This window comes from Lethenteron reissneri, chromosome 40 (assembly GCF_015708825.2).
Source record: "Lethenteron reissneri isolate LAM-NWPU_2019-01 chromosome 40, ASM1570882v1, whole genome shotgun sequence".
In the NCBI taxonomy this organism is placed as follows: Eukaryota; Metazoa; Chordata; class Hyperoartia; order Petromyzontiformes; family Petromyzontidae; genus Lethenteron; species Lethenteron reissneri.
The window spans coordinates 2,431,765-2,683,740 of NC_083818.1; the positions used below are offsets into that span (position 1 = coordinate 2,431,765).

At 54.4% G+C, this 251,976-nt stretch overlaps 7 protein-coding genes across 16 annotated transcripts in view; 5 read left to right on the forward strand and 2 right to left on the reverse strand.

Moving 5' to 3' along the window:
* HSPG2 (heparan sulfate proteoglycan 2) overlaps positions 1-28,964 on the forward strand; it is a 119,904-nt gene extending 90,940 nt beyond the window's left edge. For 4 of the 6 annotated variants that reach the window (XM_061568130.1, XM_061568132.1, XM_061568131.1 and 1 more), the window contains 32 exons: positions 1-148; positions 1,111-1,285; positions 2,314-2,460; positions 4,120-4,254; positions 5,425-5,603; positions 6,305-6,497; positions 6,940-7,119; positions 7,852-8,118; positions 8,766-8,952; positions 9,358-9,455; positions 10,843-11,136; positions 11,482-11,594; positions 11,861-12,008; positions 13,037-13,153; positions 14,052-14,069; positions 15,462-15,546; positions 16,163-16,307; positions 16,625-16,727; positions 17,132-17,241; positions 17,820-17,928; positions 18,494-18,592; positions 19,073-19,291; positions 19,453-19,697; positions 19,944-20,124; positions 20,576-20,698; positions 21,107-21,182; positions 22,067-22,145; positions 22,582-22,626; positions 23,392-23,462; positions 24,020-24,103; positions 24,487-24,590; positions 24,960-28,964. The exon at positions 1-148 is cut by the window's left edge and continues 55 nt beyond it. In XM_061568130.1, coding sequence (XP_061424114.1) covers positions 1-148; positions 1,111-1,285; positions 2,314-2,460; positions 4,120-4,254; positions 5,425-5,603; positions 6,305-6,497; positions 6,940-7,119; positions 7,852-8,118; positions 8,766-8,952; positions 9,358-9,455; positions 10,843-11,136; positions 11,482-11,594; positions 11,861-12,008; positions 13,037-13,153; positions 14,052-14,069; positions 15,462-15,546; positions 16,163-16,307; positions 16,625-16,727; positions 17,132-17,241; positions 17,820-17,928; positions 18,494-18,592; positions 19,073-19,291; positions 19,453-19,697; positions 19,944-20,124; positions 20,576-20,698; positions 21,107-21,182; positions 22,067-22,145; positions 22,582-22,626; positions 23,392-23,462; positions 24,020-24,103; positions 24,487-24,590; positions 24,960-25,156 — 4,474 coding nt within the window. In that variant the 3' untranslated portion in view covers positions 25,157-28,964. The remainder of the gene's footprint in view (positions 149-1,110; positions 1,286-2,313; positions 2,461-4,119; positions 4,255-5,424; positions 5,604-6,304; positions 6,498-6,939; positions 7,120-7,851; positions 8,119-8,765; positions 8,953-9,357; positions 9,456-10,842; positions 11,137-11,481; positions 11,595-11,860; positions 12,009-13,036; positions 13,154-14,051; positions 14,070-15,461; positions 15,547-16,162; positions 16,308-16,624; positions 16,728-17,131; positions 17,242-17,819; positions 17,929-18,493; positions 18,593-19,072; positions 19,292-19,452; positions 19,698-19,943; positions 20,125-20,575; positions 20,699-21,106; positions 21,183-22,066; positions 22,146-22,581; positions 22,627-23,391; positions 23,463-24,019; positions 24,104-24,486; positions 24,591-24,959) is intronic. The other 2 variants (XM_061568129.1, XM_061568127.1) reach the window with 2 other exon arrangements.
* A 19,060-nt stretch (positions 28,965-48,024) lies between these two features.
* Positions 48,025-72,587, reverse strand: LDLRAD2 (low density lipoprotein receptor class A domain containing 2). Its single transcript, XM_061568071.1, has 5 exons — positions 71,382-72,587; positions 53,341-53,817; positions 51,014-51,184; positions 50,387-50,533; positions 48,025-49,936 (listed from the first exon to the last, which is right to left on the reverse strand). Exons 1-5 carry the CDS (start codon positions 71,482-71,484, stop codon positions 49,596-49,598), a joined length of 1,239 nt encoding a protein of 412 aa, XP_061424055.1. The 5' UTR covers positions 71,485-72,587; the 3' UTR covers positions 48,025-49,595.
* A 19,646-nt stretch (positions 72,588-92,233) lies between these two features.
* Positions 92,234-126,860, forward strand: USP48 (ubiquitin specific peptidase 48). 2 transcript variants are annotated; one of them, XM_061568045.1, is made up of 27 exons: positions 92,234-92,423; positions 93,662-93,782; positions 94,276-94,567; positions 96,439-96,566; positions 96,961-97,085; positions 97,302-97,410; positions 98,398-98,531; positions 99,511-99,593; positions 100,296-100,475; positions 101,660-101,788; positions 102,207-102,356; positions 103,166-103,366; positions 103,937-104,054; positions 104,517-104,665; positions 106,211-106,288; positions 107,137-107,261; positions 107,407-107,529; positions 108,048-108,109; positions 108,400-108,510; positions 108,866-108,999; positions 109,125-109,231; positions 109,881-109,991; positions 118,256-118,438; positions 118,650-118,775; positions 121,622-121,670; positions 122,300-122,326; positions 124,574-126,860. In XM_061568045.1, exons 1-27 carry the CDS (start codon positions 92,275-92,277, stop codon positions 124,594-124,596), a joined length of 3,327 nt encoding a protein of 1,108 aa, XP_061424029.1. In that variant the 5' UTR covers positions 92,234-92,274; the 3' UTR covers positions 124,597-126,860. The 2 variants fall into 2 exon arrangements, with proteins under 2 accessions (XP_061424029.1, XP_061424030.1); XM_061568046.1 differs by having other exon boundaries at positions 118,259-118,438.
* A 12,707-nt stretch (positions 126,861-139,567) lies between these two features.
* On the forward strand, positions 139,568-153,055 carry LOC133352444 (uncharacterized). Of its 2 annotated transcripts, none has more exons than XM_061568093.1 (7): positions 139,568-139,834; positions 143,043-143,169; positions 146,051-146,226; positions 147,808-147,879; positions 148,913-148,979; positions 150,090-150,146; positions 151,012-153,055. In XM_061568093.1, exons 2-7 carry the CDS (start codon positions 143,085-143,087, stop codon positions 151,269-151,271), a joined length of 717 nt encoding a protein of 238 aa, XP_061424077.1. In that variant the 5' UTR covers positions 139,568-139,834; positions 143,043-143,084; the 3' UTR covers positions 151,272-153,055. The 2 variants fall into 2 exon arrangements, with proteins under 2 accessions (XP_061424077.1, XP_061424076.1); XM_061568092.1 differs by having other exon boundaries at positions 139,568-139,819.
* A 3,399-nt stretch (positions 153,056-156,454) lies between these two features.
* On the reverse strand, positions 156,455-167,360 carry M6PR (mannose-6-phosphate receptor, cation dependent). The gene is made up of 6 exons (XM_061568086.1): positions 167,128-167,360; positions 163,789-163,952; positions 162,037-162,146; positions 161,515-161,645; positions 160,624-160,750; positions 156,455-158,577 (listed from the first exon to the last, which is right to left on the reverse strand). Exons 1-6 carry the CDS (start codon positions 167,307-167,309, stop codon positions 158,446-158,448), a joined length of 846 nt encoding a protein of 281 aa, XP_061424070.1. The 5' UTR covers positions 167,310-167,360; the 3' UTR covers positions 156,455-158,445.
* Positions 167,361-171,390: 4,030 nt separating this feature from the next.
* On the forward strand, positions 171,391-184,851 carry CENPS (centromere protein S). 2 transcript variants are annotated; one of them, XM_061568106.1, is made up of 5 exons: positions 171,391-171,457; positions 177,910-178,033; positions 181,938-181,971; positions 183,373-183,439; positions 183,908-184,851. In XM_061568106.1, the coding sequence occupies exons 1-5, from the start codon at positions 171,413-171,415 to the stop codon at positions 184,049-184,051; spliced, it is 414 nt and encodes a 137-aa protein (XP_061424090.1). In that variant the 5' UTR covers positions 171,391-171,412; the 3' UTR covers positions 184,052-184,851. The 2 variants fall into 2 exon arrangements, with proteins under 2 accessions (XP_061424090.1, XP_061424091.1); XM_061568107.1 differs by lacking the exon at positions 183,373-183,439.
* Positions 184,852-188,566: 3,715 nt separating this feature from the next.
* On the forward strand, positions 188,567-239,009 carry LOC133352422 (uncharacterized). 2 transcript variants are annotated; one of them, XM_061568050.1, is made up of 11 exons: positions 188,567-189,757; positions 192,562-192,753; positions 205,257-205,488; positions 207,422-207,648; positions 208,260-208,330; positions 211,845-211,953; positions 213,912-214,042; positions 227,401-227,511; positions 236,074-236,192; positions 236,331-236,499; positions 238,697-239,009. In XM_061568050.1, exons 1-11 carry the CDS (start codon positions 189,072-189,074, stop codon positions 238,831-238,833), a joined length of 2,184 nt encoding a protein of 727 aa, XP_061424034.1. In that variant the 5' UTR covers positions 188,567-189,071; the 3' UTR covers positions 238,834-239,009. The 2 variants fall into 2 exon arrangements, with proteins under 2 accessions (XP_061424034.1, XP_061424035.1); XM_061568051.1 differs by lacking the exon at positions 192,562-192,753.
* Positions 239,010-251,976: the final 12,967 nt, after the last annotated feature.

The window sequence follows — 251,976 nt, forward strand, 5'->3', positions numbered from 1 at the left end:
TCGCCGCCCCCCCGTGGTGCGCATCGACCCCCCCTCCGCGACGGTGCCACTGGGGGGCTCCGTGGCGCTGCGCTGCGCCGCGCACGGACAGACGGAGGCACGCGTGTCGTGGGAGAGGGCGCACGGCCAGCTAGCCAGCAACCAGCGGGTGGGTGGGTGGGTGAGTCGGTGGGTGGGTGAATGAGTGACTGGATGGGTGAGTGAGTGGGTGAATGAGTGAGTGAGTGGGTAAATGAGTGACTGGGTAGGTGAGTGAGTGGGTGAATGGGTGAGTTTGTGGGTGAGTGGGTGAGTGAGTGGCTGAATGAGTGACTGGGTGGGTGAGTGGGTGACTGGGTGGGTGAATGAGTGACTGGATGGGTGAGTGAGTGGGTGAATGAGTGAGTGAGTGGGTAAATGAGTGACTGGGTAGGTGAGTGAGTGGGTGAATGGGTGAGTGGGTGGGTGAGTGGGTGAGTGAGTGGGTGAATGAGTGAGTGAGTGGGTAAATGAGTGACTGGGTAGGTGAGTGAGTGGGTGAATGGGTGAGTGGGTGGGTGAGTGGGTGAGTGAGTGGGTGAATGAGTGACTGGGTGGGTGAATGGGTGACTGGGTGGGTGAATGAGTGACTGGATGGGTGAGTGAGTGGGTGAATGAGTGAATGAGTGGGTAAATGAGTGACTGGGTAGGTGAGTGAGTGGGTGAATGGGTGAGTGGGTGGGTGAGTAGGTGAGTGAGTGGGTGAATGAGTGACTGGGTGGGTGAGTGACTGGATGGGTGAATGAGTGAGTGAGTGTGTGACTGAGTGGGTAAGTGAGTGGGTGGGTGAATGAGTGACTGGGTGTGTGAGTGAGTGGGTGAGTAAGTGAGGGAGTGAGTGAGTGCGTGGTGCATCTACCAGTCATCTCATTCAGTAAAAACCATGGCACCTGGGTCTGTACCGTGACCTCATGTTAGCGAGCCTCAAAGTGCACCTAGCCTGGTACAAGCACCGTGGCAACGTCACCGCCACTTACTGGTGAATGGCGGTTGTTGTTAGTGATGTGCATAAACGTGCTTGTGTGTGTGTGCGTCCGTACACGTACGTGTGCGTACATATGCGTGTGTGTGCGTGTACACGCGCGTGTGCAGGTGTCTGGCAGCGTGCTGCACATCGTGGGGGCCTCCGCGGAGGACGCGGGCGACTTCACCTGCACGGCGCTCGACCCCCACGGGCGGCCCCTCGCCTCCTCCACCGTCTCCGTCACCGTCGCCGCGTCGCGCCCCACAGGGGGCGGGCCCGGCTCCTCCGTGGAGCAGTCCAGACGTGAGGCCCCCACACACACACTCACATTCACTCACACACTCACATTCACTCACACACTCACTCACACATTCACTCACACTCACTCACACACACTCACACACTCACACACTCACACTCACTCACACACTCACTCACACTCACTCACACTCACTCACACACTCACTCACACTCACTCACTCACACACTCACACTCACTCACACTCACTCACTCACACACACTCACACACTAACACTCACACAAACACTCACTCACACTCACTCACACACACTCACTCACACTCTCACACTCACTCACACTCACTCACACACTCACACACACTAACACTCACTCACACACTTGCTCACACTCACACTCACTTACACACTCACTCACACTCACTCACACTCACTCACACTCACACTCACTCACTCACACACTCACTCACTCACACTCACTCACACACTCACTCACACACACACTCACTCACACACTCACACACTCACACTCACTCACACTCACTCACACACACACTCACATTCACTCACACTCACTCACACACACACTCACTCACACACACTCACTCACACACTCACTCACACACACACTCACTCGCACTCACTTACACTCACTCACACACTCACTCACAACAACAACCGCCATTCGCCACTAAGTGGCGGTGACGTCACCACGACGCTTGTGCCAGACCATGTGCACCTTGAGGCCACGTGAAGTGTCGAACGCCTGCCGGCAGGAGATCACGGGGCAGACCCAGGTGCCACGGGTCGACTGACTGAGATGACCGAGATGACTGGCTGATGCACCACCTGTGCCCCCTACTGCGCCAACTTGCTGTGCTTTAGCCACCCGGCGCTCCGCTCGTTGTTGTGAGCGTCGCTCCTCCTCTGCTGACACACACACTCACACACCCCCTCGTCAGCAACGACGGCGCCACCCTCGTGTGGTGTTGTTTGTGTTGTTGATGTTGGTGTTGTTGGTGGTGGTGGTGTTGGTGTTGTTGATGGTGGTGGTGGTGGTTGTGTCGGTGCAGGCGAGGAGATCCCGCGTGTGAAGGTGCAGCCTTCGAGCCGCCTGACGGTGCAGCACAACGACAACGTGCAGTTCTCCTGCCAGGTGCAGGGCGGGGCGCAGCCAGTCAGCGTCGAGTGGAGAACGACCAACGAGCAGCCCTTCCCGGGTACCACCACCACCACAAACACCACCATCACAAACACCACTACCACAACCACTACCAACACAAACACCACTACCACCATCACAAACACCAATACCACAACCACTACCAACACAAACACCACTACCACCATCACAAACACCACTACCACAACCACTACCAACACAAACACCACTACCACCATCACAAACACCAATACCACAACCACTACCAACACAAACACCACTACCACCATCACAAACACCACTACCACAACCACCACCAACACAAACACCACTACCACCATCACAAACACCACTACCACAACCACTACCAACACAAACACCACTACCACCATCACAAACACCACTACCACAACCACTACCAACACAAACACCACTACCACCATCACAAACACCACTACCACAACCACCACCAACACAAACACCACTACCACCATCACAAACACCAATACCACAACCACTACCAACACAAACACCACTACCACCATCACAAACACCACTACCACAACCACTACCAACACAAACACCACTACCACCATCACAAACACCACTACCACAACCACTACCAACACAAACACCACTACCACCATCACAAACACCACTACCACAACCACCACCAACACAAACACCACTACCACCATCACAAACACCACTACCACAACCACTACCAACACAAACACCACTACCACCATCACAAACACCACTACCACAACCACTACCAACACAAACACCACTACCACCATCACAAACACCACTACCACAACCACCACCAACACAAACACCACTACCACCATCACAAACACCACTACCACAACCACTACCAACACAAACACCACCAACACCAACATCAACCGCCATTCGCACAAAGTGGCGGTGACGTCACCACGACGCTGGTGCCAGGCTGTGTGCACGTTGAGGCCACGTGAAGTGTCGAACGCCCGCTGGCAGGAGGTGGTTGTTTCGGTGTGGTTGACGTGGTTGTGGTTGACGTGGTTGTGGTTGATGTGGTTGATGTGGTTGTCGTGGTTGTTGCGATGTGGTTGTGGTTGATGTGGTTGTGGTTGTCGTGGTTGTGGTTGATGCGATTGTCGTGGTTGTCGCAATGTGGTTGTGGTTGATGTGGTTGTCGTGGTTGTGGTTGATGTGGTTGTCGTGGTTGTTGCGGTGTGGTTGTGGTTGTTGCGATGTGGTTGATGTGGTTGTGGTTGACGTGGTTGTGGTTGATGTGGTTGATGTGGTTGTCGTGGTTGTCTCGGTGTGGTTGTGGTTGATGTGGTTGTGGTTGTCGTGGTTGTGGTTGACGTGGTTTTGGTTGATGTGGTTGATGTGGTTGTCGTGGTTGTTACGGTGTGGTTGTGGTTGATGTGGTTGTGGTTGTGGTTGTCGTGGTTGTCGCGATGTGGTTGTGGTTGACGTGGTTGTGGTTGATGTGGTTGATGTGGTTGTCGTGGTTGTCTCGGTGTGGTTGTGGTTGATGTGGTTGTGGTTGATGTGGTTGTCGTGGTTGTTGCGGTGTGCTTGTGGTTGATGTGGTTGTCGTGGTTGTCGCGGTGTGGTTGTGGTTGTTGCGATGTGGTTGATGTGATTGACGTGGTTGTGGTTGTTGTGGTTGTCGTGGTTGTGGTTGACGCGGTTGTGGTGGTTGTGGCGGCGTGCCCAGAGAACGTGCAGGTGAGCGGTGACGGCTCGGAGCTGCGCGTGGTGCGGGCCCAGCACGCCAACCAGGGCACCTTCCTGTGCCACGCGGCCAACGCCTACGGCGTCACCAGCAGCACCGCCACCCTCGTCGTGCAGGGTGCCCGCACGCACGCACACAAACACATGCACGCGCACAAACACACATGCACGCACACAAACACACACGCACGCACAACCACACACATGCACGCACACAAACACACACACACAAACACACAAACACACATGCACAAACACACATGCACACACACAAACACACATGCACACACACAAACACGCACACACGCACACAAACACACATGCACAAACACACATGCACACACACAAACACAAACACACAAACACACATGCACACACACAAACACGCGCACACAAACACACATGCACACAAACACACACGCACAAACACACATGCACGCACACAAACACACACGCACGCACAACCACACACATGCACGCACACAAACACACACACACACAAACACACAAACACACATGCACAAACACACATGCACACACACAAACACACATGCACACACACAAACACGCACACACGCACACAAACACACATGCACAAACACACATGCACACACACAAACACAAACACACAAACACAAACACACATGCACAAACACACATGCACACACACAAACACAAACACACAAACACACATGCACACACACAAACACACGCACGCGCACACAAACACACATGCACACAAACACACACGCACAAACACACATGCACACACACAAACACACGCACGCGCACACAAACACACATGCACACAAACACACACGCACAAACACACATGCACACAAACACACGCACGCACACGCATACAAACACGCACACAAACACACACACAAAAACACACACACACACACAAACACGCACACACAAAAACACACACGCACACACACAAACACACGCGCAAAAACACGCACACAAACACACGCACACACACATGCAAACACACATGCACACAACAACAACCGCCATTCGCCACTAAGTGGCGGTGACGTCACCAACGACGCTTGTGCCAGGCCATGTGCACGTAGAGGCCACGTGAAGTGTCGAACGCCCGCTGGCAGGAGGTCACGGGGCAGACCCAGCAGGTGCCACGGGTCGACTGAGATGAGTGGCTGATGCACCACCTGTGCCCCCTGCTGTGCCAACTTGTCGTGCTGTAGCCACCCACACACACGCACAGAAACACACGCGCGCGCGTGCACGCAGCGGCCCTCACCGTCCCCGCCGTTCCCAGGTCCCCCGAGCATCGCCATCACCCCCAAGGGGCCGGTGCGCGTGCGCCCGGGCGCCACGCTCACCCTGGAGTGCTCCGGCATGGGCCACCCGCGGCCCTCCGTGCACTGGAGGATCGCCGACCTGCGCCCGCACGGCCTGCCCCACGCGCCGCCCACGGAGGGCAGCGCCCTGCTGCAGGTGGGCGCCGCGGGGGAGGGGGGGGTGGGCGCCAGTAGCAGCAGTGAGCAGCAGCGGTAAGCAGCAGCAGTAGCAGCAGTGAGCAGCAGCAGTAGCAGCAGCTGTAGCAGCATTGAGCAGCAGTGGGCAGTAACAGCAGTGAGCAGCAGTCATTCAGACAGTCAGATGAACAGACGGTCATGCAGACAGTCAGACGGTCATACAGACAGTCAGACAGTCATACAGTCAGACGGTCATACAGACAGTCAGACGTTCATACAGACAGACAGACGGTCATACAGACACACAGTCAGACGGTCATACATACAGACAGTCAGACAGTCAGACGGTCATACAGACAGTCATACAGACAGTCAGACGGACATACAGACAGACAGTCAGACGGTCATACAGACAGTCAGACAGTCAGTCAGACATTCATACAGATAGACAGAGGTCATACAGACAGACAGTCAAACGGTCATACAGACAGTCAGACAGTCAGACGGTCATATAGACAGCCAGACGGTCAGACGGTCATACAGACAGTCAGACAGTCAGACGGTCATATAGACAGTCAGACGGTCAGACGGTCATATAGACAGTCAGACGGTCAGACGGTCATGCAGACAGTCAGACGGTCAGACGGTCACACAGACAGTCAGACGGTCACACAGACAGTCGTGCGGACGGCACTGACTCGCCGCCTCCGTCGTTCTCAGCTGACGTCGGTGCGAGCGCGCGACGCGGGGACGTACGCCTGCGTCGCACGCAACGACATCGGCTCCACGGAGCAGCGCGTGGAGGTGGTGGTGGAGGGCCCGGGCGGGGAGGGCCCACCGCTCATCTCCTTGCCGGAGCCCTCGCTCGTCGTCACCGCCGGCGGCACCGCCACGCTGCGCTGCACCGTCACCGGTAGCGCCCGCGCCCACATCGTGCACTGCCGCAACCACATCGTGCACTAGCACACACACACCGTGAACTACCACATCGTGCACTACCGCACCGTGCACTACCACACCCACATCGTGCACTAGCACACACACACCGTGAACTACCACATCGTGCACTACCACACCCACACCGTGAACTACCACATCGTGCACTACCGCACCGTGCACTGCCGCACCCACATCGTGCACTAGCACACACACACCGTGAACTACCACATCGTGCACTACCGCACCCACACCGTGCACTACCACACCCACACCATGCACTACCACACCGTGCACTACCACACCGTGCACTACCGCACCGTACACTACCGCACCGTGCACTACCGCAGCGTGCACTACCGCACTGTGCACTACCACACTGTGCACTACCGCACCGCGCTCTCTCCGTGCACGCGCAGGCTCCGGCTCTCCCGTCATCACGTGGTCCAAGCTGCGCTCGCCGTTGCCGTGGCAGCACCGCGTGGAGGGCGGCGTGCTGACGATCCCCAACGTGGGGCAACAGGACAGCGGCGAGTACATCTGCAACGCCACGAGTCGGCACGGCAACGCCGAGGCCTTCGTCTCGCTGGAGGTGGAGGGTGCGTGGCGACGCGGCGACGCGGCGAAGCGTGACGGGGCGTGACGTGACCTGACCGTAACGTGACGTGACCATGACGTGACCGTGACGTGACCGTGACGTCACGTGACGTGACTGTAACGTGACGTGACCGTGACGTCACGTGACGTGGACGTGATGTGACCGGCGAGGCGCCCACGGGCACCGTGCTCCCACACGATGCATGGAACCCCGTAGAGCCACCTCAGAGTGACCTCGCGTGTGACCCCGTGTATGACCCCGAGTGTGACCCCGAGTGTGACCCCCTTGTGTGACCCCGCGCGCGAGGTCACTCGGGGTCACACTCAGGGTCATGCCGCATTTGTTTTTTTATTCGTGAGATGTTGTCAGCCGATGAACGGCAACGAGCCGTCGTGTTTATTATTCACGTGGGAGGAGTAGACCCCGCACATCGCGCGAGGGGGGGGGGGCAGGCAACGCTCGACCCCCCCCCCCCCCCCACATACAAGTGGAATAAACGCGACTTGTTGTACCGACTTCCACCTCCCCGACGCCCACGGGTAGAAGTGAATTTCACGGCAACGTCTGCGTGCGATGACCCACCAACCCTCACCGCTGCCTCCGGAGCGCTGGGTTACAGGCACCCAGCGCACACGCACGGGCAGCGCTGTTAGCGAGCGCCTATTAAAGCCGCCGCCGCCGCCACGAAGTAACATTTCCCTCCCAACTGTGCCCCCCCCCCCCCCCCCCGCAGTGCCCCCCTACGCGACGTGCTTCCCGGCGCGCGTGGAGGTGGCGGAGGGCGAGCGTCTGCGCGTGCAGTGCGTGGCGCACGGCACGCCGCCCCTGCGGCTGGCCTGGTCCCGCGACGGCGGCCCGCTGGCGCCGCACGTGCGCGCGGGCCGCGACGGCGTGCTGCTCGTGGAGCGGGCGGGCCCCGGCGACGCCGGCGCGTACCGCGTGCGCGTCACCAACCGCGCCGGCGCCGGCGAGGCCTCCGCCACCGTGGTCGTCCGCGGCGGTGAGCGCGGCGATTCACCACCCCCCACTGCCGACAAAACGAGAGTGCGCGCTGGTCACAATCCCGCGGCGTGGCCACGGAGAAGATCCCCCGCGTGCACCACACTCAGACAGCAAAAGGCAAAGGTCCCCCGTGTAACCTTTAACGTATTGTTGGGGCAAGTGCACAGTGACTGGCACGCACGATAAACAAAGGCTAAGATCCCCCGTGTAGCCTTTAACAGACTGTTGAGGCAAGTGCTGTTGGCGTACACCTATGAAGGCCTGGCACGGCACACGAGGGGGTGGGTGGCCAGCAACCACGCCCGGCCGCCTTTGTCTCCCCAGTGCTGATGTTTACACACCGCACCAGGTACTCATTTGAGGCTGAGTCGACCTAAGGGAAACCCAGGACCGATTCAGATAATTGTCACAGGCGTTGGTTGTGAGAGGCAATCGAGCTCAGGTCACCGGGTTCGTAGCGCTCCCCACCGCAACAACCACCGCCACAACCACAGCTACCGCCACGACCACCACAACCGCCACCGGTGATGTCCGTGAGTGACGTGTGCGTGGCCGTGCGTGGGCCACGACACGATGGCCTAGCGGCGTTCCATCCCGACCACTCACGTGCGTTCCCGCCGTCCCGCTCCCTCCGCCTGCGCACAGCCATCGTCCCGGCGGGCCCGGCGGCCCCGGCGGTGAAGGTGACGCCGAGCGAGGCCGTCAAGGCCCCCGGTTCCGTGGTGGAGTTCTCGTGCCGCGTCACCGGAGAGGCCGGCCACACCGTGGAGTGGACGCGGCACGGCGGCGCCGCCCTGCCGGCCCGGCACACCGTGTCGCACGGCACGCTCCGGTACGGCGTGCGGGGGTCACGCGCGGGTCACGCATGGGGTCACACTCGAGGTCACACTCGGGGTCATGCATGGGGTCACACGGGAGGTCACTCGGGGTCACACTCGGGGTCACATGCGAGGTCACTCTGGGGGTCACTGGGGGTCATACACGGAATTACGTTCAGAGTCACGCTCGGGCTCACGCACGGGGTCACACTCGGGGTCGCTTGGGGTCACGTACAGGGTCACACTCGGAGTTATACAGGGTCACGTGGCGTCACACTCTGGGTCCCATGGGGTCACACGCGGGGTCACACACGGGGTCACACACGGGCCAATTGGAGTCATGATTCATCTGACGGTCACCACACCTCGCGCTCACCGCACCGTGCGCACACACGTGTGCTGTGCGTGTGCCGTGCCAGGCTGGAGGACCTGCACAAGGAGGACGAGGGGGAGTACGTGTGCCGAGCCCGCAACGCAGGCGGGGAGGGGCACAACTCCGCACGGCTCTCCGTGCACGGTGAGGGGCCAGCCTCACCCCACCCTCACCTCCACCCTCACCTCCACCCTCACCTCCACCCTCACCTCCACCCTCGCCTCCACCCTCACCTCCACCCTCACCTCCACCCTCACCTCCACCCTCACCTCCACCCTCACCTCCACACTCACCTCCACCCTCACCTCCACCCTCACCTCCACACTCACCTCCACACTCACCTCCACCCTCACCTCCACCCTCACCTCCACCCTCACCTCCACCCTCACCTCCACCCTCACCTCCACACTCACCTCCACCCTCACCTCCACCCTCACCTCCACCCTCACCTCCACCCTCACCTCCACCCTCACCTCCACACTCACCTCCACACTCACCTCCACCCTCACCTCCACCCTCACCTCCACACTCACCTCCACACTCACCTCCACTCTCACCTCCACCCTCACCTCCACACTCACCTCCACGCTCACCTCCACCCTCACCTCCACCATCACCTCCACACTCACCTCCATGCTCACCTCCACCGTCACCTCCACCCTCACCTCCACCATCACCACAACCCTCACCTCCACCCACATCTACCCATCACCCTTCCGTGCCCCCACGTCCCCTCTGTGTCCCACCCCCCCCCCCCCCCCCGTACGGCCACCCCCTCCCCCCACCCCAACCCCCCGGGAACCCGTGCCGGCCTTTGCAGTCGCGACTCGCTGACCCTACTTACCCCAACGGCCTGCATCACTGTGTGCGTGTGTACGTGTGTCTGCGTGTGTGCGTGTGTGCGTGTGTGCGTGTCTGGGTGTGTGCATGTCTGGGTGTGTGCGTGTCTGCGTGCGCGTGTGTGCGTGTGTGCGTGTCTGTGTGTGCGTGTGTGCGTGTCTGCGTGCGCGTGTGTGGGTGAGCGTGTCTGGGTGCGCGTGTAAGTGGCGCAGCGCTGCGCTACGAACCTGGCGACCCGGGTTCGATTCCCGCTCACGGCCGACACCGCCAGTGACGATTATCTGAACCGGTCTTGGGCCTCCCGTAAGGTCCACTCAGCCTCAAATGAGTACCTGGTGCGGTGTGTAAACATCGCCGCTGGGGAGACAAAGGCGGCCGGGCGTGGTGTTGGCCACGCACCGCCACGTGTGCCGTGCCAGCCTTCATAGGTGCTGCTCACTAACAGCCCCTACGGTCTGTTACAGGTTGCTCTTTGTTAGCGTTTAGCTCACGCACCAATAACGGTGCGGAACATTCAAACCGGTGCTGGGCCTCACCTAGGGTCCACTCAGCCTCAAATGAGTACCCAGTGCGATGCGTAAACATTGCCGCTCGGGCGAGGCAACGGCTCCCGGAGGGCGCGGGGCCTTCCGCCCGCCGCCCCTCCACGCCGCCGCCGCCGCTAATGCCGCTCGGCGCGGTGCGCTGGCAGGGGGATCGTCGCCCTCGTCGTCCGCGGCGCTGCCGGTGGTGAGCATCTCGGTGCGCACCGCGGCGCAGACCGTGGCGGTGGGCGCCCGCGTCGAGTTCGACTGCCACGCGCCGGGCGAGCCGCTGCCGGCGGTGCGCTGGGACCGCGTGGACGCGGCGCTGCCCCCGCACGCCGTGCTCGCCGGGGGGCTGCTCCTGCTGGAGACGGCGCGACCCTCGGACGCCGGCATCTACCGCTGCACGGCCACCAACGCCGCCGGCTCCGTGGAGTCGCGCGTGCAGCTCTACGTGCAGGGTACGCGCGCGTGTGAGCGTGAGTCTGCGTGTGTATGTGTGCGTGGGTCTGCGTGTGTACGCGTGCGTGAATCTCTGTGTGTGTACGTGTGCGAGAGTCTGTATGTACGCGTGCGTGAGTCTGCGTGTGTATGCGTGCATGAGTCTGTGTGTGCGTGAGTCTTGTGTGTCTGTGTGTGGTGGCGGTAGTGTAGCGGTCAGCGCGCTGCGCTACAAACCCGGCGACTCGAGTTCGATTCCCCCTCACGAGCAACGCTGGTGACGATTGTCTGAACTGGTCCTGGGCCCGCCCTAGGTCGACTCAGCCTCAAATTATTGCGGGGAATCTTTGTCTCCGTGTGTGCAGTGGAGCCTCAGATCTCGGTGATGCCGAGTTCACGTGTGATAGCGCCCGGAGGGACGGCGTCGTTCACGTGCCACGCGTCCGGCCTGCCAGCGCCACAGCTCTCCTGGAACAAGGTCCCCCCTCTCACCCCTCAGCACCTCCCCTCTCACCCCCTCAACACCCTCCCCTCTCACCCCCTCAGCACCCTCCCCTCTCACCCCCTCAACACCCTCCCCTCTCACCCCCTCAGCACCCTCCCCTCTCACCCCCTCAACACCGCCCCCTCTCACCCCCTCGTGTTCCCGTGCACCCCTTCGCGTCCCCCCTCCCCACCTCACCTCGTGTCCCCCGCTGTCTCTCCATCTCCACCCCCCTGCCCCCCCCCCCCCGCGCCCTGCAGGTGGACGGGCCGCCCCCGAGCGACTTCTCGGTGGAGCGCGGCGTGCTGACGATCCGCCACGTGGGGCGCGAGGACGGCGGCACCTACGCCTGCCGCGGGGACGACGGCCGCGGCGCCACCGTGGCGCAGGCCGTGCTCGTCGTGCGCGGTGAGGCCCCTGGGGCGCGGGGATCACGGGGCGCGGGGGTCACGGGGGGCGGGGGACACCGGGGGCGGGGGTCAAGGGGCAGGACACGGGGAGTCGTGGGGGGGTTCGAGGCGGGAAGGTCGGAAGCGAAGGCTGCTAGGGGTGGTGGGATGGGGTCAGGGCTGACGGTTGGCCAGGCCGGCGTGGAGCTGGGCCCAGGGGGCCGGGCGGGCGGCGGCCGTCTCCTCCTCGCCGCGCCCGTGCCGAGGGCCGTCCGCGAGAGGTCGCGCGCTGCAGGGGCCGTCCTCGCTCGGTGGGCTGGGCCAGAGGGGGCCGCCGCGGTGGCCTCTACGCGGCCCCGGCGGCGGCGGCCCTCTGGGTTTGCGGAGCGCCGCCACACGGGGGGCCGGGCTGGACCCTGGAGCTGCTCGCTTGGTTCACGAGGGGATGGTGGCCGGGTGGATCTATGCACTTGGTGTGTGTGTGTGTGTTTGGGTCACCAGTGACGACGATCTGAACCGGTCCTGCATCTCAACCTAGGGCAACTCATTCTGAAATGAGTACCTGATGCGGAGTGTAAACATCACTGCTGGGGAAACAAAGGCGGCCGGGCGTGGTGCCGGGTACACACCCCCTCGTGTGGCGTGTCGGCCCTTATAGGTGCTCGCGAGCAGCACTTGCCCCAACAGCCTGTCGAAGGCTACATGGGGCATCTTTGCCTTTGTACGTTTGGGTGGAGCCATAGCGACGTGGTCAGTGCACTGCGCCACGCACTCGGCGACCCGAGTTCGATTCCCACTCGCGACCAACGATGGTTACGATGATTTGAACCGGTCCTGGGCCTCCACTAGGTGGATTCAGCCTCATATGAGCGCCTGGTGCCATGTGTAAACATTTGCGCTGGGGAGACAAAAGCGGTCCTGGCGTGGTGCTGGCCACCCACCCGCTCGAGCGCCGTGCCGGCCTTCACAGGTGCTTCTCGCTTACAGCACTTGCCCCAACAGTCTGTTAGGGCTACAAGGGGGATCTTTGTCTGTGTGTGTGCGTAGAGGTTCTCCGTCCGTACTTCCCCCCGGGGGCCGGAGCCTACGTGAGTCTCCCCGCCATGAAGGGCGCCTACAAGCGCTTCGAGGCCAAGGTCACGTTCCGGCCGGACACAGCCGACGGTGAGAGGAGCCGGAGGCTCACACACGCACGCACACACACACATACACATGCACACACACACTTACACACGCACATACACACGCACGCACACACGTACACACTCGCACACACGCACGCACACACTTACACACGCACAAACATACACACGCATGTGCACAAACGCACGCACACACACACGCACGCACACACACACATACACACGCACACACGCACGCACACACTTACACACGCATGCGCACAAACGCACGCACACACATACACACGCACAAACGCACGCACGCACACACGCATGCGCACAAACGCACGCACGCACACACATACATACGCACGAACACATGCACACACATACACACGCATGCGCACAAACGCACACACGCGCACACATACGCACGCACACACTTACACATGCACACACATACACACGCATGCGCACAAACGCACGCACACACATATGCACGCACACACTTACACACGCACACACATACACACGCACACACGCATGCACGCACGTGCACACACGCACACATATACACATACACGCACAAATATGCACACGCACGCACACAAACGCACGCAAACAAACAAACGCACGCACATACACACACACATATACACACGCACACACATGCACACGCACGCACACGCGAGGGCACACATAACGCCCCTTTTGTTGTTTCCTTTCGAGCCCCCCCCCCACGATGTCTCTGATGCCCCCTCCCTTGTGCTGTCCATCCTCCCCTCTGTCTCCTGCTCCTCTTCGCCTCCTCCTTCACCTCCACCTCCTCCTTCACCTCCTCCTCCACCTCCTTCACCTCCTCCTCCACCTCCTCCTCCACCTCCTCCTTCACCTCCTCCTTGTGCTGCCCTGCTCTCGTCGTCTTCCTGCTCATCCTCCAGCTTTGATTTTCTTCCACGGTGAGTGTGCGTCCCCCCCACGGTCCTTGACTCCGGTCCCTGCTCCTTCGATGCCTCCCCTGCTTCTCGACTCCATTCCCCAGCTCTTGTTCGAGACCGTTTTCCGGTCTTTGATGCCGATCCCCCGGTTCTCGGGTCCCGGACCTCGCGATGGTGCCACCACTCAATCGCGATGCTCATCGCTGTCACAACACTCGTCGCCTTAGCAACGCTCTCGCTCTGACGCACACACACGCCCGTGTGCGCGTGTGTGTGAGAAGTCAGTGTGAGTTAGCGAGCACCTATGAAGGCCGGAAGCGGCAGTGGAGCGGTTCGCGCTACATTGCGTTACGAACCTGGCGACCTGGGTTCGATTCCCGCTCACAGCCAACACCGGTGACGATTATCTGAACCGGTTCCTGGGCCTCCCCTAGGTCGACTCAGCCTCAAATTAACACCTGGTGTAAACATCGCCACTAGGGAGACAAAGGCGGCCAGGCGTGGTGTTGGCCACCCACCCCCTCGTGTGCTGTATCGGCCTTTATCGGTGCTCGCTAACAGCACTTGCCCCTACAGTCTGTTACAGGCTGTATGCGGGATCTTTTTTCGTGAGTGCAAGTGTCCAGGTCTTTACAGATCTGGACACATTCCCATCAGTGAGCTCCTCCGGCAGGCTTCATTGGCTGGGTCATGTAACGTGCATTCCCAGCCACAGCTTGTACAAACAGCTTCTGTTTGGCCAGATATAAAGGGCTAAACGGGCACAACACGGGCTGGAGAAGAGATGGAGCAGATGAGGTACGGGAGGATGTGGAGCTGAGTGGGCTTGCCGACGACACGTACCAGCGGTATCAGGATCGGTATCTGTGGAGGAAGCTCGTGAAGGACGCTGCTGCTACTGGGCAGTTGGAGGCAGTCGCCATCCAACAACAACAGAGGGCAGAGGAGCGACGCTCACAATGCAGCGAGTTGGCCCAGTAGGGTGCCCAGCTAGTGGTGCATCTGCCAGCCATCTCAGTCAGTGAACCCATGGCACCTGCTGGGTCTGTCAGCGAACCTTTGACACTTCTCGTGGCCTCAAAGTGCACCTGGCCTGGCACAGGCGCCGGGGTGACGTCACTGCCACTTGGTCGGCGAATGGCGGCCGCTGTTGTTGTTGTTTGTGTTGTGAAAGCGCACCAGAGGCGTGTCGGTGAAGCGGTGCCGCGCGGTGTCCGCATGGGTCCCGGTGCACAGGAATTAAAGGGAGGGGGGGCGGCCCGGGGGGGTTCCTGTCTAACCTCCTTCACCTGGGCCCCCCCCCAAACCAACGGGCCTCAGCCTGCAGTTGCACCACCTGCACACTGGCGCCAGGGCGGCTACCGACTACTACTGCTAGTAAACGCGGGGATCGTTGTGTCTTGTTCCGTCCAGGTTTGGTGCTCTACAATGGGCAGAAGCAGGGCAGCGGCGTGGACTTCCTCTCGTTTGGCCTGGTCGGGGGGCGGCCCGAGTTCAGGTGACCGCCCCCCCCCCCCCACCCCCAACTCCGTCCCTAACCCTGACGCGCACTCCGGACACGACCGCACCCAACCACGCCAGCCACAACCTGAACCGCGAACGCACGCATATTGTCTAGGCGGGCGCGGCACGGGCTAGAGAAGAGATGCAGTGATGTGGTACAGGAGGACGTGGAGCTGAGTGGACTTGCTGATGACTGGTACCAGCGGTGTCAAGATCGGCCTCTGTGGAAGAGGCTCGTGAAGGACGCTACTGGGCAGTTGGATGCAGTCGCCCTCCAACAACAACGGAGGGCGGAGGAGCGACGCTCACAACAACGAGTGAAGCGCCGGGTGGCTAAAGCACAGCAAGTTGGCACAGTAGGGGGCACAGGTGGTGCATCAGCCACTCATCTCAGTCAGTAGACCCGTGGCACCTGGGTCTGCCCCGTGACCTCCTGCCAGCGGACGTTCGACACTTCATGTGACCTCAAGGTGCACGTAGCCTGGCACAAGCGTCGTGGTGACATCACCGCCACTTAGTGGCGAATGGCGGTTGTTGTTGTGTCTGCATCTGAACCTAACCCTGTGTCTGCGTGTATGTCTGCGTACGTGTCTGCGTGCATGTTTTTGTAGGTTTGACGTGGGCTCAGGCATGGCGGTGATCCGCTACCCGATGCCGCTGGAGCTGGGCGAGTACCACACGGTGACGCTCAGGCGCAACCTCACCGAGGGGTCGCTCACCGTCAACAACGAGGCGCCCGTCGTCGGATCCTCGCAGGTGCGCGGCGGCCACGGAGAGACGGCGGCGGTGGCGGCGGGGGCGGCGATGGTGGTGGTGGATGGGTGGTGGTGGAGGGATGGTGGAGGGATGGTGATGTAGCGATGATGGAGGGTTTCCTGTACTGTTGTGGGAGTGTGCGTGGCTGTGTGTAAGTGGTGGAGACAAAGGCGGCCGGGCGTGGTGCTGGCGAACCCCCCTCCCCCTCGTGTGCCACAGCGCCGGCCTTCGTAGGCGCTGCTCTCTAACAGCGCTTGCCCCAACAGTCCAGTAAGGCTGCACGGGGGACCTTTGTCCTTGTGTGCGCGTGTGCGCAGGGCAAGTTCCAGGGCTTGGATCTGAACGAAGAGATGTACGTCGGCGGCGTCCCCAGCTTCAGCCGCGTCACGCGCATCACCGGAATCAAGACCGGATTCACCGGTGAGTTGGGGGGGGGGCTGGAGGGTGGGTGGAGGAGCTGGGGGAGAGGGGCGCGGGGTGGTGAGCGAGCGTGCGAGTGAGGGAGCGTGCGAGTGAGGGAGCGAGCGAGCGAGCGAGTGAGGGAGCGAGTGTTTGGACAAGCGGGCGAGCGAGTGCGTGGATGGGCGGGCGAGCGTCCCAGCGGGTGGAGAGGGGGGCGGTGTGAGTCGGTGAGCGGTCAATGTGCGTGTAAGTGGTTGAGCTCGTGAGTGTGTGTGTGTGTGTCCCGTGCGAGTGTGTGTGTCGCGTGTGTGTGTGTCGCGTGTGTTTGTGTGTGTCGCGTGTGTGTGTGTGTGTGTCGCGTGTGTGTGTGTGTCGCGTGTGTGTTTGTGTAACGCGCGCGTGTATCCCGTGCGTGCGTGCAGGCTGTGTGCGTGAGATGGAGCTGCAGGGCGAGCAGGTGAACTTCTTGACGCAGCCGATCAAGTCGGTGGCCGTGCGCGACTGCCCCACCTGCCAGGACGGCCCGTGCCAGGTGGAACAACAGCAACAACACAACACAAAACACAACAACACAGCAACAACACAACAACACTACAACAACAACCCAACAACGACAACAAGAAGCACCAACTGAGTGGCGGTGACGTCACCAGGGCGCTCGTGCCAGGCTAGGTGCTCACGTCGACCCCAGGCGTTGCGGGTTGAGACCCACCGAGGTGAAGCGGCCGATGAGCCAATGCCGCTGAGAGTGTGCTGCTTGGCTGATGGGATGTGTCAAATGTGTGTCGCGTGGAGGGACCGATATGTGAGGGGGGGCAGGAGGGAGGAACGTCTCCTTCGTGATTTTGGTCCCTGTGTTGATTGCGAGTGATTGTGGTCATCATACCAGAGTCACGCTGCTCGCAGCCGATGATGGTGATGATGACGACGTCGATGACGATGCTGCTGCTGGTGACGTTCGATAAAGGTGACGTTCACGAGAACGCAGGCAGCGGCACTGGTGTGCCGATGGTGATGGTGACGACGGCGGTTACGATGGCGATGACGACGGTGGTGATGGCGATGACGACGGTGATAACGAGGAAAGTCGGCGTGTCTGTCTGGCCTCAGAACGAGGGCGCGTGCCACCCGTCGGAGGAGGGGGGCTACGAGTGCGAGTGCCCGCCAGGCTACACGGGCACCAACTGCGAGCTCCCGGTGGCCTCCTCGTGCCACCCAGGTGTGCGCGATCCCTCGTCACGCGCACACACACGCACACGCACGCACACACACACACGCACGCACACGCACACACACACGCACGCACACACACGCACGCACACACACGCACGCACACACACGCGCACACACGCACACACGCACACACACACACGCACACACACACGCACACACGCACGCGCACGCACGCACACACATGCAAGCACACACGCACACGCACGCACGCACACACACGCACGCACGCACACGCACACACACACGAGCACACACGCACGCACACACACACACGCGCACGCGGACTAAGATCCCCCGCGTAGCCTTTGGCATGCTGTACGGGGGCAAGTGCTGTTAGCGAGTAGCGCCTATGAAGGCCGGCACGGCCTTCACCACGCCCGGCCGCCTTTGTCTCTCCGAGTGCCGATGTGCGTTGTATACACAGAGCCGGTTCATGCATTCACCCCCGAGGGGAATCGAAGCCGGGTCCCCCACACGCACGCCCCACGCGCGCGTGTCCCCCCCCCCCACCAACTAACTGACCGCCCCCCCCCCACGCCCCCCCACCCCAGGCTCGTGCTCCGACGACGCGACGTGCGTGAGCAGCGAGGAGGGGCCCGGCTTCACCTGCCGCTGCCACCTGGGCAAGTCCGGGGAGACCTGCATGCAAGGTGGCACACTTGGCTCACACGTCACGTGGCACACGTCACATGACACGGATGGAATATGCCACATGGCACACTTGGCACACGTCACATGACACGGTTGTAATATGTCACATGCATACGTCACATGACACGGTTGGCACATGTCACATGGCACACTTGTCACATGTCACATGGCACACGTGGCAGCTGGCACTGGGCACCAGAGATGGCTAACGTTGCCCCGCAGCCTTCACTGTGAAGGCCACACGTACAGACGCTTTGACGCGACCCCGCTCTGTGACCCCACGGCCCCTCTCTGCGACCCCTATCCCCTCTCTGTGACCCCGTGACCCCACTCTGTGACCCCACGACCCCTCTCTGTGACCCCTCTCTGTGACCCCTCTCTGCGACCTCGTGACCTCTCTCGGTGACCCCGCGACCCCTCTCTGTGACCCCTCTCTGTGACCCCTCTCCCCTCTCGGTGACCCATTGCCGCCACCGCAGGGGAGCTGATCACGGTGCCGTCGTTCTCGGGTGCGTCGTTCGTGTCGCTGCCGCCGCTGAGCAACGTGCAGAAGCAGCTGACGCTCTCGCTGGAGTTCCGCCCGCTGCAGCTCGACGGGCTGCTGCTCTACAGCGGAGCGCGGCGCGGCATCCACGACGACTTCGTGTCCGTCGCGCTCGCAAACGGACACGCCGAGCTGCGCTACCACCTGGGTTCCGGTACGGGGGGGGGGGGGGGGCTCGGGGTGTCGGGGGGGCGGTGGGGGGGGGGGTACCCGTGGCAGCGGGGTGACGGGGGCGGTGGGTGCAGCCATCACGTGCAGAGTTGTTGCACGTTGGACTCGTAGCCAACCTTGGCGTCTCGTGTTGGGCACGGGCAGGCACGGCGGTGCTGCGGAGCCCCGAGCGGGTGCAGGCGGGCCGCTGGCACCGGCTCGTGGTGGAGCGCGTGGAGCGCGAGGGCTGGCTCCGGCTGGACGAGGGCCGCAGGGTGAGCGCTCGCTCCCCCGGGCGCTCCCAGGGGCTCAACCTGCGCTCGCCCCTCTACCTGGGCGGGGTGCCGTCTGGCGGCACGCTGCACGCGCACGCCAACGTCTCCGGCGGCCTGCACGGGTGCATCGCTGAGGTGGGTGGGGCGCACGAGCGCGGGGAGATAGGAGGAATAGGAGGAAGTACGGGGAGACGCGGGGAGACACAGTAGACATGGGCATGGACGGAAACACGCAGGGAGCTACGGAGAACTGCTGGAAAGCACGGCGGGACATGAGGTTCTAGCGCACTACGTTGTCCTCCACGCACGCACACACACACGTCCACCCCTCTGCCCCCACCCCCATGCGTGCATCCCCCCCCGCCCCCCGCCCACCCCCAGGTGCTGGTGAACGGGAAGCGCCTGGACGTGAGCTACTCGTTTGTGGCGTCGCGCGCCGTCGAGCCGTGCCGCGGCGGCGCCGCCAGCGCGTGCGACCAGCGCAACCCGTGCCGCCACGGGGGCTCGTGTGTGCCGCTCGGGGAGTACGAGGTGCAGTGCGTCTGCGCCGACGGATACCAGGGTAGGAGCGCCACCGCCACCATCGCCACCACCACCACCATCGCCACTGCCACCACCACCGCCACAACCATCGCCACCACCGGCGCCACCACCACCGGCGCCACAACCACCACCGCCATCGCCACCACCACCGCCACCACCATCGCCATCACCGGCGCCATCACCGGCGCCACCGCCGCCACCATCGCCACCATCGCCACCACCGGCGCCACAACCACCACCGCCAGCACGGCCACCATCACCGCCGCCACAGCTACCGCCGCGGTGTCGCACGGCACCGGGGGTTGCTCCGCCAGGCGCAGCGCGACTGCTGCTGCTGCCGTCCCTGTGCCATCGTGGTCTCGTGTTTCTCGTGGTACCCAAGCCCCATTGTGTTCATTTGCCCATGTCTCCTTGTCCCCGTGTCCCCGCGCCCCCACGACCCCGTGACCCCGCGACCCCGCGACCCCCAGGCGAGCGCTGTGAGGAGCGGCGGAGCGGCTGCTCCCGCGCCGCGGGCTGCATGAACGGCGGCACGTGCGTGGGCGCGCGCTGCGTGTGCCCCATGGGTTACCACGGCGATGACTGTCACCACGGTAACCGTCTCCACCTCCTCGCCACCGTCGCCGCACAGCACCGCTCCCTTTGGCTCATCCCCGTGCCACTCCCCGAGCCGGTGTGGCCAACTCCCCACGCGAGTCGCCCACATCACCCCCACCCCCGCCTCCCCTGTCGCGGCGTGGCCGGGCTCGGTGCATCTGCCGACGTTTGGCGGCACTCGGCGCGTGACCCACCGTCCGGTGTGGCCGGGCACCTGCACCGTACCCCCCTCCCCACGGCGCGGTACGACGCCGTGTGTAGCACGCCCCGCGGTGTGAACCGACCTCCATCGGTTACCCACCTGGAGTAGAGTAGAGCCCCTGTGGATCACCCACCCCCCATGGTGTGGCCGGGACCTCGCCCATGACCCCCGCCCTCTGTTGCCACCCTCCCCCCCCCCACAGCGTCGGTGATCCAGCATGCGGCCAGCTTCGCGGGCGACGGGTACATCGCCCTGCCGGAGAAGATGTTTGTGAGGAGGTAATCATTCCGTCCGTCCGTCCGTCCGTCCATGGGTAACGTGGGGTCACGGCAACTCTGGCAAAGTTGAACCTTGCCGTGACTCGCCCCCCTAGGGGAAAGTGGACGCGTTGGTCAAAGCGTCTCGGCAGTTACAGCGACGCTGAGCAGGTAAGCCTTGCCGGCCATCGTGATGACGTCATTCCCCGCCTCCCTTCCCCGTGACGTCGTTGCATGTGACGTCATCTCATGACGTCACCACTGTGGCGAGATGTTAACGACCTTGCCTGGTGTACAGGAGGTCGTGGGTTCGATCCCGACCCTGACGCCTGCTGCTGCTGTATATTTGGAGTTTGCGGTGTCTCTCTCTCTCCCCATGGTCATGTGGATTTTCCTCCGGGTTCTCCGTTTTTCCCCCTCCACATTTAGAATTATGCGTTTAGCTTCTATTCATCCCCACGTGATGATTAGCCACTTTGTTGAGTTATTATTTGTGGCCAGGTCGCTTCTGAAAAAGAGCTCTACAGCTCAGTGGGCCTTACCTGGTCAAATAAATGTAGTTTAAATTTAGTTTAGTGTACCCAATAGAAGCGGTGGTCCAGCGGTTAGCACTCTGCGCTATGAACCCGGCGACCCAAGTTCGATTGCCGCTCACAGCCACCAACAGCAGTGACGACTATCTGAGCCGGTCTGGGGCTTCTCCTAGTTCGACTCAGCCTCAAATGAGTAGCTGGTGCGGTGTGTAAACATCGCCAATGGGGAGACAAATGCGGCCGGGCGTGGTGCTGGCCACCTACCCCCTTGTGTGCCGTGCCGGCCTTCATAGGTGCCACTCACTAACCGCACTTGTCCCAACAGTCTGTTAAGGCTACACGGCGCACCTTTGTCTTTGTGCGTGGCCTCAGCATGCACAAACACCCGGAGACCATCCAGCTGGAGGTGAAGACACTCTCCCCGGAGGGGCTGCTCGTCTGGCAGGGAGTGGTGAGTGCCGGCAGTACACCCTCCTCACCCTCCTCACCCCTCGCCTCCTCACCTCTCCTCTGTCTCCCTCACTCTCACTCCTCACCACCTACTCTCACTCACATCACGCTCTCACTCACATCACGCATATCTCCTCTGTCTCTTCCCTCTCCACCTCATCCTCTGTCATATGACTCCATCACATGGCTCTCCCCCTCGCATGGCCCTCTCTCACCTCACCCACACCACGCCCTGACCACGCCGGCCACACCAGCGCTTGCCACGGGCTGCTGGCGCTCGGTTGCCGCTTGCCGTGCGCCTGCGCTGCCCGCGCTGCGTGCGCTGCCCGCGCTACGTGCATGCGAGCTCAGCCGCGTCGTGCGCTCACTCTTCCGCTTGCTCCCCGCCCGCCCTGCCCACCCGCCCACCGTTCTGCCCTTTCACCTCTCACCTCTAGGCAGCAAACAAGGTCGGGGAACGCACGCGGCTCGCCAAGCGCGAGGTAACACCACCTCACCACCCCACCACCCCCACCCTCCCCCGCTCCAACCCCTAACCCCTTCAACCCTAACCCAGGATGGACTCTCACCCCTAACCGGCGGCCGCTAATCCTGAAGCATTCTGACCCATAACCCCGCAGCCTCAGAGACACGAAGCTGCATAAACCCTGACCCTTATCCCTTAATCTTTAACCCTTAACCCTTGACCCCAAACCCAGAAAATGCCAAATGCTGGCCTCTGAATTGGGAAGCCCTCTAACCTCTGACCCCTAACCCCCGACCACTAACCCGGGAAGTGCTCTAAACCTTGACCATGAACTTTTAGAGCATGTCTAATCCCTAACCTTTAACCCCTGATCTCTAAACCAGGAATATCGGAAACCCTTAACACTTACAATTGGACCTCTCACCCAGGATTTACTTTGTAGCTCCTAGCCTTAGGAGCAATCAAACATTAAATCTCGAAGCACTGTGAATGTTAACCCCCAATCTCTAACCCTGAACTTCTCACGTCTCACTCAATAACCTTGTGCGTGCGTGTGTGTGTGCGTATGGGCGTGTGTATGTGTGTGCGCATGTGCGAATGCGTGGCTGCGTGCGCGCATGTATGCGTGGGTGTGCGTGTGCATGTGTGTGTCCGTGTGTACGTGTGTGTCCGTGCGTGCACGGTCATGTGTGCATGTTTGTGTGTACGTGTGCATTCGTGTGTGTGGGTGGATGGGTGGGTGTGTGGGTGTGTGCGCGTGTGCACGTGTGCGTGTGTGCAGGAGGCAGGAGAGAACGGCAAGGGGAAGGACTTTGTGAGTCTCGGCCTCAGGGACGGACGCCTGGTGTTCAGGTAAATGATCAGCGTGTCACCCACGCGCGTCCCCGCTCGCTCAACGCGCGTGACGTCAGCGGCGCGGCTCGGTTTGTGCGGTGGAAAAACGGTCCCGTACCGGCGCGGCCCGGCCCCAGCTCGGTTGCGCGGTGGAGAATTGGGTTTATATTGTCGGCACGGTGGCACGCGTGGCGGCGGCGTTCGTGTGTGTGTGCGTGTGTGTGTGTACATGTGTGCGTTTGTACACGTGTGAGTGTGTGTGGGGAGCGGTAGTGTCGCGGTTAGCGTGCTGCGCTACGAACTTGGCGACCAAAGTTCGATTCCCGCTCACGGCCACCACCAGTGACGATTATTTGAACTGGTCCTGGGCCTCCCCTAGGTCGACTCAGCCTCAAATGAGTACCTGGTGCGGTGTGTAAAACATCGCCACTAGGAAGACAAAGGCGGTCGGGCGTGGTGTTGGCCACCCACCCCCTCGTGTGCCGTGCCGGCCTTCATAGGTGCTCGCTAACAGCACTTGCTCCGACAGTATGTTAAGGCTATACGGGGGATCTTTGTCTTTGTTTTGTCCACAGCTACCAGCTGGGCAGCGGAGAGGCGAGCATTACGTCACGGACGAAGATCAACGATGGGCGGTGGCACAACGTGACGGCCGTGAGGTTAGACCCACACCGCCACCACCACCCACACCACCACCCACACCACCACCCACACCACCACCCACACCACCACCCACACCCACACCGTCACCACCGCCGCCACCCACACCGTCACCACCGCCGCCACCCACACCACAACCCACACGTCCACGAGACCACCACTGCGACCATCATCCACACCACCATCACAGCCAACATCATGACCATCACGTGGTAAATATCTCAACTCAGCCTCAAACGAGTACCCGGTGCGGTGTGGAAACATCGCCACTGGGGAGACAAAGGCGCTCAGGCGTGCTGCTGGCCACCCACTCGCTAACAGCACTTGCCCCAACAGTCTATGGAAGTCTACACGGGAACCTTTGTCTTTGTCTGTGCGGCAGGGAGGGCCGTCTGGGCTGGCTGCGCGTCGACCACGGCGCCCCGGTGCGGGGCCAGTCGGGCGGCACGATGCTCAAGGCCGACGTCAAGGGCAGCGTCTTCCTGGGTAACCCCACACCACTGCTGCCCCCCCTCACCACTGCTGCTGTCACCCTCACCACTGCTGCTGTCACCACCCCCCCCCCCCCCACCCTTTTTAAGTCTACATGGGGGATATTTACCTTTGCCTTTGTCCGTGTGTGCCGGGTGGTGGTGGTGTGGGGGTGGTGGTGGTGTGGTGGTGGTGTGAGGGTGTGGTGGTGGGGTGGTGGTGGTGTGGGGGTGGTGTGGGGGTGGTGGTTTGGTGGTGGTGTGGTGGTGGTGTGGTGGTGGTGTGGGGGTGGTGGTGGTGTGGTGGTGTGGTGGTGGGGTGGTGGTGGTGTGGCGGTGGTGGTGGTGTGGTGGTGTGGTGGTGGTGGTGGTGGTGGTGTGTCAGGAGGTGCCCCGGACACGGAGACCCTCACGGGGGGCCATTTCTCGTCGGGGCTCCGCGGCTGCTTGAGGAACGTCGTCCTCGCCAACGAGGCCGCGGCAGGGGGGGGCGCCCCCCCACACCGCGGCCCCCGGCCCCCCATCGACCTGGCCGTGCACGCGGAGGGAGGCCTCAACGCGGTGGCGTGCGACAACGAATGAGCCCACCCGCCCGCCCGCCCTGGCAACCCTCCACCGCCACACCGTTGTCACACCCTGGCCACAATTTTCCACGCACGCAGTCGGCAATGCCCTACCCACACACGCACGCAGCCGACCATGCACGCCGTCGCCGCACCGAGCGACACTCCCAGAGTCACCGACGTACGCCGGCACGCATTTGGGGTCTACTCCAGGCAAGGGGGCGGCCACGCACTCAACCGCGGTCCGGTTGAACCCTCCCGCGCTGGGGCAGGTGCTGTTAGCGAGCGCCTGTGAAGGCCGGCACGTCACATGCATGGGGGTGGGTGGCCGGCACCACGCTCGGCCGCCTTTGTCTCCCCAGTGCCGATGTTTTTACACACCGCACCAGCTACTCATTTCGGGCTGAGGCCTACCTAGGGCAGGCCCAGTGACTGGTTAGAACATTCGCCACCGTCAATTGGTCGTGAGCCGAGATCGAAGCCACCGGGTTTGTGGCCCACCGCGACAACCGCTACACTTCCGCAGAACACACACGCGCGGACACCCAGTGGCACGGTCACACCGTGACACACACACACACGCGCGCGTGCGCACACACCCAGAGGAAAGGGCGACAACAGCAGCAACACCATTTATGAGAGCCATGAGCGTGCACGCTCCACTTAATTCGCTTACCCCCTCCCATGAACTATCGCCACGACCCCCGATGTCCACCCGCTCGCCCGGTGTGGGTCACCCGTGGAAGGGGGGGGGGGAAGCGGGGGGGTCGCTTGATGTTACAGAAAGCGGAGAGAAAATAATGAGGACAGGGGGTCAAGAGGTCACATGGGAAGAGGGGCGAGGGAGAGCCCATGTTGGGGTCAGAGGGCGTCGTGCGTGCAGGCGTGTGCTGGTGCTGGTGTTCATTTTGCCAAATGCTGATGGAGGTCTTGATGGTGTGGATGGTGAACGCGATGGTGCCGATGCTGATAGCGATGGTGTCGATGCTGTCGATGCTGATGGCGATGGTGCCGATGCTGATGGCGGTGATGACCGTGTGCATGGCCCCACTGTTTGACAAGTTGGGGGGGCACGGCGCTGAGAATCACTTTGCGGCATGGGGATGGAAATGGGTGCGGGGGGGGGGTGGCAGGGGGGGTGAATGGTGGAGGGAGGGGGGGCAGGGACAGAGGCAGGGGCTGAAGCGACGCGGGGACGTCTTTCGGCGATGTGCGGCGGTGGGGTGAGGGAGCGGTCTCCTCCGTGCCGGGGGGGGGGGGGGGTGGCGCTGTAGCCGAGGAGACGCGACTCCACCGATCCACCGAGACCCCGGCGGCTGCACCCCCCCCCCCCGTGTGCTACCGTGTCAAAGCTAACGAATGTACACCACGTTGTTACTCAACCATATACATAATTATTCGTTTTTCGCAGTAAACGTTACGTTGATTTTTGGCAGGCATTGCCCAATTGAGGGTCCTCCCCCCGTTGTTGTTTCGGTCATGGGGGGGTTGTTTGACCATACCTCACCGCGCTGGTCAGTGCCGGTAGGGCTGAAGGTGGCGGGGGGGAGCTGGGGGGGATCGGAGAGCGGGTGGCGTGGTTGGGCGAGAGGGGGTGCTCAGGACCGGTTCAGATCTCACTCGGTGCCGCTGGTGGTGGCTGTGACTCGGGTGGCCAGATTCACAGCGCAGTGCGCTCACCACTCCGCCACCCTCCTCGGCTGCAGGGAGTTTTAGTGGGCGGCTGAAGAAGTATTGTTTTGCCGCCCCCACCCCCCTTCCCCGTCAGTCTGACAAATTGGGCGGCAATATCTCCCCACCACCCTCCTCTCCCCATGGCGCTAACTGTGGTTGACGATGATGGCGGTCTCGGTGCTGACGTTGGGACACCGCGCTGGTGGCGTTGGTGGCCGCAGCGGTGCTGATGGCGGTACAGGTGGTGACTGTGGTGGTGGTGGTGGTGGCAACGATGCTGCTGGTGGTGTCTCGGTTGGTAGAGATGGCGGAAACTGAGTGGATAGCGGAGCTCATGGTGGTGGTGGTGTCGATTATGGAGATGTGGGATGGTGGAGTTGCTCGTGGCGCCGATGGCGGTATAGATGATGGAGATAGTGATGCTGATGGGGATGGTGGAGGTGGCGGTGGTGGTGGTGTTGATGATGGAGATGATGATGATGCTGATGGGGATGGTGGAGATAGTGGTGGTGGTGGTGTTGATTATGGAGATGAAGATGATGCTGATGGGGATGGTGATGGTGGTGGTGTTGATTATGGAGATGATGATGCTGATGGAGATGGTGGTGGTGGTGTTGATGATGGAGATGATGATGATGCTGATGGGGATGGTGATGGTGGTGGTGGTGGTGTTGATTATGGAGATGATGATGCTGATGGGGATGATAATGCTGATGGGGATGGTGGATATGGTGGTGGTGGTGTTGATGATGGAGATGATGATGATGATGCTGATGGGGATGGTGGAGATGGTGGTGTTGATGTTGGAGATGATGATGATGATGATGCTGATGGGGATGGTGGAGATGGTGGTGTTGATGATGGAGATGATGATGATGATGATGCTGAGGATGATGGTGGCGGTGATGGGGGAGGCGACGATCTCGCTCCAGCGGCGCAACGCTACGCTTCTGTATTTATTTGTGGGCTCCGACCTGTGACAATCAGCGCCATGGTTATAGAGCACAAAGGCGACGACAACCCTGACATGGGGACACACGGTGGGGGGGGGGGGGTAGGGGGGGTAGGGGAGGGGCACACAAGGGGATATACGGGGATGCACAAAGGGATTAAACACAGACGCCAACCCTGCGCCATTTGGTGCAACACAGAGCGAGCGAGGTCGTCCCGTGGAGTGTGTGGATTTGTGGACCCTGGCCTTTTTTGGATATCTGCTTCCGAGTCTGGGCCTCTCCGATCTTCGGCTCTGGTCTAAGATCGGAGATCACCTACGTGACTTTACCGAAAGAACCAAAGAGTATCGTTGCAGGTCTTGGTGCTGGTTTCAAGGGTTCAGGGGCCTTGGGTGTGCAGTCTCTGGTCCTGGGTCCATGGACCTGTTTCAGAAGTATCAGATTGCAGAATCGTGAGCTTCATAATTCTCCTGAACCGTGGTCCTGAGGTCACCTCGAGTCCCTGATCCTGGCTCCGTGGACCTGTTCCAGAGTTTTGCAATCTCAAGGTCTTGTGCCCCAAGAATCCCAAACCCTGGTCCTGAGCTCGATGAGTCACAGATCCTGGCTCCATGGACCGGTCCATGAGGTCTCGGCCATGAGAACCGTGCGGCCCAACGCTCGGGGGGGGGGGGGGGGGGGGTAAGCGAACACGCGCGGTCCGGGCTTCGTGGCGGCGCCATTTCCACCGCGTGCGGCACTCCGAACGCCCCCCCCCCCCTCAACCGCTCCTGGTGTTCGTCCGCCCCCCGCGACCCCCACTCGGCCAGCGGACCGGGGGTCCTCGCCGCGGGGCGGGGGGAGGGCAGGGGTCAGGGGGCCCGCTCAACGCTTCCCAGCGCAGGCGTGACAAACTCGTTTTTTTAAGTTATATTTTACAAGTAAGAGAATACGCGTTACTAATGATGATGATGATTACGATAGCGAGTGTGGGCGCGTGTTTTTGTAATGTTACGGCACTGGGAGCGGCGGCGGCGGTGGCTCATGGGTTATCCGCAGAGTCGGCGGGGGGGGGGGGGGCGGTGGAGTGCTCGGAGCGTGGAGCTCTGCCCCCTCTCCCGCCCGGCGGAGCCTGAGCAGTGACGCGTGTGGCTCAGTCTACAAGGGGGCTCAGCCCCCCCCCCCCTATCCCCAAAATAAAACTGGTGCTACACGACCCAATCCCCTGCTGCCGAGTCTCTGTTCTCACCTGGGTTGGGTCTCCATCCTCGTCCGACGCGAGCCACTTCCTCTCGTGTCTCACCTGACTCCACAACTCCCGACCACAGTTCCTGTTGGGTGGCAGAGGCCACCCCCCGACAATATATTTCGCGTGAGACGTCATCCGTAGATCGGTTATGGTAACCCTGCGTGAGTACACAACAATCTCTATCCGTAATAGAGGTTGTTTTGGGTTAGATTGTGTCGTTAAACCCACCACCCGACACAGCCCAGTTTGTAAGGTTTGTCACGTAAACAGAACGTGCCAATTCGTTACTGGTACAGCAACACCATGTATGGGTAATGTTAGTCTGAGGGCAATATCCAGTCTATGGGTAGTGTCAAGTCCATGGGTAATGTCAAGTCCATGGGTAATGTAAAGTCCAAAGGTTATGTTAACTTTATGGGTGATCTATAATAGAGGTTTTTTGTTGGGTTAGATCACGTAAATATAAATGTGTCGTTAAACCTGCCACCACCCGACACAGCCCAATTAGTAAGGGGTTGTCACGTAAACAAAACATGCCAATTAGTTACTGGTTCAGCACTAACCGGTTGTGTGTTGGTGAGTAAAACCCACGATAACATTTACAATTATGGTGTAGTGTATCGTGTAGTGTATAGTGTAGTGTATAGTGCAGTGTATAGTGTAGTGTATAGTAGTGTAGTGTATAGTGTAGTGTATAGTGTAGTTTATAGTGTAGTTTATAGTGTAGTGTATAGTAGTGTATAGTGTAGTTTATAGTGTAGTGTGTAGTGTATAGTATATAGTGTAGTGTATAGTGTAGTGTATAGTGTAGTGTATAGTGTAGTTTATAGTGTAGTTTATAGTGTAGTGTATAGTGTAGTGTATAGTAGTGTAGTGTATAGTGTAGTGTATAGTGTAGTTTACGAGTTGAGCACACACCGGTTGTGTGTTGGTGAGTAAAACCCATCACAACATTTACAATTCGAGCACCTGGTGACGTTTCGCCGGTAATTACAACAACAACTACAACCAGCAGCATCAGGCGATAGCCAGAGCGTTGTGGGGAAATCCTCCTCCTGCTGCTGCTTCGGTCTTATATAGAGCAGGCGGGGGGGGGTAGATGTGACGTCGTCACTTGCAAGCCAATCAGGTGCGAAGGCCAGAAGAGTGGGGTGGGGTGGGGGTTAATCTGTGCATATAAATTGTATAACTCCGGATAACATTGCTCGCGAAAACCGACGCGGAAAATTTCTGTCCCGCTGTGTGTGGGGTTTTTGTTCCAGTTGGGTCCCTTTGACAAGATTCCTCTTCCTCCTGTTTGATTGTGTGTTGTTGTTGTTGCGTCATCACCACCTCCTCCTGTTTGATTGTTGTTGTTGTTGTTGCGTCATCACCTCGTTGTTATGCTGCTCGTGATGACTGATGGGGGGCGTAGGGGGGGCGGGGAATCCGCAAGCCACCTCTGATTGACCGGAGGGCGCTCTCGTAAAAATGGTCCCAATGGGAATCGACTACAGGGGGTGTGGGTGTTGGGGATAATAAATAAATAATCCCACAACCTAATGCTATAAACACGGAGAGATTGTAACAGATAGCGACGGCAAACAATGACAAGGGTGGAACAAAAACAACAATCGCCAATAAACCTTAAGCCTTCAATGTGTCGAGCCGAATGTCGCCCCCACGGCGGAACGGCAATGTGTGCACGCGGTGGTCTGATAGAAGGGTGACGTCACAGCACCACCCGGCCCCGCCCCTCACTCCGCCCCGCCCCCCACCCCAAGCCCACGAGGAGAATGAAACTCGGAGGGGGCGGGTGGGGGGGCCTTAGGAGACGATCGGGAATGACGCCTGCTGCTGCTGTATATTTTGAGTTTGCAAAGTCTCTCTCATCATCACAGGGGCTATGAGATGTTAACTACCTCGCCTGGTATGGAGGAGGTCGTGGGTTCGATCTCGACCACTGACGCCTGCTGCTGTATATTTGGAGTTTGCGTGTCTCTCTCATCATCATCACGGTGGCCAGGAGATGTTAACTACCTCGCCTGGTATACAGGAGGTTGTGGGTTCGATCTCGACCACTGACGCCTGCTGCTGTATATTTTGAGTTTGCAAAGTCTCTCTCATCATCATCACGGTGGCCAGGAGATGTTAACTACCTCGCCTGGTATACAGGAGGTTGTGGGTTCGATCTCGACCACTGACGCCTGCTGCTGTATATTTTGAGTTTGCAAAGTCTCTCTCATCATCATCACGGTGGCCAGGAGATGTTAACTACCTCGCCTGGTATACAGGAGGTTGTGGGTTCGATCTCGACCACTGACGCCTGCTGCTGTATATTTTGAGTTTGCAAAGTCTCTCTCATCATCATCACGGTGGCCAGGAGATGTTAACTACCTCGCCTGGTATACAGGAGGTTGTGGGTTCGATCTCGACCACTGACGCCTGCTGCTGTATATTTTGAGTTTGCAAAGTCTCTCTCATCATCATCACGGTGGCCAGGAGATGTTAACTACCTCGCCTGGTGTGGAGGAGGTCGTGGGTTCGATCTCGACCACTGACGCCTGCTGCTGTATATTTTGAGTTTGCAAAGTCTCTCTCATCATCATCACGGTGGCCAGGAGATGTTAACTACCTCGCCTGGTGTGGAGGAGGTCGTGGGTTCGATCTCGACCACTGACGCCTGCTGCTGTATATTTTGAGTTTGCAAAGTCTCTCTCATCATCATCACGGTGGCCAGGAGATGTTAACTACCTCGCCTGGTGTGGAGGAGGTCGTGGGTTCGATCTCGACCACTGACGCCTGCTGCTGTATATTTTGAGTTTGCAAAGTCTCTCTCATCATCATCACGGTGGCCAGGAGATGTTAACTACCTCGCCTGGTATACAGGAGGTTGTGGGTTCGATCTCGACCACTGACGCCTGCTGCTGTATATTTTGAGTTTGCAAAGTCTCTCTCATCATCATCACGGTGGCCAGGAGATGTTAACTACCTCGCCTGGTATACAGGAGGTTGTGGGTTCGATCTCGACCCAGACGCCTGCTGCTGCTGTATATTTGGAGTTTGCGTGTCTCTCGCCGTGGTCGCGTGGATTTGTATCCGGGTCCTCCGGTTTTTCCCCCTCCATATTTGGAATCGACATCACGCGTTTAGAGTATTTGGCTGCTTTTCATTTCCACATGATAAGCCACTTCGTTGAGCAATCATTTGTGGCCAGATCGTTTCTGAAAAAGAGCCATGCAGCTCAGTGGGCCTTACCTGATAACATTTTTAAAAATATGGTCTTGTGGATCGTGAATCGAGGTGAAATTATTTCAGTTCTGCTTAGTCGATCCGTTAGCCAGCTCAATGTTTGTTCGTAATTTGTGTCAATCGATGCGTCGATTCGTTGCCAGTCGATTCATAGATATACAAATCCCATTGGTGAGTATAGCGTCATCTGATTGGCTAATCATCTGCATGACAGGTGGCTTTCGTCACAGTCCGTTTTCGTTGTTTATCGCAGCGCCCGCAGCAATGGCCCCCAACGCTGCTCTCTATCACAACGTGGCCGAGTCCCCACACTTTACCCGCTCACCTTACCATGGGCCTCCCCTAGGTCGAGTCAGCCTCAAATCAGTACCTGGTGCGGTGTGTAAACATCGCCACTCCGGAGACAAAGGCGGCCGGGCGTGGTGCTGGCCACCCACACTCTCGTGTTCTGTGCCATCCTTTATAGGTGCTCGCTAACAGCACTTGCCCCAACAGTCTATTCAGGCTATACGGGGGATCTTTGCCTTTGTATATGGGACGCTACTGGGCAGTTGGAGGCAGTCGCCTTCCAACAACAACGGAGGGCTGAGGAGCAACGCTCACAACAACGAGCGGAGCGCCGGGTGGCTAGAGCACAGCAAGTTGGCACAGTAGGGGGCACAGATGGCGCATCAGCCCGTCATCTCGGTCATCTCAGTCAGTCGACCCGTGGCACCTGGGTCTGCCACGTGACCTCCTGCCAGCGGGCGTTCGACACTTCACGTGGCCTCAAGGTGCACACAGCCTGGCACCACCGTCGTGGTGACGTCACCGCCACTTAGTGGCGAATGGCGGTTGTTGTTGTGTACAGGTGTTTCTGCGTGTGTCTTTGTGTATAGATGTGTGTATTTGTGTATAGGTGTCTGTGTGCGTCTTTGTTAATGGGTGTTTGTGTCTGTGTATGTGTATTTGTGTATAGGTGTGTGTATTTGTGTATAGGTGTCTGTGTGTGCGTATTTGTTAATGGGTGTTTGTGTATAGGTGTGTGTCTTTGTGTACCTGTGTTTGTGTCTTTGTGTATGAATGAGGAGAGGTTTCAGACCGGAGTGAACCAGCACGGATGCCACATTCTTTATCTGTTTGCCAATCCAGAGGTGAAGAGAATTCCAACAGCACTTATAGTGACCTGGTCAAGACCTAAGATACCATCAATAGGCCAGGACTCTGGGTTATTATTTGTGCTTTTGGCGTCCTTGACCCTCTGCTCGCAATCATTCACGGCATTCATGATCGTGGGCAGGTCCGAGTAAAGTTGCGTGGCCGGGGAGTCTGGCACTATTTGACACGAACTTATTTGCCCGTCCAAGGACGGGTGTCTATTGCAATAAATCTGAAATATTCAATAGAAAAATTGTTCAGCTCATGATTATTAATTTGGGGGGGGGGGGGGGGGGGGTCCCCATGTGAAGTGATGTCACCCGCTAATGGTTATTGGGGAGGGGTGCGGCGTGTGGAGTGACGTCACCCGCTCATGATTATTAATGAGGGGGGCGGGCCTCATGTGGAGTGACGTTACGCGGGGGGTGGGCCTCATGTGGAGTGACGTCACGCGCGGGACGGACAGACATTTCTGGGTGATTATAATAGGTAATTATTTTCGATTACGTCATTTGAGAATCTTACCAATGGCCGTACCAGAGAAATTTGCATCTGGTACAGACACCACAATGGGAGGCTGATCGATGCCCGGGTGTGGCCAACCCCATTATGTATGCTCATGATCTGACAATTGTTGCTCACTCTGAAGAGTTGTAGGTTCTGCTGCTCAAGCTGGAGCGTGCCACTAAGATCCTTACCATTAGCCCCACAAAAAACATAGCACCTGCCTGGGTATTTTATGTCCTAAAATACTCAGTATGCTTATGACCAGCTCCGGTTTGGCAGCGGAGGTCTTAAACAAGTGGTATTATCTTTTCGTCGGCTGCGTAACGCTGCTGTGTGGAAGCTGCCTGGTCTGTTGCTCCACACGAAGCTGCAGTTCTTCTCGGTCACAGTTATGCCCGCCCTTCTTTATGTTTGCGACACATTCAGCCCTCTAAAAGAGTAATGTCTGCACCGGTTTCAAACATTCAGGCTGACCTGCCTGGGTTTAACCAGGATGGATTGTCTAACGAGCTCATAGATCCTTGAAAGATCTGGACACAGTACCAGTGGCGAGCTCTTTGGCAGGCAGGGGCTGCGTTAGCTGGCTCACGAAGCCCAGCCACCGCACGGCCTCGCAGATTCTGTTTGGCCGGATAGGCGGGGATAGACGGGCGCCGCAGGGGCTAGATAAGAGATGGACTGATGTGGTTCAAGAGGATGTGGAAGAGGCTCGTGATGGACGCTACTCGGCAGTTGGAGGCAGCCGCCCTCCAACAATCGTTGTTATTGTTTGACTTGCATCCCACTGGGATTTTTGCGCACAGCGTTTTTTCCTGGATCTTTTATGTACGTGTAGTCACTTCAAGGTGTTTCTTGTTCATGCTTTTGTTTGTTGCGGTTGCACCCGAGTTAAGAGCCGCATGGCTCAAAGGGTTATATACCTAATAAATGAAACTGAAAACAACAGCCGAGGGCTCACAACAACCAACGGAGCGCCGGGCACAGGTAGCGCATCTGCCAGTCATCTCAGTCAGTCAACCCACGGCACCTGGGCCTGTCCCGTGACCTCCTGCTGCCAGCAGCAGCAGCAACGTCGAGAGGACCTTCCACACTTCACGTGACGGCCCCAAGGTGCCCCTAGCCTGGCACGAGCGCTGTGATGACGTCACCGCCAATTAGTGGTGAGCCATTGCTGCTGCTGCTGTTGTTGTGTGTTTGTGTGAAGGTGTGTTTACACTCACGGGGCTCAGAGGGGGACCCGGAAAACCCAATCGGTCGGTGTCTGTGAGAGGTGGGAGGGGGGTGGTGGTGGTGGTGGGATGGAGGGGGCAACTGGGGCAGTTAAGTTTTACGCGCCCGTGTTTATGTGTTTGATTCATGGCCGGGCGCTTAATGCCCTTTATTTTCATGCGTTTGGCCTTTCCGGCCCTGGGCACCTCCTGGATGTTCCCACGCCCAGCCACCCCCGGCACCGGCTCCGCTCCGCGACCATCGCATTGTGCAACAACGGGGCGGTCCTTCTCCAGCGTGCCCCTGGGACCCCCCCCCCCCCCCCCACCGGCTACCCCCCCCCCTCCCGTCCACAGGGGTCCTCTTCTGTAGGGGACCACCCGCTCATAAAACAACGGGGGGCCCCGTGCGGGGAGCGCTGTCCACCCGGTGGGGTTGGGGGGGGGAGAGACGAGGGGGGCTGTCAGGGTGCCGCATCGTCACCCTGACACCACACAGTCGCACTGCTGTTCACCATGGAAGTCCAGTTCACTATGGAGAGAGTCCAGTATACCATGGGAGTCCAGTTTACCATGGAGAGAGTCCAGTTTACCATGGAGAGATTCCAGTTTACCATGGGAGTCCAATTTACCATGGGAGTCCAGTTCACCATGGAGAGAGTCCAGTTCACCATGGGAGTCCAGTTCACCATGGAGAGAGTCCAGTTTACCATGGAGAGATTCCAGTTTACCATGGGAGTCCAATTTTCCATGGAAGTCCAGTTCACCATGGAGAGAGTCCAGTTCACCATGAGAGTCCAGTTTACCATGGGAGTCCAGTTTACGATGGAAGTCCAGCTCACCATGGAGAGAGTCCAGATTACCATGGGAGTCCAGTTCAGCATGGAGAAAGTCCAGATTACCATGGGAGTCCAGTTTACCATGGGAGTGACGTTATTTATTAAGGGCCACCGTCTCGTATTCACCACGTGGCATTGCGGCTCTTGAAATATTGAGGGGTCTTTTTACGGAATTCGAAAAACATTTCTCTTGTTGTTGTTTTGGTTGCCGATCTGTGGTCTAACATCACCGGCTGCCTGGTGGATCTTTAGTCCATGTAGCTAGAGGTGGCACAGTGGTTAGCGCACTGCTCAGTGGACCAGGGCCATCTGGGTTCGATTCCCGGCCACGGCTAACATCAAGTGGCGAGTGATATTTGAACTGGTCCTGGGCGTCCCCCTACCCTTCGCAAACCCCATACTGACCGGCGGGGTGAAGTATGGTTAAACATCCCCTAAAACCGACATCCTGGGGAGGCCTTCATCCAGCAGTGGATTGACAGATTGTTTTCGGAAGCATGGCTGGCTCCCTTGTTGAAGGCAAGGAAGCCAGAACATTCATTCTAAAATATCTCCGCAGATTTAGATACATAAATAAGTGCAATTCAATAGATTTCACTCACGGTCTCATTATTCATGTTCGTACAAGATGGATTTGTAGAATTCTGAGTGAAGCTGTCAGACGCCTGGGTTTGGTTTCAAGAAGTCCGTGCCGGTGTCCTGAAGATATTCAAAAATTTCGGATTTTGTCGCCAGTATTTTAAATGTCCTGGCCCCGTGCTCAACTCACGATGGACGCATCTACTTGAGCAGTGGGTGGAGCTACCGGAACAGTGGGCGGGGCTACCTGAGCAGTGGGTGGGGCTACATAAACAGTGGGGGGGGGGGGCTACATGAGCAGTGGGCGGGGCTACATAAACAGTGGGTGGGTTCACCTGAGCAGTGGGTGGGGCTACATAAACAGTGGGGGGGGGGGGGGGTACCTGAGCAGTGAGTGGGGCTACATGAGCAGTGGGCGGGGGCTACATGAGCAGTGAGTGGGGGCTACCTGAGCAGTGAGTGGGGCTACCTGAGCAGTGGGCGGGGCTACATGAGCAGTGGGCGGGGCTACATGAGCAGTGGGCGGGGCTACATGAGCAGTGAGTGGGGGCTACCTGAGCAGTGGGTGGGGCTACATGAGCAGTGAGTGGGGCTACCTGAGCAGTGGGTGGGGCTACATGAGCAGTGGGTGGGGCTACCTGAGCAGTGGGCGGGGCTACATGAGCAGTGGGTGGGGCTACCTGAGCAGTGGGCGGGGCTACATGAGCAGTGGGCGGGGCTACCTGAGCAGTGGGCGGGGCTACATGAGCAGTGGGCGGGGCTACCTGAGCAGTGGGTGGGGCTACCTGGGCAGTGAGTGGGGCTACCTGAGCAGTGGGCGGGGCTACATGAGCAGTGGGTGGGGCTACCTGGGCAGTGAGTGGGGCTACCTGAGCAGTGGGCGGGGCTACATGAGCAGTGGGCGGGGCTACCTGAGCAGTGGGCGGGGCTACATGAGCAGTGGGCGGGGCTACATGAGCAGTGGGTGGGGCTACCTGAGCAGTGGGCGGGGCTACGTGAGCAGTGGGTGGGGCTACCTGAGCAGTGGGCGGGGCTACATGAGCAGTGGGCGGGGCTACCTGAGCAGTGGGCGGGGCTACATGAGCAGTGGGTGGGGCTACCTGAGCAGTGGGCGGGGCTACATGAGCAGTGGGCAGGGCTACCTGAGCAGTGGGCGGGGCTACATGAGCAGTGGGTGGGGCTACATGAGCAGTGGGCGGGGCTACCTGAGCAGTGGGCGGGGCTACATGAGCAGTGGGAGGGGCTACATGAGCAGTGGGTGGGGCTACCTGAGCAGTGGGCGGGGCTACATGAGCAGTGGGTGGGGCTACCTGAGCAGTGAGTGGGGGCTACATGAGCAGTGGGTGGGGCTACCTGAGCAGTGGGCGGGGCTACATGAGCAGTGGGCGGGGCTACCTGGGCAGTGAGTGGGGCTACCTGAGCAGTGGGCGGGGCTACATGAGCAGTGGGCGGGGCTACCTGAGCAGTGGGTGGGGCTACCTGGGCAGTGAGTGGGGCTACCTGAGCAGTGGGCGGGGCTACATGAGCAGTGGGTGGGGCTACCTGGGCAGTGAGTGGGGCTACCTGAGCAGTGGGCGGGGCTACATGAGCAGTGGGCGGGGCTACCTGAGCAGTGGGCGGGGCTACATGAGCAGTGGGCGGGGCTACATGAGCAGTGGGTGGGGCTACCTGAGCAGTGGGCGGGGCTACGTGAGCAGTGGGTGGGGCTACCTGAGCAGTGGGCGGGGCTACATGAGCAGTGGGCGGGGCTACCTGAGCAGTGGGCGGGGCTACATGAGCAGTGGGTGGGGCTACCTGAGCAGTGGGCGGGGCTACATGAGCAGTGGGCGGGGCTACCTGAGCAGTGGGCGGGGCTACATGAGCAGTGGGTGGGGCTACATGAGCAGTGGGCGGGGCTACCTGAGCAGTGGGCGGGGCTACATGAGCAGTGGGAGGGGCTACATGAGCAGTGGGTGGGGCTACCTGAGCAGTGGGCGGGGCTACATGAGCAGTGGGTGGGGCTACCTGAGCAGTGAGTGGGGGCTACATGAGCAGTGGGTGGGGCTACCTGAGCAGTGGGCGGGGCTACATGAGCAGTGGGCGGGGCTACCTGAGCAGTGGGCGGGGCTACATGAGCAGTGGGTGGGGCTACATTAGCAGTGGGCGGGGGCTACATGAGCAGTGAGTGGGGGCTACATTAGCAGTGAGTGGGGCTACCTGAGCAGTGGGCGGGGCTACATGAGCAGTGGGTGGGGCTACATGAGCAGTGGGTGGGGCTACATGAGCAGTGGGTGGGGGCTACATGAGCAGTGGGTGGGGCTACATGAGTAGTGGGTGGGGCTACATGAGCAGTGGGTGGGGGCTACATGAGCAGTGGGTGGGGGCTACATGAGCAGTGGGCGGGGCTACATGAGCAGTGGGTGGGGCTACCTGAGCAGTGGGCGGGGCTACATGAGCAGTGGGTGGGGCTACCTGAGCAGTGAGTGGGGGCTACATGAGCAGTGGGTGGGGCTACCTGAGCAGTGGGCGGGGCTACATGAGCAGTGGGCGGGGCTACCTGAGCAGTGAGTGGGGGCTACATGAGCAGTGGGTGGGGCTACCTGAGCAGTGGGCGGGGCTACATGAGCAGTGGGCGGGGCTACCTGAGCAGTGGGCGGGGCTACATGAGCAGTGGGTGGGGCTACATGAGCAGTGGGCGGGGCTACATGAGCAGTGGGCGGGGGCTACATGAGCAGTGAGTGGGGGCTACATGAGCAGTGAGTGGGGCTACCTGAGCAGTGGGCGGGGCTACATGAGCAGTGGGTGGGGCTACATGAGCAGTGGGTGGGGCTACATGAGCAGTGGGTGGGGGCTACATGAGCAGTGGGTGGGGCTACATGAGTAGTGGGTGGGGCTACATGAGCAGTGGGTGGGGGCTACATGAGCAGTGGGTGGGGGCTACATAAGCAGTGGGCGGGGCTACATGAGCAGTGGGTGGGGCTACCTGGGCAGTGGGCGGGGCTACCTGGGCAGTGGGCGGGGCTACATGAGCAGTGGGTGGGGCTACCTGAGCAGTGGGTGGGGGCTACCTGGGCAGTGGGTGGGGGCTACCTGAGCAGTGGGTGGGGCTACCTGAGCAGTGGGTGGGGCTACCTGGGCAGTGGGCGGGGCTACATGAGCAGTGGGTGGGGCTACCTGAGCAGTGGGTGGGGGCTACCTGGGCAGTGGGCGGGGCTACATGAGCAGTGAGTGGGGCTACATGAGCAGTGGGTGGGGCTACCTGAGCAGTGGGTGGGGGCTACCTGGGCAGTGGGTGGGGGCTACCTGAGCAGTGAGTGGGGCTACCTGAGCAGTGGGTGGGGCTACCTGGGCAGTGGGCGGGGCTACATGAGCAGTGGGTGGGGCTACCTGAGCAGTGGGTGGGGCTACCTGGGCAGTGGGCGGGGCTACATGAGCAGTGGGCGGGGCTACATGAGCAGTGGGCGGGGTGATATAGGGGTCTCTAACCCCCCCCACCCCGCCCGGGGTATATACAGGAGCACGGTGAGATCCACCAATGTCATTTCAAGGTCACCACTCGCTTCGACTGATTGCGTTTAGCCAGGTGACGTCTGTGGAGACCCAGGGGGTATGGAGTGGTCACCTGGAAGTGCGCAGCCGAAATCGTGGCACATTGAAAGCCACGGCGGCTTCCGACGCCGGAGAGGTCAAAACACTCCCAAGTTATATTTCGCAACAACAACAAAAACTAAAATTGCTTTATTGAAGCAAAGTTTCGCCGGACAGTGGACACCACAGACCCTGCGATATACTTCACAAGAGTAGTCAGCCACGTGCCGCCAGCATTACAAGCCCACGTTTCGGGATGTACGCGCCCGATATATTCTGCATTGGCTTACAGCGATCACGGTAAGGCGCTCCTAAATAGCTCATTACGCCTGTGCGCAGGCCTCCCTTGTGGGGGGATCGCATCGGTGTATAGAGCCTCTTGCCTGGTTAAACACATTCCTGCGGAGGGAGCTGGTAAGAACGTTGGGTTGCTCGGTCAATGGCCAGGGTCAACGGCGGCGTGGTGTATTCCGCAAATATGCCCGACTGTGAGGGCGGGCACACGCCGGCGTGAGTAGGTTAAACGTTGAGTTTTATAAGGGCACCACGGGGTGACCAGCCCCTCCCCACCCAGCCCCACCCTCCCCACCCAGCCCCTCCCCACCCTCCCCACCCAGCCCCTCCCCACCCTCCTCACCCAGCCCCTCCCCACCCTCCCCACCCAGCCCCTCCCCACCCTCCCCACCCAGCCCCTCCCTCCCCACCCAGCCGCTCCCTGCACAACGGACGGACGGACACAATAATCCTCTGTGAACTGGTGGAACTAGTGGGTTCCTATCAGTAATAAAGGGATTATGTGAGGAGGCATTCTGCGAGAGGCAAGCACGCGAGCGTGTAAACGCAATGTGGGACAACTTCGGAAGGAACAGAGGGTTGGTAGTGAGAGGGTTAAATAGAGGGGAGATTACAGAGCGAGGAAATTCTGAAAACTTAAATTCGAGAGCGGGAGAGAGTGCATCCCAACTAAACAATGTTTACATACTCTTTGCTTCTTTCGGTAAAGTCACGTAGGTAGAAAAGTAAACAATAAATCACGACGTTTCTATCGCAACACAAGCAATCGTCATCGGGTGGAAAGACACAGCAGTAGAACTGCTGAGCAAGAAAGGGCTGCTGCAATAAGAGGTTATGTATCGAGGTTTGAGGTGGGTGTTACCCAAGGGTAAGTGGGCGGGTCAGAGATGGGAAGGAGTCCCCTCGCCGCACGCACGCACAGCAGCTGCGTGAAAGGGAGAGATTGGCATGTTCATGTGCGTGCCGAGACGGAGCTCATTTTCCACTACACTCGTTGACATTGACATGCCAATATCTCCCTTTAACGCAGCTGCTGTGCGTGCGTGCGGTGATGGGACTCCTTTCCATCTCTGACCCCGCCTACTTACCCTTGGGTGACACCCACCTCAAACCTCGATATATAACCTCTTGTTGCAGCAACCTTTTCTTGTTCAGTAGTTCTACTGCTGTATCTTTCCACCTGATGACGATTGCTTGTGTTGCGATCGAAACGTCGTGATTTATTGTTTACTTTTCTACCGACGTGACTTTACCGAAAGAACCAACGAGTATTGATTGCTGCAGTCACGAAAACTTCAAATCAAGATTAAGAAATGTTTATTTTGACTTAAAGTTTTCGTGACTGCAGGAATTCATATTCTTTGGGTCTTTCGGTAAAGTCACGTAGGTAGGTTCAAAGAAAATGTTTTTTTCTCAACAGTTTGTCTTTAGAAGCGAACCCTTTTTTTCCTGATGACGACCGCTTCGGTTGTGAAGTGTCGTAGTTTTTTTGTTATTTTCTTTGAACCTATCTACGTGATGTTACCGAAAGACCCAAAGAAAATGTGTATTTCACCAGGTAAGGTCCACTGAGCTATCTATGTAGCTCTTTTTCAGAAGCGACCTGGCCACAAACGGTAGTCCAACGAAGTGGCTTATCATCGTGTGGACATGTGAACCCTATGGCGGGACCCCGGGGTCCCGAATAAACGGAAGTCAACATCGTAATACATTTCTTTATTTTTGACGACTCCGTCCCACCGCGCACAAAAACGCCGCGACCCACCCGGCGCGGATCATTCCGTTGTCGCGTCGTCCAAGCGCAGCGGCGGCGAGGACGAATCCGCGGGAGAAACAAAACTTTGAAACGCCGATGAGCGCATCGTGTAGAGCTCGTCGAGAGGAACAGATAGCCGTGTCGTTCGCCTTCGACGGACACGAAATGACGTCGCAACGCAGTTCATGCGAGAGCTGGGGACTTATGGGACCCCGGGGTCCCGCCATGAGGTTCATGTGCAGCAGTCCAGATACTCTAAACGCGTGGACGTTCTAAATGCGGAGGAAACACCCCGCAAGACCCAGAGAAAACTCCAAATATACAGCAGGCGTCAGACAGAGAGAGGGGGGGGGGGGGTGAACCAGTGCCGGATTATCCTCCTAGCACATGTAGCTGCACCTGTAGCTACACAAGTAGCTACACAAGTAGCTGCACATTTAGCTACGGGCCCCGCACTTTCAAGCGCCCCGCGCTAAGCGCTTTCAAGCTATCAATTCCGGTTCAGTGATTCTGCACTTGCTCTATTACTATAGTACTATACCGCCCTCAACTTTTACGAACGACTGGGTGTTTGAGGTTAACGATTTGTCATATTATCTGGCTTTATAGAAAATGAAAAATACAATAACCTTACAATGCGAGTAAAAATTGTATTTTATTTATTTATTTAGGGCCCCTTTATAACATGTGCTACAGGCCCCACACTAGCTTAATCCGGCACTGGGGAGAACGAGAGAATTCTAATAATAATCTCAATTTCTAGAGAGGGGTGTAAAGAGTGAGTTATAGAGAGAGAGAGAGTGGGGGGGGGGAGAGAAGCGCTCCCGTGTGTGCTCTCACACTCCATTAAAACGCGCTCAGGCTGAAGTAAGCTGCCCAGGCAGCCACTGGCATCGGACTGAGCTCCAAGACAACCAACAGGAACCCGGTGAGTGGAGAGAGGGGGGGACAGTGTCGGTGTCACTACGTGTGTCACGGTGTGTGTCACGGTGTGTGTCACTCCGTGCGTCACGGTGTGTGTCATAGTGTCACGGTGTGTGTCACGGTGTGTCACTCCGTGTGTGTCACGGTGTCATTCCCTGTGTCACGGTGTGTGTCACTCCGTATGTCACGGTGTGTGTCAGTATCACGGTGTGTGTCACGGTGTGTGTCACTCCGTGTGTCACGGTGTCATTCCCTGTCACGGTGTGTGTCACGGTGTGTGTCACTCCGTGCGTCACGGTGTGTCTCATAGTGTCACGGTGTGTGTCACGGTGTGTGTCACTCCGTGTGTCACGGTGTGTGTCACTGCACGTGAACGTGTCCTGTGGAGCAGAGCGAGGGGAGAGGCAGAGAGAGATACATGATGTGAGCTGCAGTGTGGTGAGCGGGTGGGTGGGTGAGCGGGTGGGTGGGTGAGTCAGTGAGTCAGTGAGTGGGTGGGTGAGCTGTTGTCACCTGATGGTTGAACACAGTGGTGAGTGGGTGGGGGGTTGGTGGGTGGAAGCGTGAGTGAGTCAGTGGTGAGTGAGAGGGGGGGGTTGGTGAGTAGGAGTGAGTCAGTGAGTGAGTGAGTGGGTGAGCTGTTGTCACCTGGTGGCTGAACACAGTATGGTGGATGAGTCGAATCAGTGGGTGTCTGAGTCCTCAACACGTGTGGAGGATTTTTTCCCCTTTTTTCTGGCAACAAAACTGACACCTTTTGGTACTGGCAAAGGAGGTCCCAATGACGTGTGGAGGAATGAACGAGTGGAGTCCACAGGAATGGTAACCACTGGTAGTAGTAGTAGCGATAGAAGAGTGAGTGGCAAGGAGGTGAGCGAGTGACAAGGAGTGAATCGGTGTGTGCTGAGCGTCCATCCATCCACCTGACTTTGCTTAATGTTCTATCCTAGGGGCTGGCTGCCAGACTCATCCATCGATCATCATCCCCTCCTAACGATAATCTGCAAGTGGCCTCCGGGGTACAGGCGGCAAGAAAATATATACAGGGACTCCTCTACTGACGAACATATCTACTTACGATATTTCACAGATTCAAACATACCTGTGCTTATGTCCAGTTGCCTGTTCGGGCTGAGAGTTGTAAGTTAAACCGCCGAAAATAGATGGCGGTGGTGGCATCTAAATCTGTACAACATGAAAAACCAGTGGTACCTACATCTGCAGAACATGAAGAACCAGTGGCATCTACATCTGCAGAACATAAAGAACCAGTGGCATCTACACCTGTAGAACATGAAGAACCAGTGGCATCTACACCTGTAGAACATAAAGAACCAGTGGCATCTACACCTGTAAAACATGAAGAACCAGTGGCATCTACATCTGCAGAACATGAAGAACCAGTGGCATCTACATCTACAAAACGTGAAAAACCAGTGGCATCTACATCTACAGAACATAAAGAACCAGTGGCATCTACACCTGTAGAACATGAAGAACCAGTGGCATCTACATCTGCAGAACATAAAGAACCAGTGGCATTTACATCTACAGAACGTGAAGAACCAGTGGCATCTACATCTACAGAACGTGAAGAACCAGTGGCATCTACATCTGCAGAACGTGAAGAACCAGTGGCATCTACATCTATAGAACGTGAAGAACCAGTGGCATCTACATCTACAGAACATGAAGAACCAGTGGCATCTACATCTACAGAACGTGAAGAACCAGTGGCATCTACAGGATATTTTAAAGCCATTTAGTGTACATACCGCACAACATGTTTGAAATCGACAGGAGTAAAGTTTGACTTACGAACAAATCGACTTACGAACAGACCTCTGGAACCAAACTTGTTCGTAAGTAGAAGAGCCCCTATATGTGTGCGTTTCTATCTTTATGAGTTTTTTTCACATGCATATATATAAAACTCTGTGTGCGTATATGTATAAAACTAGACGAGTATTTGTTTTTTATGACTATACACACATATATACACACGCCTACCTAAATGTGTATAAACGTACGTAAAACTATTCGTCTGGGCAGACGTTGTGCGTGAGTGTGAACACGGCCCAATTCCACGGTGCAGTAACGGAATTGCAGGACCTGACGCTCGCTAAACGCATCGCGAGAGGTGTCTGTGTCTGTGTAATTCGCACGGCGGTTCGAATCCGGCACGCGCCACCCCGGTTAACACCGCGGGTGCATTCCCCGGCCGTAAAACGAGATGACTACGGCCCCACCCCGCTGCGCCTCACGGCGGCTGTGAAATATCCCCACCACCCCCCACCACCACCGCCTGTTCGTGGTGTCATTCAAAGCGAGCAAGGGGGACACCGTGTGCCTGCGTCGCACGGTCCGAATTCCCAAAATTACAACACAAATTGTTACATTTGGGAACACGCAGCGGAAACATCGCCCCCACCCCCCACACACTCCTACTGAGAAACTACGACAGGCTCCGTCTGTGAATCACAGCGGCTTCCATTTGCGATAATTGCCCCTGCGCTGGGAGAACACGATAGCCGCCGCTCCTAACCACGTGTTACGCAGTTGTATAGCAACGTATTGTTTTCCTGCAAAACAACGCGTTGCTTTCATAACGCGACTTGGATAGAACGCGATGGATGGATCAGGGGACACATTTGTTTTTATATAACGCAGATGCGAATTGGATATAACGTGATTGTGAGTGAACGGAATCTGCGTTGCGCGAGTAGGAATGAGCGTTTGGAATGGCCGCCACGACGTAGCACCATCATCGTCACACAAGGTAGCGGGATGCTGCTGGATGCTTCTGGATGCTACCCACGCGCGTCAGCCTTCGCTCGGCCCTGCGTACGCATCTCGCCGTGTTATCGCAGCCCCCCCCCTCCCCACATTATATATTATGTATTATAACGCGATTTGTCCACATAATGCGGTGTTCTTCAGGAAACGCAACTACCGCCGCGTTATTGGAGAACACGACTGTAGTGATAAATGTTCCTACAGGGTGGACTCGTGCGAGCCATAGAAGGGGCCCATTTCGTTGCTGAGTCTATCGCAGTGAACGCCGGATTGAAGCACACCCCTTGGAATGAAGGACCATTTTTACTCAAGTAGTGCGCTTATATCAGAAGCTGCCCCTCACTTTCTCCGTCCGCCGGTGTACTCTGAAGCATATGTTGCTCATATCAGGACTGTGCTGATGTTAGGTGGGCTCATAGCCAGCTTTCAATGTAGCCCTGGTTTTGTACCGCCATTCCGTCGCAGTGGAAGTGCCCCAAGTGACTCGATGAATCGTCACTCTCCAGGGACGCGATTTGGTTCCAGAATGTACGATTTCATAATACAGGTTTGTTTTTAGGTTAGATTGCGTAAATATATAAATGTGTCGTTATAATCTAGATTTGATTTGTCGTTATAACCACTACCACGTAAACATAACCTGCCAATCCGTTCCTAGTACAGCACACTGGTGTGTTTGAAAGCCAAGCCACAGTATTTACAATCTGAGTACGACGTTTCGACAGTAATTACGACTAGCTTCATCAGGCGACAGCCAGATTTGTGAAGAAGTCCTCCTGTTTCGTTCCTTAAATAGAGGGGTAGATGTGGTGACGTCACTTGTGTGCTCTTCTTGCGCGAAGTGCAAGAAGAGCACACATATAAATGACTTTGGGTTGTGTATATGGTAATCAACAAGCATTATGCATGCACATTATGCGAGCCAATTGTTCTTGTACTTCCTGTCGATTTGATGGCCTTCTACTGCAGCCCCCTGACAATACACAAATAGTGACAACACCACCCATCATCATGGTGCCGTCAACCCCCAATGGAATCCAATAATGTGTGGCGGCCCTCACACTAACGATGTCTCATCGGCGAAAGTGAACGGATCTCTCCCGTCCTCCTCCTCCTTCAAACGAGCCGTTGCGACCCAGAATACATTATCCTCACCCGGGACACCACATCCAGTGACGGCTAAGCAGGGAGGCCTTATAGCTCCCGGTGAGTGGTCTCTACGCCCGGCTACTTTTGGGTCAGCCCATGCGGTGCTTTGGCCTTGCCTGCCGCTGACCGCTTTTTGCCTCTGCGGACAACGCGAAGCTGCCCCCATCACCCGTCGCGCTACCGTCAACCGCTGGCGCATTCGCCACGGATGCCCTGACGTGCCCATGGGTGGCAGGATCTGGCTCATCTGCTCTCTCCCTTGCAGAAGTAGGTAGGGGGGTCAGTGCGGTTCACGTCGCTCGCAACTGGGCCAGGAGGTCCTGGTTCTCAGACCTCTTGGCGTTGATGGACAGCGACCCACGTCCTTTGTCTTCTTGTTCAGACCTTCCGTACCCTGGGTCTCACGGCATGGCCCGTTGAGAGGAGGTGGTTTCCACCACTTAGACCTCCAGCGAGACGTGCAGGATCTCCTCCTCAGATCCCTGAAGGCCGTCCACTTGCAGGATATTACGACTCTCGGTCAACTCTGCCTCTGGTGTCATTCCCGGGGTTTGGCTCCCGCCTCTTGCGGGGTTGACGCCACCCGCCAAGTCTCTTCGTGGGGGAGTGATTCAACGAGGCTCTCAAGGTGAGGGCGTCGGCTACCTCTGCCTTCCACGTGGATGCTGTGGGAAGGGCCTGTAGATTCCTCTCCTATATTGTCACGCTTGTTTGGGGCTATTAGCCAGGTGCGCCCCCCCCCCGCCCCTTGGCTAGGTCTGGGGTCGCTCCTCACTGGTGCTTGCATCTGCTGCTTAGACGCCTTGGCGGCTCCTCCGTTTGAGCCGCTCGCCACCTGCCCAGAGAGGTTTACCCTACCCTGTACAAAGACGGCGTTCTCGATCCGCTTTAGGGGCCTGCCGTTCGTTCTTTGAGCTGCCGCAAATCCGACCACCTCTTCTTGTTGGTGGCTTTCGTCGTGAGGGGCAAGGGGAGTTGGGGGGTGCGGGGTGGGGGGCCAGACTTCAAGCACAGTGGGTAGCCTTTTTTTGGCGGGGGGGGGGGGGGGGGGGCTCGGGAGTGCGTGCAGGGAGGCTTACGCCGTCGCTGGGACGGTACCCGCCGTCCCCGGTTTAACCCCTTCAAACTTCTGCCCGTGCAGTAGCCACCTGATGGGCCGGCAGCAGGGCTTGGGGACATTGATGGCTTCTCGACACCCCTGCGTGGCCCCGGAGAGAGCCTCTGTGGGAGGACAGCGGTCCTCTCAGCGGCCGCGTCGCAGTTAAACCACTCCCTGTTGCTCGTTTCTCATTCAGAGGCACGTCTTTGGCCCTCCTACTTTCCTTGGGGATTCGGCTATACGTCCATCTCCTCATCACAGAGGAATCGGACTGTGGCCACCGGGTCAAACAAGCTCGGACTTCGTGGTCACGCTCAGCCTGGTGTTCACCGGTGTCCGCCACCAGGGCACGCTCCCTCCTTTCGTTCCACTCCAAAACGTGTGGGGTTGTTCGTCTTGTCGTTTCAAGAAACCATTGGGGCCCGGATGGCTCCGGTTTGAGTGTTTGTTGCGCAGTTCCCGGTGAGGCTGTTTCACGTTCCCCCGGGTTTTGCTTGTTTTGCTCCGTAAAGTCACTGCGTTGGTTGTGCGTTGTGTGTGTGTCCAGGCTCACGTGATATAGTTTGGCTTGCACCTGCCGTTCGTCACTGTAGAATGTCTGCCCGGGGAGACGGAATGTCCACCGCGGACCATGGCGGTGGCCACCGGTGGACAGCAAGCTTCACGTGATTGTAAATGTTGCCGCTCGGCTCTCCAACACGCCGGTGTGCTGTGCTAGTAACGAATTGGCCACGTTTTGTTAACGTGACAAACCTTACTAGTTGGCTGTGTTGGGTGGTGGCGGGTTTAATGACACATTTATATATTTACGCGATCTAACCCAAAAAAAACCTGGATGATATTGCTCGCGAAAGCCTACTGCTACTACGTGTTAAACTGAACGTGAGAACTGTGAAGCCTCCTTTGGATTTTCCGCCTCCCTTGTCCGCGTCGCTTTGCTATATTTTATTTCAGCCTAAACATCCACTGCACGACATCGGCGTCAATCGCAAACATTCGAGTCTTGGGCGCACGACGCGTCTCGTGTGGTGAGCCCGAGAACCGCCTTCGTTCCCCGACTCGTCACGGCCGTGGCGGGTGAAGGTTATTTGTGTAGTACGCCTTCCGTGTCTGTAACGGGTGTCAACTGTGGTTGCCATTGGCCCTGGGGCAAGGAATTAAATGCCCTCCCCCAGCCCCTCCGATCAATTGTCCCTCCCAGTACAGGCGTCAGGTCCACCGTGTAATTTTGTCAGCCATGTTCCACGCGAGTCGGCGATGCCCGGTAAATATTTCCGCGCCTGGCACGCGACATGCACTTTTACCTCTCAGCTACAGTATGCTTCTACTAGCCACGTGCCACCCTACTCCAGACTACCAGCGGCCGGGGACGATATTTCCACACCCGGCACACCACATCCTGGATTACGCCTCGCTACGGGTATGCGGGCTACCTAGTCACGTGCCATCCTACTGCAGTCTACGTGGCGACCCCGAAATTACTTCTCGGCGAGAACGCAGGGCCCCTTGGTCGGGCCTTAAGGCAGGGCGGGGCGTGTGTCGTTGTCAGCACCGCCGCCGCCGCCGCCGCCGCCAGGATTGACGCGCCGGCCCGCCGCCTTGCGGGCGCAGCAGGCGGGCACGAGCGGGGCGCACGCGCCCAGCCGCCAGGCGCACCACCCGGGGCACGCGCAGCAGCAGCACCACAGCGCCAGCCCCAGCAGCAGCGCGGAGAGGAGAGCCGCCGCCACGCCGGGCCCCACCACGGAGCCGCGGGCCGGGCGAGGTGGCTCGGGGCCACCGCCCGGAGGAAGAGGGGGACGAGCCGGGCCCCCGTCCGGAGTGAGCGCGGCGCCCGGCACGGCCACCGCCACGGAGCCTGCGGCGCACCCCCCACACCCCCCACACCCCCCACACCCCCAGACGCACGCAAGGGACAGAGTGCGGCGTTTAGACAGCGCCCTCGGAGCACTTCTTCTGTTGGGCGAGGCTCGTGGTGATGTGGAGCGCCGGCTTGGAGTTTACGTGGGGGTGGCTGAGCCAGGTAATTGATCTCGTCAAGGAGTGGTGGAGTGATTGAGTGGTGGAGTGGTGGTGCATCGCTGTGATGATGCCTCCTTCGTGTTTGTCAATTGGACAATGAGTGCTCATAGCACTTACACAGTACCAAGAGCATACGTACAGCACATACAGCATATGTGTTTAGGGGCACCTGGTGGGGGGGGGGGTTAGGGGCACCTGGTGGGGGGGGGGTTAGGGGCACCTGGTGGAGGGGTTTTGGGTTACCTGGTGGGGGGGGTTAGGAGTACCTGGTGGGGGGTGGGGTTACCTGGCTGGGTCGCGAGGTTTCCTGGGGGCTCGCGAGGCTCCCGGCTGGGTCGGAACAGCACCCCGCATGCCGGGGTGGGGAAGGGCCCCGGGGCCCTCAGGGAGGCGTTGGGGGCGGCCCCGTCAGGCCCCGCTGTGGGCAGCCACCCTGCGGGGGGCACGGGAGCGGCGGGACCGGGGAGGCACATCGATGAGCGGCGACATCTCAAGAGCGGCATGGCACGGGAATAATTCCCACGCAGCCCACTCGTCACGACACGCGGTGTTAGCGTCCTTTTTGCGTGCCGTCATTGGTGACCAGGCTGGGATCATCGATCATCCACTCATCCACTCATCGACTCATTCACTCATCGACTCATCGACTCATCCACTCATCGACTCAACTCCCCACACATGAGGAGCCTCGTTCACCACAGGGTGGGGCTGTCAACCTGAATTTGAAGCCAAGAATCTCGGCGGAGCCAACTCAGTGGTACGAGCCGTTCGGGCACCTCCGAGTCGGTCCTGGTGCCCGGTGTCTGTGCGAGCGTGTCTCTGTGTGTCTCTGCATGTGCCGTGTCTCTGTACGCTTTGTGTCTCTGTGCGTGCCGTGTCTCTGTGTGTCTCTGCTCCCCCTCCCCCTTGTCACCGGCGCACGCGGGCGGCAGGATGTGCGTCTCGTCCGACTCGTCGCCGCAGTTGTCGAGGCCGCGCGCGTCGCACACGAGGCTCCAGGGGACGCAGCGCGCGTTGCGGCAGCGGAAGTAGCGGCTCGTGCACGGGTCGGGCCCGCACGTGGCGCCGCTGCTGCCGTTCGACTCTGCGTGGACGACGACACCGCACGCGGACTCGTCACGGGGGATGGGGGGGTTGAGTGGGGGGGGTTGAATGGGGGGGGGGCCCGGCGTGCCGTGACCCCCACGACTTGGGGAGGTGGCGGCGGGGGGGGGGGTGACGAGGGAGAGGAGATGAAATCAAATAATCTGGAGGCCACTCACGACGAGGCAAGAGGAACAAGGAATTGAAGGGAGTGGTGGGGGGGTGCCGATTGTCGAGCAGTGGCAGGCTGACAGCAGCGACAACAGCCTGGCATAGAGGCCCATAGACTCGCATAGAGGCCCATAGACTCGCATAGAGGCCCATAGACTCACATAGAGGCCCACAGCCTGGCATAGAGGCCCATAGACTCGCATAGAGGCCCACAGACTCACACAGAGATTCGTAGACTCCTAGAGACTCGAAGACTCGCATGGAGACCCCCATAGGCTCACATAGAGACCCGAAGACACACATAGATTCATAGACCCACATATAAACCCGTAGAATCACATAGCGACCCGTAGACTCACCAAGAAAAGCAAGAGATGGAAGAGAGGGGGGGGGGCGGTGGGGGGAGGACTTTGCTCAGCGATGGAAAGTTACCGGTATGACAACAACAATAACAACAACAACAATTGTGTGCCAGACACATTGAACGGACAAGGTCAGGAGGGGCAGGGGGTTAGGTGTGGGTGTGTGTGGGGGGGGTGTGTGGGGATGAGTGTGTGTGGGGGGGTGTATGTGTGGGGGTGTGTGTGGGGGGGAGTGTGTTGGGTGTGTGTGGGGGTGTGTGTGTGGGGGGGTGTGTATGGGGGGTGTGTGTGTGATGTGGGGTGTGTGTGGGGGGTGTGTGTGTGATGTGGGGTGTGTATGGGGGGTGTGTGTGGGGTGTGTGTATGTGGGGTGTGTGTGTGTGTGGGGGGTGTGTGGGGGGGTGTGTGTGGGGTGTGTGTGTGTGTGATGTGTGTGGGGTGTGTGTGGGGGGTGTGTGTGTGGGGTGTGTGTGGGTGTGTGTGTGTGATGTGGGGTGTGTGTGTGATGTGGGGTGTGTATGGGGGGGTGTGTGTGGGGTGTGTGTGTGGGGGGTGTGTGTGATGTGGGGTCTGTGTGTGATGTGGGGTGTGTATGGGGGGTGTGTGTGTGGGGTGTGTGTGTGTGTGGGGTGTGTGTGTGTGTGGGGTGTGTGTGTGTGTGGGGTGTGTGTGTGTGATGTGGGGTGTGTGTGGGGGGGGTGTGTGTGGGGTGTGTGTGTGGGGTGTGTGTGTGTGTGGGGTGTGTGTGGGGTGTGTGTGTGTGTGGGGTGTGTGTGTGATGTGGGGTGTGTGTGTGATGTGGGGTGTGTATGGGGGGTGTGTGTGGGGTGTGTGTGTGGGTGTGTGTGTAATGTGGGGTGTGTGTGTGATGTGGGGTGTGTATGGGGGGTGTGTGTGTGGGGTGTGTGTGTGGGGTGTGTGTGGGGTGTGTGTGTGTGTGTGTGGTGTGTGTGTGGGGTGTGTGTGTGTGGGGTGTGTGTGTGATGTGGGGTGTGTGTGGGGTGTGTGTGTGGGGTGTGTGTGTGGGGTGTGTGTGTGATGTGGGGTGTGTGTGGGGGAGTGTGTGGGGGGTGTGTGTGTGATGTGGGGTGTGTATGGGGGGTGTGTGTGGGGTGTGTGTGTGGGGTGTGTGTGGGGTGTGTGTGGGGTGTGTGTGTGGGGTGTGTGTGTGTGGGGTGTGTGTGGGGAGTGTGGTTGGGGTGTGTGTGTGATGTGGGGAGTGTGTGGGGGGTGTGTGTGTGTGTGGGGTGTGTGTGTGTGGGGTGTGTGTGGGGGGTGTGTGTGTGATGTGGGGTGTGTGATGTGGGGTGTGTGTGGGGGGTGTGTGTGTGGGGGGTGTGCGTGTGTGGGGTGTGCGTGTGTGGGGTGTGTGTGTGTGTGGGGTGTGTGTGTGATGTGGGGTGTGTGTGGGGGGGGTGTGTGTGTGGGGTGTGTGTGATGTGGGGTGTGTGTGATGGGGGGTGTGTGTGGGGTGTGTGTGTGATGGGGTGTGTGTGTGATGTGGGGTGTGTGTGGGGGAGGGTGTGTGTGTGGGGTGTGTGTGATGTGGGGTGTGTGTGATGGGGGGTGTGTGTGGGGTGTGTGTGTGATGTGGGGTCTGTGTGTACGAGGCCCAGCCGATCACCGAGCGTGAAGGCCGAGAAGTCGCCCACGAAGTCGACGCGGGGCAGCTTGCCGCGCGTCACGAGCCTCAGCGTGAGCGCCCGGCCGTGCGACACCACGGCCTCCGGGATGCTCTTGCCGCACAGCGGGGGGCCCAGCGACGGGGCGCCCCGGCCGACGCCGTCGTAGAACTGCAGGTAGGAGCCGGCGTGGCAGGGGTCCTCCGAGGCTCCGGGGGCGTGCGGGGCGTCGAGCGCCGGGGCGTTGGGCGGCGGCGGCGGCGAGAGGCTCGCCCCGGGCGCCGGGGTCACGCGGAGGAGGCTGTAGACGAGGAAGAATCGGAACTGGAAGATGAGGCGCTGGTCGGGCCCGGCCGCCCGCACGCTCAGCCAGCAGTCGGTGTCGGCGCCCACGAAGTAGAAGCGGCGCGACTCGCGGTGCGAGCTCAGCACCAGCCCCTCGGCGGTCAGCGAGCGGCCGCACACCTCCACCAGGTGCGCTGCGAGAGCGGTGGAGGGAGGGGAGGGGGGTAGGGCCACGTGGTCCTTGTGACGTCGTTCGTAGCGGCGGTCCCCAACCTAGATTTGAAGCTTTCGTGACTGCAAGGATTCAAACTCTTAGGTTCTTTCGGTAAAGTCACGTAGGTAAAAAAAGAATAATAATAAAATAAAATTATATTAAATGAAAATAACTCAATTAAATCACGACGTTTCGGAAGCAACACCAGCCTCCGTCATCAGGTGGGACCTTTTTGGCACCAGGGACCGGCTTCGTGGAAGACAGTTTTTTTCACGGACGGGGGGTGGGGGGTCATCATTGGGTCTTTCCTGATTTTCAAAGAAGCTCTCCGGCGACGTTTGTTTTTACTCATTGTGGCCAGGGTTGGCTTGTGTTTGTTTTTACTCATTGTGGCCAGGGTTGGCTTGTGTTTGTTTTTACTCATTGTGGCCAGGGTTGGCTTGTGTTTGTTTTTACTCATTGTGGCCAGGGTTGGCTTGTGTTTGTTTTTACTCATTGTGGCCAGGATTGGCTTGTGTTTGTTTTTACTCATTGTGGCCAGGGTTGGCTTGTGTTTGTTTTTACTCATTGTGGCCAGGGTTGGCTTGTGTTTGTTTTTACTCATTGTGGCCAGGGTTGGCTTGTGTTTGTTTTTACTCATTGTGGCCAGGGTTGGCTTGTGTTTGTTTTACTCATTGTGGCCAGGGTTGGCTTGTGTTTGTTTTTACTCATTGTGGCCAGGGTTGGCTTGTGTTTGTTTTACTCATTGTGGCCAGGGTTGGCTTGTGTTTGTTTTTACTCATTGTGGCCAGGGTTGGCTTGTGTTTGTTTTTACTCATTGTGGGCAGGGTTGGCTTGTGTTTGTTTTTACTCATTGTGGGCAGGGTTGGCTTGTGTTTGTTTTTACTCATTGTGGCCAGGGTTGGCTTGTGTTTGTTTTTAAATCCTTTATATTAAGTTCGCTTGCTTGCTTGCGTGCTTGCGTGCTTGCTTGCTTGCTTACGACCGTGCAAACATTTCGGTCGTTTTTTAACCCACTTCCCGTGATCCAATCAAGCTGACATTTTGCACATAGACTCATTGTGCGAGACAATTAATGTTCGTGAAAAAAAAATTCCGAAATTTTACACTGTTTAGGGAAAACAAATTAAATATTTAATTACCAATTGTTTAATACTGCAGACAATCATCTGACCCATAGGTGGCAGCCATCTCAAGCCAGAGGACGAGAGGACTCTAGCCGCCACGCATATAAAGGATTTAGAGTGAAAAACTTTGTTTTTATGGGTTATACTTATTACTCATTGTGGCCAGGGTTGGCTTGTGTTTGTTTTTACTCATTGTGGCCAGGGTTGGCTTGTGTTTGTTTTTACTCATTGTGGCCAGGGTTGGCTTGTGTTTGTTTTTACTCATTGTGGCTCGGGGTTAGCTTGTGTTTGTTTTTACTCATTGTGGCCAGGGTTGGCTTGTGTTTGTTTTTACTCATTGTGGCTAGGGGTTAGCAGCTTGTGGGCTCACCAAAGCCGTGACTGAAACAAGTGCGCAGTGCGGGACGGAAGTGGTGAATAATAAAACAATGGGGGCGGGCCACGCGCGGACTCACCGCTCTCACCTCCTGCTGCTGTGCGGCCCGGTTCCTAACAGGGGGTTGGGGACCCCTGGTTCATAGGAGTACTGGGGGGGAGGGTTGCTGGTGGGGAGGATCGGGGAACCTGGTGGGGGTCCGGGCTAACTGGTAGGGGGTGAGGGATGCGAGGACAAGGGGGTGGGGCCACGCATCCCGTTGCTTTGCGGGGTCCGCGGTTCAGAACATTTTCCACACATTTGGAAAATGTGTGCAGAGAGTCTTCGTTTAAGGCGCTGGCGGTTGATGCGTTAAGCGAAAACAATTTCCCAGTAAAAAATGTAGCAACAATATCGTTCAATCTTGATTGGAAGCTTTCGTGACTGCAAGAATCCATACTCTTTGGTTCTTTTGGTAAAGTCACGTAGGTAGAAAATAAAATAAATCACGACGTTTTGGGCGCAACACAAGCATCCATCATCAGGTGGGAAAGCATGGTCTACTGCTGAGGCAGACTTTTAAAAGATTTGAAATGGGTGTAGCTCAAAGGAGCTACACCTAATGATGGACGCTTGTGTTGGGCCCGAAACGTCGTGATTTATTTAATTTTATACCTACGTGACTTTACCGAAAGAACCAAAGAGTAACAATAACGTTGGGCGAGATGCGATGCACGACTACACACACGCAGCGGGATGGCGTGGACAAATAACGAGGATGCGTCGCCGCGTTACTGTATCACTCCGCACAATGTATCACTCCGCTCAGCCGCGCAACTCAAGAAAATAGTTCCTCGTCGGCCGCTCAGAGAGCGCGTTGTAACGGTGTGCAATCCGCGTTATAAAGGAACGCGTTCCACGTTATAACGGTGAGCGTTCTACAGTGTAATGCGCGCCTTCCGCGCTATAACAGGAACCTGTGTTATAACAGGAGCCTTCCGTGTTATGACAGGAACCTGCGTTATAACAGGAGCCTTCCGTGTTATAACAGACACGGTCTACTTTATAACAGGCGCCTTCCGCGTTATAACGGGCGCGTTCTGCTTTGTTGGGGAGGGGGGGGGCTGAGTGTGGGAGTCGCTTAGAGGACGAGGGACCACGCCCAGAGGAATATGGAGTGGGGGGGGGGGCTCCTGATGGACAAGGGGGTAGAGTGTAGGGGATGGGGGGAGGGGCTGATCGACAAGGGGGTAGAGTGTAGGGGATGGGGGAGGCAGTTGATGGACAAGGGGGTAGAGTGTAGGGGATGGGGGGAGGGGCTAATGGACAAGGGGGTAGAGTGTAGGGGATGGGGGGGGCAGCTGATGGACAAGGGGGTAGAGTGTAGGGGATGGGGGGAGGGGCTGATGGACAAGGGGGTAGAGTGTAGGGGATGGGGGGAGGGGCTGATGGACAAGGGGGTAGAGTGTAGGGGATGGGGGGGGCAGCTGATGGACAAGGGGGTGGAGTGTAGGGGATGGGGGGGAGGGGCTGGTGGACAAGGGGGTAGAGTGTAGGGGGTGGGGGGGAGGGGCTGGTGGACAAGGGGGTAGAGTGTAGGGGATGGAGGGAGGGGCTGATGGACAAGGGGGTAGAGTGTAGGGGGTGGGGGGGGACCCCCAGTGGAGAGGGAAGCTAATGTGGGAGCAGGAGAGAAAGGAGGAGGAGGAGGTGGAGGAGCTCCTGGGGAAGAGGTCTCTTTGTCGGGATCCGCGTGCGTGCTCCACGCAGTGTCCGTGTTGGTGTCGCCTGCAACAATAGAGTTCCCTAGAACCATAGAGTTCCCTAGAACAATAGAGTTCCCTAGAACAATAGAGTTCCCTAGAACAATAGAGTTCCCTAGAACAATAGTGTTCCGTAGAACAATGGAGTTCCCTAGAACAGTAGAGTTCCTTAGAACAATAGAGTTCCCTAGAACAATAGAGTTCCCTAGAACAGTAGAGTTCCCTAGAACAATAGAGTTCCCTAGAACAATAGAGTTCCCTAGAACAGTAGAGTTCCCTAGAACAATAGAGTTCCCTAGAACAATAGAGTTCCCTAGAACAATAGAGTTCCCTCGAACAATATAGCTCCCTAGAACAATAGAGTTCCCTAGAACAATAGAGTTCCCTAGAACAATAGAGTTCCCTAGAACAGTAGAGTTCCCTAGAACAGTAGAGTTCCCTAGAACAGTAGAGTTCCCTAGAACAGTAGAGTTCCCTAGAACAATAGAGTTCCCTAGAACAATAGAGTTCCCTAGAACAATAGAGTTCCCTAGAACAATAGAGTTCCCTAGAACAGTAGAGTTCCCTAGAACAGTAGAGTTCCCTAGAACAATAGAGTTCCCTAGAACAGTAGAGTTTCCTAGAACAATAGAGTTCCCTCGAACAATAGAGTTCCCTAGAACAATAGAGTTCCCTAGAACAATAGAGTTCCCTAGAACAATAGAGTTCCCTAGAACAGTAGAGTTCCCTAGAACAGTAGAGTTCCCTAGAACAGTAGAGTTCCCTAGAACAGTAGAGTTCCCTAGAACAGTAGAGTTCCCTAGAACAGTAGAGTTCCCTAGAACAATAGAGTTCCCTAGAACAATAGAGTTCCCTAGAACAATAGAGTTCCCTAGAACAGTAGAGTTCCCTAGAACAATAGAGTTCCCTAGAACAGTAAAGATCCCTAGAACAATAGAGTTCCCTCGAACAATAGAGTTCCCTAGAACAATAGAGTTCCCTAGAACAATAGAGTTCCCTCGAACAATAGAGTTCCCTAGAACAATAGAGTTCCCTAGAACAGTAGAGTTCCCTAGAACAATAGAGTTCCCTAGAACAGTAAAGATCCCTAGAACAATAGAGTTCCCTCGAACAATAGAGTTCCCTAGAACAATAGAGTTCCCTAGAACAATAGAGTTCCCTCGAACAATAGAGGAGTTCCCCCGGCAGGACAACTCGTGCGGCGAACTCCGTTTCAAATGCACACCTCAAATCGCTACTCGGTTGCGAGTGCACGCACGACAACCATCGTCCGCCGCGATTCCGCGAGCGCTGTTGGGTCAGCAGCCACCTTGAGAGCGCGAGAGAGCCATGAGCCCACCTCTACAGCTACGGCGGGGGCCTTCATCGCAAGGCCCGCGGGTCGCTGCCGGCCGCTGGTGGGCCTTTAGTGCGGCCCCTTACGATACACAAGTGGTGAAAACACCCCACGTCGTCATCGTGCTGCTGTTAAACTCGAACAATGGTTTCACATAATGTGTGAAGGGAACGGAAAACGCAGACGAGGTGAGCTTTGAGAGGAACGGAAGGAGGTTAAGAAGGGGGGCTGCTTCACGTACAGGGGCAGTGCTGAGTCTATGGGCAGTGTTGAGCCTATGGTAGTGTTGAGTCTATGGTGCAGTGCTGAGTCTATGGTAGTGTTGAGTCTATGGTGCAGTGCTGAGTCTATGGTAGTGTTGAGTCTATGGGCAGTGTTGAGTCTATGGGTAGTGTTGAGTCTATGGGTAGTGTTGAGTCTATGGGTAGTGTTGAGTCTATGGGCAGTGTTGAGTCTATGGGCAGTGTTGAGTCTATGGGTAGTGTTGAGTCTATGGGTAGTGTTGAGTCTATGGGCAGTGTTGAGTCTATGGGTAGTGTTGAGTCTATGGGTAGTGTTGAGTCTATGGGCAGTGTTGAGTCTATGGGCAGTGTTGAGTCTATGGGCAGTGTTGAGTCTATGGGCAGTGTTGAGTCTATGGGCGGTGTTGAGTCTATGGGTAGTGTTGAGTCTATGGGTAGTGTTGAGTCTATGGGTAGTGTTGAGTCTATGGGTAGTGTTGAGTCTATGGGTAGTGTTGAGTCTATGGGCAGTGTTGAGTCTATGGGCGGTGTTGAGTCTATGGGTAGTGTTGAGTCTATGGGCAGTGTTGAGTCTATGGGCAGTGTTGAGTCTATGGGCAGTGTTGAGTCTATGGGTAGTGTTGAGTCTATGGTGCAGTGTTTTGAGTGTGGTAAGTGTTGAGTCTATGGGCAGTGTTGAGTCTATGGGCAGTGTTGAGTCTATGGGCAGTGTTGAGTCTATGGGCAGTGTTGAGTCTATGGGTAGTGTTGAGTCTATGGTGCAGTGTTTTGAGTGTGGTAAGTGTTGAGTCTATGGGCAGTGTTGAGTCTATGGGCAGTGTTGAGTCTATGGGCAGTGTTGAGTCTATGGGCAGTGTTGAGTCTATGGGTAGTGTTGAGTCTATGGTGCAGTGTTTTGAGTGTGGTAAGTGTTGAGTCTATGGGCAGTGTTGAGTCTATGGGCAGTGTTGAGTCTATGGGTAGTGTTGAGTCTATGGTGCAGTGTTTTGAGTGTGGTAAGTGTTGAGTCTATGGGCAGTGTTGAGTCTATGGTGCAGTGTTGAGTCTATGGGCAGTGTTGAGTCTATGGGTAGTGTTGAGTCTATGGTCAGTGTTGAGTCTATGGGTAGTGTTGAGTCTATGGTGCAGTGCTGAGTCTATGGGTAGTGTTGAGTCTATGGGTAGTGTTGAGTCTATGGGTAGTGTTGAGTCTATGGGTAGTGTTGAGTCTATGGGTAGTGTTGAGTCTATGGGTAGTGTTGAGTCTATGGGCAGTGTTGAGTCTATGGGTAGTGTTGAGTCTATGGTGCAGTGCTGAGTCTATGGGTAGTGTTGAGTCTATGGGTAGTGTTGAGTCTATGGGTAGTGTTGAGTCTATGGGTAGTGTTGAGTCTATGGGTAGTGTTGAGTCTATGGGTAGTGTTGAGTCTATGGGTAGTGTTGATTCTATGGGCAGTGTTGAGTCTATGGGCAGTGTTGAGCCTATGGGTAGTGTTGAGTCTATGGTGCAGTGCTGAGTCTATGGTAGTGTTGAGTCTATGGTGCAGTGCTGAGTCTATGGGCAGTGTTGAGTCTATGGTCAGTGTTGAGTCTATGGGTAGTGTTGAGTCTATGGGCAGTGTTGAGTCTATGGGCAGTGTTGAGTCTATGGTGCAGTGCTGAGTCTATGTGCAGTGCTGAGTCTATGGGCAGTGTTGAGTCTATGGGTAGTGTTGAGTCTATGGGCAGTGTTGAGTCTATGGTAGTGTTGAGTCTATGGTGCAGTGCTGAGTCTATGGGCAGTGTTGAGTCTATGGTCAGTGTTGAGTCTATGCGCAGTGTGAGTCTATGTGCAGTATTGAGTCTATGGGCAGTGTTAAGTCTATGGGTAGTGTTGAGTCTATGGGCAGTGTTGAGTCTATGGGCAGTGTTGAGTCTGTGGGCAGTGTTGAATATATGGACAGTGTTGAGTCTATGGTGAAGTGTTGAGTCTATGGGCAGTGTTGAGTCTATGGGCAGTGTTAAGTCTATGGGCAGTGTTGAGTCTATGGGCAGTGTTGAGTCTATTGGCAGTGTTGAGTCTATGGTGCAGTGCTGAGTCTATGGGCGGTGTTGAGTCTATGGGCGGTGTTGAGTCTATGGGCGGTGTTGAGTCTATGGGCGGTGTTGAGTCTATGGGCGGTGTTTAGTCTATGGGCAGTGTTGAGTCTATGGGCAGTGTTGAGTCTATGGGCAGTGTTGAGTCTATGGGCAGTGTTGAGTCTATGGGCAGTGTTGAGTCTATGTGCAGTGTTGAGTCTATGGGCAGTGTTGAGTCTATGGGCAGTGTTGAGTCTATGGGCAGTGTTGAGTCTATGTGCAGTGTTGAGTCTATGTGCAGTGTTCCTCAGTGTGCAGGAAAAGTTGATGGGAGCAAGGAAGGAGATGAGCCGAAAACGGAATTGGGCGTAGAGAGGAGGAGGAACCGAAAGAGAGAGAATATTAGGAACGACGTAGACTTCATGAGAAGTATGTCTGGGTTTGGTGTACAGTGAAAACATGTGTGTATGTGTGTGTATGTGTGTGTATGTGTAAAGTAGTAACTCGGCAGGAGACGACTTCACGGGTAGCACACTCTTTATTTTCACCAACTTGTAGTTACACGGATGACTAACACCCTACTTCGTTACACGGGTGACCAACACCCACTTAGCTACACGGGTGACGGACACCCACTCAACTACAACTTCGTTACACGGGTGACCAACACCCACTTAGCTACACGGGTGACCAACACCCACTCAGCTACACGGGTGACCAACACCCACTCAGCTACACGGGTGACTAACACCCACTCAGCTACACGGGTGACCAACACCCACTCAGCTACACGGGTGACTAACACCCACTCAGCTACACGGGTGACCAACACCCACTCAGCTGTACTGACACGGGCTCTTACGCCCTGTAGCCTTCCGGGACACACCCAGCCGGGGTGCCCGTCTCGGCTCTGGGTACCACCGTCCCGACCCACACGGGCGTCGGACTCCGGTCCCCCCAGTCTCGGCTCCGAGCCACACAGGGCCCCTACCTCCTCCACCCCGTCTTCGGTCTTCAACTGGTTAACACTGACCACGAGTGCTCTCGCGCGTCCCCCTTTATACCCCTCCTGCGGACGTCGCTGAGAGTACTCACTTATCTGACCAATCACTGCGCACTCGCTACGATCCTCTTTTCCCAGCTTGTGTGAGCGCGCCTCACCACCGGCGCGCGCGTCCATGCCACGCCCACACCGCGTGCCCAACCCCGCGCCCCGTGATCCATCACTGCCGGCGCACGTCAATACCACCACTACATCACCCCCTACCACATAGCTCGCAGCCGACCCGGCTGCTAATAAAACCTACAACACCCCTTCACCCCCATGTGTGCCCCGTAACATAACACAAACCCTAACAACACAACATGAACACCGCAATCCGCAAAACCCAGCAACCGCCACACCCGCAACAAGAACAACATGCACAATCCAGCGAGTGGCAACGATACTGTGTATGCGGAAAGAGTAACAATAAAAAAAAATTCTTTAATCATTTTCTCTTCTTTTCTCTCCGACTCATGCAGCGTCCCAATGTCCGAGCGTCCCTTGAACGGGACATTACCCCGGCAGAGGGGGAAGCCGGCAACGAAGTCGGGCTTTAACAAAAAAAGAATTTTTTTTTTTTTTTCATGAAAAGTGTTGCGTCCTTGACCGAGTCCGCCTTGCCGGACCGTCGTACGGCACAGGACGCAGTTGGCCATCCGGCGGCGCCGGCAGTTCAGGAAGGCATGGGCCAGGCATCGGGGCTCCGTGCGAGCCGCGGGGTTCCGGTTCCCGACGGTCAACAGCCGTCAGGTCCGAGACACCTGGGGGTGGGTCAGGTGGAGACACGTGAGGACCAGCCTGCGACACATCCCTCCCCGAGTCGACGGTCACATCACACGCTCGGTCGTCACGGCACAACCCGGGGTCACGCGGCGCCGCGTAGGGTTTCAGTCGGGAGGAGTGCACGTACCAACGGCGTTTTCCCCATTTAATCTGTATACTCTGGGGTCGTGCAACCCGCACAATTTCCACCGGTCCCCTCCATGGTCTCAACAGTTTGGGGGACGTAGCCAACGGTGCGTGTGGACAATGCAGCCAGGCCTTATCGCCCGGTTCCCAATTGTGCGTATGCACCTTCCGTTCATGCAATCGCTCGTTCGCGATCTGCCGAGAGCGTGAATTCAATCTCGCAGCCTCTCGCGCCTCAGCCAATTTGGCGATGTTAAACTTAATGTGGTCTGCCAATTTAGATTTCGCACGTGGCTGTGAAATCCCCAGTTGGACGTCCATGGCCGGATCAGCCTCCCGCCCATACATCAGAAAAAATGGAGAAAACCCCGTCGCCGCATGGGGTGCCATCCGATAGGCCGCTAGTACCCCCGGTACCTGTAAGTCCCAATCCACCTGGTCGTCGCATACCTGTTGGCACAGCATAGACGTAATCGTCCTGTTCAGACGTTCAACCATACCGTCAGTCTGCGGGTGGTACGGGGAGGTACGTACTTTCTTTGTACCCAACAGGTCGCACACCTCGCGCAACAAAACACTCGAAAAGTTTTTCCCTTGATCCGTCAGCAAGCGTTCGGGGGCGCCTTTGTCCAAAACGTAACCTTGGACAAAGGCGTCCGCCACTGCCGCAGCCGACTGGTTGGCGAGTGGCCACGCCATGGGCCAGCGGGTGAAGTACTCTACGCCAACCAGCAGGAACTTATTTCCCCGAGGTGTAGTGGGAAAGGGCCCCAAGATGTCTAGCGCGACCAATTCGTTCGTGCGCGAAACTTGAATGGATTGAAGCGGTGGATTAGCCGCTATTGGTGGCGGTTTTCTTTTAGCGCACCCTACACACCCCTTAAGAATGTTCGCCACGTCACTGACCATCCCAGGCCAATAGTAGTCTCGCTGAATGAGGGCGAGCGTTTTGTGAAACCCCAGATGCATGAGTCGTTCATGGGCAGCCAGGACGACCTTACCCCGTACAGCAACCGGCACCACAAGCATGTGACGCCGGGACATGGAGTCCCACTTCATCAAGAGGCCCTGTCTGCACACCCAGGAACCGACCCGCGTTTCCCCGCCCTCGGGAACGTTAACCTTCCGACGTAGCGCGAGTAGGGAGCTGTCGGCCATTTGCAGACGGCCCCACTCGATGAGAGGCAATGCTAACAGCGAGTCCCTCCCCGTGGGGGCGTCGACCCCCGTAGTATCCGTGGCGGCTAGCACCACTTCCGCGGGGACATCGACAGAAGGTTTACACCGCGCCGATCCCAACTGACATGCGCATTCCGTACGCGTCGGCAACCGTGACAATGCATCCGCATTCGAGTGGCGCAACCCCTTGCGGTAAATCGTCGTGAATTGGTAGTCCTGAAGGACCTCCAACCATCGGGACAATTGGCCGGATGGCTGCGCCACCCGCATAGCGTATTGGAGAGCCGCATGGTCCGTGCGAACCGTAAAGTGACGGCCATACAGATACGGCCTGAATTGCTGTATAAAAAACACAATCGCCAGCAATTCACGCCGTGTCACGCAGTAGCGTTGTTCCGCGGGGGACAGAACCCTGCTACCGTAGGCGACCACCCGTTCGACCCCCCCGACCACCTGTGAGAGCACTCCCCCGATACCCGTGTTACTGGCATCCGTGTCGAGCACAAACGGTTGCGTGAAATCGGGGTAACACAAGGGGGGAGCCTGCACCAAGGCGTCACGAAGGGAGCAGAACGCGGCCTCCTCCTCCGGCCCCCAGTGAAACCGCACCCCTTTAGCCGTCAAGGCGTGCAGGGGCCTGGCTATGGTGGCAAACTGTTTGACAAAACGACGGTAATAGGAGGCAAATCCTATGAAGCTGCGGACTTCAGTAACAGAGGTCGGTGTTGGCCATGAGCCGACGCATTGCGTCTTAGCAGGGTCCGTCGAGATCCCCGAACGGCTAACGATATGGCCCAAATACCTGACCGATTCCCGAAGCAGAAAACATTTAGCCGGTTTAAATTTAAGCTTCGCGGAACGCATCCTGAGAAACACTGCCCTCAGTCGCTGGAGGTGCTCCTCAAAAGTTCGGCTGAAAACGATGATATCATCGAGGTAAATCAAACAGGTGTCCCATTGAAGGCCTGACAAAACCAATTCCATGAGCCTCTGGAACGTGGCAGGAGCGGAATGTAAACCCATGGGCAATCGGTTGAACTCAAATAGGCCTCCCGGTGTCCGGAAAGCGGTTTTAGGTTTTGATTCGTCATCGAGGGGCAATTGCCAAAATCCCGAAAGCAAATCGAGCGTCGAAAAAAACTGTGCTCCTGCCAAGGCATCCAGCGACTCATCCATCCTGGGGAGCGGATACGCATCGGCCATTGATATTTTGTTTAGGCGGCGGAAATCAACACAGAACCGCAGGGATCCATCCTGTTTTTTAACCAAGACGATAGGAGCACCCCACGGACTGGAAGAGGGCGCAATGATGTCGGCCGCCAACATGTCATTTACTGCCGACTGCACATGTTCCTTCTCGGCTGGACTGAGCCGGAAGGGATTCTGTCGAATAGGGGCCGCGTCCCCAGTCTCTATGTGGTGGCGCAACAGGTCTGTGCAGCCAATGTCGTACTTGTGCCTGCTAAACACGTCAGCGAACTCGAGCAGCAAGCCCCTCAATGCACCCAACTGCACACTGGACAAGGTACTGGACCCGGCACACAACGAGTCCAACCACTCCGTCCCCTCCTCACTTTGGGGATGCGTATCGACATGCGAATCGGCGTGAGCAACGAGCTGTTCCTCGACGGGTAGCGGCGCGGCGTGAGCGAGCACCGTTCCCTGCGTAATCACGGCCGGCCGCGACCCCGTATTCAGGACCACAACGAACGGCTCACTGTCCCCTCTCACCATGGTCTGGGCCACCGCTAAGTCGAGGTCCCCTTTAGCCCTGTTAGACGGCCCCAATAGAACTCCCTGCGCCCCCGCATCCGCCCCAAGGGGTTTTCTCAACCGAAGGGGTACCAACATTTGCGATCCCGGGGGCACCCGTACAGTCCGGGTTGCCAGCGCCTGCACCGTCGCACAAGCCGTGCGTATCTTATTTGGACTCTTCAAAAACTCAACCCGCCGACCCGACGGAAGCTCAATGCAGGCCTGGTCTATGAGAATTTTTATGGGCATTTTAGACAGAAAGTCCGTGCCTAGTAGACAAGGAACGGCCAACGATGATGATACAAAAATAGGACCCGCCAATTTAATGTCGCCAATACAAATATTCGCCCGAATCTGGCCGATGATTCCCAAAGATCCCCCGTTTGCCGCGTAAAATGGTACGTCCACCGGCAGAAGTGGTCGACATTGTACGGGAAGAATATTATAAATAAGGTCCGAAATAATAGTGGCCGACGCACCCGTGTCCACGAGCACCCGGACCTCAACCCCGTCAATGTACCCCGTTACCACGGACGACCCGGCCGACGCAGCCACAATCCTGTGGGCCAATTCGGACCACTCGACTGCTTTCGGGCCGTACGCGGACCCCTCTCGCCGAACCGAACCCCCGGCGCCCATACACGGTCCCCCCACCGCTAAGCGGCGACCCGAACGTGCCGTGCGTGTGGACCGAACGTGTGAGGTACCGCGACTTGCCGGGTTCAGTTGGGATGTCTTGAGTCCCTGGTCGTCGTCCGGACGTGGTCCCGCGGTGCGTTGACGCGGGGCCCGGCACCCGGACGCGACGTGGCCCCGAAGGCCGCAGTTGTAGCAGACGACGAGGGACGTCGTAGGTTTCGGTTGCTCCAGCTTGCGGGAGGAGCGTGTGGGCGAACGACCTCCCGTTCTCCACTCCCCCGGCCTCGAACCAGCGAAGGCCTCCTCCCGAGGCACAGCAGGCTGAGGTCCGATGATCGTGGCGGCCGGTGCCCCGTTCTCCACCGATGCGCAGACGACCGTCGGCTTCCGCTGTAGGACCTCGTAAGCGTGGATACTCGTGGCAATCCCCAGGGAGCAGATGTCCATCTCGTCCGCCGTATTAATGGGAACTCCCAATCCGTGAGCCAGCGCCAGCAGCTGCTCCGTCACCATGGCGTCCTTCCCCTCCTTGTCCATGCGGGGAAAAGCTGAATCCGCCAGGGCGAGCAGCGCCGTGCGATAGGCGAGCGTTGTTTCTCCAACCACCTTCCGCCGATCGTAGAACTGGTGGCGACAGGTCGAGGGCGGCCCGAACACCTTGGCCAACAGGTGCAGCGCGGCCTGGAGCGTTGAGCGGGACGACCTCGGGGCAGACGTGAAGGCCGCAAGCGCGTCGTCGTCGAGCATCGCTGGCAGCGCGCGCAGGGCAGTGGTGTCGGACCACCCCGACATTTCTTGATGCGCGATGAACCGTCGCTGGAAGGCTCCCCAGTCGCCCCCGTCCGCCTTGAACACCGACAGCGCGGGCAATCGTTGCTGGAGAACTCGATCGTCGTCGTCGTCGTTGGAACGATTTTCCCGCGCGCCGCTGTGGTTGTAGAAAATGTCGGCTCCCTCTGCAGGCGCAAAATGGAGAGCTCCGGCGCTCGCCGATGACGCGGGCTGCGCTGTGTGGAGACCTCTGGCCACGTGGTGTCCGCGTTTCCCGCCAACCGGAGGCGGACCCTCAAAAATGGCGCCAACTCCCAAACTTTTGGCGCGAAACGCCTTATGGCGGGAACCCTCCAGCCGCGCCGCCTCTTCCAACCCCGCAGGCGTTCCACCGGCCGCTGGAACGGAGATCTCCGCCAAGATCGCAGCGGCGGCGAGCAGCAACTCCGCCAGGCGGGAGTGTGCGTCCTGCAGGCTGGTGTCGGAGGCGGGCGGAGCATCGGCCATTTCCGCGAAGTGCTGCATCGGCGGCAACTCCTCGTCCTCTCCTCCCGAGGGTGGTGTCACCGGTACGTCGTCGTCTCCCCGGTCTTGCACGTGGGAACGAGAAGTCTTCCTTGTGTCCATTCTCCTTGAAGACAGGTTTACTTCTGACGCCAGTTGTAAAGTAGTAACTCGGCAGGAGACGACTTCACGGGTAGCACACTCTTTATTTTCACCAACTTGTAGTTACACGGATGACTAACACCCTACTTCGTTACACGGGTGACCAACACCCACTTAGCTACACGGGTGACGGACACCCACTCAACTACAACTTCGTTACACGGGTGACCAACACCCACTTAGCTACACGGGTGACCAACACCCACTCAGCTACACGGGTGACCAACACCCACTCAGCTACACGGGTGACTAACACCCACTCAGCTACACGGGTGACCAACACCCACTCAGCTACACGGGTGACTAACACCCACTCAGCTACACGGGTGACCAACACCCACTCAGCTGTACTGACACGGGCTCTTACGCCCTGTAGCCTTCCGGGACACACCCAGCCGGGGTGCCCGTCTCGGCTCTGGGTACCACCGTCCCGACCCACACGGGCGTCGGACTCCGGTCCCCCCAGTCTCGGCTCCGAGCCACACAGGGCCCCTACCTCCTCCACCCCGTCTTCGGTCTTCAACTGGTTAACACTGACCACGAGTGCTCTCGCGCGTCCCCCTTTATACCCCTCCTGCGGACGTCGCTGAGAGTACTCACTTATCTGACCAATCACTGCGCACTCGCTACGATCCTCTTTTCCCAGCTTGTGTGAGCGCGCCTCACCACCGGCGCGCGCGTCCATGCCACGCCCACACCGCGTGCCCAACCCCGCGCCCCGTGATCCATCACTGCCGGCGCACGTCAATACCACCACTACATATGTAAGCAATGTAGCAGTTAGCACTACGCTGCACTACGAACCCAGCGACCCGAGTTCGATTCCCGCTCACGGCCAACACCGTTGACGATTATCTCAACTGGTTCTGAGCCTTCCCTAGGTCGACTCGGCCTCAAATGAGTACCTGGTGCGGTGTGTAAACATCGCCACTAGGGAGACAAAGGCGGCCGGGCGTGGTGTTGGCCAACCACCCCCTCGTGTGCCATGCCGGCCTTCATAGGTTCTCGCTAACAGCACTTGCCCCAACGGTCAGTTCAGGCTATATGGGGTATCTTCGTCTTTGTGTCACTTATTTCGCACCGTACGTCAACAAACCGTGCTAATAGGAGGTGCGGGCGAATTGACAGCAAACTAAACACAAAAAGCAGCAGAATGTTGCATCCCTACCCAGGGCAGGAAGAAGATTGTGTAGGCCCCGGGCTACAGCTACTGTGAGGCCCCCAGTAATATTTTCCAAAGGAAAACAAAGTTAAAGAAAAATAAAATGTATTTTTTAGAAGGCAAACAACAAATAAAATGCAGCATTCACAAGTGAAATCACTTTTCACTTCATCTCTGGAGGCCCTCCGGCTGGCTGAGGCCCCTGGGCTGCAGCCCTTAAAGCCCCCACGCCTTGATCCATCCCTGATCCCACCACTCACTCACTCAACCACTCACCCACCCACTCACTTACTCAACCACTCACCCACCCACTCACCCACCCACTCACTCACTCACCCACCCACTCACTCACCCACTCACCCACCGACCCACCCACTCACTCACTCACCCACCCACTCACTCACCCATTCACCCACCGACCCACCCACTCACTCACTCACCCACCCACTCACTCACTCAACCACTCACCCACCCACTCACCCTCCCACTCACTCACTCAACCACTCACCCACCCACTCACTCACTCACCCACCCACCCACTCACTCACTCAGCCACTCACCCACCCACTCACTCACCCACCCACCCACCCACTCACCCACTCAACCACTCACCCATCCACCCGCTCACCCACCCACTCGCTCGCCCACCCACTCGCTCACCCACCCACTCGCTCACCCACCCACTCGCTCACCCACCCACTCGCTCAACCACTCGCTCACCCTCCCACTCACCCATCCACTCGCTCACCCACTCGCTCACCCACCCACTCGCTCACCCACTCGCTCACCCTCCCACTCACCCACCCACTCGCTCACCCTTCCACTCACCCACCCACTCACTCACCCACCCACTCACTCACCCTTCCACTCGCTCACCCACTCGCTCACCCACCCACTCACTCACCCACCCACTCGCTCATCCACCCACTCGCTCAACCACTCACCAACCCACTCGCTCACTCTCGCACTCACCCATCCACTCGCTCACCCACTCGCTCACCCTCCAACTCACCCACCCACTCGCTCAACTACTCGATCACCCTCCCACTCACCCACCCACTCGCTCGCTCACCCACCCACTCGCTCAACCACTCGCTCGCCCTCCCACTCACCCACCCACTCGCTCACCCACCCACTCACCCACCCACTCGCCCACCCACTCGCTCACCCTCCCGCTCACCCACCCGCTCACCCACCCACTCATCCGAAGTGTCGATAGACCTCGTGCTGACTGAGACAGGGCCATACCGTGGTGGCAACAGCCTACATGAATAGTTCACATCTCGTCGCGGTGGCTATGAGATGTTAACTACCTTGCCTGGTATACAGGAAGTCGTAGGTGTTATCGTGACCCTGACGCCTGCTGCTGTATATTTGGAGTTTGCGGTGTCTCTTTCTCCGTGATCACGCCGATTTTTCTCTCCACATTTAGAATCAACATCCACTCGTTTAGAGTGTTTGACCACTACCCATGTCCGCATGATAAGCCACTTCGTTGAGCTACCATTTTTGGGCAGGATGCTTCTGAAAAAGAGCTACGTAACTCAGTGGGCCTTCCCTGGTCAAATAAAACAATAGTTTAGTTTTAGTTTATAGAATGCGTCCTGGCCACTGGAGCAAGGTCGTGAATGAGCAACATCGCCTCTGTCTCCACGGGCTCAGCACAATAAACGTGTTCATCATAGACTCTCTGTCGAGTGCAGCTGTGATAGTGCTGTTCGTTGCTGGCCGCTCGACGTTTTTTTTGGGGGGGGAACTTTGGGACTCCTGTGTTCAGCAACTCGGCCATCGTACGCAAATAAAAAATACTCAGCGATATCAACCCACCACGTCACACTCCCTGCACAGGGTCCCTTTAATGTCCAAGCGAGTGTCGGGGTACATGGATTTGTCTCGCCAGGTGAACAAACTCACGGCGCCAGGGTTCACGGAGTCCTCACACTGGCAAGAGACGGCGTGGGGTCACAGACACGGCCACAGGCAGAACGAGCCAAGTGGAAAGCCGTCAACCCATCTGGTTTACCCGCAGTCTTGTACAGGGGAATTGAGTAAAAACACAGATATATCTGTTTGTGTTTCTCCTTGTGATGGAACTTTGTAGGATGAACGTTGATATGTATAAGGGGGCACGGGGTGACCACTAATGTTCTGAATTGGTTCTGTAATAAGGTAGGTTGACAGCTATACAAGTGCAGTACAACAACAAAATACATGGAAATGAAATCGGGAGGAAAATAATGGCAAAAGATTAAAGTCCCTGCAGCCCAAGTAGGACCTGGAGTCCATCACGCACTCCGTGGGGGTGCGTGGGCAGATTTAGTTTTTAGACGGTAAATAATCGAAAACACAAATTAAGCAAGGGCACGTAAGTAACAATCACTTTGTTTCGTCAAACCCTATGTGTGTATTAACATTCTAAAAGTTAAGAACAACTGCTCTAAACCCATCATTTTGACTGTAACAGAAACATTAGCGGGTGATGTGTAAACAATGTAAACAGACGAGGTGTGGGTGAACTCGGGTGGGCGACGCGATGAGGTGGACGAGGTTGCCCTTACCGCTGTCAATGGCCCGCCCAGGGGCTATCATCATCATCAGCAGCAGTCCCGTCTTAGTCGTCATCATCATCATCAGCAGCAGCGCGAGACTCCGCGTGTCCATCGTGGCGCCCTCCACTCACTCGCTCCGTGACCAGGGAGGTGGTGATGGTGATGATGGGAGGTAGTGATGGGAGGTGGTGATGGTGATGCGAAGGGGTGGTGGTGGTGATGGGAGGTGGTGTAGGGAGGTGGTGATGGTGATGGGAGGTGGTGATGGGAGGCGGTGGTGGTGATGGGAGGTGGTGATGGTGATGGGAGGTGGTGATGGGAAGTGGTGGTGGTGATGGGAGGTGGTGATGGTGATGATGGGAGGTGGTGATGGGAGGTGGTGATGGTGATGGGAGGTGGTGGAGGCTGTGATGGTGATGCGACACTGATGGTAGTAATAACACCGATGTGGTGATGGTGGTGTTGATGGAACTGTTGATACTAGCGGTGTGATGATGAAGACACTGATGATGATGGTGGTGGTGTAGATGGAGGGTCTCGTGTTAACCCCTGGCAATAGTGGCCATGGTGGTGGTGCTTCGGAAGCTGGTAATGTGAATGTAGACTAGTTTATGGCAACTGGTCGTGTTTGTGGTGCTGGTGGAGACACCGGTGATGATGATGGTGGTGCTGGTGGTGCTGGTGGAGACTCTGATGGTGGTGGACGAGGAGGCTGCGTGGTCGTGACGCTGGCGACGATCGCAGCGCGCCGATCACAGCGACGGCGTGGGCGGTGTTTGTGGTGATGGGCGATGTTTGTGGTGATGGGCGATGTTTGTGGTGATGGGCGATGTTTGTGGTGATGGGCGATGTTTGTGGTGATGGGCGATGTTTGTGGTGATGGGCGACGCGGCGAGGGCAGTGAGGCGAGTCGCGGTGTGGACGCTGGCGATGGGGCCCTGATGGTTGACTCGCCGCGGTTGACTGATGATGGTTGTGGTGATGTCCGTGGTGGTGGTGGTGGTGGTGGTGATGGTCGTGGTGATAATGATGATAGTTCTGGTGGTGGTGGTGATGTCCGCGGTGGCGATAGTCGTGTTAGTGACGTGAGGGATGATGGTGGTCGTGGTGCTAATGGCTCTGGTGGTGGTGCTGATGGCTCTGGTGGTGGTGCTGATGGTGGAGCGGCCGTGGGTCTATCACCGCGGACGAAATCGTCAGTCGCCGTTCGCGCTGCCCTCGAGTGGCCGTGAGAGATTCCAAACCTCCACCCCGACCCCCGTCTCCCCCCCTCCCCCACCAGTGGAGGAGAGCTCCCCTCGCCCCCTCCACCCACACAACTCATCTCAAGCCATTCAGCCACGGCCTCGCCCCCCACCCACCCTGCCCCCAAACCGAGACAAAAACTCCAAGGCCCCCCACCCCGGACCCATTCAGCTCCAACTCCGCTTCTCCCCAACTGCCCCCCCCCCCCCGCCCCTCCCCTCCCCTCCACACGATTTACGATTTACCCATTCGGCCTAATCTCATCATTCCCCCGGCCGTCACGTCATCTCACCCCCCCCCCCCCCCCGCTGTGTCTCCACCGCCCTCCTGCTCATCCCACCCCGGGCATTCCATCCCGTTCCTTCGCGGCTCGTTCAGCTCCCCTGGAACGCCGTCGGAGTCTCGGATGTTCTCAGCGCGGCCGCCCTCTGCATTAGGTCGGCCGCGCACGGGAGGAGCGATCTCGCTCATCCCGATCCTCTGTGGAACTACCCCCCTCCCCGTCTCCCCGGCCTCCTGCGATGTCGTCTCATAATCACGGGATCTCATCCCATCCCCTCTCATTCAGCCATCGTCATATCTGAAGTTTTCGTGACTGCAAGGGTCCTTAATATAGTAATTTTGCTGTGACGGTGCCACCTGAAGACGGAAGCTTGTGTTGCCTCCGAAACGTCGTGATTTTATTTATTTTTATTTTATTTTTTACCTACGTGACTTTACCGAAAAAACCAAAGAGCATGGTCATATCGTACACGCCATCCTATCCATTCGCATCTCAACCCTTATCTCATCCCTTATCTCGTGCCACCCCATCTAGCCTGATCGCATTGCATGTCATCTCATGCCTTCTCATCATCCCACCTCATTCGCCCGTCTTATGTCGTGCGAATCTCATCCCCTAACTCGCTCGTCTCAACCTTCCGACGTCGCGAAATAACAACGCCCGCGCCCATCTCGTCCGAGTATCACCATTGTGATGGCAATAGAATCTGAATTTCAGCTGCATCTCCAAACGCCGCGCGAAATAGCGGGACACGTGGCTTCGCAGGAGAAGCGTGGTGATGGACACCTCCGATTGGCGCGGATGGATACGTACGGTTGCGAAATCAATTCAACACAGGGTACTGGTAGTACACACACAGAGGTTTGTGACTGTCAAGGGAGTGTCACTGACGACGCGACTCGTGTGGCAAGAACGTCGAGTTGCAACATGGCGTCGCCTGTCCGCAGCCTCCACTCCTCACTCTCGTAGGGAGAGGGAGAGGACGCCTCGTGGAGGACGACTCAGAGAGAGCGAGAGAGGACGACTCAGAGATAGATGGTGAGGACGACTCAGAGAAGGAAAGGACAACTCAGAGAAAGAGGACGACTCAGAGAGGGAGAGGACGACTCAGAGAGAGAGGACGACTCAGAGAGAGAGAGGACGACTCAGAGAGGGAGAGGACGACTCAGAGAGAGAGGACGACTCAGAGAAGGAAAGAACAACTCAGAGAGAGAGAGGACGACTCAGAGAGGGGACGACTCTGAGAGGGAGAGAGGACCACTCGGAGGTGTGAGGAGGAACCACAAACGAGCAGGGAACGGCAGCAGCCACCACCTTCCCTCTCCAAGCTCTGCGGTCCTCTATATATCTTATCTTAACGTCTTAGATATAGCGCCTCAACCAAGACGCTTCACAGAGAATGGAGAAGGGCACAGCGACGTCAGTGTGTGGATGCAATGGAGGAGAGACGCGGGGAATACATTAGACGAGAGGAAGCAATGGGGGCGAGTCTGCGACGATGATGATAATGATGCGTGACTGAGGTGGAAGCGAAATGATGATGATGATGAATGGATTGAGTGAATGGGATTGATGAGTGATAGCCGTGTCAAAAGAATGTGAAGGGGGAGATTAAGGAGGAGGGGTCGTGGGGTGAACTCGGGGTAACAATAAAACAATAGGTGAGTTGTCAGTGAGGAACGGAAACTCTGTGAGCCGAAGGTGACCGCTCAATGTGGAGGGGGAAGTTTGTTCCAGTGAAGGGGGAGGGCGAGAAGAGAGAGAGAGAGAGACAGCGGAAGCGTGGATTGAGCATCAGGATGAGGAGGAACACAGAGAGAGAGACAGCCAAGATTGAGACTCGTCGAGAGCGAGAAGCGAGAAAGAGCAGGCGAGTTCGTACATGCGGGAGGTATCCGAGCATGTGGAGCAATGCCACGCGCCTGCAAGGTGTAACACTGTCACACGCAGATTGAACGGGTAGGGTTCACATATTCAATGTCATCTTACCAGATAAGGCCCACCGAGCATGTACAGCCCATCTTCAGAAGCGACCTGGCGATCACAAACGATAGCTCAACGAGGTGGCTTATCGTCACGTGGAAAATTACAGCAGCCAAACACTCTAAACGCGTGATGCTGTTGATTCTAAATGCGGAGGGGAAACCCCGGAGGACCCGGGGGAAAATCACCGTGATGGTGATGAGAGAGAGAAACCGCGAACTCCAAATATACAACAGCAGGCGTCAGGGTCGGGATCGAACCTACGACCTCCTGTATACCAGGCGAGGGAGTTAACATCTCCTAGCCACCGTGATGATGATGAGAGAGAGAGAGACACAGACTCCAATCACACAGCAGCAGGCGTCAGGGTCGAGATTGAACCCACGGCCTCCTGTGTACCAGGCGAGGTAATTAACATCTCCTAGCCACCGTGATGATTACAGAGAGAGACACGCAAACTCCAAATATACAGCAGCAGGCGTCAGGGTCGAGAACGAACCCACGACCTCCTGTACACCAGGCGAGGGAGTTAACATCTCCTGGCCACCGTGGCTCGCCCCCCTTCTACTGGCGAGCCAGAGTTATCGAGGGCGCCTGCGATGGCCACAGGAATGGAGTTTCGCGACATCTGCGCGGTGATCCACCCACCCCTGGCCGCCACCACAGTGTGGGGTCACGGGCAGGCAGACAGGCACGTGCAGTGCAGCCGCCAGACAAGAGAGAGACAGAGAGAGAGACTGACTTCATGGGCAAGGGAGTTATCTAACCCCCCCCCCCCCGGCAAAAGGCGGGGTGGGGGGGGCTTATGGGATAGGGGGATTCCATGGGCCAGAGCAGAATTCGGTAACGGTGTCGTGGATTATAGACATCGCCCCTATATATACAAACACTTATTGTGTTAAATATTACTAAATGCTCATTGTCTCGATCATATAATGTGTTTTCAATACCAACCACAATGATAATGGTAAAACAACAATTGATGAGTTCATGGTTGTTGACTACAGTATATGTATATACTGTATAGACTGTATGTATAGACTGTATGTCCTCTTGTTCATGGAACTTGGCAGCACGCGGGAGTCTGAGTCGAGAGCTTTGTGGGGGCAGCAGCCTCCCCATGCGCCCATCGCCGGCACCTCCGATTAGCACGGATGGCTACGTAGGGTGAGAAAGCAGTTCAACACAAAGACAAAGATCCCCCGTGTAGCCTTAGCAGACTGTTGGGGCAAGTGCTGTTAGCGAGCACCTATGAAGGCCAGCACGGTACACGAGGGGGTGGGTGGCCAGCACCACGCCCGACCGCCTTTGTCTCCCTAGTGGCAATGTTTACAGACCGCACCAGGTACTCATTTGAGGCTGAGTCGACCTAGGGAGAGGCCCAGGACCGGTTCAGAAAATCGTCACTGGTGGTGTTGGCCGTGAACGGGAATGGAACCCGGGTCGCCAGGTTCGTAGCTCAGCGCGCTAATCGCTACACCACCGCTCCCCATGCACAAACACACAAACACACACACATGCAGACACGCACACGCAGACACACACGCACACACACGCAGACACACACACGCACACACACGCATACACACGCAGACACACACGCGCACACACGCAGACACACACGCACACGCACACACACGCAGACACAGGCACACACACACACACGCAGACACAGGCACACACACACACACGCAGACACAGGCACACACACGCGCGTGTGTGATAATGAGACACACTGTCGGAAAGGTCTGGGAGGTTGGCCTTATTCAACTTATTCAACTATTCGTTCATTTAGTAAATTATTCTTAAAATGTATGAATAATATTATTGTTGTTGCGTAGTGTCTGCTGCTGCTGTGTCCTGTACAGCGCTTTGAGATCCTTGATGAAAAGCCGCAAAACCAAAGCGATTTACCCCGGATTCTTGTCCAGGTCCATACGACGTACAGCCGTTTCAATACGGACAAACACAGTGTGTCTGTGTGCTTGTGTTTGTCCCTTGTGATGGGACATTGTAGGGTGCACGTTGAGACTTATAAGGAGCAACGGGGTGACCACTAAGGGGTGAATTGGTCTGTAATGAGGTAGGGCACTGATAAGGGGCCCAGCAGGGCAAGGGAACAGCCCCTTTGGGAGAGTTGGCAGGGGAGAGCGTGCGAGCTTTGGGGCCGTCCATAAATGACGTCACGCTATTGTGGACGATTTTTGACCTCTCCCCCCCTTCGTCACACGACGTCACAAAGAGTCAGACCCCCCCTCAAATATGACGACACAAAGCTCTGCCCCCCCCCCAAAAATAAAACATGCTTCAAATCGCTTTAAACTATTGTCATTGTAGTGCGTATTTAATGTGGCGCTGCACTCTGATGTTGTAGGAGAAAACATTCATTAAAAAGTCTATTTAATTAAGTAGAACGTGTTGTCTATATTTATCTATATATAAAAAATCGCAAATCTGTCTGTCTGTCTGTGTGTGTCTGTCTGTCTGTGTGTCGCCGGACCATACGCAGTTTCATTGGACGAAATGTGAGGGATTTGCGAGACACGATTGGTCCGTTTGGTTTTCCACGGCGGTTGCCCCTGGCAACGGGTAGCGACGCATTCGCTGCGGGATGGACGCCATTTTTAATTCCCGTTAAAAATATGCGCACGCATTAACACGCGACTCTGAGATAAATTCATCAAAGTTTCACGTCCTCTTCACTCCCCCCCCACCCCAATGTGTGCAATTACTATTATAGGGTCGGTAGATAATAAAATTATAGCGATTAGACAGTATTATTGTAGCGCGGGGGGGGGGGGGTAACGGCCCCAGTACCCAGCCTCAGCCGGGTGGGCAATTTAGGCGAGGCCGGAGGCTCTGCACGGTACTAGGCCTCGACACCCCACCACACTATAGGCCGTACATATTACTGCACAGCGGCCGAGGAGATCGTGGCTGGGGGGGGGGGGGGGGCAGGGGTAGCAGCCCATCTGTGTATATATGTAAGGTTATTAAGAAATATATTTTTCACCCGGGCAACGCCGGGTACTTCTGCTAGTATTTATTTAAAGTTGCACATTTTGATGTGACGTTACATTTCTCAACCCCCCCCCCCCCTTCGTCACACATCGTCACAAATATCTGACCCCCCCCCCCCAGGTGCGTGACGTCATTTATGGACGACCCCTTTGCCCGGTGCGGGTGAAGCTGCTTCCTCGATGAAGGTCGCAGCACGAGAATGTCTGGAAGGCCACGTGACTACTCGGAGGTGGAGTGGCCCAGTGGTGAAGGAGGTGGAGTGGCCCAGTGGTGGAGGAGGTGGAGTGGCCCAGCAGTGGAGGAGGTGGAGTGGTGGAGCAGTGGTGGAGGTGGAGTGGCCCAGTGGTGGAGGAGGTGGAGTGGTGGAGCAGTGGAGCAGTGGAGGAGGTGGAGCAGTGGAGGAAGTGGAGTGGTGGAGCAGTGGAGGAGGTGGAGTGGCCCAGTGGAGGAGGTGGAGTGGTGGAGCAGTGGAGGAGGTGGAGTGGCCCAGCGGTGGAGGTGGAGTGGTGGAGAAGTGGAGGAGGTGGAGTGGGACAACAGTGGAGCTGATAAAATCACATTTTAATGTTTGCAGTTGTTGGAATAATATTCAGTCGATACATATGGCGCAGTCAGAATCATAATATTTATTTATACTGCAGGAACCCAATTTACTTCTCGTTTTCACCGATGTCCCGTAGGAGTGGGTCAGAACGCTACAACAAGAATCAATACAGAAACACGATAGGAGCGCAAAGTATAAGAAAGGTAAGCAAATCACTAAAACAATACGAATACAACTACATTAAACTTTTACTTTACCAGGTAAAGCCCGCGGAGCTATTAGTTTATTTTTTTCCAAGAGCGACCTGGCCACAAATGATAGCTCAAAGAAGTGGCTCATATTGCCATGGAAATCCAGTTCACCATGGAAATCCAGTTCACCATGGAAGTCCATTTTACCATGGAAGTCCAGTTCACCATGGAAGTCCATTTTACCATGGAAATCCAGTTCACCATGGAAGTCCAGTTCACCATGGAAATCCAGTTTACCATGGAAATCCAGTTCACAATGGAAGTCCAGTTTACCATGGAAATCCAGTTCACCATGGAAGTCCAGTTTACCATGGAAGTCCAGTTCACCATGGAAATCCAGTTTACCATGGAAATCCAGTTTACAATGGAAGTCCAGTTTACCATGGAAATCCAGTTTACCATGGAAATCCAGTTCACCATGGAAGTTTAGTTCACCATGGAAGTCCAGTTTACCATGCAAATCCATTTTACCATGGAAGTCCAGTTCACCATGGAAGTCCAGTTTACCATGGAAGTCCAGTTTACCATGGAAATCCAGTTCACCATGGAAGTCCAGTTTACCATGGAAATCCAGTTTACCATGGAAGTCCATTTTACCATGGAAGTCCAGTTCACCATGGAAGTCCAGTTTACCATGGAAATCCAGTTCACCATGGAAGTCCAATTCACCATGGAAGTCCAGTTCACCATGGAAATCCAGTTTACCATGGAAGTCCATTTCACCATGGAAGTCCAGTTTACCATGGAAGTCCCGTTCACCATGGAAGTCCAGTTTACCATGGGAGTCCAGTTTACCATGGAAATCCAGTTCACCATGGAAGTCCAGTTCACCATGGAAGTCCAGTTTACCATAGAAATCCATTTTACCATGGAAGTCCAGTTTACCATGGAAGTCCAGTTTACCATGGAAATCCACTTCACCATGGAAATCCAGTTCACCATGGAAATCCAGTTCGCCATGGAAGTCCAGTTCACCATGGAAGTCCAGTTTACCATCGAAATCCAGTTCACCATGGAAGTCCAATTCACCATGGAAGTCCAGTTCACCATGGAAATCCAGTTTACCATGGAAGTCCATTTCACCATGGAAGTCCAGTTTACCATGGAAATCCAGTTCACCATGGAAGTCCAGTTTACCATGGAAATCCAGTTTGCCATGGAAGTCCAGTTTACCATGGAAATCCAGTTCACCATGGAAGTCCAGTTTACCATGGAAATCCAGTTTACCATGGAAGTCCAGTTCACCATGGAAGTCCAGTTTACCATGGGAGTCCAGTTTACCATGGAAATCCAGTTCACCATGGAAGTCCAGTTCACCATGGAAATCCAGTTTACCATAGAAATCCATTTTACCATGGAAGTCCAGTTTACCATAGAAATCCATTTTACCATGGAAGTCCAGTTCACCATGGAAGTCCAGTTTACCATGGAAATCCAGTTCACTATGGAAGTCCAGTTTACCATGGAAGTCCAGTTTACCATGGAAATCCAGTTTACCATGGAAGTCCAGTTCACCATGGAAGTCCAGTTTACCATGGGAGTCCAGTTTACCATGGAAATCCAGTTCACCATGGAAGTCCAGTTCACCATGGAAATCCAGTTTACCATAGAAATCCATTTAACCATGGAAGTCCAGTTTACCATAGAAATCCATTTTACCATGGAAGTCCAGTTTACCATGGAAATCCAGTTTACCATGGAAATCCACTTCACCATGGAAATCCAGTTTACCATGGAAATCCAGTTTACCATGGAAGTCCAGTTTACCATGGAAATCCAGTTTACCATGGAAATCCAGTTTACCATGGAAGTCCAGTTTACCATGGAAGTCCATTTCACCATGGGAGTCCAGTTTACCATGGAAATCCAGTTCACCATGGAAATCCAGTTCGCCATGGAAGTCCAGTTGACCATGGAAGTCCAGTTTACCATGGAAATAGAGTTCACCATGGAAGTCCAATTCACCATGGAAGTCCAGTTCACCATGGAAATCCAGTTTACCATGGAAGTCCATTTCACCATGGAAGTCCAGTTTACCATGGAAATCCAGTTTACCATGGAAGTCCATTTCACCATGGAAGTCCAGTTTACCATGGAAATCCAGTTTACCATGGAAATCCAGTTCACCATGGAAGTCCAGTTTACCATGGAAATCCAGTTCACCATGGAAGTCCAGTTTACCATGGGAGTCCAGTTTACCATGGAAATCCAGTTCACCATGGAAGTCCAGTTTACCATGGAAGTCCATTTCACCATGGAAGTCCAGTTTACCATGGAAGTCCAGTTTACCATGGAAATCCAGTTCACCATGGAAGTCCAGTTCACCATGGAAGTCCAGTTTACCATAGAAATCCATTTTACCATGGAAGTCCAGTTTACCATGGAAGTCCAGTTTACCATGGAAATCCAGTTCACCATGGAAGTCCAGTTTACCATAGAAATCCATTTTACCATGGAAGTCCATTTCACCATGGAAGTCCAGTTTACCATGGAAGTCCAGTTCACCATGGAAGTCCAGTTTACCATGGGAGTCCAGTTTACCATGGAAATAGCAGTTCACCATGGAAGTCCAGTTCACCATGGAAGTCCAGTTTACCATAGAAATCAATTTTACCATGGAAGTCCAGTTTACCATGGAAGTCCAGTTTACCATGGAAATCCACTTCACCATGGAAATCCAGTTCACCATGGAAATCCAGTTCACCATGGAAGTCCAGTTTACCATGGAAGTCCAGTTTACCATGGAAATCCAGTTTACCATGAAAATCCAGTTTACCATAGAAATCCATTTTACCATAGAAGTCCAGTTCACCATGGGAGTCCAGTTTACCATGGAAATCCAGTTCACCATGGAAATCCAGTTCGCGATGGAAGTCCAGTTCACCATGGAAGTCCAGTTTACCATCGAAATCCAGTTCACCATGGAAGTCCAATTCACCATGGAAGTCCAGTTCACCATGGAAATCCAGTTTACCATGGAAGTCCATTTCACCATGGAAGTCCAGTTTACCATGGAAATCCAGTTCACCATGGAAGTCCAATTTACCATGGAAATCCAGTTTGCCATGGAAGTCCAGTTTACCATGGAAATCCACTTCACCATGGAAGTCCAGTTTACCATGGAAATCCAGTTTACCATGGAAGTCCAGTTTACCATGGAAATCCAGTTCACCATGGAAGTCCAGTTTACCATGGAAATCCAGTTTACCATGGGAGTCAAGTTTACCATGGAAATCCAGTTCACCATGGAAGTCCAGTTCACCATGGAAATCCAGTTTACCATAGAAATCCATTTTACCATGGAAGTTCAGTTTACCATAGAAATCCATTTTACCATGGAAGTCCAGTTCAGCATGGAAGTCCAGTTTACCATGGAAATCCAGTTCACCATGGAAGTCCAGTTTACCATGGAAGTCCAGTTTACCATGGAAATCCAGTTTACCATGGAAGTCCAGTTTACCATGGAAGTCCAGTTCACCATGGAAATCCAGTTTACCATGGGAGTCCAGTTTACCATGGAAATCCAGTTCACCATGGAAGTCCAGTTCACCATGGAAATCCAGTTTACCATAGAAATCCATTTTACCATGGAAGTCCAGTTTACCATAGAAATCCATTTTACCATGGAAGTCCAGTTCACCATGGAAGTCCAGTTTACCATGGAAATCCAGTTCACCATGGAAGTCCAGTTTACCATGGAAGTCCAGTTTACCATGGAAGTCCAGTTCACCATGGAAGTCCAGTTTACCATGGGAGTCCAGTTTACCATGGAAATCCAGTTCACCATGGAAGTCCAGTTCACCATGGAAATCCAGTTTACCATAGAAATCCATTTTACCATGGAAGTCCAGTTTACCATAGAAATCCATTTTACCATGGAAGTCCAGTTTACCATGGAAATCCAGTTTACCATGGAAATCCAGTTCACCATGGAAATCCAGTTTACCATGGAAGTCCATTTCACCATGGAAGTCCAGTTTACCATGGAAATCCAGTTTACCATGGAAGTCCATTTCACCATGGAAGTCCAGTTTACCATGGAAATCCAGTTTACAATGGAAATCCAGTTCACCATGGAAGTCCAGTTTACCATGGAAATCCAGTTCACCATGGAAGTCCAGTTTACCATGGGAGTCCAGTTTACCATGGAAATCCAGTTCACCATGGAAGTCCAGTTTACCATGGAAGTCCATTTCACCATGGAAGTCCAGTTTACCATGGAAGTCCAGTTTACCATGGAAATCCAGTTCACCATGGAAGTCCAGTTCACCATGGAAGTCCAGTTTACCATAGAAATCCATTTTACCATGGAAGTCCAGTTTACCATGGATGTCCAGTTTACCATGGAAATCCAGTTCACCATGGAAGTCCAGTTTACCATAGAAATCCATTTTACCATGGAAGTCCATTTCACCATGGAAGTCCAGTTTACCATGGAAGTCCAGTTCACCATGGAAGTCCAGTTTACCATGGGAGTCCAGTTTACCATGGAAATCCAGTTCACCATGGAAGTCCAGTTCACCATGGAAGTCCAGTTTACCATAGAAATCCATTTTACCATGGAAGTCCAGTTTACCATGGAAGTCCAGTTTACCATGGAAATCCACTTCACCATGGAAATCCAGTTCACCATGGAAATCCAGTTCACCATGGAAGTCCAGTTTACCATGGAAGTCCATTTCACCATGGAAGTCCAGTTTACCATGGAAATCCACTTCACCATGGAAATCCAGTTCACCATGGAAGTCCAGTTCACCATGGAAGTCCAGTTTACCATAGAAATCCATTTTACCATGGAAGTCCAGTTTACCATGGAAGTCCAGTTTACCATGGAAATCCAGTTCACCATGGAAGTCCAGTTTACCATAGAAATCCATTTTACCATGGAAGTCCATTTCACCATGGAAGTCCAGTTTACCATGGAAGTCCAGTTCACCATGGAAGTCCAGTTTACCATGGGAGTCCAGTTTACCATGGAAATCCAGTTCACCATGGAAGTCCAGTTCACCATGGAAGTCCAGTTTACCATAGAAATCCATTTTACCATGGAAGTCCAGTTTACCATGGAAGTCCAGTTTACCATGGATATCCACTTCACCATGGAAATCCAGTTCACCATGGAAATCCAGTTCACCATGGAAGTCCAGTTTACCATGGAAGTCCAGTTTACCATGGAAATCCAGTTTACCATGAAAATCCAGTTTACCATAGAAATCCATTTTACCATAGAAGTCCAGTTCACCATGGGAGTCCAGTTTACCATGGAAATCCAGTTCACCATGGAAATCCAGTTCGCCATGGAAGTCCAGTTCACCATGGAAGTCCAGTTTACCATCGAAATCCAGTTCACCATGGAAGTCCAATTCACCATGGAAGTCCAGTTCACCATGGAAATCCAGTTTACCATGGAAGTCCATTTCACCATGGAAGTCCAGTTTACCATGGAAATCCAGTTCACCATGGAAGTCCAGTTTACCATGGAAATCCAGTTTGCCATGGAAGTCCAGTTTACCATGGAAATCCAGTTCACCATGGAAGTCCAGTTTACCATGGAAATCCAGTTTACCATGGAAGTCCAGTTTACCATGGAAATCCAGTTCACCATGGAAGTCCAGTTTACCATGGAAATCCAGTTTACCATGGGAGTCAAGTTTACCATGGAAATCCAGTTCACCATGGAAGTCCAGTTCACCATGGAAATCCAGTTTACCATAGAAATCCATTTTACCATGGAAGTCCAGTTTACCATAGAAATCCATTTTACCATGGAAGTCCAGTTCAGCATGGAAGTCCAGTTTACCATGGAAATCCAGTTCACCATGGAAGTCCAGTTTACCATGGAAGTCCAGTTTACCATGGAAATCCAGTTTACCATGGAAGTCCAGTTTACCATGGAAGTCCAGTTCACCATGGAAATCCAGTTTACCATGGGAGTCCAGTTTACCATGGAAATCCAGTTCACCATGGAAGTCCAGTTCACCATGGAAATCCAGTTTACCATAGAAATCCATTTTACCATGGAAGTCCAGTTTACCATAGAAATCCATTTTACCATGGAAGTCCAGTTCACCATGGAAGTCCAGTTTACCATGGAAATCCAGTTCACCATGGAAGTCCAGTTTACCATGGAAGTCCAGTTTACCATGGAAGTCCAGTTCACCATGAAAGTCCAGTTTACCATGGGAGTCCAGTTTACCATGGAAATCCAGTTCACCATGGAAGTCCAGTTCACCATGGAAATCCAGTTTACCATAGAAATCCATTTTACCATGGAAGTCCAGTTTACCATAGAAATCCATTTTACCATGGAAGTCCAGTTTACCATGGAAATCCAGTTTACCATGGAAATCCACTTCACCATGGAAATCCAGTTTACCATGGAAATCCAGTTTACCATGGAAGTCCAGTTAACCATGGAAATCCAGTTTACCATGGAAATCCAGTTTACCATAGAAATCCATTTTACCATGGAAGTCCAGTTCACCATGGGAGTCCAGTTTACCATGGAAATCCAGTTCACCATGGAAATCCAGTTTGCCATGGAAGTCCAGTTCACCATGGAAGTCCAGTTTACCATGGAAATAGAGTTCACCATGGAAGTCCAATTCACCATGGAAGCCCAGTTCACCATGGAAATCCAGTTTACCATGGAAGTCCATTTCACCATGGAAGTCCAGTTTACCATGGAAATCCAGTTTACCATGGAAGTCCATTTCACCATGGAAGTCCAGTTTACCATGGAAATCCAGTTTACCATGGAAATCCAGTTCACCATGGAAGTCCAGTTTACCATGGAAATCCAGTTCACCATGGAAGTCCAGTTTACCATGGGAGTCCAGTTTACCATGGAAATCCAGTTCACCATGGAAGTCCAGTTTACCATGGAAGTCCATTTCACCATGGAAGTCCAGTTTACCATGGAAGTCCAGTTTACCATGGAAATCCAGTTCACCATGGAAGTCCAGTTCACCATGGAAGTCCAGTTTACCATAGAAATCCATTTTACCATGGAAGTCCAGTTTACCATGGAAGTCCAGTTTACCATGGAAATCCACTTCACCGTGGAAATCCAGTTCACCATGGAAATCCAGTTTACCATGGAAGTCCAGTTTACCATGGAAATCCAGTTTACCATGAAAATCCAGTTTACCATAGAAATCCATTTTACCATAGAAGTCCAGTTCACATTGGGAGTCCAGTTTACCATGGAAATCCAGTTCACCATGGAAATCCAGTTCGCAATGGAAGTCCAATTCACCATGGAAGTCCAGTTTACCATGGAAATCCAGTTCACCATGGAAGTCCAATTCACCATGGAAGTCCAGTTCACCATGGAAGTCCAGTTCACCATGGAAATCCAGTTTACCAGGGAAGTCCATTTCACCATGGAAGTCCAGTTTACCATGGAAATCCAGTTCACCATGGAAGTCCAGTTTACCATGGAAATCCAGTTTGCCATGGAAGTCTAGTTTACCATGGAAATCCAGTTCACCATGGAAGTCCAGTTTACCATGGAAGTCCAGTTTACCATGGAAGTCCAGTTCACCATGGAAGTCCAGTTTACCATGGAAGTCCAGTTTACCATGGAAATCCAGTTCACCATGGAAGTCCAGTTCACCATGGAAATCCAGTTTACCATAGAAATCCATTTTACCATGGAAGTCCAGTTTACCATAGAAATCCATTTTACCATGGAAGTCCAGTTCACCATGGAAGTCCAGTTTACCATGGAAATCCAGTTCACCATGGAAGTCCAGTTTACCATGGAAGTCCAGTTTACCATGGAAATCCAGTTTACCATGGACGTCCAGTTTACCATGGAAGTCCAGTTTACCATGGGAGTCCAGTTTACCATGGAAATCCAGTTCATCATGGAAGTCCAGTTCACCATGGAAATCCAGTTTACCATAGAAATCCATTTTACCATGGAAGTCCAGTTTACCATAGAAATCCATTTTACCATGGAAGTCCAGTTCACCATGGAAGTCCAGTTTACCATGGAAATCCAGTTCACCATGGAAGTCCAGTTTACCATGAAAATCCAGTTTACCATGGAAATCCAGTTTACCATGGAAGTCCAGTTTACCATGGGAGTCCAGTTTACCATGGAAATCCAGTTTACCATAGAAATCCATTTTACCATGGAAGTCCAGTTTACCATGGAAGTCCAGTTTACCATGGAAATCCAGTTTACCATGGAAGTCCAGTTCACCATGGAAGTCCAGTTTACCATGGGACTCCAGTTTACCATGGAAATCCAGTTCACCATGGAAGTCCAGTTAACCATGGAAATCCAGTTTACCATAGAAATCCATTTTACCATGGTTGTCCAGTTTACCATAGAAATCCATTTTACCATGGAAGTCCAGTTTACCATGGAAATCCAGTTTACCATAGAAATCCATTTTACCATGGAAGTCCAGTTCACCATGGGAGTCCAGTTTACCATGGAAATCCAGTTTACCATGGAAATCCAGTTCGCCATGGAAGTCCAGTTCACCATGGAAGTCCAGTTTACCATGGAAATCCAGTTTACCAGGGAAGTCCATTTCACCATGGAAGTCCAGTTTACCATGGAAATCCAGTTCACCATGGAAGTCCAGTTTACCATGGAAGTCCAGTTTACCATGGAAATCCAGTTTACCATGGAAATCCAGTTCACCATGGAAGTCCAGTTTACCATGGAAGTCCAGTTCACCATGGAAGTCCAGTTTACCATGGAAATCCAGTTCACCATGGAAGTCCAGTTTACCATGGAAATCCAGTTTACCATGGGAGTCAAGTTTACCATGGAAATCCAGTTCACCATGGAAGTCCAGTTCACCATGGAAATCCAGTTTACCATAGAAATCCATTTTACCATGGAAGTCCAGTTTACCATAGAAATCCATTTTACCATGGAAGTCCAGTTCAGCATGGAAGTCCAGTTTACCATGGAAATCCAGTTCACCATGGAAGTCCAGTTTACCATGGAAGTCCAGTTTACCATGGAAATCCAGTTTACCATGGAAGTCCAGTTTACCATGGAAGTCCAGTTCACCATGGAAATCCAGTTTACCATGGGAGTCCAGTTTACCATGGAAATCCAGTTCACCATGGAAGTCCAGTTCACCATGGAAATCCAGTTTACCATAGAAATCCATTTTACCATGGAAGTCCAGTTTACCATAGAAATCCATTTTACCATGGAAGTCCAGTTCACCATGGAAGTCCAGTTTACCATGGAAATCCAGTTCACCATGGAAGTCCAGTTTACCATGGAAGTCCAGTTTACCATGGAAGTCCAGTTCACCATGAAAGTCCAGTTTACCATGGGAGTCCAGTTTACCATGGAAATCCAGTTCACCATGGAAGTCCAGTTCACCATGGAAATCCAGTTTACCATAGAAATCCATTTTACCATGGAAGTCCAGTTTACCATAGAAATCCATTTTACCATGGAAGTCCAGTTTACCATGGAAATCCAGTTTACCATGGAAATCCACTTCACCATGGAAATCCAGTTTACCATGGAAATCCAGTTTACCATGGAAGTCCAGTTAACCATGGAAATCCAGTTTACCATGGAAATCCAGTTTACCATAGAAATCCATTTTACCATGGAAGTCCAGTTCACCATGGGAGTCCAGTTTACCATGGAAATCCAGTTCACCATGGAAATCCAGTTTGCCATGGAAGTCCAGTTCACCATGGAAGTCCAGTTTACCATGGAAATAGAGTTCACCATGGAAGTCCAATTCACCATGGAAGCCCAGTTCACCATGGAAATCCAGTTTACCATGGAAGTCCATTTCACCATGGAAGTCCAGTTTACCATGGAAATCCAGTTTACCATGGAAGTCCATTTCACCATGGAAGTCCAGTTTACCATGGAAATCCAGTTTACCATGGAAATCCAGTTCACCATGGAAGTCCAGTTTACCATGGAAATCCAGTTCACCATGGAAGTCCAGTTTACCATGGGAGTCCAGTTTACCATGGAAATCCAGTTCACCATGGAAGTCCAGTTTACCATGGAAGTCCATTTCACCATGGAAGTCCAGTTTACCATGGAAGTCCAGTTTACCATGGAAATCCAGTTCACCATGGAAGTCCAGTTCACCATGGAAGTCCAGTTTACCATAGAAATCCATTTTACCATGGAAGTCCAGTTTACCATGGAAGTCCAGTTTACCATGGAAATCCACTTCACCGTGGAAATCCAGTTCACCATGGAAATCCAGTTTACCATGGAAGTCCAGTTTACCATGGAAATCCAGTTTACCATGAAAATCCAGTTTACCATAGAAATCCATTTTACCATAGAAGTCCAGTTCACATTGGGAGTCCAGTTTACCATGGAAATCCAGTTCACCATGGAAATCCAGTTCGCAATGGAAGTCCAATTCACCATGGAAGTCCAGTTTACCATGGAAATCCAGTTCACCATGGAAGTCCAATTCACCATGGAAGTCCAGTTCACCATGGAAGTCCAGTTCACCATGGAAATCCAGTTTACCAGGGAAGTCCATTTCACCATGGAAGTCCAGTTTACCATGGAAATCCAGTTCACCATGGAAGTCCAGTTTACCATGGAAATCCAGTTTGCCATGGAAGTCCAGTTTACCATGGAAATCCAGTTCACCATGGAAGTCCAGTTTACCATGGAAGTCCAGTTTACCATGGAAGTCCAGTTCACCATGGAAGTCCAGTTTACCATGGAAGTCCAGTTTACCATGGAAATCCAGTTCACCATGGAAGTCCAGTTCACCATGGAAATCCAGTTTACCATAGAAATCCATTTTACCATGGAAGTCCAGTTTACCATAGAAATCCATTTTACCATGGAAGTCCAGTTCACCATGGAAGTCCAGTTTACCATGGAAATCCAGTTCACCATGGAAGTCCAGTTTACCATGGAAGTCCAGTTTACCATGGAAATCCAGTTTACCATGGACGTCCAGTTTACCATGGAAGTCCAGTTTACCATGGGAGTCCAGTTTACCATGGAAATCCAGTTCATCATGGAAGTCCAGTTCACCATGGAAATCCAGTTTACCATAGAAATCCATTTTACCATGGAAGTCCAGTTTACCATAGAAATCCATTTTACCATGGAAGTCCAGTTCACCATGGAAGTCCAGTTTACCATGGAAATCCAGTTCACCATGGAAGTCCAGTTTACCATGGAAATCCAGTTTACCATGGAAATCCAGTTTACCATGGAAGTCCAGTTTACCATGGGAGTCCAGTTTACCATGGAAATCCAGTTTACCATAGAAATCCATTTTACCATGGAAGTCCAGTTTACCATGGAAGTCCAGTTTACCATGGAAATCCAGTTTACCATGGAAGTCCAGTTCACCATGGAAGTCCAGTTTACCATGGGACTCCAGTTTACCATGGAAATCCAGTTCACCATGGAAGTCCAGTTAACCATGGAAATCCAGTTTACCATAGAAATCCATTTTACCATGGAAGTCCAGTTTACCATAGAAATCCATTTTACCATGGAAGTCCAGTTTACCATGGAAATCCAGTTTACCATAGAAATCCATTTTACCATGGAAGTCCAGTTCACCATGGGAGTCCAGTTTACCATGGAAATCCAGTTTACCATGGAAATCCAGTTCGCCATGGAAGTCCAGTTCACCATGGAAGTCCAGTTTACCATGGAAATCCAGTTTACCAGGGAAGTCCATTTCACCATGGAAGTCCAGTTTACCATGGAAATCCAGTTCACCATGGAAGTCCAGTTTACCATGGAAGTCCAGTTTACCATGGAAATCCAGTTTACCATGGAAATCCAGTTCACCATGGAAGTCCAGTTTACCATGGAAGTCCAGTTCACCATGGAAGTCCAGTTTACCATGGAAGTCCAGTTTACCATGGAAGTCCAGTTCACCATGGAAGTCCAGTTTACCATGGAAATCCAGTTCACCATGGAAATCCAGTTCGCTCTTCCCGTAATAGGAAGCCACTGGAGCTACATACCATTTTAAATCATCCACATAAAAAAAACTCATTAAGAAATGTTTTTTTGTGTTTCGTTTGTTGTCCTTCCCGCCACACAGCTCCAATAAAGCACGATTGGCAACGTATGGTGCAAAAGAAATTCAACATTTATCTGCCTGCAATTAATGGTGGTGGACAGTCCCTCGTCTGGTATGGCGGAGGGGCAGGTCGGGGGCCGTCCATAAATGACGTCACGCGATTTTGGACGATTTTTGACCCCCCCCCCTCGTCACACGGCGTCACAAAAAGTCAGACCCCCCTCAAATGTGACGTCACAAAGCTCTGCCCCCCCCCCCCCCCCATTTTTTTTTTATAAAACATGCTTCAAATCGCTTTAAACTATTGTCATTGTAGTGCGTATTTAATGTGGCGCTGCACTCTGATATTGTAGGAAAAAACATGTACTTAAAAGTCTATTTAATTAATCAAAACGTGTTGTCTATATTTATTTAAAGTTGCGCATTTTGATGTGACGTCACATTTCTCAAACCCCCCACCCCCATCGTCACAAATGTCTGCGTGATGTCATTTATGGACGGCCCCAAATGAAAAAATACTATTACTTTACTATGCAAGTAAAACATGTGTATTCTTGGTTCTTTCGGTAAAGTCACATGGAATGGAAATAATAAAATAATAAAAAGGAAACAATAAAATACAAAATAAAAAATGACTTTATTATTTTTTATTATTTCCCTTCTACGTGACCAATAATATGAATCCCTGTAGCCACGAAAGCTTTAAATAGAAAAATAAAACACGTGTGTTTTAATCATTGTTTTTATTTAATTAGGGACCCTTTTTCACATACGCTACAGGGCCCGCACTAGATTCATGATGCACGCGTGCACGCTCCGTACAGGCGTTGGCATCTCGAATCGATTACGCATGGGATTCAGTGCATTCGGCGAATTCCCCTCCAGACTTTAACTTTCGATCGAATCGTTTTTGAACCTGAGCTGAGACGGAATGCAATAACTTTGGCGATATCCATCGAATCACGAATCGACGAGCGCCCATTGCAATGGCCTTTTAAATGGATAGCTTATCAGTGCCCTACCTGATTACAGACCAATTCACCCCTTAGTGGTCACCCCGTGATGCCCCTTTACAAATCTCAACGTTCATCCTACAAAGTTCCATCACGAGGGAGAAACACAAACACAAAAAAGTTACTCAATTTCCCTGTGCAAGAATACGGCTCAACCGCATGAGTTGACTGCTATACAGATCAGATATCGACACCCCCCCCCCCTCTCCCCACAGCAGTTGCAACAAATCGATGTATAAATCGAACTATGGCTCAGAATCTGTTACAAATCGTTTCGACAAACTCAAGTGGCAGGAACGACCCCACACGACCACATCAGAGGAATCGATTCACCGTCACGACAAACGACTTCATTCGATTCATCCCGTGCGTTACAACCCACAAACCCGACCCGAATCGACATCCGATTCCTCCTTCCGATTCCCCCCCCCCACCTCCCACATCCACGTGCATCCCTCGACGGGCATCGAGTCGAATCGGTTCGGAATCATTAAACGAGAGTCGCGAATCGACGGCGGCCCCAGCGAGCGATGGGGCCTAAGGCGCGGGCCTCCCGCGGCACCGCGGGCGACCGCGGCTGGGCCTGGGCCGCGGGCGTGGGGCCCGAGGCCGTGGGGCCCGCGCACCTGCACCTCGCCTACCGCCTCGCGCTGCCGCCCTGCGCCTCGGGCGGCCCCCGGTGAGGAGAGGCCTCCGCTAAGGGCTGTCCCCTCACCGATGGTTAACCCATCCCCCCCCCACTGTGACCCGGGGACTTCTCGCGATGATCCCCTCGTAACCACCCTCCCCCCCCATCCCCTATCCCCTCGCTCAGCTTTATCCCAGTGCCATAGCCCTCCTCTAATCCCAATACGGGGACCCCTAATCCTATTGCTAACTCCCGACCCCCCCCCCCCACTCCTCCACTAATGCGAGCCCTATCCACAAACTCCGATACAGTAACCCCGAATCCTATTGATACACCCAAAGACCCCCAGTGCGAGCCCTATCCCCCGAACCCAGGTAACAGGAACCCCTAATCCCATTGCAAAGCCCGACCCTCTTAACTCCGATACAGTAACCCCGAATCCCATTGATAAACCCAGAGACCCCCAGTGCGAGCCCTATCCCCCAAACCCAGGTAACAGGAACCCCTAATCCCATTGCAACGCCCCGACCCCCTTAACTCCGATACAGTAACTCCGAATCCGACTGTTCATGTATCGCCTCACGATTCCCTAAATCAAAACATGTGGACCTCTAATGATGTATCCTCCCGCTTGCTCTTTAGCCCAGGTACCCCCCGTGCAGAGACCCCTTTTCTAACCCCCTTAACCCACATTTCGTATCCCTGGGACCCATATACTGGGACCTTTAATACTACAATACATTACTCCCAACCATAGCTTTAAGTTAGGAACCCCTAACACAGAGTCACCCAATACTAAGTCTGACCCCTTACTCTTAATACAGGGACCCCTAATGCCGGAGTCTTTAAATTTACACTTTGTGCGTCAAGTATCCACAATCTGCTGCCATGGTCTGTGCAGCGGATGCGGGTTTGGGTCGTGGCCTCGTCGTCCCACGAGGGGTTTGATCTCCGTTGGGCTCTCCAAGCTGCATTGAATCATCAGGGTCGAAGTTGCATTGTTGAAGGTTACGCGAGTGGATCTGCAGGGCTTGCTACGCGATTTCAAGCGGTGGCGGCGGCGGCGGTGGTGGTGGTGGTGAGGGACGCTGCTGAGGTCCTCGTGGTGATTTGGGATGACGCTCGCTTCCCACGGTTCGCTGAACTTTCCCGGAGGGTTGCGGCGACTTCCCGGAGGGTCCCACTGTTGCGTGGACCCCGAAATAGAATCCCCTTCCAGACGTCTCCAAACCGTGCCCACTACTCCAGTGCCCTGACTCGTGTAACCCTGTGGGACGCCCTCTGCACAGGAGGAACTGCAAGGGGAACCCCAACTGCCTGGTGGGGCTGGGCGAGCAAGCGTGGCTGGGCGACCTCAATGAGGAGGCCTTCCACCAGGTGGACGATCCAGATACGGAACGCCGTGCCAAGGTGCCCACCTCCTGAGTCGCGCAGCCTCCGTGTCCACCGCTCTCTGTGTCCCTGTATCCACTGCTCCCCGTGCCCGCCGCTACCCCCCGTGCCCACTGCTCCCCGTGTTCACCACTCCCCGTGTCCACCGCTCCCTGTGTCCCTATATCCACTGCTCCCTGTATCCACTGCTCCCTCTGTCCACCGCTTCCTGTGTCCACCGCTTGCTGTGTTTATCACTCCGTGCATGCCGCTCCCCGTGCCGCCGCTCCCCGTGCCCACCTCATGTCCACCATGTACCTGAGTTCCCTGCTTACCTGTATCCAACACTCCTCATATCCTCCACTCCCCATATGCCTTCCGAGTCTACCACTCCCTGCGTCCACAGCTCACACCCAAGTTACATCCACTCATCTCCATCTCTCCAGAGCACCTCCTGCGTGCTTGCCAAGACAATAGTTGATCATCCACCCCCCACCTCTTCCCCCCTTGCAATTGTCCACCACCCCAACAGAACTCGTTCGTGGGGCTCAAGAACCTGGGGGCGACGTGCTACGTGAACACTTTCCTGCAGGTGTGGTTCCACAACCACCGCTTCCGCCAGCTGCTCTACCTCTACCGCCCAGACTCCCCCTCCACCCACGCGGGGACGACTACCTCCTGCTCCATCACCACCGCCGCCGCCGCCACCAGCATCACCACCAAGGATGGGGTGACTACGGAGAGTGAAACCACCGACAGGACGACAATCACTTCCTCCGCCTCCACGATGCCCCAAGGCGCCACAGACTCCAGCAACCCGGCAGGTGACAGCAGTTTGAGCGGTGGACACCTGTGGCTGTACGAGTAAGTGGTGGACACGCGTGTCTCTCTGAGTAGTCGACGCCTGTGGCTGTATGAGTGAGTGGTAAACCCGACTCTTGTAGGTACGAACCCAGTCTTTGAGTCCTGGCCTGAGTGCTCCTTTGCTCAGAAAACTACGTTGGAGAAAAATCATGCATACGCGCATGCATTACGTAAAAACCTCGCAACATTTGTTCGTCCACGGAGGTATTTAACGAGCAGCTCGGGAGCTGTCAGGGTTACATTTATTTGCTTGTTGGCAAGAAGTAATTTTAGCTCTGCTTTGTCACCCCAAAATTTTGGGTGATAATGCTCTGATTAAATGTACCGGTTTCCTCCACGCTGAGTCTCGAATAGCAGTGAGACTTGACACGAGAGTTTTGTTCGTATCGGATCAACTCGGCGAGAGTTATCATGACGCCACGCTACAGATGGACGGACTAACGCATCGGCGCTTTCAACCTTAGTTGTATCTGAGTGGGTGAGCAACTGTATGAATGTGTAGTGAGTTCAGACGTAGACGTGGAGGCAACACATTTATTCAAATACAACACACCAGGCTAACTACACTAGTTACAGTGTAACTAGCTACAATGGACCGGGACCACAGCTCGGGTCCAGATCCACGTGTTGGAGACTCGCTAGAACGTAGACGAAGGTTTCTTCAGGATGAACAACAACGCCGGTCCCACTGGGGACCCGGCTTATATCCTCTGTGGCGTGGCTGGCTCCGCCCTTGGCCACGACCACCTTCCAGAATCCTCGGGAAGGATCTGGATGCTAACCACGTGACCATTCCTAGCCCCCACTTGGGCACCTTTGTAGACTTAACTGGTCACGTGCCCTCTGGGGTCAACCAGAGTGCCATGGCCTTTAGTAACCTAATTTCTACGGCCAGCACTTCCACACCCTATCCTGTAGGGCTGGCACTACACGCCAAGCGTGGTGCCACCCAGCGCTATCCATCAGCGCTCACCGATCCCCTCTAGGGCCGGTACTACACCCACACATCGCTGTGGTGTCCACGATGTCGCTACACCGCACGCCATGCCCCTATAGGCTGGCACTGCACAGTGACATCCCGCGATGCCACTACACTTGTATGCATGGGGAGCGGTAGCATTGGGGTTAGCACGCTGTGCTATGAACCCGGCCACCCGAACTCGATTCACGTCCAACACCAGTGACGATTATTTGATCCACTTATTGGCCTGCCCGAGGTCGAGGTGCAGCGTGTAGTGAACATCGCCACTGGGGAGACAAAGGCGGCCTGGCGTGGTGCTGACCACCCACCCCCTCGTGTGCTGTGCCGGCCTTCATAGGTCCTCGCAAACAGCACTTTCCCCAACAGTCTGTTAAGGCTATACGGGGGATCTTTGTATTTGTACAACACGAGTGTGCAGTGTGTGTATGAGATTGAAGGGCGGTGGCGGAGTGGTGACACTCCAGCCTCGCAACAAGAAGCACTTGGGTTCGATTCCTGACCCGGATGCCTTTCTGAGTGGCGTTTAGATGTTCTGCTCTGTTCTACATGGGTTTCCTCTGGGTGCTCTGTTGTCTTCCTATAGTAAAGAAAAACGAAACTATACAATGATGTAACTGGCAATAGCCAAACATTCACCTTGGTCGACTCAGCCTCACACGAGTCCCTGCTGCTATGCCTAAACATCGCCACTTTGGAGGCAAAGGCGGTCAGGCATGGTGGTGTTAGCCTCCCACCACCTCACGTGCCTTGCCAGCCTTTGATAGGTGCTACTCGCTAACAGCACTTGCCCCGATAGGCTGCTCAGGGTAACCGGGGCACCTTTGTGCCCGTGTGCGTGCGTGCGTGCAGGAGGGGAGCAGGGCGGCGTGTGCGAGCACCTGCAGCTTCTCTTTGCGCTGCTGCAGGAGAGCGAGCGCCGCTACCTCGACCCCTCGCCCTTCATCCGTGCCCTCGGACTCGACACCGCCCAGCAGCAGGTGGGGGGGGGCCCTTGACGCGCACGGAGCAGAGCCACATGCAGCGCAGCAGACAGAGCACGGCGCCGGTGCCCAGCACACGGCGCAGAGAACAAGGCAGAGCGTGGTTGGTTGGCTTGGGCCTTGGTGCCAAGAATGCAAAGAGGGGTGGGGGGGGCTCTCCCCCCACCCCGCTTGTCCCAATTGGTCCTACTTGCACCTAAGCTCCCCCCATCCCCCGCTTGGACCGTGTGGGCCACCGGTGCAGTCGCAAGGCCCTGCACGCTCGATAGCGAGGCCACCGCACGGCACACGACACAGCCCGCTTCACAGCGGCACCAAGCCAACGCCTGACCTCCAGACGCGTCACCTCACCTCTCCCTGCCCCCCCCCCCTCCCCCCGTTTCCACCCCAGGATGCGCAGGAGTTCTCGAAGCTGCTCATGGCGCTGCTGGAGGACGCTCTGAGCCGGCAGCGCGACTCCCGCGTGCGCGACCTGGTGCAGAGCGAGTTCTGCGGGCAGTACGCGTACGTCACCACGTGAGTTGCGTACGTCAGCACGAGAGTTACGTACGTCACCACGTCGCCGTGCGGGTTCCGTACGTCTCCGTGCGGGTTTCGTACGTCGCCATGCAAGTTCCGAAGGCCAAAATGTTCAAAACGTCAAACAGCCAGTAACAAACAGCCCTTTCAAAGTTGAATTGAAGTGCGCGTGTGTGCGCGTGTGTGCGCGTGTGTCCTTGCGTGCGGTGCCAGGTGCGGTGCGTGTGGGCACGAGTCGAGGCGCCCGGCGCGGTTCCTGGAGCTCGACCTCAACATCCAGGGTCACAAACAGCTGACGGACTGCCTTGATGAGTTCCTCAAGGTGTGCGGCGGTGTTTCTCTATCTGTGTGTTTGCTATCTGTGTGCGTGTGTGTAAACATTGCCACTAGGGAGACAAAGGCGGCCGGGCGTGGTACTGGCCACCTCACCAATTCTAGTTCCGTGCCAGCCTTCATATGTGCTCGCTAACAGCACTTGCCCCAACAGTCTGTTAAGGCTATACTGGGGAACTTTGGTGCAGCCGCTGTGAGCCTATCTGCGTGTGTGTCAGTGTGTGTCAGAGTGCGTTTGCGGGGTGGTGAGAGTGTAGCGATTAGCGTGCTGCACTACGAACCTGGCGACCCGAATTAAATTCCTGCTCACGACCAATAACAGTGGAGAATGTTTTAACCAGTCCTGGGCTTGGCTTCCTCCCCTAAGTAGACTCAGCCTCAAATGAGTACCTGGTGCTTTATGTAAACATCGCTTTTGGGGAGATAAAGACGACTGGGTGTGGTGCTGGCTACCCACCCCCTCCTGTACCGTTCTGGCTTTCAGAGGTGCTGGCTAACAGCACTTGCCCCAACAGTGTGTTAAAGGCTATACGGGGGATCTTCGTCTTTGTGAGAGTGTGTAGGGGCAGTCACGCAGCGGTAAGCGCGCTGTACTACGAACCCGGCAACCCGAGTTCGATTCCCACTCGCGGCCATCATCGGTGATGAGTGTATGTCGACTGGTCCTCACTTGCGTACCTGTTGCGGTGCGTAGAACATCACCTTCCTGGCCACCCACTCCCTTGTGTACTGTGCAGCACTTGCCCAAAAGTCTGTTGAGGCTAGACGGGGGCAGGGGATCTTCGTCTTTGTCTGCGTGCGGGTGCGGCGTACGTCTGCGTGAGAGAATCTATCGTCACGTGCGGAGCGACGCACTGATGATGCTGCGGCGTGATGGCGCATCATCAGTGACGTAGCACTGGGCTGCAGCGTTGGACACGGTGGGCCATGCCAAGCGTGCTGGGCATCGTGCCGTGGTGTGTCGCGTGGGGTGCAGGAGGAGAAGCTGGAGGGAGAGAACCGCTACCTGTGCGGCCGCTGCCAGGTGAAGCAGACGGCGTCGCGCCGCATTCAGCTCCTCGGCCTTCCCCGCACCCTCAACCTGCAGCTCCTGCGCTTTGTGTTCGACCGGTGCGCTCTCCCCCACACGCGCTCACACCTGGGCACACATGGTCACACATGGGCACACACTGCACACCTGGGCACACATGGGCACACCTGGGCACACATGGGGACACCTGGGCACACCTGGGCACACCTGGGCACACACTGACACACCTGGACACACCTGGGTACACCTGGGCACACTGCAGCACACCTGGGCACACCTGGGCACACTGCAGCAGACCTGGACTCACGGCAGCGCACCTGGGCTCACCTGGACACACCTGGGCACCCTGGGCACACTGCAGCACACCTGGGGCACACCGCAGGGTTGCGCAATGGTCACACTGTTGCGGAGTTTGTAAGTTCTCTCCTCCTCTATGTGGGTTTCCTACGGGATCTCCGATTTCCTCCCTGAGCTAAAAAAAAGACTTAGTGGAACTGGTTCCTGCCAAAACATCCCAGTGCTGAAACATCACACCGCAAGTGACTCAACTGGCATCGCACACGGCGGCGCTCGCCAACCTGCGTACACACGCCACGGACACACGCACGTGACCACACGAAGATCCCCCGAATAGCTTGAACGCACAGTTGGGGACAAGTGCTCTTAGCGAGCACACGAGGGGGGTGGGTGACCATCACCGGTGCATGTCCACACCTGTACACGGGCTGGCACATCTGCACGCGACTGCTCGTGCCAGAGCGTGTGTTCATGGGTGGCTGTGTGTGTGAGCAGGCACGGACGCGCACAGTGTAGCGGTTAGCGCGCTGCGCTACGAACCCGGTGACCCGAGTTCGATTCCCACGCACGGCCAACACCAGTGACGATTATCTGAACCGGTCCTGGGTCTCCGCTAGGTCGACTGGGGAGACAAAGGCGGCCGGGCGTGGTGTTGGCTACCCAGCCCCTCGTGTGCCATGTCGGCCTTTATAGGTGCTCGCTAACAGCACTTGCCCCAATCGACTGTTACAGGCTATACGGGGGATCTTTGTCTTTGTGCAGGCAAACCGGGCACAAGAAGAAGCTCAACTCGTACCTGAGCTTCCCGGAGACGCTGGACATGAGGCCATACCTGCAGCATGGCAGTGAGGAGGCCCCCGACACACACACACACAAAAAACAACAGCCGGCATTCGCCATTAATTGACAGTCGTGTGACCACAGCGCTTGTGCCAGGCTAGGTGCACTTTTCGCTCGCGTGAAGTGTGGAAGGCTCCCGCTGCTGGCAGGAGGTCATGGGACAGGTCCAGGTGTCATGGGTTGACCGACTGAGATCGACTGAGATGACTGGCAGGTCCACCAGCTGTACCCCCTGCTGTGCCAACTTGCTGCATTTTATCCTCCCGGCGCTCCGCTCGTTGTTGTGAGCGTCACTCCTCTGCCCTTGCCGTAGAGCGACTGCCTCCGACTACCCAGTGGCGTCGATCATGAGCCTCCACACAATAACAAAGACAGATATCCACCGTGCAGCCTTAACCGACCGTTGGGGCAAGTGCTGTTTGCGAGCAGCACCTATGAAGGCCGGCACGGCACACGAGGGGGTGCGTGGCCAGCATCACATTGCGCCAGGTACTGATTTAAGGCTGGGTTGACCTAGGGGATGCCCAGGACCGGTTCAGATAATCGTCGCAGGCGTTGGTGGCCGTGGTTGCCGGGTTCGTGGAGCAGCGCGCTAACGGCCACACTGCCGCTCCCCGCGGACGCACGCACGCACGCACGCACCCTGCTCCACCGGGCCACCCTCACGGCCGCGCTGTCTCCCACCGCGTGTGGACCCTCGTGCCCAGGCGGCGAGGGTGAGTACGAGCTGAGCGCGGTGCTCATCCACCGCGGGGTGAGCGCCTACTCGGGCCACTACATCGCACACATCCGCGACGCGCGCACGGGCGAGTGGCACAAGTTCAACGACGACGAGATCGAGCGCGTCGAAGGCAGGCACCTGCTGCTGGGCGCCGAGGACGACCTCGGTAGGTGACCCCCCCCTCCCCGCCCCTTTCCGTAGGACCCCGAGGACCCCGGCGGCTCCAGGACCCTGCCGTGCATGTAGTGGGGAGCGGTGGTGCAGCGGTTAGCGCGCTGCGCTATGAACCTGGCGACCCGGGTTCGATTCCCGCTCACGGCCAACACCAGTGACGATTATCTGAACTGGTCCTGGGCCTCCCCTAGATTAACCCAGCCTCAAATGAGTAACTGGTGCGGTGTGTAAACATCGCCACTGGGGAGACAAAGGCGGTCGGGAGTGGTGCTGGCCACCCACCCCCTCGTGTACCGTTCTGGCCTTCATAAGTGCTCGCTAACAGCACTTGCCCTTACAGTCTGTTAAGGCTATACGGGGGATTTTTGTCTTTTTGTGTGTGTGTGAGTGCCTGGCACGGTGTGTAAACATTGGCACTGGGGAGACAAAGGCGGCCGGGCGTGATGTTGGCCACCCACCCCCTCGTGTGCCGTGTCGCCTTCATAGGTGCTGCTCGTGAACAGCCCTTGCCCCAAGGCTATAGGAGGTGGATTTTTGCCTTTGGTATAGTTTACGGTTGCGCTTGCTGGTTTGGCACGATGTCCGACGTTTCGGCGGGTGGTGGGGGAGAGGGCTGATACAGGAGCTCCCAGCAAAACAACGCCAACGGCACAACCCGGAAACTCGACCGAGAGCGCCCTCATGACGAAGCGCCCTCTGCAAATTCGGCACTTCAGAGGCCGAGAACTTTGTCAGTGCACGGGGCCGTCGTATGCAGGCCCTAGGGGTGGGCTAGGAGATGGCAGTATAGCAAGTGTGTGAGCGTTGACCATATAGATTCAACGGAGCAGGCATGGTGGGGCGGGTGGGACTGCCTTTTATCCTGCAGCAGTGTGCTGCTGCCACTGATGACGGTGATGACGGTGATGATCCTGTTTGTATGGCTGATGTTAAAGGACCAGATAATGGCGTCGTGGGTAGCGGAGTCCATCGCTGTGATGTTGCCTCCCCCGTATCTCGTATTCCTGCTTCGGGCATGGAGTCGGGAAATGTTCCACGGTTTGCGAAGAAAGACGACGACGATTATTATCCAAGAGAGTGGTTCAACTGGGCCCCGCCAGGGGAACGTGGAAAGTCCACCCCTGACGTGGGTGTGACGTGGTTGCCTGTCCGCCCTCCCGTTCCCCCGCCCCACAGAGCCGTCTCGCTCGGTGGGGCGGAGACCCAAGTGCATGCGCGGTGTTCACTCATCGCGCAACGCGTACTCGCTGGTGTACACCGTGCGCGGAGAGCCCACGCCCACCGCACAGGACACCACGCTGCCCGGTGTGAACTCACTCTCGCTCGCTCACTCGCTCATAAATTCACTCGCTCACTCGCACACACTCGCTCACGCTCACACACTCACTCGCACACACTCGCTCACGCTCACACACTCGTAAACTCGCTCAGGCTCACACACTCTGTCTCACACTCATTGGCGCACGCACGCTTACACACTCTCACGCACACGGTCGCACACTCACTCGCACACACTCGCTCACGCTCACACACTCACTCGCACACTCACTCGCACACACTCGCTCACGCTCACACACTCGGTCTCACACTCATTGGCGTACGCACGCTTACACGGTCGCACACTCACTCGTGCACGCTGGCTCTCGCTGGCTCTGACGCTCATCTGCCCGTACGGCTGCACGTTGGTGGTGGTGGGGGGGGGTTGCTTGTGTCTCCGCGTCAGAGTGGCTGGCGGAAAAGGTGCGGGCAGACAACCGCGCGTTTGAGGAGTGGTGCGAGGAAATGAGCGCCATGCGGCAGCAGAGCATTGCCGAGGGTCGCGCCAAACACTCGGAGGTGCGCAGCCTCTACGCCCTGCTGCCGGCGGACAACGGTGAGGCCCGGAGGGTGACCTCGCCCGGCAACTCGGCACCCCGCTCCACCCCGCTACACCACTACAGCACTACACCACTATGCCCCACTACACCCCGCTACACCACTACACCACTACCACCCCACTATGCCGCTACACCATTACACCACTACACCCCGTTGCACTACTAACACACCGCTACACCACTACACCCTGCTGCACCATGACCAACACTATACACCAACATACCAACACAACACACTACTACACACCACAACACACCACTACACACCACTACACACCACTACACCGCTGCACAAGACGCACCGCTACACTTACACTTTTAAAAGATTCCCGTATCGCCATAATAGACTTTTTGAGCAAGTGCTGTGAGCGAGTAGCACCTTTGAAGGCACCACGCCTGGCCGCCTTTGTCTCCCTGGTGGCGCTGTTTACACACCGCACCAGGCACTCATTGAGCCCCAGTCGACCTCGGGGGAGGCCCAGGACTGGTTCGGAGAATCCGTCACTGGTGTTGGCCATTTAGCAGGATTCGAACTCGGGTCACCCGGGTTCGTAGCGCGCTGCGCCACCGCTCCCAATACACCACTCAACGCCAACACCACTACACAACACCATTACACACCACCTCACCACGGCAAACAATACGCCGCTACGCATACACCACTACACACCACTACACCCCACCGCCCAACTAATGCTCCACATTGCGTCCCCATGGTTTCCCCTGTGCGCCCACATCCCCTTCTGTCGCCCCCCCCCCCCCCGTGCCCCCCCACACCGTGCCCCCCCCCCCCCCCCGCATGCAGCGAGCGAGTTTGAGTTTGTGGGGACGGCGTGGCTGCGGCAGTGGCTGACGGACAGCGCGTGCGTGCGTGCGCTCGACAACGCCGCGTTCGTGTGCACGCACGGCGCCCTCTCGCCGCACCACGTGGGCAGCGTCAAGAGGATCAGCCGTGGCGCCGCCAACGCCCTGTACCACAAGTACGGGGGCGGCCCGCGACTCACTGGTACGCGCACGTGCGCACGCGGGCATGCGTATGTGTCCGTGTGTGTACCTGTGCCTCGTAGGTGCTCGCTAACAGCACTTGCCCCAACAGTCGGTTAAGGCTATACTGGGGGATCTTTGGCTTTGTACCTGTGCCGATAGTGCAGCTGCCCTATGAACCCGGTGACCCGAGTTCAATTCCCGCTCACGACCAACACCAGTGACGATTATCTGAATCGGTCATGGGCCTCCCCGAGGTCGACTCGGCCTTAAATGAATACCTGGTGCGGTGTGTAAGACAAAGGCCGGCCGGGCGTGGTGCTGGCCACCCACCCTCTTTTGTGCCGTGTCGGCCTTCATAGGCGCTCGTTTAACAACAGCACTTGCTCCTACAGGCTGTTAAGACGCTACGTGGTGATCTTTGTCTTGTACCTGTGCGCTACTCTGTATAACGCCTGTGTCCCCTTGTGTTCCTGTGCAAGCCTTGTGTTTACCGTTGGTATCCGTGCATGTCCCCACATGTACACGCGTGTTACTGTGTATATCCGTGTGTCTTCTTGTGTTACCGTGCGCACCGTGTGTGCCGCACCAGAAGCGTCGCTGTGCCGCGACTGTGTGGTGGAGCGCTGCCGGGTGCTGCAGCTCAAGAGCCGACTCAGCGACGACTACCGCACCGTCAGCACCCTTCTCAAGAGCTCCCTGCCTCCCGGGTGCGTGCCCGCCTCTGCGTGCCCGTTCGTGCGTGCACACGCACGCCGCATACCTGCGCGCACTTACGTACCCTCGGTATACCAGTGGAAGGCGAGTGTATTTGTTTACTCAGTTTATGGTGGGTGTGTGTACTCTGTGTGTATATTGAATTTCTTTCGCACCGTACGTAGCCAACCGTGCTAATCGGAAGTGCGGAGGAAGGACAATAAACTAAACACAAAAAGCAGTTCTTAAAGAAATGAGTTTTCAATCTAGATTGAAATCAGTGTCTGTCCGTGTATTCTCAGAGTGTGTGTACATTGCGTGTGTTTAAACATGGATTGTACGTGTAGTATACACACGGGAATGTGTGTGTTCTCGCAGCGGGTGTTACGGTTGTGCGATCGAAGTTTCAGGGCCATACGAGCGATTTGTGCGATCGTGCGTTTGCGCGCACGTGTCCGATTGCTCCTGGCGCGCAGCGAGGCATTCTGGGTGGGCAAGGTGTCCCTGCGGAGCTGGCGGCTGCTCGTGATTGGTCAGTTCGAGGACAAGGAGGAGGAGTCCAAGCCGAGCAACGGGGGCGGGGAGCGGAGCAGCGACGAGGCGGAGCCGGAGCCGGCGGAGAGCGGTGAGCGTCGCCCCACCCATCGCCACGGACATGGCCACTCGCGGCCACGGGCGGCGGTAACGCTTACCTCCATGGTAACATCGCTTGCATGTGACGTATATCCTCGTCCGTTTATATTTTAGTATTTACACAGTACATCGGTCACCCCGTGTACTGTTTGTTTAATGCTTCGGTAACCTAGTTTCATAATTGTGTTGTCGGCTGTACCTCTCTGGCCTCTGTATGCACTGGGAAGAACGGCCGTTGCCCCGAATCGTTTTTACCCAGTGCCCTTCATTGCTATCCAGTGTCCTTCATTGCAAGGCCCCTGGTGGCCTTTAGTGTGGCTCCTGACAGTGCGCCCCCTCCCCCCCCAACAATACACAAAGAGTGAAAACACCCCCCCATCAATCATCGTGCTGCTGTCAAACCCCAACGGTTTCAAATAATGTGCGTGGCGGCTCTCGCACCAGTGATGTCTTATCGGCGAAAGTGCCTCCCCCCCCCCTCTGAAAATGAGTGAAGAACACTGCCTTCAGACCACACACACACACACCCTGTGTTGTTATTGACGAATGTGTTGACTTGGTTTTTGTTATTTGTGCTCGCGCAACCACCGCCAACGCAAAATCGCCAAATCAATGTTTGTACGATCGGTCTCAAAGTAGCCTGAGACGGTACATTAATTGTAATTCAACGTCGATTTACGTCTGCGCGATATTTCTATTTCTCACGCGTCCACGTGGTTGTTCCTGCTCCGATTTGTATTTGCTTCATTTGTCGAACCTTTACCTGGTTCGTTTTGCCTTTGTCATTATGGTGGCCCTGGCCGCTGTTACAAATGAGACTCCGTTCCTTGTCTCTTGAGTTCTCAACCTGGTTCGGCAAAATAAATGTGACAATCGCGCATCGCAGCGGGCGGGTCCTGAGTCCGATTCACGACTCGGGACGCCTTTACTTGCGGAGTTCGTATCTCCCTCCTCTTGTTCTGCATGGGATTCCTCTGCTGGTTTCCTCCCATAGCCCAAGTGAACGCCATAAGTTGTAACCGATAACGGCCCAAACAACTTCCCAGTTTAACACGATGTGGTGGGGCTTTTACGACAAATATTATCCACAATAGAGGTCTTTTGAGTTAGATCGCGTAAATATCAATGTGTCGTTAAACCCGCCACTACCCGACAGCCAGTCAGTAAGGTTTGTCACGTAAACGTTGGCATGTTCTGTGTTGGGTGGTGGCGGGTTTATAGACATTCATATTTACGCGATCGAACCCAAAAAACCTCTTCCTACTGCTGACAAAGCACCGGCAAATTCGGATTACGCATGTCAACATCGTCACCCACCCCTCCACCACCACCCCCAGCTTCTGCGAAAACTTGGCAGGACCCTCCTGGAAAAGAGTATTGAGACTCGGTGAGGCTTTCCCGGGTAAACGATCGTCATCAATTATCAATAATATGGGGAGGAAACCTGGACAGGGTGGGGGCCCTATTCATGGCTTGTACCATCTTGACCCCCCCCCCCCATTCCGACACCCACCTCCCCCCCCCCCTCCTCCCCCAGTTCCCGCAGGCGCGAGGACGGCCCGGTCGTCCGCGGAAGAGGACGGTGGATTCAACGACGAGGTCCTGTGTCCACACGGTGAGGGTGGACGCTCCGGGCAGTCCCAGCCGCTCGTCCCCACCTCAATGTGTCTGTGCGTGCGTGTGATGCCGTGCGCGTGTGTTCTCGTGTGCGCGTGTCTGTGTGCACGAGTGTCTATGCTTGCGACACGTGGAGCCCCTTGAAGGTACATGTGCTCTGCGGGGAGCGGTCGTGCAACGGTTAGCGGCGCGTTGCGCTACGAACCCGGCGACCCGAGTTCGATTCCCGCTCACGGTCAACGCCAGTGATAATTATCTGAACTGGTCCTGGGCCTCCCGTAGGTCGACTCAGCCTCAAATGAGTACCTGGTGCGGTGTGTAGAGAACATCGCTGCTGGGGAGACAAAAACGGTCGGGCGTGGTGCTGGCCACCCACCTCCTCGTGTAACATGCCGGCCTCCATAGGTGCTCGCTAACAGCACTTGCTCTAACAGTCTGTTAAAAGGCTATATAGGGGATCTTTGTCTTTGTATTATTCCTATGTGTATGTACTCGTGTGTGTCTGTGTACACACACACCCAGGCACACATGGGGAGTGTTGCAGTTGGCGCATTGTGCTATGAACCCGACAGTCCGAGTTCGATTCTCGCTCTCTACCAATGACAGTGACGATTATTTGAACCGGTCCTGGGCCTCCCCTAGGTCTACTCAGCCTTAAACGTGTACCGGGTGTGGTGTGGAAACATCGACAATGGTGCGACAAAGGCGACCGGGCGTGGTGCTGGCCAGACTTCACCCCACCTCGTGTGCCTTGCCGGCCTTCATAGGTGCTGCTCACGAGCAGAACTTGCCCCAACAGCCCATGAAAGGATGTACGGGGGGTCTTTGTCTTTACCTTTGTACCAGGAGGGTTGAGCACGCGGGAGGGCGAGCGCCGCCTCGTCTCGGCCGAGGTTTGGCACAAACTGCGCGGTTACTTCCCCTCGGCGCCGGAGTTCCACAGCGCCGCAGAGCCATGCGCACAGTGCCAGGTGCGGCACAACCACAACGCAACCACAATACAACCACGGCACAACTACGCTAGCAGCGCGACCACCACGGCGGCGCACAACCATGCTCGCAGTGCCAGGTGCGGCACAACCGCACCGCAACTGACGGTTGTTGCCGTGGTTACAGCGGCTGGAGCGGGAGGGGGAAGAGACGGGGGAGATGCAGCGCATGATCGCCACGGAGCAGAAGGGGGCGCTCACCGCGCTCTTCCAGGACAAGGGGCGGCCGACGCTGCAGCCCTGGCCTCAGGTACGCGGGGAGAATGGTAACACGTTGAGATGCGAGGAGACGCAAGGAGATGTGGGGAGACACGGGGAGATAGCACGAGACGCAGGGATATACAGGGAGATATAGGGAGAAAGAGATGCGGGGACACGTGAGGAGAAGCGGGGAGACGCAGATGTGGAGAATCACGGGCATGTGCAGAGTTACCAAAGAGAGAGACATCGGGAGATATGCAGCGCAATGGAGGGAGACATGGGGAGATGCGGGGGAGACACGAGGTTAATGGGGTTACATAGGGAGGCACAGGAATTCACGGACAGAGAGAGACCCGGAGAGACACAGGAGTAAACGTGGCGCAGCACACCATGGCACTGGAGAGCATGGGCAGCAGAGATTGAGAGTTCACACGGCTCGCTATACGTGCGTGTGTGTGTGTGTGTGTACACGCGTCGTGGTGACGTCACCGCCACTTAGTGGAGAATGGCGGTTGTTGTGTGTGTAAATGTGCGTTTGTGCTTTTATGTATGTGCGCGTGTGTGCAGGACACGGAAACGCTTTACGTGGTCTCTCAGTACTTCCTGGATGAGTGGAGGAAGTTCATTAGGTGAGTGAGTCTGGGTGAGGAGTGGTGGTTAGGGCACTGCGCTACGAACCCGGCGACCCGAGGTCCATTCCCGCTCATGGCCACCACCAGTGACGATTGTCTGCGTCGGTCCTGCGCCTCCCAAGGTCGACTTTAAATGAGTACTCTGGTGCGGTGTGTAGACAGTTGTTTACCCTTTCATAGGTCCGCTCTGCCGGACTTCATAGGCGCTACTCGCGAACAGTACTTACCCCAACAGTCTGCTGAGGCTATACGGGGGATCTTTGTCTTTGTGCGCGCGCGTGTCCCAGGCGCCCGACACGTGCCTCGCCCGTGTTCTCAGTGAGGAACTCCATGCTGCTCTGTCCTCACAGCGGACTCATGTTCACCCCCGACTCTGTCTCCCATGAGGATGCCTCACTGTGAGTCACGGGACATGGGAGACACGGGTGACATGAGGACACGGAGACAGACACGGAGACACAGAGAAATGAGGACACGGGGCAGAGACATGGGGATTTGGAGACATGGGGACACGAAGACACAGGGTCCGACACGGAGACACGGACAGACCTGGAGATATGGGGCAGTGACATGGGGACATGGAGACACGGGGACACGGACACATGGGAGTCACGGGGACACGGAGGCATGAGGACATGGGCACATGACAATACGGAGACACGGTGACAGACACGGAGACACAGAGACCTGGGGACACGGGGCTGAGACGTGGGGACATGGTAAGTAACCCGGTGTGTGGCTCTTGCTGTGCAGGCTGGCGCTGGTGTGGCCGCCCGAGTGGGAGGTGATCCGCCGCTCATTCCAGGTGGACCTCGCCATCACCATCACCCGGCGGCCATGTGGGGAAGGGAGCAGCGAAGTCGCGAGCGCGTACATCACACAGCCAGGTACGGACACTGTCAGCGCTATGTGTATGCGTGTGTGACGCGCAATTGCTGTGTATGTGGGTGTATTTGCACCGTGCGTGTAGACCTGTGTGAGTGACGCACGTGCCGTGTGTGTCTGTGTGCAGGCGTGTGTGTAGAGTGCCAGGCCGCTCGGCGCTCCCAGCAGCAGCGGGACCAACAGGAGTACACACAGGCCACGGTGTATGTGCGCAAAGTCGTCAAGGACTTCAAGGTACACACCTGTGCGTCCACACACACTGCCCCACACAACCCCGTGTGATTATACAGATGTGCGGGTGTCTATGTATAGCTGTATCGAGATGTACACATCATTAGAAGCAGAGTCGACCTAGGGGAGGCCCAGCAGCAGGTCACATAATCGTCACCAGTGTTGGCCGTGAGCGGGTCTCCGATTTCGTAGCGCAGCGCGCTAACCGCTACACTACGCACGCACGGGCGTACACAACACAAAGATCCCCCGTATAGCCTTACAAGACTCTTGGGGCAATTGCTGTGTTAGCGAGCACCTATGAAGGCCGACACGGCGTATGAGGGGTTAGGTGGCCAGCTCCATGCCTGGCCATCTTTGTCTCCCCAGTTCTGATGTTTGCACACCGCACAATCCACTCGTGTGTGGGCCAAGCTGGCCTTGGGGGGGGGTCCGTGAATGGTTCAGCTGATGTTAGTTACGGCCGGGGATCGAACTCAGGTCGCCGTGTTCAGAGTGCGTGCAGTGTACGACACCGCTGCTGCCCACACGGCCGCGCCGACCCCCCCCTACACCCGCGTGTGCCCTGCCCGGCCGCACGTACAGGCGGCGGCGACGACAAAGGTAACGATCCGCGTGCTGATGTCGCGACCTCCTGTGTGCCTCCTCTCAGGTGATGAAGGAGGCCGTCCCTGAGCTCGCGCAGAGCGGCTCGGAGCCCGAGGAGGTGATGGAAGGAACGGACGAGGGCGTGCAGGGAGAGAAGGACCCCGACTTCAGCCAGGTGCGTGCGAGTGTTTGCGCGCCCGTGCGTGGCGTGGCATGCGCATTCGAGCTCATCGTGAGCGATGGGGCAGTTGTGGAGGTTTCCTTACCGGGCGGTGTGCGTATGACCCAACTCCAGTGAGGCAGCGGAGGTCTCTAAATCGACCGAGCGCGCTTATTATTTCATCGGAATGCGTAACGCTGCTGTGCAGAAACTTTCCTGGCCTGGTGCTCCACACGAAGCTTCGGGTCTTCCTGGGTACGGTTATGCCCTTTAAGGAGCCCCTTAAAGGAACATCTCCGCTGGTTTGAAACATTCAGCTTGGCCTGCCTACGATCCATCTTGGGTTTCACCAGGCTGGATCATGTGAGGAGTTCACAGATTCTTGAAAGATCTGGACATAGTCTCATCATCAGTTCACTCTGGTAGGCAAGGCTGCGTTGTCCGGGTCATGCAGCATTCCTGCCGAGCCACCGCATACCCAAGTTACTTCTGTTTGGGCATGCGGTGGCTGATGCGCTACAGGAGAATATGGAACCGAATGAACGTGCCGAAAGCCGGGACTTGCGGTGTCAATATCGGCCTCTGGAAGAGGCTCGTGAAGGACGCCACTGGGCAAGTTGGAGACAGTCGCCCTCCGGCAACAACGGAGGGTGGAGGAGCGACGCTCACAACAACGAGCGGTGCGCCGGGTGGCTAAAACGCAGCGAGGTGGCGCATTGGGGAGCATACTCTTTGGTTCTTTCGGTAAAGTCACGTAGGTATAAAATAAATAAAATCACGACGTTTCGGGCGCAACACAAGCGTCCATCATCAGGTGGGACAACCACAGCAAGAAACCTGATGACGATTGCTTGTATTGCGCCCGAAACGTCATTTAATTTATTCTATTTTATACCTACGTGACTTTACCGAAAGAACCAAAGAGTATGGATTCCTGCAGTCACGAAAACTTAAAATCTACAGTGGGGAGCGTTTGTATTGCATCTGCCGGTCCTCTCACCAGGAAACCTTCCACACTTTACATGGCCTGAAAGTGCACCTCAGCTGGCACGAGTGGCGTGATGACACTGCCACACATTGGCGGCTGTGTTATTGTATGGTACATGAGCAGTTGTGTTTGCGTGTGTGTGGGTGCATGTGTGCAGGAGGCGCGTGTGTGCGGTTCTTGGAAGTGGGTATGTATGTATGTAGGTGTGTGGCTGTTTACAGGGAGCGGTGGTGCAGTGGTTAGCACGCCGCGCTACAAACCAGGCCGCCCGAGTTCGATTCCCTCTCACGGCCAACATTAGTGACGATTATCTGAACCAGTCCTGGGCGTCTCTTAGGTCCACTCGGCCTCAAATGAGTGCCTGGTGCGGTATAAATATCACCACGTGGGAAGACAAAGGAGGCCGGACGTGGTGCTGGCCACCCACCCCCTCGCGTACCGTGCCGGCTTTCACAGGTGGCCCTCGCTAACAGCGCTTGCCCCAACAGTCTGTTACAGGCCATACGGGTGGCGAGGGGGATTTCTTTGTGTGCACATTGCGTCGTGGCGTACGCGTGCGTGCCTTTAGTGGGTGCGTTCCGCCGTGCGTTTGTGGCGTAGTGTGTGTGGAGGTGTGGTCCTATTGTGCAACCACTGGAGAATTGTTGTTGCTGCTGCTGCTGCTCATGTGGCAATGAAAGGTAAATGTCACCGACGCTCCCCCCCCCCCCGGGAGGCACGGTGGGCGGCCGCCGCTGTGCTGACGCTCGCGCCCTACCAGCAGCAGCAACAACAACAACAGCAACAACAACAACAGCAACAACAACAACAACAGACACCTGGGTTCAACTCCCGGCACCAGGGCGCCCCTTTTCTCATGAAGGAATTTGTACGGTCGCGCCCCCTCTTGCTCTGCGGAGTGGTGCTGGGGTTCCCCTAGGTCGACTCAGCCTCAAATGAGTACCTGGGGCGGTGTGTAAACATCGCCGCTTAGGGAGACAAACGCGGCCGGGCGTGGTGCTGGCCACCCACCCCCTCGTGTGCCGTGCCGGCCTTTGTAGGTGCTCGCTAACAGCACTTGCCCCGACAGTCTGGTAAGGCTATACGTGATATCTTTGTCTTTGGGGATTCCCCTAGGTCGACTCAGCCTTAAATGTGTACCCGGTTGCAGTGTGTAAACATCAGCACTTTTGTTCCATTGTTTGTTCTCTGAGCTTGCAATTAACTGTTTGGTTAACACTTTCCGACTCGGGTTAAACGGGTTTATACATTAGCTCGCTCGGGCTGGCCATTGCAGGGCGGGGGTGGGATGGGCGGCGGGGAGGGGGCATGGTAACGCTCCTAGAGATGATGATCGGGGCGGTGGCGGCCACGCTTCTACGTGGCTGCCTGCAAGGCAGCACTCTGTGGAGGCAGCAGCGAGGGTTGGTGAATCGCCGCTCGCCAGCAGACACGAGGACTACGCGAGGGGCTTTTGTCGACTGTCCCCGAGCGTATGGGATAGAGTGTTGTCCCCTCACGTGCGTGGGTGGTCTTCCGCTGCTCCGGGTTCTTCCCACACGTATAAACGGTCACCGATTGACTGAAAACATGTGAAGATTTGGAGGACTGCAGAGCAGTTGCTGGCCGCTGGCTCTCACCACCTGGCAGCCTTCCAGCTCGTGTCAGTGATTGCGGGGGCTGCAATTTGCATGAGCAACAATGTAGAACTAATTATTTTCTTTTACATCTCCCACACAACCCGATTAAAACGCCCCAGTGAAGTCGTGTTGCTATTTGCGACTCGCCCTGGAGCTGGCGGCGACAACCAAAATTGACAAAGAGGAGACACTTTTATATTAATTCGGTAAAAAAAAATCAACTCAAATAGTTCAAGAGCCGCAATGCATGTACGTGCGTGTGTGTATGCTGAACTTCTTTCGCACCGTACATAGCCAGCCGTGCTAACCGGAGGTGCGGGGGAAGGACAAGAAGCTTAAATGCGCAAAAAAAAAAGACGGCGGTCCTTAATAACCAAGGCCACGAAGCAGTCCTTGGAGGAGTTGCGGGTTGCTGATCACCAAGCCCGAGAGGAAGCCGGACCACTTTGGCCAAAGCGTTATAACCAACAACTTGGAGACTCGAACCAGAGCTTGAAGCACTGTGTGCAAATGTGCAAACGCGTTTTCCCTGACAGCTCTGACTGACTACCGTATCGATAGTTTAAAAACGAATTAACATTTTTTTTTTACTAGGTAAGGCCCCATTGAGCTATGTAGCTCTTTTTCAGAAGCAACCTGGCCACAAATGATAGCCCAATAAAGTGGCTTATCACGTGGACATTTTTTGCGGCCAAATACTATAAATGCTTTTTTTTTTATGTGGAGGGCAAAACCGTAGGACGCAGAGAAAAATCCACGCGACCACGGGGAGAACACGCAAACTCCAAATATACAGGCGTCAGGGCCGGGATCGAACCCAAAACCTTCTACGTAGCAGGCGAGGTAATGAACGTCTCACCGCCGCGTTGGGGAGCGTTGCGTAATCCATTGCCTGAGCATGATTTTTCCACACTTGTTCGCAATGAGGGCTGCTCGTGTAAATATACAATATTGGGTTTAAACATCAACGACATACAATTGAACAGGTCCCTCCAAAAAACACAATGCTCCTGTTCACGAGAAGAATTTGCAATTGACCCTTTCTATTATTTCTCAACTCCATTTAGGGTTCATACTCTCAGGTTTTTTCGGTAAAGTCACGTAGGTAAAAATAAAAATAAATAATAGAAATAATAATAGAAATAAAATAATAAATCATGACGTTTTGGAGGCAACACAAGTCTCCGTCATCAGGTGGGACCATCACAGCTACATTTACTGTATCAATTTTTAGCCGTGACGGTCCCACCTGATGACGGAGACTTGTGTTGCCTCCGAAACGTCGTGATTTATTAATTTATTTCTATTATTATTTATATTATTTTTATTATTTATTTTTTACCTACGTGACTTTACCGAAAAAACCTGAGAGTATGAATCCTTGCAGTCACGAAAGCTTCAAATCTAGAATCCATTTAGGGTGCCGCGAATCAGAACAATGCTGGGTTCGAACCCCGAGCCTCGTGTCTCTCCTTAGCCTTGTGTCTCGCCTTAGCCTCGCACGCACTCTCCATGCGGCTCCCGGTCTGCCGTGACAGCGGCCCAAGCTGGCAGGAGGAGAGGAGGAGGAGGCCTCGCACAACGGGACTTCGTTTCCTGCACGTTGCTGATGGTCGCTAAGAACGAGAGAGAAATGGGCCAGAGTTCATCCAATCGCAGACGGCTGTAATCAGGGCGCCCACATGTGACCGATTCCATCCAATCGCAGACAGTTCAAATCAGGGTCTCACATGTGACAGAGTCTTCAGTACTACATGCTGTGTTTTATTTTTCTCCACTTTAAGCGCTGCTTTTGACCAGGTCAAGTTTGACAACAGAGGTCTGATTCTGAATCAGTCGGGTGGCATTATCTTTTCATTGCCTGCGTAACGCTTTGTGGACGATACCTGGTCTGTCGCTCCACACAAAGCTTCAGGTCTTCTTGGCCAACTCATGCCCTCCCATCTCTATGCTTGCTCAACATGGAACCCTCAAATGGAACATCTGCACTGGTTAGAAACATTCAGGCGAGCCTGCCTACGATCCATCCCGGGTGTAACCAGGCTGCATTGTGTGAGAAGCTCGCAAATCTTTTAAAGATATCAGAGATTCTCAATGAGCCCCGGCAGGCATGGTTGCTTTGGCTGGGTCATGTAGCCTGCAAACTCAGCCACCGCATGCCCAAACAGCTTCTGTTTGGCTGTCTAAACGGGCACGGTACGGGCTGCAGAAGAGATGGACTGATGCGGTACAGGAGGATGTGGAGCTGAGTGGACTTGCCGATGACCGGTACCAGCAGTGTCAAAGTCGGCCTCTATGGAGGAGGCTCATGAAGAATGCTACTGGGCATTTGGAGGCAGTCGCCCTCCAACAACAACAAAGGGCAGAGGAGCGACGCTCACAACAATGAGTGGAGCGGACAGAGCTGGTGCATCTGCCAGTCGTCTCACTCAGCCAACCCATGCCACCTGGGTCTGGCCCGGAGTGCGCCTTGCCTGGCACAAGCACTGTGTGGTGGCGTCACCGCCACTTAGTGAAGAATGACTGCTGGTATTGTTGTTGTGTGCGTGTTGTTTGCTGTTTGTCTAACTCGGTGTCCTGTGGTGGCGGCTGCGGCAGCAGCAACCCCTCCCCGCCGCTAGACACTCGGCAAGATGAATGCTTGACCTGACGTGACACTGCACACGACTGCGAGTGAGTGGGAGCGCGTGTGTGTACATGTGGGGGAGTGGTAGCGGTTAGCGCGCTGCGCTACGAACCCAGGGACCCGGGTTCGATTCCCGCTCACAGCCACCAACGCCAGTGACGATTATCTAAACCGGTCCTGGGCCTCCCCAACGATGTGTAAACATCGCCGCGGGGGAGACAAAGGCGGCCGGGCCCGTGGTGCTGGCCACCCGCCCCCCTCGTGTGCCGTGCCGACCTTCAGAGGTGCTCGCTTACCAGCACTTGCCCCGATAGTCTGCTAAAGGCTACACGGGGGATCTTTGTGTGTGCCGTCACCGCGACCATCTCCGGCTCTCCCCAGCCTGTGCTGAAAAAAACTAAACAACGGGAGTGAGAGGAGGGGGGATGGACGGGAGGGAGGGAGGGAGAGAGACAGAGATCCTGTCAAGCTGCCCCAAGGTTCCTGTCGAACCGGTCTCTCACACCCCCCCCAACCACCCCCTCAAGTCACGGGTTTTGTTTAGGTGCTGTGAGCCAGCCGCAGATTTGCCTTCTAGGGACGAGATCAGGCGCAGCCTGTTCGTCTCGCTCGCTACCCAAGTGTGTGTGTGTCTTTGCCTGCATGTGTGTGTCTTTGCCTGCATGTGTGTGTCTTTGCCTGCATGTGTGTGTCTTTGCCTGCATGCGTGCGTGCGTGCGCCTGTGCCAGGCTGTTGTGTGGCAGATGCACAGGTGTTGGTTGCATCTGCCAGTCATCTCAGTCAACCAATGGATGGCACCTTGGTCTGTCCCATGACCTCCTTGACAGCGAGCCTCCGACACTTCACGTGGCCCTAGCGTGCCCCTCACCTGAAACAAGCGCCGTGGTGACGTCGCTGCCACTTAGAAGCGAATGGCGTTGATTGTGAGTGTGGAGCGGTGGCGCAGTGGTTAGTGCAGTGCGCTACGAACCCGGTCACCCCGGTGAGATTCACGCTCGCGGACAACATCGTTGCCGAATATATGAAGAGGTGGGGCGTTTAAGAACGAGGTGGGGCCTTTAAGTGTCTCTTAAAAGTCTGTAGGTTGAAGGCTGCTCCTGCTGCTGCTGTGAATGTGCAGCAATGGGATGATGACGATGGCTGAGTTCCAGACGAAGGGGGCTGCCACGGAGATGCGACGGCCGTCAGTGGCCGTGGTCCCGGTCCTTGGTGTGTAGAGAGGAGGAGGTTGTGAGTCGTGCTGCTGCTGTAGAGGAGGAGGTTGTGAGTCGTGCTGCTGCTGCTGCTGTAGAGGAGGATGTTGTGAGTCGTGCTGCTGCTGCCGTAGAGGAGGAGGAGGTTGTGAGTCGTGTTGCTGCTGCTGCTGCTGTAGAGGAGGAGGATGTTGTGAGTCGTGCTGCTGCTGTAGAGGAGGAGGATGGTGTGAGTCGTGCTGCTGCTGTAGAGGAGGAGGAGGTTGTGAGTCGTGTTGCTGCTGCTGCTGCTGTAGAGGAGGAGGAGGATGTTGTGAGTCGTGCTGCTGCTGTAGAGGAGGAGGAGGTTGTGAGTCGTGCTGCTGCTGTAGAGGAGGAGGAGGTTGTGAGTCGTGCTGCTGCTGTAGAGGAGGAGGAGGTTGTGAGTCGTGCTGCTGCTGCTGTAGAGGAGGAGGTTGTGAGTCGTGCTGCTGCTGTAGAGGAGGAGGAGGTTGTGAGTCGTGCTGCTGCTGCTGTTGTAGAGGAGGAGGAGGAGGTTGTGAGTCGTGCTGCTGCTGCTGCTGTAGAGGAGGAGGTTATGAGTCGTGCTGCTGCTGCTGTAGAGGAGGAGGAGGAGGTAGTGAGTCGTACTGCTGCTGCTGCTGTAGAGGAGGAGTTTGTGAGTCGTGCTGCTGCTGCTGTAGAGGAGGAGGAGGAGGTAGTGAGTCGTACTGCTGCTGCTGCTGTAGAGGAGGAGGTTGTGAGTCGTGCTGCTGCTGCTGCTGTAGAGGAGGAGGTTGTGAGTCGTGCTGCTGCTGCTGTAGAGGAGGAGGAGGAGGTAGTGAGTCGTACTGCTGCTGCTGCTGTAGAGGAGGAGGAGGTTGTGAGTCGTGCTGCTGCTGCTGTAGAGGAGGAGGAGGAGGTTGTGAGTCGTGCTGCTGCTGCTGTAGAGGAGGAGGAGGTTGTGAGTCGTGCTGCTGCTGCTGTAGAGGAGGAAAGGGGGGAGGATGAGGATGAGGGGAGTGCTCCCGTGAGATGCTGTAGTGCAGGGCGACGGGAGAGCGAGGAGAGGTGTGGAGGACGCCCGAGAGTAGAGGCGCCGTGGTGGCGCGGGCCGGAGGTCGTGCAGCTGACCCCGCTGCCGATGGCGGAGGAGGCAGCGGGAGGAGGAGAGGCAATCTGGGCGAGGACTACGTGGTGGGGGGGAGGTTGCATGGTTTTTCAGCGCGTGTGTCAGTGTGTGTGCGCGTGTGTTGGGAGCGGTAGCGTAGCGATTCGCGCGCTGCGCTACAAACCTGGCGATCCGGGTTCGATTCCCGCTCACGGCCAACACCAGTGACAATTATATGAACCGGTTCTGGGCCTCCCCTAGGTCGACTCAGCCTCAACTGAGTACCTAATGCGGTGTGTAAAATCGGTGCCACTGGGGAGACAAAGGCGGCCGGGCGTGGTGCTAGCCACCCACCCCCTCGTGGGCCGTTCAGGCCTTCATAGGTGCTCGCTAAAAGCCCCTACAGTCTGTTAAGGCTATATGGGGTATCTTTATTTTTTATCTTTGTGTGCGCATGTCTGTGTGTGCGTGGGTGTACACGTGTGTGTGTGCGCGCGTGTGTACGTGTGTGTGTACGTGTGTGTGTACGTGTGTGCGCGTGTGTGTGTGCGCGTGTGTACGTGTGTGTGTGTGCGTCTGTGTACGTGTGTGTGTGTATGCGTGTATGTACGTGTGTGTGTGTGCGTGTGTACGTGCGTGCGTGTGTGTGCGCGTACGTGTGTGTGTGCGCGTGTGTGCGTGTGTGCGTATGTGTGTACGTATGTGTGTGCGCATGTGTGTATGTGTGTGCACGCGTGTACGTGTGTGTGTGCGCACGTGCAGCAGGCCAACGGGCTGAAGCGGCGCCGCGTCAGCCCCGTCGAGAGCCCCGGCTCCGCAACGGCAGCGGCGGCGGTGGCGGCGGCGGAGGCGGCGGTGCGGCGCAGCGCTCGGCACCGCCGCGTGCGCGGGGAGAAGGGCCTCGTGGTGTCGGCACGGCAGACGCTCCGCGAGCTCAAGATACAGGTCCACCGCCGCACGACACACGCCGACGACGCGTGGATACACGTGCGAGCCGGTTCCGGACCTCCTGCGGACTGACTCGGCCTTAACTGAGACAAAGGTGGCCGGCCGTGGTGCCCACCGCCCATCCCCTCGTCGGCCGTGCTCGCGAACAACGCTTGCCCCAGCGGTCTGTTAAAGGCCGCACGGGGGATCTTTGTGTCTGCGTGTACAGATCATGCACGCGTTCTCAGTGGCTCCGTTTGACCAGAACCTGTCGGTGGACGGACGGATCCTGTCGGACGACTCCGCCTCCCTTGGCCACTTGGGCGTCCTCCCCAACTCCGTCATCCTGCTCCAGGTCTCTACCGCTCGCCCCATCGCCGTGACAACCCCTCCCCCCGGTCGCCGTGGCGACCGCTCGCTCGCCCAGTCACCGTGACGACCGCTTGCCCAGTCGCCCTCACGGCCGTTTGCCCAGTCACCGTGACATCTGCTGGCCCTGTTGCCATGACAGCTGCTCACCCAGTCTCCATGGCGACCACTCGCCCTGTTGCCATGGCAATGTCCTAGATGTGATGCGTGCCGTTACAAATACGCACCTAATCACCACGACAACTGTTCATGCAGTTGCCGTGGTGATAACAACTGTCCTAGTCACCGTGACGAACGTTTGCTCAGTCACTGCGGCAACATCTTGCCAGGTCGCCGTGGCGATGGCTAGCGTGTGCGCTTTATTCTTTCACCATGGCGATGACGACTATGATATGTCGATGAGATGGTGGTGGTGATGATGATGACGATCGTGGTGATGACGATGGATGGTGACCCAAGTGATCGTGGTGATAATGATTACGATGATGATTCATAATTAAGGTTTGTGTGGGGTTAGGTATTGTCGTAAACCCTCTACCACCCGACACAGCCAATCGTTACACCATGTGTGTACGTACGTATGTTGAACTTCTCTCGCACCGCACGTAGCCAAGCGACTGCCGATGGCTTCACGGCATCTGCTTAAGGACCCGAATCAGGAAGCATTTTTACTCGAGATCCGAGCTCCCGTTCATAACAAAGCCGATAATTCTGAATGCAAATTTGGAATCGTCGTTTATCCTGGAAGATTCCGATGGGCTGTGAAGTTCCTTTTCACGGATGTCCAGCAGTAGGGGGGGTGGGGGTCATCGTGTTGCATCAACAACCAACAATACAAACTTTAGACGATGTGAGTGCAAGATAGAGGCAAGGTAAGCAAGCCTCTGAAAATAAATAAAAATAATAATAAAGCATGGATGTACAAATTGCACAAGCACGAACATCCCTGCCGATTTGTCAACACCAAAAGTAAGCTTGGGGCAAGGTAGCAAAGCAACAACAACAGTCCCAGACCACAGCAAGACAACAACAACAACAGTCCCAGACCACACCAAGACAACAACAACAACAGTCCCAGACCACAGCAAGACAACAACAACAACAACAGTCCCAGACCACACCAAGACAACAACAACAACAGTCCCAGACCACACCAAGACAACAACAACAACAACAGTCCCAGACCACAGCAAGACAACAACAACAACAACAGTCCCAGACCACACCAAGACAACAACAACAACAGTCCCAGACCACACCAAGACATCAACAACAACAGTCCCAGACCACACCAAGACAACAACAACAACAACAGTCCCAGACCACAGCAAGACAACAACAACAACAGTCCCAGACCACACCAAGACAACAACAGTCCCAGACCACACCAAGACAACAACAACAACAACAACAGTCCCAGACCACAGCAAGACAACAACAACAACAACAGTCCCAGACCACACCAAGACAACAACAACAACAGTCCCAGACCACACCAAGACATCAACAACAACAGTCCCAGACCACACCAAGACAACAACAACAACAGTCCCAGACCACAGCAAGACAACAACAACAACAACAACAACAGTCCCAGACCACACCAAGACAACAACAACAACAGTCCCAGACCACACCAAGACAACAACAACAACAGTCCCAGACCACACCAAGACATCAACAACAACAGTCCCAGACCACAGCAAGACAACAACAACAGTCCCAGACCACACCAAGACAACAACAACAACAGTCCCAGACCACAACAAGACAACAACAACAGTCACAGACCACAACAACAACAACAGTCCCAGACCACACCAAGACAACAACAACAACAACAGTCCCAGGCCACAACAAGACAACAACAAAAACAACAACAGTCCCAGACCACACCAAGACAACAACAACAACAACAGTCCCAGACCACAAAAAGACAACAACAACAATCCCAGACCACAACAAGACAACAACAACAGTCCCAGACCACACCAAGACAACAACAACAACAGCAGTTCCAGACCACACCAAGACAACAACAACAACAGTCCCAGACCACACCAAGACAGCAACAACAACAACAGTCCCAGACCACACCAAGACAACAACAACAACAGCAGTTCCAGACCACACCAAGACAACAACAACAGCAGTTCCAGACCACACCAAGACAGCAACAACAACAACAGTCCCAGACCACAACAAGACAACAACAACAACAGTCCCAGACCACACCAAGACATCAACAACAACAGTCCCAGACCACACCAAGACAACAACAACAGTCCCAGACCACAACAAGACAACAACAACAACAGTCCCAGACCACACCAAGACAACAACAACAGTCCCAGACCACAACAAGACAACAACAACAACAGTCCCAGACCACACCAAGACATCAACAACAACAGTCCCAGACCACACCAAGACAACAACAACAGTCCCAGACCACAGCAAGACAACAACAACAACAGTCCCAGACCACAACAACAACAACAAGTCCCAGACCACACTGAGACAAGAATTCCGAATGACATCTCCAGCGAAACGTCGTCACCTTTTGAAACGTCGTGAGAGCGCTCTCCAACAACAACAACAACAACAAACAACGCCACCGTTGGTGGTGGTGCTGCTGCTGCTGAAGCAGTCGTACGTTTGTCTACGTCTAGATTCACGCGATGCACTTTCATTCGTTGGCTGTGCCGGGTTGAGGAGGGGTCTCCGACACATTGGTCACTCACACGACGACCTGACCTTTAAAAAAACAATTAACGATGGCGAAGATGATGATGAAGGTTACGATGATGATGGTGATGTTTCTGCCCGCAGGCCGACGAGCCGATTGCAGACTACTCGAGCATCGATGACATCACGCAGGGTGAGAAGATGGCTTGTCGCGTGTGTTGCGCCGCGTCTTGTGTGACCGACTGTTACGTATGACACTGTCTGTGTGTGTATAACGCTGTGATTGTATCACACTGTGTGTGTGTATGACAGTGTGTGTGTATGACGCTGTGTTTGTGTCTGCAAGACGCTCTCGGTGTGTGCGTGTGTGTATGACGCCAAGTGTATGATGCTATGTGTGTGTATGATGGTATGTGTGTGTGACGCTGTCTGTGTGTGTATGACGCTGTGTGTGCGTGTATGACGCTGTGTGTGTATGTGTGACGCTGTGTGTGTATGTGGAGAGCGGCAGTGTAGCGGTTAGCGCGCTGCGCTATGAACATGGCTGCCCGCGTTCGATTCCCGCTCACGGCCAACACCAGTGACGATTATCTGAACTGGTCCTGGGCCTCCGCTAGGTCAACTCAGCCTCAAATGAGCACCTAGTGCGGTGTGTAGTAAACATCGCCACTGGGGACACAAAGCCGGCCGGCCGGGTGTGGCGATGGCCACCCACCCCCTCGTGTGCCGTGCCGGCCTTCACAGAGGTGCTCGCTAACGTCACTTGGCCAAACAGTCTGTTAAAGGCTACACGGGTGATCTTTGTCTTTGTGTGTGTTGCAGTGTGCGTGCCGGAAGAAGGCTTCAAAGGTAAGTCCTCCGCCACTTTGCTCACAAAGTTTCTGTGTTCGCTTTGGAAACTCCTCCCTCCTGTTTCGTCTGTCCCGGTCTGTCTGTCGTCTGTAACTCTCTCTCTGTCTGTCTCATTCTGTATCTGTCTCTATCACTCTCTGTCTCGCCCGGTATGTCTATATCTCTCTGTCTGTCTCATTCTGTATCTGTCTCTATCACTCTCTGTCTCGCCCGGTATGTCTATATTTCTCTGTCTGTCTCGTGCATTCTGCCTATATCACTCTGTCCGTCTCGTGCATTCTGTCGCGTGGAACCACGCGCGTGCGTGCGTCTGCATGCGTGCACTTCCATACAACAACTCGGTCACTGCCACATGTTACTTTTATTTTTACATTATCAACAGCTCAAAATAGTATTACAATTTTTTTTTATCTCTCACTGCGTAGAATTGTCTGGGTATTAACCTGTTCCCATTGCAATGAGATGCGTGCACGTCATCTAAAAACTAAAACAATTCTGACTTTATCAGTGCCCGAAGCTCCCACAATGCCATGCGGGGGGAGCACTGCGCGTGTCACTGTTTAGTGCCAGCTCACGTAGAGTGGTGACGGTCGTGTCGCTCGCGGTTCTCCGCGGCGAGTGACGGCGTCGTTAAACACAGCGGGCGCTGCCACTACGCCTCTCTAAGCACGCTTCCGCGATTGGCCGGTGAACGGTGGGGGGAGGACACACCACCCGCGACCCGTCTCGCAACAGGGAAGGGGTGAATGTGATGACGCTTTGGGTGGGCAGATTTGAAAGGCGAATGAGCCTCCTGGTGCGGTGCATGAACGTGAGCACTTGGGAAGTAAAGGCCCTCTGATAGCACTTGCCCCTATTGTCTGTGTAGGCTGCGTGGGGGGTCTTTGTCTTTGGTTCGTGGCTTTGGTGGCTGTTGGCCATGAGGATGTATTCTCTCTGTTTGTCTACGTTAGTGATGGATTGTCTGTGTGTGCGTGTGTGAGGTGTTATCAGTGTGTGTGAGTGTGTAAATGAATGATGTATTGTCTGTGTGCGTGACTGTGTAAGTGAGCAATGTTGAACACGTAGCAGGCTTTTGCGACCAATATTCGTAATAAGGTTTTTAGGTGAGATCGCGTAAGTATAAATGTGTCGTAACCCTCCACCACCCGATACAGCCAATTAATAAGGGATTTGTACTTAAGCCCACGATGTGTTGGAGAGTAAATTCACGACATTTACAATTTGAGTAGTACGACGTTTCTCTGCTAATTAAATCCAGCATCATCGGGCGATTATGAGTGAGCAATGTGTTCTCTGTGCGAGTGAGTTTATGAGAGATGTATTCTGTGTGTGTGTGTGATGTATTCTCTGTGTGTGAGTGAGTGTGTGATGTATTCTCTGTGTGTGTGTGTGTGATGTATTCTCTGTATATGTGTGAGTGTGTGTGTGATGTATTATCTGTATGTATGTGTGTGAGTGAGTGTGTGATGTATTCTCTGTGTATGTGTGAGTGTGTGTGTGATGTATTATCTGTATGTATGTGTGTGAGTGAGTGTGTGATGTATTATCTGTATGTATGTGTGTGAGTGAGTGTGTGATGTATTCTCTGTGTGTGCCTGAGGACGACCGCTTGTGTTGCTATTGAAACGTCGTGATTTATTTTATTTTATGCCTACGTGACTTTACCGAAAGAACCAACGAGTATGTAGTTTCTGTATGTGTGTGATTGAGTGTGTGATGTATTCTCTGTATGTGTGTGAGTGAGTGATGTATTCTGTGTGTTTGCGTGAGTGAGTGGGGAGTGGTGGTGTAGCAGTGAGCGCGCTGCGCTACAAATCCGGCGGCCCAAGTTAAAATCCCGCTCGCGGCCAACGCCATTGACAAATATCTGAACCGGTCGTGGGCATCCCCTAGGTCGACTTAACCCCAAATGATTACCTGGTACGGTGTGTAAACATCGCCACTCGGGATACGTTAGGCGGTCGGGCGTGGTGCTGTACCGTGCCGGCCTTCAGAGTGCTCACTAACAGCACTTGCCCCAACAGTCTGTTCAGGCGATACGGAGGATCTTTGTGTTTATATGAGTGAGTGATCTATTCTCTGTACGTGTGTGTGTGAGTGAGTGATTTATTCTCTCTTGCGTGACAGTGAGTGACCCATGTGTAATCCCTCCCTCTCTCTCTCTCTATACACGTGAGTGAATTATTTATTCTCTGTGAGTGAGTGGGCGACGTGTCCCCCCCCCCCATCTGCCCGCCCCAGGCACAGGATTGCTGGGTCACTAGAGGCGTCACCGGGGGCTGGCGCTCTCCCATCGCCCGCCCCGTGCCGGGACCCTCGTCCCACGGTGTCGCCGCCGTCACCGCTCCTTCACCGGCGGCGGCGCTGACGGTGCCGTGACGGCTCGCTCACCGTGACGGTTATCTTCCCGTGTGACGACGGTTGTGACGACGGTTGTGACGACGGCTGCTTTGTTTGTTTCATCGTGACGGTTTTTCGCCGATACGGTTGTGTCCGCCCCGCCGGCGGCGGTGCTGGTGGCCGGTGGTAGCGGTTGTCGCGGTGACGGTTCTATGAATGTGTCACCCTTGCGTTGTACTTGGTAGTGTTGTGGGAGGTGGTGGGTGGGTGAGTGAGTGAGTGAGTGTGCAGGTGAGGGAGTGTCTGGTGAGGGAGTGAGTGACTGAGTGGGAGGGGGAGTGAGTGTCTGGGTGAGTGTGTGTCTATGTCTTTGTGTCTGTACGTGATCTTGTGAGTGTAGCAGCGCGACGAACCCGGCGACCTGAGTTCAATTCTCACTCACGGCCAACACCAGTGACGAGTATCTGAACCGGTCCTGGGCCTCCTGTAGGTCGACGCAGCCTAAAATGAGTACCCAGTGCGGTGTGTAAACATCGCCACTCGGGAGGCAAAGGCGTGGTGTTGGCCACCCACCCCCTCGTGTGCTGTTTTGGCATTCATATGTGCTCACTAACAGCGCTTGCCACAACAGTCTGTTAAGGGGCCATCCATTTAGTACGTACTTATGGAGGGGGGTTCATCCAAATGCGTTCGCTTGCATATGGGGCCACAGTTCAGTGTCTTCAAGTCCTGCCGGGAGAAGTGGGACTGTGGGAGAGGTGTCACTCCGTGTGCCACCAGGCCCCTGACTGCAGCTAGCACGCAGCTCGGCAAAATAAGTGGCCAGGGTACGCAACTTAATTATTTAATGCAGCCGGGGGTGGACTATCTGTTTGCTTAAACACGTGAATATTATTCATCCTTGTTCGTTTCTGCGTGGATGAAATATCGGCCGTTCTATAGGATTGGAGGGGTGGGGGTGCGTCAAGCGTACCTACGCAGGTGGGGGCGGGGGTGTAAAAAGTCTGCGTGCGTACAGGGAGGGGGGAGGGGTCAAGGTTTGACAGATTTTTGCGTATGTACTCAATGGATGGCCCCTATGGGGGATCTTTATTTTTGGTCTTTGTGAGTGTTGTGTGTCTGGCTAACAGCACTTGCCCGAATGGCCTGTGAAGGCTATATGGGGGATGTTTTGTTGTGTCTCTGTGCCTTTGTGTGTTTTTGTTTTGTGTGTGTGTGTCTGTTTTTGGCTGTGTGTTCCGATGCGTTGTGTGTGTTTGCTCGTGTCCTTGTGCCTGAGAATGCTAAAGTGTGTCTGTGTAGCAGTCTGTTGAGACTATGCGGGGGATCTTTGTCTTTTGTTTTGAGTGTATGGATGTAAAGTGTGTCAGTGTCTTTGTATGTGTGAGTGCACGTGAGTGTATGAGAGTATGAGAGTGTGTAAGTGTGAATATGGAAGTGTATGAGTGTGAGTACATGCCTGCGAGTGTGAGTGTTAGTGTCGCGGTTAGCGCGCTGCCCTAAGAAACCCGTTGACCCGAATTCAATTCCTGCTCATGGTCCACACCAGTGACAATTATCTGAACTGGTCCTGGGCCTCCCATAAGTCGACTCAGCCTCAAATAAGTACCTGGTGGAATGTGTAAACATTGCCACTGGGGAGACAAAGGCGGCCGGGCGTGGTGCTGGCTACCCACCCCCTCGTGTGCCGACAGTCTGTTAAGGCTATACGGGGAATCTGTGTCTATGTATGAGTGTGAGTGGACGAGTGTGGGTATATCAGAGTGAGTGTACAGTATACGTACGCGAGTGTATGCGAGTGAGTAAGCGAGTGTGTTGTGTGCGTTTTACTAAACAGTTGCGATGCTAGTGGCAGTGCGTATTGCACCACGCGATTGCAGTCCCTTGTTCATCGTTGCAGTTGTCACGGTTACGGTACAGCCCCCCCGCCCCCCCCCCCCCCCCCCCGTTTGCGTTGGGACTCCCCGTTCGACCTGTGTTTAACCGATTCATCATTGAACGTTTAACTTACAGCGCCGTTCTCGTTTTTGAGTTGGTGCAGAGGCTGTGGTGTGAGCTGGCAGGTTGATTAAAAGGGTCAGAGGTCAAGGTCTAAGGTGGGTGGGGGTGGGGGGGGGCACGTTCACCCTCCCCCACATAGGGCATCCTTATCGGGCAAGGTTGAGGAATAAACCACGGCTGAAAGGCACTCGCTGGGTCCCGTGTGGTTGCCTGTGCGGTGTCCGTGTGTGCCGTCCGTGTAAAGCTCCAGAATGTCCGGGAGGCTCGACCAGAGGACACGCGGTGAGCTTGGGAGCGCCTCCCTCCGTCAACGCCACCCACTTTGTAACTAGTCACGCCCACTCAACCACTAGCACCGCCCACACAGCCAGCGGATTGGCTCTGACAGCCCCGCCCGCTACTCAGGTAAGCCCCGCCCACTACTCGGGTAAGCCCCGCCCACTACTCGGGTAAGCCCTGCCCACTACTCGTGTAAGCCCCGCCCACTACTCGGGTAAGCCCTGCCCACTACTCGTGTAAGCCCCGCCCACTACTCGGGTAAGCCCCGCCCACTACTCGGGTAAGCCCCGCCCCCTGCTCAGGTAACCCCGCCTACCACCCGGGTCACCGTGAGTTGAGCACGAGGCCGGATCCGTTTTAAACTGGCGACAAAAACCTGGATTTTCAGGAAGGCTTTGTGAGGCCCACGGACGGAGGACGGGCTTTTTGATACCGCCAGAACTGTCCGACGAAATCCAGATGTCTGTTCGGCTTTTCTGTCCGTGTGGTTCCCGTGCGGCGTCTGCCTGTGCAGCGGTGGAGCCTGACAGTGCGCAGGCGGTGTAGCTGCACGGGGACCCACGGTCCGGAGTCGCCCGGAAGCCGGGCTACAAAGAGAGGCGGTGCGGGTGAACTTGGACAGGGGAAGGGGGGGGTCAGAGCGACTATACCAACCCTGCCACACACACACACACACCTGTGATGAAATACAAGGACCCTCATGCCTCCGCACAGTCCGTGGAGATCAGGCCCAGCTACAGAGAAGTAGCCTGTAATGAAACTGCATCTTCTTGGTTCTTTCGGTAAAGTCACCCCAGGCTTCAGACGCTGTCTTCCCGACAGACCTGTTCTTCACCTGAGGACGGCTGCTTGCGTTGTGGCCGAAACGTCGTGAGAATTATTTAATGTTTTATTTTTATTATTTTATTATTTCCCTTCTACGTGACTTTACCGAAAGAACCAAGAAGATTAATCCCTGCAGTCACGAAAGCTTTAAATCGAATTGGAAGTGCATCATCATCAGCCGCCGGGTCAGTCCTGTTCTTTGCGCCCTGGCTTTGCGTCCAGGAGCTCGGCGCCAGGTGTCGAGGCGTGCTGGCCACGACGACGAGAGGGTTTCACGAGTTCTAGTTTACGTTGATTTGCTACGCCTCCGTTGAGCGAGCGCAGGCTACATTGCTTTACTTATATTGCCCATAAACTAACATTCCCCAAAACGAACAGTGGTCCATAAACTAAGTGCTCGCGTAGACTTACATTGCCTGTAAACTTGATATTGCCAATAGACTTACTATTGCTCATCGACTAAATTATCCCATAGACGAACGTTGCCCGTAAATTTGACATTTCCCATGGACCAGGCGTCGGAGTCTTGCAAGGACGGATATGTGACGTTTTTTTATTAAGGGCCACAGTCTTGTGTTCACATTGCGGCTCTTGAAATATTGAGGGTTTTTTACAGAATAAAAAAATTATTAACACTGCCCCATAGACTAACACTGCCCATAGACTAACTCTGCCCCATAGACTAACTCTGCCCCATAGACTAACAATGCTCATAGACTAACACTCCCCATAGACTAACACTGCCCATAGACTAACACTGCCCATAGACTAACTCTGCCCCATAGACTAACTCTGCCCCATAGACTAACTCTGCCCCATAGACTAACAATGCTCATAGACTAACACTCCCCATAGACTAACACTGCCCATAGACTAACACTGCCCATAGACTAACACTGCCCATAGACTAACACTGCCCATAGACTAACACTGCCCATAGACTAACACTCCCCATAGACTAACACTGCCCATAGACTAACACTGCCCATATACTAACTCTGCCCCATAGACTAACACTGCCCATAGACTAACACTGTCCATAGACTAACACTCCCCATAGACTAACACTGCCCATAGACTAACACTCCCCATAGACTAACACTGCCCATAGACTAACACTGCCCATAGACTGACACTGCCCATAGACTAACACTGCCCATAGACTAACACTGCCCATAGACTAACACTGCCCATAGACTAACACTGCCCATAGACTAACACTGCCCATAGACTAACACTCCCCGTAGACTAACACTGCCCGTAGACTAACCGCACGGTCCGTAGCGTGGCTTGCATGGACACAGTCGCACCGCTGTACATGTAATGACACAAACGAGTAACAACTCCTCCTGACAACGGCTCCACTTAGCCCCTCAAGACAACGCGTCGCATTTCTCCAACGGTCGCGGTGCTGGAGTCGTAATTCACGCTCCGGGTGCGTTCGGAGATCCGCGACGATCTCGGAGCAATCATCATCGCGTGATGAAGGAAGGCGCTGCTGCTGCTGCTGTTTCACAGACGCAGCCTGCGGTAGTTTCCCAGTGGTCGGTGGTGGGCGACGTTGCTGCTTCTGCTGTGTGTGACTCCACATTGAGTCATTTACGGTGTCATTTTGCATATTTTGGACCGTAACCGTTTAACCCCAAGCCACCGCCTCCTCAAATTTCATGCCCGGCGCCTCTGTCACCACACGCTGCATCCTCCTCCGTGTCACATGACGTCGTGGGCGCCACGGCAGTGAGATGTTAACTACCTCGCCTGGCATACAGCAGGTCGTGGGTTCAATCATATCCCTGACACCTGTACATTTAGAATTTGCACGTCTCTCTCTCCCCATGGTCGCGTGGATTCTTTTCCCCGGGTCCTTCGGTTTTCCCCTCCACTTAGTTGAGCCGTCACTTGTGGCCAGGTGGCTTCTGGGACAGAGCCGCACAGCCCAATGGGCCTTAAACTCGTACAATAAAAGCAAAAGAGTTCGTAGTTTATCACGTCCGCGGTACAATCATTCTACAACAACGCTGTACGACAATTCTATTCGCGGTCGCATGACGGGCCGCGACCCGCTCGTGCGGCCGCACCTGCAAACTCTTGACGGTTTACTGCGGCGGGGCGTGCCCCCCCCCCCCCGGTCGTTCACCCCAAGCGTCAGTCGGTCATCCGAGACTGACCTTTGGGTTTTTTCCCTCCACGCAACGTGTCCGGTGGCTCCCATTTGTTCGCGCGCGGGGGGAGGGAAAGGGAGGTGGGGAGTGGGGGGGGTAGAGGGCACGGGGCAGTGCTTGGCACGACGAGCGGAGCCGAGCAAACGCCGTGGAGCCCCGAGCGGCTCTTGGGTCCCACCAGCACCACGGTGGGCGAGATGTTAACTACCTCGCCTGGTGTACAGGAGGTCGTGCGTTCAATCCCAACCCTGACGCCTGCTGCTGTATATTTGTAGTTTGCGGTGTCTCATCATCATCACGGTGGCTACGAGATGTTAACTACCTCGCCTGGTATGCAGGAGGTCGTGGGTTCAATCCCGACCCTTGACGATGTGTGTTGTATATTTGGAGTTTGCGGTCTCTCTCTCATCATCATCACGGTGGCTAGGAGATGTTAACTACCTCGCCTGGTCTACAGGAGGTCGTGGGTTCGATCTCAACCCTGGCGCCTGCTGCTGTATATTTGGAGTTTGCGGTGTCTCTCTCCCCGTGGTCGCATGGATTTTTCTCCTGGTCCTCCGGTTTATCCCTCCACATTTAGAATCAACGTCACGCGTTTAGAGTATATGGTTGCTGTACATTTCCACGTAATAAGCCACGTCGTTGAGCTTTCATTTGTGGCCAGGTCGCTTGTGAAAAGCTATATAGCTAAGTGAGCCATACCTGGTAAAATAAAAGAAATAGTGTAGGAGTTTAGTTTAGGATTCATTAAAAAAAATGTGGGTGAAGTCAAATGTCAGATTGAAGTCCTTGAAATCCTCATCAACAATGCGATAATTTTGGTTCTTTCGATAATTTGATATCTACTCACCACATTCTTGCCTGCATCTCTCTTCTTTAATCTGACTCCATCTCTGCCTACATCTCTGTCTCTCTTATCTTACTGCATCTCTCTCTGTGTCCTCTCTGTCTCTTCTGTCATCTTACGCGAGAGTGTATAAACCAGAAGGGAGTAGGCCCCGCAACATTATTTCAGCTTAGGCCCCCCCCAATGGGCTGGCATTGGGGGGCCCTTTACCACACGCACGGTCAACACACACGGTCAACACACACACACGGTCAACACACACATGGTCAACACACACATGGTCAACACACACACACGGTCAACACACACACACACGGTCAACACACACACGGTCAACACACATGGTCAACACACACACGGTCAACACACGCACAGTCAACGCACGCACACACGGTCAACACACATGGTCAACACACACACACGGTCAACACACACACATGGTCAACACACACGGTCAACACACACACACACACACGGTCAACACACACGGTCAACACACACGGTCAACACACACACGGTCAACACACACATGGTCAACACACACGGTCAACACACACGGTCAACACACATGGTCAACACACACGGTCAACACACACGGTCAACACACACATGGTCAACACACATGGTGAACACACACACGGTCAACACACACATGGTCAACACACACACGGTCAACACACACACGGTCAACACACACACACGGTCAACACACATGGTCAACACACACGGTCAACACACACACGCTCAACACACACGGTCAACACACACACACGGTCAACACACACACGGTCAACACACACGGTCAACACACACACGGTCAACACACACCTGGTCAACACACATGGTCAACACACACACGGTCAACACACACACGCTCAACACACACGGTCAACACACACATGGTCAACACACGGTCAACACACACACGATCAGCACACACACACACACGCTCAACACACACGGTCAACACACACATGGTCAACACACACGGTCAACACACACACGGTCAACACACACATGGTCAACACACATGGTCAACACACACACGGTCAACACACACACGCTCAACACACACGGTCAACACACACACACGGTCAACACACACATGGTCAACACACACGGTCAACACACACACGGTCAACACACACATGGTCAACACACGGTCAACACACACACGATCAGCACACACGGTCAACACACACATGGTCAACACACACGGTCAACACACACGGTCAACACACACACGGTCAACACACACACGGTCAACACACACGGTCAACACACATGGTCAACACACATGGTCAACACACACACGGTCAACACACACACGGTCAACACACACATGGTCAACACACACGGTCAACACACATGGTCAACACACACACGGTCAACACACACATGGTCAACACACACGGTCAACACACACATGGTCAACACACTTATGGTCAACACACACGGTCAACACACACACGGTCAACACACACATGGTCAACACACACGGTCAACACACACACGGTCAACACACACATGGTCAACACACACGGTCAACACACACACGGTCAACACACACATGGTCAACACACACACGGTCAACACACACGGTCAACACACACACGGTCAACACACACATGGTCAACACACACACGGTCAACACACACATGGTCAACACACACGGTCAACACACACACGGTCAATACACACATGGTCAACACACACACGGTCAACACACACACGGTCAACACACACGGTCAACACACACACGGTCAACACACACATGGTCAACACACACGGTCAACACACATGGTCAACACACACATGGTCAACACACACACGGTCAACACACACACGGTCAACACACACGGTCAACACACACACGGTCAACACACACATGGTCAACACACATAGTCAACACACACACGGTCAACACACACACGGTCAACACACATGGTGAACACACACACGGTCAACACACACATGGTCAACACACATGGTCAACACACACACGGTCAACACACACATGGTCAACACACACACGGTCAACACACACACGGTCAACACACACGGTCAACACACACGGTCAACACACACACGGTCAACACACACGGTCAACACACATGGTGAACACACACACGGTCAACACACACATGGTCAACACACACGGTCAACACACACACGGTCAACACACACGGTCAACACACATGGTCAACACACACACGGTCAACACACACACGCTCAACACACACGGTCAACACACACATGGTCAACACACACGGTCAACACACACGCTCAACACACACACGGTCAACACACACGGTCAACACACACGGTCAACACACACACGGTCAACACACACATGGTCAACACACACGGTCAACACACACACGGTCAACACACACATGGTCAACACACACATGGTCAACACACACGGTCAACACACACGGTCAACACACACATGGTCAACACACACGGTCAACACACACGGTCAACACACACGGTCAACACACACACGGTCAACACACACGGTCAACACACACACGGTCAACACACACATGGTCAACACACATGGTCAACACAAACACACGGTCAACACACACACACACGGTCAACACACACATGGTCAACACACACACACGGTCAACACACACACGGTCAACACACATGGTCAACACACACATGGTCAACACACATGGTCAACACACACATGGTCAACACACACACGGTCAACGCACGCACACATCTGAGTTTGATCAAACTGGAACCAATACAAAACTCGAGACCCTGGCACCAACATCAGTGACCGAGGTGTCGATGTTCATCTCACGGCTGGCAAATAAGACATCGCCACTCGACTACATCCACACTTCAATTCGCAAATCGTGCTCGGACGTTGATTGTCCACCTGACAAATCTTTCGTTGAGCGAGGGCTGTTTCCCAGACCAGTTTGAAATGGCGCAGGTAACAACACTTCCTGAAAAAAGTTGCCCTGAGATGTAGTGACCCCGCAAACTATCGCCAGATCTCAAACGGCCTGTGTCTGAAGCGGTCACTTCCCCACGTCGCTGCAACGGGCAGATTCAACTCGTTGTGGTCGACGTACCGGAAGTCTCACAGCACTGAGACGGCACTGCTAAAGATCACGGGTGACCTATACAAAATCACAGATGACCTCTACAAGATCACAGATGACCTCTACAAGATCACGGATGACCTCTACAAGATCACAGATGACCTCTACAAGATCACAGATGACCTCTACAAGATCACAGATGACCTCTACAAGATCACAGATGACCTCTACAAGATCACAGATGACCTCTACAAGATCACAGATGACCTTGACAAGATCACGGATGACCAATGCGCCGAAGTGTTGGTCGGCCTCGATCTCTCAGCCGCCTTCGACACCATCGACCATGAGATACTCATCGGGTGGCTACGGTCAAGGTTCGGCATGTCGGGTACGGCACATGAGTGGATTGAGTCGTGCCTACGTGGTCGATCACAGTTCGTCAAGCTGGGTGACGATCAGTCATCGTCTGTGCCGTGCCTAGTCAGCGTACCGCAGGGATCCGTCCTCAAGCTCTCATTTTCAACAAACGTCTCTCCGATGGCCAATGTCATCTCATGGCATGACATCAAGTTCCATCGATATGCTGATGGTGACACAGTGGAACACCGCGGTCTGCACCAAACGAAACGCTGCTTCATCCAGAACAGTTCGGAGGTTCTGCTGATTGGCACTCGGGTTCAGGCAAAACAAGTTGTGGGAGGATCGCGTGTGGTGGTCACGGACTCCAAGATTCAGTTTTCTACTCCCCTACAGAGCCTCGGGCACCATCCACGACCAGACCGTGTCGTTTTATCACCGCGCGCAAACTATCGTCAGGCCCTGCAATTTTCATATCAGGGCTCCTACAGTCTGTTAAGGCATTATTGAGTCGTGACATAGACAACACGGCGGCGTGTAGCATCGTATATCGGCGCGATGATTGCAGCTCACGACTCCACGGGACGTCTGGCAAACACGACCAGGCTGCAGCGAGTACAACATTCTCTGGCGCGGGTCGTGACGGGGAACTGCAGGATCCCACCGCGTCGTGCCCAGTGCTCGCCTAGCTGCATTGACTTCCAGTTGCCGAACGAATCCTTTGTCAGCTGGCACTCGCCGCGCACAAAGTGCTTGCCACAAATGAACCACGACCTCTCGGTGATCTCGTCAAGGAGGATAAACCATCATCACGCCCATCAAACAAAGACGGCGGTGGTCACCGCATCGTGCGACGCTTTCGGATGCGCTTCTGCGGCCGTCTGGAACGTTCTTCCCCTTCCGATATGAGGAATCCGCTGGAGCTGTGATGCACTTTTACATTTCGACTGAAAACTCATTCCTTAGAACTGCTCTATATGTTGAGTTGTTCTACCCCCACATCTCCAATTTGCAGGTTTGGCTACGTACCGTACGAAAGACGTTCAGCATACACACACGGTCACCACACACATCCGGTCAACACATTCAAGATACAGTGAACACAGTCGGTCAACACAGTTAACACACAGTAAAAACACACGGTCAACACACAGTCATCGCACACGATCAACACATACATAGGTCACCACAACACACACGATCAACACATACACACGGTCAACAAACGGTCAACACACACACGGTCAACGCACAGTAAAAACATACACACGGTTAACAAACACACACGGTCAACACACAGTCATCGCACACGATGAACACATACATACGGTCACCACAACACACACGATTAACACATACACACGGTCAACAAACAGTCAACACAACACACACGGTCAACGCACAGTAAAAACATACACACGGTTAACAAACACACACGGTCAACACACACATGGTCAAGGCACACGGTCACCACACACAGCAAACACGTACCACACGGTGAACAAACAAAACATACCCCCCGTGTCGCCTTCAAAGGCTGTTGGGGGGAGGCGCAAGTGCTGTGAGCGATAAGCAGCACCTGTGAAGGCGACCGGCACCGTGGCACGCGCGGAGGGGTGTGTGTGTTGCCAGTGGCGCCATGGCACGGCGAAGAAGCAGGTGTCTTGTGCGAACAACCTCACTCGCTGCGCGTGCGTCGCCAGCGAGGCCGTGATTATAATAGAAATTGGGGGGGGGGGGGATACACCCCCCAAATATATTGCTATAAAATAGATTTTTGTTTATACGATTGTGGTTATAGTTGTACTTTATTAATCCCTATATCTCTGCCATTACATACAATGAAACAAGAAAAGGTAAAAAAGTAAAAACAGAGCAATGTAATACAATACACCATTAGACATTATTGTAAAAAATAAATCAAAAGTCCATCCCATGTGTTAGTGAATTTTTAAATATTCTAGGCAGGAAATGAGTTTTCAAATTTAGATTTTTTTCTGGGGGGGGACCCCCAGACCCCCTGTAATATTTAGTCCCCCCCCCAATGTTGAGTCCATGGCTACGGCCTTGGTCGTGAGCACAGCTGGTGGGCTCGCCGGACGATCATCCTCGGTCAGTCGACCCCCATGGCACCCGGGTGGGGTCTGCCCCGTGACCTGCCCGCCTTTCCCGCAGCGAGCCTTCGACACTTCACGTGGCTTCAAAGTGCACCTAGCCTGGCACAGGCGCCGTGCTCACGTCACCGACACTTAGTGGCGAACGGCGGTTGTTGTGATTGCTGTGTCTGATGAACAGGTGTATGTGGCTGTATACAGGTGTGTGTGTGTTGGTATACAGGTGTGTGTGTGTTGGTATACAGGTGTGTGTGTGTGTTGGTATACAGGTGTTGTGTGTGTTGGTAATTGGGAGCGCATTGCGGTACGAACCCGGCGGCCCGAACCCGGCGGCTCGAGTTCGATTCCTGATCACGATCAATAAAAGTGGCGATTATCAGAACCGGTACTGGGCTCCTCTCCTAGGTCGACTCAGCCTCAAATGAGTACCTGGTGCGTTGTGGAGTAAACGCCGCCACAGGGGAGACAAAGGCGGTCGGGCGTGATGCTGGCTACTCCCTCGTGTATCGTGCCGGTCTTTGAAGGTGCTCGTTCACATCACTTGCCCCAAAGGTCTGTGAAGGCTGTACAAGGGGTGTATCGTTGTCTTGGTACAGGTGTGTACAGGTGTGCACAGGTGTGCACAGGTGTGGATACAAGGAGCAATGTATAATTATAGGCGACGTGTCGGGCAGTGGCTTCCTCCCAGCACATTGGCCTCAAGGGAGGCAGAGTGGACGATACGAGTTGGAGACCGAACTTTGTTTACAGCACGCGGCTTTGTTTACAAACAGGAGAAACGGTGCTTCCGCGGATTTCTATCTATACAAACACCCAGAAGAGTAGGAGCTTCCGCAGACTTCTAAGTTTCCAAACATCCAGGAGAGACGGAGCTTCCGCGGATTTCTATGTTTACAAATATTTCACACGTCTTTGTCTAAAACGTCGCCCTATTTTATTTTGGATTAAGGGCGCACGCACACAACAACAACCGCCATTCGCCACAAAGTGGCGGTGACGTCACCGCGATGCTTGTGCCAGTCTATGCTATGTGCACCTTGAGGCCACGTGAAGTGTCGAACGCCCGCTGGCAAGAGGTCACGGGGCAGACCCAGGTGCCGCGGGTCGACTGACTGAGATGACTGGCCGATGCACCACCTGTGCCCCCTACTGTGTCAACTTGCTGTGCTTTAGTCACCCGGCGCTCCTCCGCCCTCCGTTGTTGTTGGAGGGCGACTGCCTCCAATTCCCCAGTAGCAGCGTCCTTCACGAGCCTCCTCCACAGAGGCCGATCTTGACACCGCTGGTACCAGTCATCGGCAAGTCCACTCAGCTCCACATCCTCCTGTACCACATCACTCCATCTCTTCTCTTGCCCGTGCCGCGCCCGTTTAGCACCCTCTATCCGGCCGAACAAAAACTGTTGAGGCATGCGGTGGCTGGGCATGCGGGCTACATGGCCCAGACAACGCAGCCTTGCCTGCCGGAGGAGCTCACCGATGGGACAGATCTTTCAAAGATTTGTGAGCTCACACAATCCGGCCTGGTTAAACCCAGGATGGATCGTAGGCAGGCCAGCCTAAATGTTTCTAACCGGCGAAGACGTTCCATTAGGGGGGTCCACATTTGGCAAGCATAGAGAAGTGAGGGAATGAACGTGGCCGAGAAGACCTGAAGCTTCGTGCGGAGCGACAGACCAGGTAGCTTCCACACAGCGTTACGCAACCGATGAAAAGATAATGCTGCTCGACTGATTCGGAGTGAGACCTCTGCTGTCAAACCGGAGCCGGCCATGAGCACACTGCCCAGGTATGGGAAACTCTCCACTCTCTCCGCAACTGACCCATCACCAATTGGGAGTTGTGGGGTGGAGTGTCCGATGGTACAAAATACCCAGGCAGGTGCTTAGTTTTGGTGGGGCTGATCGTAAGGCCCCACCTCTTAGTGGCACGCTCCAGGTTCAGCAGCAGCGCCTCCAACTCCTCTTAGTGAGCGGCAATTACCAGATCATCGGCATACATAACGTGGTTGACCAATAGGGAGCCATCCCTTGACCGCACCCGGGCATCGATCAGTCTCCCATTGTATCTGTACCGGATGGAAATTCCTGCGGTACAGCTATTGAAGGCTTCAAGAACTACGTGGTCGAAAAATATGTTAAATAATGTTGGAGCCAGAGGACATCCCTGTCGCATCCCCAAGGTGAACAGGTTAATGGCTCCGACTCCCAGCCACGTAGTTTTACCCGGGCCCGCTCACCATCATGAAGGTCCTTAATGAGCGTGAGCAGAGGATCAGGGACTCCGAAAGCACGAAGAACAACCCAGAGCCCAGGCCTGCTGATGGTATCATAGGCCTTGACCAGGTCAATAAGGCAGAGATGTAGGTTTTGTTGGAATTCCCACGCACACACACATTCACACACACACATTCACACACACACATGCGCGCACACACAGCAACGCACACTCACACACACACGGTGCCATTGAGGGCTGCGTGTCGAGTTCGTCTCCAGCTCAGTGGAGTTGGTCTCCAACTCAGTCGACCCAGAGCCGAGCAAAGATTCAACAAACCCTCCTGCCGCTCACTGGATCTTGGCTCAAAGGCCAGAGCTATTTTCGTTTGACAGTGGTGGAAGTTCCACATTCCGATGGCGGGCGAGGAAGGGGGGGAGCGTGGGCCAGTCCATTCATACAACAACAACAACCCGTAAAGTTTTACTCGTTTTATCGACCATCGTGGGAGGGGAGCGATGATGGATTGAGTCATCTCCCGACCCCAACCAAGGCTGTGAACTTTTGACCTTTCAGTTGGGGACCACTCCCTCTTCACCACGGAGATATCTCGCGGTGTACAATGCGTGTACTGTAATTGTATTGTGATTTGCATAGCATTGTGTATCGTATTGTGCTCTGTAGTATTATGTTTAGCATAGTATTGTATTGTATAACGCGCAGTATTGTATGGTATTGTATTGTGCTGTATTGTATTTACTGTAGTATTGTATTATGTGTTGTGTAGAATCACGTGGGGTATTGTGTAGTGTTGTGTAGTGTCACGTGCTGTATATTATCGTCTCGTGTGGTGTATGGTATTGTATTGTATATATGACTGTGCAGTGCGCTGTATAGGATTGTGCAGAGTATAGGATTACGTATGGCATTCCGTCTCGCGCCAAGCCCGTGGTCACACACACCTGTACTCGGGGGCGGGGCACACCGGGGGGGGGGGCGGGGGGAATAGGATGATGACGTCACACAGGTGTGTGAGGAACGCGGCTTACCTGGTCACTGTTGCGGGCACTCAGGACCAGGGACTAGAAGAGCCACGGTCAGTGACCTGGAACCCAGGGACTCAGGACTCGGGGACCCGGGACCCAGGGAACCGGGACTAGAGACTAACGACCCGGGACCCAGGGACTAGGGACTCAGGACTCGGGGACCCAGGGGACAGGGGGCCCGGGACCAGGGACCAGGAGGAGGAGGAAACGCGGCTCCGGTGGAGACGAGGTGAGGCATGTTCTGGTGAGGTGTCGCGAAGTCTCTCTCGCTGTCTCAACCATCACCCGTCACCCATCACCAATCACCAATCACCCGTCACCAGTCACCCATCACCCGTCACCCATCACCCATCACCAATCACCAATCACCAATCACCCGTCACTAATCACCCATCACCAATCACTCGTCACCAGTCACCCATCACCAATCACCAATCACTCGCCACGTGTCTCCTCATTGTTGACCACGTGGCCTCGCCAGCCGCCTGTCGTGAACGAGGTCGCCTCGGGCACGCGCCGCTCACTGCGCCCTCGTCAAGTGGTGGTGATGGTGGTGGTGATGGTGGTGATGATGATGATGATGGTGGTGATGATGATTCTGGTAATGATGATGGTGGTGATGATGATGGTGGTGATGATGATGATGGTGGTGGTGGTGATGGTGGTGGTGGTGATGGTGGTGGTGATGGTGATGATGATGATGATGGTGGTGGTGGTGGTGGTGATGATGATGATGGTGGTGGTGATGATGATGATGATGATGGTGGTGGTGGTGATAGTGGTGGTAGTGGTGGTGGTGATGATGGCGGTGGTGGTGGTGGTGGTGATGATGGTGGTGGTGATGATGGTGGTGGTAGTGGTGGTGGTGGTGATGGTGGTGGTGATGATGATGATGGTGGTGGTGATGATTATGATGATGGTGGTGATGATGGTGGTGGTGATGGTGATGGTCTGATTGTGTGAGTGTGTGTGTGATTTATGTGTATGTTATTGTGTGTGATTTTGTGTCATTGTGTGTTATTGTGTGTGATTGTGTATGATTATGTAAGTGTGTGTGATTATCTTTGATCGTGTGCGATTGTGTGTGTGTGTGATTGTGTGTGCCTGATTGTGATTCCTATACCTGGGCAGCGTGCCCATAACCGGCTCCAGTTTAACAGCAAAGGTCTCACTCCAAATCAGTCGAGCGGCATTATCTTTTCATCGGTTGCGTAACGCTGTGTAGAAGCTACCTGGTCTGTCGCGCAGCACGAAGCTTCAGGTCTTCTCGGCCACACTCATGCCCTCACTTCTCTATGCTTGCGAAACGTGGACACCCCCCTAATGGAACATCTTCGTCGGTTAGAAATATTTAGACTGGCCTGCCTACGATCCATCCTGGGTTTAACCTGCAGGCTGGATTGTGTGAGGAGCTCACAAATCCGTGAAAGATCTGGACAAAGTCCCATCTGTGAGCTCCTCCGGCAGGCAAGGCTGCGTTGGCTGGGTCATGTAGCCCGCGTGCCCAGCCACCGCATGCCCAAGCAGCTTCTGTTTGGCCGCATAGAGGGGGCTGAACGGACGCGGCTCGGGCTGGAGAAGAGATGGAGTGATGCGGTACGGGAGGACGTGGTGCTGAGTGGACTTGCCGAAGACTGGTGGTTATAGTGGTGGTGGTTGAGTTGTGGTTATAGTGGTGGTGGTTGAGTTGTGGTTATAGTGGTGGTGGTGTGGTTATAATAGTGGTGGTTGAGTTGTGGTTTTAGTGGTGGTGGTTGTGGTTATAATAGTGCTGGTTGTGGTGTGGTTGTGGTAGTGGTGGTTGAATTATGGTTATAGTGGTGGTGGTTGTGGTGTGGTTGTGGTAGTGGTGGTTGTGGTTATAGTAGTGGTGGTTGTGGTAGTGGTGGTTGAGTTGTGGTTGTAGTGGTGGTGGTTGTGATGTAGTTATAGTAGTGGTGGTTGAGTTGTGGTTGTAGTGGTGGTGGTTGTGGTGTGGTTATGGTAGTGGTGGTTGTGGTTATAGTAGTGGTGGTTGTGGTGTGGTTATAGTAGTGGTGGTTGTGGTTGTGGTGGTGGTAGTAGTGGTTGTGGTGTGGTTATGGTAGTGCTGGATTTGGTGTGGTTATAGTAGTGCTGGTTGTGATGTGGTTGTAGTGGTGGTGGTTGTGGTGTGGTTGTAGTGGTGGTTGAGTTGTGGTTATAGTAGTGGTGGTTGTGGTTATAGTAGTGCTGGTTGTGGTGTGGTTGTAGTGGTGGTGGTTGTGGTGTGGTTATAGTGGTGGTTGAGTTGTGGTTGTGGTGGTGGTGGTTGTCTCATTAAACTCCACAGCGGCGACTGTTTGTCAACATAGAAATCCGCGGAAGCGCCGTCTCTCCTGGGTGTTTGTAAACATAGAAATCCGCGGAAGCGCAGTTTAGCCTGGGTGTTTATAAACATGAAATCCGTGGAAGCGCCGTCTCTCCTGGGTGTTTGTAAAGATAGAAATCCGCGGAAGCGTTATCCCTCCTGGGTTTTTGTAAACAGAAATCCGCGGAAACGCCGTCTCTGCAGGCTGTTTGCAATCAATGAAATGCACAGAAGCGCCGACTCCGCAGGGTGTTTTCAGACGTGGAAATCCGCGGAAGCGCAGTTTTAGGGACGCTCTCTCCCGCTTTCTCTCCGTTAACTCTCCTCATCTCCCCGCGTTCCCAATCTCTCGTCTCGGCACTTGCATTGACACCATTCGGGTGACTCCCCCCGCCCCCAGCCCCACCCCCACCCCCAGCCGCCCCCCCAGCCCCGCCCCCAGCCGCCCCCCCCTCTCGAGTCCCCAGGGGTGCGTGGGGTCCGGTTAGACGGGCCCGACCGGGTTCGAGTCCGTGTGTGGGTCACGCGGTGTACGAGCATCCCAGAGCCACGCGCTATCAACTTACCCGCGCTCACCTCCATCACCTCCTCCTCTTCGCCACCACCTCCTCTTCACCACCACCACCTCCTCTTCACCACCACCTCCTCTTCACCACCACCACCTCCCCCTCCTCCTCCTCCTCACCACCACCACCACCACCAACTCCTCTTCACCACCACCTCCTCCTCTTCACCACCACCACCACCTTCTCCTCTTCACCACCACCACCACCTTCTCCTCTTCACCACCACCTCCTCCTCCTCTTCACCACCACCACCACCACCACCACCTTCTCCTCTTCACCACCACCACCACCTTCTCCTCTTCACCACCACCTCCTCCTCCTCTTCACCACCACCACCACCACCTCCTCCTCTTCACCACCACCACCACCACCTCCTCCTACTCTTCACCACCACCACCACCACCTCCTCCTACTCTTCACCACCACCAACTCCTCTTCACCATCCCGCTGACCTCCTTACCTGCGCTCACCTCACCACACCGTCCAGCTCATCCTCACCACACCGCTCACCACCTTCTCACCACCCCGCTCACCTGATCGCTCCCCTCCCCTTCCAGGTGTGGGTGAGCCCCCCCTCACCCATCCCCCCCCCCCGCACCATGCGGGCGCTACTGGGGGGCCAGGTGACGTTGGTGAGCGCCCTGATCTGCGCTCACCTCAAACTCACCTCACTCTGCCCGACAGGTGAGCTCCACCATCTAGCGCACACACCTGTACCAACACACACACACCTGTACCAACACACACACACCTGTACCAACTCACACACCTGTACCAACTCACACACCTGTACCAACACACACCTGTACCAACTCACACACACCTGTACCAACTCACACACCTGTACCAACACACACACCTGTACCAACTCACACACCCTGTACCAACACACACCTATACCAACACACACACCTGTACCAACACACACACGTGTACCAACACACACACAGCTGTATCAACTCACCCTCCTGTACCAACTCACACACACCTATACCAACACACACACACCTGTACCAATACCAACACACACACACACCTGTACCAACACACACATACACCTGTACCAATAATACACAAAGATCCCCCATATAGCCTTAACAGACTGTAGGGGCAAACCTGTACCAACACACACACACCTCAACCAACACACATGTACCAAAACATACGTACACCTGTAACAACACACACACCTGTATATCAACAACCGTGGTGGTGACATCACCACGGCGCTTGTGCCAGGCTAGGTGTACCTTGATGCCACGTGAAGTATCCAGGGCTGGCTGGCAGGAGGTCACGGGACAGACCCACGTGCCATGGGTTAACTGAACTGAGATGACTGGCAGATGCACCAGCTGTGCCCCCTACTGTGCACACTTTCTGCGTTTTAGCTGCCCGGCGCTCCGTTCATTGTTGTGAGTGTCGCTTCTCCGCCGTTGCTGGAGGGCGACTGCCTTGACTTGCCCAGTAGCAGCGTCCTTCACGAGCCTCTTCCTTGACACAGATGCTACCAATCATCGGTCCACTCCTGTACCACATCAGCTCCATCTCTTCTCTCGTTTGTGTTCCGTCCGTTTAGTCCCCGCTATCCGGCCAAACAGAAGCTGCTTTGGCCATGCACTGGCTGGGCATATGGGCTACATGACCCAGCCAACGCAGCAGACTCGCCTATCGGAGGACCTCACTGATGGGAATGTGTCCAGATCTTTCAAGGATCTGTGATGCTCCTCATACAATCCGGTCTGGTTAATCCCAGGATGGATCGTAGGCAGGCCAGCCCTTTAGAAGGCTCCACCTTTCGCAGGTAGAGAGAAGAGAGGACATAATGATGTGTGGAGCGACAGACCAAGTAGTTTCCAGACAGCATTATGCAGCTGATGAAAAGAAAATGCCGCTCTAATGATTCGGAGTGAGACCTCTGCTGTCAAATCGGAGCTGGTCATAAGCACACTGCCCAGGTATGGGAACTCCTCCACTCTCTCAACAACTGCCCCCACCTGTGCATCGCAAACATACACACATGTACACACATTCACATACACACACTTGTACACACATTCACACACACCTGTACACACATTAACACACACCTGTACACACATTCACACACACACCTGTACATACATACACACACACCTGTACACACATTCACACACACACCTGTACATACATTCACACACACACCTGTACACACCTTCACACACACACCTGTACACACATTCACACACACACCTGTACACACATTCACATACACACCTGTACACACATTAACATACACACACACATTCACACTCACACACCTGTACACACATTCACATACACCTGTACACACATTCACACACACACCTGTACACACATTCACACACACCTGTACACACATTCACACACACACACTCACACACCTGTACACACATTCACACACACCTGTACACACATTCACACACACACCTGTACACACATTCACACACCTGTACACACATTCACACACACACACACCTGTACATACATTCACACACACCTGTACATACATTCACACACACCTGTACATACATTCACACACACCTGTACATACATTCACACACCCCTGTACACACATTCACACACACACCTGTACACACATTCACATACACACCTGTACACACATTAACATACACACACACATTCACACTCACACACCTGTACACACATTCACATACACCTGTACACACATTCACACACACACCTGTACACACATTCACACACACCTGTACACACATTCACACACACACACCTGTACATACATTCACACACACCTGTACACACATTCACACACACCTGTACACACATTCACACACACACACCTGTACACACATTCACACACACACCTGTACACACATTCACACACACACACCTGTACATACATACATACACACACCTGTACACACAATCACACACACACACCTGTACACACATTCACACACACACCTGTACACACATTCACACACACACACACCTGTACATACATACATACACACACAGACCTGTACACATTCACACACACACCTGTACACACATTCACACACACACACCTGTACACACATTCACACACACCTGTACACACAATCACACACACACACCTGTACACACATTCACACACACACACCTGTACATACATTCACACACACCTGTACATACATTCACACACACCTGTACATACATTCACACACACACAAACACCTGTACACACATTCACACACACACACCTGTACACACACACACACCTGTACACACATTCACATACATACACACATTCACATACACACCTGTACATACATTCACACACACACCTGTACATACATTCACACACACACCTGTACACACACACACCTGTACACACATTCACATACATACACACATTCACATACATACCTGTACATACATTCACACACACACACACACCTGTACATACATTCACACACACACCTGTACACGCATTCACACACCCACACCTGTACTCAGATTCACACATCGCCCCCCGCCCCACCCGCCCCCCGCCCCCCGCCCCCCACCCCCACCCCCCGTGTTGCAGGGGAGAGGTGGAGCGACCCCCCCGCGGCCCTGGCCACGGCACCCTTGGGCGCAGCATGGGGGGGGGCGCTGGAGGTCACGTGGGGGCGCCCCCCCCGAGCCTCGCTGCCCATCACGTGGTACCAGGTGTGGGCGCACGGGGACCACGTGGCCAGCGTCAACGCCACTGCGCCCGGGGTGAGCGTCACGTGACCACGGCACGTGGGGATCGCCACGTGGGCATGAGAGAAGCGTCACCTACACGGGCACCGTCAACCACCTCCATCACCTCCACCATCACCACCTCCACCACCTCCACCATAACTGCATCATCACCATCACTACCTCCACCACCTCTACCATCACCGCATCACCACCATCACCACCATCACTACCTCCACCATCACCACCTCCACCATCACCACCTCCATCACCTTCACCATCACCACCTCCATCACCTCCATCATCACCACCTCCACCATCACCACCATGACCACCTCCACCATCACCACCTCCACCATCACCACCTCCATCACCTCCATCATCACCACCTCCACCATCACCACCATGACCACCTCCACCATCACCACCTCCACCATCACCACCTCCATCACCTCCACCATCACCACCTCCACCATCACCACCATGACCACCTCCACCATCACCACCTCCACCATCACCACCTCCATCACCTCCACCATCACCACCTCCACCATCACCACCATGACCACCTCCACCATCACCACCTCCACCATCACCACCATTACCACCTCCATCACCTCCACCATCACCACCTCCACCACCTCCACCATCACCACATCACCACCACCTCCACCACCTCCACCATCATCGCATCACCACCACCACCATCACCACCTCCACCATCACCTGCACCACCTCCACCATCACCACCTCTACCATCTCCACCTCCATCGTCTCCACCTCCACCATCACCACCATGACCACCTCCACCATCACCACCTCCACCATCACCACCTCCACCATCACCACCATGACCACCTCCACCATCACCACCTCCACCATCACCACCATCACCACCTCCACCATCACCACCATCACCACCTCCACCATCACCACCATCACCACCTCCACCATCACCTGCACCACCTCCACCATCACCACCTCTACCATCTCCACCTCCATCGTCTCCACCTCCACCATCACCACCATGACCACCTCCACCATCACCACCTCCACCATCACCACCTCCACCATCACCACCATGACCACCTCCACCATCACCACCTCCACCATCACCACCATCACCACCTCCACCATCACCACCATCACCACCTCCACCATCACCACCATCACCACCTCCACCATCACCTGCACCACCTCCACCATCACCACCTCCACCGTCTCCACCTCCATCGTCTCCACCTCCACCATCACCACCATCACCACCTCCACCATCACCACCTCCACCATCACCACCTCCACCATCACCACCATGACCACCTCCACCATCACTACCTCCACCATCACCACCTCCACCATCACCACCATCACCACCTCCACCATCACCACATTCACCATCACCGCACCACCACCATCACCACCTTCACCACCACCATCACCACATGCACCACCACCATCACCACCATCACCACATTCACCATCACCGCACCACCACCACCATCACCACCTCCACCATCACCACCATCACCACATGCATCACCACCACCTTCACCACCACCTCCATCACCACCCCTACCACTGCCGCCACCATTCACCCCTTGCCTCTCGGCTCCGCAGGATGACTCTGGGTCAGAGCGGCTGAGAGTGGAGCTCAGCGGCCTGGAGCCCAACACCACATACTCCATCGAGGTGTGCTCCACCCTCCCCGCTCCACCCTCCCACTCCACCCTCCACACTCCACCCTGCCCACTCCACCTTTCCCACTCCACCCTGCTTGCTCCACCCTCCCACTCCACCCTTCCTGCTCCCCCCTTCCCACTCCACCCTCCCCGCTTATTTTTCGTACTTTGATACTGCCAATAAAGATCCCATGATACGACCGCTCACCCCGGCCCAGGCGGTCGTGGGTTCCATCCAGACCCTGACGCCTGCTGCTGTATATTTGGAGTTTGCGTGTCTCTCTCTCTCCCCCTGCGGTCGCGTGGATTTTTTTTCTTCGGGTCCTCTGGTTTTTCCCCCCTACACTTTTAAGAAACGCGCATTGAGATTGTTCAGGTTATTTCGATGCTGTGAATGGTCCAAATGATGGGGGGGGGGGGGCACTTTTGTTGAGCGATCATTTGTGATACCCAGGTAGCTTCTGAAAAATAAGCGAACACCTCAGTGGGCTTTGCCTGGTAGGATGGGGATGGTTTGTTGTTGTGTTTGTTTGTGTTTGGGTGATTTGTTTACCTTTCTTGTACTTTGCACTGCTGACGTGTTTGTTGTTGAAACCTTCTTACCCCGTTGCCCCTACTGCACACCTGTGAAAAAGAGCTTCATAACTCATCGGATTTTTCATGCAGTACAAATACAGATTCTGATTCTGCGTGCACCCAGCCTGGCACAACCGCCGTGGTGACGTCACCGCCAATTAGTGGCGACTGTTGTTGTTGTTGTCGTGGGGAGCGGTGGCGCAGCAGGTTAGCGACACTTATACTACGAAACCGGTGACCCGAGGTCAATTCCCGTGCTCGACCAACAACAATTGTGAATAGTTGAACCTGTCCTGTGCCTCCCCTAGGTCGACTCAACCTTAAATGAGTACCTGGTGTGGTGTGTAAACATGAGCATTGGGGAGACAAAGGCGGCCGGGTGTGGTGTTGGCCACCCACCCACCCCCTCGTGTGCCTTACCGGCCAAGTCGGCTTTGGCTTTATATTTGTCTTTTTGTCCGTGCCAGGTTTTCCCGGTGTCTGTGTCCGGAAGCTGTGTCTCCCAGGGTCCTGCAGCCTCAATCAACGTCACTCGTGAGTGACGTCACTCACTCGCTCGTGATCACTCTCATGTACTCACCCACTCACCCACCTACTCACCCACCAACTCACCCACTCGCGCACCTACTCACGTACCTACTCACCCACTCACCCACCTACTCATCCACTCACCCACTCACCCACGTACTCACCCATTCGCCCACCTACTCACCCACCTACCCACCTGCTCGCCCACTCAATCATCCACCCATCCACTCGCCAACTCAACCCAACTCATGCACCCATTCAATCATCTACCTACTCAGCCACGTATTCATCCAAACATCCACCCATGCACCAACTCGCCCGCCCACCCTCTTATTCACCCATATACCTACTTATTCATCCACTCAATTACCCACCCACTCACCCAATGATTTACCCTCTGAATCATCAACCTACTCACCCACCCACCCGCTCACCCGCTCATCCGCCCACTCAGTCATCCACCACGGTCACCGCCTGTCCAGGAACCGGCGTCTGCATTCGAGTGACGGCGGTAGGATTTGTTTGGAACCGGGGTCTGGTCCCGGTCCCAGTGATCACAGGAGACGGCCACGGTTACTGTGGCCGTCCCCGGGGTGCGGCGGTGTCCAGCGAGGAGGCTGAGCCACCCCTCCCTCATCCTCGTGGCCCGCTGCACGTGTGCGGCGCTCGTGCCGGATGAGAGGGCCGGCGTCGTGGGGACTATTTATTTGTTGTGATTAAATGAATAATTGTTGTTGGGACAGCGCGCGTTCACCGGGGGAAAGCCTCGGTAGGGTGCTGACAGGTTCCCGCTGCTGCTGCTGCTGTGTGATCCAAGTTGAATGAGTTGCAGGGGATTACTCGATAGCAGTGCCACTGTGCGTGTGGGGGTTTAGCTGTGGGAGGAAGCCCATGGAGAGCAGAGGGAGAGAGAGCGCATAGACGCACACGCAGACACACCCACACACACACTCCCACACACAGATTCCATGGCGAGGGAGAGAGAGGGGGCCCCAGCTGGGAATCGAACCCAGGTTCTGGCTGTGAGGCGTGGAGCGTTGTCACTGCGCCACCGCCACCGCCGCCCGATCGTCATCAATGACCTCCCCTGACCCCCCCCCCCTGCTGCACCCACAGTGGCCTCCTCCACGCGCGTGGACTCGCGAGGACTCCTCAACTGCAACGGCACGTGCCGTGAGTGGCCCCCCCATCACCACCACGCGGGCACAACACGCCTGGGGGGTGGGGGCACGACGGGGGGCAGGGAGTGAGGGGGGGGGGTGAGTGTGTCGGTGAGTGAGATAGTGAATGTGTCGGTGGGTGAGTCAGAGAGTGAATGTGTCAGTGAGAGAGTGAGATAGTGAATTTGTTAGTGGTTGAGTGAGATAGTGAATGTTTCAGTGGTTGAGTGAGATAGTAAATGTGTCAGTGGGTGAGTGAGAGAGTGAATGTTTCAGTGGTTGAGTGAGATAGTGAATGTGTCATTGAGAGAGTGAGATAGTGAATGTTTCAGTGGTTGAGTGAGATAGTAAATGTGTCAGTGGGTGAGTGAGAGAGTGAATGTTTCAGTGGTTGAGTGAGATAGTGAATGTGTCAGTGAGAGAGTGAGATAGTAAATGTGTCAGCGGTTGAGTGAGATAGTAAATGTGTCAGTGGGTGAGTGAGAGAGTGACAATGTGAATGGGAGGGTGAGTGACTGGGTGAGTGGTTGAGACAGTGAGTGTGTCAGTGGGTGACAGAGTGATGGGAGGAGCGGTGGCGCAGCGGTGAGCACACTGCGTGACAAACCCACCAACTCAAGTGCGATTCCCGCTCACGGCCAAATTGACAGCGAACATCTGAACTGGCCCTGGGCCTCCCCTAGATCGACTCTGCCTTAAATGAGTAACCACAACGAAGCCTACACCGATGTGGTGTTGGCCAGCCGCCCCTCGCGTGTGCTTCACCGGCCTTGGCTTGCCCCACGAGCCTGCGAAGGCTACACGGGGCGCCTTTGTCTTTGATGATGGGGTGAGCCACGGGGTGAAGTCGCTCACCGCCCCCCCCCCTCGCCCCGCAGTCTCGGAGGATGCCCGCACGGCGCTCATTGTGGTGCCGCTCGTCATCGGCATCCCCACGGTGGTCCTGGTGGCCCTGGTGCTCTGGAAGGGCTGCTCGCGGTGGGACCCGCCCGGCGGCGGCACCGGTGGCGACGGGGCGCAGCTCAAGAACGTCCAGGGGCCACCCTCGACCCCGGGGCGGCCCGGCGGCACCCTGGGGAGCTCCACGGGCGAGCAGACCCGCGCCACGTGGACCCCGCCCGACAAGACGGCCGGCTGATCGGTCGGGGCTGGGGTCTGGTCGGGAGGGGTCGGAGGTCAAGGGTCAAGGGTAGGGGTTGCCACCTTTCCGCGGTGGGGGGGGGGGGGGGGTCAGAGGGAGGGTTCATCTCGCGCTGCCCCGACGCAGATTTCCCCCCAGCGCGTTCCTGGGGAAACCAGGACAGGTGGCAACTCTGCGGCAGTGAAACCCCTCTGTGAGGGTTCGGGGGGTGAGGTTACCCCCTCGGTGCTGAGTGGTACCGTGGAGTACAGATTGGTCCTTGGAACCCTGGGGTTGGGAGTGGGGGGCGGGGTTCAGCGGTGAGGTGGAGGTGACCCCCCCCCCCCCGCGATACCCACGGGAAGCTCGCGAATGCTGCGCGACTTGGAGCGGCCCGACAGTTCGTGGTCGCACGCAAATGAGCGAGGCGCCGAGCGGCAGAGAGAGTGACTTTCTAGTGGAATTCAAATCGTGTCTGGGGACGCACCGTGACGAGCCGTGGCTCTGGAGAATGAGACTGCGAAGTGATGGTCTCTCTCTCGCTGTCTCTCCGTGTCTCTCCCTGTCTCTCTCTGTCTCTCTCTGTCTCTCTGTGTCTCTCCTTGTCTCTCTCTGTCTCTCTGTGTCTCTCCCTGTCTCTCTCGCTGTCTATCTGTGTCTCTCTGTGTCTCTCCCTGTCTCTCTCTGTCTCTCTCTGTCTCTCTGTGTCTCTCTCTGTCTCTCGAGTTATCCACGGGTTGAAACGGAACCGACTTGCAACGTGACTCGCTTGTCATCGCACTCCGCCAGACGTGGGTGTGTTGAAGTTCTTTCGCACCGTACGTAGTCAACCGTGCTAATCGAAGGTGCGGGGGAAGGACAACGAACTAAGCACAAAAAGCATTCGGCCAATCGTTCACCCATTCATTCATTCACCGATGCACTCATTCACTCACCAACCCATCATCTCACCCACTCACTCGTTAATTCACCCACCTTCTCACTCACCCACCCATCTACCCAATCATTAACTCACTCACTGATCCACTCACCCGCCATCTCATTCACCCACATATTAATTAATCCACTCATTCATCCGGTCTGCGAGTTCTCACCTGGTGAAACACAACTGACTTGACTTGGTCACCCACCCACTCGCCCACACACTCACCCATCAACCCCACCCACTCACCCACCCACTCACCTACCCACTCACCTACCCACTCACCTACTCACCCACCCACTCACCCACCCACTCACCTACCCACTCAGCTACTCACCCACCCACTCAGCTACTCACCCACCCACTCAGCTACTCACCCACCCACTCAGCTACTCACTCACTCACCCACCCACTCACTCACCCACCCACCCACCCACTCACCCACCCACTCGCCAACCCCACCCACCCATCCACTCATTCACTGCCCTGGCCTCCGAGCTCTCACCGGGCCACAACACACGCGCCACGGAGCGCGCGCCAACACCGCCGCTCGGTGGCTGCGTTTTTGGATCGAGATTTTAAACAAAAAACTTCTTACCCCTCCGCCCCCACCCCGTGTAGCCTTAACAGACTGCTGGGGCAAGTGCTGTTAGCGAGTAGCAGCACCTGTGAAGGCCGGCACGGCGCACGAGGGGGTGGGTGGGTAAGTAGCCAGCACCACGCACGGGCCGCCTTTGTCTCCCCAGCGGCGATGTTGACACGCCGCACCAGGCACTCATTTGAGGCTGAGTCGACCTAGGGGACGGAGGCCCAGGAACCGTTCGGGTTCGTAGCGCAGTGAGCTAACCGCTGCGCCACCGCTCCCCACAGCCACTCCGAAGGGGCCGTCCATAAATGACGTCACGCACCTAGGGGGGGGGGGTCAGACATTTGTGACGATGTGTGACGCGGGGGGGGGGGGTTGAGAAATGTGACGTCACATCAAAATGCGCAACTTTAAATAAATATAGACGACACGTTCTACTTAATTAAATAGACTTTTTAATAAATGTTTTCTCCTACAATATCAGAGTACAGCGGCACATTAAATACGCACTACAATGACAATAGTTTAAAGCGATTTGAAGCATGTTTTATAATAAAAAATTGGGGGGGGGGGGGGCAGAGCTTTGTGACGTCACATTTGAGGGGGGTCTGACTTTTTGTGACGCAGTGTGACGAGGGGGGTGGGGGTCAAAAATCGTCCAAAATCGCGTGACGTCATTTATGGACGGCCCCTAACCTGCCCCTCCGCCATACCAGACGAGGGACTGTCCACCACCATTAGTTGCAGGCAGATGAATGTTGAATTTCTTTCGCACCATACGTTGCCAATCGTGCTTTATTGGAGCTGTGTGGCGGGAAGGACAACAAACGAAACACAAAAAACATTTCTTAATGAGTTTTTTTTATGTGGATGATTTAAAAGGGTATGTAGCTCCAGTGGCTTCCTATTACGGGAAGAGCGTTCCAGACGGCCGCAGAAGCGAATGATGTTTATTACGTCGCTGTTAACGATGGTAATGTTAATGATGGCCATCATCATCATCATCCATCATTGTCAGCCATGGTCACTCCACTGCTGGATGAATGCCTCCCCACCGCGTCCGTGATGCACCGTCCGTGATTTTACTCCATTTCCATCGCTCCATCTCCGCGGGGTGAGGGTGGTGGGTGCTCGTCCTTCGGGACGCGGTCTCTGCTGCCAATGCCGTCCCCCCGTCTCGCTCATCGTCACATCCCGCTTCTGTGTCCACGCCGTATCCTGCCCAGTGATTGGTGGCGCTGCTGGTGGCGGTGGCGGTGGTAACGTGGAGTTGTGGTTAGCGGTCATGATCGCTTGTGTCGGACTGGATTAAATAAATATATTATATCATGGTAATCGGTGGGGTACAGGTGTGTGCGTCAAGGTGTGTGCAGGTTCCTGGACACAGTCCCAATGGGTGAGCTCCTCTGGCAAGCGAGGTTGCGTTGGCTGGGTGTGACAGCAACGTGTGTGTGATGTGTATGTACAGATGTATTATTTAACATATATTTCGACCACGTAGTTCGTGAAGCCTTCAATAGCTGTACCGGAGGAATTTACATATGGGACAGATACAATGGGAGGCTGATCGATGCCCGGGTGCGGTCAAGGGATGGCTCCCTATTGGTCAACCACGTTATGTATGCCGATGATCTGGTAATTGCTGCTCACTCAGAGAACGAGTTGGAGGCGCTGCTGTTTAACCTGGAGCTTGCCACTAAGAGGTGGGGCCTTACGATCAGCCCCACCAAAACTAAGCACCTGCCTGGGTATTTTGTACAATCGGACACTCCACCCCCACAACTCCCCATTGGTGATGGGGCAGTTGTGGAGAGAGTGGAGAGTTTCCCATACCTGGGCAGTGTGCTCATGACCAGTTCCGGTTTAACAGCAGAGGTCTCACTACGAACCAGTCGAGCGGCATTATCTTTTCATCGGTTGCGTAACGCTGTGTGGAAGCTACCTGGTCTGTCGCTACACACAAAGCTTTTGGTCTTTACTTGCGAAAGGTGGAGCCTTATTAACGAACATCTGCGCCGGTTTAAAACGTTTAGGCTGGGTTGCCTACGATCCATCGTGGGTTTAACCAGGCTAGATTGTGTGCTGAGCTCACAGATCCTTGAAAAAATCTGGACACATTTTTTTTATCAGTGAGCTCCTCCGGCCGACGAGGTCGAGTGCGAGAGTGTTGCCAACTGTCCCAGATTGGCCCAGAGTCGTCGACCGGAATCGACATCGATCCCCCGGTGATTCCTGAAAGCAAAGATGTTCGTGGGATATTTTTGGTTTACGTATTAATAAACCATCTCACGGAATAGCTTCACAGAGTTGGCAACCCCGACCTGCGGCATATCCCGGGGAGCATTGCCGTCCGCTGTGCTCCGAGTGGCCGCAGAAATCGCCTCGCACCGAGATGCGGTGCCGGCTTCACGGTTGCGTTGAGCTGCCGTGGCCAGGACGCTTCGTGGGGCCGCCGCGACCTGCTCGGTTCATCACCTTTACTGCAGCCTTGCGCCCACTTTGGTTCGCAATCGTTAAACAAATGTACTAAGTTAACAATAATAATAAAGACATAGCGTTTGTTGAAACAAAGTAGTTACTTACGTTGCTTAATTTGTTTTTGACGATTGACTTTTCTAAGAAACTCTGGCCATGTCTCGCGTGACCCAAAGGAAGGGTATCTCGCACCCCCAGACGGAGCGTGCATCATCCCAGGTTCAGAAGAGCCACGGACTTCAACCAAATCGGGGGAAGTTCGCGGTTGAAGTCCCTCGCTCCTCGATATTTCCAGAAGTTCATTTTGAGCCGCTGTCATTTTTTTTTTTAGACTCGCGGGGTTCGTGGTTGTTCGGGGGCCCCCCCTTTTAACTGGAGGGCAACTTATTTGGGGGGTTACTCTTTAGGCTCCCCCTCCCTACTTAGGCCACAACCCCTTTGTGGGGTCAGAACGGGTGCGCAAGGTCAGTAGGGGCGGGGGCAGAATTGGTGGGTGGGGTCAGTAGAGATGGGCGGGGTCAGTAGAGATGGGCGGGGTCAGTAGAGATGGGCGGGGTCAGTAGGGGTGGGCGGAGTCAATAGGAGGAAAAAGGTCAGCTGACCTCTGACCAATATCCCTCTTGCCCTGGACCTCCAATAGGCACGGTTGGCTACGTATGGTGCGAGAGAGGTTCAACATCCATACAAAGATCACAACGCGTGTCGGCAGCAGAACGTTGAGAGGCCGACTGAGAGACAATGGTGGGGCGGAAGAGGTGACGGGCCCCTGGGACGATCAACGACGCGACTGGAGAGAAGATGGGTGGACGCACAGACACACGTACACGGGCAAAGACAAAGACCCCGTATAGCCTTAAGACTGTTGGGGCAAGTGCTGTTAGCGAGCACGTAGCAAGTCCAGCACAGCACACGAGGGGGTGGGTGGCCAACACCACGCCCGGCCGCCTTTGTCTCCCTAGTGGCGATGTTTACTACACACCGCACCAGGTAGTAATTTGAGGCCAAGTAAACCTAGGGGAGGCCCAGGATAATTGTCACCGATGTTGGTGGCTGTGAGCAGGAATCGAACTCGGGTCGCCGTGTTCGGGGTGCAGCGTAGCGCTAACCGCTGCACCACCGCTCCCAAGGCCCCAGGACGATCAACGGCGTGGCTGGAGAGAAGAGGGGTGGGCGCACAGAGACGCGCACACGGACACACGCACACGTGAGCACAACGTGACCGCTCTCCGCTTTATTGCAACTCGGCAAACAGCTCCGAACGTAACAGGGACCCCCGCAGGACGCACACCGAAAATCCCGCGAAAGAGCGGCTCCTGCACCCCGACCCCTCCCCAGAACGAACACGCACCCTGCCCCGACCACGAGCAGTGCAGCACACACGCGCCACAGCACAACCACTACCAGTGCAGCACACTCGCACGACGCCCCTACTAGTACAAGCACACATGCACCACAACCCTTATCCCATACAAGCAAACACGCACCACACTCCACCCCTACCAGTAGAGCGCACACACACACACCCCCGAACCGCTACCAGAACAAGCACACACGCACCCCGCCTCCTACCACGACAGCGCCCACACACACGCGCACGCACCCCACCACGACGAACGAATGCAGCACACGGCATTGCGTACCCTGCCACTCGCTGCCCGTCCCAACGGTAAACAACAGGGTGACAGCAGCGAGATACACCCCAACACCCGTGGAGTGGTTCATTGGAGGGGAGCGGGCAAGGTGGAGGGGGATATATTTTGGGGGGGTGCGCAAGTTGGAGGGGGTTCTGAAGACCGAGGGGAGGAGGAATGGGGGGGGGTAACTCTGGAGCAACCAGCAGCAGAGAGCGCTCCGCAAGAAAATGCGGGAAACACAAGCGGGAAATATAAAAACTCAACAGGCAAGGGAGATTGGGGGGCAGGGGGCAACTGTGGGGGGCTGCACGGACACCCCACGCCCCCCCCCCCTTCCCAAGGGACATCGACCTCTGTGACCGAGCGTTCGCGAATTTTAAAAAGATTGAACAAAAAAAAAAGGATTATCCTCTCTTCCCCTCCCTCCCTCTCCCCCCCTCTCTCCCCCCTCTCTCCCTTTCTCTCTCCCTCCCCCTCTCTCTCTCTCCCCCTCTCTTTCCCCCTCTCTCTCCCTCCCTCTCACCTGCCTCCTCATCCAAATGCGCTGGACCGGATGGCGCAAATCTCCCAGTCATCGCCATGACGACGCTACACTCATCATCACGCCCCCCCCCTCCACCCCCGCTCCCCCCCCCGCCCCCCCGGGGGAGGAAGGGGAATGAGAGACGTTAACGATCCGTGGATCGGAAAATCAATCCCGACGCTCGCAATGCAAGCGTCGTCTTTCCGTGAGCGGGGAATCGATAGCTCGTGACGCGTGGAGTCTAGATCGACTCTGGCATGGAGTGTAGATTCACGCCGCTGTAGAGTCGTTAGTCTCACGTTGCTACAGATTCTATGGAATAATGCTGGTATAGAGTTTATATAACCACCACACTACAAACTCCATAGGTTGAGAACACGACTGGAGCTGCAGATCCACTCCAGTGTAGAACGCTAGAGACTGCAATGAATTGGGACACCGACCATGACCCTGAATCGTACCACCACCCTGAATCATGAATCGGGGGGGGGGGCTGGTAGGGAAGAGTGGTGGCGGCGTGGTTAGCGCGCGCTGCGGTACAAGTGCGGCAGCCCCGGTTTGATTCCGGGCCATGGCTAACATCAGCGGTGGTTTATCTGCTCCGGTCGGGAAGATGAAATATGGAAGAAAAAAAATGAATTCCCCATGACTGACCTGGACGTGGGGGGAGGGGGGGCCTTCATCCAGCAGTGGATTGACCAGCAGCTGTGAATGAGTTGTGCTCTGCTAAACTCCGACCGGTGACCCCGAGCCACGTGGCGGTGATCGCGATGACGACAACGATGACGATGAGGTCGTTACGTCTCTAAGCGGGGGTGGCAGCAGGGAGTGATGGCGGGGGTGGCAGTCGAGGGAGGCTGGAGATGGGTTTGGCAGGTCCGGCGGGCCGTGTGTGTGAGAGAGACGCTGTGTGTGTGAGAGAGACGCTGTGTGTGACAGAGACGCTGTGTGTGTGAGAGAAACGCGGGGTGGGTGGGGACCCGAGGGAGGGAGTCGCTGGGGGGGGGGGCGGGTGGAGGGGCAGACGCCACGTCACATGGGCAGACGCCACGTCACATGGGCAGGAGGTGGTCGTCCCTCTCCTCCTCCTCCTCGGCGCCGTCCCCATCGGCGCCGGTGCCCACCCCGCGGTACGCCGCCGCTTGGTTCTTCGGCTTGGAGCGGCACACGAAGTCGCAGCCGTCCTGCGGCACGACGACACGCGGCCATCGTCAGCATTGCCAGTCGCCGTCGGCGGCATCGTCGTCGTTGTCGTCATCGTCGTCATCATCGTCATCATTGTCGTTGTCGTCATCGTCGTCGTCATCATTGTCGTTATCATCATCGTCATCGTCGTCATCGTCGTCGTCATCGTCGCCATCGTCATCAGGATCATTGTCGTCATCGTCATCATCATCATCGTCGTCATCATCATCATCAGCATCGTCGTCGTCATCAACATCGTCGTCGTCATCATCAGCATCGCCGACGAGTTACAAGTTGAGATTGCTGTAGAAGCGTGGCTTGCAATCAAATGGCATTCATCGTCTTTGACCAATTCGCCCGGAGTGCGCGCCCCAGTCCCATGAAGATTCTGCAGACATCGCGGTGTAAACTGAAACTCTTTGTGGCTCAGCGAGCGCAGGTTTTACTCGCTCTCGGCGGGTTCGGTTTGTGCGATTTCGCACTGTAGAGTCATGTTGTCCTACAACGCGCGAGTCCATGACGCGAATTGGATATAACGCCATCGAGTGAATGGAACTACGTCACGCGAGTAGGAACGAGCAGATGTGCGGCTGCCTCGGCGAAGCATTATCACCACACAAGGTAGCGGGATGCTGCTGGATGCTTCTGGACGATACCCCCGCGCCTCAAGTCTTTGTTCGGCCTGCGTAAGCATTTCACGTGTTATCGTGGACTGTGCCTTGCACTACATTATTTATTATAACCCGATTTTTCCACAATGCGGTGGTCTTCAGGAACGCAACTTCCGCGCAAGAGAACTGACTTCAGATGCTGCGGCTGGAAATTTTCCACCCAAAATTGGCGATATTACGTGGTTTGAATTCACTCGCACGCAGATATGCGGTCGGACGTAGGACAACATTGTGTGTGTGTACTGTGTGTGTACTGTGTGTACACTGTGTGTGTACTGTGTGTGTGTAGTGTGTGTGCACTGTGTGTGTACTGTGTGTGCGTAGTGTTTGCGCGACTCGGCAGGCAGAAGTCTCACACAGACACATTCAATGTGTGGACTCTGTGTGTGTACTGTGTGTGTACTGTGTGTGCACTGTGTGTGCACTGTGTGTGCACTGTGTGTGTGTACTGTGTGTGTACTGTGTGTGTACTGTGTGTGCACTGTGTGTGTACTGTGTGTGTACTGAGTGTGTACTGAGTGTGCACTGTGTGTGCACTGTGTGTGCACTGTGTGTGTACTGTGTGTGTACTGTGTGTGTACTGTGTGTGTCCTGTGTGTGTACTGAGTGTGCACTGTGTGTGTACTGTGTGTGTGTGTACTGTGTGTGTGTGTACTGTGTAATGTGTGTACTGTGTAATGTGTGTACTGTGTGTGTGTACTGTGTGTGTACTGTGTGTGTACTGTGTGTGCACTGTGTGTGTACTGTGTGTGCACTGTGTGTGCACACTGTGTGTGCGCACTGTGTGTGCTACTCGGCAGGCAGCGGTCTCGCCGTGCGGTTTTGCTTTGTGCCCCCATTGTTTGGGATGCATCGACTACTCCTCCTACGTCCGGCCACCGCCGTGCAGAGCGAGGAAAACCGGCACGGGGCCGGCGTCTCTTGCTCCTCCAGCGGCCAGCAGCACATCACCCCGTGCGTAACGTCGCGTCTATATCCGTGTCCAGACGCGTGCGCGTCTTTGCACGTACTGTATGCGGCGTGTGTGTGCGAGCAGTCGTATAGGGGGGAGCCAGTAGTGTAGCGCTACGAACCTGGCGACCCTAGTTGGATTCCCGCTCACGGGCAATGCCAGTCAATATTATTCGGAGCTGGTCCTGGGCCTCCCCTGGGTCGACTCAGTCTCAAACGTGCACCTGGTGCAGTGTGTACACATCGTCACTAGGGAGACAAAGGCGGTCGGGCGTGGTGCTGGCCACCCACCCCCTCGTGTACCGTGCTAGCCTCAAAAAGTGCTCGCTAACAGCACTTGCCCCTACAGTCTTGTCTTTGTGCGTGCGTGTGCGTGCGTGTGCGTGCGTGTGCGTGCGTGTGCGTGCGTGTGCATGCGCGTACAGCCAGGATGTTGCCCAGGTTCTGCCAGAAGTGGTAGTTTGGGATTTGCTCTGCGCCCTTCGCTCCGACCACGAAGCGCTGGTACAGGAAACCGCCGAGCAGGTACACGGCGATAAGCACCAGCAACCTGCACGCACACAAAGACAACGGTCCCCCGTATAGCGTTAACAGACTGTTGGGGCAAGTGCTGTTCGTGAGCACATAAGGCCGGAATGGCACACGAAGGAGTGGGTGGCCAGCACCACACCTGGCCGCCTTTGTCTCCCCAGTGGCGATGTTTACTACACACCACACCAGGTACTCATTTGAGGCCGAGTCAAATAAGTAGGGCCCAGCACCGGTTTAGATAATCGTCAATGGTGTTGGCCGTGAGCGGGAATCGAACTCAGGTCGCCAGGTTCATAGTGCGGCACGCTAACCGTGACACTACCACTCCCCACCACTTCTCTCCTACGCACACACACACGCGCTCGCTCGCCCACTCTCTCATTCACTCGCCCGCCTGTCTGCCCGCCCACCCGCTCGTCCATCCTCTCACTTGCTCACCTTTCGCTCGCCCACTCATCCATCCACCCAATCGTCTCCCCGACTCATTAGCTCCGGTGTCCCTCCACCCTTTCACTCACTCGCCCATTCGAACATCGCTCATTCACTTATTTTTTACTCTCACTCGATTCCTCACGAACGCATCCGCTGACCCACTCGCTGACGCCACACCTCTCACCCGATCTCTCCCCAAGCCACACTCTCTCTAACCCCATGCATCCATTCGCATGGCCATCTCCCTGCATTGTCATCTAACCCGCTTGCTCCCTCCCTCCTCACCCTTCTCTCTCCCTCTATCCCACCCCCCTCTCTCGCATGCCGCCCCCCCCCCCCGCCCGCACTCACACGATGAAGATGATGGCGCCGGCTCCGAGGCCGCTGCCCTGGTCGTTGCAGGCCACCGAGCTGCTCATCTCAAACAGATAGAAGCAGTCGGCGTCCTTCTCCCGCTCCTCGCTCACGATCGTCAGCTGACTCTGCACACGCGCGCAAAGGGTGCTGAGGGTGGCGATGATGGTGGACTGTGTGTGGCTGCGCGTGATCACGGCGACTGTGCGCGGTTGCGTGTGATTGCACGCGATTGCGCGTGGTTACGGGACTGTGCGGTTGCGTGTGATCAAGGGGACCGCACGCAGTTGCGTGTGATTGCACGTGATTGCGCGTGGTTACGGGACTGTGTGCGGTTGCGTGTGATTGCGTGTGATTGCGTGTGGTTGCATGTGATTGCACGCGATTGCGCGTGGTTACGGGACTGCGTGTGATTGCGTGTGGTTGCGTGCGATTGCGTGTGATTGCACGCGATTGCGTGTGGTTACGGGACTGCGTGCGGTTGTGGGCCAGAGCGCGATCGCGAACTGCTGCACGCACGGCCAGCCTGTAGGGGTCGCAGGAGATCATGACCATGGCCTTGCGCTTCTCCGAGTGGCAGTGGGTGTCGTAGGCCTCGCCACCCTTGTAGATCAGCAGGATCCAGTCGACTGTGCGCACAGGCAGCATATGGGGGTCAGAGTTCGGAGTCAGGGACCCGAGTCGCAAACAGGACGTCACGCGGACGTTTCACGCGCGCCGGATCATACATCGCGAGGGTTACCGTCACCTCCTGCTAAACAGACGGATGAAAGGAGCTCGCACGCCGACGCCTTCAGCACGAGTGAGGAGTGTGTCGACAAGGAGACAAAAGAGAAACCGATAGATTCTAGAGTCAAATCGAGGGGCAGCGGCGCTGCTGCTGCTGCCCAGCGGTGGCACGTTTGCCAGTTCGCTGCGAAGCGTCGCGGTTTGAATCCAGAGGGCCGCCCTCGTGGTTAATGCTGCGCTAAGGTGGCAAGATGTTAACCACCTCGCCTGGTCTACAGGAGGTCGTGGGTTCAATCCCGACCCCGACGCCTGCTGCTATATATTTGGAGTTTGCTGTGTCTCTCTTCCTGGTGGTCGCGTGGATTTTTCTCCGAATCCTCTGGTTTTTCCCCTCCACATTTAGAATCAACATCACACGTTTAGAGTGTTTGGCTGCCATAAATGCCCACGCGATAAGCCACTTTGTTGAGCTATCATTAGTGATAGCCAGGTCGCTTCTGAAAAAGAGCTACATTGCTCAGGGTGCCTTACCTGGTAAAAAAAAATGTATAGTTCAAATTTTTTTTTTAGGTGAACTCAACTTTTTAAAAACTACTCGGCGTTAAAGATCCCATGGCTTATAATATATATAAATAGCATTTGTAAGGCATATTTCATCCAAGAATCCCAATGCGCCAGCACCGTGTATGGAAAGCATGGAAGTAAGACCGAGCCAGCGGCCATTTCAAAGAGGTGAGTTTTCAGGGCAGATTTAAATAGCGCTCAAGATTCCGATTGTGTTATTAATCATCAGAGGCCAACGCGTTCCACAGTCTTGGAGCCGCACTGGCAAGAGCCCCGATTCACCCCAGGAACGGAGCCTTGACCTTGTAATACTGAGGAGGAGATCACAAGATCTCAAGGACCTCATTGCTGATGTCACGGTCCGAATTTGCAAATTAATTCCCAAATAAAATTACAACACCGCAAATGACTCAGTTGGCATGGATTCCATATCACGGTGTCGTCCCCCGTCTCCTGCACGCCTACTTGCAGACTGTGTTGTGAATCACAGCAGCGCCTTCCTTCGTGACGAGAGCCTCACGCTAGCATTACAGTTGGCTACGTGCAGAGCGAAAGAAGTTCAACATACATACGTAAGAATGACAGCAGCAACGACATTATTACTTAGTCCCCCGGTTGTACAGGAGGACGTGGGTTCGATCCCGACCCTGGCGCCTGTTTATTTGGAGTTTGTGTGTTCTCCCCGTGGACGCGTGGATTTTTCTCCAGGTCCTCCGGTTTTTCCCTCGACATTTATAAACATCCGATTAGAGTATTTAGCTGTTTATAAATTTCCACATGATGACCCACTTTGTCAAGCTATCATTTGTAATAGCCAGGTCGCTTCTGAAAAAGAGACATATAGCTTAGTGGGCTTTACCGAGAGATGATCCATGAATGTGATCGAGGGATTGGGGGATACAGGATTGGGAATGGAGGGGGGGGAATACAGGACTGGGTGGGTGCAGGACACATAATTGGGGGTGTGGGTTGACTCACGGCCGCCGATGAGGTGCGTCTCATTGGTCCGCCCAATGATGGTCTGGGCTCCCTTGGCGTCGCGCTGCACCAGTCCCGCAGTGGCGGGGGCCCCGGCCACGGAGTCGCACACGCGCATCGTGTAGTTGTAGGTTTCGCCATCCGACTCGTAGCTCGAAATCAGTCTGCACGCCAACACGCACAAGTACACGCACAAGTACACGCAACGCTCGTGAAAAAGGCATTGAGAGCGCACGCTCATTGTTGACTTGCGGGCACATTCACACGAGTGTGCACAGTTGGCATGGGCACACAAAGTTCCCTCCGTTAACAAACTGTTGGGGCAAGTGTTGTTATAGCGAGCACCTATGAAGGCCTGTATAGCACTCGAGGGGGTAGGTGGGTGGTAAGCACTACGCTGCCTTGGTCTTCTTAGTGACAATGTTTACACACTGCCGGGTTGACCTAGTGGAGGCCCAGGACTGGTTCATCTCATCATCATTGGTGTTGGCTGTGATAACACATTCATTGACATGTGGCCACACATACACATTAACACGTTGGCACAGTTGGCATGCACACAACACCAAGAGCCGCCATTCACCACTGAGTGGTGGTGACATCACCACAGCAGTTGTGCCAGGCCAGGTGCACTTTGAGGCCACGTGAAGTGTCGAAGGGTCGCTGACAGGAGGTCACGGGACAGACCCAGGTGCCATGGGTTGAAGCACTGAGATGACTGGCAGAATTTTTTTTTTCCCAGGCAAGGTCCACTGAGCTGTTAAGCTCTTTTTAAATCCTTTATATTGTTCGCTTGCTTGCTTGCGTGCTTGCTTGCTTGCTTACGACCGTGCAAATCTTTTGGTCGTTTTTTAACCCACTTCCCGTGATCCAATCGAGCTGACATTTTCCAAAATTTTACACTGTTTAGGGAAAACTAAATAAATATTTTATTACCAATTGCTTAATGCTGGCAGACAATCATCTGACCCATAGGTGGCAGCCATCTCAAGCCAGAGGACGAGAGGACTCTATCCGCCACGCATATAAAGGATTTAGAGTGAAAAACTTTGTTTTTACGGGTTAATTTTTGAAAAGCAACATGGCCACAAATGAGCTAAGCGAAGTGGCTCATCACGTGCACATTTATACCAGTTAGATACTCCGAACACATATTTATAAATGTGGAGGGGAAAACCGGGTGACGTAGAGTAAAATTCACGCTACCACGGGGAGAACATGCAAACTCCAAATACATAGGTGTCCAGGTCGGGATCGAACCCATAACCTCCTGTATACCAGGCGAGGTAGTTAACATCTCGCCACCGTGGCAAGTTGGCACAGTAGGGGGGACCAGATGTGCCCCCTACTTGGCCCCACCCGGCCCTCCGCTCATTGTTGTGAGCATCATTCCTTTGTCCTCCGTTGTTGTTGTTGGAGGGTGACTGCCTGCAAATGCCTAGTAGCGTCCTTCACGAGCCTCCTCCATAGAGGCCGATCTTGACACCGCTGGTGCCAGTGTTCGTCAATTCCACTCAAGTCCACATCATCTTGTACCGCATCAGTCCATCTCTTTTCCAGCCCGTGCCATGCCCGTTTAGCCCCCTCTATCTGGTCAAATAGAAGCTGTTTGGGCATGCGGTGGCTGGGTATGTGGGCAACATGACGCGTACCCTTAACAGACTGTAGGGGCAAGTGCTGTTGGCGAGCACCTATGAAGCAGGTACGGCACATGAGGTGGTGGGTGGCCAACACCACGCTCGGCCGCCTTTGTCTCCCTAGCAATTATGTTTACACACCGTACCAGGTACTCATTTGAGGCCGAGTTGACCTAGGGGAGACCCAGGACCGGTTCAAATAATAATTGTCCGTAAGCGGAAATTGAACTCGGGTCGCTGGGTTCGTAGCGCATCGCGCTAGCCACAACACATGCGTGTCCACACGAACACACGCACAAATAGGAGGCTTGCACACACAGGGGCACAACAAACTCGCCTTCCCGACACTGGCGTTACCATTAACCACTCTAGCCAGTCAGACACGAGCCCTACCACTCACCACACGAGTCAGACACGAGCTCTACCACTAAGCACACGAGTCAGACACGAGCCCTACCACGAACCACACGAGTCAGACACTAGCCCCAAGCCACACTTGCCAACCAGACTACAGCCCTTCCCCCAACCACCACACTCAGCCGCTGGGAATCGGGGGGGGGGCGGGGCACGTGACTGCCCGTCCATGATGAGGAAGTGTCGCCTCGAAGTAGGAAGGCGGGGGAACGAACCGCGTTGGGCAGAGGCAGAAACCCCGTGGATCCCGGTAACCCAGCGATAGCATTCAGGAGGAAGGGCGAAGCCCATTCTCTAACTCAGCCGCCCCACGCTGGAGGGGGGGGGGGGGGTGACGCAGTCGTTCCGCTCAGAATTAGGGGCCCGGGACGGCCTACTCAAATCCACATCGAGATCCCAAGAACCACAACCCTCGAGCCCCAAGTTTCCTTGAACCACGGTTCATACGGGAACCCCCGAGTCCCGGTGACTAGTCCGAATTTGTCACATGAGTCTCCAGGAACCGTGATCCCCTGAGTCAACACTGGAGGACATCTGTGAAAGACAGCTTTATAGCTCATCGCTTTTGGTGGACTCGACATCACAGGGACGTCGCGGTGGCTGTGAGATGTTAACTACCTCGCCTGGTATACAGGAGGTCGTGGGTTCGAGCCCGACCCTGACGCCTGCTGCTGCTGTATATTTGGAGTTTGCGTGTATCTCTCCCCGTATTCGGGTGGATTTTTCTCCGGGTCCTCCCGCTTTCCCCTCTATTTTAGAAACATTTACACGTGAGAAGCCGTCTTCGTTGCGCTATCATTCGTGTCCAGGTCCCTTCTGAAACAGAATTGTCCGTCTCAGTGAGCCTTGCCTGGCAATAGTAAAGACTGTTTTTAGTTTTCACTGCGAGTCCCCGTGATCCCAAATCCCCCAAGAACCCCCAAGTCTTCAGATTCCCCGTGATCCTAAATCCCTTAAGTCATCAGATTCCCCGTGACCCCAAATCCCCCAAGAACCCCCGTGACCCCAAATCCCCCAAGTCCTCAGAACCCACAGGACCCATCGGGGGTCTCCGCGAGGCCCCCTTTACCCCCAAAGTACCCCCCACACCCTCAAGGCCCCGCTTTACATTCCCCAGCGCGGATAAGTGCGAACGCGTCTCGTGCCGGCCGCGTGGTCCAACGGCGAGCGCCGTTACACGCAGCCTCCGTGCCGCTCGACCAATGGGAGCGCGCGTCTGTGGCGGGGCGAGGGAGGGGGGGGCGAGTCCACAGGGGGCCGGCGCATCCGCGCTGGGAATTGCACTCACGTTGTGCCGCGCAGAGGCTCGAGCCGGGCGAGCAGCTGGGCCTCGCGGTCGGACGGCTTCCCGGACTTGGTGGTGAGCGTGCAGCCCCCCGGGGTCTGCGCCGACACCGTCGAGAGGAGCGGCAGCAGCAGCGGCAGGAGGAGGAGAGAGCGCAGCGGCAGCGGAGCCTCCATGCCTCCCATTCTCGTTGTTGACACCGACTGGCGCGTCACGTGCTCGTGATGCACAGTAGCGGAAGTTGTGCGGGCGGGGGAAGTGACGTCAGTCCATCAGCGGACATGTTGGGTAGGGGAGTGGTGGGAGAAAGGTGGTGGTTAAGGAAGACGGACATGTTGGGTAGGGGGGTGGTGGTTCAATAGAAAGGTGGGGGTTCAATAGAAAGGTGGGGGTTAATGAAGGCGGACATGTTGGGTAGGGGGGATGGTGAAATAGGAACGTGGGGTTAAGAAAGGCGGACATGTTGGGTAGGGGTATGGTGAAATAGGAACGTGGGGTTAAGGCGGACGTGTTGGGTAGGTCAATTAGGAACGTGAGTTTAAGGGGGACGTGTTGGGTAGGGGGGTGGTGAAATGGGAACGTGGAGTCAAACGAAACTCGGCACGTTAGAGGTTATGTCTTCCCATCAGCCCAACCAAAATCTGAGCACCTGCCTGGGTAGTTTGTGCCATCAAATCCTCCACCCCCTCAACTCACTCCCCATTGGTGATGGAGCAGTTGTGGAGAGAGTGCAGAGTTTTTTTCCGTATGGGCTGACACGTCATTACAGAATATCATAAAATGGGGTTTCTTTTGAAGCTGAGCACTAATCAATATTAACTAAGTATAATGCATATGTTCATATCAAATTAATGCCAGTATGTCGAATAACAATACAACTACAGTAGACTCTCGATTATCGGTGCTAATGATGGAGAGGATGGCCGCAGATAGTTCTCCGGTCTCACACTTTGAGACTAGGCTCAAAGAAAGCTGTCTCTGGTGTGGACCAATCAGTTTCCAAGACAATACATATATTATCGGAGCATGTTTTTTTGCATGTGTAGTGGCACAGCGCCGACTGCTGTACAGCACCAGCAACTGCGGTGGACACTTAGTGCACACGCCGCTGAGCATATACACGGTGTGTGTGTGCCAGCAGGGCGGAGGAACTGGGGCAAGGGTCACGGTAGGCCTCGTGGGGAGGCTCCTGGAACCCTCTGGAGGGTTCGAGAAGGGAGGCGCGGCTAGGGCGGAGCCAGGCCGCGCCGAGGGGAATAAAAGCAGCGGAGAGCGAGAGCTCCGGGCTGCCGGTTCTGGGAGTGGACTCGTCTCGTCGTCGCTGTCGTCGTTCCCGCCTTTGTTGCTGCCGCCTTCGCCCGATCATTGCGCGGCCTGACAGTAGTTGGCTGTCTCGGTCGACACCGTCGGTGTAACGCGGTCAGGGTCGTGTCTGGGTCGGGCTGTACGGCAGCGTGGTCGTGAGAGAGGAGGCCGGAGTTGGTGGTGTGAACGAGATTATAAAGAGAGACGGTGCCTCCTGCAACTTCCTCGTCTCCGACTGAGTGTGCGCGCCGCACACCACACGCATACACACCACATGCACACCACACGCACACACACCACACGCACACATACACCACACACACGCCGCGAGGAAGGAGGACACTAGACATGTTCACCACAAGTACGTGTGGTTAATGCAGACATGATTCCTTGAAAAAAGGATAATGTTTGGTGGTTTAACATGTAAACACCTGTTTTATTCTTGATTTGAAGCATTCGTGACTGCAGGAATCCATACTCTTTGGTTCTTTCAGTAAAGCCACGTATGTAGAACAGATAATAGATCACGACGTTTCGATCGCAACACAAGCAACCGTCATCAGGTGTGAAATAAGCAGCAGGAGGACTGCTGATGTAGGAGAAAGAGCTGCTGCAACAAGAGTTTATATAGGATTTTTTGTGGGCCCACCCCAAGGGTAAGTGGGCGGAGCTAGAGAAGGAATTTGCACGTAAATCTTGATGTGAAGCTGTAAATGTGAGAGATTAGTATGTCAATGTGAGACGGCCCAGCCACCGGAGGCGTGACAATGAGAAGATTGGCGTGTCAATGTCAGAGAGCCGGGCAACAGGAACAAAACACCCTCAGAGCAAGAGGTACACATAATGAGAGAGACACAGAGAGACACACAGAGAGTCGGAAATAACAGCTGACATAGGCAGGTAGGATGGAAACATCACAGTCAGTTAAGACTTTACTTGGTTAATAACGCCCTTCCAATGATTGCTCAGTTTGTACCCATCTTCTCGGTTTAAGTTGTGTCTGTGTTTATATATCTGGATGGCTTCATGAACAAATCTTTGAAGGTAGCCGGTGGGTTTGCAGAGTACCTTCGTCTTGTAATAAGTATAACCCGTAAAAACAAAGTTTTTCACTATAAATCCTTTATATGCGTGGCGGTTAGAGTCCTCTCGTCCTCTGGCTTGAGATGGCTGCCACCTATGGGTCAGATGATTGCATTGCACCATTAAGCAATTGGTAATTAAATATAATATTTTTGTCCTAAAAAGTGTAAAATTTAGGAAAAAAAATTTCACGAACATTAATTGTCACGCACAACGAGTTTGTGTGGAAAATGTCAGCTCGATTGGATCACGGGAAGTGGGTTAAAAAACGACCGAAAGATTTGCACGGTCCTAAGCAAGCAAGCGAACTTAATATAAAGGATTTTAAAATAAATTTCGTGTGAGCCCACAGCATTAAGACAATGATCAGCAGTGGCAGAGGTATTGGTCCTACCGTGTTTCAGATCTGCCTTGTGTTCGCGAACACGGTCCGAGACATGTTTCGTTTCCCCAATGTAACTGCTGCCGCAGCCACATCTTAGTTTGTAAACACCAGGCATGTCAGAAATCATATCCTTTACAGATGGGATCAAATCACGGATTTTGTGTACAGTGTTCAAACGAACCTGGATTTTGTGTTTGTTTAAGATTTTGGAAATATTTTTGGTAACCCCTGCTATACATGGAAAAGTGATGGTTTTGATTGGATCCTCAGATGGTTGTCTCCCCATAGCTGGGGAGACAGCTTTGCGGATTGTACGGTCAGAATATACATTCATCCTGAGGGCTTGGTGGACGTGCTCCAGCTCACTGGCTAGGTCAGCGGTCGGGAACCTATGGCTCGCGAGCCATATATGGCTCTTCCAGTGACGGCATATGGCTCCCAGACAATTTTGAGTAGAAAAAATAATTTTAAAAAATCTGTTTGTAACTGATTTTAAAATAATTGTGATATTACTTAATAATACTGTGTCATTTTAAAGTGAACAGAAATTAGTTTTGAAGATAAATTTCACGGGTCACGCCTGCATGAAGCTCAACCTCACCACGTATGAACCAGACTACAAGGCCATCAGCAAAACCACGCAGCACCAGACGTCGCATTAAAAGTAAGACATATTTAATTTATTATACGTTAAAAATACTATATGGCTCTCAATGAAATATATTTAGAAATATTTGGCTTTTATGGCTCTCCCAGTCAAAAAGGTTCCCGACCCCTGGGCTAGGTGGTGCTGGTCAGAGATGCAACGGGCCCGTAGAGTGACGTCACGCGCGTGACACACTGACAGTTAAAGAGTGGCCATAGGTAATGTTTATTAGGAGATAACACAACAAAATCGTAAATAATCGAGTTCAATCGACACGTAAACAAAACAGCATTGTTATAATGATAGAATGCCTGTCAACCCATACGGTTTACCCATATTCTTGTACAGGGAAATTGAGTTAAAACTATTTTTGTGTTTCTCCCTTGTGATGGGACTTTGTAGGATGAACGTTGAGATTTATAAGGGCACGGGGTGACCAATAAGACATGAATTGGTCTGCACTAAGGGGCTGACAAGAGCCGAATGGCTCACAGAGCTATGCCAAATGAATGAAACTAATGTAATTGGCACGTTTTGTTGACGTGACAAACCTTTAACTAATTTTCTGCGTCGGGCGGCGGCGGTTTAACGACACATATTTACGCGATGGAACCCAATTTTTTTTTTTTAAATCCGTCCCCTTTGTTATGGTTAATCGATGATTGTCGAAGTCCTAATAAAACTTCTCCCTTCCCAACATGGAGGGCGCACGACGCCGTCCACTTAGACCCGTCCCTACCCAAAATGGCCGCGACCGGGGCAACGCGTGGGTGGCTTCCGGGTAAGGATGGGCGTGGCTTCGGGGGGGGGGGGTAATGGGCGTGGCTTCCGGTGTGGGGAGGGGGTTTGTTTTTTTGGCGGGAAAGACGATGGCGGCCGAGGAGGACGACGAGTCGCGGATGGAGTTGGAGCAGGTGAGGTGCAGTTCTCTGAGGGGGGAGGGAGGGAGGGGAGCTGAAGAAGATACAAACATTTCACCTCACACTTCTCCAACAGCTGGCTATCATCCACATCTTTCATTATTTTGGGTAAACAACAAACTCTGTTGTGTCCCTCTGACACAACTTTCTGTACACATCTTGGCATCATTTTTTGTTTACGATTTACAACATACCGCTGTATGTAAAGCGGAAAGTATGTTTTTTCAATCACTACTGTACACAGTATTACCTACCATGGCATACAGCGGAGTATTTGTCATATATCGTCAACGTAAAAAAGTGCTATGAAGAAAGCTTCATTGGCCGAAACGTCGCCTCTTACCTTTTAAGCTCTCGTGTACACACAATGCTGTTGACAAATGTCTTAAAACTCTGTTGCAATTAAGATTGACCGTAAGAAAGCGTTCATGAATCAATCACAGCATAACCAATTTAAATAATATATATCACTTGATTAAATATGGAGAACTCGATTCAGTTACTCACCCGGTGAGGAAAACTCGATTCAGTTACTCACCTGGTGAGGAGAACTCGATTCAGTTACTCACCCGGTGAGGAGAACTCGATTTAGTTACTCACCTGGTGAGGAGAACTCGATGTAGTTGCTCACCTGGTGAGGAGAACTCGATTTAGTTACTCACCTGGTGAGGAGAACTCGATTTAGTTACTCCCCCGGTGAGGAGAACTCGATTTAGTTACTCTCCTGGCGAGGAGAACTCGATTCAGTTACTCTCCTGGCGAGGAGAACTCGATTCAGTTACTCACCCGGTGAGGAGAACTCGATTCAGTTACTCACCTGGCGAGGAGAACTCGATTCAGTTACTCACCTGGTGAGGAGAACTCGATTCAGTTACTCACCTGGCGAGGAGAACTCGATTTAGTTACTCCCCCGGTGAGGAGAACTCGATTCAGTTACTCACCTGGTGAGGAGAACTCGATTCAGTTACTCTCCTGGCGAGGAGAACTCGATTCAGTTACTCACCCGGTGAGGAGAACTCGATTCAGTTACTCACCTGGCGAGGAGAACTCGATTCAGTTACTCACCTGGTGAGGAGAACTCGATTCAGTTACTCACCTGGTGAGGAGAACTCGATTCAGTTACTCACCTGGTGAGGAGAACTCGATTCAGTTACTCACCTGGTGAGGAGAACTCGATTCAGTTACTCACCCGGTGAGGAGAACTCGATTCAGTTACTCACCTGGTGAGGAGAACTCGATTCAGTTACTCACCCGGTGAGGAGAACTCGATTCAGTTACTCACCTCGTGAGGAGAACTCGATTCAGTTACTCACCTGGTGAGGAGAACTCGATTCAGTTACTCACCTGGTGAGGAGAACTCGATTCAGTTACTCACCTGGTGAGGAGAACTCGATTCAGTTACTCACCTGGTGAGGAGAACTCGATTCAGTTACTCACCTGGTGAGCAGAACTCGATTCAGTTACTCACCTGGTGAGCAGAACTCGATTCAGTTACTCACCTGGTGAGGAGAACTCGATTCAGTTACTCACCCGGTGAGGAGAACTCGATTCAGTTATTCACCTGGTGAGGAGAACTCGATTTAGTTACTCACCTGGTGAGCAGAACTCGATGTAGTTGCTCACCTGGTGAGGAGAACTCGATTCAGTTACTCACCCGGTGAGGAGAACTCGATTTAGTTACTCACCTGGTGAGGAGAACTCGATTTAGTTACTCACCTGGTGAGCAGAACTCGATGTAGTTGCTCACCTGGTGAGGAGAACTCGATTCAGTTACTCACCCGGTGAGGAGAACTCGATTTAGTTACTCACCTGGTGAGGAGAACTCTATTTAGTTACTCACCCGGTGAGGAGAACTCGATTTAGTTACTCTCCTGGTGAGGAGAACTCTATTCAGTTACTCACCTGGTGAGGAGAACTCGATTCAGTTACTCACCCGGTGAGCAGAACTCGATTTAGTTATTCACCTGGTGAGGAGAACTCGATTTAGTTACTCACCTGATGAGGAGAACTCGATTCAATTACTCACCCGGTGAGCAGAACTCGATTTAGTTATTCACCCGGTGAGGAGAACTCGATTTAGTTACTCACCTGGTGAGGAGAACTCGATTCAGTTACTCACCTGGTGAGGAGAACTCGATTCAGTTACTCACCTGGTGAGGAGAACTCGATTCAGTTACTCACCTGGTGAGGAGAACTCGATTCAGTTACTCACCTGGTGAGGAGAACTCGATTCAGTTACTCACCTGGTGAGGAGAACTCGATTCAGTTACTCACCTAGTGAGCAGAACTCGATTCAGTTACTCACCCGGTGAGGAGAACTCGATTCAGTTACTCACCTCGTGAGGAGAACTCGATTCAGTTACTCACCTGGTGAGCAGAACTCGATTCAGTTACTCACCTGGTGAGGAGAACTCGATTTAGTTACTGACCTGGTGAGGAGAACTCGATTTAGTTACTCACCTGGTGAGGAGAACTCGATTTAGTTACTCACCTGGTGAGCAGAACTCGATTCAGTTACTCACCTGGTGAGGAGAACTCGATTTAGTTACTCACCTGGTGAGGAGAACTCGATTTAGTTACTCACCCGGTGAGCAGAACTCGATTTAGTTATTCACCTGGTGAGGAGAACTCGATTTAGTTGCTCACCTGGTGAGGAGAACTCGATTTAGTTACTCACCTGGTGAGGAGAACTCGATTCAGTTACTAACCCGGTGAGGAGAACTCGATTTAGTTATTCACCTGGTGAGGAGAACTCGATTTAGTTGCTCACCTGGTGAGGAGAACTCGATTTAGTTATTCACCTGGTGAGGAGAACTCGATTTAGTTGCTCACCTGGTGAGGAGAACTCGATTTAGTTACTCACCTGGTGAGGAGAACTCGATTCAGTTACTCACCTGGTGAGGAGAACTCGATTCAGTTACTCACCTGGTGAGGAGAACTCTATTTAGTTACTCACCTGGTGAGGAGAACTCGATGTAGTTCCTCACCCGGTGAGGACTCAAGTGAGTGATTCATTATTTTGTGTAATATATTTTGCGTAACATATCAACATAAAGTGCTATGAAGAAGTGCCTATTCATTACCCATTGTGGATTAATGACATATTTACGCGATCTCACCCAAAATAAACGTGATTGTGAACTAGTTTATCATGAAGCCTGTCTTCACCATGCAAAGGTTTTTTAAAATAAATATAATAATGAACCTGATTTTTTTACACTTTTTATCGACGATCAGACACTTAAAAATACTAAAAAAAGTTATTTTTCCAGCAATAAACTAATTGTCGACTTGATTCAACTTATATTTTAAAACGTACACATCGGAAACCCGCTCCATTTCAATATTCCGTTCTTTATTAGAAAGAACAAAAATGAATGAATTTAATCTGATGAAGGAAAGCGCCTATCTTTTACCATTTTCGAATTGTTAAGATTTGAACATCATAAAATTCGTATTTTTTCCGTTCAAAAACCACATGAATCCGCAATATCTCCAAAACAATAAAAGATAGAACAATGGTTCTCGCTTTAATTTGATTTGCTGTTTAACGCCGCATGGGGCACTTAAAATCGAGATTTGAGGGGCTTAAAATAAACATTTTGGTTTTTCATATTTTCCTGTGGTTTGTGTCCTAAACGCTACCTATGCACCACATTTCAGCTTTCTACCCTGTCGGGAAGTATCCTAGAGGTTTTTGAGACCTACAGATTAAGGTCTTCATTTAGATTGGTCGCGAAAGCCTACGTGTTGAATTGTAAGAGTGAGCTGTTGATGAGACCCAGAACGTTGGAACTGGATCCAGAGTTTGCTTGCTTCAATAAGAAATGTTTGCTGCTGCTGCCGGATAATATTGGTCTGAAAGCAAAGAAGGCTGATGGACTCAGACACATTATTGCAGTTGTAATGTTATTCGTAATATGTTTAAAAGTGATTGTTTCAACGTTGAGATCACAAACGTAGACACGGACGCAACAATATGCAGCACCGAATGTACAAATGCTCTCTAATGCGCACTCCTGATAACACAGGTTATAAGATTTGCGCGTTTATAAATATACAGTAGAACCTCGGAAATCGAACGCACCAGAATTCGAACAAATCGGTGTTCGAACGATATTCCGAACATTTTTTGCCCCAGAAACCGAACGAAATTCGGAGGTCGAACGGGCAATCGTAACTTGTAAGAACCTGTACGGCTGAGACGCGTATGGCCAGCGTGCATGACACTTGCCCAGACACAAGTTTAACCACCTCCTCCTCACCACCTTCCACTCAAACCATCAACTCTCCTTACTACAGGTCAAGTGAAGTTCAATGTTCATTTATTTCATTTATTCCATATACTTATTCATTTATTTATTGTTCCTTGTTTTTTTGTATGATTTTATGCATGTAATTACTGTAAACTTAGTGTAAAAATGCTTTATAATGAGAGATTTCTTGTGTCTGGAACCAATTAATGTCAATAACATTAATTCTTATTGGGAAAATTAATTCGGTTTTAGAACAAATCGGTGTTCGAATGGCCATCTGGAACGAATTAAGTTCGATCTCCGGAGTACCAGTGTGCTTACATTCTCAGCCTTATTCAGATCGCCAGCTCAAAAAAAAACGAATGTCTAGCCAAACATTTTCTAAACTCTTAGGTTGTTGGTCTGACGATGGCGATCACACATTCAGTTCCCTTGAGTTGATTGTCTGGATACGGATGAGTGAGACCTTTTGTACGTGCAATGCACAACTTTGTGGCAGTATTAAAGCCATTCGTTTCCAGCCTGAATTTGTATCCTCTTGTGATGGGTTTACTCGTCATTGACAGGCTTGAATTGTGGAGGCACTTGACAAGGATGTTTCGGGCTCAGACCGTTAATCCACCTTATTAAATCTCAGTGAGCTAAGCAGCTCCTTTCCACCATAAGCTATTGAAAAGAAGCTTGAAATGCATAAAGAAACGTGACATCCGTGCTTGGAAATGACACGGAGAGGCAGGAAGAGGAGCACATGGGAGTAGAGAACACATATCACGTTGAGTGTTAAGGAAATTTCAGTATACAACTTTTGGATGCTGGATTAATACAGTGTTCCCTCGTTATTCGCCAGGAATACATTCCGGAGAAGTTCGTGAATAGCAAATGTCGTGGATAATGATATTAACCTACGAATATTGTACACACACCATCTGCAGATGTTTCTAAAGCTTAGAGAAGTTTCTTCTCTCTCATCTCTTTATCTCATTACTTAATCTCATCACTTTATCTCTCATCACTTTATCTCTCATCACTTTATCTCTCATCACTGTATCTCTCATCACTGTATCTCATATCACTGTATCTCATATCACTGTATCTCATCACTTTCTGTTTATCGATGAAGTCGTGTAGAGTTCCAGATGGGATTCGCGGATAGCAAGTTCCTGAATGACGGGGGAATACAGCACAATGTAACTGATATTGGCCAAACATCCCCAATGCTGAAACATTTCTTGAAAATTACTCATTTGGGATGGCACAGATCAGCAACATTGCCACCTCTTGCAAAACTTTGGCGGGATTCTCCTGCAAAAAAGTCTTGAGAGTCATTGAGGCAGCAACGATCGGATTCAATCTGCGAACAAATTAAGCAGACGATTGGTATCCTTTAGTTTAACACATAGGCTTTCGCGACCAATAGTATCCATAATAGATCGCGTAAATATAAATGTGTCGTTAAACCCGCCACCACCCGACACAGCCATTTAATAAGGTTTATCATGTAAACCAAACGTCAATTCATTACGAGTTCACCACACCATGTCTGTTTCTCCCCATGAAAACAGAAACATTTGTTTTAACACATCCCATCAGCCACACGTGTACACAACCTGGCTATAGCATGTATGTTTGTCTGGACTATGTATCTGTATGGGTTGTGAGTGTGAGCTATGTGTATGTGCCTGTGTGCGTAGGGGAGCGGTAGTGCAGTGGTTAGCGCACTGCACTATGAACCCGGAGACCTGAGTTCGATTCCCACTCAAGGCCAACAATTATCTGAACCGGTCCCAGGGCTCACCTAAGTCGTCTCAGCCTCAAATGAGTACCTGGTACGAGAGACAAATGCGGCCGTGCGTGGTGCTGGCCACCCACCCCCTGGTGTGCTGTGCCGGCCTTCCTAGATGCTTGCTAACAGCACTTGCCCCAACAGTCTGTTAAGGCTACAGGGGGGGGAGTAACGTGATTTGTGTGCATGTGCGTGCATGTGCGTACAGCGAGGATATTGCCCAGATTCTACCAGAAGTGGTAGTTTTGGGATTTGCTCTGCGCCAACAGTCTGTTAAGGCTATACAGGGGATCTTTGTATGACCTACACAATGTATGACCTACACAATGTATGTATAGGTTAAGTGCCTGTGTGGGCTATGTCTGTGAGCTTCGAGAATCTCTTCTCTGACTCTCTCCTGGTGCCAGCGTCTGCGTGCCGCCGTGCACTACACGGTGGAACGTGTGTTGGAGGAGGAGGGGGAAAAAGCCGGCCTCAGCTTCAACCGCCAGGTGGTGGCCGCCATCGCTGAGACCACCTTCCACCAGTGCAGTGCGTGAGGCCGGCCCCAGCACACAGAGATGTCACACACACAAAACATCATAACACAGAGAGCACATGCAGCATGCTATGCCGCGCAGATGGTTTCTGATGAGAGACCACAACTTCTCCTGTTTGATTGTCCCAGAATATCACCCCATGGCATTTGTGTCTGCAAGTATACGTGTGGGTAGGTGGGTTTTTACGCCTTTGTGTGTGTCTGTGTTTGTCATTGTGTGTGTGTGTGTATATATATGTTCATGGGTAATTCACATGACCTTGGTGCATAGGAAACGCAGAAGCAAAAAAACAGCAGTAACAACAATCGTAACAACAACAACACCTTGCTATGGTGACGCTGCGACTTCTGCTGCTGCCCGGCTGCTTGCGGCCAGACTGTGCTCTCGCGGAACTGGCTGAGTGAGTTGAGCGGCAATGCCTCTTTTCCCTGGAGAATGGAGGGTCATACCGGGAAACTTCTCTTGGCTTGGATCGACAAACCAATTCTGTCTCACCCAAACGTCGCCGACACTGGTTGGACTCGACAGCATACTCGGCCCAGCATCCAACGTGCAGAAGGGAGTGCTGATTGGCTGACTTTAAAGTTCAAACAACTTGTTCCACATCCACTGTGCTACGATCTGCTGTGGAAATGCTGACCCCTACCAGACCGTGTTTGTCACTTGTTGGAATCCCCCACACATGGTTGTGCTGTAGATTTGGTCCGTTCTTCATCCGCCCTACATCCACACGAGCACAAAAGAGCGCCTTCATGGCCATACTGCTGCTGATGTCGGGTATTGAGCCAAACTCTGGACCAGAGCTCCTCAACTTTGGATTGGTCAACGCACACTCCAGAGTCAAAAATACGGTGCTAATCCAGGATCTGATCAACAATTGTGGACTCGACATATTGGCCATTACCGAAACCTGGGTATATGACGACTCACCAGATGTAATTAAGCATGGGGCTGCACCTAACGGATACGCAATTGTACATCAGCACCGTCGCGGGAAGTCTGGCACTGGCAGCCCGCACACCATAAAGACATCTTCATGAAAGTCTTGAGCGACTCCTTAACAATTATGTAATTCGAGTTGCTGCTTGTGAAATTAATGAACAGCATGTGGGGGTTTACAATCGCTGTCATCTACCAACTGCCACCTTCACCGCTCTTGGAATTATTTTCGGAGCTTTCCGGCCTGCTAGATTGTGGGTCACTTGGCTCTCACGACATAATCTGTGGTGACCTGAATTGTGGTAATTATGGTAAAATTCACAGTGATCTCGCCGCAATTATCGATGGTCGCACGTCAGCAGTGTGACATGTCGCTCGGGAAATATACTGGATCTCATCTTCACATCTGCCGATGTCATAACTGTGACCAATCTAAGTGAAGATGTATTTCGGATCACAGTCTCGTGACGCGCAAAATGGTATTTCCGATTATTCCCCCAGTCATCGCAACAATATACAGACACTGGAAAAGATTGGACCACGATGCTTTCTGTCAGAAGATCAGGTCATCATTCGCATGTCTAAATCTTGCATCTACGGTCTATTAATTTGCAGCTCAATAAAAAAATACATCACTGCTGTTCTCGATTAATTCATGCCCATCCAAACAAGCACAAAGAGAATGGGGAAAGTGTGCAGTAACTGGCTGTCACTGTCTTTAGAAGAAAACTGGTTTCGAGACCACAGAGCTGCCTGCAGATGTGCAAACTGACTCATTAATGAGTCTCACAGATTGTTCTATGCACTGTGTGTCAATGAGTCGGCTCACAACCCTCGTGCTCTGGTGCTGTTGTGAATGGTTGCTGGACTCCAACCACTCATCAACTAGTCAACCCAGTCTGTGCACAGTACTTGCGACGTTCTTTCCCAATAAAATAGTGACGATCAAGACAGCAGTTTGTAACTTGAAGGCAACGCATTCTCCTGGTCTGCCATCTGAGTTTGATCAACCTGGAACCAATGTGAAACTCGAGACCTTGGCACCAACATCAGTGGCAGAGGTGTCGATGTTCATTACATGGCTGCCAAATAAGACATCGCCGCTCGACGACATCCACACATCCATTCTAAAATAATGCTTGGACATGCTTGTGCTGCCGATTACCCACCTGGCAAATCTTTCGTTCAGTGAGGGCTGTTTCCCAGATTGATTCAAAATGGTGCAGGTAACACCGCTCCTAAAAAAGTTGACTTGAGCCATAGTGACCCTAGTGATGACACCCGGTGGTTCAGATAACAATTCGTCATCCAGCGGTCTGATCAGGGGAAAGCAGTACACCAAGTAGGATTGTGAACTGCACTTTGTGGTTTTCCGAGTATCAAACTCCTCGTGTGTGTGGTGGGGTTTCTCCGGGCGCTCCAGTAAATTAAGCTAAACATTCGGGTCTGATTGGCCATCTGTGCTGTCAACTCCATGCCCTTGTGTCTAGGTTCAAGTTCTATACTAAACAAATTTTTATTTTACCAGGTAAGGCCGATTGAGTTGAATTGCTCTTTTTCAGAAGCGACCTGGTCACAAATGATAGAATAACGAAAGTTGGCTTATTACGTGGAAATTCATAGCAGCCCAATACAGGGACTCCTTTGCTTATGAAAATTCGACTTACGAACTTTCAAAGATACGAATAAACCTGTCCGTATGTCCGGTTGCCTGTTCGGACCGAGAATCGTAAGTTCTACTGCCACACAATAGATGGTGGTGGTTATTCGGTGTCATTCCCCAGCATTTCCAGTATTTATGCCTGGGCCGCCACCATTGTCCATTGTTGTTTTGTCGCTGTGTGGTTCGCTATGGCTTTCTGTGCTTTTCACGAACATGATACTATTGCCTGTTACAAGTTGATTTATGAAGAGAAGAAGAGAGCAACTGTGCAGACATCTCTTGGTAAGTCTGTCAAGAGAGTAGAGAGGAAACACGAACACCAAAGGGAATTGGCATCTACATCTGTAGAACATGAAGAACCAGTAGCATCTACATCTGCAGAACATAAAGAACCAGTGGCATCTACATCTGCAGAACATAAAGAACCAGTGGCATCTACATCTGCAGAACATGAAGAACCGGTGGCGTCTACATCTGCAGAACATGAAGAACCTGTGGCGTCTACATCTGCAGAACATGAAGAACCAGTGGCATCTACATCTGCAGAACATGAAGAACCAGTGGCATCTACAGGAGCTTATGCAACTTTTAAAGTCATTCCCCGTGTTTAGTGTACATGCCGTACAACATTTTTGGAATCGACAGGAGTAAAGTTGGACTTACGAACAAATCGACTGACGAACAGACTTCTGGAACCTAACTTTTTAGTAAGTAGACGAGTCCCTGTACTCTAAATGCACGTTGATTCTAAAGGTGGAGGGAAAAACCAGAGGACTTGGAGAAAAATTCATGCGACCACGGGGAGACACACGCAAACTCCAAGACCTTATGTTCCTCAGGCCATTAGTGGTCACCTCTATCAAATTACCACTGTTTATGTACAGCGTCTTGAGCTGTGGTCACATTTAGATGTGATGTAAGTCCGCATTATAATGGTGTTGTTTGTGTTGAGAATTGGAGATTCTTTACTAGATGAATACATGCAATTATCATGTTTCTTGTGTTCAGCTAAAGGAAAAACACAATGTAACTGGTCTTGGCCACAACACCCCACTGGTGAAAAATTAACTGCACATTACTCAATTTGGTTTACACACAGCAGCAACATCGCCCCCTCCTGCGAAAACTTGGTAGGAGGCTCCTGAATGCCTCAGTAAGGCTTTCTTGGGTAAACAAGTACAATAATAATTATTATTGTTGTCGAACACGAGTGCATGGTGCCCTGGTGAGTGAATCCACACTTCACCGAACCCAGTCTTATCACTCACGCCGTGCTTCTCTCTTCCTCACCCAGGTCTCTTTGCTCTGGACCTGGAGGCCTTTGCTAAGTGAGTGCAGCACCCTCTATACCTCTCTGCCACAACTGATGCGCACAGACACACACACGGCAAAGACAGATTCCCCGTACAGCTTTACAGGACTGTTGGGGCATGTGCTGCTAGCGAGTACTTATGAAGGCCGGCATGGCACACGAGGGGATAGGTGGCCAGCACCACGCACCCATGCACGTATACTCACTTGGCCTCTCTATTCTGTGAAGAAGAGCCATTGCCCAAAACGTCACCTATTATATTATTTTTTAAATCGCAAAACGTGTTATTGACAAATGTGGTGAGTGTTTTTGTTGTCGTTTGTGCTTGTGCACCACTTGCCAACGCAGAATCGCCAAATTATTTGTTACGCTTAATTCTGTTATCTGTTTCTGTAGCTTTGTTTTCTTACCATTAGCCTAAATGCAATGTTACAATCACATTAGCATATCATTAGCATAATCGATTCTGGCATGCATGATTCACTGCATGTGCCGTGAGCGTGGGAATCGATTGCAATCGATCGATGCATTGTTACGTGCCTAGTGTATGTAATGTGTATGCACACCATGTGTATTAGCTGTCGTATACTGTGTGTATAATGTACTGTGTGTGCTGTGTATGTCTGCTGTGCATGTACCGTGTCTGTTGCGTGTTTATTGCATGTGCTTCACGTGTGTCCTATTTTCTGTGTATTAGCTGTGTGTCTGCAGTGCGTACTAACACGCAACATGAAACATGCCTTTGTAACGCCAAGTTGACTTGAGGTGTGGACATGTGATCTCTGTATTGTGGTTTCAGTAACCTTGGAAGGGGGCCACAGGGAGCAGTGATGTTGATTAGTGGTCCGCCATACCAAATAGAACCACGGGTGTATACTGTGTACAGTGAATGTCCTGTGTGTTTTATAGGAATAGTGATTCATCCCCTCCACCGCGGCTTGATGAATTCGATTCAATAATCAATTCCCTTCTAACACTGTGCTAAATTTACCGGCTGCCAGTGGCTGCTGAGGTCACGTGAACCCATTACACACAACGTATACAAATCAGAAATAATTGATTGTGGCACGCTCGATTCGCCCCGTGTGTCGCTAGCATAGGAATGGGACCGATGCTTCATCACACTGGGAGTGTTCATTGTGTGTGTGTGTGTCTCCCCATGTCTGTCTGTGTGTGTCTCCCCACGCATGCCCCTCTCTTCCCATGTCTCTGTGTCTTTCTGTGTCGGTATGTATGAATCCTCCCCTACCGATCTCTCTCCACATGCATCCCCTTGTATTTTTGTCTGTGTTTTCTCCTTTACCCATGCGTCTCCCTCTGCCTCCCTCTGTCTCTCCATGTGTCTGCCCATGCACCTGTGTATCCCTGTGTCTCCCCGTGTCTGTGTGTGTATCCTCCTCTACTCGTGTGTCTCTAGGCACGGCAAGCGCACCACGGTCAACTGTGATGACGTGAAGCTGCTGGCTCGGCGGAGCAAACCACTGGTGGGATGGGGGTTGTCAGGGCTTGGGACAAACCATAATAGGGCCGAGGCAGAACTACACCACATTGTGTCGTCGACATGTATGCCAGGCTAATTCAGGGGTTGGGGTGCTCTGGTAAATCCGCGTGGTTAACAAAATCCCGTTATTTCTATGAACACCACATTTTACCCATTTAAAACATTTAATGTTAATTATATTGCTTTGATATGATATGCCTCATGTCCCTGTGTCTCAAAGGTGCTTTGTGAGAAACATTTACTGTCTTCATGTCCACGAGGCTCAGGGTGTCCTTTGCAGGTGACCATGTCTCCGTGTTTCCGTGTCCCAAGTCGCTTTGTGGGTGAGGGTGACTATCTCGGTGTCCCTGTGATCCATTGTCCCAAGAGTTGCTTTGTGAGCAAGATTGACTGTCTACGTGTCCCCGAGTCTTTGTGGGTGACCGTGTCTTCGTGTGTCCCCGTGTCTCAGAATCGCTTTGTGGCTGAGGGGAGCTCCGCTCTCTCTGATGAGCGCCAGCATCGTCGTGCCCAAGCCAAGGGTGATTCCTCACGGCGCCGGAAAACTAAACAGACTGGGGCTGGTGCGGCCGAGTCGGAGGGTGACAGCGCATAGCCATATCAACAGCACACCACACAGCTGTTACCAGCACACCGCCCCTGTCGGTGTATAGCTGTGTAAGCAGTCAGCAGTTTATCACAACTGTCGACACATAACTAGCTGTGTCACTGGCACACACAGGTGTCAGCAAATAGCTGTGTCGACACAAAGCTCTAACAGCGCACATAGCTGTCATTAGCACGTCGCTCCCTTCCCCGTATAGCAACACCACTTTCCTCTGCTAACTGTTGTCCTCTGCGAACACGTGCACTTGTTTGTCATTAGTATCTTGCCAGTGACCTGTCTGTTGTGGTGTTGAGTGACGTGATGTAAATTGATTAGCATTGTAGCAAGCTGCTTAACGCTTTACAACTATGGTTGTGGGTGTCTATGGATATTGGCTCTGTCTGTCGGAACATTCATCTGGGGGGTGGGGGGGTGGGGTATGATAATTGAGAGTGAAGCTGTGTTGTGTGAACTTGCCCTGATAGAAAACTAGCCAACGGGTTGCCAAGTCCTGCAGACAAAAACCAGTGCTGAAAGGCACTGGTTACATCCCAGTCCTGCCGACCGAGGTCCACATGCCCTCTCTCCCGGCAGAGCTGCTATCCGAGCCTCGTCACATCACACATCGCGATCTACGTATATACCGGTTCCTGCGTGCCTCGTGTGAATGCTACCGTTATTATCGCCGATTTAATACTTCCGAGGATCAACACGTGTTGGAAAGCCTTGCATGGCCAACGCGTATGTATAATTTTTCTTTGTCCATTGTAAAATGCATGTAGTTTACAAATAAACGCCTGTACACAGCTCTTGTGGGTGGCTTGCCCGTGGTGGTGGTGGTGGGAGTGGTGGTTGTGATGCTTGTGGTGGTGTTAATGATTTTTCCAGGCCATGTGCACTCCGAGGCCATTGAAAGTGTCGAAGGCTCGCTGACAGGAGGTCACGGTACAGTCTCTGGTGCCATGGTTTGACTGGCCTGACCGGTGAGTGGCGAATAGCGGTTGTTAATGATTGTGTTGATGGTTAGGGGGGTGTTGTTGTAACGTGGTGTTGATGGTGATTTGAGGGATGGTGATATGGTAGTGGTCGAAGTTACATGGTGCTGATCTTAATTATAATTTAGCAATTGGTATTTGCACCATTCTTAGAGTGCACAGCTATCACGAAAGAAGGCACTGGGTTTCATACAGTCTGCAGTCGTTCTGCAGTAGGGGGCGATGTTGCTTTGTAATCCCAATTGAGTAATGTGATTAGTAATTTAGAAATGGTTGTGGTGATGCGACTTCCTCCACTCCCCCAAGCCCTTGCAAAAATGCTCAGGTTGCGGGTGATAAATGGGCGCGTATATGGGATGGGGAAAATGAGGACTGAGCTGAGTGGACTTGCCAATGGCTGACGCCAGCGGTGTCAAGATTGGCCTCTGTGGAGGAGGCTCGTGAAGGACGCTACTGGGCAGCTGGAGGCAGTCGTCCTCCCAACAAAAGCCGAGGGCGGAGAATCGACGCTCACAACTAGTGGTGTAGCTGGGCTGCTAAACGCGAGGGGGCACGGGTGCCAGTCATCTTGGTTCATCCATAGTACGGTATCTGTCTTGATCTACCAGCACGCTTTGGACACTTAACATAGTCAAGAAGTGCACCTAGTCTGGCTCAAGCCTGGTGTTTTCACTACTTCGGGGCGAATGACAGTTATGGGGGAGTGGTGTAATGGAGAGGTGATTCTAGTTTGGATGGTAGTTGTGGTTTTAGTGGCCTGGCACAAGCGCCGTTGAACGTTCACACCACTTCGTGGCGAATGGCGGGTGTTGTATGGTGGTGCTGGTGATGGTGGTGGCGAGATGTTATCTCCCTCGCCTCGTATGTAGGAGGTTGATGGGTTCGAGCCTGACCCTGATGCCTGTATATTTGGAGCTCTCCTCGTGGTCACGTACATTTTTCTCCGGGGTTTTCCCTCCACATTTAGAATCGTGCGTTTCGAGTACTTGGCTTCAATCTTGATTTGAAGCTTTCGTGACTGCAGGAATCCATACTCTTTGGTTCTTTCGGTAAAATCACGTCGTTAGAAATAAAATAAAACAAATCACGACGTTTCAATCGCAACTCAAGCGGTCGTCATCAGGCAAAGGATTCAGCCTCTAAAGGCAAACTGTAAGGAGATGGGAGTAGCCAAAGTGTAACAACACCAGAAGGCACGGGCGGTGCACGAGTTGCCAATGCAGCAACAATGGCTTCTATACATTTCCACGTGATAAGCCACCTTCGTTGACCTATAATTTGTGGCCAGGTTGCTTCTGAAAAAGAGCGAAACAGCTCTGGGCCGGCCTGGCCTGGTAAAATAAAAATATAATTGGTTTTTTACCCTTCTATCTGGCAACAAAACTGACACCTTTTTACAGTTGCCAGATAGAAGGGTAAAACACCAATTATCATTTTTTACTGCCAAATGAGGTTCCAATGGTGTAAATGTTTACCCCGAGCTCTCATACTTTGATGGTGCATTGTCATCTGGTCCAACCCATGTGAGATTAGGCTCTAAGGAAAGCTGTCTCGGGTGTGGACCAATCAACTTCAAGGACAGTGTATATATTATCAGAGTTATGTTTTTTGTTTGCATTATGGCTGCAGGTATTGTGGTCTATGCAAACATGACTCCTTGTAAAAAAAAGGTGTCAGTTTTGTTGCCAGATAGAAGGGTAAAAAAACACTTATCATATTTTTTACTGGCAAATGAGGTTCCAATGGTGTAAAATAAAAATAGTTTAGATTTTGGAGATGGTGAATGGTGGTGACTGTATGAGTGGCAGTTGCGATTGTGCTTGTGGATGGTAGGTGAGGTAATGATTGGTGATTTTGTAGTTGTGGATGGCGGTTGTGATTTTGGATTGTGCTGGTTGATGTGATCGTGGTGACTGTTGGCTCTGCTGGATGTGTAGTGGGACGCTGTGACTGATGATTGTGTTCACGTAGCTTTTTGTGGCGATGGTGCTTGTGGTGGCAATAATGGTTCTGGTGGTAAAGATGCTGCTTGTTGTGGCGATGATAATTGTGGTGGCAGTAATCGTGTATGTGGCTACGTTGGTTGTGGTAAAAATTGCTGGTTGTTGTGGCGATGGTGCTTGTTGGTGGCAATGCTAATGGTTGTGGTGGTAAAGATTCTGCTTTTAGTGGAGATGGAGCTTGTGGTGGCAATGCTAATGGTTGTGGCGATGATGGTTGTGGGTGTCAGCCGTTGTTGCCTGTGATGGTTTTGGACACACGCATGCCGTCCGGCACGACGGAGTATAGACAAAGGAGTCGGCAGCGTGGGCTCCTGCAAATCCCGGGGGGGGTGGTGGTGGTGGAGGCGAGATCCGGGTCCTTAGGGGCCCTTGGGGGGGAGGGGCCCCCCATCCCCCGCATTGATCTCCCCCGCGCCCTTGTGCGGCACGGCGCGCGACTTCGTGATTCACCCCCCACCCCCTTTGCCCACAGCGATCCAGGGAATCGACGCCGGTCACAGATTCGATTCACATTGATTTCGTGAAACCTCACGGTCCCTTTGTGTTTGAACCGCACATAATCAGAATCTTTATTTATCCTGTCTGCCTGTCTGCCTGCCTGTCTCTCTATCTCGTGTGTGGTTCTGTCCCGTCTTGCTGCATTGCATTTTCTTCATTGTGTTGCCTGACTTGTGTGCATTGTCTTCATCAAATCTGTATGTGTTTTTGTGTATACATTCTTTATTGCCCACTATTTACAATAGAGTTTGTATTGTCTACAATGGGTGTCGTGTGTCCCATCTCGTCATCTGTACGTTGTCTGAACGAATCGAATACCGATTTTCTTCTGGGCGCGCGCGAAGCGATTACGATTTAGCGCGACTACGAATCGACGGCAGGCGATTAATCGCGAAACTTGCAGCAGCGCACACAGCGACATCAACAACAGCGCACAAGGCCGACCTCGCACAATGATGCGTCGGTGCTGCCGCTAACGCTAAAGCCGCGAACGCGGCAGCGAAATCCACAGGGCGGGGAAGCAGACAGGGATCGACTCGAGAATCGCCAACGAAGGGAATCGGCTTCATAATCGATAAATCGATTCATCATTGAGCGCGCGCGCTGAAGGGAGGGGGTGGGTGAGGGGGAGGCGGTGGGGGGGGGGGCCCGCGCGTGCCACGTGACCCGACCCCCCCTTGCGCCCCCCCCCCCCGCGCACCGGTCCCAGTCATGGGCAGTCGCGCGCCGAGACGCTCGATCCTCAATGAATGAGAGGGCGGGGGGCGGGGGGGGGGCTGGGGAAGGGGGGGGGTATGCGAGGGGCGGGGCTACGGGTGGAACCCCCCCCCCGGCTTGACTCGACCACGGGCTGCGCGACTCCGTTCACCGCGAGCTTCGTGCGAGAGATGTGGCGCGTCGCCTTCATGCAGCAGTGGGTCGAGCATGCCCCCCCTCCCCCACCACCTCTTTGGTGGTGGGGGAGGGGCGGGGGGGGTCCTGCACCACCCCCCCCCACCCTTCCCCCCACCCTTCCCCCCACAGCCCGGCTCCCGCTCGCTACCCTCCCCTCACTGAATCGATTACTCGGCAAGTCGATTAGACAGGCGCCGTAATCGATTGATCGATTTTGTCTCGGCGCTCCTCCTCCTCCCTGCATCATCATCGTCGTCCCCTTCTCCTCCTCGTCAGTGTGGCTGCGGTGCTCGTCGATGTTGTTACCGTCATCATCGTCGTCGTCGTTTGCACGGTAGTCGATTTGGCTCTACGTTCGTTGCTGCTGCTGCTACTGCAGCAGCAGCAGTCAAAGTCGTTTCATTCGCCCGGCTTGTCGGCTCCATTGTTTCGTCGTCTTCGTCAGAGTCGACGAGGTTGATCGTCGTCAGTTGCAGCGATCGCCGCTCTGATTACCATGCCCGGAGTGCCGCATTCGCTGTTGTAATCGTTACGGCGTCATCGCAATTAATTAACTATAATCATCGTCTCCATCATCATCATCATCGTCGCCGCCTTCATCGTCGTCGTCATCGTCGTTGGCTGCCGCTCTCGGCGCGAATGAACGAAGCGGCGCTCCCGGAGAGGAGGAGGAGGGGGGGAGCACCCCGCGAGGGGCAGGAGAAGGCGGAGGAGGAGACGACAGTGGGGGGCCCGGGCCCCCCGCAGCCCCCCACGGCTCAGGACCCCGACTCCCCTCACCCCCGCGGCTCGGACCCCCAAACCGCGACCCCCGAGCGGCGGCAGACCCCGCAGACCCCTTCCCACGACGGCGACTCTCGCCCCCACGACTCCTCCATCGCCGCGGGGTCCCCCGCCCCCAAAGAGCCGCTTCCCCCTCGCCCCCTCAACTCGCACTCCGCCCTGGATCTCAACTCTCACCCCCTGGGTCCCCGGCCCCATCACCCCCTCAACCTCAACTCGCATCCCCTTGACCCGCAGCCTCAGCACCACCTGGACGCTCTGCCTCTGCCCCCGCTGCCGCCTCTGTCCGGTTACGGGATCGGCGGCGTCGGCGTCGGGGTAGCGAACCTCCCCGAGGCGGGTCCCGGGTCGCCCGCGGCCGGGACCCCCCCGGTGAGGCACCAGGCCCTGCGGCAGAAGCGGTCCCGCGTGTGGGAGCACTTCGACCCGCCGGCGGGGAGCCGCGTGCGGTGCCGCGTGTGCGGCGTGAGCCTCATGTTCCACAAGAGCACCACGGCGCTGCGGGAGCATCTGCGCAGGAAGCACGCGCTGCAGGAGCTCAGGTGAGGAGCACGCGGGGTGGGGGGGTTGGGTGAGTGGTGGGGGGGTGAGGGAGGTAGGGGGGGGTGAGCGGGGTGGGAGAGTTTAGGTGAGGGGTGGGGGGGGGGAGCTGAGAGGGTGAGTGGTGAGCGGGGTGGGAGAATTTAGGTGAGTGGTGGGGGGGGTGAGGAAAGTGTGAGAGAGATGGGGGGGGGGGTGAGCGGGGTGGGAGAGTTTAGGTGAGGGGTGGGGGTGAGAGGTGTGAGAGAGATGGGGGTGGGAGAGTTTAGGTGGGTGAGAGAGGTGTGAGAGAGAGGGTGAGCGGGGTGGGAGATTTTAGGTGAGTGATGGGGGGTGTGAGAGAGATGGGGGTGGGAGAGTTTAGGTGGGTGAGAGAGGTGTGAGAGAGAGGGTGAGCGGGGTGGGAGATTTTAGGTGAGTGATGGGGGGGGGTGAGAGAGGTGTGAGAGAGATGGGGGTGGGAGAGTTTAGGTGGGTGAGAGAGGTGTGAGAGAGAGGGTGAGCGGGGTGGGAGAGTTTAGGTGAGTGATGGGGGGGGGGAGGGAGGTGTGAGAGAGATGGGGTGGGAGAGTTTAGGTGGGTGAGAGAGGTGTGAGAGAGAGGGTGAGCGGGGTGGGAGAGTTTAGGTGAGTGATGGGGGGGGGGGTGAGGGAGGTGTGAGAGAGAGGGTGAGCGGGGTGGGAGAGTTTAGGTGAAGATGAGTGATGGGGGGGGGGGGAAATGTGAGTGAGAATGTGAGTGGTGAGCAGGGTGGGAGAGTTTAGGTGAGGGTGAGTGATGGGGGGGTGATGGTGAGGGGGGTGATGAGGGGGGTGGGGTGAGCGGAACTGAGGGTGACGGTGGGGGGGTGAGCGATAGTGGGGGGATGAGGTGAGAGAGATAGGGGGTGTGATGGTGAGGGAGGAAGGTGAGAGGCAGGGTGAGGGGGGTGGGGTGAGCGGGACTGAGGGTGACATAAGAGAATGGGGGGGGGGGGGTTGAGTTGGGGGGATGAGGTGAGAGAGATGAGGGTGAGATGATAGGGGGGTAGTGGTGAGGGATGGGAGTAGATGGGGGAGTGGAAGGGGGTGTTGTGAGAGATACTGTGCAAGTATAGTGTGAGTTTGTGGTGAGATCGGCGTGATGTGAGGAGAGTGATGTGGTGGGTGGATGAGAGTAGTGGTGGGATAATGGTGATAAGGTGAAGAGAGCGTTAAGTGTGGGAGATTGTGGAATGAGTGTGGTGTGATGTGTAGTGAGAGGGGTGAGAGTGACGTTGGTGAGCTGTGAGGGTAGTGAGAGTGATGGTGTGTGGGTGGTGACGGATGTGATGATGATCGTGGTGAAGGTGGTTGTGGCTGTGAAGATGTCAGTGGTGGTGGTTATGGAGGTGGTTGGGAGATGTGTGTTGATTGGTGTGATGACGCCAGTGGTGGTCGTGGTAACAGAGGTGGAAGAGAGATCTGTGGTGATGGACGTGATGATGTCAGTGGTGGTGGACGTGGTTGAGGAGATATGTGGTGATGGACGTGGTGACGCCAGTGGTGGTGGTGGTGGACTTGGTTGGGGAGATCTGTGGTGATGGACGTGATGATGCCAGCAGTGGTGGTGGTGGTGGTGGTGGACGTGGTTGAGGAGATCTGTGGTGATGGACGTGGTGACGTCAGTGGTGGTGGTGGTGGACGTGGTTGAGGAGATCTGTGGTGATGGACGTGATGATGCCAGTGGTGGTGGTGGACGTGGTTGGGGAGATCTGTGGTGATGGACGTGATGACGTCAGTGGTGGTGGTGGACGTGGTTGGGGAGATCTGTGGTGATGGACGTGATGACGTCAGTGGTGGTGGTGGTGGTGGACGTGGTTGGGGAGATCTGTGGTGATGGACGTGATGACGTTAGTGGTGGTGGTGGTGGACTTGGTTGAGGAGATCTGTGGTGATGGACGTGGTGACGTCAGTGGTGGTGGTGGACGTGGTTGGGGAGATCTGTGGTGATGGACGTGATGACGTCAGTGGTGGTGGTGGACGTGGTTGAGGAGATCTGTGGTGATGGACGTGGTGACGCCAGCGGTGGTGGTGGTGGACGTGGTTGGGGAGATCTGTGGTAATGTACGTGATGACGCCAGTGGTGGTGGTGGTGGACGTGGTTGGGGAGATCTGTGGTGATGGACGTGGTTGACGTGGTTGAGGAGATCTGTGGTGATGGACGTGATGATGCCAGCAGTGGTGGTGGTGGTGGACGTGGTTGGGGAGATCTGTGGTAATGGACGTGATGACGCCAGTGGTGGTGGTGGTGGACGTGGTTGGGGAGATCTGTGGTAATGTACGTGATGACGCCAGTGGTGGTGGTGGTGGACGTGGTTGGGGAGATCTGTGGTGATGGACGTGGTTGACGTGGTTGAGGAGATCTGTGGTGATGGACGTGATGATGCCAGCAGTGGTGGTGGTGGTGGACGTGGTTGGGGAGATCTGTGGTAATGGACGTGATGACGCCAGTGGTGGTGGTGGTGGACGTGGTTGGGGAGATCTGTGGTGATGGACGTGGTTGACGTGGTTGAGGAGATCTGTGGTGATGGACGTGATGATGCCAGTGGTGGTGGTGAACGTGGTTGATGAGATCTGTGGTGATGGATGTGGTTGAGGAGATCTGTGGTGATGGACGTGATGACGTCAGTGGTGGTGGTGGATGTGGTTGAGGAGATCTGTGGTGATGTCCGTGGTGACCGACACCGGCGGTGGAGGGCATGATGACTGAGGCGGCTGTGAGCCCTGTGCCGACGATGGCTGTGACGATGACGGTGGCTGCTGTGGTGGCGGTGGCTGCGGGGGAGTGATGGGACCCTTGGAGAGAGACCTCGGCATCAGGTGCTGCGGCAGAAGCGGTCGCGCGTGTGGGAGCACTTTGATCCCCCTGAGGGGAGCCTGGTGCGGTGCCGCGTGTGCGGCGTGTGCCTCACCTTCCACAAGAGCACCACGGCGCTGCGGGAACACCTGCGCAGGAAGCACAGCGACCAGGACCTCGGGTGAGGAGGGTGATGGGGGGGTGAGGAGAGTGAGGCTGCTGCTGAATGGGCATGTAACGATTCACCTTCCCCACCACACACCCCTTTACTCGATCCACCCCCTCGACTCTTGTGATTCGTCAGTGGAGTAGCTATCGGGTGTGCAGGCGGTGCAACTGCACCTCGCGTTGCCATGGTCTAAAGTGACCCAGGCGGCAGGCTAAAAGGAGAAGGGGGGGGCATTTATTTAATTCATTTCCCGCGGGGCCTGTGAAATCGCAGACCTCGGACTTACATGTTAGACCAAAGACAAACGTGGCGAACCATGGACTCTTATTAGAGATCCACACACACTTATGTAAAGGGCCAGTAGACTAACAACGTATTGACAAACAGGACCCATAGACTGGCAGACACACAGAACAATAACTCACAATGGAGACCCACGGACTAAGATAGAAACCACAGACTAACGTAAGATTCAGTGGCAGAGGTATCAAGTGGTGTAGGCAATGCAACTGCACATGGGCCCAACTGCCGGGCGACAAAGAGGGAGTGGCTGGGGGGAAATTGAAAGAGTGATTGGGTGGGGGGGTCCCTTTATAGGGGCGGCACGATGGCGAGATGTCAACTCCCTCACCTGGTATACAGGAGGTCGTGGGTTTCATCCTGACCCTAACCCCTTAATATTTGGGGTTTCAACGTTCTCCCCGTGGTAGCGTGGATTTTTCTCCGGGTCCTTCAGTTTATCCCCTCCACATTTAGAATAAACGTGCGTTGAGTATTTGGCTGTTGTACATTTCCACAAGATGAGCTACTTCGTTGAGCTATCACTTGCGCCCAGGTAGCTTTTGAAAAACGCTACATAGCGCAGTGGGGCCTTACCTGGTAAAACGAACAATAGTTGAATAGTTTTAAACTTATATTCTTTGCACCAGGGCCCTTGCCATGTCAACCATACGACTACACCACTTCGATTAAGGGTTGCAATTCTATTCTAAGAATAGATTTACACAATATATAAACTTTTCATTTGAATAGTTTCTCATTACTCCTGTCTCCACTGGTTCGCTTTTGCATGTCATTTGCATAAATACTCATTGATGGATTGTCACGCGTGCGATTGGATGCACCGCATACCCCGTGCCCACGAGTCTGCATCAACGCGGCGAATCGATGCATCGTTACATGCCTTGCGGCGATGAACGCTCAGAGTGGTGAGGGTGGTGAGGGTGAGTGCGGCGCTGTGAGGGCAATGGTGGCGGTGGTGATATATGCGATGATGACTGTAATAGTGGAGGTGGATGTGAGAGTGCTGGGGTGATGGTGGTATTGACTGCTGCGGTGGTGGTGGTGGTCTTGGTTGTGGTGAAGGTGGTGGTGAGGGTTCTTGGTGGTAGTTGTGAAGGTTTTTATGGTGACTGTGGTTAGGATAGTAGTGAGGGTGATGGGGTGGTCATAGTAATGGGCACAATGAACATGATGATGGTAGTGGTTCTGGTAAGTGTGGTGGTGTGAGTGATGGTGGAATTGGTTGTGGTGAGGTGGTGGTGAGGGAGGAGAGGGTGGTGTGGATTTAGTGGTGGTGAGGAAGCATTTGCCAAGTCTTCATCATTAGTTGGAGCCATCCCTGGATTTTACCCAAGTGTTGGTCAGCCTCCCATTGTATTTGGACAAGATGAAAATTTCACTATACAGCAATTCAACATCGCTGTCACATCCCAAAAGTCGAAAGAAAACCAAACGCCCTGGCCTATTGGTGCTATCAAAAGCCGTGACCCAGTCCATAAAGTGGAGTCGTAGGTCCTGTTGAATTCCCTACTCCTGCTGTAGCAGACAGACAACAGCGTCTGTGCGGGACCACACTGGGGGATCCGCAACCTCTCGGCGAGCCTGTTGCCTGCCAAGGCGATTTTGAATAATCTTTTCCAGGACCTTTTCCCGGCGCCTCGAGGAGGGAAGACACCCCGGTAGTTACTGAAAACGGTGCAGTCCCCCTTCAAATTGGGCGACCACCAGGGTATTTTTCCAATCCCGTAGAATCCGTCGTGCGGTCCAAGCAATTGTTATGATGTCACGTAGCAGAGTCTGCACGCAGTCACCACCCTCCTCAGCAGTTCGCTTGGGAAGTCATCTCTACCCAGTACTTTACCTGGTCTCATCCTCCGGATCGCTCCACACACCTCCTTGGCTGATGGCACATCAGCCAGCCGCTCACAGGGGATGGCTACTTCCTCTCGCCTTCGAGGCTCCGCAACCGTTGCAGGAACAGGCCCTCCTTGCCCCATGATATTGTTTGAGCTTAGGAAATTACTCCCCACCCTCACCAAGACCTCACAAAAATGGTCAGTAAATCTCTATACATATTCCTGAGGGTCAGAGTTCAAATCTCCATTCTTCACCAGGAACTTGCCACTGAGAGGTAAGACAAGCACAAAGCATCTGCCTGTCATCAAATAACCCCACCCCCCCCTCCAACTCACCATGAGTGATGTGGCAGCTGTGTAAGAAAGTGAAGAGTTCCAATACCTGGGCAGTGTGATCATTACCAACTCCGATTTGGCAATGGATGTCTCGCATCTTATAAGTTTAGCGGCATTGTCTTCTCATTGGCTACGAAAGTAGCGCTGTATGGGAGCTCCCTGGCCTGTCACTTCATACGAAGCCACAGTTATGCCCCCCCCCCCCTTTCTCTGTGCTCGCAAAACGTGGACCCCTTTCCAGGCACAAGCTGAGCTAGCTTGATACTTTCAGGATGTGACCCGCCTGACCCATCCTGGGTTTAACCAGCCTAGATTGTGCGAGAAGCTCACAGATACTTGAAACATCTGAAAGCATTCCCATTGGCCAGCTCCTCAGGCAGGTTAAAGTAGGCCGCATGCCCAACCACCACTGGCCCAGGCAGCTTCTGTTTGGCCGGGTAGATGGGGATACATGGGCACAGCATGTGCTAGAGAAGAGATTGACTGATATGGTACAGAAGGATATGAAGCGGAGTGGGCTTACCGTTGACTGGTACCAGCGTTGTCAAGATCGGCCTCTATGGAAGAGGAGGCTCATGAAGGACCCTACTGGGCAGTTGGAGGCATTTGCTCTCCAACAACAATGGAAGTCGGAAGAGCGACGCTCACAACAACGAGCGGAGCGTTGGACAGCTAAAACGCAGCAAAGTAGCATTGTAGGGAGCGCAGGTGGTGCATCTGACAGTCATCTCAGTCGATTTGTCCTCCTGCCAGCAGAGAGCCTTCCACACTTTGCCATTGCCTAAAAGTGGACCTAGCCTGGCACAAGCACCGTGGTGACATCACCACTTAGTGGAGAATAATGGTTGTTTTTGGCAAGGGTGGCGGTGTGGGTTGTCAGGTTTAGGGCGATGGGGTGAGAATGGCGAATTGAATATGGGGGTGATAAGTGGAGGGGTGGTGGCGATATTGTTGGTGAGGGTGGTGGTCACGATGGTGGTGGTGGTGATGGCAACTGTGTGCGGTGCTGAGTGCGGGCAAGCCTCAGTCCATGGACAACGGCACGTGAAGAGCTCAGGTGAGCAGGTGAGGGTGAGCAGTGGTTGATGATGGAGGCGACGCTAGCGGTGGTGATGAAGCTCAGGAAGCACACGACGAGAAAGTGTGCGCTACACAAGCCCAGGTGAGGAGGATGATGAGGTCCCGGATGGTGGTGAAAGTGTTGAGGGCGAAGGTGATGATTGTTATCATGGTGGATCTGATGGTGGGGTGAGTGTGTGCCATAATGATGGTGGTGGTGATTGGTTTGGTGTAAGTCGAGATGTTGGCGAGTTTGGGAGTGGTAGTGGTGGTGATGATGAAGGTGATCACGATGATGATGGTATGGTGGTGGTAGTGGTGGAAGTGGTGGTGATTTGATGATAATCTTCTCTATAAAATACACTTTTTGTCTCTGTGTGTCTGTGAACGTAACTTGCGATGCTTTTAATTCACAAAGTGTGGGGTATACCTTTCAAAAAGTACCCAGACACCACGAGATAAGCCCCGGGGTGAGCCAGCGCTATTCGTATTTCACATCCGTCCACTTTAAAGTAGTTTAATTAACAATGTATTACTAGTAATTATATTACTACGCTGAGCGCGCGCCAAAGCTCGCATCTGTATGTGCGAAACGCTGACCCATGGTTCCCATAGCAACGCACACACAATTGGTGGGGGGGGGGGGGCAAAAAAACTACATACAACGCTGAGGTAAATTCATCAAAGTGTGATGTCCTCCCCCCCCACTTACTACTATCGGGTCGGTAGCTGCTACTAATATAGTCCGTAGATACTATTACTGTAGTGCGGGCCGGGGGATGGTGGGAGGGGTAGCACCTCGGCCGGCTGGGCAAGCTAGGCGAGGCCGGGGGCTGTGCACAGGACTAGGCCTCACCACGGCACTCTTTTAAGTAAGTTAACTGCTATAGAGTCGATTGATACTATTATAAAGTAAGTAGATACTACTGTATAATCAGTAGTTACTACTATAGAGTCGGGATATACTACTGCAGAGTCGGGAGATGATATTGTAGAGTTGGGAGATGATACTGTAGAGCCAGCAGATATTGCTATAGAGTCTGCAAATACTACTATAGTCAGATACTGCTATAGAGTTAGTAGTTACTACTATCGTCAGTGGATACTACTATAGAGTCAATAGATACTATAGAATCAGTAGTTACTACTATAGAGTCAGCTAATACTACCGTCACTCGATACCACTATAATCAGTATATACTGCTACTGTAGTCATTAGATACGACTGTAGAGGCAGTAGATACTGCTGTAGAGTCAGTAGATACTACAATAGTCAGTAGATACTACTGTATAGTTAGTAGTTACTACTATAGTCAGTGGATACTACTACGGTCAGTAGTTACTACTTTAGAGTCGGTAGATCATACTATAGATTCGGTAGATACTACCGTAGAGTCGGTAGATACTACTATGGAGTAATTACTACTATAGTCATTGGATACTTCTGCAGAGTCAGGTACTACTATAGAGTCGGTAGATACTGATATAGAGTCGGTAGATACTACTATAGAGTCGGTAGATACTACTATAGTCAGTAGTTACTAATCCAGTCAGGAGCTACTACTATAGAGTCAGTAGATACTGCTATAAAGTCAGTAGATACTACTGTAGAGTCAGATACTACTAAAGAGTCACTAGATTCTACTCTGTTGTATGTAGGGTGTGTAGGTCTATATGCCTACGCGGGGGTAAAAACATTTTTTGAGGGGGCGGGGGTCGACAATTGGAAACCTTTTAGATCAACTATTTACCCCCCACTTTCTATAACTTTTTGGACTTCAGCAAGCCTCTTATAATTTTGTTGACAAACAAATGGATGAAAGGCAAGCCGGGCTTTCACAATAGCTTAGTATTTGTGTATTTACATGTTATGTTTTTAAGAGAAGTTTTGAAATATATTTTTTCCCCAGGCAACGCCGGGTACTTACCGCTAGTAGTTTATATATAGCGGCAGCCATGCAAACGGCATGCTGACACGCCGAACATCATGGGATGCGAGGCTTTAGACGACAATATCAAAATGAAAATGAATTAATCCCCAAGACTGAGCAATACCAAATTAAGCCACGGGCCGCACAACCACTAAGATTGTATGGGCTACCAAAAATTCATAAAATCTGTATCCCATTACGACCCACAGTAAGTACAATAGGCTCTGCCACATATAAATTAGCAAAATATGTAACTAAACAAAAACAGCCCTACATCGGAAGGACATCTTCATTTATAAGAAATTCAGAACATCTTGTGAATGTGATTAAAGATATTAATTTTAACCCTAATGATATTCTGGTAAGTTTTGATGTAATTTCTCTGTCTCACTAAGGTTCCAGTTAACGAGTCACTTAAATTACTTGATTCACTGGTAAAGAAGACAGGTTTACCGGAAGATATTCAAAAACTAGCCGAACATTGTCTAAATAACACTTATTTCTTGTGGAGAGGTGTGACCTCTTTAAACAAAAGGAAGGAGCAGCAATGGGTTCTCCTTTTTCTCCTGCTATAGCAAATCTGTACTGTGCTTGTCACTGCATGGTGCCGGGCGTAAGCCCCGGTGAGTAATGTGTTGTCATTATGGGCAGCCCGGGTTACGGGGTGTGGTACCAGCCCTAGCGGGGCTTTGTGAGCACTGCTCAGCACGGAGGCACCGCGAGCAGTGTGCGGTGCGGGCTCCCAGTGAGGGAGCGAGAGGGAGCGTCAGCCAGCCAGGGTTACGTTGGGGCATGATACGCTGGATGACCTGCTGACACGTGACCGGATGCTATTGGAGGGGGGCCACCGGTGGACGGGGGCCGCGGGGCGGTCACGTGGTCCAAAAGAGCTCTCGGGAGCCTTCGAGAAGCAGCTCGAGAGACCTGGAAGTTTCAAGTTTCATGTATTAGGTAGAGCCCTGTGAGCCATTCGGCTCTTAAATTGGGTGCAACCGCAACAAACAAAAACATGAACAAAAAACATCTTAAAGTGAATATGTAACTGAGTGCAAACAGAAAATCTAAGAAAAGACAGCAAAAAATTGCAGAAAAATCACCGTACACCAACACTGTGTGGGTGGGGCGAAGGGCGGAGCCAGCCCCAGCCCGGGGGCATATAACGATGGCCCGGGAGAAGAAGCCTCTAGCCACGCGGTCCGGGACCCAGCTTGTGGTCCAGACTGGGATAGCGAACCGTGTCTAGTTCCGCCGTAGCGTGGTTAGATGGGCATTCGAGACCCGAGTGTAGATCGTGTTGCGTGCTGTTGTATAATAAATAGTGTTGCTCCCAAGATAACGTCTGCAACTCAGTTGGACTCACTACACATGGAAAACTTAGAAACAAGAGCACTTGCCTCAAGTACATTAAAACCATATTTTTGGTTGAGATATGTCGATGACACTTTGGTTGTCTGGCCACATGGTAAAGACATACTTATTTAATTTTTAAATCATCTCAATGCGCAAAACCCAGCCATTCAGTTCACCATGGAAATGTAGGTGAATAACACACTCCCATTCCTGGATATTTTGCTTGGACGCGGTCAAACTGGCAAAATAACACACAGCGTCTACCGAAAGGGAACGTACACAGATGCCTATCTGAATGCAGATTCGCATCATCACCCAGCACAGAAATCCTCTCTCATCAAGACGCTCATACATCGGGCAAAGAGAGAGTCAGATGGTGAAAGTTTAGGGAAAGAGATTACACATGTTAAAGAAGCACTAAGACTGAATGGTTGCAATAACGCTCAAATTAACAGGGCATTGAATGCCAAATCAACATCGAATAACAATACTGCTGAAAGTGATCAGATTATCAAAACAATTAAAATGCCATATATCTCGGCAGTTGCTGAAAAATTAGCCCGTGGTTTACAAAAGCAAAACATTAAAGTGAGATTTGGTATGGTACACAAAATTCAAAAACTAGTGTCTTGTACTAAAGATGAAATACCGAAGTGATCAACAGAAGGTGTATGTCGGATCAATTGCTTATGCGGAATGGGTTATATTGGACAGACGGGACGTAACATTAGCGTAAGACTAAATTAACACCAAAGTAACATTAAATTATCCCAAACAGAGCTGTTTGCAGTGGCAGAGCATGCTTGCCAACAAGGACATTCAATTGATTTTGACAATGTTGAAGTGTTATGCAGAACTAATTATTACTGGCCAAGATTAGTTAAAGAATCAATTGAAATTTCGAAGAATGCAAATTATTTTAATCGCTGTGATAGCTATAGACTCAGAGCAGCCTGGAAGCATATTAATAATAATACACAACACATATTGCAATTCCTTACAGGTGAGTCACATGCTAAGTGGTTGATTACTGATCTATTACATAATTGCATACATCCCCACCTCTGATCTCGAATCCTGATGGGGGTTCAACAATGATGACGTCATTCTGCACTATTTAAGACAGGAAGCAGGTGGATGGCTTCACTATTCTGGCAAATCGCCCGAAGATTCTGGATGTAATTACCAGCGAAACGTCGTACTCAAATTTTAAATGTTGTGGATCCACTCATCAACACACCGGTGGGCTAAAGTGAAATATTTGTCCTTTGTCAACGTGACACATTTTTTACTGATTAGCCGTGTCGGGTGGTGGAGGGTTGTGACACATTTATAAATAACGCGATCTAACCCAAAAACCTTGATTATGAATAATACTGGTCGCGAAAGCCTACGTGTTAAAATGAAACATGCAAATCAAATTCCGACCAGATGAAAACCTCGGCAGAATTTAAACTCATTGAGCTAAAATCATATCACGAAGTTGTTGACGGCTCCGATGCTGCTGCTGCCGCCACCACCACCACCACTGTCCTCTCCAACCTGCCTCCTGTTCGACGACAGATTCCCAAACATTCACCTCTTTCGGGCGTCTCCATTCACCTCCCATTCAATGGCAGAGTCAAGATTTTCAGGTAGGGGCGGCAACCCCTCCAACGAAAAATGATAGAGGAGTTGTTAGTAACTAAGGACTTGTCCCTTGCTTTATATTCGACGCGTGTGCGGCGATGGCACAGCCATCGATCGAGGGTCGAATTTGACGTGTGTGATCGGCATCGCGCTCCCTGAAGGTGAATGCCTTCAGGGAAGTCGTGGACTGTATACGCAACTGCGCACAATTCTGAGTCACTTATAACTGCTTTGCCGTTACGTATTGCCAGTTATGGACTCAGACTATTGTCCTATCATCTCATAGATTCCCTGGCACATAATAATATGCTACGCAGTGGGGGTCGCAAAATGCCCATTTATTACTAATAAACCCCAATGATCCGACCGAAATTAGGGATTTCGATCGGATCATTGGGGGGGCACGTGCCGCCCCCCCCCCCACTGGCTCCGCTAGTGCTCCCATTGCTCGCAGCCCCCGCGCCTAACCGAACCTGTGGCGAGTTTTGGTGGATCACCATTGCTGGATATTTGTAAAAAATAACCTTATTTTAGGTCATCACATTCCTCCAGTATAAATACATATTATGATTCACAGATGTTTTGAAACTCCCTTCTTCCCGATGGGCTTCGAGCACGTGCCATACCCTGGCTCGCCAGGAGAAGGCAGTGCAGCAAGTGTAGTAATCGCCACCTGTTTCCATCTCGCATGTTTGGGTTTTTTACGGGTTCTCCAGTTCCCTCCCACTCGTATGCACTGTTTGTATGTTGAACTTTTTTCGCACCATACGTAGCCAACCGTGCCGATCGGAGGTACGGGAGAAGGACAACAAACTTAAAGGCAAAAAGCAGATCTAAAGAAAGAGTTTTCAATCTAGATTTAAAAGTCCACAGCTGCAGTGGTTTCCAAATCTTAATAGAAAAACCCAGTGGATAAAACAATCACGTTAATCTTCATAGAAAAACCCAGTTTTTGATGAGTGTATAAACATTTACCGTTAATCTTAATAGAAAAACCCCGTTTTTGATGAGTGTGTAAACATTTACAAATGAGTGTATGAACACTAACCTTTAATAGTAATAGAAAACAACTATTTTTTATGAGTGTATAAACACTCACCGTTAAGTTTAATAGATAACCCCAGTTTTTGATGAGTGTATAAACACCGTAAAATCTTAAAAGAAAACCCCAGTTTTTGATGAGTGTATAAACACTGTAAAATCTTAAAAGAAAACCCCAGTTTTTGATGAGTGTATAAACACTCACCGTTAATTTTACTAGAAAAACTCCAGTGCACAACCCTCTTAGAAAAACATTCCTAGGACTGGCATGGCTCATCCTAGATAAATATGTAATTATTATAATAATATTATTACTCATCTTATTAATTACATTCACGTCCCGATTTACTCAGCCGTTGCTTCAAGACCAATGCTGCCCCAAGCGTGTGAACGCGATGCCCCCCGGTTAGCACGGTTGGCTACATACTGTGCGAACGAAGTTCAACGTACATACGTGTTGGAGTGAAGCTTTTATATTAAAATTACTTTAGAAGTTGATATCCCGAGTAAAGCCATTGGTGCAAGCTGTTTCAGCTGTTTATCTGATGTTAATAATGATGTCGATGATGGTGATGATGTTGGTGGTGGTGATGATGGTGGTGATGATGGTTATGAGTTTGACTATGATGGTCGTGATGGTGATAATGATGTGATGTTAATGGGAATGATGATGGTGATGATATTGATGGTAGGAATGATGTTGATGGTGGTGATAGTAATGATGTTGGTGATGGTCATGATTGTGATGATGATGGTAATGATGTTGGTGAGGGTAGTGATGATGTTAATGATGGTGATGATGATGATGGTGGTGATGGTGATGATGATGATGATGGTGGTGTTGGTGATGATGTTGATGATGGTGGTGGTGATGGTAGTAGTGTTGGTGATGATGTTGACGGTGGTGATGGTGGTGGTGGTGGTGATGGTGATGATGGTGGTGTTGGTGATGATGTTGATGATGGTGGTGGTGATGGTAGTAGTGTTGGTGATGATGTTGACGGTGGTGATGGTAGTAGTGTTGGTGGTGATGTTGACGGTGGTGGTGGTGATGATGATGGTGGTGGTGATGGTAGTAGTGTTGGTGATGATGTTGACGGTGGTGGTGATGGTAGTGGTGTTGGTGATGATGTTGACGGTGGTGGTGGTGATGGTAGTGGTGTTGGTGATGATGTTGATGATGGTGGTGGTGTTGGTGATGATGATTTTGGTGATGATGATGGTGATGATGGTGAGGGTCGTGATGATGATGGTGGTAATGGTAGTGGTGTTGGTGATGATGTTGATGGGGGTGGTGGTGATGGTTGCGTGTGTACCGGTTCACCTTCTCCCCCGCACTAGGGGATGAAGTTGGTTCTCAAGATTCGGCGTCTCCCCACATGACCCTGGCATTGCCTCGTGTCGCTGGCGTTGTGTGTCTAGTGTGTTGTTCGCGTTCTCATCTCTCATGTTGCGTTGTCTGTCTTGCGTCGTGTTGTGTGCTGTGTGTGTCGCTCTCATTGTCTGTCTTGCGTCACGTCTGTGTCGTGTTGCTCACGTTGTCTGTGTCGTTTTGCTCATGTTGTCTGTCTCTTGTCGCTCGCGTTGTCTCGTGTCCATGACACGCGGTGGCGCCTTCCCCCGTGACGGTTGTCTTCCGTTCCGCTAGCAGGAGCGGCAGCGCCGACGCCACACATGCTGGACTGGAGGAGTGAATCACTGCGCATCTGTAACACATGCAGCGTCCGTTCACTCTCGGCGAGAGAGATCGTCATTCGGAGCAAGAATGATTTTGAGAGAGAGAAAATTATTTGTAGAGAGAGAATGAATTTAGATTTTAAGTTTTCGTGACTGCAGGGATCCATACTCTTTGGTTCTTTCGGTAAAGTCACGTAGAGAATGATTCACGTAGAGAATGAATCACGTAGAGAATGATTCAAAGGCTTGAGAAACAATAGAGCAGCAGTGGAAGGCATCCAGACTGGTATGACCCACAATTGCCCAAGTTCTGTGGTTCCTATACAGAGACTTCTCTACTTAGGTTCCAGAGGTCTGTTCGTAAGTCGATTTGTTCGTAAGTCCAACTTTACTCCTGTCCATCCCAAACGTACCGCGTATACACTAAACACGGGCAACGGCTTTAAAAGTTCTATAATCTCTTGTAGATGTAGATGCCACTGGTTCTTTACGTTCTGCAGATGTAGACGCCACCACCGCCATTTATTGCGCGGCGGTTGAACATACGACTCTCGGTCCGAGCAGGCAATTGGACACACGGACAGCTTTGTTTGTATCACTGAAAGTTCGCAAGTCGAATCTTCGTAAGCAGGAAGAGTCTCTGTATTGGGATGTTTGGCCAAAATAGCTCGCACGGCGAGAGACAACACCCAGCTGCCTGGAGCGGGGTACACGGCGGCTTCCAGCAGGGGGCTGAAGTCAGAACTCCCATTGAGAGGGAGGCCGAGCCACTTGGAACCACGTGATCCGCACACTCCTCCTCGCCATCATCGATATCACCACCGTTGTCATCATCGTGTGTCCCTGTGTTGACGTGAGTGTTTGTGTTCCTGGGTGGCCTCGTGTTCATCCGTGCGTGCGCTCGTGTTCTTACGCGTTGCTGCGCGTGCGAGACGTTCCTGATTGACGTGTCCACCTCCCTGTGTCCCCCGTCCCCTGTGCCTCCCTGTGTCTCCCTGTGGATCTCCGTGTCTCCCTGTGTCTCCCTGTGTCTCCCCGTGCCTCCCCGTGTCTCTCCGTGCATCCCCGTGTCTCCCTGTGGATCTCTGTGTCTCCCTGTCTCTCCCTGTGTCTCCCTGTCTCTCCCTGTGCCTCCCCGTGCCTCCCTGTGTCTCCTGTGGATCCCCGTGTCTCCCTGTGGATCCCCGTGTCTCCCTGTGGATCTCCGTGTCTCCCCGTGCCTCCCTGTGTATCCGTGCATCCCCGTGTCTCTTCGTGTCTCCCCGTGCCTCCTCATGGCTCCCCGTGCATGCCCGTGCTTCCCCCGTGTCTACCCGTGTCTCCTTGTACGTCCTCGTGCCTCTCCGTGGCCCAGCATCTCTCTGGATCAGCCCAGCTTTGGCTCCCCCATGGGGGCCCCCGGGAGGATCCTGGGTGGTGGGGGCACCCTGGGCCTGCCGTGCTCGGGGGTGGTGATGGCCCGCCGCGGGCGCCCCTCGGTGGGCTCGGCCGGCTCGGGGGCCCACGGAGGGCACGGGGGGCCCTACAGCTCGACCACCGGCGGAAGAGACGACATGGGGCCCGGAAATCACCCGGACCTCATGAGGGTGAGCGAGCGGGCGCATGGCGACACGGGCTGTGCGGGATTACAACCGCACGCGTCGTAGCCGTCGAGTGTGCAGGCAGTGCAACTGCACAGGCAGGAGGGTTACCAGGCACCCGCCTACGAAGAGGGTTTGGGGTGGCGTGTGGGACAGTGAGAGATGCCTCTTGCATTCACCGCACTGGGGCGCACGGAAATCGTGGTGGGATTCGGAGTATAAGATCCAGGCAGACTCGGTGCCAATGGACTTCGCAGCCAGGCTCCACACCTCCGATTAGCACGGTTGGCTACGTACAGTTTCAGTTTCATTTCAGTTTCATTTATTAGGTATGCGGCTCTTGACTCGGGTGCAACTGCAACAAACAAAAACATGAACAAGAAACATCTTCAAGTGACTACAGTTGACCCTGGGCTAACTTTCCGAGGCCACAAGAAGTGACTTTATTTTGTTATCGTTGTTCTGCTCGTTCACCCACGAGGCCCTTGACGAGTCTCAAGACTATTTTTCAGGAGGGTCTTGCCAAGTTTTTCCGCAGTAGCTGCTGCCACCGCTGCTGCCGCCGCTGCTGTTGCTGCCACCGCCGCTGCTGCTGCCGCTTCAGCTGCTGCCACTATAGCTGCCACCACTGCTACAGCTGCCGCCACTACAGCTGTTGCTGCCACCGCCGCTACAGCTGCTGCTGCCGCTTCAGCTGCTGCCACTATAGCTGCCACCACTGCTACAGTTGCTGCCACCACTGCTGTTGCTGCCACCGCCGCTACAGCTGCTGCCACCGTTGCTGTTGCTGCCACCACTGCTACAGCTGCTGCCACCGCTGCTACAGCTGCTGCCGCCACTGCTGTTGCTGCCACCGCCGCTATAGCTGCTGCCAACGCTTCTGCCGCCACTGCTGCGCATGATCCCCGTCGAGTTCATTTGCAAGGGGACGTGAGCGGTAGGAATCGACTTAAAAATAAAGGGAAGTGAAGGATTGCTGGACACCTGGTGGTGGTGGTGGTGGTGACGGTCGCAAGGGGAACACGAGGCAGCCTGTATCGAGGCAGGTGGAGACGTTCTCTCCACTCTTGCCGTCGCTCCGTCCTTGTGAGACAGCTCGGGTCCCCACGTGGTGGGTGGCAGAGCGGTGGCGTAGTGGCTCGGACTGGCGCCTCGCAGCGGGGAGCGCCCGGGTTCGATTCCTGACTCGGGCGCCTTCCCGCGAGGAGTTTTTGTCCGCATGGGTTCCCTCCCTGGCTCTCCGGTGTCCTACTCCCATGGCTAAACCTACACGCGCAGTGGAAACTGCGATCAGCCAAAGCATTCGAAACCTGCAAATCGCTCAAGTGGGATGACAATATCGCCCCCTGCTGTAAACACTTGGCAGGACCCATCCTTCGTAAACACTCTTAAAAGTGGTAATAATATTTCAGGTTTTTTTGTTGGTATGGCATTGGTATGGTTGGTATTGGTATGGCGGTGGTATCGTGTGGTATTGTGTTGGTATCGTAGTGGTATCATCACGGTCTCGCATCGGTACGGCATTTGGTATGGCAAGTGATATCCTACACAAAGACAAATATCCCCTGTATAGCCTTAACAGACTGTAGGGGCAAGTGCTGTTAGCGAGCTCTTATGAAGGCTGGAATGGTACACGAGGGGGCGGGTGGCCAGTACCACGCCCGACCGCCTTTGTCTCCCCAGTGGTGATGTTTACACACCGCACCAGGTGCTCATTTAAGGCTGAGTCGACCTAGGGGAGTCTCAGGACCGGTTCAAATAATCGTCACTGGGTGTTGGCCGTGAGCGGGAATCGAACCCGGGTCGCCAGGTTCATAGCGCATCGCGCTGACCGCTACACGAATGCTCCCCAAACACACACACGTGCACACACCCACTCTCGCGCGCACGCACACCCTCATCCCCCTTCCCCCCCCCTCTCTCCCCGCCGCGCTCCCAGCTGCTGAGCGGCGGCGGCGCCCAGGGCCTGGCGGTGCTGGGCGCCGGCCCGGGCAGCATCGCGCTGCTGGGGGCCCTGCAGGAGGCGGACGCGCTGGGCCTGTGCCGCGTGCTCTACGTGCTGGCCCAGCAGCCCGGCCTGCTGGAGGGGGCGCTGGAGCAGCCCTTCCTGGCGCGCACACGCCTCATGCACGCGCACGACGCCGACATCGCCCTCAACGACCAGCGGTGACGCAGCGGTGACGCGGCGGCGGCGGCGGCTGGGGGTGGTGCGGGAGAGGGGGCGGGGGGGTGGGTAACGGGGAGGGGAGCACGGAGGAAGTAAAGGGGGGTGGGGGGGACCATAGTGAGGGATGGGCAAAATACGTGAAACTTGCGAACTGCTGGAATATTTTTTTATTGGATGCAAGGTTTTGGTTAAAATAAAATGACGTGCGTGTCTGTGCGCGCGCGCGTGGGGGATACGGGTGTGTGCAAGAGGAGGCGCGTGTGTGCGTGAGAGGAGGCACGTGTGAGAGGAGGCACGTGTGTGTGTGTTACTGGAGAGCGGCAGGGTGTAGGGGTTCGTGCTTTGCACGACGAACCCGCCTACCCGAGTTCGATTCCCGCTATATGGCCAACACCAGTGACGATTATCTGAACCGGTCCTGGGCCTGCCCTAGGTTAACTCAGCGGTGTTTAAACATCGCCACCAAGGAGACAAAGGCGGCCGGGAGTGGTGCTGGCCACCCACCCCCTCGTGTGCTGTGCCGGCCTTCATATGTGCTCGTGAGCAACACTTGCCCTCAACAGAATGTTAACAGCTGTATGGGGGGATCTTTTTTTCGTTTTCTGTGCAGGGTGAGTGGTGTGGTGGTTTGCGCGCAGCCGCCCGACGCTACAGAGCTTGTGCTCGTGGCGTTACGGCAGGGTATGTACACACGTACCCACGTACACGCACCCTCTCTCTCTCACACGCACACGCCCTCTCTCGTACAATAACAACAGCCGCCATCATTCGCCACCAAGTGGCATTAACATCACCGCGGCACTTGTGCACTCTGAAGGCCACGTTACGTGCAAAGGCTCGCCGGCAGGAAGTCATGGGACAGACCCAGGTGCCATGGGTTGGCCGACTTGGATGACTGGCAGATGCACCACCTGTGCTCTTTACTGTGCCAACTTTCTACGTTTTAGCCGCCCTGCGCTCCACACGTTGTGGTCATTGCTCCTCAGGCCGCCGCTGTTGTTGGGGGCGACTGCCTCCAACTGTCCAGTAGCATCCTTCATGAGCCTCCTCCTCCACAGAGGCCGATCTTGACACGGCTGATACCAGTCTTCGGCAAGTCCACTCAGCTCCACATGCTCCTGTACCACATCACTCCATCTCTTCTCTTGCCCGTGCCGTGCCCATTTAGCCCCCTCTATTACATGTCGACCAAACAGAAGCTGCTTGGACACGTGGTGGCTATGCGGGCTACATGACAAAACCAACGGGACCTCGCCTGCCCTTACTGATGGAACTGTGTCCAGATCTTTCAAGGATGTGTGAGCTCGCACAATCCAGCCTTGTTAAATCCAGGATGGATTGTAGGCAGGACAGCTTGCATGTTTTGAACCTGGCAGTGATGTTCCATTACCGGGCTTCCATGTTTTACAAGCATAGAGAAGGGAGGGTATAACTGGCCGAGAAGACCCGAAGCTTCATGTGGCGTGAAAGGCCAGGTTACTCCCACACAGAGTTCCACAGCTGATGAAGAGATAATGCCGCTCGGCTGATTCTCTGCTTCCAAACCGGAGCTGGTCATAAGCACAATGCCCAGGTATGGAAACCTCTCCACTCTCTCCACAACTGCCCCATTACTCCCCCATCACTCATGGGGAGTTGAGGGGGTGGAGTGTTGAATGACATAAAATATCCATGCACTCCAGGTTCAGCAGCAGCACATCCAACTCCTTTAAGTGAGCAGCAATCACCAGATCATCAGCACATATAAAATGGTTGACAAATAGAGAGCCATCCCTTGACCACACCCAGGCATTGATCAGCCTCCCATTGTATCTGTACCAGATAGAAATTTCTCTGGTAGAGCCATGGAAAGCTTCTCGAACTACGTGGTCGAAAAATAAGTTATATAATGTGAGGGCCAGAAGATATCCCTGTCACACCCCGAGGTGAACAGGGAATGGTTCTGACTCCCAGCCGCACAGCTTTACCTGGGCTTGCCCACAATCATGACGGTCCATAATGTTTGTGAGCAGAGGGTCAGGGACCACGAAAGCGCAAAGAACAACCCAGAACCCTGGCCTATTGATGGTATCATAAGCCTCAAGCAGGTCAATAAAGCAGAGATGTAGGTCCGGTTGAAATTCCATATGCCTCTGCTGTAACCACGGCGTGCCGGGAGGGAGATGCCCCTGCAGTTGTTTCAATCGGTACGGACCCCACTTCTTAATGAGGGGGATCACCAGGGCATCATTCCAATGCTGCAGACTCCTTTCTGTGGTCCAGACAGTTGTGATGATGTCATATAGGGCAGTCTACACACAGACTCCAGCTTCCGTCAGTAGTTCACTGAGGAGATCATTTCTGCCCGGTGCTTTTTTTGGTCTCAGACTCTGGATCTCCTTTCGTACTTCCTCAACAGATGGCACCTCTGCCAGCCCCTCGCAGGGGGTGACAACTTCTTCCAGTATTTGAGGCACGACAGCACCGGCAGAGTTATCCACACTTTTCCCCGTGATGTTTTCTGGGCTTAAGGGGATTTCCCCTATCCCAAGACTTCACAGAAATGCTCAGCACACCTGCAGACCAATTCTTAGGGGTCGGAGATTGGATCACCATTGTTTCCCTTCATAATGGTGGTAGGTGTGGCACTGCAAGCGAGGCTTTCTCTTTACCATTTAGAACACCTCTGTTAGCAAGGGTGTCTGGCTGTCCGCCTGATGAAGCGAGTTCTAATTACTGGCGAAAACGTCGCACTCGGGTTGTAAATGTTGTGGATTAGCTCTCCAACACACCGGTGTGCTATACTAGTAACGAATTGGCACGTTCTGTTTACGTGACAAACCTTACTACTTGGCTGTGTCGGGTGGTGGCGGGTTGAACGACACATTGATATTTACGCGATCTAACCCAAAAAAAAACCCTATAATTATAATCGGTCTGCAGCACGTACCAAATGCAGCCATTAAAGCTGCACGAGCCACAGTCCTGAGCCCTCACCGATTTCCCCTCGGCATCAGGAGGAGGGGGGGGTTGGACGATAACAACCCCAGCTGCACGCGGTGATGAAATTCTCTCTTGCAACTTTCATCAGCTCGCCGAGAACAGGCTTTTGAATGGCTTCCTCCTAGGTGGAAGCCCACCACCGCAGTGGAGGATTAGCAGGCGCATCTTGCAGAGGACCAGCCGATGGTTAGTAGGCAGATCAGTTTCATTTATTTGGTATAGCCCTATGAGCCATTCGGCTCTTGAATCAGGTGCAACCGCAACAAACAAGACAAAAATATGAACAAGAAAACATCTTAAAGTGACTGTGCAAACAGAAAATCCAGGAAAAAACAGCAAAAAATATTCCAGAAAAAGCAGTCCAGCATCCCTGATGTGTAGATGCGCCGATGCCTGAACAGCGTGTTTATGGTTACATTAACCTGCATTCTCACGCACACACACACACACGTACCCCGTCTCACGCACACACACCCATACCCCCTCGCACACTCCTACTGTCACACGCACGTGCACCCACCTCTTCTTGTGCTAAAGCGCTGTACAAACTAGAGAACTAGCGAGAGTCCTTGTAGATGGGACGGTGCTACTGGGATGGGGCGAGCTGGACGGGGTGAGTGGAATGGGGCCGATAGGATGGGGCCAACTGGACGGACGGGAGGGGGCCGACGGGACAGGCCCGACGGGGCGGGATGAGAGTGAGTGAGGTTTCAGCACCGAGTAGTGGTGAGCGTGAATCTGGGGGGTCAGAATCGCCGTCATCTCGCGCGTCGCTCCTCCCGGCCGGCAGGGGGCTCCCTTGGACCACTGCGGTGGAGACCAGGCCTTCGTGTACCTGTGTACAGGTGTGTGTGTACTGGTATGTGTGTCAGGTGTGTGTACCTGTGGGGAGCGGTAGTCTAGCGGTTAGCACGTTGCACTATGAAACCAGAAAACTGATTTAGATTCCCGCTCGCAGCCCCCACCAGTAACGATTATCTGAACCGGTCCTGATCCTCACGTAGGTCGACTCGGCCTCAAATGAGTACCTGGTGCGGTGTGTAAACATCGCCACTGGGGAGACAAAGGCGGCCGGGCGTAGTGCTGGCCACCCACCTCCTCGTGTGCCGTGCCGGTCTACGTAGCTGCTCGCTAACGGCACTTGCCCTGACAGTCTGTTAAGGCTACGCGGGGGATCTTTGTCTTTGATCCTTGTGTGTACCCCCCTGTGTAGGCAAGGGCGTGCTGTGCGAGCACCTGCTGGGGGAGAGCCAGGAGGCGAGCGACGCGTGCTTCCAGGAGGCGATCTCCGCCGGCAAACCACTGCTCTGCGGCTTCTACAGGTGCCGGGGGGGGGGGCTGTGGTGGCTAACGGGGGGGGGGAGGGGGTGGGGGGCATGCGGGGATGTGGGCGGACTGCTACGTCTCTTCTCGTGTGCAGCCACCACAGTTTTTCAAGTATCGGGCTCGTGACGTGTCCAGCAGTGGATAGACCTTGGCCCGTGACGTGCCGCTTGCACCACTCGGTGCGTCTCTCCACGTGCCTCTGCGTGGTTGCTTGTGGTTGTGAGCAGTCGTGAGCGGTTGCGTGTGGTTGTAGTCTTGCGTGGCTGTGAGTGGTTCTGGTTGTGAATGGCTGTGTACGATTATGCCTGTGTGTCGTAATGCGCCGTGTGATGCAAGTGATCGTGGTTGTCTTTGTTGTAACGTGTGGTTGTGTGTGGCCGTGTGGTACGATCCGAGTGTTTGTGTGTGATGTGAATGGGGTTTGTTGCATGTGGTTGTGACCGTCGTTGAAACCGCACGAGGGTGGGGCGACCCCCCCCCCCCCCTCGTACCACTGAGCCCCCCTTATAATGACTCCTACTTAAGGGTAATTTCATAAGTTTCTGACGACTCGCAACACACCTGTCTGGACATGGGGGAGGGGAGAAACGAGGTCACGCGGGGGGGGGGGGGTGGGGAGCAGGTGGAGACGTGGCGCGCGCGGGGACACACAAGGAGGCCTTGGAAGGCTTACAGACACGTAGGGACACACGAGGAGACCTGGACAGAGACTGGAATGCACAGAGGCGAGAGAGGCACGGGTGGTGCGGAGACACGTGAGGGGACACTGACATGTGCAGGGACACGTGGGAAATTACATGGAGGCATGAGGAGGCACGGCGAGGCACGGGGAGGCACAGCGAAACACGAAGATTTGGGGACACGCAGTGAGATGAGAGTGTGGGGTGTGCGAGACGGATGTGGGTTGTGAGTAGGGGTGCGTTAGACGGGGTGTGCGAGACGGGGTGTGGACCGATTGTGGGGTGTGGGGCATTAGTGTAAATCCCAGGAAATGTGTGTTTAAGAAGTGACAAGTGGGAGCGCGGTGGGATTATCCACCGCGACTCTCGCCCCGTGATCACACGGAGGCAGGTGAGCTCATTGTGACCCCAGCCACAACACACCCCGACACAACACACACATTCCGCCATAACAAATACACAGACACCTCCACAACACACACCATATCACAACACACATCATATCACAACACACATCATATCACAACACACACTCCATCACAACACACACCCTACCACAACACACACACACATACTCTGCCACAACACAGACAAGTCCAGGGCTTACCTGCGTGTGTGCGTGTGTGCACGTGTGCGGTTCACACACTTGGCTATCAGCCTAGCCACCTGAGTTTGATTTCTGCCCATGGCTAACGTCAGTGGAAAATGATGACTGATTTGTGAGCCTCCCCCCCGAGGTCGACCCAGCCTTAAATTTGCGCGGTGGAGACCAAGGAAACCTGGCATGTTCATGGTACTGTTACCACACCACCCACTCGTGCACCTTCATGGCCTTCATAGGTGCTCGCCAACAGCACTTGCCCCAACAGTCTTAAGCACTTCATGGGGATTTTTGTATTTGTATGTTTATGTGTGAGTGTCTGCGTATGTGTGCGGAGCGGTAGCACGGTAGTTGGCGGACGTGACGGCCCATGTTCTATCCCCACTCAAAGGCTACCAACATCGGTGACGAATATCTGAACTGGTTTCGGAGCCTCCCCTCGGTCGACTCAGCCTCAAATGAGTACCCGGTGCAGTACGTAAACCATTGGCGCTCCGGGGACTAAGGCGGTATGTGTGCGTGTGTGTGGGGAGACAAAGGCGGCCGGGCATGGTGCTTGCCGCGCACTCCCCCTCGTGCGCACCGTGCCGGCCTTCATAGGTGCTCGCTAACAGCACTTGCACCAAAAGTCTGTTAAGGCTATACGGGGGATCTTTGTCTTTGTGTGTACCAGGCGGTTCGACCCAGCCCTGCAGCTGATCCAACGTCGCATCGAGGAGCGGGGGGAGTTTGGGCAGATCACACGCGTGGCGGCGGTGAGCTACGGCTACCCGCCCCCCAACTTCTCCCTGCTGCACAAGTCTGGTACTGACACACACGCACACATACGCACACTCGCTCATAAACACACTCATACACGTATAGACATACACGCACTCACTCCCTGCTGCACAAGTTTGCTACTGACACACGCACACATACGCACACTCACTCGTAAACACAGCAACAACCGCCATTCGCCACTAAGTGGCGGTGACGTTATGACGACGCTTGTGCCAGGCCGTGTGCACCTTGAGGCCACGTGAAGTGTCAAACGCCCACTGGCAGGAGGTCACGGGGCAGACCCAGATGCCACGGGTCGACTGACTGAGATGACTGGCTGATGCACCACCTGTGCCCCCTACTGTGCCAACTTGCTGTGCTTTAGCCACCCGGCGCTCCGCTCGTTGTTGTTGGAGGGCGACTGCCTCCAACTGCCCAGTAGCGTCCTTCACGAGCCTCCTCCACAGAGGCCGATCTTGACACTGCTGGTACCAGTCATCGGCAAGTCCACTCAGCTCCACATCCTCCTCTACCACATCACTCCCATCTCTTCTCTAGCCCGTGCCACGCCCGTTTAGCCCCCTCGATCCGGCTGAACAAAAGCTGTTTAGGCATGCGGTGACTGGGCATGCGGGCTACATGGCCCAGCCAACGCAGCCTTGCCTGCCGTAGCAGCTCACCGATGGGACCTTGTCCAGATCTTTCAAGGATGTGTGAGCACACTGCCCAGGTATGGGAAACTCTCCACTCTCTCCACAACTGCCCCATCACCAATTGAGAGTTGTGGGGGTGGAGTGTCCGATGGTACAAAATACCCAGGCAGGTGCTTAGTTTTGGTGGGGCTGATGGTAAGGCCCCACCTCTTCGTAGCAAGCTCCAGGTTCAGCAGCAGCGCCTCCAGCTCCTCCTCTGAGTGAGCAGCAATTACCAGATCATCGGCATACATAACATGGTTGAGCAATAGGGAGCCATCCCTTGACCGCCCCCGGGCATCAATCAGCCTCCCATTGTATTTGTACCAGATGGAAATTTCTCCATTAAAGCTATTGAAGGCTTCACAAACTACGTGGTCAAAATAGATGTTAAATAATGTGGGAGCAAGAGGGACATCCCTGTCGCACCCCAAGGTGTACAGGGAATGGCTCTGACTCCCGGCCACGTAGTTTTACCCGGGCCCGCTCACCATCATGAAGGTCCCTAAATGATCGTGATCAGAGGGTCAGGGACTCCGAAAGCACGAAGAACAACCCAGAGCCCAGGCCTACTGATTGTATCATAGGCCTTTACCAGGTCAATAAAACAGAGATGTAGGTACTGTTGGAATTTCCTACACCTCTGCTGTAGTAGACGGACATAAAATATGGCATCTGTGCAGGACCGCCCTTTCCTGAAACCGCATTGGGGCTCCGCAAGCCTCTCCTCAGTGTGCCTAGCAAGGCGATGTTGAATAATCCTTGCCAGGACCTTTCCCGGCACACTGAGGAGTGAGATGCCCCTGTAGTTGTCACAGTCTGTGCGGTCCCCCTTCTTAAAGAGGGGGACCACCAGGGCATCCTTCCAATCCTGTGGAACCCGTCCAGTGGTCCAGACCGTTGCTATGAAGTCATGTAGGGCAGTTTGTGCACAAATGCCACCCCTCAGCATTTAGCTTGGGAGATCATCTCTGCCCGGTGCCTTTCCTGGTCTCAGACTCTGGATCGCCTTTAGTACTTCCTCAACAGATGGCACCTCAGCCAGCCACTCACAGGGGGTGACTACTTCTTCCTCCAATATTTGAGGCACCGCAGTCTCGGCAGGGTCATCCCCACATTGTCCCACATTGTTTTCCTGGCTGAGGGATTTTCCCTTCCCCAGGACCTCACAGAAATGCTCAGAAAATCTGCAAACCTGTTCCTGGGGGTTGGAGATTGGATCACCGTTCTTTACCCTAATGATGGTAATAGGTGTGGCGCTGCAGGTTACTTTTTTGATGGAATTAAAGAGCGATTTGTGATTGCGGGCCATTGAGGCAGACTCCATCTCCTCAGCAACCCGCGACCACCACCCATCCTTGCAGTGCCTCACGGCTCTCCGAACCTACGAGCGAAGGCTGCGGTAAGCCTCCTCATTCTCCGACGTGGGATGCTGTAGCCATTGAGTGGGCCTGTCGCTTTTTCTCAGCCAGCTTGAACACCTCCTCTGTCAGCCAGGGTCTCTGGGGAGGTCTGGACCATGTACGAAAAGCAGCCATTGCAGCTGCATGAGCCACAGTCCTAAACCTCGCCCATTTCCCCTCGACATCAGGAGGAGTGGGGGACGATGCCAACCCCAGCTGCAAGCGATGATGACATTTTCGCCCATGGGCTTGTAATTACCAATACGCTCTTCCGGCATCGGCGCAAGGCTTTGTTCTTACCAATACGCTGTTCCGGCATAGGCGCATCCACACAACATCATGGCTGCACGCCGGGTCCAAGCAGGAATATCTCCTGGACTACATAGTGATGGAACAGCGGATGCGGGCCCATGTCCTTGACACCAGTATCTACCGTGGAGCTGATCTGCCCACTGACCATCGACTTGTCATCTGTAAGATGCGCCTGCCATTCTTCCACTCCGGTGGTGGGTGTACACCCAGGACCCCATTCAAACCCACAGCTAGCTGATGAAGGTTACACTCATACACATACATGCACACACTCCCTGTTGCAAAAGCCTGGTACTGACACACACACACCCATGTACACACACTCACTCATAAATACACACCACACCTCCCAACCGTTCTCGACTGACACATAAACTCGCTCATACACAGTTCGACCATCAATTACACACATACATTCATATACTTACTCATACAATCACACATACATACACACTCACTCCCTACTGCAGAAGTCTGGTACGGACTCGCACACACTGTCACGCACACACTGTCACGCACACACTCAATCACATACACACACACTGATACACATGCACACACACTGATACACATGCACACACACACTGATTCACATACATACATACATACACACAGACGTACAGGTGTATTGCATACAGTACATACCCTCGCATAATCATACCCAAACACACGAGCGCCAGGGCCCCGGGGAAGAGAGGATGGGGTGCAGCGCTGGGTGTGGGGACGGGGGACGGTGGGGGGGGGACGGGGGGGTTCAATCATTATGTGGCGGCCTGTGGTTTAGGTGTGATTTCAGAGGGGTGCGCACGCGTGTGCGTGTGCGCGTGTGTGTGCGCGAGCTTGTGTGCGAGCGTGCGTGTGTATGCACGTGTGTGTGTGCGCATGTGTGTGTGCGCGCGTGCGTGTGTGCGCGCGAAGGATTGTTTTGAGATAATGTGTTTGTGTGTGTGCGTGTGTTGTTTATGTGCGAGGGTACCAGTGTAAATGTGCGTGTCTGTGTGTGCGCATTCGTGCATATGTGAGCCCGAGGGACTTTTGTTTTGAGCTAATGTGTTTGTGTACGTACACGTGTGTGTGTGTGTTGTATGTTTTGTGTGTATCAGTGTATATGTGCATGTGCATGTATGTGTGCGCACGCGCGTGTTTGTACGTGTGTGCATGTACACGCCACACGTGTACGACACCGTGCCCCCTCGTGTGTCGTGCCGGCCTTCATAGGTGCTGCTCGCTAACTGCACTTGCCCCAACAGTCTGTTCACGCTATACGGGGCATCTTTGTCTTTGTGTACACACGTGGGGAGCGGTGGCACAGTGGTTAGAGCACTGCGCTACGAACATCAGTGATCCGAGTTTGATTTCGACTCGCCGCCAATTACAGCAGCGAATATCTTAACAGGTCTTGGGCCTCCCCTAGGTGTACTCAGCCATAAACGAGTACTTGGTGCGGTGTGTAAACATCGGCTAGGTGGGTGCTCAGCGGTGGAGGGAGGCAGCTCGCAATCGAAAGGTTGCAAGTCTCCAATCCTGGTCGGGGGTTAAATCGGCCCATCATTAACCTTTCCCCTGGGGTAAATAGAAACTAGGACCACTTTTTAGGTGTTCTCTCTAAGAAAAACTTGCTCCTTCCATAAGAACGTGGAACTTCCATCGGTGACTCAGGGCTACAGGATATGAGCACTGCCTCAATGCTCGTTCGAGCAGGAAATCGCTTGTGTAAACATCAGCACTGGGGAGATAAAGGTGGCTGGGCGTGGTGCTCACCACCCATTCCCTCGTGTGCCCTGCAGGCCTTCATAGGTGCTTACTCACAGCACTTGCCCCAACGGTTTGTTGAGGCTATACGGGGGATCTTTGTCTTCGTGGAGTGAGTGTCAGTATGTTCCTTTTGGGGAACGGTGGCGCAGTGGTTAACACACTGCACTACGAACCCAGTGACCCCAGTTCAATTCCCACTCAAGGCCAAAAGTGGCGACGAATATCTGAACCGGTGCTGGGCCCTCCTCTAGGTCTGCTCGGCCTTAAACGATTACCTAGTGCTGTGTGTACACATCAGCATTGGGGAGACAAAGGTGGCCGAGTGTGGATTCCTGCCACACCGCGGGCCCCCTTCTTTCGGAGCGCCGTCCGCAGGTGCTACTCGCCAACGGCACTTGCCCCCGGACGGCCCATTGATGCCGTACGGGAGGGGTGGGGGGGTGGATCTTTGTCTTTGGCGCTGGGGGAAGCAGGCTCACGGCTCTGCCCTGGGGCCTACCGCGCTGTGGCTCAGGTTTAAGCCGGCTGCTATCAATTCCCATTCACTTCACGGTCGGCCATTGTGTTCCCTGCACCTCGGCAGCGCCGATGTGTCGTGTGTTGTACGTGCTGGTGTGCGCGCACGTGCGTGTTGTTGTCTTTTGTTCGGACTTCCTTCCGTTTGTCAGACATTGAACAACGCGCGCGCGCCGTGGTGTGTGTACGCGCGCGTGCGCACGCTGGCACGCGTTGTTGTGGGGAGAACGCGGGGAGAGCGTGGGGGAGAGCGAGCGAGCGGTGCGACGCGGTGCATACCTAGGCGCACCGCACAGCGCCCCGGGGCGCACGCGGCGTGCACGCGCTCACACACACACAGGGACAAAGACACGCACGAACATTCATACCTTCATACAAAGACAAAGATCCCCCGTATAGCCTCAGCAGACTTTTACGGGTTGACTGGGGGAGACTGACCCGTGCCCTCCACTGTTGTGAGCGTCACTCCTCTGTGCTCCGCTGTTGCTGGAGGGCGGCTGCCTCCCAGTACCCAGTAGCATTCTTCATGAGCACCTATGAAGGCCGGCACGGCACACGAAGGGGTGGGTGGCCAGCATTATTCCCGACCGCCTTTGTCTCCCGAGTAGCAATGTTTACACACCGCACCAGGTACTCATTTGAGGCTGAGTCGACCGAAGGGAAGACCCAGGACCGATTCAGAAAATGGTCACTGGTGTTGACTAACGGCGGCAGTCGAACCCGGGTCGACAGGTTCTTAGCGCAGCACGCTCATCGCTACATAACCGCTCCTCACCTTCATACACGTGCATCCATACAAACATACGCATACACACATGCACACACACACGTAGGGACAAAGAGACACATGCTCATACCTTCGTACTCATACACACACGCATTCGTACAGACGCGCACACACATTTGTACAGACGCGCGCACACATTTGTACAGACGCACACACATTCATACAGACATACACACATTCATACCAATACCTGCCGTTCACCACTAAGTGACGGTGACATCAACGCGGCGCCTGTGCCAGGCCAGGTGCACCTTGGAACCACGTGACGTGTCGAAGACTCGCTGACTGGAGGTCTTCGGGACAGACCCAGGGACCATGGGTTGGCTGACTGATAGATGCACCGGATACACATTCATACACGTTTACCCATTCAGACAAATATACCTACACATTCATACACGTATACACATTCATACACATATACACATTCATACACATATACACATTCAGACAGATATACCCACACATTCATATACATATACACATTCATACACATACACATTCATACACATATACACATTCATACACATATACACATTCAGACAGATATACCCACACATTCATACACATACCCATTCAGACAGAAAACCCACACATTCATACACATATACCCATTCAGACAGATATACCCACCCATTCAGACACATAAACCCACACATTCATACACATATACCCATTCAGACAGATATACCCACACATTCAGACACACAAACCCACACATTCATACACAAATACCCATATTCTTTGGGTCTTTCGGTAAAGTCACGTAGTTAGACAAAATAATAACAATAAAATAATAAAAATTAAAATAAAGACAGACATAACCACAGGTAATAATATGCACGTACGCATTCGTAAAGACAAAAAACAAAGGCGTACACATTCATATAGAGACGCACGTACTCACGCACACTCATACAGTCATAGGGCCCAACATGCACCAAATCATGCTTTCATACAAAGACAAAGGTCTCCTGAATAGCTGACAATTGTTGGGACAAGTGCAAGCACCGAAAAGGCACACCAGGGTATGGGTGGGTGGCCAACACCATGCCCAGCCACCTTTGTCTCCCCAGTGCTGATGTTTACACATTGCACCAGGTACTCATTCAAGGCTGGTTCAGATAGTTGTCACTGGAGTCGGACTCGGGTCACCGGTTTTGGAGCGCAGTGCGCTAACAGCTACACTACCACTCCCCATATTCATAAACAAAGACAAAGATTTCCCATATAGCCTTTAGCAGATTGTTAGGGCAAGTGCTCTGAGCGAGCACCTAATGAAGGCCCGCACGGCACACGAGGGGGTGGTGGCCAGCACCACGTCCCGCCACCTTTGTCTCCCTGGTGGTGATGTTTACACCGCCTCAAGTACTAATTTGAGGCGGAGTCGACCTAGGGGAGGCCCAAGACCGGTTCAAATAATCGTCACTAATGTTGGCCGTGAGCAGGAATCGAACTCGGATAAGCGGGTTCGTAGCATAGCGCAGCGCTAACAACTCGGACGCGCACTAATGCATGTCTGAACACAACACCAACAACAACCGATCACCACTAAGTGGCGGTGATGTCACCACAGCACGTGACCCAGGCTAGGTTCACTTTGAGGCCACTTGACCCAGGTGTTTTGGGTTGACTGACTGAGATGACTGGCATATGTGCCACCTGTGCTCGCCGCTGTGACGACTTGCTGCGTTTTAGCTGACTGGTGCTCCAGTCATTGTTGGGAGCGTCGCTCCTCCACCCTCCATTGTTGCTGGAGGACGACTGCCTCCAACTACTCAGTAGCGTCCTTCACGAGTTTCCTCCGTAGAGGCCGATTTTGACACCTCATTGGCAAATCCACTCAGCTCCACATTCTCTTGTACCGCATCAGCCCATCTCTTTTCTCGCCCATGCCACACCCGTTTAACCCCCTCTATCCGGCCAAACAAAAGCTGCTTGGGCATGCGGTGGCTGGGCATGCGGGTGACATGATCCAGCCAATGCAGCCTTACCTGCCGGAGGAGCTCAGTGCTGAGAATGTGTCCAGATATTTAAAGGATCTGTGAACTCCTCGCGCAATCCAGCCTGGTTATATCCAGTAATGGATCATAGATAGGAGAGCTTGAATGTTTCAAACTGACGCAGATGTCCCTGTGAAGGGGTCCATATTTCACAAGCGTAGAGAAGGAGGGGTATTACTGGCCGAGAAGACCCAAAGCTTCGTATGGAGCGAGAGACCCAGGTAACTTCCACGCTGCGTTACGCAGCCGATGGAAAGATAATGCCGCTCGACTGTTCCAAAATTAGACTTCCGCTGGCAAAACAGAGCTGGTCATGAACACACTGCCCAGGTATGGGAACTCCTTCACTCTCTCCACAATCACCCCATCACTCACGGGGAGTTGAGGGCGTGGAGCGTTTGATGACATGAAATACCCAGGCAGGTGGTTTGTTTTTTGTGGGACTGATGGTAAGGCCCCACCTCTTAGTGGCACGTTCCAGGTTCAGCATCGGACTCTTCAACTCCTCCTCAGAGTGAGCGGCAATAACCAAGCCATCGGCATACAGAACACGTCTGATCAGAAGGGAGCCAATGTCTCGGGCAGGTACCTGTGTCAATGTGTGTACATGCGTCAGTCATCTCAGTCAGTCGACCCGTGGCACCTGGGTCTGCCCCGTGACCTCATGCAAGCGGGCGTTCGACACTTCACATGGCCTCAAGGTGCACATGGCCTGGCACAAGCGTCGTGGTGACGTCACTACCACTTAGTGGCGAATGGCGGTTGTTGTGTGAGTTCACGTGTGTGCAAATGTACTTACGAGTGTGAGCGGTGGTGTAGCAGCGGTTTGCGCGCTGCGCTACAAACCCGGCAAGCCGAATTCGATTCCTGCTCACGGCCAACACCGCTGACGACTATCTGATCCGGTCCTGGGCTGGCCTCTTCAAGGTCGACTCGCCTTCCAATGAGTGTCTGGTACAGTGTGCAAACATCGTTGGGGGAGACAAAGGCGGTTGGGTGTAATGCAGGCTATCCACCCCCTCGTGTGCCGTGCCAACCTTGATTGGTGCTACTCACAAACAGCACTTGCCCCTACAGTCCTTTTTGGCCTAAAAACGGAGTGGTCAGGGTGTCTTTGTGTGCGAGTGCACGTGCCAGTGCAGTGTGTGTGTGTGTGTGTCATGATTGTGCCAGTGTGCAGTGTGTGTGGTCGTGAGTGTGTGTGCCAATGTGCAGTGGTGTGCCAGTGTGTGGTCGTGAGTGTGTGTGTGCCAGTGTGTAGTGTGTGTGGTCTCGAGTGTGTGTGTGTCATGTGTGCAGTGTGTGTGGTCGTGAGTGTGTGTGGTCGTGAGTGTGTGAGTGCGTGCCAGTGTGCAGTGTGTGTGGTCGTGAGTGTGTGTGTGCCAGTGTGCAGTGTGTGTGGTCGTGAGTGTGTGTGCCAGTGTGCAGTGTGTGTGGTCTTGAGTGTGTGTGTGAGTGCGTGCCAGTGTGTGTGGTCGTGAGTGTGTGTGTGCCAGTGTGCAGTGTGTGTTGTCTTGAGTGTGTGTGTGCCAGTGTGTGTGAGTGCGTGCCAGTGTGCAGTGTGTGTGGCCATGTGAGTGTGTGTGTGCCAGTGTGCAGCGTGTGTGGTCGTGAGTGTGTGTGGTCTTGAGTGTGTGTGCGCCAGTGTGCGTGAGTGTGTGCCAGTGTGCAATGTGTATGTTCATGCATGTGAATGTGCATGCGTGCGTGCCGTAGTGCTGTGCATGTGTGGTCATGCATGTGCACGAGTACGCGCCGGTGTGCAGTGCGTGTAGTCTCGCATGTGTGCGTATGCTTTGTGTGTGTGTGCGCCGGTGTGCAGTGTGTGGATGCACGTGTGTGTGCACGTGTGTGTGGGCGTGTGCACACCCTGCGCGCGTGGGGTAATTACCCGATTAGGCGCCCAGACCTCCTCCCTTGCAGGTGAGCGTTACTGGGCTGTGCGGCGGCGGTGGCCGTGCCGGCATGGCGAGCCCTCATTAGATCCCGGCTCAGCCCTCCCTAAGCCGAAAACAGCTCCTTTATTAAAGGCCTTGTCTGTGCCGGGCTGGCGGGGGGCTCCCTGCACAGGGCGCTGGGTGGGTGCGCGTGGGCGCTTGCCACGGAGGGAGGAGGTGTGTTGGCGCGCGTGTGTTTGGAATAACGATGGGATGGTGTGTGTGTGTGTGGAATACAGAGGGTGTGTGGGTCACAGGTGTGTGTGTGTGTGTCACAGGTGCGTGTGTGGGTCACAGGTGTGTGTGGGTCACAGGTGTGTGTGTGTATCACAGGTGTGTGTGTGTGTCACAGGTGTGTGTGTGTGTCACAGGTGTGTGTGTGTCACAGGTGTGTGTGTGTCACAGGTGTGTGGGTGGGTCACAGGTGTGTGTGTGTGTCACAGGTGTGTGTCACAGGTGTGTGTGTGTCACAGGTGCGTGTGTGTGTGTCACAGGTGTGTGGGTCACAGGTGTGTGTGTGGGTCACAGGTGTGTGTGTGTGTCACAGGTGTGTGTGTGTGTCACAGGTGTGTGTGTGTCACAGGTGCGTGTGTGTGTGTCACAGGTGCGTGTGTGTGTGTCACAGGTGTGTGGGTCACAGGTGTGTGTGTGTGTCACAGGTGTGTGTGTGTGTCACAGGTGTGTGTGTGGGTCACAGGTGTGTGTGTGGGTCACAGCGTGTGTGTGGGTCACAGCGTGTGTGTGTGGGTCACAGGTGTGTGTGGGTCACAGAGGGTGTGTGTGAGTCACAGGTGTGTGTGTGGGTCACAGCGTGTGTGTGGGTCACATCGTGTGTGTGGGTCACAGCGTGTGTGTGTGGGTCACATTGTGTGTGTCTGGGTCACAGGTGCGTGTGTGTCACAGATGTGTGTGTGTCACAGGTGTGTGTGTGTCACAGGTGCGTGTGTGTCACAGGTGTGTGTGTGTGTCACAGGTGTGTGTGTGTCACAGGTGTGTGTGTGTGTCACAGGTGTGTGTGTGTGTCACAGGTGCGTGTGTATGTGTCACAGGTGTGTGGGTCACAGGTGTGTGTGTGGGTCACATCGTGTGTGTGTGGGTCACAGGTGTGTGTGTGGGTCACAGGTGTGTGTGTGGGTCACAGAGGGTGTGTGTGAGTCACAGGTGTGCGTGTGGGTCACAGGTGTGCGTGTGGGTCACAGGTGTGCGTGTGTGAGTCACAGGTGTGTGTGTGGGTCACATCGTGTGTGTGTGGGTCACATCGTGTGTGTGTGGGTCACAGGTGTGCGTGTGGGTCACAGGTGTGCGTGTGGGTCACAGAGGGTGTGTGTGGGTCACAGGTGTGTGTGTGAGTCACAGGGTTTGTGTGGGTCACAGGTGTGTGTGGGTCACAGGTGTGTGTGACACAGGGTTTGTGTGGCTCACAGGTGTGTGTGTGGGTCACAGGTGTGTGTGTGGGTCAGACAGGGTGTGTGGAATACAGAGGGGTGTGGCTCACAGAGGGGGTGTGTGTGTGTGTGAGAGCAGGTGGTGTGTTTAATTTCAGTGTTGGGATGTGGTATGTGTATGCAAGGTGATTATTGCTTGTAGATGGTGTTGTCATTTCCGCCCCCCTCTCCTACCTCATCCTGAAACCACGGGGAAAATGGGTGAGGTTCAGGACTGTGGCTCATGCATTGGGCTACCAAGTCGAGACCTCCCCAGAATCCCTGGCTGACGGAGGAGGAGGTGTTCCAGCTAGCTTAGGGAAAGCGGCGGATCCACTCCCACCGTCTACAATGTCCCCACGCCCCAGAATGAGGAGGCTTACCGCAGCCTCCGCTCGGAGGGTCAGAGGGCCGTGCGGCGCTGTTAGGATGGGGTGGTGGTCACAGGTTGTTGATGGTAGACCCAGTCACATAGCCTCACGGTCTAACAGTATATAATATGGTCGTTTACCGATGCATTTGTAATTGCTGCTCACTCTGGGCAGATGGAGGCTCTGCTGCCGAACACGCAGCGTGCCATGAAACAGGTTGGGCCTCCCCGTCAAACCCACCAAAAACAAAGCGCATGCCTAGGTACTCTTATGTCATCACACACTCCACCGCCTTGGCTCTCGACGAGTAAAGAGGGGGGTGGCTGTGGAGAGGGTTGGAAGGAGTTCTCGTGCCTGGCCGTTTCGTCGCCACCATCGGTGTTGCAGCGGAGGTCTCGCTCCGAGTCGGTCGAGCGGCGTTCCGGCGCCAAAGACTGGTGCCGCGTTGAAGCTGCCTGGGCCCCAGTCGCTCCCCAACGATCGCGTCTTTCATATGTGCAGGAACGGCTTCGCCGGTTTGACACGTTCAGGCTGGCCTGCCTACGGTCTCTCCTGGGATTGACCAGGCTCGATTGTGTGAGGAGCTCGCAGATCCTTGAAAGATTCTGTGACGCAGTCCCATCGGTGAGCTCCTCCGGCACATTCGAAGCTGCGTTGGCTGGGTCATATAGCCCGCATGCCCAGCCACAGTATGCCCAAGTGGATTCTGTTTGGCCAGATAGAGGTAGATAAATGGGTGTGGCACTGGCTAGACAATAGATGGACTGATGCATTACGAGAGGATGTGGAGCCGAGTGAACTTGCTGGTGACCGGTACCAACAGTGTCAAGATTGGCCTCTATGGAGGAGGCTCGTGAAGGAAGCTACTGGGCAGTTGGAGGCAGTCGCCCTCCAGCAACAATGAAGGGCGGAGGAGCCACGCTCACAACAACGAGTGGAGAAGCAGGCAGCAAGAACACCGCAAGTTGGCACAGTGGGGAGCACAGCTGGTGCATCTGCCAGTCAACTCGGTCAGTCAACCCCTGGCAAATGGGGTCTGTCCTGTGCCCTCCTTGTTGGCGAACGGTGGCTGTTGTGCACGAAATACGAATCGTAACTCATTACATTTTCACGCTTATTACACACCAAGTGCTTGCCACAAATGACCCACAATACCTTGCTGATCTCATCAAGAAGCTTAAACCATTATCACGCAAACTCCGGTCATCCTCGCAGCAACGGCTTCTGGCTAACCATAGAACAATTACGGTGGTCACCGTATCGCGCGGAGCTTTCAGATGCGCTTCTGCGGCCGTCTGGAACGCTCTTCCTTCAGATATTAGGAAGCCACTAGAGCAGGGGTCGGCAACCAAAATAACAAGAAGAGCCATTTCTTTCCAATTCGGTACAAAATTCTGTATTTCAAGAGCCGCAATGCATCTGAGTACATACGTACATATCGTCAAGAAGCAGCCCGTAAAGAGCCGCATGCGGCTCCGGAGCCGTAGGTTGCCGACCCCTGCACTAGAGCTATGCACGTTTCAATCTAGATTGAAAACTCACGTCTCGAGAACTGCTTTCCGTGTTTAGTTTGTTGTCCTTCCCCCCCACCGCACCTCCGATTAGCACGGTTGGCGACGTACGGTGACAAAGAAGTTCAACATTCCTTCATTGCAAGAATAGTTTTCACATATGAAGGGCTTCGATGAGGTCTCAATGCCCCACGAATGAAACGTGACAAAGATGATAGAGAAGGAGCCGGCTAGCAGCATTAAGAGCCAGACAGGAACAAAGCTTAAATAAAAAAAGTTTTAAAATATATTTATATATTTATATATATGAACACTGAGAGCCTGATCTCCCATGGTGGGTGGGGAGTTCCACCCCCGGGGGACCAGGTGGTGTGTATCACCACAGTGGATGTCGGTGTGTGTGTGTGGAGTGGTGGCGCTGCGGTTAGCTCACTACGCTCCAACCCGGCGGTCCGAGTTTGATCCTCGCCGACAGCCACCAGCACCGGTGACCAGCTGGAGCTGGGCCTCCCCGAGGTCGACTCGGCCTAAAAACTAGCACCTGGTGCGGCGTGTAAACATCGCCACTCGGGAGACAAAGGCGGCCGGGCGTGGTGCTGGCCACCCACCCCCCTCGACGCTCGCCAACAGCACTTGCCCCAAGCGAGTATTGAGGCTGTGCTGGGGGGGGGATGTTTTGTCTTTTCTAGCAGGAGGGATATTCTACGACAGCGTGGTGCACGACGTGGACACGGTGTGCTGGCTCGTGGGGGGCGGCGCTCCCGAAAACATCTACGCCACCGGCAGCGCCTTCACACAAGGTGAACAGCGCGCACCGCAAACGAACACGTACCGCACATGCGCGCACACACACACACGTGTACCGCACTCGCGCGTGCACGCTGACACACACCGCAAAAAAACAAACATCAAGACTGTTGGGACGAGTGCTGTTCGGAAGCACCTTTCAAGGCCGACAGCACACGAGGTGGTGGGTGGCCAACACCCCGCCCGGCTGGTTCATTTAATCGTCGCTGGTGTTGGCCATGAGCGGGAATCGAACTCGGTTCTCCGGGTTCGTAGTGCCGCGCGCCAACTGCTCCCCACGTGCCGCACTCGCACGTGCACACGCACTCGCACGTGCACACGCACTCGGAATCAGAATCTTTGTTTGTCCGGGCACGGGGTCAGAATGTTACAACAACAAACAGGACAAAAAACACGATAGGAGTGCAAAGTACAAGAAAGGTAAACAAATCACGTACACACGCACACACACGTACACACGCACACACACGTACACACACGTACACACGCACACACACACGTATACACACACGTGCACACACACGTGCACACGTACGCACGCACACGCACTCACACGTATACACGCACACACACGTACACACGCACACACACGTACACACGCACACACGTACACACGTACTAGCACGTACACACGCACACACGTACACACGCGCACACACGTATACACGCACACACACGTACACACGCACACACACGTACACACGCACTCACACGTACACACGCACACACACGTACACACACACTCACACGTATACACGCACACACACGTACACTGACACACTCAAACATACGCGCGCACAGACACACACGTGCTGAAAGATAGATGTAATATCTTTGCGTGCGCGCGTCATTATCAGCCGCTCCCCACTTGCTGTGGGTCGCTGTCCCCTGCGACCGCAAGCACGAGCCGTCTGGTTGCTTGAAGAAGCAACGAAAACTCCCAAAGCGCTCCGTGTCTCTCCCTCCTCCGCCCCGCTGCCTGCGTGGGTGAACAACGCCATCGGCAGTACCCTGACTCACACTCGCCCATGTGGTTTTATCTGGGCCATCCACCATCCCGCACCACACCCACCACCCTGCCATCACCCAAGATAATTGTCGTCGGCGGTCACGTTCACTTTCAAGTTTCAAGTCGATTTGGTTTTACCAGCTGAGAACTTCAAAGAGGCCAGCATATAGGGCGTCTCGTGTTTCCTGAGCGACCTGGGGCATGAGCCTGCCAGCAGGGGGCAGGCGACGGTTGCTGCTGCTGCTACTACTATGTGTGTGTGATCCCCCAATCGAGTGATTAACGAGTAATAGAAGGGGCTCGCTCAACAGAGCTTGGCCAAACAGTTTGTTAGAGGCCGCACAGGGGTCTTTGTACTTCTTTTAGCAAACGTGTGAGTGTGTGTGTGTGTACTTCTGTGTGGGGAGCGGTAGCGCAGCGGTTAGCACGCTGCGCTACGAACACGGCCACCCGGGTTCGATTTCCGCTTATGTCAAACACCATTGACGATCATCTGAACCGGTCCTTGGCCTCCCCTAGGTCCACTCAGCCTCAAATGAGTACCTGGTGCCTCTGTGTGAACATCCCCAATGGGGAGACAAAGGCGGCCGGGCACAGTGCCGTGCCGGCCTTCACAGGTGCTTCTCGCTAACGTCACTTGCCCCAACAGTCTGTTAAGGCTGCACGGGGGATCTTTGTCTTTGTTCGTTAATCCACGTGTTCCTCTGTCTGCCTGCCTCTCACTGCAATCCCAAGCAAGCGGCAGTCACAGGGGGGAAAGAAAAAAAAACTGTCCCCTTCACATCCTGTCAAACAGACGGTGGCGTTTGAAGACCCCGGCGAGTAAAACGGCAGCCTGCTCGCAAAAGTTAAACTTCAAAAGGAGGAAACGAAACTGCGGCTTTTGAAACCTCCAGGTGAACGGCGACGATCGACTCCAGCCGTCGTCCTGCGGCGGGTATGACAATCGCAGCGTCGTTCCGCGGGAAAGTCCCCCCCGAGTCTCGACTCGGGGGGGACTCGGGAGAGAGAGGCACACGCGGACCAGGGCGAGGGGCTCTCCCGTTTCCTCCCACGCATTCGGTAAAAATACGCAGCAAGACGTTCCCAACTGCAGCAGGACCCTCCTGAAAAACGAGTCTTGAGACTCCGGTGATGCTTTCCAGACGTAAAGACCCCATCGACTGGCACAGAGACCCATAGACTCGCACGGAGACTCATAGGTGATCACACTGAGATTCATAGACTGGCACAGAGACCCATAGACTCGCACGGAGACTCATAGGTGATCACACTGAGATTCATAGACTGGCACAGAGACCCATAGACTCGCACGGAGACTCATAGGTGATCACACTGAGATTCATAGACTGGCACAGAGACCCATAGACTCGCACGGAGACTCATAGGTGATCACACTGAGATTCATAGACTGGCACAGAGACCCATAGACTCGCACGGAGACTCATAGGTGATCACACTGAGATTCATAGACTGGCACAGAGACCCATAGACTCGCACGGAGACTCATAGGTGATCACACTGAGATTCATAGACTGGCACAGAGACCCATAGACTCGCACGGAGACTCATAGGTGATCACACTGAGATTCATAGACTGGCACAGAGACCCATAGACCCGCACAGAGGCTCACAGGCGATCACACTGAGAATCATAGACTGGCACAGAGACCCATAGACCCGCACAGAGGCTCACAGGTGCTCGCACTGAGAATCATAGACTGGCACAGAGACCCATAGACCCGCACAGGCGATCACACGGAGATCCATAGACTGGCACAGAGACCCATAGACCCGCACAGAGGCTCACAGGGGCTCGCACTGAGATCCATAGACTGGCACATAGACCCATAGACTCGCACAGAGGTTCATCGGTGCTTGCACGGAGATCCATGGACTGGCACAGAGACCCATAAACTTACACGAAGCCACACACTCATTGATGCAATTGGCCAAACATCGCAATGTAGCAGGACTCTCGTGAAAACGAGTCTTGAGACTCGGTGAGGCTTTCTTGGGTGGATAATGGGCATGGTAATTACCGTAGCGATACGGGTTAGATACACGCACTGGATCGCGGGTGCGGGAAACACCAGCGTGGTGTGCGTGACGAGATCACGTGACTGCTGATGGGTGTCACGTGACTGCTGATGGGTGTCACATGACTAGGGACACCAACATAACAAAAACATCGACTCTCGGATGGAATCGTGAGAGCGGGGATCGTTACGGATCCTCAAACTGCCCCGGGGTGAATTCTTACCCCACTGGGTGCGTTCACCGTGAACGCGCGAGTGCTTTTGTGTGTGCGCGTGTGTGTGTATGTATGTACGCGTGTAGGTGCTCGCTAACAGCACTTGCCCCAACAGTCTGTTAAGGCTATACGGGGGATCTTTTTTTTATCTTTGTATGTACGCGTGTATACGAATGCCTATTTATATGTGTATAAATATGCATGCACGCATACACACGTATGCGTGCATGCATGCATACATGTGTGTGTATACTCGGATGACAAAGGCGGCCGGGCGTGGTGTTGGCCACCCCCACCCTCTCCTGTGCCGTGCCGGCCTTCAGAGGTGCTACTCGCTAACAGCACTTGGCACAACAGCCTGTGGAGGCTATGGGGGGGAACTTTGTTTTTATGTGTGAAGAGCGGTATTGTAGCCATTGGCATGCTGCGCTACGAATCCGGCGACCCAAGTTCAATTCCCGCTCACGACCACCCAAGTCTGCGACCATTATGTGAACCGATCCCGGGCCTCCCCTAGGTCGACTCACCCGTAAATGAGTCACATGGTGCGGTAGTGTAAACACCAGCACCGCGGTTCCAGCCTCACATGTGCACCGTTTGCCGGCCTTGCATAGGTGTTCGCTAAAAGCGATTGCTCCAGCAGTTTGCACGGGGGTTATCTGTCACATCTGCATATGTGTGTGTCTGTGTGTGCATATGAGCGAGTGTCAAACCAGTTTGACAGCTCGCACACACACTGACACACACACGCGGTTGGCGGCGTGGGCAACGCCCAGGTGATTGATTTCGCTGTAATTAATTAAAATTCCTCTTCGGAACGCCGGTGTCTCATCCCAAGACCCCGCGGTGGTTTGGATGGGAGTGGGGACGCGCTGGGGTTTGTGGGGGGGGTGGGGGGGGTGGGGCAGCAGGGCGGGTGTGGCGGTGGTTATTGGAGCATGGGCAGGAGAAGTGTACCGCGGAGTGCCAGCGCGCGCGGGCACACTTACACAATCACTCCGCGTACACGATCGTGAAACGCGCCGGGCTCGCAACCACAAACCCCGTGCACCATCGCTGTCTCATTCAATCACAACACACACAGTCATCGTCTCTCACGCCGTGCGCAAGCACTGTCTCGCACAATGTCCACGAGGACACGCATCCCTCGGAAAGCCTTAAAGGGCCGGCACGGCACACGAGGGGTTGGGTAGCCAGCACCATGGCCGGCCACCTTTGTCTCCATCGTGGCGAAGTTCACACACCGCACCGGGTACTCACTGAGGTTAAGGTGAGCTACGGGAGGCTCGGCACCGGTTGGGATAATCGTCACCCCGGTGTTGGTGGCCGTAAACGGAAATCGAACATAAACGGGTCGCCGGGTTTGCAGCGCAGTGCCCCAACTACCACACGACCGCTCCCCACACACACACGCATACACTACACACAATCACTGTCTCGTACACTAGACACAATTGCCAAGTCAAACAATACACAATCATTGGCTTACTCTATGCACAATCACTGACAAAACATACAATTTCTGCTTAGCCACAAAACGCACTACACACACGGTCACTTCACACGCTCGGCACATACGGTAGCTAACACCGACCCCACAATGCACAAGTATTTTCTCTCTTTACCTGCACAGGAACACGCTGCGCACCATCGCTCTGTGCGCAATCAACTGCACGCACACACGGACGGACGGACGGACACTAGCCCGCATTATACACACACACACATTCGGTGTATAATCGCACACAGCCACACACAAACACACTCACATGCATACAATATCAAAAGGCATAGGTCCCCTGTGTAGCCTCAACAGACTGTTGGGGCAAGTGCTGTTAGCGAGCACCTATGAAGGCCGACACGGCACACGAGGGGGTGGGTGGCCAGCGCTGATGTTTTACACATCGAGCCAGACGAGGCCCGGGACCGGTTCAGGTAATCGTCACCCCGGTGTTGTTGGCTGCGAGCGCGACTCAAACTTGGTTCATGGCCGCGGTTTGTAGCGCAGCGTCGCTAAGCAATGCGCCACCGCTCCCCAACACACACACACGCGCACACACACGCGTGCACACACGCTCACTCGGCTCCACACCGCCCCACATTCAGGGAGTCGCCTCATAGTTGTGGCTTGATCGCCCCGCGCGCGAGGAGCTGTGATGCCAGGGGGCTAATGGCTGCGTGGGGGGGGAGAGGCCTGTGGTGAAGAGGAGGGGTGGCGGTGGTGGCGGTGGTGGCGACACGGCAATCCCTCCAGCTTGCGCGAGAGACGCGGTGTCCGCCTGTCACTGTTGTTTACGACCCGGCTTGTTTACCCCACGAAATTCTCACCGGAGCCTCAAGACTCCTGAATGCAGGAGGGTTCCTGCCGAGTGTTCCCTGTAGTCGGGGGGGGGTGGGGGGGGGGAGGCGCGGGATGATGTTGTTGCTGATGCTGCTGTGTGTGGTGCCAGTTGAGTGATTTGCAGGGGATTTTTTTCAGTTTGGGGGGATGTTTTGGCCACTGTGTGTGGGTTTAGCTGTGGCAGTAAATCCATGCGGAACAGGTGGAGAGCATACAAAATACACTCACTCATTGTCACTGCGTAAAACAAGGTGCGATGCCAGTATGACAGGGAGAGGGATGGTCTCAGATGAACTGGACCTTGGCGATGGACACCAGCTGTTGGGACATGGATTGTCACAAGGGGGGAAGGAGCCGGAGCTGGTGGAGGTGGTGGCGAAAGGTACCGACAAGATGTAGTCGGTGTCGTCAATCATGCGCAGAATTGCCACTGGACCCAAACTTCTCGATCGGGGGTGGTCTCTCTCCTACTGCGGAGCAACCCCTGGTGAGAGGCCCCGGGTGGATGTGGGGATACGCACAAGCCCCCGGCTGGGTGCTGTTCAGTGGGAGTTTGTCCCGGTGGATGAGAGGGTCGCCTCAATGAGACTTCGGGTCTCAGAAAGGAGAACTCTGACTGGCTGCCTGTGCACCAAACAGCAGTTCAGAGTATTTGGCCTTCTTGGAGACGGTACAGTGCTGGACAGAGTGCTGCCTACCGACCCCACGGTCTTATTGGGCGACGTCAGTGCTCACGTGGGAAACGATGGAGATGCTTGGAGAGGCGTGATTGGGAGGAATGGCCCCCCCTGATCTGAACCCGACCGGTGAGATGTTATTGAAATTCTGCGCTAGTCACGGAATGTCAATAACAATCACCGTGTTCGAACATGAGAATGGTCATCAGCGTACTTGGTACCAGAGCACCTTGGGCCGAAGGTCAATGATTGATTTGATCGTTGTATCATCTTACTTGAGGGCGCATGTTCTGGACACTCAGGTGAAAAGGAGAGGGGCAAAGCTGTCGATTGATCACCACCTGGTGACAGGTTGGTTCCAACGCTTTGGGCACCGACCGGATAGAAGCGGAAGGCCCAAAACGAAGAGTGCGGGTTTGCCGGGAACACTTGGCAGAAGACCGAGTGCAGAAAGATTTCAACTTCCACCTCTGGGAAATCTTCTCCTGCACTCCATTGGAGGTCATGGACATTGAGTCCAAGTGGACGATGTTCAGGACCTCGATTGTGGATGCAGCTGCGAAACGCTGAGGCCTGAAGGCAGTTGGTGCCTGTCATGGTGGCAACCCTAGGGACCCGCTGGTGGACACCGGTGGTGAGGGAAGCTGCCAAGTGGAAGAAGGAGGCTTTCCGAGCTGTGCTCAGAAAAGGGTCTCCCGACTCGATTGAGGGCAGCAGCTGCAGCAGTCGCTGAAGCGAAAGCCCCCGGACGTGGGCGGAGTTTGTAGAGGCAATGGAGAGGGACTAACCGGACAGCCTAAAACATGTTCTGCCAAACCATCCGACGCCTTGCGAGGGGTCGACGGGACGTGGCCCCGGCTGTTCCCAGTAAGGGTGGCGGCGGCATCACACATTGACCTCAACTAAGGAGATAGTCGAAAGATGGAAGGAACACTTGGAGGAGCTGAGAATAGGTTTTTCCCCCCTTTTTCTGGCAACAAAAACACATTTTACAAGGAATCGTGTCTGCATTAACCACAATGCTTGTGATCAGAATGCAAACAAAAAACATACTATGATAATATATGCATTGTCTTTGAAACTGATCACAAGTATTGTGGTTAATGCGGACATGATTCCTTGTAAAAGGTGTTTTTGTTGCTAGAAAAAGGGGAAAAACCTATTGTCATATTTTGTTACTGGCAAAGGAGGTCCCATGACTTGCAGGAGCTTTTCAACCCGGTGGACACTCCCTTCTCTCAGGAGGCAGCCCTGGAAACAGCTGGGGAGGGGGGGGGGTCCATCACGGTTGCTGAAGGCAAAGCTGCTGGGGTGGACGAAATTCACCCAGAGTTGTTGAAAGCGCTGGACAGTGTAGGAGTGTCATGGTTAACACGTCTCTTCAGCGCTGCATGGAAGGTGTGTACACTACCTCTGGATTGGCAAACTGAGGTCGTCGTTCCCATTTTTTTTAAAAGGGGAGCAGCGTGTGTATGTGTGTACTCCAACTACAGAGGGATCACACTCCCCTGCGTCCCAGGTAAACCCTCTGCGAGAGTGCTGGAGAGGAAGCGCTGCCCAGTGGTCAAGCCTCAGGTTCAGGAGGAACAATGCGGATTCCGTCAGGGTCGTGGGACAATGGACCGGCTCTTTTCCCTGTCACAGATATTTGAGGGCTCATGGGAGTGATTCTCCAGTCGACCTCTTCTTTGTAGACTTGGAGAAGGCATGTGACCGTCTTCCTCGCAATGTCTTGTGGGAGGTGCTGCGGGGGAGTACGATGCACCGGTGACGCTTCTGTGCGCTAGACCCTCCTGACGTTGGGCCCTGAGACCCACGGAGGCTTTCCCGGTCCAACGTGGCGCTCAGTTTTAGCTACGCTGCCCGACATTCAAGTCGTTGGTCACTCGACCGATGATCAGTTCCGTGTGTGTGTGAGTTGCGTGTAGATACGTCTTTGTGTGCGGTCGTGTACACTATCGCGGGGAGCGGCGGTGTAGCGGTTAGCGCTACGCTGCACTACGAACCCGGCGGCCCGAGTTCGATTTCCTCTCGCTGCCAACACCGGTACCTGGTGTTGTGTGTAAACATCGCCACTGGGGAGACAAAGGCGGTCGGGTGTGGTGTTGACCATCCACCCCCTCGTGTGCCGTGCCGCTAACAGTACTTTCCCTAACAGTCTGCAGGCTACATGGGCGATCTTTGTCTTGGTTGTGTATATACGTCAGCACGTGATTGTGTGTATTTACCTGTGCGGTTGTGTGCGTGTGCGTGCTTGCGTCGGTGCGTTTGTAGAGAGCGCGGCGATGAGCGACGCCGACGTGGTGTGCGTCACGCTGCGGTTCCCCGGGGGAGCCCTCGGCACCGTGGAGTCGGGGAGGAGCGGACCCGGGGCCTGCGAGCACCGCGTGGAGGTGAGCGCACCACGTCGACGTGGCGTCACCTCGTGCCGTGGAGCGTGCTGCTGTTGTGACGCGGCGCGGTGCGGCATCGTGTGCCGTGGTGTGACGCGCGGTGCCGTGGTGTGACGCGGTGATGTGACCCCCCCCCAGGTGCGCGGCACGCAGCTGGCGGTGCGCGTGGAGGCCGGGGAGCCGCTGGGCGTGCGAGTGCTGGGCCCCGCGGGGGGCCCCTGGGCCCCGCTGCCCTCCCAGACGAGCGCCCAGCACTACCGCGCCGCACGCGCCGCCCTGGTGCACCACTTCCTGCACACGCTCACCGGTGCGGAGACACGCACGCACACATACACACGTACACATGTACACACACACGCATACTCACGTACACGCATACACATGTACACTCACTCACACGCATACACATGTACACTCACTCACACACATACACTCACACGCACGCACGCATACACATGTACACTCACTCACACGCATACACATGTACACTCACTCACACGCATACACTCACGCACGCATACCCATGTACACTCACTCACACACATACACATGTACACTCACTCACACTCACTCACACGCATACACATGTACACTCACTCACACACATACACATGTACACTCACTCACACGCATACACTCACACGCACACACACATACACATGTACACTCACTCGCACGCATACACATGTACACTCACTCACACGCATACACATGTACACTCACTCGCACACATACACATGTACACTCACTCGCACGCATACACATGTACACTCACTCACACGCATACATATGTACACTCACTCACACGCATACACTCACACGCACACATACATACACATGTACACTCACTCGCACGCATACACATGTACACTCACTCACACGCATACACATGTACACTCACTCGCACACATACACATGTACACTCACTCGCACGCATACACATGTACACTCACTCGCACGCATACACTCACACACACGCATACCCATGTACACTCACATACACGCATACACATGTACACTCACTCGCACGCATACACTCACACACACACATACACATGTACACTCACTCGCACACATACACATGTACACTCACTCGCACACATACACATGTACACTCACTCGCACGCATACACATGTACACTCACACACACGCATACACTCACACACACGCATACCCATGTACACTCACATACACGCATACCCATGTACACACTCACGCATGCATACTCATGTACACTCACACGCACGCATACCCATGTACACTGACACGCACGCATACCCATGTACACTCACACGCACGCATACCCATGTACACACGCACACACATACCATGTACACTTGCGCACGCATACTCATGTACACACGCAGACGCACGCATACTCATGTACGCACGCAGACGCATTCTCATGTACACATGTGCATACACATATAGACACGCATACACATGTACACACGCACATGCACGCATACTCATGTACACATACATGCACGCACGCGCACACACACTTCAATATGAATACCAATACCCGCAATTCACCACTAAGTGAGGGTGACGTCACCACGGCGCCTGTCCCCACAATGACAGCTCGCTGTGCTTTAGCCACCCAGCGCTCCGCTCGTTGTTGTGAGCGTCGCTCCTCCGACCTCCGTTGTTGTTGGAGGGCGACTGCCTCCAAATGCCCCAGTAGCAGCGTCCTTCACGAGCCTCCTCCACAGAGGCCGACCTTGACTCTGCTGGAGCAGCCCCATCTATCCGGCCAAACAGAAGCTGCTTGGTCATGCGGTGGTTGGGCATACGGGCTACATGACCCAGCCCATGCAGCCTTGCACAATCCAGCCTGGTTAACCCTGGATGGATCGTAGGCAGGACAGCCTGAATGTTTCTAACCGGCGCAGATGCTCCTTTAAGGGGGCTCCACGTTTCACAAACACAGAGAAGGGAGGGCATGACCGTGGCGGAGAAGACCCGGAGCTTTGTATGGAGCGACAAACCAGGTAGCTTCCACACAGTGTTACGCAACCGATGAAAAGATAATGTCGCTCGACTGATTCGGAGTGAGACTTCCGCTCCTAAATCAGAGCAGGTCATGAGCACACACAGCCCAAGTACAGAAACTTCTTGACTCTTTCCACAACTGCCCCATCACTCATGGAGAGTCCCTGTGTCACCCCGTGTCACCCCGTGTCATCCCGTGTCTCGCCGTGTCTCACCGTGTCTCACCGTGTCTCCCCATGTGTACTCCGTGTCTCACCGTGTCTCCCCATGTATACCCCGTGTCTCTGTGTCTCCCTGTGTGTCACCGTGTCTCTGTCACCCCATGTCTCACCGTGTCTCCCCATGTGTAGCCCGTGTCTCACCGTGTCTCCCCATGTGTAGCCCGTGTCTCACCGTGTCTCCCCATGTGTAACCCGTGTCTCACGTGTCTCCCCATGTCCCACCCCATGTCCCCGTGTCTCCCGTGTGCATGTCGTCGTCGTCCCCCCCCCCCCCCCCCCCCGTGCAGGCGCCGTGTCCCCCGGCGTCTCCCAGGAGGACTACAACCGCGCCGTGGGCGTCTGCTCCGCGGCGGAGCAGTACTGGCGCGAGGGCTGCCCGCGCGACGCCGCCCTCATCACCATCGTCAAGACTGAGGTCATGTGACCTGTGGGGGGGAGTGAGCTGCCCCCCCCCCGCCCATCCACACACGCACACAACCTCGTGTGCACCCCCACCACCTGAATTGATGAGGCGCGTCGTGGGTGAGGTGAAAGGAGTCGGGGATGAGCGACTCGCACGCACGGGTTCTCACGGTGGACGGACGCCCCCAGTCGTCACCCGGTGATCCCGGGGTGCGGTGGGGGGTGTGGGGGTGTCGGGGTGTGGGGGGGGGATGGGAGGGGGGGTATGGGCTCGGGGGATAAGGTGGTCCCGGATAAAACCAAAAACACGGATGATGCGAAGTTAGTTTGTGTTGGTCGGTCGGAGCTTCGGGCGGCAGATTTGTGCCGTAAAGTTTGCCGACGTGTTAAAAAAGCAAAAACGAAATTGACTTGACTTAGGTGGGAGCGTATTTATTGTAGTTGGCGTCGAGTTGGGGGCGGAGAGAGACGCGTAGGCCTCTTCGTCCCTTTTTAGTGTTTTATCTTCGAGTATTCGGATTGCTTCCCCCACACCGCCCACCGTGATTGCGGTCGTGCGGGCACCGGCGAGCTCGGTGCGAGCGAACTCGCCGTCCGGGTGTTCCGTCCCGAGGATGCGGGAGAGTTGGCGGGTGGCTACGCGCGGATCACGTGCGCGGTCGGGCACGCACAACCGCACCTCCTTGCCGACGACCACGAAACCCCAACCCTACCGATCGTCAAACCGAGACCTCGGCAGTTTACCTCGCTACCACCGCCGACTCTAGAATCTCGCCACCCAGATCCGGAAGAACGCTGCTGCTGCCGCTGCCGCTGTGCGAACAGAGTGGAAGTAACGCAGACGTCCAGAATAACCACCCCCCCTTCCCCCATTCGAGACCAAAAACATTGTCGCACCACCTCCTCGCTTTGACCGCTCCTCCTCCGCCTGGAAGACGCTGGGGGAGCCGTCAACCGAGTCAGATGGTCACCTGGCCGATGCTGCTCCACGTGTCCTCCTTGAATGGAAATTTAAAGATGCAGCCAAAGTGGTGCGACTGTGGCCATGTAACTCCAACCCCCAATGTGCTCTGCTGCGCTCCTTCAATGGAGGAGGAGGAACAGCGACACGACACAAACTCTCTCTCTGCGCTGAAGCCCTCTCTATCTCTCTCGTCGTTAGCAGCAGCAGCAGCAGCAGTACCTCCATATTGGCATCTGGACGACATCGCTGCTGCCATCATCGTGCGCAGGAGTAGAATTGAGTAGTGACGCCGTGCAACAAAAAAAGGCCCGTGGTTTATCGTGTTTCTCCATCGAACCGGTGCAGGGAGAAGAGGACACACCGCTCTGACTAACGCTGCCCCGTAGGAAGCACTTCACACGCCGGGGCCGGTGGCATCGGCGTCCACGTCCTTGGCGCGGAGTCGGCTGCTTAACGCTCACGCGCCTAGCGCCCACCGCTCGCCAGGGACGTTGGGCCGAGTGGCGGGAGCGTGGTAGGCGGGGGGGGAACGCGGTACCCAGAAGGCCTCCTCGCGAAAGTCGCTCTGCTCGACCGATCGAATTCCAGCGGCCGCTCAATGGAATTCTGACGATTCGGAGGCCCTGATCTGATGTTCAGAATTTTTTTTTTTTTATCTCGAATACTTTTTACATGATGTTGTACATTTTATTCTATTTTATTGGCCACGTGGTCGGTGTGGGTCTGCCCCGTGTACCCCTCCCATCCCGTCGGTACTCGCCGGGCTCTTCCTCCATGGCACCCAAACGGTACCGGCATCGCACCGAGCGTCATCATGAAATCGCGAATCCCTTGCACGCACACACACACACACCAAATAAAAGACAAAGATCTACGAACAGCATATTCCTGGTTCTTGAGGTAAAGTTACATAGATAGAAAACTAAATAATAAAATAAAAACTAAAATAATATAAAATAATTACTATTTGGTTCCTTCGGTAAAGTCACGTAGAAATAAAATAAATAATAGAACACGACGTTTCGATTGCAACACAAGCAACTGTCATCAGGTGTGAATGAAAGCAAGCTGGGAGAGAGACACACATACAGAGAGAGACAACACAGACACAGAGAGAGACGCACAGAGAGAGACACACATACAGAGAGACAACACAGACACTGAGAGAGACGCACAGAGTGAGACACATACAGAGAGACAGAGAGAGACACACAGACTTTGACTTTTAAACCATTTTATTGCTGCGGCGGCAATTGCTCTGCAGCCTCTTTTTGGTTCGAGGTCATCACCATCAGTAACATCACCGCTAAAAAACGCGGCCCGTGCGCCACACCGCCATGTGCACCATACCGCGGCCCGTGCGCCACACCGCCAAGTGTGCCGCACCGCCACGTGCGCTGCACCGCCGCGCGCGTGCCGGACCGCCACGCGCGCCACATCACACTCGCGTCGCCGCGTCCAACGCCCGCTTCAACTTGATCGTTCAAAATGTGAAAGTCAGTTCGCCGTTTGTGTTGGTGCAGAGGGCCTGACCGGCCCCCCCACCGCTCCTGGAACACGGCGTGCGGGTCCCCAACCTGGGAGTAGTACGAGGCGTGCTCCAGCCGGAGCCTCACTTTCAGCAGACCCTTCAGCATCGCCACCACTGAACAGCCGTCGTCCGTGTCACCTTGCAGTTTCTTTTTCCGCGTTTTGTACACCGCCATCTTGGCTTGCGTGCAGACAAAGTTTGCCAGGTTGTGGCGCTTGTCCGCCTGCTACGGTACCCCGCATATGAAACTGCTCTTGTAGAAGGGCAACCCCAATTTCTTGAAGATGGCTCCTAGAAGTCTGAACAACGGGTTCAGCCGTGAACACCCCACGTACTGGTGGGCCAGATCCTCCCTCACGCCACAGAAAGTGCACAGATCCGACGCCCCCGGGATGACTTTGCTGATCCGCGCTGCCGAGGGCAGCGTCCAGTGCGCCAGCCTCCACTGGAGGTCCCCGCTGCGCTTTGCAACGGGGCCTTGTACAGCTGTTTCCACTGGGGGGTGGTGTCGATCAGGGAAGAGAAGAAACCCCCCCCCACTTCGTGTCCGGTAGGTCTGCCAGCTCTCGACACCGCAGTGTCTTGACGCAGCACACGTACAGCACCCCCTTGGAGGCACCCTTGAGGGCCACGTCCCTGCAGTCCGCGAGCTTAAGCAGCTTCCTTGTATCACAGCGCCCAAGGGGCTGGATGCAGATGCGCAACTCTTGGAAAGTGGGGGGGGGGGGGGGGGGGGGGGGGAGGATGGTCGTGCGGCGCCGCTGTCTCCCGGCGCTTCCAGCTGCAATCGCAGCTTCTGCATTGCTGCGAGCGCCTCCTGCAACAGTTTTTCTCCGGCCATCATGGAGCGGAGCCCAGCGGCGGCGCTCACCTCGGCCGCGTTTTTCCATTTGGAGCGGCCGTCCTGGCTCCTCACGAGATCGCCAACCGTCCGCACTCCTGCCGAGGCGAAACGGAGGGCCAGCGTTCTCTCCTCCCTGATTCCATCGAGGAGGCTATTATAGAAGAGGTTCGGTCATGAAAACTTTGAGGCCATGGTGCGGGCTCGCCCTGCTCCATTCAAGGCTCCACCACGCCTCCAAAAGGCTCTGATAGTAGTCTGGCAGCCCCGTGCAATCGACCCGGGCTAGGTCCATGAGGAAGAGCTCCCTTCCATATCCCAGGCGCCCACCCGCATTTCTTAGCAGGGCGAGGGCCAGCGACTTCCAGGGCAGCTCCTCATCGTATAACAAGTTTCTCACGGCCTGGAGCCTGAAACTCATCATTCGGGCGGTGACATCTACCAGGCCCTGGCCGCCCTCACCCACCGGTAGGCAGAGGACCCCTGGCCTCATCCAGTGCTTGCCGTTCCACACAAAGTGGGCGAGCGACCTGTTTGCCCTCGTGAGTAATCAGCCCAGGGGTTGGAGGACCTTGGCCCTATGCCACAGCACCGAGGCTGCCAGGTTATTCCCTATAAGCACTCTCCCCCTGAAGGACATTTGGGGAGCGAGACGTGCCCACGCCCTCAAATATGTCGCCCATCTCAGTCCAGTTTTTCTGAGCAACTTGAGGTTTCCCTAGGTAAACTCCGAGATACTTTACGCCCTCGACCTGCCAGGTGACTCCGCCTGGGAGGAGCACAGAACTCACGGCACCTTGTGACCCCAAACATAACGCCTCACACTTCCGCCAGTTGACCTTGGCGCAGGAGGCCTTTTCATAGACCCCCACCGCCCGGCAGAGTGCAGAGACGTCCTGCGTGTCGTTAATTACAGCGCATACGTCGTCCGCATATGCGGAGAGCTATTTTGAGGCCCCGGAACCTTGAACCTGGAAAAGGTGTTCCTTAGGCGTCGCAAGAGCGGCTCAAGGGACCCTGTTCTCCTTGTCATGGGAACAGGGCAGCCAAGCCGTTGGTTGATTTTTATGAGGCTGGATATGCCCGTATACAGGAGGTGCACGTGTGCCGTGAATATCTGGCCGAACCCGAAGGAGAGGAGCAGTCTTCTCAGGTTCGCGTGGCTCACCCTGTCGAACGCCTTTTCCTGATCCATGAATAGGAGACCTGCGTCCATGTCGTGCATATCCGCGAGGGAGATCACATCCCTGACCGTGCCGATGTTGTTGTAAACGGCCTGGGACTCAATACGCCTGTCTCGGGTTGTACGAGCTGACCCCCACCACCTCTTTGAGGCGGTTTGCCAGCACCTTGGCGAAGATTTTATAGTCGGCGCACAAGAGGGGGACACGGGTCGCCAGTTCCCTATGCGACGCAGGTCCCCCTTCTTGGGCAGCAGGGTGACCACCGCCCTCCTGCAGCTCTGCGGGAGTTCCCCTTCCCGCAGGCTCTCCTTCAGCAGCCCCAGCAGGCAAGGGCCGAGCTCATCCCAGAAAGCTGCGTAGAACTCGACCGGCAGCCCGTCGATCCCTGGGGATTTACCAGCCGCCAATCCTTTCATGGCGGCGTGCAGCTCCTCCAGGGTGACGGGGCTTTCTAGCCTATCTCTCTCCTCGTCCCCCAGGGTAGGGCCCCCGTCTAGTAGTTATTTGACCGCCTCATCCTGTATGTCCTCGGCTTTCAATAGATGTGAATAGAAGTCCCTCGCGATCTTAGCAATTTCCCTCTCGGCAGTTTCTGTCTCCCCCTCTGTCATTGCTCGAGGGTTTGTTGCCTAGTTGAAAGAAATACTTTGAGGGAGAGTCTGTCTGTGCCAGGTGTTGCATATTTTTGTGCACAAACGAAACATGTGCCTGCTGGTCTGTGATGGCCCTGAAGAGCCGCCGCTTCTCCAGCAGCACCCTCACCCTCGTTGTGCGCGTCCTGGGCCGAGCCCATCTCAGCCTCGAGCAGCAGCAGCTCGCTCGCCAGGTGCTTCACTGTCTCCTCCTTGGTGGCGGCGTGCCGGCTCGAAAGCTGTAGACAGAGGGCCCTAATCTGCGCTTTAGTATTTTCCCACCGTCACTGGCCAGAGCTGAAACTGCTCTTGGTTGCTACCCAGTGTGACCAACAGGCCCTGAATGCCTCTGTGAAATTTTTGTCCTCGAGCAGCTGCATGTCGAGTTTCCAGTAGGGGCAGCGACGCCTCTCCCTGGGGACTCGCAGTAGTGCTGAGACCAGGTGGTGGTCAGAGAAACCGGACGGGGCGATGTTGCTGCCCCCGAGCCGGTTGGCACTGTCCGCACTGATGTATAACCGGTCCAGCCTGGCGAGGCTCATCCTCCCCTGCAGGCCCGCGCGGCACCAAGTGTATTGCCTTTGGCCTGCGTGTTGCAGTTGCCACGTGTCGAGCAAACCCAGTTGCTGCACCATGTCGGCCAACGGCCGTGCGGATTCCAGGTGGGGCTCAGCACTATTGCGGTCGAGAGCCGGGTCGAGGGTGCAGTTCATATCTCCCCCCACGACCGTGAGCACCTCGTCCTCACTGCCTGCCTCCACGGCATCTCGCAGCGTGCCGGAGAAGAAACGCTTCCTGTCGCGGCTCTTACTCGGCGCATACACTTTGAAACACCGCAGCCTCGTGTTGTTGAACACAAAGTCCACAGAGATCAGATGGCCTTTTTGGACCTCCCTGAAGGCCACGCCCTCCGGGAGCAACTTTGGGCCAAACACGATTGCAACCCCAGCGAGGTTGTCTTCTCCGTGACTGAAGAAGGCCTGGCTGCCCATGAGGTGCTGGCGCTGGGCCTGCAGAGTTGCGTCAAGGTGCGTTTCCTGTAGAAACGTCACATCTGCCTTCTGCTCGCTGAGAAAGCTACAGATGCGGTGCCACCTTTTATCACCTTGAGCTCCGTTGCAGTTTAAACTCACGATCCTTACACCGGAGGAAGCCATGGCTTTAGGCGTCGGCTTCAGCAACCGCATCAGCGGGGAGGCACTCCGGTTGGGACATGCTCCCCTTTTTTACTTTCTGCATCAGCGCCTTCAGCCGATAGCCTTCCTGCGTGGTGCAACTGAACTTTGGCCTGTCGCTTAGGATTGTCTGTGCGACCTTCAAGAAGGCCTGCACGTCGGGGAACGAATCCCCGACTTTGACCCCCCGCTTCTTGAAGTTAGTCCGGAGGTATTCGAGGACGTTGCTGGGTAGGTATTCCCGTTCCTTCTTAACGTTTGAGTAGCTCTTCTCGCTCATATTCTCGTCTACCTCAGACTCCGACCCCTCGTCGCCTGAGTCTCTCGGCGCGCTCGCGTGAAGCTCGGTGGCCCCCTCTTCCGACGTGCCGTGCCGATCCGAGGTCACCTGCAGCTCGGGCCGGCTTCCCTCTGCGGCCTCCACTGCCATCACCTCGTCGGGTGAGGAGGTGGGCTGGTCGGCACCCCTGAGCGCCGTGCTATTGGCAGGCTGCAGCTGCTGTTGCTGCAGTGACGGTGGCGCCTGCTGCTGCTGCCGCGGCGGCGCCTGCTGCTGCCGCGGCAGCGCCTGCTGCTGCTGCGGCGGCGGCACCTGCTGCTGCTTCTGCTGCTCCCGCGCTTCTGCTGCTGCTGTCTGCGAAGGCGGAGCTGCTTTTCCCCTTTCCTTTTTGTTTGCCGTGCAAGTGTTTTTGGGTGTGCCCGACACCACCACACCCATAACACCTCAGCGCAGCCGTGGAAGCATACATGGTATAAACATGACCATCAATGGTGTATTTGATGTTCACATCTAAATCCGTGTTGCCATCCTTCAACATCATAAACGTTTGACGCTGCAGCGACAAAACGAGTGCTAGCTTTGGGTCTTTTGTCCTCAAAGGCAGCATAATTATATTCGAGATCACCGTGCCGAAGCGCTGCAGATCTCGGCGCAGTTCGGTGCCCTTGAGAAATGGCGGCGCACCTGAGAGCAACATCCTGACGGCGGGCGACGAGAGTGGGGTGCACTGCACAAACAGCCCCGCCCCCGACGTCGAGCCCCGTCTCTACTAGGCACGCCACCATACTCTCCTGAGTCACATACACCACCACACCTCGACCTTGCCTTTGGGCGGTGAGGATGCCTACATGGCCGACACTCGCGGCCACAGCAGCAGCGACCTCGGGCGGTGGATAGCAGAAAATCCCGTTCCTTCATGAAAGACACTCGAGCCTTGGATACTGTGCCATGGTGAAATGGCAGCAGTAACCGCAGGTCGTAGCGAGAAAGAGAGGCGAAGAACGATGACTCGCCCTCTCAGGCCAGACTCAGGATACCTGAAGCACAGGCCTCCGTCTGCACACCTGGGAAAGCTGGAGCAACCAGCAGGTGCGACCACTCCCCACGGTGTCAGAGAGAGAGACTTTGACTTTTATAATTTTATTTCCTCCAGCGGCAATTGCGCTGGAGTATTTTCAATGTATCGGTATACCAGCCTTTATGGCAACAGAAGAAAAAAACCACACCGGCCCACGCGCCGCACTGCGATGCACAGCGTCGGCACCACATTCAATTTTACAGTCGTGCTCTTTTCGGAGCCCCGCCTTACGCATTTCCCCACCACATCGCCGCCGCCACACAGCCAGCGTCCGATGCATTTGTCATTCCTTTGCCTGGCACAACCCCCCCTCCACACCCCCCCCCCCTCCTCCTCCCCGGCGGCGGCAATGATGACGGTGCCGCCTTTTGCGCCGTGGGGAGGAAAGGGGGGAAGGGGGGGGAGGGTGTTTCTTGACCTTGCTCATCAAAGCCTTCAGACGGTACACCTCCTGGCGGCTGTAGCTGTACTTTTGCGGGTCTTGGACTACCAACCGGGCCGTCTTCATGAAGTTCCCCCTGTTGGGGAAGCTGTCCTGCACCCGGATCTTGCGCTTCCCGAACGACCATCTCAGGAAGCCGAGGAGGTAGTCGGGCGTACACGATCCCGTGGGCATCGGAGGCCAACTCTTCGCCCTCCGACCCTCCGGGTCGCCGTTGCTAGTGCCGCTCACCGTGCTCACCTCCGATGCCTCAGCGTCAGCGTTACTTCCCACGTCGGCGCAGGTCTCCTCTTCCACCTCCGCCGCCCCGTCTGGAGCCAGGGCCTCACTGGGCTCGATCCCAAGCCCAGGCAGCCCACTCCCCTCAGGTTCCGTGGTCACCTCCTCCCCCTCTCCCGGGACGGGCGAAGAGGTGCTCCTTGGAGCCGCAGCACCGCCCGGCACACCAATGGCGCCGGTGGCGATCGTCGGCTCTTCCTCTCCCTGCGTCGGGGTGGGTGAGGCCGGGTCCGGCGGTCGCGCTCCCGGCTCGGTCGTCTCCGCCAGGCGCGCGTCACCCACGGCATCCATGGCCTCCCCCCCCGTCTCTACAGGGCGGCCGGCTGGCTGGACAACGTCGCCAGTTGTTGCTGCTGCCCTCATGAGCTGGGCGCTTTCGCGCCTGCCCATCCTCTTCCGCGCCAGCACGAGGAACGCCTGTCGTTGTCCCGACAGGACGTGCCTCATTTCTTTGTTCTGCGTCCTCATGCGCAGCAGCACAATGGGCGACACCACCACGCCGTAGCGCTGCAGGTCCGCCCTCAGCTCCGCGTTCGGGAGGTAAGGCGGCACGCCTGAGATGGTGACTCTTGCCGCTGGCGTGGTGAGTGGGGTACCTTTCTTCTTCTTTTCTTGTTCGTCCATCAAAGTTGATGATGACCATGGCACGTTTGTCATTTTGTTGGGGGTTGATGAGTGCGCAGATGGCTGAAGAGGCCAATCCGAGCCCAGAATTCCCTGTGGCACACTGGACAGGTCAGGGAGGATGTAGAGCTCTGAGGTGCAGCCACACGTCCTTCCTTGGTAGATTTGCGCTGCTGCCTCTTCAAGATAGCACAGGAGCGTCTCCTACTCTCACAGAGGACTGCACCATCCTGTACTTTTTTTCTCCAGGCAGGTTGGTCCTGTGCTAGGGATTCCCAGCTTTTCAGGTCGAATCCAAAGCTCTTCAAGGAAGCTTTAAGGGTGTCCTTGTGGGGTACACTGCACGAGCAGCCTCCCCTCTCCCTCGACGCTGAGCTCCCTCTTCACGACGCGCGCCGCCGCATCCACCGTGGCCACGTACACCACGTAGCCACGGTTTTCCTTCTGTATGACACGGATGGCCGCCGGTCCGATGTGTGCCGCCACCGCACCAGCGACGCTGTCGGGCGACGTCCCCGGCGGAGGGAAGCAGCGGAAGCTGGTCCGTGAGTGCCTCGGTGCTGTCGTGCTGTGCCATGACGCTCGCATGGCAGCAGTGCGGCAGAAACAAAAATAATAACAAAAAGAAACCCGACAAGAGTAGTAAAAGGTGATTATATATAAACTAAAACCAGGGAGAAAATGCCACGATGACGGCGCATTTCTCCCTCCGTTCATCTCTTTCTAGGCCAGGCTCAGGCTCTCACCTGAGGCCAGGCCTCCGTCCGCACACCTGTTAGAGCAGGAGCGACCAGCAGGTGTGGCCTCTCTCCACGGTGACAGAGAGAGACAAACACAGAGAGAGACACACATACAGAGAGAGAGACAACACAGACACGGAGAGAGACGCATACACACAGAGAGAGACACAGAGAGACAAACACACAGAGAGAGAGAGAGAGAGACAGAGAGACATTGGAAGTTTGATCAAAACAAACCTAGTAAACTTAGAAATGTAATGCAATGCAACACAGAGAGTCGGCTAACACAACAGGTTAACACTTTACCTGGTTGATTACGTTCTTCCAAAGATTGCTCAATTTGAAGTGAAGTGTGAGTTGTGTGGAAATCCCGCCCGTCGAGCTGCTTCAAACTTGATGTTGAGCTTTCTCTCCCCTTGCCGCTCGCCAAAATGTTTTACTAGAGTTGACAAAACTTCCAATTTCTCCCCCCCCCCCCCTTGCTGCTCTCATTGGCATGCTAATTTATCTGCTCCAACCTCCCCCATCTCTATATAAATGCCTCGTCACAGAGGCGTTGTTTCTGTGTGTCTCTGTGTGTCTCTCTCTGCGTGTCTCTGTGTGTGTCTCTCTCTGTGTCTTTCTCTCTGCGTGTGTCTCTCCCTTTCTGTCTCTCTCTCTCTGTATGCGTGTTTCTCCGTGTCTGTGTTGTCTCTCTGTGTGTCTCTGTCTCTCTCTCTCTCTGTGTCTCTCTCCGAGCTTGCATTCATTCACACCTGATGATGGTTGCTTGTGTTGCAATCTAAACGTTGTATTCTATTATTTATTTTATTTATAAGTGACTTTACCGAAAGAACCAAAGAGTAATTCCTGCAGTCACGAAAGCTTCGAATCAAATTTAATATAAAATAATATTTTAATATTTTTATTATTTTAATGTTTCATTTTATTTTTAGTTTTCGATCTACGTGACTTTACCGAAAAAAACAAAAATATAAATTCCTGCGAAAGTTTTTAATTCCTCTAACAGCACAAGTGCTGTTAGCGAGTAGCACCGATTAAGGGTGGCACGGCACACCGAGGGGTGGGTGGCCAACACCTCGCCCGGTAGTCTTTGTCTCCCCAGTGGTGATGTTTACTACACACCGCACCAGGTACTCATTTGAGGCTAAGTCGACCTAGAGGAGGCCCGTGACCGGCTCAGATAATCGTCACCGGTGTTGACCGTGAGTGGAAATCGAACTCTGGTCGCCGGGTTCGTAGCGCAGCGTAGCGCTAACCGCTGCACCACCGCTTTCCGCACGCGCGCACACGCACGGCACGTGCCAAGCGCGCCGCTCCTCCTTCCATTGCAGGACGGAACCGGTGCCGTCTCGGCGCCGCGCTCAGCGTTTGCTCTTCGCCGGCGCTCCCCACGCGCTGTCCAACCCAGAGTTGTGGCGAGCGCCTCGCGTGCGAAGCGCTCGCTGGTGGCCGGAGCCCTCCGTGGCAGGGCGAGAGCGAGAGGGGGCGGGGGAAAGAACTGATGGTTGGACAGTGGTGGGGGGCGCGGGGTGAGGGGTGTTGGAGAGTGGGGGGGCGAGTTGGAGAAGATTACCCCCCCTCCACCCACCCCTCCCCCCCCTCCACCCCCACCCCTCCCCATAGTTTCCGCCACTGCACCCAGAAGCTAGAGTCCAACCGGTGCCCTCTGGGTAGCGGTGAGTGTGGTGTAGAACCGCCATTGTTAATGGACGGCCGTGTAATTGGATGTGTGACCCCCCCGCGAGGTTAACCCCCTCGATTTTTAAACGATGACTGCATCATGACACTAGAGGTGGGTGCGGGGGGGGTGTTAGCGTTGTGTTGGGGGGAGAGAGCGAGGGAAGAGTGGGGTGGGGGGGCAACTTGGCATGCCGGGGAGGTGGGGGGGGGAGCAGGGGGAGGGTGGGAGTGAGTGGCCCTGGCGCCCTCGTTAACATTCGTAACGATATTGTGATGATTACTACTGTATTAACAAAGTGTTATGATGATGATGTCGATGATGACGACGACGACGATGTGTAGTGAGTGGCACGTGCTTGGTTAGCCCCCCCCCGCCCGTTTGTGAGTCGTCGTTTCCGTGATTGTGTTGCTCCCGTCGTTCCGTGCCCCCCCCCACCCCCCCCGAGTGAGTAGAGCAGTCGCACGGCGCTAGCGCTCGCTGCTGATGTCGTGTGTCCCCCCCCCCCCCCCGTGTCCCACCCCCCCCCCCCCCCCCGTGTCCCCCTCCCTCCCCCCGTGTGTGTCCCGTGCCCAATAAAGCCCCGCTAACTCACACCCTCGTCTGCCCGTGTGCGTCTTGTGTGTGTCTTGTGTGCATCTTGTGTGTGTCTTGTGTACGTCTTGTGTGCGTCTTGTGTGCGTCTTGTGTGTGTCTTGTGTGCGTCTTGTGTACGTCTTGTGTGTGTCTTGTGTACGTCTTGTATGCGTCGCGTCTGTGCGTGCCCACTCCGGGGTGGGTGCTCGCTCACGGCGCTCGTTGTGGGAAGGCTGTACGCGTGGATCTTTGTCTCTGTGTGTGTATGTTACGGCAGAGGTGTATGGAATTCCAACAAGACCTACAACTCTGCTTTATTGACCTGGTTAAGGCCTATGATACCATCAGTAGGCCTGGGCTCTGGGTTGTTCTTCGTGCTTTCGGAGTCCCTGACCCTCGGCTCACGATCATTAAGGACCTTCATGATGGTGAGCGGGCCCGGGAGTCGAAGCCATTCCCTGTTCACTGTGGGGTGCGACAGGAATGTCCTCTGGCTCCAACATTATTTTAAAAAAATTTCGACCACGTAGTTCGTGAAGCCTTCGATGGCTGTACCGGAGGAATTTCCATCTGGTACAGATACAATGGGAAGCTGATCGATGCCCAGGTGCGGTCAAGGGATGGCTCCCTATTGGTCAACCATGTTATGATAGCCGATGATCTGGTAATTGCCGCTCACTCAGAGAAGGAGTTGGAGGCGCTGCTGCTGAACCTGGAGCATGCCACTAAGAGGTGGGGCCTTACCATCAGCCACACCAAAACTAAGCACCTGCCTGGATATTTGTACCATCGGACACTCCACCCCCACAACTCTCAATTGGTGATGGGGCAGTTGTGGAGAGAGTGGAGAGTTTCCCATACCTGGGCAGTGTGCTCATGACCGGCTCTGGTTTGACAGCAGAGGTCTCACTCCGAATCAGTGGAGCATCATCTTTTCATCAGTTGCGTAACGCTGTGTGGAAGCTACCTGGTCTGTCGCTCCGCATGAAGCTTCAGGTCTTCTCGGCCACAGTCATTCCCTCCCTTCTCTACGCTTGCGAAACGTGGACCCCCCTAATGGAAAATCTTCGCGAGTTAGAAACATTTAGGCTGGCCTGCCTACGATCCATCCTGGGTTTAACCAGGCTGGATTGTGTGA

What these genes read in the sequence shown, in the direction of transcription:
- LOC133352444 (XM_061568093.1), top strand. Translation starts at nt 143,085, where the DNA reads ATGCGGGCGCTACTGGGGGGCCAGGTGACGTTGGTGAGCGCCCTGATC. An exon ending in CACCTCACTCTGCCCGACAG is followed by an intron (nt 143,170 to 146,050) that starts GTGAGCTCCACC and finishes CCCGTGTTGCAG; the next exon opens with GGGAGAGGTGGAGCGACCCC. An exon ending in TCAACGCCACTGCGCCCGGG is followed by an intron (nt 146,227 to 147,807) that starts GTGAGCGTCACG and finishes TCGGCTCCGCAG; the next exon opens with GATGACTCTGGGTCAGAGCG.
- LOC133352422 (XM_061568050.1), top strand. Translation starts at nt 189,072, where the DNA reads ATGAACGAAGCGGCGCTCCCGGAGAGGAGGAGGAGGGGGGGAGCACCC. An exon ending in CACAGCGACCAGGACCTCGG is followed by an intron (nt 192,754 to 205,256) that starts GTGAGGAGGGTG and finishes TCCGTGGCCCAG; the next exon opens with CATCTCTCTGGATCAGCCCA. An exon ending in GCTCGTGGCGTTACGGCAGG is followed by an intron (nt 208,331 to 211,844) that starts GTATGTACACAC and finishes CCCCCTGTGTAG; the next exon opens with GCAAGGGCGTGCTGTGCGAG.
- CENPS (XM_061568106.1), top strand. Translation starts at nt 171,413, where the DNA reads ATGGCGGCCGAGGAGGACGACGAGTCGCGGATGGAGTTGGAGCAG. An exon ending in CGCGGATGGAGTTGGAGCAG is followed by an intron (nt 171,458 to 177,909) that starts GTGAGGTGCAGT and finishes TCCTGGTGCCAG; the next exon opens with CGTCTGCGTGCCGCCGTGCA. An exon ending in GACCTGGAGGCCTTTGCTAA is followed by an intron (nt 181,972 to 183,372) that starts GTGAGTGCAGCA and finishes GTGTGTCTCTAG; the next exon opens with GCACGGCAAGCGCACCACGG.
- LDLRAD2 (XM_061568071.1), bottom strand. Translation starts at nt 71,484, where the DNA reads ATGGACACGCGGAGTCTCGCGCTGCTGCTGATGATGATGATGACGACT. An exon ending in TGGGCGGGCCATTGACAGCG is followed by an intron (nt 53,818 to 71,381) that starts GTAAGGGCAACC and finishes CCGCTCTCGCAG; the next exon opens with CGCACCTGGTGGAGGTGTGC. An exon ending in CCTGCCGCCCGCGTGCGCCG is followed by an intron (nt 50,534 to 51,013) that starts GTGACAAGGGGG and finishes TGCCCCCCGCAG; the next exon opens with GGTGGCTGCCCACAGCGGGG.
- USP48 (XM_061568045.1), top strand. Translation starts at nt 92,275, where the DNA reads ATGGGGCCTAAGGCGCGGGCCTCCCGCGGCACCGCGGGCGACCGCGGC. An exon ending in CAGTACGCGTACGTCACCAC is followed by an intron (nt 97,086 to 97,301) that starts GTGAGTTGCGTA and finishes GTGCGGTGCCAG; the next exon opens with GTGCGGTGCGTGTGGGCACG. An exon ending in GCCGGAGCCGGCGGAGAGCG is followed by an intron (nt 104,666 to 106,210) that starts GTGAGCGTCGCC and finishes CTCCTCCCCCAG; the next exon opens with TTCCCGCAGGCGCGAGGACG.
- M6PR (XM_061568086.1), bottom strand. Translation starts at nt 167,309, where the DNA reads ATGGGAGGCATGGAGGCTCCGCTGCCGCTGCGCTCTCTCCTCCTCCTG. An exon ending in GAGCCTCTGCGCGGCACAAC is followed by an intron (nt 163,953 to 167,127) that starts GTGAGTGCAATT and finishes GTTGGCGTGCAG; the next exon opens with ACTGATTTCGAGCTACGAGT. An exon ending in GCGACCCCTACAGGCTGGCC is followed by an intron (nt 161,646 to 162,036) that starts GTGCGTGCAGCA and finishes GCGCGTGTGCAG; the next exon opens with AGTCAGCTGACGATCGTGAG.